We start from the raw sequence: 243998 nt of genomic DNA, 5'->3' as shown, positions 1-243998 counted from the left end.
CTAATTTGTAATTTCCGGTCTCCACTGAAAACCAAAACAAACCAAACCAAAAGTGGTAAAAATATCCGATAACATATAATTAACTTTCTCGGCACGTTTATGAGTCAAAGGGCGCGTAAGTTCATAAATATTTAACTTGATTATTAAATTATATTTAAAGTATTTAAAGTTTAGATTCATGGAGTGGAGTGGTACGGAGTTACACCGCAAAATTGTTGTCCACTACTTCACTTGTCTAAACTTTAAATAAGTATAACTCATAAACTACTCGCCCTAAATTCGTATTTTATGTATAAAAATACTCAGAAAATTATTCTGCTTTGGAATATGAAATTAAAACTATATGTTGTCATTCAAAAGAGTAAAAAATTTAAAAAAAATATAAAGATAAAAAATATTTAAAAATATAATTTTTTAATAAAAACCTTGGTTTTTTGTAACAACTTGAAACTATGTAAAAAAATATTTTCAAAAACATGAATACTTTTTGAAATAATGAGTGTTTTATGATAAAAGAATCATCCTGTATATAATATAACTGTCAAGGGACGAAGGGGCGGGTCCTTCGGACTCCCCTTTGAATCCACCACTGGAGACTCTATTGATAACAAAACCGTTCTTGCTACATATTCATCTTATCCCTAAATAGCAGAAAAACATATATAAATGCACTAATATATCCGTTCACTTTAACACATTTCTGTTTCACTTTTACGTTACTAATCAGAAAATTTATAAAAAACAAAATTATTTATGCTGTGGTCCGTATAAACGCCGTGCGACGTATTATGATTTATTTTAACAAAATAATTCTTAACTTCTACGCCCGGTCATAGGATGCCGTTTGCCGTTGTTTTCCAAACGAGATTTAAAGTTAATAAACAAATTTTAATATCCATCAGAAAAAAAATTACGTTGCTTTAACACACAAACACTCGATTCAAAACTCTTTCAGCTCACAGAATTGGATATTAGGAAAGAAAGAAATACGTGAATTTAAGTTTAAAGCGCAATAAGACGACCCAAAATATCAAAAAACTTTTTCCCCTTCCGACCGCACGTCCACGCATCACAATTGCGGCATAGACGCTTATTGTTTGTAAGTTTTAATAATAGTTTCAGCGGGGTAAATCTGAGGAAACCTGAATATATAGTAGAAGGCCGGTCGTAATAAACCTATATAATAATATAAATACAACGAAAACCGTTGGCATCAGTTAATGCTTTTTCACGGGAATTGACGTGATGTATAATAATAATACTGTAAATTACTTGTTATCGCTATACTGCTTATACCTATGAAGTGATAATATCGTGAAGTCTTTGAAATGTAATGATTAGTTTATATCTGTATCCCGTGTATCATATTGAATACATAACATTCTCACGGTTAATCATTTAAATTTTTGTTTATATGCTAAAATTATCTATGACCAATAGGAAATGACTATACATTATTTACATAAATTACATTAAAAAAAGTTTTGTATAATGTAATTGTATAGACGAAACACGTATCTCATTTATGGAAAAAAAAATAGAAAAACCTTTGACGAAAGAAATCACGTGGCTTTCGAGTATATTATTATTGTTGTATAAATTGCGTAAGTTTTTATTTTTTGTTTTGTTTTAAAAAAAATGTTGGTTTTAACTGGTGCATATAATAAAAACAATTGTTTAAAATATTGTATCATTATATATATTTTTTGAAAAATTATAAATGTTTAAAATACGTTTATATCACATATGTATTCGTACCACGTTTGTTGTGTAGGTAACTGTATACATCTTGTATATACATATGCAACCAGAGGGTATTTAAATGTCAAGCTGAGTAGGTATGTATGATATTTAGTATACTACTATAGTTGGTCGAAACTCGAGAGGAAATTTTAATAATTTTAATTTTATAATATACTATTTTATATTATCGTCTAATTCGTGGACGTGTATAAATATTTGTAAACTTCATTGGAGAGAGAACAAAAAATATAACGTATTCATTCACTGCCTCCTCTCCTACTCTTACCCCGTTGTTGTGATACTAACACAACTCTAAGTCACGGTCACACCTATCTATATAAATATTATAATATAAGTACTATACCTACGCGACGTGATGCCATTGCGAAATATTTGGTAAACCGATAAAATATACAATTTTAATAGTCTTATTTTTCAAATTGTTTTGTTTGAAAAATAAAACTACTATATAAACATGGTTGCTGAGACATATCACTGAAATATGAAAAATAAATTATTAAACTACACTTTAAACATATTAAAAACAGCAGCTATAGTCTAATTATTGTATTCGAACCTGTCGAAAGCAGTTATACTAAATTGTCGATTAAACGATTCTCAGTCAATAAAACTTTCATTTAGAGCATACATAATATTTTATGGCACTTATAGTATTTGTTAACCTTCTATGTATATACATGTATAGAATTGCTGGGTATTTTCATATATTATTACAGACGATGTTTTAATATCAAGTGAGTAAACGTTTTAGTCCCTAGAGTGGATGATAGTTTTTTTCGTTGAAGGGAACAATTATAAAAGCTACCAAAATGAAATAAAATGTTTTTCACGATTAAATTTTGATACAAAAATGTACTGTGTTAATTCATTAAATCGCATAAATACACTGAGAGCATTAAGTTAATATCTTCATGTGAAAAACAATAAAAAATATTATACACAATGTAGTAGCCTTCATTAAAAATTAAAAAGAGTTTTTGATTTAAATATTATTGTAGTAATAAACAATAATTTATAAATGTTAATACCTTAGAATACAAATTATTTTTTTATTATAATATTATTTTACCTACTTAATAATAATAACACATAATGAATCTTTATTGATATACTCATGGTTATAGATCGTAATAATAAACTATACGATAGAAATTTATTGAAAATTCATTCAAGACTTCTGGTATCTAATATATTATATTTTGTTATCACAACTACAAAAAATGTGCTATAGTTATCTTTTATTTTTTTTAACTAGTCTAAGTCAGATAAAAAAAAAAACAAAAAAATGGATGAGAGACAATAGGAAAAATATAGTTTTCCTTTTTGGCTTAATTATCCTTGCCACCACCTTATTTAACTCATAGAAATGATCCAGTAAAATGAAATAGATTATTCTGCCTATGATGTATATTATTAAATCTTTTTGTCTGTGTTTATTTCTATATTTAACCTTTTTTATCATACTGATTTGGAATATTTCGTGTCGATGATACGTTTAAATTTGTCAAATTATTACCTATAGACTATAAGGAATGTTAATATTTCAAATGTATTTAATGATTTAATATCTAAACATGTGAACCATAAATCGTTGTTTTACTTGAATAATCTGGGTACAACTCGACATTAGTTATGTTCAGTAATAATATAAAATAAACAAAAGTACAGAAAATAAATATTTATAATATTTATACTTTATTCATAATTTGTTTTTTTTTTTTAACAACATTTGCACAATATTAGGTTTTATTAAATAAACAATTAAGATATTGATTTGTTTATTATTATGAGTTATTAGTATGGCACATTTAATTATTAATAACAAAACTAAAATGTACGTGTTAATATTATGCATATTATGTGTATATTAATTTACTAATGGGAATTCTTAATATTTTATTACAGAACCAAAAGTATAAAATTATGTTAGGTAATACATTGGGATACTATGTTAATCTCACTCATTAATATACTCAGTGAGAGAAGTTTATGTAATTATATAATTTACATATTAATATAAATATATAATATTATTTATTTTTAAATGAAAAAAATTAATCTAAAATAATCTAAACTTCATTGAACAAGTTAAAAAAATTAAAATGTTTTATAAATATATTATTTAAATTTATACGAAAAAACTTGAATACAATAAACATTATTAGTCTCTGTCGCTGGAGGTTTACTTTTAATTACTTAAAACATATCGAACTAGGCTTAGGAAAATGAAAAATACGTAGGTATAAATGTCTTTACTCTTTGGGGATTTTCATTACTTTTTTTGTTGTATTTAATCGCAATTAATGTTGTAGAAATGAATCTCGGAAAAAAGTTGGCTTGACATCCATGAAACATTTTTACTTTTTAATGTTCTACATAGTTTTGGTCTAATGTAAGCGACGAGAACCAGGACATGATGAGTTTTTAGACTCAGTGGTTTTTGTTTTGTTTACTAAGACAAATTGTCCACAGTAATTTAACATATATTTTTCCCGGTTTCTTTGAGAAAAAATACCACTAGAAGTAATGTTAGGTCCTAAAAATTTTTAAACTAAAGTAAATTTTTATAATTTTTTTTAAGGTTCTACCACCAGTTGTCATCTGTAACCAAAAACACTTCAATAGATTTTAAAATTATAATTACTATTAATTAATATTTAAAATTTCTAAAAAAATGTTGAAATTACATATAAGGCAGGTCTGCAAAATTTTTTTTGAAAATGGTTTGAAGTTCAAAATTTAATGAAACAGTAAATTAAACGAAAAATGACGATTTTGTTAAAACAATTTTGTCATTATGCATAATTATTATTAGTTATTTTTTTTACAAAATAAAATGTTCAAATTAGATATTTATACTTATTGTAATGTATTTAGACTATTCATTACCATAATCTTTTTACAATATTTTAAAGTAGGTACATCGTAATATATTAACTAACAGTAGTTAATAATAAAAATATATTTTATAATATTAAAATTAATATAAAATTTAAAATTATTGTTTTAATATTACTAGCGAAGTGTTTGGAAAAAAAGTTCAATTTACAGTTTTTTTAATGGAAAAATACATTTCTCTTTGCTTTTTAAATAAATTACAAAATATCCTTGGATATATAGCCTGGCACTGATTGAAATATCACCATATTTAAATTTAACAGATCAATTACTGTGACCTACTCCGCAATGATAAGGTAATACTTACTCAAAATGTGCTATATACAGCAGACTCAGTAGAGTGACTTCCCCAATTTTTTTTTTGTAACCCCATGTAGGTAAGCATTACGTGTATACATTTGTAATATTATTATATAAATAAAAAGGTATCAAATTTTTTGAAATTTGTAAAATAGTCATTGTTCTGTAAATTTAAGCATTTTTTCGATTTAAATAGAAAACTAATAATGAATGTTAAGATGGATATAAAAGGTAAGACAGCAAATAAAATATGTTAAGCAAATTGTGAGGGATTTATGACAAGGACATAGAAGAGAATTATTAAGTGAGATTAAGGAGTATGCTTGGTAAAAGATTATATTTCTTGAAGGGAGACAGGAGAACTTTTATAATAAAATAGCTATTAAGATTTTTTTTTTTATAACAAGAAACTGATGAGGCAAATACTTGATGATAAAAATAAGTAATTTGGCAAGTAAGTAAGACAGATTTTAAGATTTCAAATGAAGAATTGTTTGTTTTTTAAATGAAAGATAAGGATTAAATCAATGCTTCCATATTAAAATTATTTATATTTTTTATCGTTATAAGTAGTTCTTTGAAGATTTGAATGAAGAAAATTAAAAGTAATTAATAAATATGATTAAATGATAATATTATCACGAAATCAGTAGAAGTATGTATATTATTTATTATTATATTAAGTATATCATGGTATTTAGATGGTAAGTAAAAGAAATAACGATACGTTTTTATTAAGAATAATTTTGTAAAGAATATTATATAGACATAGAGTGCTATAATTTTGTTGTTAGGTAAAAAAAAGATAAACACGAAGAGTTTTAAATTTAAATGGTTTAATGATAAAAAAATCAGTTTTCTGCAATATTATTGTGCATAGCTTTCCATGTAAACTTGAGTTTGTGAGGTAAGATATACCAAAAAAGAAATTGTGTTTAAATAAACTAATAATAATTGAGTTGTATAAAATTATTGAAAAAAGTTAACTGGTATAATTTGATTGAAAATTGCTGAAATGAAAACTTTGTAATAATAGTAATAAAAACAATAGTTTGATTAATATTTTTTCTCGTTAAAATTGTTTTAGAATTTTATGTTATTTTTGAAATAAAGTTGTATTATTGTTAGATCTATTTAATATAATGGATTTTATTGATTGATTTGATTGTATTTTTAACAATAATTTTTCCTTACTTCATTTTTTAACTGTATCATTAGAAAAGTTATTGCCGGTATTGGATATACTGCTATAGTACTCGAATAACTACAATAATACAAAATCAAATCAATTAAACAAAATTAAAATTTAGAAGCTAGTGGATGTAGCATATTACAACGATTTGGGCGTGATAAACTCTTATGTATATTCAGGCATAATAATTCGTATACACTTTTGGACCCATGTTATTTGAAAATTAACAAAATGAACACAGTTTTATGAAAAAAAAAACAATGTTTAAATTACGTTTTAAATTCTTAGCAGGTCAGAAATGTGTATTCGCTATAAAATGATATGATGTTTGTTTTGTACATTTTGTTAAACAGAATGAATGTTCCAAAAGTTTAAAGTCTAATCTATTGATTGAAAATTGAGACTATTCAATGCTTAAGAGGTCATTTTTCGATTATCTCAATAGTTTTTATTTATACTTCAAAAAACTATAAAACCGTTGAAATATTTTGAAGATGTTTGTTTCAATGAGATTTTAATTAAGTTTTTTTATAAACGTTATTGGACTATAATAATTTACCTTTGCCTAATATTTTTAAACTAAAAAATAAGTATTATGAAGGCGGTGTCAATTCAGTAGGTACTAATGTGTTCTGATAGCTTTTAAAATTTATTTATATTTTGATGTTTCCCCAAACGTTTGTATTCATAAGATATATTTTTATTTATGTTATATATTTAAAATAGTATACCTACCTACGTATTTAAATAAAAAAAAATATATATATTATATATTTTTTATACATTTATTAAAAACTATCTGATTATTATTGTCTATCTACCTATATTTAAATAATATTTTTTTACGATTCATATACAATTAGATTAATGTTCAATTACTATTATACATTTTTTTTTTTTTTTTTTCATTAATTTGTAAAATAAAATATTATGATAGTAAGCAATGTAAAAATATATTTTGCTAATAAGATGTTTGTTTTATTTATATTATGATAACTATTTTTAACCTTCATATATATTATTTTTGATTAGGTTTTTATTTATGTGAGGTTCTATTGACAAATCCTCATGTGAATTCTCTATGCTTGGATCAATTTTCGGGTTTGCATAGACGATAATGGCCGGACATCCGGCGTGACCCCATTGTGTTCGTGGTAAATGGAGTTTGTCTTTTAGTTGAGATAGGAGTGTCTTTTCTTTTGTTTTCAAACCAAAAATTGTCTAGATCATCCCAAATATCATTACTTAATCAATACAAAAATAATATTTACCTTATTTTGTAAATTTTAATGACAAATTAATATAATCAAAGAATAAATGTAGGTTTAGAATCATGTATATTGTATATATGTACATAACAATTTATTTTAAGTAATTTATAAAAATAAAATAAATATTTACTATTTTCAGTTTGTTGGTTATTCATTGTCCATCGTTTTATGATTATAATAATAGAATTTACTCAAATAATATTTGTTTTATTGAATATTTGGTAAGTAGGTACTTAGTTATTTACAATAGGTTTAGATATACGTTTACGTTAAAAACTGTTTTAAGTTTTATACGCAGCGTATGGACCTATAATTAAATATAATCAATAATATACATTTAATCCATAAAATATTATTGTCCAATATAATTATAAATGTTCAAAATAACTAAAAATGGTACAAATATTTAAATAACATAAATAATTATTGGCCGTTTAAGTTTTATAATAAAGATTAATAATTGAAGATATTATTAATTTAATGATTATTAAATCAATAAAACAGTGTACTTTCAATAGACTTTCCTTATTTCTATATTTATTAATGAATATAAGCTTGAAAATTATACGGTAATTTAAGCTATTTTAACTAAATTTAAAATCTAGTTTTAAGCTAGTATTTATAGAATAGTTCTATAGAATATTATGTATACTGTATACTTACACATGATATTTATAGTTTTTAAAAAAAATTTAATGCTTTTGTAATACAATTTTATGAATGTGATACTTTTTTGTGAAAGAAAATTTGTCCAAGTAAAGAGTATATAATGATCTCAAAATTTGTATTTTAAAATTTTGAATTGTTATTTTTTCTATTAATCTTGGAGTTATATTTATGAGGTTGTACTCGGCTAGTTTAAATATTTTAATGTGTTAAAAACTTAAAATATAAATTTATTTTGCTTTTGTAAAATACTATCATAGTGTTTTAGAAATATAGTTAGTATGTAATATTATAAAATACATATAAATTATATTTTTAAAATAAAATTCGTATAAAATATAATTAATTAATAACAATTAATATATTACTTTAAATTAATATTTAAAATAGAGTAAATAAGTAAAAAAGATGTAATAATCAGGTGTTCTTAACAGTATATACATAATTTATCTGTTGCTTGTAATATTAATACTATTTATTTATTATCAGTATAAGATTGTTTATACATGCGTTTGCTTTTATCAAAGGGCTAAGCCCGTAATATAAAATAAAATAAGTTATTGTTATTACTATATTATGTATATGTGCGAGTGTGTAAAACATATCTATTTTGTTTTTATTAATTTAGCTTGTTTACTTATAGTTATAATAAATTATAATAAATTAATGATTATAGATTTAGATTAAAATATATAACTTAATTATAAATGAAATTGAGTAGCTAGAACTAATTATATAATTTATGCAGTAACTAAAAACGATTTATTATTAGTATGATTTTTTTTTTTTTTAAATTTAAATAATCATTTTTTTATTTTTAATAATTTTTTCAATTTAAGTTTTTATAGTTAACTAATAAGAAATCTTATGTATTTTTTAATAGGTTAATATATGACTTCTCAAATAAAAGGTGAATGTTGGTTATTTTAGTTACCTAAGATTTTTTTTGAAAAAACGTAACATTTTTAACAATAAATATAACTATTTATTTCTTCTTGATTTATTTTGGACTAGGATTGAGGTTTTCCACATTTATTTTACAAACATCTAAAATTTACTACATCGATCAAATTTAAGTCTAACATCATCAGTCTATGTTGCTTTTTAACATTCCCAGTCTCATTTGTGGTCTTTTATTCTTTTAACACACTTTTTGCAAAAAAAAAAAAATAATAATAATCAATCTTTGTCGCACTTCTCTTACCTAGTAAGTTATCACACATTTCCGCTTTCTGAAGAGAACATATTCAAAATTATGCTAATTATTGTACAAATGACGTGTTCAACGTATTTTTATTGGAATTGCATACAACGATTCTGTCATATGAAAATATGAAGTATTTACGAAGAAGAATGACACGTCTTTTAAATATCTTGCTATCATTACGAGTGTCATAATTGATATATTTTAACAGTTAATTTATTTAAACTTTTATATTTTTTCATGTAGATCAATATTTAAAAATGTTAACCGTCTTAAAATTTTATTTCCACCATATTTATTATTATTATTTATTTTTGAATTTTAAAACATACGATAAAATAATATATAATATTCATTATTTAGAAATTACAAATTACTGTTGCTTGTGAAAAAAATATTTTTTTTTCTATGAGCTCTAAATAATTTATATGTTTCATTAATTATAATAATATTATTCATTGGTGTATGTGATACATAAATATGTATTATTCAGATGAGCTATTGGTTGACAGATTTCACTAAATACTAACATTTTTTTTTCTATATTGTTAACCAAATGCAATATTAATAAAAATATTAATGGTTTTTAATATGTGTTTATAATACGTGTTACAATGAATTATTTAAGTTAATTTATTTTAAGAATTTCAAGACCTAGCTAATGATGTTTATTTTATTCTAAGACGATGATTGATGATAGAGAATTAACAAAAAGTTATCAGTTTCTAACTAATTTAACTATAGTTTGTTATATGGTCGTGTATTTTATATGAACTATAAAGTCCTATTGTGTGCAAATACGTGCAATAAACAACACATAAATTATATCTAAAACAGATCGATTGTTAAGCCTGAGTGAGTTTAATGTTAGATTTGGCAGTTGTCCCCAATTCGAGTGCCACGATTCCAGATGTGTACTGCAATTATAGATTTCAGTATTATTTGGAATTATGAAACCGACAGCTATATTTCAATTAAAGTTAAATAACATTTCGATTAAATTCAATTTTCTTTAGATAAGGCATTACAAAATGTATTTTTCACAGACACTTGATTAACGTTGACTTTTGTTTCATTTAAATACTGATAAATAGTTAAAAAAAAGTTTTGAAAAAAGATAGGTTTGGAAAAATAGTAATAACCATTAGGCCTTAAAGTTATTGTTTTTCTTTTGAAAGTCTAATATTGTAAAAAGTAAAAAAAAAATGGTTTAAAAGTATATAAATTATAAAACTGAATGCTGATACTATCTCGTTAATTTTAATGTCAAAGTATGATTTCCACAAATGTTTAGGTTTACTTTACCGGAACCAAAATTAATCAATACTGTTTACAATTTTACTGTCTGGTAGTTTTTGAAGGACGTTGGACTGTGAATGTATAGAATGTGTGTTATTATTTTGTATTTCATATTCTCATGGACGAGAATCGCAGAAACATTATAGGACATAAATCTTAGATGACAAGCTAACAAGAGTTTTGGCCCAAACGCTTTTCTTTAGGAATCGAGCAGATACATTAAAAAAAAAAAAAAAAAAAAAAAAATAGTAAAAAAAAATAAGTTGAGACGAGTCGACGATAGATGGGTTTAACATGTATAATAGTATAATGCATTATATTATAAACTATTTAATATTAATCATAGACAAAATATACTTTATGAACAATGAACATATGACTTATAACATATGCAACAGATATATTATATGGAAAATATAAGTTACTGTAAAAGTTTTAATTATCTTATTAATCAAAATAATTGTATTTAATGGTATTTATAGGTAGGTAACTATTGTTTTATCATAATATATAAACAAATATTTGATAGAAAAATATTGGTAACAGAATAATAATAATAGATCGATGAGTTTGAAAATTTAAATCAAATATAATGTATACGATGTGAAAATGAAGTCATGTCAAGTATTTATTTATTCGTTTATTTTAAGGCAATTTAACGAAATAATGGGTATAAAAACTAGCTGATTTCTGGAATAAGTATAAATATTATAGCTAAAAGTATTTTATTGGCACCAATCTGTTCTAATCTGACTAGCTACTGGGAATTCAAATTGGTATATTCAAGTATCCTTGAGTACATTGACGTATTTCTTAAAATATTTATTGTGTGCAGGTTCTTTGTAAAGTATTTTAATCTGGAACAATATTATAATTGATTATATATATATTTTATGTGATAAATATTAATTAATTAACATGATACATGAATAATAAGATCTAAATAATGTTATTAAACATTGAATAGAAGATGTTTATAATTTAAAATACGCACCTTCAGATTTTTAATGTAATTTTGTTCACAAGAGCAAGTTTTATTTTTATTTTTCATTCATAATTAAAATTTGTAAACAATATAAAATATAATATGTCATTAAAATAATTTAAAGTTATTTGGTACCAATGGCCAAGTCACTTAGCCCAAGTGCCTAAGTTGTCAAAGGAAAATAAATATCAATTAAAAAAAAAATGTTTGTTGATAAATTTGTGACGTACTGCAAGCAATTTCATTATCAATGATTTGAAAATTGTTACTCTAATAACTACATCAATAATAAATTTAATTTTTAAATATATTTATAAATGATATTATAAATATAAATTTAATTACAAAAATTGAAAAATGTGTTTGATATTTCTGTTTTAAAGAAATTATAAATACTTAAAGTTTCCTAAATATTAAAATATTATAATTATTGTTTGTAATAGTATTTATGAATATTATTATTTTTGTTTTATTTATATTGGTAATTTGATTTTTTTTTAGTGATATATATACTTATAATTTCGTGATCAATTATTGTAATTAGATTAATGTTTAAGGTATTAAAGATACTTTATTTCATATCTTACATATGAGAACTGTATATTTTCATTGCAATTACAGTTTTATATTTTAGAAAAAATTGTACATTTTCATCACAAGTCTATCAACTAACAATTTTTTTTTAAATTTAACATTTTTTTTTGTCATGATAGATTAACCTGAATTTTTATATTCATGAGCATACGATGAGTGAAGTATAATTTTTTTTTGTATATTACATAAATTTGTTTCAGTTAATTGATAAGTAGAAACAAATGACTTTACAAATGTTAACGTTTATAATGTTATATGAACTAATAAATAAAGTAAAATGATTAATGATTATTAATTTTATTTTTTATTATTTTCAAATTTAAATTTAAAATATTAAACTTTAGTTATACCTTTAAGGTATGCGAGTGGGTATCTTATATAATATTTTTTTCGGTATTGAATTTGGGTAAAAAAAAATATAATAAACATTATTATTACTGTACACGGTACTTACACTTGTTTTATGTAGGTATACAATTTTGTGAATTGAATATATTATGTTTACTGAAAAGTGTTTTACTATATGATATACGGATGACCGACAAGATACTTACACTCACCTTGTTGATGGATGATGTACCTCATGATATTGTCATAATGCATGTCTATTATGTGTGTGTATATTTTAGTTTGATATGGGTGGAGAATGCGTAATTACTAACTTTAAAATGCATTTTTAAAAAGATTCTTTTACCTTGGCAGATTTCCAGGGAACATTAAATGAGATATTTGTTCGTAAAATACGGGAGTTTCAACATTTAAACAAAGTAACTAATCTCTTCCCATTGGCACCGTTGAAACAAACAACGATAACTTATTATTTCCATTATTATCTAAATTCAAGTACTGGCTATTATGTACATGACTTATAACTTATTATAGCCGAATTATCGCGATAACCCTTTCAAAGTTGGTAATTGCATTAACTTCAAAAGAACACTGATCGCTAAAATAGGTTTGTTTTGTAAATGCTCATCTTATAATCATTATATTTATCTTTATTAAAATAAATAACGTGCATTATAAATTTGGTGTATAATTATTCACATGAGGGACAAAGTATTTAATACATTCATAAAAGTCGCTATACAACAATATACCTAATAATGTTCTTTTATTTTATTTTTATAAGTGCATTTTGTTATGTTATATTATTTTATTATTCAACAATTTTGAAAGCCATTTATTTTTTTTAAATTTTATTATTTGTGTAGAGATTAATAATATTTTTCAATTGATATGTGTATTTATTAGTTTTATTTTGAATAAATTTAATAAATCTTTATGACTTATCATTAATAATTTATACAGTTATATTATTGAAAATTATATATATTTTTTTTTATGTGTGTAGGATATTTATTTTTTAAATAGTTTAATTGATAGGTTCTTATGTATTTGAACGTAAGTAGAATATACATTAGATAATAAAAAAAATCGAAGCTTTTAAAATAAATAAATTATTGATATGTACCTTTGTCACTTATGTGATGTGTGCAACTGATTGCAAGGTAGTATGATTCATTCTGTGTAAACCTAAAGTATGAGAATTCTATCATATATATTTCCGAAATGTGTCGATTGTTTTCAACATTTTGTAATAATAATATCGAATGATTATAGTCCTTATATTATCAAAGCATTTACTAACGTTGAGGAAGTTTGTGAACGTGTCTTATTTTACACAGCGTACTCTTTGTCCATGTGACAAAACTAAAATCAAATAACTGTTCAATCGTGTCCGATTTAGTTCTGTATGAGAAAATGTGAATTGAGGATGACAATAATTTAATTATATCTACTGTCAAGGAAATGTGATTCTTCGTTACTGTCGACCTAGAGGAACTTCATGATCTGTTATATACACATCAAGTGTATCACATATAGTTGTTTTGAAACACCAAGTTGTTATTGTGGTTTTACTTGAATAAAATATTTGAATAGATGATAATAGTACAATAAATATTGACAAGCAGTTTATAGCTTAGTCTTTTTGTGTGGTATAAGTTTAAAATAAAATGTTGAGAATAAACAATGAATTAAACAATATAGCGTATAATTTTTTACACAATAAAATGAAAAAAAATACTGAATATTATAGTAATTGAAATACTATGTATTATATTAATAGTATACATGTATACTAATATTATTTTGGAATAATAATACAAAATGTTTTATAATTAAGTTATAATTGTACATTTGAAAAGTTTTCTTTTGTTAAAAATTATAGCGATCAATGTGACAATGCTATTTAATTAGTTAATTGCAGGTTATAATTTATAATATTATACAGAAATATAAACATTATAGATAGTAATTATTTATTAGGACTTTTCAAGCGTCGGAATAAAAATAATAATAAATTGTTATCTTGTATATAAAATATTTTATTTTATTTAGTACATTGTGCGAATACTTGTAATAAGGATGGTTAAGCATTGGTTGATTTCTGTTGTTATAATGTTATGAGTTATAACGTCTTATTTAAATTAATTGACTATAGACAAACAACGCAGGAAAAACTTTAATTATCGAGGCACTATGTAATATATGTTTAGTTTGGCTCAAGTGAAAATTAAATGATGAACTTCATATTTTAATGATAATTTTTATTATCGTTAAAGACGACTATACGTTATTGTGTTTTACAGTTCCTATTATTCACAACGAATGAAGAAAAGTAACTATATCTATAAGTTACTAAAATCTATACAATGTATAGATATTTAAATAACATTTCATTCATTATGCGTATTTTATTATTCTATTCTTAGAATATTTTAGTATTTCTTTATATTACTACCAGTAATAGGCAATAGCCAATATAGGGTACATTAAACTAAAATTAGCCCAAAACATCCCATATATTATTATTATATCATATATTTTTTGTTTGGTATTAATTTATGTCTTATTAGTCAAAGCCGAAGTACCATATAATGGCGTGAATAGGTTCATGCAGTGTGCATAAATTTAAATAATTATTCCAAATATTTTTAAAATGCCGTTGTGTATGGATAATAATACTAAAATCGTTTTAATTATAATAAATAACTAAAATTATTATTTTTGTTTAATTTAAAGTTTGTATGATGTTTGACTTAAATAGTTTATAAAAAAATATTTTGTTTCGTATCAATTATTGTTGATATTTTTAATTTATAACAAAATCGTATGAGGTGCATTATACTAAATGTCCAAGTAAATTAAATATTTAAATTGAATATTGTATGCATTTTGAAATACAAACGTATTTGAAAATATTCGTGTATTAATTGACTGAATGATTTTGTATTATTAAAGTATTTAAATATTTTTAAGTTTATACAATATAATTTAATTTCTTAATTGTACTTAAGCAAATAACACAAAGTTAAACAATTATTTTAATAATGATATGACTTATAAATTTATATTAATAATAATACTGAAGCCACTTTTCTATAATTTGGTATCAAATAAAAATATTCAATTTGACTCTAACAGGACAAAGGGTCCAAGGAGTTTTCCAACTCGTTTTACTCAAACATCTGAAAAAATATTACTTCCCTTAAAGTGGTAGCGATCGGTATTTCAACATGTTTAACGTCATATGAGTGATAAATGGATTGTTATTCTACCAAATAAAAATAAAATAGATCAAATTTACATAGCCCCATTGAACCATAGTGGGTAAAAAATATAAGGTTTCATTGATTTATAAAAAAAAAAAGGTTTAATTAATTATATTGACGCTACTTCATAGTGTTAATAAATTAAGTATAAGTACACATCTCTCGTATACATTGACTTCGTTATGATTTAAGAAATAATATATAAAATCCATTTTAAAGATTAATACATTTTTTAACTTATTTAACTTATTTGGAATATCAGAATTCTATATTTTATTTGGACCTGAATGATTATAAACTTAACAATACTTAACTAATAAACATTGAGGTTTATAAAAAATAAATATATTTAAATAATTAAATATATTTACTGTTAAATTTTAATAGAATAAATGTTTTAAAAAAAGATTTATTTAGTATTTTTTCTATAGAATTATTTTAAATTGAATACTTATAAGTTTTATATCTTGTATAAACTTACATGTACAATGTAAATTTACATAAAATAATATAATTATTCATATTAATTTTCATTTTATATATTTTTTTTAAGTAAAGATATTTTGATGTGAAAAATACCTATATATTTTAAAGTATACAGTATAATTAAATAGAATTTAATCTACGTGATTAAGTAGCAACTATAGTATACAAAAAATAGATATAGGAAATACAATTTTTTGGAATATTTACAATGATAATTGAAAATAAACTAGCGATGTTTGTCTTCTAATAAATAAAATATAAGTACTTGAAATGAGATTATAACATCCATAGATTTTTAGTCTATGACTTTTATCAAGATATTGCTCACTCGTATCTACTAATCTATTTATTAATTGCTTAATTGCTTATTGAAATAGAAGTCGCTTTGAAAAATTTTAATTTTGTCAGATAAAACCATAATAAATTTATAACAATCTTTCAAGTGCCAATTGACGAAGTAATAAATGTATTATTACTTTATTATTAAAAAACTTTTTCTTTATTCGGATTCTGTTTAAAATCGTAACATTAGTGTTGTTGAACTTTAAAAAACGAACAAAATTACTTTCCGTTAAATTATGCTTAATCGCCCCCGTGTTTCATTATTACTAAACTTCTTATGGTACTTCATATAAATTATAAATATAAAATACTGATATAATTTTAATTCCTATTCATTGACCAATCATATTTAACTTATATGTACTTATATGAAATATGAATTAATCATTATTATTGGATATTTGGACACAAACTGCAACACTCAGAAACTCTAAAAAATTAATTCTTGTATCTAGAACAAAATCAATCAATAAAGTAATATAGTTTATTAATGAAATAGAAGTAATAGAACTCCGTTAGTTAATATTATAATAAATCTTATATTATATAAATATGAATGTAGATAATTGTTAATTATATAGTTTATATCGATTATTCAATTAATAACTGCGTAGTTAAGATCAATATAATATGTGTAAAATAAAAATATAATTGTTAGGTTAATTGTTGTATTTAAAAATTAGGACTATATGTATATCTTGAGTATAGATATGTAATATGTATAGTACACAAATAAGCAAAATAATGAAACATCATTTATTTTTAAACTAAGTTCGGTGTTTTTATAGTCTTATTTGGTATATATTGTTGTTGTGAATAGTAGGTATCTAACTTATCTTTAAAAAATTGTTTTCTAAATTAAGTAATGAAATGTAAAAAAAATAAAAAAGTATAAAATTATTATTTTTGCTTCCGAATTGAAATTGTAAATAGTAATTTCTGATTTTAAATCAATAAATCCATAATATTATAGAGTATAGACCATATTCATTTTTTTTTTTTTTTTTTTATTGCAGTGAATTCATTCAAATATTATTCAATTATTATTTTGTAAATATAAAATGTATTTTTATAGGTGATATGTGATTTTTGAAATAAAATACAGTAGTCACCGCTTATTAGACTTATGGTTAATGTGATAAATATACATTTAAGCGCATATTTTTAAAGTTGTAATATATTTCTCCTATTTCATCGCATACGTTATTAGTATATCTTGACGAATAATACTATTTAATCCGACTCATTTTCTAAATTTATCGTTACCAGTTTTCATGTTTTTTTCTTTATGAATGACCACATAAAAATAACATAATAAATAAATAATAATAAATTATAATATCATAATAATGAATATTTATTAGTATATTGACAAGTTACATTTTTTCATGACATTGTATTATAATATATTGTATATCTTTTTATTCTTGGACCTTTTGTCTTAAAGGCTCATTCGATTAATAAACACAAATACTCTCGTCCCAAAGCAAGTTCAATGTAAAAACTTTGTAGTATCGGTGACTAATATACTAACATTAGTTAGTTAACTGCTGACTAATATATAATAATTTTTATAATATGTATTATAATTTTAATTTTTTTATCAGAATTTTTAAATTTATTAAATAATAGATATGTAATATGTAATATTATGTGTATTAAAGTAAATTAAAATTAAAGCAAAATATATAGTAAAATAAAATTCATAAATATGTAATTCAATTTTTTTTTCCACTTCGCCTATATGATTCATTCGGTTATAAGACTCACTTTGTGCTGGTCCTAAAGTGAGTCTTATGAGCGGTGTCCACTGTATTACCTCCAATACGAGTTAACTACTAAATAACCAACTAATAATTACCAACTAAAAAGAAAACCTACTAAATACGCATTACTAACTACATATGCACTTTAAAATCATTTATTTATAATACAATAAATATTTTATTATTTTAGTATAATAAACCTATTTTGATTAGCAAATATATTAATATCGTTCTCAATACCTACTGATATTGATATCTTTTTCAATGTATATAATATTGAAGAGTTATTAAATTTTTCAATCCGTCGCGACTATAGTAGGTATATGTTGTAATAATTATTATATTGATTAAATTTCGGGAAAAAATATATTTTGTTAAGTTCCAAGATTTTGGCAATTGCCAATTGTTGTAAAATAAGTCCGACGTCCAGCCGTCCACAAATGATTTTAAAAATGTTCAATAATTTTTTTCTTTTTTTTTTTTTTTTGGGGGGAGGGCTTTTGATCTTTTTGGGGGCTAAGCCCCGCCCAAGCACCCCCCAATCTCCGCCTATGCCTATAGTGTATGATCACCTAAGTAAGAAGTTAAGAAAACATCTATCATAAAAATTGTCTATTATCCAGGAACAATAAAAAATAGGTATTTGGGAAATAATTAATAAAATGTATAATCTTTTTAACAAATTTGTCTTAAAATAGTTATGTCTTTAATATTATTAAAATTATAAGTCTCTGGAATGCGTTGTTTAAATGTTACTTTTAATGATTATAATATACATCTAATAAACAGAGTCTATATAGTAGGTAGGTATATATGTATAAATAATTATCAAGAGGTACCTAAAGTATTTAAAACTGTACTTTATTAGTTTTATTGTAAACAATAAATTTACTGTTAATGTATAAAATAAACCTCAGTTAGAATAAAATGATGTTAACTGAAGTTTTTATCACATATTATTGTATCTATTACGCGGAATAAATTATAGGCGAGTATATGATGTTGTTTTTAATAATTTAACACAATTAAAGTTATTTTTTTGTACATATACAGTACTTTGAAGCAAGTTAGAAATAAAATATATACCAGATTTTAAATTATTAAGTATGAATATAAATTGTATCGTAAAAAAGCTCACAGAAAGAAAGTTCTGCTTTTGTGACGTTCCGGTATTTCAAAGAAAAATATTTTCACTAGTTTGTGCAAAATACAGGGCTTTGGCTGACTGTAACGAGTGATGTTTGTTTTTTGTTTATTATTAATTAAAGGTTTTTTGAAAAACGTACATTTTGTATTGTACAAGTTTATAATTTACATTTTCCTATTTACTAAAGTAAGAGCTTGTGATGATCATGAGTGATTATTTAATCCCAATATATTAAGTGAACAATATCATTCAATAAATAGTATATTGAGATAAATACACTATTTACCGAATCAGAATATAGGAAAAATTGAATATAATAGTAATATAATATTATGTCTTGAAAATCACAATATATAAAAAAAAGAACGTCAGTAATATTTTTTTATTAATAATATTATGGATTGAACGATGCAGTTTAAAATATTCATAGGAATTGGCATAAATATATATTATATATTTTAAATGTAGCACTTGTCTATTTATATAGATTGTGAGACACTATTATTAAGTATAAATTTATATTATCGATCGTGATAATTTAAGATCTATTTATTTATAATAAATAGCATTTAGAAATAAAGTAGCATATTGTAGAATCACTAATTATTAGCCATGATAGTATGACACAAATACACAATACGTTAATATTATGTGAACTGATAATTATTTCATTCAATTATAATTTTAGAAATTATATAATTGTATAATAGGGGTATAGTCAGAAATAAAAATGTTACAAATGACATAAATTTATTTCAATTTTGTGTCCATTCAAGATATTTTTAATTCGAAATGTTCTATTGTACTTTAAAATTAATTAAAAACATTATTTAGTAAAATTAAGATAAAAAAAAGTTGCACAAAGAAATATAATAATTTTATGATTAAGCAAATAAAACAATTTTATAAAAATAATAATTTTTTTTCACAGCGAACAATATAACGCATATTTTATAGACTTTTTGTTATGATAATTCAGTAGTATAAAGTTTCTTTAAACTTGTGTATGAACTATATTCGAGTAATAACAATTAAATCGTGTAAAATGTAAGGGGAACAATGTGTATACATGCCAGACTAATTATAAATTACCTATATATTTTTAATTATAACTTGTATTTTGTTTATTGGACGTTAGTAAAAAAGCAATTATAAAGTCGGGCGATTTGAAAATATTAAAGAAAATACATTGGACGTACACGCGTAGCGTGTTCAATAATTTACTGCAAATAACAATGAAATTATTAATTTTAATACACTCAGGATGGCATGGTATAAATGATTGATGATAATAATATACATTATTATTACTCTTGGCTAGGTGGTGTACGAAGCACGTGTTGTAGTACCTTGATGTAAGTCTCATAGATTATTTTATATTCTTTCACATCTTTAACGCATAAACAAGTACGTAAGTACGTAGTATTATATTATAATATATCTATTATAGGTACTTGTATACTCATCCGGTCACCTCTAATTTTTCCTTTATTAAAATCCTGATATTTTAATTCTTATACAAAAATTATACTTGAGGGTTCATATTTTAAATTATTTATATTTGCTATACATTTAAAGGAGTGTCCCGTGACGATATCAATAAATTACTTTTTTTTAAAGTTTTGACGCATCTAAATTAAAATTTGATCAAGGTGCAGTTCCTAAGTTATACTAAATACCTATGGAGGATAATGTTTCTTAAAAAAATATAAAATAGATATAATATTTGTTGCAATACTTATTGTTCTCGGACAATATTTACAAATTATATAAAAGATTGATAGAATTATAGATCAATGTTGATTATTAATATTTTAAAATTATCATAGAAACATAGCCTCCTTATCTTCTTAAACTAAAACACATTATTATTATAGACCTAGTATTGTATTATTAGTTTGTTTACAAAGTTAAATAACTTAGTATTTTTTTGAATTTTTATTTAAATGGATAAGTATAAATTTTCCAAAAAAAATCATTTGCCAAATATAATACAGTAAATAAAGTTGGTTCTCATTTAAAAAATAAGCGGATATCACTACAGGGCATCTGCTAAATTATATAAAAATCTAAATAATTTAATATACTTAGTTTACAATTAAAAATTTCAGTATTTGAATAAATTAATTATTAAAAGATAAAATGGAGTGAATATGTTTGGTGAATCCTCCTGTATATTATATTATATACCTAATAATAAAGTAGACGTGTGTGACTGTTTTTTTATTTTTAATCGGTACTTTTAATATTGATAATAACAAAAAAATATGAAATTTGATAGAATCTTTTAGACAAATCTTTACCGTAATTAATGAATTTTTAAAATATATACATATATTTTTTTTAACAGTGTACTTACATCGACGGAAATCTGTGCAGGTTCGTGGTTGTCGTCTCGTCGAACGGCAGTTGTCTCCGGCTGCAGTATCTGCCATCCGATATAATTCCGGTATGGTGACAACGAAATAATAATAATAATATGACGATGGATGACGTCGTGGGAGGCAGCACTGCTGCGCGGTCCAAAGTCTTGTTGCCGCCGTCGTTTCGGGTAGTTTCCGCTCACGCTTCGCGTATTCACGTTCGGTCGTTCGAGCTCTGGTGTATTGGCGTCCGGCGATATCGCGTGCTATAACTGACGTTCGTCTGTGTCATTCATTTGTCCAATAGCGTAGACAAGATACATTAAGAACATTTCATTAGGACTGTCATCCGAAAATTGGTAAGTCAATGATTGATTTATGTTTTTTTGTTTTTAGATCAAGTATAATAATAGTGATTGGTCTTACCTGGATGTAATATGTTCGTGTAGTATCTAATATTTATTTTTAAATGGTCGTTGTTCGGTATTATTATTATTATAATTTAAGTATTCTTTTAAAGATTTTTTTTTATACTATATGCATATTATTATGTTTATTGGAAAATTCAACTAGGATAGTTATATTTAGAAAAAAGTTAAAAACTATCCATAATTTATCGAATTATATACTTTGATATGTTATTAGAACTTAAAATGTTAATTTAGAAGATAATTTCCAGTCATTGATATAAGTTCATTCCAATTAAATAATAAATTAAAATTTATATTTTTTTTGTTGTTGTTGAATCAATGCTTATAGTTTACAATTCTGTAGAATTAAACAACAAAGATAATACTTTTTTTTTATTTCGATTGATAAAATTCAATATATTTGTTCCAATGTTCCATCTTTTAATGAATATTTCTCCTTAAATGATTAACGCCGCTATGTAATATTTTATAAAACGATGTATATTACTATTTTATACTTAAAGTATCTAATTCAAAAATGTTGGATAACAATAAACAATGTTTTTAAATTAAACTTCATTGGATTTATGGATTTTTTAAGCATCAAATTGAAATATGAAATTATTTTTTGGAAATCTTAAATTAATTTATGTTTATGAACACTTAATGTTTTGAAAATTAATGTTTTTTGTAAGATAAGAACATAATTTGTTTTTGAATTCAATGATTCATTTACTTTAAAATAAATATCATACTACATTACCTATGTCCTATATATTTTAGCCTGAAGAGCAAGGGTTTTGTAAATCTAAATGTCTACGACTTAAATACAACTTTATCTATATATCACTGATATTGAAGTTTATACCTAAACTGGCGATCCCCTGTATTATTTTTAGCAGCCTTATTAAGACAGAATATTTTCTCCAATTTGATTCGTAATGATTTGAAATATTTTGAATAAGGTGAGACATTTATGACGTACGTGTGGTAATTAGTCCAGATAAACAAAAATATTTGTTTTAAATATTATTCTATATTAAGTGTTTTATTTGCGGGTTGGTCCCGGTCTAAACAGAGGCGGATTCAGAAATTCATTAAGGGGAGGGGAATAATTAAAATATATCCATCAGATATTATTCACACCTACTTAATAACATACTTATTAATATTAATATTAACAACTTATAATATTTACTTATTATAATATTCACCATTTATAATTTATTCTTACAAACTGGTACCAATGACATTTTTATACTTTTATAAATTTATAAAATTTAAATATAATAAGCTCAAGGGGGGGGGGGTATTTACCTTTTTACTCCTCCCTTGGATCTGCCACTAGGTCTAAAGTGTTTTAGAAATTATTTAATAGTTTTTTTTGTTATTCCGCGGGGAAAACACATGGCTACCCTCTTGACGGAACGTATAAGTGTAATCGAATGATGATTATAGATTTATTGAAATAACCCTTTTCGCCTTTATTATATGACTTTTAAAAGTTGACAGATAATAAGTTATGTATTTAATCAAATGCTTTTATACCTACTTTATTGCGTGAGTACGTGACTTCGCTCGATTGCGTTTAGACACATTTTTTAATTTTATATTTTTGAGTAAAATAAAAATTATTTTATTTCTATTCTATTTATTTTATATTTATAGCCCCCAACAACAGTGTAGTTGGAAAACCTATTTAAGTTTTTACAGTGTATATATTACTATAATATGTTACTTAAGGTTAGAAGTAATTAGATGATTCGGTGAAGTGCAATTGTAAAAAATTATGTTTTCAAATGTCTGCAGCATTACGTACACAAATCAACATAATAAATGTTTCGTAAAATACATCTGAAACGAGTTGCGTGTTTTTTTTCACATCTAAATACACAACTTGGGAGGTGGGGTTCACCATTTACGGGTTAAAAGCAAAATTTGTTTGTTAGTTCTTTGTTGTTATTTTTTGTAAATCTAGCTGGTATTTATTTTGCTTTTTTCTCCTCCACCCATCCTCAAAGCTTTTAGAGTTTGTTTATGGCGGATTTACTCTAAACAAATTATGCGCACGCACATCCAGGTTTCTCTTTTATTATTTGGATATCATTTTTATTGAGGTGGCCGTATTTCAAAAAGATGCTTTTCTAAAATAAAAAAACATATTTTTCCACTTAACAACAGAAACATAACTCTATGTACGAATTAAAAAATTAAAGAATACATTTTTCTTTTATATAAATATACGTAATGTATTGAATCTCAAGTTCTATAATGTTCTAATACTAAAAATGAAATATTAACTATATTAAAACATTGTTATTTAATATGAATTATAGTTACGGGTAAAATAATGTAAATATATTTAATAGTTTTTGTACTATTTTGTTGTATTCTTACGAGCAAGAGACAAAATTTACAATTTCTCATTCATAATATTTCAGTTTTTGGTTTAATAAAAATATAGTGGTAATACATAGGAATATTTATATCAATACTCATAGAATTTCACTTTAATTAAATAATAGAAAATATATTATAATAAACTTTCAGTGTTCTATTTGATTTATATTTTCCATAACTTTTTTTTTTAATCACGGTACAATAAAAACTGTAATACATTGGATTTTAATCTCATAGTACCTACATAACTTAATGCCTACATAAGTTATATTGACATTATTAATTATATAAAAATTAAATTTTGTAAGAACGTATATCATAACTATATAATTTTAATAAAAATAATAAATAATATTATGAATTTAAATATAAAAATATTGATACTTAATTTAAAAGTTAATGTATTAAAATACTTCATATCCAAGAGGATTTTGGAAAATTGAAAATAAATTCTTATTTACCATAGAAAATATTAAACTTAGTTATTATATTCATATATATATATATATAACTGTATAGTACAGTTTATAAGTCTTCAATGTCTTTAAAACGAAAAATATAACTGGTCGTAAAATTGTTTTTCAATAAGACTATAATTTGAACTTGATTAATTTTTTAATATAGTAAAAAGTTTTAGCAAAACTGTATAATCTTAAAAGTGTATACTTAGTTTATTTTTATATGTTTTGTGTGAAAATCAAGAATTTAATAAGAAGTGTATGATGATTGATCAACAAATTAAACTACAAGACTAAGAAACGTATGAAGTACAAGAATTTAGCTTAATTAAGATATATATATATATATATAAATAATAATAATAACAAGCTTTTTTAAATTAAATAGATAGATTTGGGTACACCAGTAGTTAATTACTTCGTCGGTGATGCATATTAAATATATTCAATAACTTAATATTTAATTTTAAGTAAATTTTTTTTTAAACTGTCAGTTATGAAATTATAAGAAAAATATATTTTTTCATTGTTTTTACCTACTTCTAAATTTTTTTTTATAGGCGCGACTTTTAGGTAAGTTGTATTTTATTATCCATTCATTTTTTGAGTGATAATTGATAAATATTTTACATATTTTATTGTTATTTAAATACTAAAATAGACCAAGAGTATCCATTTATGTGGTCTCTTGATTTCCGTCCTCGCGATGATTTAATTATAATAGAAATCGTTATGTAAACTTGGTTTTTATCCAATGTCACTTCGGGAAGCTTTATTGGGAAAATAAGTTTATTGCTTTATATAATTTTTGATCATTTAATATATTAGTATATAAGACAGTAATTTGGTTTTTCTATACCCTGTGACCGATACACAGAGTATAAATTGTATCTAGAAAATATTTCTTAGCTTTGCTGTATTATTTGTAATATCGCGCATTCTCCTCATAACTAAAAAACCTGTTTATACTAGTTCAAGGCTTGGAATATTTGATTATTTGGAGGAAAGATGAAAAGGTTTGGGAAAATATTTTATAAAGGGAATTGTTAAACTGTTGTCTTTAAGAACGATCCTTAATCCGGGTACCAAATAGAATAAGATCATTCAACATTTTTATTTATCTGTGAAGCAAACTAACTTTTCAATAAATGGCATACATCTTTATCAATAGTATGATTTGGAACACCATTACATCTCATTAGTACATACTACATAGACTATAGTTGCCCATATTTTCTTATGATTGTTTTTATTTTATTAGTTAATTACTTTGTTATTTATATGTAAATAATTGTTACTATAACTAAAATATGTTCGTTTTTAAAATGCTAAATCAATAAAATACATCAAACTATCAAAGTATTCAATGTTAAATAAATACACTTTAGAATTTAGAGGTATACCTTATAATTACTAGAAAACTTATATTAAATGTCCGGAGATTTGAAATGATTACATTAGTAAATTCTTTCATTAATTTTAATCGTAACTTGTAGACATTTATATATTATACATATTTATATTTAAATAAGTTCTTCAAAACATTGCTATCTATATTATGAGATAGTTTAATTTACTCTTGAAAATTCAAGAGCTTAAGATGTTCAGTTGAACTTAAAAAAAAATCACCAGTTGACTATTATACATTTTTTTAATACTTAGAATTATTTTATGATATATATATTCAATTTTTCGTCTTCAAGAAGAATCATGTAATAATAATATTATTTCTTATTTATATAGATTTTTAAATTAAAAGTTTAAAAACCGGTAATTTTTATTGTAATGTAAAAAATTATAAAGACATTTTAAAGAATAATAAGTAATAACCTTGTATTTTATTATGAAACACTGAACAAATTATTCTAGATAGTATTTATGATGGCTACTTAGGCACAAAATATGTTTGTTAGATTGTTTTATATAGTTAAGTTAGAGTTTCGTTTAGTAGATACTTGATAATTATTATTAAACTAATAAATATATTTGGTTTTATTACGCTTTCGATTTATTCGAGGAGCAAGGATTTCAAGATAATATTTCATTGGATATTTACTATTTATTTTGATTTAGTGAGTGGAATTTGAGTGTTTAGTTATTTTTAATAGTTAGTTTGTGGTTGAAATAATAAGATATACATGAAGTTATTGTTTATTATTAAGTTCCTATGTAATATATGAAAATATTTTGTTTTCAAGAAGGGTTCATCACTTGAGTAGTGAAAGTATATTATGAAAATAACTATTTATAAATATAATATTTTATGTACGTAGATATATATTGAAGTATCTGTTATTAAATTTTAAAATATGAAAATTCCACACTACAGAAGACAATATAATATTGGAATAATAAAATTATATTTTGTTTTTAAGAGTTTATTGATTTGCTTTACTTTCTAAAGTTTTACTGTATCATCTACAGACATAATTGTTTAATAATGTAAATTGTATACATTAATCTAAAAAGGTTGAAAAATAAATTGTTTTTATGTTAGATGATAAGATAATATTTTAGATCCAAATAAATTTCCAGTTAACGAATATGAGCTTCAAGTTAATAATATGGATTTTAAATTCATTAAATAGTATTTCTGATTAATAATTAAATTGAAGATTGTTAAAATCTAAATTTAACACTTCATTTACATAATATAACTATAGTTAGTTAATTTAAATTTAAGTATATTAAATAATTTCATGTTATTGATAATAATAATACTTTTTTTTGAATAATTCAAAAAAAATTGATGTACACTATTTTAATTTTTCTTTTTGATTTATTGAATTAATCTGTTAAATTACATCCAAGTCATAGATTATTAAGTTGGAAAACTGAAGCCCATTATGGGATTTAGAACCATTTTTGATATTCGGATGAATAAAGGCGATGGGCAGAGGTGCGGCAATAAGTGAAATCCTTTAAAGCTGGTAGTAGAATTTGATAGCCGACTATTAGTTTTATTTTTCTTGCAGCAGTCATCAGTCTGTCTGAAACGGATTAAAACGGCTCCTACTTGACGGTTCTGTCTTACCCGTTGCTAACTGAAATCCTTTTTATCTGGCTACACTCAGGAAGTACAAAAATTAATAATAATAATAATAATTCTTGTTCATTTATTTTCTTAAAAATCGGAATTAATATTAATATCAAAATATTATTACTTTTTGCCAAATGTTTTGTTAACTAAAATTTAGTGGTACAGTTATTTTAATTGTAAAAAAATATTGTTTATACTTGATGATATTCTTGTTGATATATTATATACTAAAAATGTATTCAACTTATGAATTAGCTTATAAGTAGGTACTAAAAAAAAGTTTTTTTCATGAAAAAAAACAACAAATAATGATTTTAGGTTTAATACTTATTTGTAAGTTTTAAGAGGAATGTTTTAAATATATATGTTTAATTAGAATTCTTTATAAACATTTTGTTCATAAATATTTGAGAATTTATATTCATAGATAGTAAATTAACTACAAATAATATAAATTTAAAAATATATATATTAGGAAATCATAAAAAAGTTAGTACGAAAATAATATTTTTTATGCCTTTTTTTAAGTAGTCAGCAGCTTAAAAAAATAACATATCTATGTCAAAATTTTTCCACCTTAAGGCAGTCTTTTTTTGAATGATAACATACATTTTTAAATTCATATTCTGAAGCAAAATATTTTTCGGAATTTTGGTACATACAAATTCAAATTCGGATGAGTAGTTTATGAGTATTAAATATTTAAAGTTTTGGTGAGCGGAATAGTAGACTGTTATTTTGCGAAGTATCACTGTACCATGATTCCACTACGCTAACAAAAACTTTAAATAGTTATAACTTATAACCTACTCATCTCAATTTAGATTTTTATTTATTAAAATACACGGAAAAACATTCTACTTTATAATATGAATTTAAAAAAGTAAAAACTTAAAAAATATATAATTTTTAAAATAAATGTTTCATTTTAACTAGAAATTATGTAAGAAAAATATTTTCAACAAATTTAATAGATTTTGAAAAAATGAGTGCTTTTTGATAAAAGAATCACTCTGTATTTTAATGGCTTAAAATAATATTGTGCAATACATATTTTTGGCACTGTAACGATCCTGCTATTAGCTAAATAAATATTTTAAAGCATCAATATAATTCTTTTCAAGCAGCATTAAATAGAAATTTATTGCTAGTTTATTTTGGAGGTAAAAAGCCTAAATGGCTTGTGAAGCGCAAACAAAATCATAATTAGTATCGAAATTCAATAGTTAATATAATAAATTATATTACAAACTGATTAAACTTTTATCCTCAGAGTTTGCTTTATATTTTTTAAATTAAAAATGAAATAAAAGAGGATTAGCTTAGCGAACATTGGTTTTTACAATGAATACCCAATCAAAGTTTATTCGTAAAATGAAAAAAAAAATATTTTAACACCCTCTATCAAAAATAAAAATTATTTTCTACTTCTTTTTCCATTGAATAATATTTAGTTTAATGCCCATAATGGATGTGTAGGGGAGTAAAAGCATTTATGTTTGCCCATTAGACCATGTCATATTTTATTTTTCCAATTAAAACAATACTATAATTAGCTTTAGTTTCCTTCTGGGTCACCAAATGTACCCCTACTACCATTCTTTAATTTTGTGGTGTTTACAACTCATTCTCTGGAGGTATATATTGTTTTAACCTGTTTATTATTTCTGAAAATATTTTGTGAACCCTTTTAAATTCACGCGATCATAAGTTAAGTTTTCTATATACAATTTTTTTAACAATAATAATTAATAAACTATTCCGATTTAGCGTTTAGAATAGAGCTATAAAACTTATGTTTCTTTAAAAATAAAGATTTTTTTTTTATCTATTTTTGATTTTAGTTAAAGTATAATTCACGTGTATTGACTTATCAAGTACCTAATATTAATAAAACCATACATATAAACCTTATAAACATTTTTATTCATTTTTTGTGTTACGTATTATAGTTTTGTTTATCATTACTCATTACTTATAAACTGGCTGTTGTATAAAAATATTATTTAGTATCAGTTATATTATACTTATTTAATATATCGTTATTGCTAAACCATGAGCATTATAAAATGTTATAAGATATTTGTTACTGTTATTGATGTTATTTATTTTTTTTAAATAACTATAGTCTTAATTTTTTAATTTACTGATTATAAAATGAGAATAAGTATTGTATTATTAAAAAAAATATTCGGTCAATCTATAACTTTATTATTCTAAAAGACTAATAGAAGTCTTCAAAATTCACACTAAGGTTCAAATTCATTAAAACTAGCTAAGGATTGAAAGTTACTTTTATCAAATATTTTGAAATACATTTTGTCGAATTATTAATTTACACATGGGAATATGGGGACATATGTTTCTAAAATATAATTTTATTATTAGTAGCAGTAATAAATAGTACCTATACGAAGACTCAGGAAATATTCTTATTTTTCTCAGTACTCACCATAGTTTTTTGGGTGTATTATAGTATTATGAAAATTTGTGTTTAATATATTAATTTAATTAAATAAAAAAAAAATATTAATAAACATTTTCCAAACAATTTATGCATAATATAAACTATTGTAGAATTATTAAAAATTAATTTTATGTTCCAATAAAATATATAAAAATTAAATAATTACATTTATTTGCAAAGAAAATTACAATAAATGTATTAATATAATATTATTATAATGCACGAAACTTGAAATTCTCCTAGAACATAATATTGAAAAAAAATTTGAATAAAGTTTAAAAGTATTAATGCAAAATATTTATTTTTCTGCCGAAATTTCAATTTTACTCCCTAGTCTCTTGATCATTCAACAATAATTACACTATTAGAATACTAATTTATCTAGATTTTGTTTACGAATGAAATTTAAATTAAAATATATCAATTCTATAATCTAAATCTATATCATATTTCTATAAAAAAATTTATTTTTGAATATTTAATGTATAAAAAATTGAATACTAAATATTATAATAATAGCAATCGATACAATAATTATTTAATAATCCTAATATAATCGTCATATAATATAAAAGTCATAAATAATTACTGATATTTAATTACACTTAAATCGTATCTTCTTTATATTATGTGGTTCATTAAATAAATAAGTTAAACAAATTCAGTCATAGAATAATTAAATAAATATAAATAATGATAAAAATTAATTGCTTGTTGCTTGTTTTTCGATATTTAAATAATAGTATTTTTTTTAACGTTGATATAATTTATAAATACTACGTACTATATACTTACAAATTTACTCTAGAATATTGTTCAAGAACTATTTTAATTTATTTTATATTATGTAGTTTTAGGTTTTGGAAATATTTATTTAAAAATTAAATTATACCAAGATTGGTGTTTTATATTGCTTAGTAATATAGGGATAAAATATTATGACATATGTACCTATACATTTTAATTTTTAAATATCAGGAGATGAAGAGTGTTGAAAATTTTTTGAAATTGATCGAATAAGTTACAATATTCCACCGCAGGGCTTAAAATGTATGAATATATTATAGTTTTTCCTAATACACGTGAAATTGACTTGTGGTCTAATAAAATCATGTCATTTATCGGATGACATAATTTGAAATCTGTTTGAGTAGTGATTGTTAACAATAAATTTTCAAACTCTAAATTGAATGTTCTAATTTATTTAAAATTTGATTTTTAATTATTTTTTAACATTCAAACAAGGAATCATTTTTAGGCTATCGTATATTTGATCGTTTGATTAGGCAAACCATACTAAATATTAGAAGAACATCATAAATATACAGTAGTTCTGTGGAATGTTTTATACTTAGTTCAGTTCTTACTTATGTAAAAATTAATCCGTAACTAATTTTTCAAAGTATTTAATGACCTTTTCAATATCCAGCATGTGGTAATTATTAAATAACGAGTACCTCCAATGTTGATGTAAAAATTTAAAAATGTTTATTAAATGTAATACAATTCGTATAGACGTACTTAATATATGTATTATATGTATACAAACTGAATAGTACTGTGGTCACGTTGTATTTACTGATAAAACGAGTGAAATTTTGTGATGAATATATGTACGAGAAAGCTTTACTGTTGTGATTTAAAATCTGACGTCTGAAATTGGGTTAACGTCTAGACATAGACATTTGTATTTAAAAATACGTGGTATGAAAGCAAAGTTTAGATTTAGTTAAATAATAGAACTTTTATGTTCTGATAAGGAAAAACAAAGTATTTTTTAAACTTTTAGTAATCAATTTGTCAACATAAAAAAATCAAAAAAAAAATGCTTCTACGTTTGTATGATTTTAGTTATTGTAAAATATACGAGTATATTTAAAGTGTGGATGATATTTTGATTTTATTAAGTTATTATATTTCTTACATCGTATTTCATCTATGTAAAACTTTATTTCCTCTTTTTAATTCAAGAGTTTTTGATATTTCAAGTTTATATTTATTTTAGTTTGTTATGACTTATTAAGCTCAAAATAAAATCGGCAGTATTGATAATTGATTTATGATAGTTATTTTCCGTGTCCACTATGAATTTACAATTTAGTCATGGTTCAGTCACCTTTTGAGTGCCATCAAAAAAGAATAAAGGATAGGGAAATAAAACTTTCAAAATTAAACCCACATCTTAGAATACAAACGACTGTTTGGACTGACCATTTCCTACGGAGAAAACAATACGGCACTATTGTGTAAAGATTTAATTCAATTTTCTCGTATAGTACATCCACTCATGTATATTAGCAACGTCTTTCTTTTATCGTTTTAAAGAATCGATCAATAATAGTTGCGTGTTTAGAGAATTAAGGAGTAAGACTATAATAAATTGACGAAGTTTATTCCCGAAAAAAATTCAACGAATTGTAATAGATAAAATAACAACAATATTAAAACACAACTATATATTCCACATGTAACAAAGTCATCGTTGATAAATGATAACATTATATATACATATCTGATTTATTATTTTTATAGTAAAATATATTTTTCACACTTCGTATTTAAATATATTTCGACTTGTTGAAGCAGTATAATAGATTTTAAGCGGAGCTATGAATATATTAATTTTATAATGATGATTTTTATATGTGTGTATTTATAATAACATAGTTTTTTTTTTTAAGTTTGTAGTAGTTTTTTTTTTAAGGATATCATGAAAAGGTTGTAAAATGTTGAATATCTTAAATTTTGAGGTTAATTTCTGATAGAAATTTGAATCTTATTTTTACTTTTGATAAATCAAAATTAAAAAATTGAATTCATTGTGTATTTAATTGAGAAAAACAAATAAAAAATTAAGAAAAAAAGGAAATTTTCACGCAAAACCATTTTTTAATAAAATCAATTTTGATTTAGTGTAACACCAAAACGGAGAACTGTATCAACTTTGAAATACATTTACCAAATTATTATTTTTTATACATGATACAATTTTCAAAATATTTTTAATCTTTTTTGAGGTACTATTTAAATATTCGATTTTTTAAATCGTTTTTTTTTTAAATTATTGATGATAAAAATTTTGCTAGGTCAAAGACCTTGGAATCTGGAATCTAAAAGAAGGTTCTTTATAAGTTTAAATTATTTTCATTTTAAATATTAAAAACAAATAGGCATTTTATTAAGCATTCAAAGTTTAAATTTTAACATTTGAGAATTATTTTGTAGTCTTAATTTAGTAATTTCAAAGAAATTCAAATAATATTTATATTCGTACTTAAGATTTGAAAAATTACTGAGTAGGTTATAAATAGTTCGTACTGAAATCGATAAAATTTAAAATATATCCGTAGAGTCTTATTTTATATACATTTCACATTTGAATATGGATAAAGTCACATTTTTAAACAAAAAATAAATAATTTTAATAGCAATTTTAAGTTAACTTAGTAATATAGACTGGCGACTGACTTCACTTAGAATAATTTTTTGTATGTAATGATTTAACATTAAATTTAAATTCAGCACATTATATTACAGTAAATTACACAGTATATTAGATACTTGCTGTACAGCGGAGCAAATTTAACCCTTTTTTATTAATAGTTATTAATGTGCATTAAATTCGTATACTTAAGTAGAGTAATTACATATAAATAAATGAAGATCTTGATTATGATTAGTATTTTCATTATAGATTCTAAGTATGCCAAAAGATGTATTGTTATTCATAAAATATGAAATATAACTTAAAACTATACATATTTTGCAGAAATTTGAATTATTTGTATTGTGTATCTATAGTATTTTTATATCATAATATGTACATTTAATTAGTCTACTTTTCATTTAATTTCTCTAAATAAAGCTGTTCATAATATTTTATACAGTAAGATAAAAAGCACTGAAAACAATACCAAAAAAACTATTTTACATATTATTTTTATTGTTATTTTTTTTCTAAGAACCATTTTTGAGATAATAAAATAAATAGACTTCGTTGATTGGAAATTGAATATAACCGACATTGAATTTGTATGATACATGTAGTATACCTATAGATTGTATTACTATACTTTTATCTACATTACAATTTATGGTTTTGAGATTTTACGTGTTAATATATTATTCTTATTCTCTAGTATAAAAAATGTCTTAAATATTTTAGCAAACATTTTTCATGACATATGACGTTATTTGCTTGAATGAAATATTTAGATCAATGTAGTTTCATTCTACCATAACAATACGTTAACTTTAAATATTGTCAAGGGACGTAAAAAGCAATATTTTACTACCCTTTTTAATGTCAATATAATAGTAGGTTGTATGAGACCTTATGGTTTTCAAACCAATAGCTACCTGAGCTCAGAAATTTAATTACCACTTTAAAGCACCAACATAATTAATTCATGAAAAGGGAGTTCAGCGTGTAATCACTAGTCCACTTGTTTGAATTTTATTCATTAGTCGAAAACGTTTAATAAATTCGATCGTTCTAAAACCGAATAATTCATTAAAGTGATTTAAGAATTTGTATAATTCACTAAAAATTTAGACAAGTTTAATTTATTTGAAAATTATAAGCGAGTCATGTTTGATAAAAATAAACACGTGTTATTTAACTTACAGTGTAATTAATATTCTCTAATCACACACCATAAATATAATATTAAGTTGTACTTATAAAATAATTTGCATTTATTAATTTTGCGCAACTCGTGTACTAAAATGTCTCCTATGTTGTCTGCCTGATTTTAATAATGTTATTTTGGTGTTTGAAGTTGTAGATAGGCATATTTGAAGGGTTTAGTAACTAAAGAAGCTATAACTGAGTTTATAAATAAATAATAATGCAATGACATCGACGTATTTGCCACAAGTGCCCACATGTTAGAATGTTTTTTGTATGAATGTGATCGTAAAAATCAGGGACATTGAGAACTAGTAATGTAAAAATATAAATGTAGATGAAAAAAAAATCATTGTTAAGCTAACACCACAATGATATTTATTATCTCTTTATCTGTTATAATATAGTATGACTAAAGGCGGAAACATAACGACCATAATTTATTTTATTGCACGTACATTGATCAAAAATCATTAGCAAACGTTCTTTAGAACTAAAAAATCATATTGTACACAAAATCAAGGGTGTCTTTTAGTTTTTTTTTTTTTTATCAAGTAGATAACTTATAAGCTAGTAGTCTAATATTAAATGAATATGAAGTACAGTTTATGTAAGCATTTACATTAGAAATTTTACAATTTAAAATTGATTATTTCCAAAACAATAAGTGGTATAATAAGTGTATAATAAAATTATATAAATAATATTATATAATATAATTTATGTATATTTATGAATTGTAATATTCATCTATAGAAATTAGAAAACTAATTAAAAACTGATCTGCCGATTATTATGATCAATAATGCGTATTATAATTTGCTTATTATTGAGTATTATTTATATTTTACTTTCTTTAATTTATATTTCTTTTTGAAATATTCAGAAATGTTTTGATTTTAAGTATTTAAATAAGACACTATTTTTAACAAAAAAAAAGTTGTACAATTCTTAATATTTTGATAGTCGTATTTTTAGCCGACATTTTCAAAGTAATATTTTGTTTCTAGTATAACCTAGTTCAACAAAATGAAGTTTTACAACCAATATACATTAAGTTGATTAAACGATCGCCTGAAAAATATTCTTAGATTTTCCCTAAAGGGCAACTTAATAAAAAAAAATAATGGAAAACATACTATTATGTTGGTGTCCATAAACTGTTGCGACACTTTTGATAGAGAAATAATTTAAAAAATTTTCATTACTAATTTCTATAAAGAATCAAAAATGCATCATTATTTTTTTGAGATATTAAGTTACAATCATGATTCAGAGAGAAAATCATTAAAGAAAAATTATTCGTTTACATCTTAAATTTAATTGATAGTTTTCTGAATAATAAATATGTGTAAATTTGTTAATTTTTCATTTATGTCATGCATATTTTATATTTTTTCTTTAAAATATGATTTATGAAAATAATTTGATTTATTCGATATTAAACATAAATTAGTCTTGAACTACGAAATAAACACTGAAAATGTATAAATGCTTACAACATAACGTATAACATACAATATTGTACTTGGAATTCATCATGCATAAAACTAATTTGCCAACTGTTCATTCTATAATATTTTATCTATATTTGATGTACAAATTAGCAAAATATGCATTAGTTAATAGTTATGTTATATTTTTATGATGCATTTTTATTACAATAATTTAATTTTTATTCAATTTATTATACTTTATAATAAAAACCTATCAAGACATCATTACTGTTTTACTTGGATAATGGATATAAACAATTTTATAGTTTGTGTACTGTGATATTATTTATAATATTTCTTTTGGATTCATTAAATAGTTGCAGATTTTATCTAATTATTATTGGAAATATTTACGATTTACCACATATAATTTTACAAAGAAAAGTTTTTTAGTAAATTATTTTTTTTAAACTTTACGTAGTCTATCGACAATATTAATCTTTTCGTACTTCATTTGGTATTATTCGAGAGTAAAGTCATTTAAAAAGATGTTGATCAATTAGTCTAAGCTAATATATTGATAGACAAATTGTATTATTTAGGTTTAGTTTGTTACCTAACTAAATATGTTACTACGGATACAAAAACTTTTTCTAAAATATTTAAATATACCTAATGAAGTTATTTATAAATTTGACAAATTATAATTTATTATCAACTAATAATAATGATAGATCTAACTCAGAATCATGTATACATCTTCTAGGATATTTGATTTTTATTACATCAATCTATTAATTTAATAGAAACTGAATATTGATGTTAAATTATGAAAGGCATACTTCTACTTAAAATAACAACAATTAATATCTTTAAAATTTTATAAACCATTTATATTATAGCGGTCTAATACCTCCAATTTTAGTATTATTGTTTTATTATGTTTGAATGATGAAAGTTAAGGTGATTGATTCATTTTAAACCTATTTATATTTAAGTAAAGGTGTGTACATTAAGTAATAAATATGTATGTACGACCTACATAACATATTATTAGTTACAACTACTGACTAGGATCAAAATGTTGATTTTTTTATGTATTATTAGACGGTAATTATTACTTAGCTAGAATGTGTTTCACTGAAATATAAATCTAAATAAGTGATTTTTTTGTGATTTCAGTTAATTTTTAATTATTTTCCACTATTATTACTTATGACTATAACATTGGTGCATATATTTGTTAGAATTAATAATTTTTCTGTATTCTGTACAGAATATTAATATTAATATTCTGTTCTTCTGCTATCGTTATTAATTAAAAAAAATAATAATTTAAGTAGGTATTTAATCCCAATAGTTGTAATGGTATTTTTATATTTTTAGATAATTATTTAATTTCTTTATATGACTCTATATACAACTTATAAAGTATAAATGTAATAAAAGTCAACCGCGTCAAAGCATACAAGTTCTGTAACTATAAACGTTCATATCCCAAATAGTATAGACTGCGTAAAATGAAAAAAAAAATACGTAACGTATACAATTTTTGATGTAAAGTATTATATTATTGTCATAACTGCCTGTTTGTTATTCCGTTATGATACACTCTATTTGCAGGCGATAGGACCATGTATAATAACGTGTGCATGTGTGCGTAAATGTATGTGTTAGGATATCCGGTATTGTCTTAAAACATATAGTGGCTGTAAAAGAGGTTAAGGTACACGTTGTAAAGGGACTAAGGGATAGAATGTGCAGTTTGTGTGAAGCACGTGCTACGAACATATTTCAAGTTAAATGCCCCGCCGCCCTTTCCAGGCTCCCGAACTGCTGTGGTCCTTAATGATTATCATCTACTGCTCGGGTATGACGTCATTCTTCGTTATTTTTACATTGGTTTTTCTTTTTTTTTTTGATTTTATTTTAACTGCAGTGAAAATGGATTTTCTATCTAATAGTTAATTTCACTTACATAAACGTGTTAATGTGAATTTGTTAATATCTATATTTTATTTCATTTCTTCCTGTTATTTACACCTACTATTATACCTATTTTTAAATTGGTCTAATTGTGTCTACTAGAAAACTAAACCATGCGTAAGTACTTATAATTTTTTGCCCATACGATTGTATATCAATATTATTTTACGAATTTTTTTAAAGCATCCTCCATACTATATTAGTATTTATTTAATTCAATATTGTTGATATTGATTTTATTGTTAGCTTATATTTTATCAGATAAAGTAGTTTTTCTACTTATTTAATACACAATTTATATTTTACATCACACATTTTAAATTTCTTTTCAAGTATTCATATAATTAAGCTCTCGTTTTTAAATCAATTGGTCCAAAAATTTCATAATATATCATGACCAATTTTATTAATTGATAAAATTATTGTATACATATATTTATATTCCTTTTATTATAAGTTATATTTTATTGAATTAGTACATACCTGTTAAAATAATCGACCTAATGTATGTAAAAAAAAAATATATATGATATTTTATTTTCAAATATTCAATATATAAAAAATTTTAAATCTTGTGAAATGATAAAAATAAATCAACAACTTTAGTTTTTATCTTCTTTTAATGATATTTTAAATACCCCAGCATAGAAACGAAATTTTATAATAAAAATATAAATTTCAATCAAACATGTTTACACGCATATAACAAGCGCGTATACCTGATAAAATGTTAAGTTTTTCCGTAAGTGTTAAAATTGCATGTACTGATGTACTTAAGTGCATATATTATGTAGTTATGAATTTTAAAACTTGAACACTATTATAATTTGTTATATTATTTAATAGTTGTACAACCTTATTTTTGTAGCGGTTTTTCTTTAAACTATGTTCACTTCAGTAAATTAAATGATAAATAATTTCGTAATGCATTCATATTATTTTGTATCCGTATATATTATAAATTATAATATTATCAAATTTATAGTTTTAATATTTATACATAATAATATTAACAGTGTCAATACTGGTGTGTACATAGATTTGTTATTGAAAAACAAAAACTTGAATAATAGAGACAAAATAAAGTCCTTTAATTATTTTAAACAGAAAGTATTCTATATTTATTATCATATTATAATACGAAACTAAAAAAAAAAAAACAATAAATTAAGTCAAACTATATATTTGCTATGGATATAAAATGTATATAATTATATTATAAATATATATATATTTATATATATACTATATTACATATTGTCTATATTGATCCGTTATAACTTATAACCAATATTTTATAAATATTTTAATATAAAATCATAATTTTAATTTTGATTTACTTACTACTTTTCGTTGATATAATAACCGTGCATTATATATTTATAATATATATTGTGTAAATCAATAACTTTTTTTTATCATTTAATCCGTTAGTTTTATTGAGAACATATTTTTATCTTTTACATTTTTTATTAATAAAAATATATTATATCATTAGTTAAATACACATATATGTTAATAAGGATTAAATATGTATTTTATGTTTTTATACAGTACACGTATAAAAATAGTACTTATTATGTTAAAGTTAACTGAAGCTATGTAAATTGAGTTTAGTTGATATTGTATTTTTTGACATATTATGTTTGGTTACTGAAATTAAGTCATCGCTTAACAGTGGCAAACAATATTATATTATAAACTATCAAATGTGTTTTTTAAGCTATATATTTTGGATAATGACATTTATAACATATAGTGAATAAAACTTTGTTTGGTTATTGAAATATAGTAAAATACAAACTTATATAGCTTACTATAATAATAAAAATATATATTTAAAAGTTGACATTCCATTATGAATTATGATAAAATATCGTAATAGTTATTAACTAAGTACGTTTGAATCGTTTTTAATTGATTGTTGATTTTGTATTCATGTAACAAATACGATGTAATATTTGTTTTTTAGTCTTTTAATATTACTGAATACTTTCCCATCCTGTAATTTACCGCTATTTGATCTAATAAAAAAAAAAAATTTTTTTTACACAATATTGGGTTTGTATCATTATTTAATTTTAATAATTTAGTATTTAATATTTAATTAAAAGTTGTAAATGGGTATTTAAAGGCATACGTACTTTTAAATTTGTTTACTTACCTTATCGGTATTAAAGATACCGATATATGTAAAAATGAATATTAATATAAATATTCTAGATATATTTATATAAATATTTAATTTCAGATAGTATACCTATAGATATTTATTTTACGAAATTAAAAAACTGTGATTATTATAATTGTTATAGTTGTTGGGTCTTGGTGGAAAAGAAATTTTTTGATAAACATGATTAATTAATAATATTTAAATTATTTTGATATTGAAATCAAAATTTGAAAATCATATATATTTTGTTTTGGATAAATTTTAAGGCTCTAAAAAACTAAGAAAATTCTTTATAAATGTAATTGTTTATGACGATGATAGAATAGATAAATATAAAATTCCATAGAAGTTATAGTATAACATTTGTAATATTATGATTATAAATAACCATAAATACCGTTTTTATTTTTGAAATTAGCATCTTCTTAATTTATCTCATTGTTGATGAATTTGTTCTTATTTTATGTAAAAAATATTAATAATTACTTACAGTGCAAAGCCATTGTTAATGATTAAATCTGTAGTTTTTGATTTGAAGGTTAACGTAAACAAGCTCTTCTACATACTCTTTAAGTAATTTAGGATCAAACAAGTAATTTAAAAAATAGGGGTTTTAGTGCCCTCATTTTTTATTGAAATTTTGCTTTGCATATAAATTATACTAAAAATCTTAAAAATAAATAAGCCCTTGCAAAATAAAGTTTGGTATATAATCCGCTTGTTGAGATATTTAATTGAGCATTAAAATGAGCATCATAATTTGTAAAATTATTTTTACAAAAACAATATAAAGTGCATTGAAATCACAATAGTAATTATTATGTAAATGCCATTATGTCATGTGATGTCTAAATTATGTTCTATAACTTTATATATTCTACTTATCCCACGAAATTTGTAATCATCCCAGACATATTATTAACTATTTTCTAGCATTATTTTTACGGCGTTAGTAATTTATGAAAGTAACGATTTAATCATTATGGTCTTAAAATAAATCCATTTTATATTTTATTATTATATTTTAATAATAATTAATAGTATTTGAAAAAAAAAACGCTTGTCAAGTCAAAGATCGGCATGTAAACTTTCTTGATTTTCAATTTTGAGAAATTTATTAATTGCATGAAATATGTATGTATTTTATTTTCATTTTCATTTAGTGAGATAGATCTCTGAAACCGGAAATCGGATTTTGTTGTTCGGGGTCTTATTAGATTCACATTGGCTAGGAAAAGTGAAGATTTTTTTTCAAAACTTTATCTTTTATAGTTAATTCACTATAGAGCTTCAAAAAAAAAAAAATTAAAACACATTTTTTGGGTGTTTTTTTTATGTTTTTCAGCGTTATAGCTTTGTAGTGAGTTAACGATTGAAGATAAAGTTCTGAAAATCTTCATAGTACTTTTCCTAGCCAGTGTGAATCTAACAAGACCCCAAATAACAAAATCCGTTCTCCAGTTTCGGTAATCTACTACACTAAATGAAAATCTAGCAAAAAATAGTTATTTTTTTTGAAAATTTTTAATCCCACATTTTGTATCTATTTAATAATTTATTTTTAATGAGCTATCAACCAACTTTTTAGCTATAGTATTTTTATAGAAAAGTTAAAAAATATAATTTTTGGGACTGTTCACGCCGATGTTTTTGTGGATTCAAATCGTTATACCACTTGGGTATGATATCGGATCTCTCATTAATATCTTATGTTAAAGCTAGCTTACTTATCCACCTACTCATTACAACTGGGTTACATTTTTATCATTTTCCTATTTTTTTACAAAAATTCAGACTTTTTCATTTCAATTACCATACTTGCTTAATTAAAAATCAAGAAAGTAAAAAAGAAAATTGTACGGTTAATAACACTACTAATACCACAGATAACACTATGGAAAACATAGAAGTGGGTCCAGAAATTAAATACGCTGAAAATAGGAATGTAAATTGAAAAAAAAATTGCCATCGATTTAACAAAATTAAATTTGAACAGTGTAATATTACGTAAACCTATTATACACACATGAACCATTCATTTTTCTTTTACTACCTTACACCCTGATTTTAGGCCAAAAATATTGTTTTTCTCTCTGAATAATACCGAGTGGTCAGGGCAATTTATTGAGCCCCCAAACAACATCACTACCATACGCGCCGCCAAATGCCGTATATAACTACAACTATTGGTACTAAATATTTAGATTTTATTCATGCACATTTTCTATAGTAACATACCTGATACACTAATTTAAATAACAATAATTATTAATTAAACAAATGGTGATTTGATATATGTGCTATTATTAAAAAAAATATAATTTTTATTTGTCCTTGAATAAAATCTTACATGTAGGCTAAAAAAGTATCAAATAAATTATTTGTGATTTAGTTTTCAAATAAGGGTTATTTTCTATTTAAAAAACTAGAAAATTACAAATATTCATAACATAATTTATATTATAATTTTATTTTTTTATAATAAAGTTTTTATAGTTATATATTAAATGTTAAATTTAATAACATAGCATTAGTTCATCCATCACTAATAATCAGTAAACATCTTCAAGGTGAATCCAAGACATCATATTATAGTCATATATTTAAATTATATTTAAACTAGGCGTAACGAGATTTGTTGCATCAATAGACCGAATACACAGTTGGAATTCATTATCCACGTATAGTCAAAAGCCGTTGTGTGTAGTTTAAATTTTGAGTTATTATAATGTATACTATGTGAATTTCAATGTGAATCAAGCATTTATCAATGGTTTAGGAACAATGTTTTCAAATCAAACTGCTGTACATAATTTAATGTACAGATGATTAATTAATTTAACAGTAAACACTCGTTATATCACTGAGTTAACTTTTTTTTTAATTTTCTTTTTGGAAATAATTTATCTATAAGCTAAGAATGTATATATTTTAACTTTTCAACTAAAAAAAAACTAGTAATCTATTGTATTTTTATTTTTGGAAAGTTTTTTATGTATCAACTCCGAATATTATTTGATAGTTTAAAAAAATGTTAATAATTTGATGACGTCACAAAAATACTTATAATTAAGATAATGTTTATCTATAACTTTTAAATGAAGATTCTATTCACATTTTACAAACTGTAAAGATTATTGATGATATTGGATCACAAGGGACAAAGAAAATTGAATAATAGATTATTATGTGTGTAGGAAGTAAATAATATTAGAATGTATTTTATACTCGTTAATTCATTTTAATTAATTCAATATAAATAATTTAATTTATGGTTTGTAACCATAGTACTATACACGATTTGTTTTGTACATTTAATTGAAAATAAAACATAACATAAAACCGGAGAAATCGTATTACTATTTAGTATGTGCCTACTATATAATTCAATGATAAATCATTGAATACGAAACATAATTCTATTGATTCTGAACGAAGAGTGTTTGTAGTATATTATATTTCTATACATATTTTATTATAATATATTTATATTGCTTATTATAAATTTATTTTTCTATTTATTTATTTATTTATTTATTAGGAATTCACGGCCGAAGGCATAGAGTACAGTATTTTTTGTATAAATTGAACACATTTTCGTCAAATATTTTAATTTATCGATAACAAATGATATTTCTTATACGAGAATAGGACGATTTCCAATTAAATGTGATTGCATTAGATATAGGTGCACAGATTATTTTTGATTTTATTCACCACCACCGGTCGCAGAATGCAAATTCCATAAGACGACATTTTTATTTTTTGAGTTGTACAAAAATAATTCCGATAAACCGTAGTTGACTCTATTATATATGTACAACCGCCTAGTGATTGTCACATAGAAAGCAGAATGCACTGCATTTTCAATGATTTCAGCACCTTACCTAACCTTGCATTTGAATATTTTAATCGTAATCCGGAATGACCCAAAAGTTTCATACAACCATATAAAATAATATGTAAGAAATCTTGTATTGATTCAAGTACTTAATATTTCTGTGGACATAAAATAAGATAAATAATACAATAATTAATCGCAGACCACACAATTAGGTACACTGATATTATTTTATTGCGTTATCGACAAAACAAATTTTATTTGTTGGATATACCATAAACCTAATAAATAAACCTACAAATACTAAAAGATTTAATTTTCTGTTATTATTTCTATTATTATTGTATTGATTGTTTACTATAATAATATAATGGTAAAGTGATTAATAACATTCTTCATATCGTATATAAATAATTGTAAATGCATTTTATATCATAATAAAAATGTTTCATGTTAAAACAACTAATTTTAACTAATTTCATCTATATTAATTAGCATCAGTAGAAATGTGGCTACCCTAACCCGTTCCCTCCCTGAATACAGTTCTATACATAGGGCTAGGGACTTCTTGGAGTTTGTATGTTTTTCAAAATAATCATTAAAAATATAAATTTTTTTCATAGTAAAACGAGTGTATATTTAAAACGTATAGGTGCATATTTTGCATATTTGACAATTATTTATATAAAGGTATAATTTTATAAAGACAAAATTAATTTTACATAGATAAAAGGATATTAGGTATTATAGTATGGTGATTTTATTTATACAAAATAAATATTTTAAAATAAGTTTTTCTCGCCGATCACTTGCATTGTTATTACTTATCGTTACATTGCATGTGTGAATTAAAGAAAATAAATCGGAAAAGTAAAATAATAATAAATAATTTATAATTTTCACAATTTTGCAAATATTATCTTGAAATTAACATAAAATGATTCTATTAAATACAATGGTTTTTATTTTTGTAATGCATGTTTTAAGGTTTTTTAGGGCTTGAAGTCCCTAGCCCTACATATCACTATGGTAAACGATACATAATTTAAAAAAAACTTTACTTTGATATAATTATACATAATAATTGAGTAAATATTGCGTTTAATTCGAATTTAATGTTAATTAATTACACAAAAAAAATCATTCTGAGCGGAGACAGTATGTTAGGCGTCAGCCTATATTTCTTAGGATATTTAATTATATATTTATAATGCTTTTAGTAACAATAATATATTCTTATCGATGCAATCAGTATTACAATGTAATGGTAAAATTTTTGCAACAAACAAATCTCGTCTATCATATATATTTATATAAACTATATTATTTCATATAGTACTAGCTGTTGCCTGTTATTTTAACTTACAAGTCAATACCGACGTATATCATTGTAAACCAGTGCAATAGGTGCATTTACTGCTTGGAATATAAATAACTTAAAATTAATCTAAATATTTTGAAAATATATTATACATAGAGAATACACTAATATACACAATGCTAAAAATTTGTAAGTCTTTACAACTACTATTTTTATAATTACAACAAAACAACTAAAATTGTTGTAATTGCTTTTTAAATGTCTAATATTGTAAACATTTTAATTTCAAATGCTTATAAAAACGAATTCTTTTTTAAATTCCACTTAGAAAATATCATGAGAAATTATTTATCAATTTGTCAAGCTTTTTGTGGTTGAGCATTAACGATTTGTATAAACATTTAAAACAAAAAAAAATTGAAATTGAAAAATGTCTAAGTAACCAAAATAAAACCAACATTATGTTGGCCATGTTTTACAGTTTTTACAAAGAAAATGATATTTGATAAAAATTATCTATATGTATATGATGTGCTATTCATTTTTAAAATTCAACAAAATAATAAAATCAAATTTGTTAAAGATCTGGTTTTTTATATAGTTTATATCAGTATATTATATTGTTATTGAAATATAGTGAATGCCTTTTTTTACTAAATACTAACTAACTCAATAAACAATTTTATTCGGTTCAATTGGACCGGCTCGAGATAGTATTCGGCGCCACTTGACCTTCGTAATTTTATTACGCTAATACATTTTAAGATATGAATAAGAATATGATACGATAGTCGGTTAGCGGGTATGTGGGACTAATCAATTAATATGAATTAGTAATTACTATATTATATTTAATTATCTATGGACTACATCTCTATTTAATTAAGAATTTAGGTAACATTAAATTGACATTTGTTACCTACGTAATACTTTTTCAATACTATTTTATATTTAGAAAAAAAAACAAATTTAGAAGTGTATATAATTTTTAAAAGGTAACAAAAATATTAATAATTATTTTTATTACGATTTGCAATATGAAATAAAATTTATTTGTATAAATATCTAATTATATGTAAAAATTTAACTAATAACTGAAATTTCATTAAAAATCAAACGTTCGTATTTTTAAATGTTAAATCATTAAATGTACATTATTAGTGAAAAATTTCTAAGGACTACGATGTAATATTTCAATTTCCAAAAATAGATTTTCTATGAAAACCGTATAACTTGTTGAATAATTAAAGACAACAATATTTTATGTATTTTAATTAAATAATGAACTAGTTTTAGCATATTTTTTGTTGTTGTTGACATATTATAATTGATGAAATTTCATAAAATAATTTTAATAGTTTAACCAACTCAATTTTTTATAATCAATTAATCATACAAATAATATATAAAATAGAAAAATTATAATTGTTAAATTAATAGGTGTTGAATATATTAGACGAAGTATAAATATCTTATGATTTTTTTATTAATTATGTATAATTTTTATTTTTATACACAAATTATAATTAGAATCTTAAATAGTTATTTGATTTTTAGATTTAATATCAATAAATCTGTTTAAAAATAATATGTAGAGTTCGTGTTTTATAAAATATATTTATTTATACATTAACGTATGTTTAAAAGATCTGCAAAGTATAATGTTTACAATTGATAAAGTGAATTTTATTTTATTACTAATTTCAGTTGAATTACTGAATTGCATATGAAAATATAAATTCTAATTTTTTTTAAATAACTTATATAATAGGTATATTAAAAAATTAATATGTGCAGTTTGTCTCAGTTATACTTAAAATTGATTAAGATTTAGTTAATCTTTTTTTATATATATTATTTTTACCATTATTTTTCCTTAATTTGATAGACTTCTGGTAAATTGAAAAAAATCACCCGTCCAAAGTAAAATATATGTTCCATTTGCAATGTTGGTATATAGCGACGGACTTCATTAAATTGTTTAAACATTTTTACAGCCAAAAACGTGTAAACAAATATATATATTTTATTGTATAATATGTACGTATATTATCATAAGTTTGCTAATAATCCGAAAATAAATTGCAGGATTTAATTTCAATTTTATAATTGTATATTTGTATACATATAGAATAATAATATGTTGTATATGGTTATATATAATATTTGTTTGCAATATATTTTTTACGAATTAGAATATCAACGAGCTTAAGTTTCGGAAAATATAATACTATTATATCTTATGCATTTTTCTGTTTAAATATTTAAAAATTTTGTCTTAGTCATACTAAATTTTATTTATTTGACTAACCGAATGATAATGACGAGAAAATGTAGAGTTTTGGGTGTTTCGTCAAAACTGCCTATGGGCGTAAACCGGGGTGTGATGCAAGATTAATTGTGTTGTCGAGTATTTTTCGAGTCTTGGAAACTAATAAATAAATAAGACCTTCCAGTCACCGCACGTGATGAGTTTTGGATCGGATCCAAACTATCAAATGGCCACCTATCCTTCCGTGCCTTAAATAATATATCAAAAACTGCTCGACTAACAATATACTTACCGCTGCGTTGGTAGAAAACTATCGATCTTCTCTAATAATTATATTTGTAAATTGAATTATGTTTTATCAAGTCATAAGAAGGTTTAATAGTAGTCAATACGTTTTTTTTTTAAATTTTTTTTTTATCTATTCATAATGTACTAATGATTCGTTTTGAACTAAAACCAAGGAATTAATATCGTTTAAATACTAAAAATAGTATTAAAAATAAATAAATAGTTAGTTAACAAACATATATAATTTGCGAGGAATCATAATAATGTTAAACAAAAATTATTTTTTAATACAACCTTCGATAAAATAATTTATTATAATACATTTGGCAATGTTCATTTTTTTAGCAAGTAAATGTTAAAATCATTGTAATTCATAAAATGGTTGAATTTATAAACATAGTTTTTATTTTAAACTTGAAATATTCAGTGTAAAATAGGTTTATTTATTTTTAACAACTTGGGTTTTAGTTTGTATTTTTTTTTTTTGTAACAATATAATAATAATAATAATAATAATAATCATTAATTATAATTTTATTATTATTTAATTATTTATAAAATATAAACGTTAGTTGGATTTAATTGAAAGTAATTAATTATTAAGTAAACTTAACTAATATCAGTAAAAATCGATTGATTGAGTTAATAGTTCAGTTAGTAAAAATTAAACGCAGACAAGTTAAGTAAATAAGTTAAAATTAACATAACTTTAACTCGTGTATGATTGGCATTGGTCAATATTTTTTTTTATATATTATTAAACTGAATTTCCATTAACACGGCGTAGATACCAACTGGGGATTTTAATCCGGCGATGTCCATGCAGCTACAGAACATGATGTGAGCAAATTTTGACTATTAACGAGACAACCCTCTCCCTCATCGATAAGCGATGTTTGATATCGATATATAAATTTTGTTACATACTTTATTCTCGTTTTTTGAGTTTTTGGTTGTTTTGTTGTTATATTATGCTAGTAACTATCTATCGGAGCTTTGAACGTATCATGTTTTACGACTATAATACATTATTATTATTATATATAATAATTAATAATACAAAAAAACAAAATTAATGGAATGGTTTTTTCTCATCATAATTCTCAATATTTATTTATATTATTATTGTATTCATGGAATTGTACGTATTTTTATACTTAAATTTTATGATCGTTTGGCTTTTTCAACGCTCACTTGAATGTTTTTTGATAAATATTATTTTGTCATAATTTTTATTTTTTATTACATAATATAAAACGTGAATTTTTTAATCACCCACGACACTTCGGCCCTACAGATCTCAACCTTAATTGTTGACCTTGCCCAAAAAAGACGGGTCAGTGGTACCTAAATGTTTCCATGGTTGATGATTTAGCAAATAAAAACAAAAAGCTTGATTTCATTTTATAATTTGGCTATATTTATACATATAAACTTTAAATTGTAAATACACCACTAGTTGTTATTATATTTCATATATAACTATATTTGAATATAATATGTAGAGTTAGGATGTATATGACCTTAGGATTCTAAAAAAGGTATGTGATTATGTGAATATACTTTTAAAACAACTAAGTATGACATTATTAAATGCTATAAAAATGTATCAGGTATTAGTTATTTATTCAAAATATACAGGCTATATATTTTTAATAGATAATTTTTATAACGTTTCACATTAAAACATTTGAGTCGTTCGAGACAGTTGTGACCCCAACAATAATAGTTAATAACTACTAATAAGTACTGCTATAAGATGTATATATTTTAAAAGCATGTTATACCATGCTTAAATTATATATTGATATGTGTTAACTGATAAATAAAATAATACATTTTATTTTCAAAAAACTTCATTCAAAATCTAAAAATATACGTAAAAATAATGAGTTAATTAGTAATTACTATTTATATTAATTAGGTTTCATCAACTATTTCTTTGAAACAATTTCAATTATAATTATTTAAGAAAAACTAAAAAAGAAAACGTGCAAAGTCTAATATTGTTGTTGAACAAAAGATAGTTTCAATTTTATACTATTGTAAATGAAATTTTACTTTTATTAACTACCGATTTATGTACATATAATATATATTATATTATCTTAATCATAGTAATTTATATATAAATCAAATTTAAGTAAGTTATCTATTTCATTTGATTTAACTATCATGAACATTTGTTATAGATTTAACATCAAACTTTCACGGTCGACGAATAATTAACTAGTTACCTGTATAATTGCTACTTTGAGTTTGAAATTTGAATTTACAGATTAATAGAAATCCTTTGAAATTATTACAGTTATACTACTGTTACCTTCTTAGTTATACAATTATTATATTATGATCATGGATAGTAAATAATCATGATGATAATTATAATACATTTATGTATAATAATTTCAAAAGCACTTTTGAGATAAAAAAAAACACTGTAGTAAAATATTATCGGGTTGGAAAGAAAATTAAGTTATATTATGATTAAAACTTAACATGTTTTAATAGTTTGACATTCTTTAGTGTATTTGTAAAGGTTCTGAAACTATAATAATAAGATTTTTACAGTTTTAGATTTTAATAATGAAGTAAAAATGTTTTTTATAATTAATTATTTATTAGTAATTACCTATATCTGAACTATAATTCTGCCTTGAAAGTAAAGTGCATTTGCGTTTCGGCTTTTAGTCTGGGCGTTGTCATCGTTGGTGGGTGGCTGATGAGATCTTATTATTATTATTTTTATTATTATATTATTATCGCAATGATCATCGATCATGAGTTATGTGCATCGTATAATATATATATTGTTATATTATGCATATCTGCAGAAATAATCGTGACGGTGTGATTATTATTCTTGGTGAGAACGAGTGTCATCGCGGAAGACGCGCGACATCGGATTTCCTGCGAAATACACTGTGACCGTCTTGAAACGCGCACTAAGTATGTCTGAACGTCGTATACGTATAGACCCATATATAGGTATATATATATATAAACATATTATATACGAACAGTCAGTTTGTATAAGATTTTCCGCTCTCCGCTACCATAATCTCGTGGGGCGAAATCGTTCAATCATTGCTCGGACTCTGTAGTGTCGGTGGCGGCGGCGGCGGCGGCGACAGGTATATATTTAGCGGGTCTCCGTGTATCCTTATAGTGTATTTGTTGTAGGCAGGTGTATAATATAATATAGTGGTGCGTGTATTACAGTTGTCGGAGAGTCCAGCTTAACGTTGGGATTTAATTATATGTCACACCCGATATATATTATTCGAGGACATGCGCGTGATTCGAATTGACGCGCATGTGCATTCAGTAATGATACAAATCTATATATATATAAATATATTTATTTATATATACGGTTTTCAAAAACAACCGAATTAAACATCCGGCAGAGTTTATGATGAACGTGATTAATGAACGACAGTTGTGCGTAGAAATGAAAGCATGCATGTGTAGTAAACACCCCCTATATACCATCTATACAAAGCTATATGTTTCATTCCTGTTCATTTATATCGTTGGTTTTACTGCGTCTTGCATCAACACCATCACCACAGCTAACTCTGATCTTCCAACGAACCTCATTGTACAATTTGTTTTGTACGGTCTACGATATGATAATACTGTATGACAACCTAGCATATTATCCCTTTTGGATCCGAAGAATTTGCCGTGATATACTTTGCGGCCGGAAGCAGCATTTATTTTGCTTCCATCCTGTTGGTTTTGAAACTACTGTCACGCATGGATTACGCGTACATATACACACGGTATTTAATTTGTTTGATACCGCATAAACCAGGTAAAAGCATATGATGATAATAACAATATTATGTAATTTTTCTGTTCAATAAACACGCAGATACAAAAGGGTACATGCATAAATTCTTCTCGTTAAATGCTAATTAGTTTACGCTCTGACACTGAACGAGACTTGTTTTCATCTGTATACGTAGCTATTGTGCGTTACTGATTATGTTTGTCGTAGCAGTATCATTGGTACTACACTTACTACCTGTAACACTTGGTCGTGAACAATATAATATTACCTTGAGTGTATAAGCACACAAAGTTTGCACTTCAACACATATTAATATTAATATAATAGTATAATACAATAGGCGAACTAGTTATCACGATTGCTATATCGCAATAGATGATTTACGATGTTTTGTTCGTTAATATTTTAATTATCATTGGTACATAATCGAAAATTGAAGTATACTGTCGTAAATACATCATATAGTTTTAGTAATACTTAATACGTACACTTTATAATATTATATGACTGTATTGCTTTTAGCTCTTAATAATAAACATAATACATTGAAAATATGAATATAAAATTAAGGGCGTCTTCGTGACAGGAAGTTAGGTAACAATATTTGATACACTAAGGACTTTAAATCATTAAAAAATCACATCTGATATTTATGTATATAAAATAAAATAGTTGTTAGTTTTAATCAGTGTTTATTTTAGATATTCAATCACAGGGGGAGGGGGTAATGGTTATCGTAAATTTTCAGGGGTATGCCATGGGAGTAAATAATAAAAAGAAGTAAAAATATCGTATAGATTTTTCTCTGGGAGGGGGTAAACCCATCTCTAAAATAAATACTGATTTTAATATGGTGTATTCAAACATGTTCAGTAAGACCCATTATCTTCTTGAAGAATAAATAAAAAAAAAATATGCAACTGATAATATAATATAATAAAATTGCTTATTGATACAATATAAAACAACATATACAATTTAGCCCATCGACCTTTCACAAATATGTGGTGCACCATTTGCCACGTATGTTTATAATACTTAGTAGTGAAAGGGTCTATAATTATTCAATAAAATAATACAGTTAACCCCGTACACCCACAAAGACATCACTAACTAACTATATTGGCCGATTAATACAAAATTACACTTATGAATAAAAATACTATAGTATTCACAGTATGAACATAAAAGAAAACCACAGTTGTTCATATTGACTGCAGGTAAAGTTGATTACTACCGTAAAAATGGGGTAAACAAATATGAGCAATATGTTGGTAAAAGCTTCAAACGATATAATCTGTTAACCAATTCATAAAAAAACGCGTTTATGAACAAAACTATAGTCAACACAAATGGACAAAACGAAGATACTCTACGAATCACGAATACGCAAATATAGATTGTTAAATAATACCGAACGAATTCGAAACGAAAGAGGTTCGAGGTAAACAGTAAAATAATTTTTAATAAGCTGTTCGGGCGCACACATGAACTACGAAACGAAAGATCAGTGTCTCCCACATAAATTAAAACATACTTGAACTAGGAACGTTTCGATGACACTAAGGTCAATGATTTTAAAAAATCACGAAAACATATCCGAATTATTATGAAAACCGTGCATGTAATACGAAAAACGACAAATGTATCTACACTTCACAGCACGCACATCCTGACAGTCAATAAAACAACAGCTGAATTACTGTGAACCAAGCCATGGTCACGCACGATACCGACCTTTACGAAATGTAATTGGTGAGTGTTGAGTGTTAGAGAGGAAACTCAAAAATTTAAATTTGTTCGTAAAGCGAACAATATGTTTCTGAAACCTTTTTCTACTTAGTGTCCATTACAAAATAAAACCATATACTTAAAATATTTCATTAATTTTAGAGTAATATTGTTCTTGGATTTTATTGAAATACGTTTATGCAAACCTAGTTAAAAATAAATATATACTTATCTCAGCAATACGAACGTTATATTTTTTGCAATTGGATGCCGTTTTTGATAGTAGTACATATTTGTTTTTAAGTTTATGTGGTAAATTATATTATAGTTGATTTTTTTGAATTTGTTTACTAAATGTTTCGCAGCAAAATAATCTATTTGAGTAGTTGACCCGACTTGAAAAGGATCCTACTTGAAAGAACAATAAGAGGAAAAGAAACTTATATTGGTCACTATAAACTCCTTGTACAGACACTCGAAAGGGTGTATTAATTTCCCGAGGTTTAAAAAATAAATCGACCATATAAACAACCAAAATTCTCAGTTATAGTTAGTAAAAACATTGGTTTGCTTAATTTTAAATGTTTTATATGTATAATTTTAAATTATTAAAGACAACGGTTACAATTTAAAAAAATTATAATTAACCCAAGAACTCTAATTTCTTTTGAAAAATAATTTTATAGTTTTAAAAAAAAATTTTTTGAACATATAATTATTCTTGAATTATAATTTATTGAATAAAAACAACAAATTCAAAATATACTTAGAGTTTAAAACAGTTGTCATAATATACGTTTGATAAGAGAATTTTTAGTAGTTACCAGAATTTTCATCCCCTGTTTAAAATTTACCACGGATTCTCTGAAAAACCTTGAATAAATTAAAATACATAGCCGATATAAGGAAAAATATTTCTTTGTATAATATGCCGATTAAACACGTTTCCTTAATTTTTGTTTTAATTAAATAACTCTTTATTGTTAACTGCAAAGTAACTTTATTTTTAAGAAATATAATTTAATTTAATTGCAGCAATGAATTAACATAAAAATTATATATTACTAAAAATGGGAAATTATGGTGAGAATCTAGTACATATTATACAATAATATATATTATATACCTATATCATATTTGGTTTATCTATAGAAGTGGGAAATATAATTTAAATACAAAACACAAACTATATAACGAATATAATTTAAATTATTATATGGATTTCTTTTGCCTAGCTGTTTTCAAACACATATTTTATTTATTGTATTATAACCGTATTGATAATGTCATTACATCGAGAACTTTGATATATATTATATTATTTTTACGGATATGTATATTGTATACGTACATATTATATATTATTATGTATGTAAAAAAAATGTTGTCCTCGTAACATAGTGTGTAGATTAGGGTATAACATCATTTAAAATAATTAAATTTACTAGTTATGTACTCGTATGTATGATAGTTTGATAGATGTATTATCGATTTATGTATATTCACATAATAATACGTAAGAGAATAAAGGTGTATACAATAATATATATAATATTATGAAATTCTTTGAATAGTAATTAACTATGATTTGTTGAATATTGTCAAAATATAATAAATGTAATTAATTCAAATAAATCGTATAATCTATAATTACAAATGAATATTATAGACATTTAAAAACAATATAATTTTAATTAAGCATGGGGGGGATCGATTATTCCTCTCATGAGTCATATTCAATATTATTAAGTACTTAACTATCAGGAATAAATGGTCACATTTGTGAACACAAATTACTTACTTTAAAAACGCATGGTTATGCACAGCTCGTAAACAAAGTATACATTTTTAGGGTTCCACTCGATATTATAGGTATAATAATTTAAAAACAAATTAAAGTGGTAAAGCCAAAACTTAGAAGTATGTATAAATAACACATAATTGGCAACAAATAAACTATAAAAAAAAAAAAAAACAATTTTAAATTAAATTTGACCATACAGTTTTAAAAATAAGTTCTTAAATAAAATGCAGCATTAATAGTTGCTTTTAACAACTATCTAAATAATCTGTATATAATTATATCAACAGTTATTAAAACTCGAATTCAATATTTTTGAGCTTATTATTTCAAATATGCAAAAAATATATACTAAATATTTCTAATCAGAAATATGTTAATAAATTATTTTTTCCGTGACATCTTATTAAATAAAAAAAAAATATATTTTTTGAAGAATTATAAGCAGTTAAACTGTCTTTATTATATTAACAATAAAATTGTCTACGTAATAATAAACGATTATTATTTATTTATGTTACAGTATAACATCTAAAAACTTTGTATGACCTTAAAAGACATTTTAAAGTAGGTAGAGAATTGCTGTTTATCACAAAAGAACTTTTTTTATTGCACAATTGTCTTATTCCAAACGTTTGAGAAAATTTAAAAACTTACATTATAAGCATTTTCTAACCAAGTGCATACTATTTGTAAAGTTCTAAAAATTTTTTTAATGTTTTCCATTTTGTAGTGTACACCTTACACACGTCTGGAATATTTGTCCGTCTTATTATAAGTTATAACAAATTAATAGCTTTAATCATAAAGTTCGGCTAATATGTTACTTTAATCAACTAATATATTTTTTATTAATCGTTTCAAAAACTAGCGAGAATACTTTTTATCCAGCCCTCAATATTTCTTTACCTATTCAAGTAGTACAAATATATATTATTAGTAATTATCTTGGAAATTATGTATTTTAATTACTGTCTCTTCTTGTGTCAATGTAGATTGAACATAAAAAATATAGACATTTTTTAATCAAATGTTATAATACTTTTTATGCTTTCTTTGTTTATAAAATATTAATTAAGTTGACTAATTTATTTTATTATAACCTAAAGCAAATGTTCAGTGTAGTCTATGGAAAGTAAAAGTGAGTAGTAGAAGGGAAATGTTTGTGTCCATTTACGGAAGTGTTTAAATCCGTTTACAAAATTGAAAATCCTTAAAAGTTATATCTTACTCTATTAGGGAGCAAAAAAAAGATTCTGACAGTAGACTTCGTAAACGGTGATCATTAAGCTGGTATTACTCCACCAAATTTAACTGCTAGATTGTTGAAAAAATAATTATTTAGTAGAATACAAGGTTTAATTTTCGATTATTTGAATAGGGTTAGTTCTAATATAGATTTTTCCAATAAAACTTAATTGCTATTAAATAGTGGTGCAATTAATATATTTAAATGAACATGAACAATTTTTTAACCATTTTAACTATTTTTTTCTCATTTGTAAAAATTGCATGTTAAAAACATTTTTAAAAATAAAAAAATTGTTTTTTTTGACATTTATGACGATGTTACAACACATATTTACCCAAAGTATAGGTGGATATACATAGATAGTTTAGTATTAAAGCTAGTGCTTAAAATCTATGTACACATTATACTATCATATATGATGTATATATATATTTATATATACAATTTATTTACAAAATAAAAATAGATCTTTAGAAAAACGATAAGAGTTTTATCGGAATGTTTATTTTTTATGTGGAAAACACATTTAAGGTACTCAAAGTGCTCTTTATATATTTTTTGTAAGAAATTCAATCGTTTGGAAATTGAATTAAGAAGGGGATTTGGCATTTTATCGAAATTGTAAAATTTACATTACTTTATAGGAATATTAAAAATAAGTAAGCACTGATGTAAACTTATAGACTGATTAAATATTCTATTAAATGTTAAATGTATACCTAAGACATGAATTGTTTTAATTGTTTATTATGTTCTTTTATTTAAATGTATATCAGAACATTTAATAACGTAATAAGTGCACAAACTATTAATTCAATGTTTCCAAATGCCACAATTAATAGAAATAAAATAAATGTATAAATAAAGTGTAATTAAATTAAAGCTTAAGAAAAATTTAGACTGCATACCTGCTAAAAAATATGAATTAGATAACTCACGCCAGGTTTTTATTATCATATCTACGTTTACTATTTAAACTAAATTATAATTTTAAAGTTTTATAATTAATTAATACGTATATTCATAATGAATTATTTTTAAAATATAATTATACACTACCATAATTTGAGCATTATCAAACAATTGATACATTCAGATTTTTTACGTGGATTGTCATATTTGTTTTACAATGAATAATAATGATGTATATATATATTATTTATATTATCTTTTTGTATACACTTTGTCTGAGAGGAGATGTATAATAAATCCTTAAAAATGTTTATGTAGCACTTAAAATAATCGGACATTTTATCTGTTAGATTGTTCTTAGTATAATGAAAAATATTTTTTAATATTTTGAAAAAATACAATCCAAAATATCCTTTTAAAACATTTTTTGATTCTAATGATTTATAATAGGTACTTGTTAATAAGTACTTACCTAATAAATTGTAATAAGTTGTTTTGTTGATTTATAAGAAAATAAATAACTGTCTTGATAATTTTACATATTATTAATTTTACAGAATTTTATTTTAATTTAACATAAAACCAAATACTTTGCTTTGTTACCCACTAAGAATATAAAATAAAGAGAATTTTACTGTTTTATTAATTAAAAGTAATTTTGAACAATTTTCAATCAAATAAAATATGAATATTATAGATTTGGTTAATAATTATACTTGAAAAATAAAAACAATAATATTTATTTCAAAATTGTATTTTTAGTAATTTTAGTAAATTCATCTCTGCAGAATAATTTATATTTTATAAGTAATCAAACATTATTGATGAGTGAATGTAACAATAACTTTAATAAGAAACTTATTATTTAATTTTACGTTTGGTATAGCTTTTATTGCCATCTAGGTTTATCTACTCTATATATATATATAATTATGTATATAAAATATATATAAATAATTTCCAGTCGATTAAATTTGAAATAAAAAACATTTGTATCTGATTGCCTTAAGGCTTAAAGTGTGTCGAAAAAAAAATGTAAAACCAATACCTTTCTTATTCTGTATATAACTTAAAATAATGTAACTGTGAAAATAAATTAAAATATATTTTTATTACTATAAATGGATAAATTGGATGTTTTCCAATATTAATATTGTTAAAAGAACGAGTTTTAATTATAATTTTGTTTATAAATACATTTTTAAATATTAATTGGTCGAATTATCACTATATTTTGGTCTAATTTAGAATAAAAATATATTAACGTTTGTCATGAGTATAAATTAGCAATGTTATTATTGTATTTTAATATAAAAAAATATGATTGATTCATTGAAAATCGAAAAGTGTCCTTGGATATAATGTAGAAACTATAAGTTAATATTTTATACCTGTTGGTGTGTATAAATATATATTATATTAATTAATATGAAATAGATATCTAATACATTTTACACAATAGTAAGATTAAATTTTAATTAAATAACAAAATATATTCATGCAATACAATTGGTACTATTATTCAATGAAGATATTAAGGGGTGAATAATTTTATTTATCTTATTAATTAGTAAAATAAAAACAACTTAAAAGTGCACCTAATGTACAATATTATCATTAATACATAGATAATAGAAAATAGAACAATATGCATTGATTGGAGTTGTATTTATTGTACTATTGTATACATCTTTAATTAATTAACTAATCAATTTTATGCATTAGTTATATAGTTATTGATTTACTTTATAGCTTTGTTTAGTTTTAATTTAGTGTTTTTATTAAATGGTTCGATTTAAAGTATCTCAATTTATACCAAATTAAATGTATATAAATTATAACAAGCACTCTTAACGTTTTATGCAGTTAAATATACTATGACAAATAATTTCGATATTTTGAACATGAGCTAAATAGTTTTAAACATTTGAAACAATTATTATTTTGGATTAAAAATAAAAATTGAAATGAATACAGCCATTAAATAATTAATTTTACACACAACGTAAAATCATTTATTGATTGAAAGATTTTTGATTTTTATTATTAATAATAACATTATTGTCTGTTTGATTGTATATATATATCCCTTTAAAACTTCCTTTGTATATAAGAATTTTAACGAAAATCTTTGTATCTAAGTTACCTTTAAGCTTAAATATATCAATCACAATCCACAACATCCTTAATAGAGAGGAAATTGCTCGTAAGTTGTATTTGAACTTGAATTATTCATAGCTTAATAATTTGTGTTATTTTGATAAATCGTAATATAATATTTAAAATAGTTCAAACAATTATGACGTGTTAAGTAAATTTAAATAACATGTGTAAAATAATAATATAATACAGATTAAAACCCCTTTAGTATTTTTCTATTTATAAACTTCCCCATAGAAGAATTTTAAAAATTTTCAATGTATGAATCATTTGATACCCTTATTACTGGGTATAATTGATGTTTTTAAAATCACTCAAATAAAACATCCCAGTTAGCATTTTTAACTCGAATATATATTTTTTTTAATTTCATAATATAATATGTGTTTTTTTAAATTTATTTTTGGTACTTATTTCAACTTTATAGTTAGTTGTTTATTAATAAATATTGCCACAGCTAATGTCATAATAAATAGACCTTAATTATCAAATATTTCTTTATATTATCACGATTTAATATGTATTTATAACATTATAGTTCGTTCATCTTGCCACTCTTAAAGTATTATTAATTAGTTAAACTTTTTAAGTTGAAATAATATTCTGAGGAAGATCTTATAATCTAAAATAAAAATGATACATATCTACATAGGTATAGTTTTAAATTTATGATTTCATTGAAATATTGAATTACTTAAAACTAATACTAGTATTAACTTATATTAATCCAAATAATAAAGGTTATAAGTACCTCACCTAAATGTCTGTTAATATTTTTTATTCCATCGTAGAAACACCTAAATACATTCAGCACCAGAAATTTTGAATGCGAATAAAGTCAGGTGCAAATTCCTCCCAGAATTAAATTTAATATTATATTAAAACAAGAAAAACCTAAATATATTCTAAAGAGCACCGTAAATTTATAATTAATAATAATTGTTAAACATATATAATTATATTAACTATTATCAATTAAATGTATAATGTATTTTTCAATCTTGATGTTTCAGTTTATATAACATATAATGAATTCACAAGAGTCCATTATTATTTATATTGTATATTTTATAGGTATTATAAATGATATATTTTTACAAATTATTTACTTTAATATGAATCAATTTTAGAATTTTTTTTATTATTGTATGAATTTCGAATGAAATAATATTATAAGAATGAGTTTATATTCAAATTTTATGTATTTTATATACATTTTTAAGTTACTTAATCTTGGAACTTTTTAAATGTATAACAATTGATTTTCCATAATTTAAAAGCTCTGCTGTATATTTGTAAATTTATTAAGCTAAATCATCAATTAATGAATATATTACTAAATATTTTGGATTATGATTTTCTGAATATATATTAAATTGGATGCTAAAATGCAAGCACATATTCAGGATCAATTTTCGGGAGGGGGTTTGGTGATCTTTTATTCCCCCCTCTATACGAGCTTGATAAAATAATGTAATTTGTAGTGATATAGATAGTCTAAATTTTCTTTGCACATAGTTTTAGATTAGGATTGGTTTCAAATTTAAAACAAACTAAAAAAAAAAAGACAAAATCATTATTGTAAAACGGTCAGATTAAAAAAAAAAAATATATAAATTAAATTAGGTGAGGCATTAAAATACTATATAATATAGGTATATTTGTTACGATTATTTATCATGACTTGGATTTCAGCCAAATCGGGAATTACTGGTATCGTTAGATCTTTGGTTGAACTTTTCAAGGTATCCGCCGGGTGCAGTTAATAGTCCGGTCAGAATTTCTGAATGTTATCAGAAAATACGACGACATGGCCCCTAAAATCTGCCGAAATAACAATGTCCCTATCTACCCTTTTGCTTCAATCTAGACCATCGAGACAGGAAAATAGGGTGACGGGTTGGCCAAGGATGTATGATCACTGTAGTGTCGTTTGAAAACTACTGCCGGTGGCGGCCTCATTTTAATTACCCTCAGAGACCGCAAAACATGGGAATCGATCTCCACGGGGCCAATGGTGATGGGAGGGTGCATAATATGAAGAAACCCAGAAGGTTCTATTATTCACGAAAGGACTAGGGGAGGGGGGTTTCTACAATGTCGTTGGGTCCGGTAATTGATGATGCAGCCCGTACCGTTACAAAAGATGATTTTTTTTTACGCACATACTCAGAACGTCAGCGAAAGGGGTTCGGGTTTTTTCTACTATTCTATGCTGGTGGGCTGGTTGGAACATAAAAACGTCGTTTTAACGATTTTTAAAATTTTGTTGCTCTTTAGCATTCTTTGTAAAACACGTTTATTATTATTTTTGTTGCCCTGGTGTTTATAAATTGTAATTTGTAATTGACTAATTTACAATGTTATACCGATATACAGTTATTAATACTTTGTTTTTAGAATTTGACTATACATATCTTAATTTTTAGAGTTTTACTATATAATTAGAATATAATACGATAAATATTTAACTGCGACATTGATATTTCTAGTGTAAATGGATTCATTTGCTTTGTCTAGAAGTTAACAATAATTTATGATGAAGTAACCATAATAATTGAGTTCTCAGAATAATGTATTATAGACTATAGAATTATGTAGTAACTATTAATACATCAATTTAATTTCTTCTATCATTATGACATCTGCTAAGAATACTACCTATGTCCTATATTAATAAACATTAATAATACATTATAATAGTTATAAGTTATTATAATTCTAGGTATCATTTATGAGTTTAGTGTACAATTATAATTATATTTTAATTTAATTTAACGTCAGTGACAATTTTTTTTATGGATATTGACTTTAAATAATTATAATTTTTTATACAATTTTTATGAATTTAAAATGAGTTAAGATTATAAATATCACGTTAATTCTAAACATAGTAGGCAGTACAAAATATTTGAATAACGCGGTACCTAGTGAACTTCATAAAATTATATTTATATGAAAATTATATATTATTAAGTAGGTATATACACGCATTCTATTGTTTTTACATAATCAAATGAAGGTCACTGATTTTTTATGATGTTTAGCTCGATGAGTATTTGATATTTGACAACTTTATGTTAATGAATAAATTAATATTATTGCCTATCACAAAATGTCAAATTTTCAATAGGTACATTTGACCTTTAAAATAATAAACATATACTACCTAGCGTATTTTTGAAATAAACTATAACAATATTGTACCTTTCATCATTCATCCACTAAGTGAAATCCATTATTTTTTCTTTCTGCCAACATAAATTTAATATTATTTGATTTTAATATCTTTCCAGTAATTTCCGAATTCTAGCGTATAAAAGGGTGACTTTTATCACGCATAAGTACTTCTAGGAGTTTAATCTAACAAAATAAAAAAAAAACATAATTAAATATTTTTCCTTTAAATTACTTATAACAGTGTCTTTTTTAGTATTAAATTAATTTTTACTGCAATATCTATTGCATTCAATACAGTGAAAATAATAGTTTCATTCTTGTTGGTCTTAAGACTTTAGCTATTGTTATACAATGAAATTGCTTAAAAATAAAGACTACAATATATTAGGCTTATAATAGTAGAGCATATTAAAAATATTCAGTAATTAAATTTGTTTTTATATTTTGATAAGTTTTAAATTTGATGCTAAAGATTCGTTTAAATATTATTTGATTGTATATATATAATCTATCAATTTTCAAGCTATTTAAATACAATTAATATTGTGTGACTATTGAATTCAATTATTTTTTGATGGTTTATTCTTACTATATATTTTTGTTTTATATTCACATTTGAAAAAAAATACACCATATACACAATATAATAAATTTAATGTAAGGACAATAATGGCTACAAACTAAAACGGATACAACTTTCCAAAAGATGTAGATGAATGTATTGATTTTTTTATTTTTAAAGTACTTTTTTCATTATTTTAGAACACTTGTTACTATTTTCCACGCTTTTTAGTTTTAATACTGTTTGTTTAAGATCTCGGTTATAACCGTTTTTTATTTTTTTTTTAGACACAAGAAGCTAACATACATCAAACGCTCGTAAATACATGTAATAACTTTTACGACATCGGCGTCCGGGTAGAAAAAACTGAGAAATTGATAGAATTTAGATCTTTATTGTTAGCTTAGAAGATGTGTGATGAAAATGGTTATGGAAATGTAATTTCCCCCAGGGGGGATCTATTTCGTTTTTTATTCTTGCGTGTACATATATAATATACATATTACACATATATAAGTCATAAATACAAACCCTCTTTTCACCACTGAATATTATTATTTTTTATTTTTCGAAGCCAATAATATGTTTTTGTTTTCTTGTAACCGACCACCAAAATACTAACATTAAAATATATTAGTTTTAGTTTCTGATCATAAATTTAGTTACAATTCAAAATTAAATATAAACTCAACTATAAAAGTAAACAAAAAATTATTTTGATATAAAACAAATATATTATAATTATAAAATAATTAAACATACTTTGAAATTATTATTCATTCAAATACAAATATAAAAAATTGATAAGTCATTGTGCTTTGTTATTTTTATTTTTCAATATTTTAATGTATTATATTCCTATTGTTTATTATTAAGAGTATAATGGTTATTCTGGAGGAGAATGCATTTTTTAATTTCATTAGTTTGGAAACAACAACTTGTATTACCCTTTAGATTTTGAGAAGCAACGAAGCTATTTGTTAAACTTTAAATTGAAATCACTTTTTATTTTTTTATTTTTTCAGACAACGCTTTAAGAACTGTAAACAAATTTTGAAAGTTTTATGTTGGGTTATAAATCATATGTAAGCTTGCCTAACTTTGAGTGCATTAGAATTTTAATATTTTTGAAGAAAAAGTTAAATTAATTCTAAAATCTTATATTGCCTATAAGGCGTTGTAAATATACAATAAACTTATGACTTTTATGATTTATTTTACATATTTATTAAACAATAATTGAGTAACTTAATGTTAATAAATCGTTCATATTCCTATACATTTTTATAAAATTAATTTTCAAATGTATTGATTGCAATTGACAATGAGTATTATGTATTGTTTGCTTTTTAATTTTAATCATTAAGGTTACATAATTCCACATGAATATACACAACAATTGTTTGTAGCAAGTTACTTGACTATAAAATACTTTAAAACATCTGTTCTCTTGTTGTATTTATGAAAATATTAAAGCTATGTTTTAATACATAGGTAGATAAATCTAAAATTGATAGGGTAATTTATGGGGTTATTAGACAGTATAAAAGTGAGAAAACACAGGTAAAAATTGCGATATGAACACCCATACAATGTAATATGACCATAAAGATAAACAACAGTAAAAGAAGGTCAAATTCTATGTAAAATAAATCTCCCCACCATCTGCGTGCGTTCCCTTTTAACAATAATAATTATTATTGTTCTAAGCAAAAGAGACTACCCGGTTTAGAGCATTTTTCGTCTGCGTGGTTAATTTACTATCCAGTTGAGCCACACCTTCAAATGTTTTTATCTTAATGCATTCTACGTACTTGGTTAACTGTTTTTCTTTTATAAGAGCTTGTAATAAAGGGTCATTATTTCTTGTATTGAAAACACAATACTAAAAATATTTTAAAAATAAATGTAATCTGTATATTATATTTTTGAATAGTTTTACTGAAGATACAATGTTATTTGTTTTAATACTTGTATTACATATTATTAAAATTTATTTTTTGTTACTTAACCTTTGCCATTTAAAACTATCAAACATGTTTTTGAACAACTTATATAATATTTTTAAAATAGAAATGTTTGTCATATAAACATTATGCAATGTATTACCATACGAAAAAGTGGTTTCAATATTTTAGTTGATTTATTATTTTAGAGAATTAGAATCTGAAATTAAACAGTGCAATTTTATAGCATTAGTTTCAAATCACGCGCATTCAGTAATCCAGAAGATTTATCATATAAAATATATGATATCTAAGTGTAAAATTTACAAAAATGAATTCACCTTTAATGAAATTTCATTTTTTTCGAATCTAGAAAGTTTTTCGGACACTAGGTTGAATTAAACGAATTTATTAAGTTCCCTAATCTACAGACGTACATAAATAATTAAATTAAGTTAAATAAATACTAACGATCAGCATTTAAATTCGGCTTATTATTTTATTAATTCAGACTATTTGTATTCAATATAGGTATTTTTATTTTACTAGAATTTTAAAATTATTTTTACAATTAAACTGAAACTTATCCTTCGAACCTTAAATCTTATATCTATTGTAATATTTTTTGACAGATTATTAAATAATACACAATTACTTGTTTGACATTTCTAAGATGTTTTTGTTTAAAATTGATCTCTCTAGTAATAAAATAAAGAACATTTTGAATTGGAAAATATACACTAGTTTTTGATTTAATCATATTGTATGTGTTATTTATTAAATATCAAATCCATTATGTTTCATTTAGTTTTTTTTTAAGTATAATCTACTTATTTATGCCTTAGTTCTTGGTTAATAAATTTATTTTTTAATTATTCATGAAACATACTTATTAATTTTTAATAGAATTTAATTATTTTTAGAAATGTATTACTCCACGCATACTTATAATAACCTGAATTAACCTAGCCTAACCTAACATATTATTATATATATTTTCTCATAAATCATATTATAATATACATATGAGCATAAAATTATCATAATAATTTTGGAAGTATATTTTTCTTATCTCTTAAAATTGCCTGAATTTGTGTTCAATATTTAAATTCATTATTATATATCTAACGACGCACTGACACGATTACAATAGTTGATTATAGTATACTTAAAGTAATACTGTTAATCGTGTAGGTGCTAGGTACATACTGTAGCTCCATTTAAGATTTATTTGTCGGCACAGTAATCATCAATTAATTTTGGTTTTATATTTATTGCCGGTGAATAATATAATAAAGTAAATGATATAGAAAATCTTGTTTTTGTTTTTCTTAGTATTAAAAAGATCTACTGTGAAATATGTGACTCGTGGAAGGGTGAAGGAGACTGAAAAAAAAAATGAACGTAGTGAGATTAGACATGTAGGGAAATAATGACGACAGGAGTGGGTGGCTGACTTAAGTAATTTATGATCCACCACTATCGTAGCTGTGCGGGAAAGAGTGACACACGTGCCGCCTTCCTTGCCTGAAACTTTTGTATCCCTTTGACAAGGGGTAACCAAAAAAGGTGAAATTTACGAGGCACTCCTTTTCCACCCACGTGTTATTGATGAGACCCGATATAAATCGCGTCTAGTAAGTTCGACCATACAAATTTACTTGTTTCCCAATATTTACTTTAGATTAAAATACGATCGAAATAGATTAAATTACATTTTTTAGACATTTTATTATAATTATATTTTTATTTATAATGATATAGCATAATGTAGTATGCAATATACACATTTTAAGTCATAGACGAGTACAATAATTCAGTTTCTAAATTTATTTAAATTTATTTTTCTTTAAATATATTGGATATATTAAAAACTAGACATAAAATGTATGTGTTTCATTATTGTTTTCTTTGATTATAATAAACTGTTAAATTACATAGACTCTTCAATACTTGCAGTGGAAATAATTTTTTTTCTATACTAATTCATGTAAAAATAAATTAATTGTATTTGTTGCGTAATAATAATATCTAATGTTATATATTTTGCATTGAATTTCATTCTAAAATGAGCTCTGAGCCTTTAAACTTAATTCCATCTGTCGTAAAATAGATTACAGTTTAGTGCATTATGTTCTTTCTCGAATAATAAAATAAGTGGGCGTTATGCTTTTTACGGTTGCCGAAGCACATATAGGCTGATGCATGCGGTACGGGTATACCAACTTATGTATTCAGTTATGGTAGTGTCGGTGGTAATGGCAGGCAAAGACCATTGGGTTTAAAAGCACGAGATCAGGAAAATCTGCGACAATAGTAATAATGGTTGCAATAGTCCGACAATACAGAGGAAAAGAGAGAAAAAATAAATAACGATGACGTATGAACCACCCTCTTCACATTTGTCGATAATGCCATTAGCTCCATTGGCCGTTCATCGATGTCGGTTTTGGGGGTGCGCGCTCCTCATAGGTATATACTATGTAATATATAAGATCGGCTGTGGTGACGGTTATAGGCGACGTTAAATTTTTCTACACCTCACGTAGAGATTGAAATCCCGTCTCGTTCATCTCCCTGTCCGCGACAATAGAGTTTGATATTGAGCCGAACAGTCTGATGCGAGTAGTTGTGGTGCAGTGGATACTGCAGGAGAGAAAAGAGAGTCAATCACGTGTGTGGTTTTTTTCTCGCACTCCTCTCAGCCTCGTCACGTCTGTAAATACACACGTACTCGTAAACTATAGTAAAAGTCATGCTTTTAGTTTGACGAAGCGTATCTGCAAAACGAGAAGGAATAAAATGAAATTTTTTCAAAAAATAACGCAAGTTGACGAGGTTTTTGTTGACGATCTTCAGAGCTGTTGTCACTACCGTCAATCGCAGTCATACGTCGCCGTTACGTGGATACAAACTCTAGATACAGAAAACGCCATGAATGATGATAACCTTTTTGTTTGAAATCTGAACGTTATCTCATCGACCCCGTCTTCTCTTATCAGAGGTTCATTCAACCCAGTGTTTGATACTCTATAGTCTATATAATACCCATAAGAAAAATAAAACGTACACATACTTTAAGACCCGTCACACAGAGATTTGATTTTATATATTTTGAGATAGGGTGTCAAAACGTTTTAATAATGTTAAAAACTTCGTCAACATATTAATTAATAAGATTAGGTAAATAGAATTTTATTGTTGTAAGCATAATATTGATATTGGGCTAAAAGAAAAAAAATAGGTAGAACATTGCGTTTGTGTAGTTATATTATGCTCATAAGTTATTTATTTTTAGCTGTCTGTTAGGATTATTAGTAATAAAAAGAGAGGAAAGGAGATTAATTAGTGGTTTTGAACTTTTTGGCGAAGTAGTAGCCAAAGTACTAGCTAAGTAGTAGCAAGTAGTAGTTTTTCTAAATTATTTAGTTTTTAAATATTGAGATTTTAATATTACTTCAAAATATTTTTAATCCAAATTCATATAGGTAATATATATAATTAGTCTTCCTAATAATCTAATCAATAATAATATATTTTCTATAATGCATATTGTATATTATGTTAACGAAATGCCACAATTTTCATTTTATGTATAAAACATAACAAATACCATACACCACTTCACATTAATAATTATAATATAAAATAACTATTCTTTATTGCATTTAATTGGGTTTGTTATTTGTTTTTAACTATTTAGTACTACAAATGAAAAATATCAAGTACTCATAAATTATGTTATTTTATCTTATATTATCTTCTCAGGTCGGCTCAAAGCTTATTTTTTCCCTTAGGAAAAAATTATTCAGTTTACCCCTCTTTTAAGAACATTTATTTTGGGATTTTAAATCTATATACGTTTTATGAAAACTGTAGTTGTTGCTCCCGTACAGTATTCGATTATCTGGTTGCTGAGGACTTTATTCGATTTTACTAAAGTCTATAGAACTCCCTCCTTTAAACATCCTCTAATCATTTCAACCAAATAATTAGTATCTAATTTAAGTAAGAAATGCCTATTGAAATATGATTTATCTTTAGAATTGTATACTATTAATAACTTATTTCAGATTTAATAGGATTACATATTTTCTCATCTACAATTAATAGATACTGTAATTGGTTTATTTTAATTAGAATTCAATTGATTCTATCGATATACTACATACTATATTATTTTTTGAATTAATGTTTATAAAATATTTATTTAATTAACAGAACTTTTAAATCGTTTACATTTTTATTTATTTATTTAATTTTGGTATATAATTATATTTTATGAAAACCAAATTGACGACTGATTTGGTAAATAGTTGACTTTGGTACAGCCATGATTATAAATCAAACAGTTTTTATCGAAACGTAAACTTATTATAAATATGATCTAATATATTTTAAAGACCATTTAATTTATGTTTACGTAACTCGCATAGTAAGGGAATATATAATTTTATTTAACAAGTTAACAATACTTGTACAAAGATATAGAAAGTAAAATATTATCAAACTTTGGAAAAATATTTACTTTTAATTCGTTAACATCATGGTTTCAAAACTTTTAAAATTATTTTATTCTTAGAATTAATTTTGGAGATTCTATCAAACTAACTTATTATTTGCGTGCACTGTACACTATGAATTGTTAGTTAGAATAACAAAAACACTTAAAATAATATCGATATTATGTTATTTCGTTGTAATGTTTATTTTGTAATATGATGTATTTAATTTTAATTATAATTTATTTTTATTTTTTAGTGTCCTGATAAATTATAATCAATTTATTTTCGAACAAAACAAAATGGTAAGTAAATAAATTATAAACTATATTTTAAATTTTATTGCTGATTCTTATTTGTGTAGCTATAGTGCTATACTATAGAAATGATAACAATAATAATTAAATTTAAATTTAAATTAAATTAACTATAGAAAAAGTTTTTGGACTGGTATAACTTTGTCTATATTTGTTATACAAACGATGTTATTTTTATTAGAAGTTAGAAGTAAGCATTTAAAAAAGTTTTAGTTACTGTTAAATTACGAATTGAATGTGAAATTAACAGTAGAATATAATAAAATCGTGTTTTGAAATTTTAATTATAAATATAGGTTTGCTATTTAATTTAGAAGTTACCATTTTGATAATTAATCTTTTTACAAATTAAATTAGTGACATTTGTTAAAAACTGTAATTTTAAAATTTTTCAATTATGCGAAAAACAATAAATTATATAATATTTTTATACTTATTGGTTTTGTATAAAAAAACATTTTTTTATAATATTTATTAAAATGTTTTTATACATGTATTTTCTTTTCTAAACTCGTATGGTAAACTTGTGAAATAATACTTTTTTAACGTTGTTGTTACGATAATTTTAAATAGCTTAGATTACTTGCATAATATAATATATTGCAATTTATTGGTAAATAAACTTAAATCTATTTTGTTTATATATAATATTTAGGTGTATAAAATATGTATTAAATAGGCCACTTAAGTAATTTTATCGTATAGTACCTATTAATAATCTCCATAGAAAAGAATTATATTAATTATTAATATTTTACTTTTATTCAAGATTTATTAACATTTAAAAAACATGATATCATGAATGATAACCGTTAGGAGAGTTTAATAAAATAATAACGTGTATTTGATATTTTATGTATACATCTACTTATATTATATTATCATACACCTATGTATCATGTATTCATATATATTATAATTTATTTCTGGTTTCGTTTTTATTGAATAATTTTTACATTACAATAATTATTGTATACAATTTATCGATATTATACTTTTGTACCTATAATTTTTACACGTATTTAAAAATCCACTGGTAGTATTTATATAGAAAATGTATGAAAAATAATATATGTACTTTAAGTATATCAATTGTAAATGTAGTTACCTAAACAAACCAAAATATATTCTAGAAAATACACAATTTTTTTGTATACATTTAGTTATATATTACAGTCTTACAGTATGTACGAGTAGGTAATATATGTTATTTTTTATATAGATTCTCTACTGCTGTAAGCTAGACACAAAAATAATATAACAAATATTAGCTTTAAAAGTGTGTTGTTGTTTTAAATGTACATAGTTGTAGTTAGTATTTTTAAAGAAATCAAAGTCTATTTTAAATTTACACATTTTTCTTAAAAGTACAAATATATTATATAAAATATTAAGTTATTAAAATTAAAAATAGTATACACATGTTTTGGCGTAGTACAGTGGACGCACAAGTTTCCTGATAAAGCTGGTGTTAAACTAGCAGCTAGTTGCTATAGTTTCTGGATGGGTGACCAACTGGTTCTAACCAACTTGGTTTGACTGTTAAAACCGGGAATTTTAGTAACATACGGGCCATGTCCTCTTACCTAACTGTAATCGTAAAGATAAAAATAATACTTAGCTAAAAATCTCATCTAACATAGAAAAAAAAAACTGATAGATGATTTTATTATTATATTTTATCGTTTTTAATGAATTATATTGAGTATTTAACAAGATAATAACATTATCATGGAATAATAATAATATTATTACTTATTATATTTATGAATAATTAATATAGATTATTTTTCGAAGATATCATTCGGGTTTTTAATTTTTCTTTAATATTATAATACTTCTTTGATTGTATTATAAATAAATTCAATATTTAATTAATTTATTATGTTTTATTGACAATTTAAAACCATAAGAGAATAGAATTTGAATTTAATAATTTATCATTGTTACGAAAAATGATTCTAATCGAAAACAGTCTTTTAACCTGTATCACAAACTATATTCCATTTGTTTTTTTATGTACATAGCTATTAAAATATAGAAATAGTAATTTTACGTGTAAATATCGAATGTCGTAAAAATTTGAACTTGAAATACATATGAAAAATGAATTTAAATATTCAGTAGAATTTTGTTTTATTAATAAGTTTTCAACTTATTAAGAACCTTATATTACATTTTCAAATCTTCAGTATGAAAACAAAATGTTTTAGGAATTATTATCTACAAAGTAATTTGTACATTTTTAAGATTTTGATGAATTTTATTATACAGTGGTCGTCGCTTATTGTAATCACGGTTAATGTTATCAATCGTTTATTGTTATCTAAAACTATAAGTAGGGGCCGGATGTATACTTATATGTGTAAATTATGTCGATTATTATAATCAATACGCCGCATAATGTTATCAGTTTGAGGCCATAAAATTAACATTATGTACGAAAAATTCTGTAAGACATTTAGGTTTTGCAGAAAGTACGAAAACGAAGAAGAAGAATATGAAAAAATAGACTTAGATTTTGAAAATTGATGAAAATATACTTACTAAATCAATCTTTACCGAAAAATATATTTTGCATACTTTATGACAAGCAAATAAACCTGAAGAAATTGAAAATGAAGAGATTGAGTTTGAGCCACAAACGGATACTGAATACTTGTATATCCACCCACATACTTTAAAATTTAAATAGTAATAAATTATAATTAATAATATTTTTAATAACTGTGTGTATTAAATTTTATGTAACATTAAGTTACATGTTTTTTTTTTTACTTTCGTTTATTGTTATCAATTGGATTATATTATCAATTATGTCCCGTACCAAAGTGATTACATTAAGCGGCGACCACTGTAGTTAAAAACTTAAAACGTTTATAAAAAAAAAAAACTGTGATTATAGATTTTTGATATTTTTTAATTGAAAAATTAAAGATTTGTGAGAAATATTTCTAACCACCAAATAATTTATTATTATTATAGCTCAAAAAGAATCGAAAACTTTTGAAAATCTGATTGTAAATCAACATAATATGGTAAAAACAAAAACATTTGGATGGATAAATAATGAGAGATAAGGAATACGAAAATTATTCTTATTTTTAGCTTCTTATATAATTATTGTATTAATGAAAATGACCATCATTCATATACAGCTGCGTACCTATATACATAATAAATTTGACGAAGTGGATATGGATTTTAGCTAATTATATAATAATATTGTAATTAATTTTATCAATACATATGCAACTAAAATAATATTAACTTAACTTATTATCAATAATATGAAAGAAAATACAGATACATACTAAAGAATTTGTTAAATTTGGACTGAAATTGCTGACAATTATCTGTCAATGCGAAAATTTCTATTTAATTAAATAGTTTTGTATAGTGGAAGAGGTAAGACTCCGGCGAACTTAAAAAAATAAATTACAACTTGGTTATTACACAAGAACAGAATCTTGGTAAATTACTAATTAATGTTTAGAAGCTCACGTATTTTTTAATACAAAACTTACCTCTTATAGGAAAAACTCTCGCCATGTGAAATAGTCAAATTTTTTTTATTTAAAAAATAAAACTTTAAACAGGTCGGATTGGTTTCTAATTTTAAAAAACCGTATTTTCAGAAGTTTTAATAAAAGTTTATTGTATATATAAACAATTACAAATTGCTAAGTATTCTGAAATGTATTTTATGATTTTACTTCTAGTAAATTCAAAATTTGACTATTCTACAAGGCATGATTGTTCTTCCTGTGAAGTTAATTTGAAATAGTACGATTTTATTTTTTGTACAGCCTACTTTAATATCACGTAACTGGAGATTTTTTTAAACATTTTCTTCACGATAAAAACCTGATTCCAACAACCTCAACAGTAGTAATCCGTCACTTGCATTAATTAGACAAAGGTTTCAATAATTTGTTATTATCAAATCTATTTAAAATCAAACTAATTGTACTTCAAAAATCTTTTTATACAATTCATACTTAAATATTTAAAATATTTATATTGTTAATTATGCGTTTAATTTATAAACAATGACATTTTCAAAGAATGTACATTAATTTTACTTATTATGTATGATATATTCATAATGTTATAACTCAAAAGTTAATCATAGTAATATAATATGGTACGAATATATGTGTATAATGTATATGTATTTATATATTATAATAATAATTAAATGCTAACAGTATAATAAATACAATATTTTTGAAAAAATTAAATCAACCTACCGTAATAGTAATAGTAAACTAAATCGCTAATACTTAATATCTTTATAGTAAAGCATAAATATTATAGCGATATAACTAGATACAACAGCTTATACCGTTGAATTTAAATTTAACATATATAATACAGTTACTTACTTTACGCCTAATATACAATAGACACTATGTACTAATGTACTCATTTACTTACTTTTATTTACTTATACCTCACCTGGCCTTCCTAACCTATCAATTAGATCCGAATTTTTAAAAATTTATTCAATATTGTAAACAACTATAGGTAAACTAATAGTAAATAATGTTTTAATTCATAGTTTAATGTGTAAATTTTGATATAGACAATTAATAATTAATAAATTATAATGATAATTAATTTATACATTGAATAAATTTTGGTTTTTTCTTTCTTAAATATTTTCATGTTTATAACTATTATTGTTTTTTATTTTATGTTAACCACTCGATAGTTGATGTCACCGATGTCAGAATTTATATTTGATTTGTTTTTTCAAGTATAAAATATAGTTTTAAATTAATAAGTATTTTAAAATTAAAATAAATAACAATTAGTTAAAAAAAATTCAATTAAATAATTACTTTCCTAAGTGTAGCGTTAGTATTAAAAATAGAAAAAAAACTGTTCTTTAACTATAGTATCATTTAATGTAAAAGTCGATGATACTCATTGTACATTTATGTTGGAATACTTCAATTTTTTATTCTCATTTCAACAGTATACAAACATAAATATATCACTTTGATATAACCAATGTTTATATTATAATTAATGATACAACTCGTAAAATAAATCGTCTTCAAAATCAAAATACAAACTAAATCATTATTTATCTATCAATAGAACAATTTTAAATGTATTTAAAATAATTATCTTACACATTACCTATAAGAAATTACGAAATATTTTAGTTAAAAAAAAAAATATTAAGTTGGAATAAATTCTGGATTGATATTTATTACAAGACACTTTTTATCTGCATGAGTTTATAATTTATATAATATTATATTATATATTTATTTGTATGCACCTACTACTTCAAAAACTAAATTTTAAGTTGAAGTTGAAAAGTTTTTCATTTTTATATTATACGTGATTATAGCCATTTTTTATTACATTTGGTATTTTTATAATCTAAAAGTGTGTTAAGTTAAGTTTATTATCATTTTAATTGAAGTTAATTTACATTTTATTGTTAAATTGTATAAGTTTATATTATTATTACTGTTATTACATTTCCGATATAATTCTTCATTTCGATTTCAAGTTTTAGAAAATACCAAATTATGAACAGTCTATTATTTTTACGAAAAGAATACTTTATTTAATAAAACCTGTAAACATATAGCGGAGTTTTTTGTGCTTATATTTGCATATTTTTAGAGTATACAAGTTTTCTAATGTCATAGATACTTTATAGCAGTCCAAAGTTTTACAATTTAGTTAAAACGTATACATAACCAAAGTTTCGTTCAATATTATAGCAATGCATATCAACACATTGAACCCTCATTGCATGCCAATTTAAGTTTACGATAGGATTTTGTTATTATGATGAAAGTTTATTGGTTACAAATTACAATGAAATCCATCTATTTTAATTCTTAGATACACCAACCGTTTAATTTTATTAATAAACGTTCAAAGCACATTATTCCGATAATTTATGATTCTACCTAATTTGTCGTATTCACTAAATTATTAATTATTATGGATTTTATCTATGTATTGAAAATATTAAATTAATTTAAATTTGTTGAACTATATTAGTTAATATTTATTATTATATTATGCCACTAAAATAGAATTTTTTTTTTTAATAATTATTTAAATAATATAAATTGTAATTCTTGTAAATATAAATAAGACATATTTATATTTCAAAACAAAGTACTTATAGTTTTTATGATATTTAATTTAAAAATACAAATGCTGATGTATTGATTTTTGATAAGTTAATATATGTGTTAACCAAAGTCGTAATACTCAGTTATTCACAATAAAACTGTTATAAAATATAAACATATTTATTCAGAATAGTTAGAATAGGTTAAAATGTTTTAATTCTCTCATTTCTATACATAAACAGATGATTATAAAAAATTAACATAGCCAATTAAAAGCATTAAACAAAAATAAAATTGTGAAATAGTCTCGTGATGGATTACATACATAGTTTATTGTTTATTATAACATTTACCATTAAATATTTGATTTTTATATGAATCATATTAATTATTATACAAAATAAACTGATACATTTTTTAATATAATTTATTCAATATACCATATTTAAATTTTAAATCTAACTGCATATTTATAATACCAATATAGGAAAATAAAGAAAATTAGTTGCCTCTGAATTTATATTACGTTTAATATGAACTTATGACGTTACTAACGTTTAATTTACGTACGGTTAGATTGCTCTATTTGTCGGCATTTTTTAAGATAGGTAATTGGAAAAATATAATCGCTAAAGAGCACATTTATTATTTCAATTTCATGCTTGACACAGATGATGGGAAATACTATAATTAATATATTACGTGTTACTTATACAATAAATAGAATCAACAGCAAAAAAAAAAAAATAAGTACAAAATAATTCTAAATATTTCACAAATAACTAATAACTTTTTTTACTAATTTATTTATAATAATACTAATATTAAAATAAATACCTATATATAATTACTTAATTTTGTTATAATATTGAATTATTTTTTAGTTACTTGAGTCATAGCTTGTAAATATTTAATTTAATTGTATAAAAAAAAAAAACTATTATTTGACCTAATTAAATAATTGATATAACTTTAAAACAGTGTAATCGTCTCTTGTCCGTTCAAGGAACAGCCGTTAACTCACCACATAACCGAAATTTATACCTCCATTATATTTCTTTTCCAAGCCTGCTGTCCAGTTTACCATCATGTTTCCCTACATTGATTAAAATCCACATTTTGTTTGATCTGTAAGAGTATACGGGCATTTCTGAAGAGGAATCTCGAAACGATTTTATTTCATGTGCAAACAGAGGGTAGACTGGCAAGAGCACTTTTAATCTGCGAGATTAAACACAGTGTGCCCCATACGAATAATGCAGTGAATGTCCTAGTTGCAATGACAATGATGCTACACCCAGCGACATTTTTTTTTCAACTGTGTTTATAATAAATAGGAATTTACAGAATGATTCTTAAACAGTAAATACTCATTATCTGAAAAAGCTTAAATGATTAAGAAATTAATTTTTAACATTTTTTATTTTTTTTTAGGTATTATTTTAAAATATCCTTGCTGGCATGGCCAATTAGGAGAAAATCATCATGTTTCAATTTATTTTTTAAATTTATTTATAATATGCATATAAGAGAAGAATAAATATATATATATATATATATATATAGGTTAGGTTAGGTTAGTATATATATATTTATATATTTAAAAGACTTACTAATATACGGTTTTGCAATTATCTTAGTTTTGGTCGTAATAAAACTAGTTTTTTTTACCATTTTACATCATGATAATATTTTAAGTTTTTAATTTTTGGAACTACAACATTTATTTTTAGTTGTATAATCTGAAATGGGATATTTTTCAGAGACTATATTTTAATGTATAATAATAACATTTTGAATAAGTTGTTAATTTGTTAAAACTTTTAAATTAAAACGAGTGAAGTGCTGGTGTGCGTAAAGTTGCTCCATCTATTATACATAATTTTCTACAAACTATTTCTAATATTTAAAAATTTGCTTATAACTATTTGTAAATCAGTTTTTAGAATTTACTAATTTTGATTTAAAGTGTAATTTTGTTTAATCAAGCTGGTCAAAAAGGTACTCCATGAATTGTTGTGTACTTACTGATGTATCTAAACTTAAGTACTTTTAACAAATTAATCGTTATTCAAAATTTAATTTGTATTCATTAAGATCCTCAGAAAAATAGTCTAGTTTAAAGTATAAAATAAAAAAATGTTTGCTAATAATTTATTAATAATTTATTTATTTATTAATAATAAATTATTATGATAAAAAATACAACTTCCAACAATACTATTTTGTAATCACTTCAAATTATATAAAAAAAGCATTTTCATAAACGTTTATACTTTTCAAGGTAATGAGTGTTGAATGTTAAATCAACTGATTTGAAAATCCAAAATGTATTCTTTGATATTTAATATAATAATAAACATAATATACATATCATTACATTTTTTGCATTTTTATGTCGTAGAAGATCAAACGCACATTAATATTAAAAATTAATTCTCAATATTCAGAAAATAGTTTAAATCTAAATTTTTAATTCTACGTAAACTTTATACTAAAAGCTATTGGTTTTATAAGGTCTGTAAAAGTTTTTTAACCGATACAACTATATAAAAATGTATATTATGTTATATATAATAATATAACTAGTAATAATTCATAATAATTCATTGACATTAATATTGGTATACTACTTGAATGAGTGGTAAAATTTATAACAATAATTATCACTATACAATAATTGTCAGACCAATATTTTTTGTTATTTTTCTGATATATAAAAATTGTGAGATTACCAATAAAAAATAGTATAATATTATTTACATGTGTTTAAAAAATTGTTAATTTTTCAAATTATTCAATTCATAAATTCCTAATTTCAAGTAACTAAAGTAATTTTAATTTCCTACAAATATTAAATTTTGATTATTTTATTTAAAACGTATTTCTCAATTACAGAAACTGCTTTATCATTGTCAGTGTTGGATCTACAAATTATGTCACACCGGAAGTATAATAATATTAGAGTCCTCATAAAGTTAACTAAAAAAAATTCAAGGCAATTTCAAAGTGTAATAGTTGATATTCAATATTTTTACTATCAAGACATATTCAAGATATATATATATAATATATATATATAGAATGTATATGTCATAAAAATGTTTATTTTTAATAAAATATAAAATAATGATACTCGTGTGGTAATAGTCTGATATAAAGCATTCAATTTACATTGAAAAAAAAAATGTAAATATAATAAAAATATACGTTTAAAATGAATGAGTAAATTGTAATTTAGTAGGCTAATTAATTTATCATTTCATATTATTTTAAATTTACACACCTCTATGATTAGTGGCTAGCGCCCAAGGCATCTTTTTTGAATATCCTCCCTTTATTCTAGTGCTGACCATTGTACCAAGAGCAATGATATTTTTGCTTTACCAGTTTTCTAAATATCTAAGACATATAAAGGTAAATAAATTATAGATATATTTCATAAATGTTGGCATTTTATAAATTATAATAACACTTAAATATTAAAATAATTCAATAATAGTTTTAATATAATAAGTCTAATAAGATATTTAATACTCTTTACATATTATAAAATATAAAACCTGATATTATATTTTCTTTAAACGCCATCTGTTTATTAATAATTTCAAAAATACATCTATCATAAAGATGGGTCAGGAAGAACTCTTCCGGCTAGGATGTACTGCAATATTCTAAAATTATAATAACGCAGTTGTCACATCATCGTAATAATATTGACTATAATATGGTGTTTGTTTTCGTCGAGGTAGTCTTTTGTTGTTTGTGTAATTCGTGATATGTATATATATATATATATATATATATATATTTATCAATTTACGACAGCTGCTTTTTAAGTAATGAACCGACTTAACGGAAGAGTAAATAAAGACGGCTGTCATACTACTATAGGGAGCATAAAGCTTGCACCCGAGGCGTTGTGATGTGTCGAGGGAATCTTGCCCCTAGAGCCGAAGTCGTTGTTTATACATAAAAAAAAAACCACAGTAGTACGTTTAAATATGTTTCATGTGAACAACCACACCTTAAATAGATCTAAAAACTAAAATTAATTAATTGAATATACAAGCATTTCGAGTCATCACAGTTTGTTTGCTAGAAAATATAATTGATTATTTTTGAAATTCTATTTATAATGGTAGAATTCTACTTAATATACTCGTATATATATTATACGTTATGTAGGCATTCTTGATGTTGAAAATTTTGATTCGATCCAGAGATCTGGTATTTATTTGATTGACAATAAAATTGAACATTTACGAGGTATCTTTTAATTATATTAATACGATATCGATGAACATATTTTTCATATAGACTTAAAAGTATTATTAAATTGAGTTTTTTTCAATCATAATCGATAGCTTTTTTTTTTGGAATTCTGAATATTTTTTCCTAAATTATAGTACACAAGATGCCAAAAATTATAATTTCCATTTTTTCTATTATTAACTAATAAATTGAAAATTATAATTTCTTGAATTATATAAAATCATTTTTAAACGATATATTCAAATGTTTGATATGGTTTAACTTCTTAAGAGAACGTCTTACCTGCGTGTGTTGTCACCTTCTCACACACGTACAACATAGTAAATTTTTGCTCATCAGTTTCAACAGTGTGCTTTAAGTTTTAATATTAGAGTAAGTTGATCTATTATCAAACTTTTAGGCAAGAACATTATCTGTGTTCTCTCATTGGTTTTTTACGATATTTTAATTTTTAGGTGAGTTATGAGTATGAAATTATTAAATATTTTAAAATGCTCATAATTCACTTATAAATTAAAATATCGTAAAAAACCAACATGTGAACACAGATAATGATCTTGCCTAAAAGTTTGATGATAGACGAATTTACTCTAATATTAAAACTAAAATCACACCGGTGAACGAAAATTTACTATGTCGTACGTGTGTAAGACGAAAATAACATATGTGGGTGAGACGTCCTCTTAAAGAGAATTCTATTACGATACAATTTTTTGTTTTTCAAAAAAGAAATTCATTTTTTTTCTGTAATTTTTTAAGGAATCTTAATATAATATTATAATTTTAAATAGTTAGTAATGGTAACCTAAAATTTATATTTGCAATCTAACCTAACTTAAGTGATTATGCGATACCTTGTGAAAACTAAATAAGCTATAAATGTAATGCACTAAATAGTAGTTAAATATTAATTACATCTATTTTTCTTAACCAATTTATTTAATAAAATAATTTTAAATATAATAAAACACATTCTAAAATAAAACTTAAATAACTCAACTACGTATTTACAGAAAAATATTGAACATTATATTTACTAAATCATATTGTTGATTAATGATTATAAATAAGGAATCATTAATAATTGTTTTATTTGCTTTAACATTACACATATTTTTTACTATTCATTAATTAGATACTAAAATTATTTTTATTTATATAATACAAGAATAACATAAAAAAAAATATCTGTAAAGACAGATGATATTTTTTTGATAGGTTATAAAATGTTCTGAAACTTTTACCTCAAAATGTTCATTCAAGTTTCAAAATAAAGTTATATTTGATTAGAAGTCTGATGCGAATAGCTTTAAAGTCATCTAATTTAACTTTCATTGTTCTTATTTGAAACAAAACTAATTTATTCATATTATAAAGGTTGTTTAATATTTTATATAAAAAAATATAAATTCTGAATAATAATAAAAAAAAAAATGGTGTTCATTATCATAATATTATTAAATTTAATAAATTGCCAGTTTATATAACTCGTCTTTTTATTGAATGTATAAATTATATTATTTATGAATTTTAAATAAGTAGGTTTAACAAATAATAATTAAGTAATTATATTGTTTATGAAAATTTACAAGCTATAAAAAATCCTAAATTTAAAAAAAAAAAATTAAATTTGATTACTATTATAAATCAATACTTATTGATATCTTCAACAAATTTGGTTTATATTATAATAATAATTAATATTTAAGTATTTTTACTATGAAATATTATATTATGAACTAATAAAACGTTCTATGTTAACCAATAACTTACAATACAATTTCATAATATTTTACCGACACTAGGCGCGATAAATAGTTATTATTATAATATAATAAACTTAAAACATATATTTCTAAACAGTTATATAAATCTGAAAACTTTTAATAATATTTTTACGATTTATGTGTCAATATTTCTATATTGGTGGAATTATTGTTAAAGTATTAAAATAACAATAATTTAAAAGTCTAAAATTGTTGCACAGTCGACATTCATAATAATATGTATTACCATGTATATTTTTATATTGATAATAATTAGTAAGCATCATATTACACGATCGGTAGAACATGCCTTTCCATAGGTTTTAATTAAGAAGAAATTTTAAATGTACATTATATTACGATTTATAGAGTAAACAATAAAATACTTCAAAATACTTTTGTGCAATTATTCATATTAGTATTATGCAACATATGATGTAATAAGTGAAACCTTTAATAATTATAATTAAGAACGTGTTTTTATTCTTATGATATACTGTATTATAGTACATTTTCATAATGATCTTAATTTAGTTTCCATTTTTAAGGAAAAAGCTAAGGGGGTCTACCTTTTACAGTTTTCTTTACTGTATTGGCAAGTTTTCCAGTTTCTAAATGAATGGCATCCCTCTGAATCCATCACTCACCTTACCACATCGTGCACGATATTGGTTGCAGGAAAAGCAAAAGAAGTTTTCCGTTAATAAAAAAAGTCTAATAACTATTATCCTGATAGCATAGAGAATAATTTTTTATTGAAACACTTCAATATTAAAAAAAACGTTAATTATCGTCACCTAAATTACGTTTTCGTGTTATCTATATTAAATACAATTTTATTTCATTAATGATACATAATATCATTTGGTATTTTTTAAATTTAAATTTTAAAAGCAAAACGTGTTTTTTTACAGATTTTTAGTAGTTTATATTTTCATAACAAATTTAAAACAAAATTCAATTATTTTATTTTAAGAAAATAATTTAAAAAAAAGAGAGAATAAAAGTTCGTCAAATTGCTTTTTCTAGCATCTTTATTATAAGTTTTTACAATTTATTGTTTCGGGAAAACAAATATTATATGGATTTTCTGTAAACAATTATATGATATGGTAATTAAATCATAAAAATTAAGGCATTAATATGAGAAGTATAGAAATTGCTATTAAAACAATTATATAATAAAATAAATTAAAAGTTTTTTGAATTTATTATTATTGAAAATTAAAATTAATTTAAAAAGTTCTCAGGACTTCATAAAAAAAGAATGTCGATTAATTTGTTTTTTATTTTTACGATTTATCTAATTATATTTTAATAACTAAATATTATTTAAGTAGGTACATAATTATAAATAAACAAATAACTAAATTAAGAAGATTAATTCTGCGGGTATTCTATGGTATAAAACTAGTGAAAATTAATACGTAGATACCTACATGCAATGTACGGTTATTTTAAAAATATAAAAATTACATAATAAAACATAGAATTTTTTTTTAATATGAACTTATAAGTTAATGGATAATAACAGTATACCATACATAATAAATATCATTGATGTCATTCAAAAGTAATGGACGTTTTCTTAGAATTCTATATTGCTGGATGATGTTACTACTTTTAATGTACGCTGTACGTTAATACTATGTCTGTCTGTCATCAATTTTCAAGTCATTGTTACTATTGTTATTTTAATTAAAATATTACTCAACAGTATTATTGACCATAATCCTTAAGATTATTAGATTAATTAGAGATATTTTTATTCATATTATTGTCTTAGATAGAAAAAAGTAGAACAATATCCACTAAAATATTCTATACCACAGTTATCTTAATAACAAGCATAACTAGTAATTAGTATTTATTATATTATTATGTAGGTTAGGTATATTTAACATTTTCTATAAATTAAGGAAATTTAATTTGATTATAAATTAATAACTTTTATTTAATTATTTAATATAAGAGTTAATTTAGAATTGTTTACTGTTTTTTAATCTTTAAAAGCAATATATTATAATATTGGTATATTTTAGTAAATTAATTCATAATTTTTTACTTTTTTATTCTATATTTAAAAAGTTATTCGTTGCTTTTTAGTTATTTTCTATCATGATTTTTTATTACCTAAATAATTACTTAAATATTAAATATCAACCAGATTATATGATTAGTAATAATATAAATTAAAATAAAAAATGATTTTTATATTTAATTAATTAATTTATAAAACTTTACTATAAATTATAATTACATATTATATTAAATATATTTATTTTTCGTAATAAATATTAACCCATGGATGTAAAATTGGATATTTTAAATTATTTATTAGAGATTTATCAAACAGAATTTTGTTATTTTAATAATATTTTTGATTCATTTATTAGTATAGTTGAACTAATTAATTAATTATTAGCTATGCTCAGTGAGTAATATTTGTATTATTTGTATTATCGACATAATTTAGTCAAATAAACTAATATTGAATAAATTCCTTAAATAATTTATAAAAATATGTTAAATGCAAACCATATTATAATAATAATTAAAATGTTTTAAGTAAAATAATATGTTTATAGTCTGTTGTTTGAAAAGGTATACTGAGTTGAATTGGAAGGAAATACATTAATACATGTTACATACTAATTAATGTTTTGAAAAGCAGAGGACAGGGTGTCGGACCTAAATATTGTAATTTGTAATGAATCATAATAATTAATAAGGTGATTCGTTAATATTTTATGCAGCGAATGTGTCTAAAAGATTTACCTGAAATGTACATTTTAGTTTAGTTTTCAAAGCCGTGTAATACATTATTATGTGTTTTGCTGAGCGGGTTTTGTTGGTGATATTTATGTCTGAAATGGTGTCGTTAAAGGGAAAAAACAAAATAAGGTGTGATCTATAAAGACTCTATACCGATAACCGTGGTATGAAAATACAGGAAGTACGGTTTTTATAAAAAAAAAAATCGGCTTACGTGCCTTCAAAGAGCCAACGGTTTCAGATTCAGATATAGCATTCGCTTTACCATTACCAACCACCACAATCCGCTTATATTGGTGGTCATTTTATAGACATCTTGATCAAATACCCGATTCACGTGTGTATTCTTCTCCCCTACTGTGGACCCATTATTGGTGTTTGATTGTATATAAACTTGTGATGTGTATGCAGTTATGCCTATTTATTCAGCGGTACATGTAATATATGACGAATTGGGATCTTTATAAAATAATTTCTTCTCACATCAAAGAAATGTAAAATTCAATTCGATAGAATGATGTTGCGGTGATTTTATATTTTCAACGACGGTTACTATTATGACACACCTAAAAAATACAACGGTGGATATATTTGCGACCACGTTAATTAAATTTCAACAATGGTATATTCATAATAAATAGGCTTACAAAATTATGGGGAATTGAAAGGTTTGGTTTTTGCCTTTACCTGTTACATTGGTGTAATTATTTTCAGCTGATATGATACTGATCTTGAAATTAAATTTTATTCACTAAAACACGAAAACAATATATGTTGGATATATAATTATTTTTGCCATGTTAAAGTGTATAATATTAAAAAAAATATTTTGTTATAACTTTTAATATTATCATTGGTACGCAATATACATATAGTATTTCTGTATGTATTATTAATATACTATAGGTAAATAGCAAATCTCGAAAACAGTACTAATGGATTAATCTTCCTCGACAACAAAGTTTAAGTTTGTAATTGCATTTTTACGGCGCATGTGAGTTTCAATAATCTAATGGATATTTGAATAATTAAACTCAATGTTGTTCGAGTATTTTGAGTATTGTTATTACTATACATACTGATCACCTATACAATACTACTTTTAATCAATCATTAATAATTATAAAAATATACTACGTTTGTTGTTATAATAATAAGTTGTTTTATATATTTTAATTAACAAGTACAAAAAGGAAATATATGATATAAATACAAACATTATTGTAGTTTTTATTGAATTAATATTTTGTTGCATCATTTATTATTTGATAGATGAGTATTTTATAATACTACATTTAATTAATTAAAAATATTATATATCATATTAATGTTAACAATTAAATTAACTTTTGTAGTTATTTATCTCTTCGCATAAAAATAATTTAATATTCGTAACGGAACATTTAAATTTGATTTAATATTAACATTAAACCGATGGTTGGAGTTAAGGAGGTTGATATTAAATATTTTCTAATAGTTTTCAGATTTAATTAAAAATGAATTTGACTTTGAAAACTGAGAACATAATTTTCGTTGTGAAAAATTGTGTTTTCTCAAAGCCAAAAGGTTTCTTTCTGAATGAAAAAAAAATCAGTATATAATTAAAACTCCAAAGATTAGTAATTAATTATATATTTTTTAAATAATGATAAATTGATGTTTGATGCAATATTAATTAATGAATTAAGAAAAGTTCACTAGGTATTTGAATACAGTATACTTGTATATAATTTAAGAAATTATATCTTACCGTGAAAATACAGTTTTATTACAATTTGAATAAAAAATGTTTTTGTTTTCTAAGGTTTTTTCATTTGTATTTTTATTAGTTATTTTATCTTATTTTATTTTGTAATTAATTAATTTATATAAAAATTATTATAATTTTTATATTTGCTTAGTAGTCTTTTTTTATTTTTATGGTTCAAATCACAGTTTATTAAGTAATAAAAAATAATTAAGATTACAGAGCATGGACACATTTATTTTTAATTATTGATACACGTACATCAATCCAACATTTATGCGCACATTAGAAAACGTTTAAATAATAGCGAATTATTAGTATAAAGTCATTTTACCTTTAAAATATCAGATCTAAGTACAATTTTATAGCAACGAATTCCGATAACTGTATTCATGACAAATTTTTCAATCTAATAGAGTTTTTAAAACGGAAATAAGATAAATGACAGTTTCTCCTGGCATGATGTAATACAGGTGTTTAAAAGTTTTTATTGAAAAATCTTTAAAACAGATTTGTCAGTAGGTTAAACAGAAGCGCATTTATTTGGCGAACTTTATTTTGGTCAACAATCGAATTCGCACGTGCACAGTACACACGCATCAAGATTCTCGGAAGAAGTTTTTCTACATCAGATCAAACGATTCGTGACGGATATACCTATATGGACCACATTACGGTTTACACATTACCATTTATGGTATCTTCGGTTTGTTGGCGTAATCTTAACACCACTCGATGAGGTTTTATCACGAAGATAGCGTTGAGAAGGTTTAATATTTTGTAGTATATAGTGTAGTGGCGTCGTCATCGGTTGTCGGTTCCTATACGTGCAGAGTTAAAACAGTAGGTATATTACCTACCATCGTTATGGACAATTCCTTTATTGAATCGTACCCCCATCGAGTATTTATAACTATTAATAACATACAGTTATGTGCCTACTTGCTATTAATAATTATGCATCACTAACCTCATGTCGCCATTTCATCCCCGGTAAAGACCATTCCTCCACACGTCGCGGGGTACGTGCGTATTATACTGCGGTCGGTGTATACCACAGTCGTATTCCTATGCCATCGTGTGTACGTATACGCCTAACCTTCCGGGGGCTGCAATAATTCTGTTCGTTAATCAAACTTAAAGTTTTGACGTTGTTCAAACAGTCACTCCACGATAATACGACGGAGGTATAGCGGTGGTAACATTACAAGAACCGCCGTCGCTTATCTCGTATAATTATATAGACTTCGGTTGATATAATAAACATATATACACATTTAATTATATGTATATATGTGCAACGTATGTTGGATATCTATATATTATATAATAAATATACTGTACAGATATAATGTGTATAGAAACACTAGAAACCGCGTCTATGTATATGTATCTACCACCACAACTCGCGCTCGTCCATAAACCCGATTGTCTTGTTGTCGATTAACACGCCGCCACCGTTTCCGAAGAAACCACTGCGGTTTTTTGGAAATTTTGGTTATCCACACCCGCGCCTCCAAAAATATTTTTTACTTCATTCGCCTTACCGGTCACCGTAGTTACCATGGTAATCTAATCTGACTTTTTACCACGCGACCAACCGTCGTCATCGTTATCTGTGAATGCAAACGGGTGTTCATATTATAATCATGTAATATAATATAAGTATCACTAATGTTCTCGCTTAACGATTATTAACAATAATAAAAATAATACTATTGGAGTCGTTCCAAGGATATTTTAATGTTATTTGTGGAGCACTAATCATGCATCTTTGATACCTATTTGAAAAACAGACTTATGTTTGACTATAACAATCAGAGAATTGTTTTTTTTTTTTTTTTTTTTTTTTTAATAGGTTCTAAATATTTTTTATTTATTAAAAATATCAGAATATTCGTTCTCATCGAAATGAAATGTAGGTACCTACAATCAATATCTCAAATTATATTCACTCAAACTATTAATTTATAAAGTTTAATATTCTATTCGACGTTTTGAATGCAGTAGGGATAATACGTATCGTATTTTAACAGTTCTGTTTTAAAAAATGTTCGAGATTTTATAAGTGAATGGAGCAGTCATAATTAAGTAATTAATATTGTTGTGCTGATCGAACGTACAATTAATACACAAAGTTTGACAAGACGTTAAGCTATAAACTAATTTCCACTAGTGTAAATAATACGGTAATTAATACTTGTTAGTTGTTATCTTGATCGACGCTTAAACTTCCACAGACCTCTAAGGAATATAATAATAGTGAGCTATTTTTGATTTCAGTCGTCAGTTATAACAAATCATAGCTAACTATGATATACCATTAGATAGGAATAATATTGGTATGTTATGGCTTCGTATTGTATCGTCTGGTAAAATTGGAGATAAATAATACCTACGTATTTTTGGGGTCATAGCCCATTATAATTCATATCAATATTATATTTCAAAAGACAATCTCCGTGTCTTTGGCTGCTGAAAATGTACCGATGACGAATAGTTATATATCATCAAAACGTTTTGAGGGGGAAGTTTGAACTTTTTCACAACAATAATAATAAGTGACTGCTATCAAATGGATGGATATCAAAAGAGATAATCTGATTTTAACTAAGCACAATGGGTGTTAATTACTCCATTTATTCCGTGGAGCTGTATAAAGTTTCTCGATATTATAATATAATGTCTTCTTTGCTTTAAGTAGGATCGGATTCGTATATATTTTAACGCTGATATTAATACCGACTCCGTCGAAGCGCATAATTCAGTTAGAGTAACTACGCTTTAAAATATGAAAATAAAATACGTAAATAAGGATAATACACCAATTCGACAAAATTATCGTACCGTTCCAATTTTGTTAGTTCTATATGAAAGTCAAAACCGAAATTACAAAAGTTTATTGAGATACGTCAAATGAGTTTTACACACTTATGTTTTCCATATTATTAATTATTATTACTCACTCTGCTTAGACATGTAAATTAACATCGGTAAACATAATATGTATAGTAAATAAATTAATAACACGTAATAGTATAACTGTACGAGTATTAACACGGCAAAGATAATTAATAATATATAATTTGTTAATGGATTTATGCGTTTATAAGATCGGTATCAAACACAATTTAAATTAGTTGATAAATAGAAAATAATTTAAAAGAAATAATGTTTATTTTAAAAAAAAAATTCCATTGAAAGAAAAGTACCTATTATTTGATTTAAGTGCCATACTACCACTGTAAAATTATTCATTTGATAAAAAACTATTATTCATTTTAATACATGTTGTTTTTTTCATTATGTATGTATTTTACTTTTCAAGACTTATAATTAATTTAATTTGCTTCTATAATTTTTTTTTTATATATATCAAATATTTGGTCCTCATTCAAACCCACTCAATTTCTTTAATTTTTTCGTTTTCTTTTAAACTTTTCCCTTTAAAAAATAATTCTTAAATGCATACATTATTTTATATTTGAATTTATCAAGAAATAAAAAGCGATCATAACTTTGGTTATTTTAAATTTGAATATATTATGTAGGTTTATGTATAATTTATAAATATATAATATAACACTATTATTCTATTCTATATAATTTATTACTGTATACCAGTGGTTTCCAATTAGCATTGAGTCACGGACCTTTAGCTAAATTTAAATTGGACGGGGGACCCCTTATTTGTGATTACTTACTTTTCAATTTAATTTAATAATATCATTAATTGTCGATGTTTTTTGCGATAATTGAGTTTATCTATCTATCTATTTATTTATAATACCTGGAATTTTAAACCACTACGTGTTTAAAAATTTCCACTAAAATAAAATAAAAATATCACATCAGTACTACATAACCACGGACCCCATAATATCAATACGCGGACCACCATTTGGGAACCACTGCTGTATAAATTCTGTGCTGTTACGTGTTAACCATTTCGATTGTCAGGTCCTATGTACTGGAAATTGGTTTTTAAAATGTTATGTATTCGTGAATTAGCTTATTAAGGCTTCTTTTAAGTCTTCTATGTACATTTAAGTGCAGGATTATCTTCTAGATTTCTTTAGTTTTAGATAATTATATCTTTCATGTAATGAGATATTTCATCCGCTGAAACCTTTAAAATTGGAAAATGAAAGTTATTATCGATGTCCTATTATATAACCTAATGTAATTTATTACTAGTAAATACCTTCCAAGAAAAAAAAAACAAAATGTTTTGTGTTTTTAATTTTATTGTGAAATTTAATTAATTTACAAGTTTGTTATTATTTAAAAAAAAAAAATTAGTTATTGTTTTAATAATTGAAATTTTAAATTGAACTCAATTAACAGCATTAAATAACTGCAGAGAATAATAAATTACATTTATTATGCAGATATCTCCTTACCAGAACAACTAACTCCTTTAGGTAGCATGGTTAGTATACAAGCAGTAGTACATGTAAATATATTTATTTTTACGAACTTTTGTAACGTATTTTATTTGTCTTCGGTTTATTTGGCCTAATTGTGCTGCCCATTGTCCCGCCTTTTTTATTCCTTTCTCTAAAATAAATAAAAACTTTTCATCAAATATAAACTACTCGTTCTCCGAAATCTTATCTCTACTTATTTGAATATAATTTACATTCTGAATTGTGAACTCTCATTCAAGTGATATTTTAAGAGAATATTCTATAATTGAGAAAAATCAGAGTGAAGCTATATTGTGTATGGTAGTGTATTTAACGACGCCATTTGATTGGGTAGTTTCTCAGTCCCGTATCTCACTTTGGTCGACTTTTTGATCCACGATTGAATATTAAAGGTACACATTTCGTGTCATTATATTGAATTTTAACGTGACAATATTACCGTAATCAAAAAACGGTTTTAATTTTAACTTGCGGTAACCATATCTGATTGCCGTATTTGAATTTAAACAGCATTTTATTTAATTTTAATTTTTAACAAATAATTATATGAATATTATTATATTCGTTATGATACAAATATACAATTGAGATACATAGAAAATTACTATAACCGTAATTATAATTTTATAAAAAACTTATTTTTATATCCACTGAATTCGAATTATATGTAACAAGAAAATACAATAATTTTATTAAAGTGTTATTTGTTTTTTAAATTGTGTTTATATTAAAAAAATATTTTTAATATATTTTATTAATTTTTAATATATAAACATAATATTTATGAATAAAAACGATTTTTATTTTTTATAAATATTATGATGAGAGTTAAATAAAATAAATGATATACAAGATTTATAATTATTATTATGCAATGTACAACTTAAGCTTTAGCTTATTTAACAAAAATATAAAAAATAAAATTATACTACAACCCACACGTTATATTGTATATACGTTATATTGTATAACACGTGATACCCATATAGAACCCAACCTGAAAGGTTGAAAGTAATCGCTATGTATCAAAAAAACCAATTAATTATTAAACTGTTAATTATTACGTCTAATATAATTAGATATTCAAATACAAATTTACTGATAAAAATATTTAAAAAAAAATCGAACAATTACTTACTGATAGATATTTTGGAATACTCCACATTAATAAATTATGTAATAAAACACCACCTTCTGTTATGCATTTTCCAATAAATATTTATTTAAATTTTACAGTGGTTATTGGAATCTCTCGACGAATTAGTAATAAAATAATAATTATCCTATTTATATAGTAAACCCAAGGCTTTAATATTTTTTTCGATTAATCTGTATTTTTTTTTTTTTTATTATTAATAAAATTTTCATCAAATACATACATAAAATGTAAATACATAAATTGATTAAAATTTGTCTACCTTCTGTAAGCATAGTTTGTGTTGAAGGTAGAGAGTTATATATAATATAATATATTAAAATTTACAAATTAATTTTATATAATATGATAAGTTACAAAATGTATGAACAATAAAAATAAAATAAAATTAGATCTGAAAAATAAAAAAAAATTAATCTAGAGACATAAACAAAAGTTAGAGTATAAAACCATAATATGTACAATGTAAAATAAATTCGGTATTTAATGGTAATAAGATGGTTGTATTATCTATATAAGTCTTCTCAATAGAGCCATATATTTACAAATTAAATTAAATCAAATAATTTAATAAATATAATAATTGTTAGTTTATAATATTATCATTATCCCGGTGAATTTTTTAATCAATACTTATTTTTAAAATAATAATATCATTGCACAAATTGTACCTATGTCTTATACAACATGAATATAAAAGCATATATAACCAAATATTAAGTGTATATTGAAAATAATGTAAGCCTATATATAATTTTTATCATATAAAAATTTAAAAAAATTTACACGTCTGTTACCCCTTTTTGGGACGTTATTACAATATTATACAACGTACTGATAATTCTCGTACTTGACTCTTGTCACGCACGAACATTGAGATTTGCATATCGCAACAATTCACGAAACATTAACAATAATCAGTGTGTTATCTTATAAGTTATAAACATCTACTCAGTAAATATATAATATTTCATAAATGTTTTACGAAAAATAATATTTAATATCAAACACTGTAACAAAAGAAAACAGAATGGTGCATCCGACATTTTTCCCATTGAATATTATATAATATTATGTGTGAGCTCAAAGTTGCTGCAAGTTAAACATACAGCAGTATAGCCAAGAGGGTAAATATTCTGTACATGATTATATGAAATTGCCCCGTTTTAAAGTATGTAGTTAATATTCTTCAGAAGTCGTGTATGTGTGTGTGTGTGTTAACGTAAAGCAAAAGTAATGATATAACACCGTTAAGTCTATATATTTAACAACGTAGTTTAATAATCTACACGTTGTTCAAGTCAATTCACATTCGATCAATGCACCAAATTTATTCTTATAAAAGATCATTGTGTTAAGTTAAACTTATAATTATATTTAAAATATATTGTTATTTTTTTAAAAATAATAGAGTAATATTGTCTTTAAAAAGAATACTTTAAATTAAAAGATCGCAATGAACACAATATTCTATAAGTATATAAATTATAAAGTGTTTTCGAATTTAAATCCAACATAATATACTGAAATGTTGGTAGTGTAATAAAAAACTTCATTAAAATGATTTACTATGCTTTAAAGATGCAATAAAATAAAATATTATTTTCATTACTTAGCAGGTTTAAATAATAAAAAAAGAACAATAACTGATTACTTTTTGGAAATACATTATAGTGTTTATAGTGAAAATAAATACATAGTATATACAATATAATATTACATACCTATATCATATAAAATATCGAGCACGTCATCATAAGCCCATTAAAAATGCTTTAACAGTAAGCCTGGATTTCAGCAGATGTTTTCGTCAGAGTTAAGTAAGGTTTGAAGAACTATGACTACTTGTACCAGCCATACATCAATGTAATGTTAATGATGTAAGAATAGATACTACATACATTTAGCGAACTACTATAGGTTTATTGTATTAATAAACTAAATTGTTTAAAAACTTGGAAAGAATGTTTTAATATTAAATTATTTTGTTATATAAAATTATACCATAATCGGTATAATATATAGAAAATAATGTTTTGTCTGCCGTCTGGTATTCAAGAATCGGTTTATCCACGGAAATATATTCTTAACTTTTATTGAATTAATTTAACGCTCATTTTTAATATTAAATAAATTTACTTCAAAACTCTTTGGATTCCAAATGTAACGCTATGATCTATGAAAATGATTATTTTTTACCGACACACTACTTTAAGTATTTTATTTTTATCATTCTTAAAAGTTTGAAATTTCACTCTAAATATAATATACTTTTATAATATTATATCGCAGTAAACAAATTGCGTTCCAAGTTTCTTTTTTCATATAAATTGGGTAATGATAATATTCAACAACTATACTAATTGCGTCCGATATAAATACATTATTTTCCTTCCCATTTAAGACAGACTTTGGGATAAAGGCTGTCAATAGTAACATTAAATGTTATATTGCTAATGGTAGGTTAAAAATATTGTTTTTCATCATTTCGTAATTATGTACATCAAAAATATTGTTTTCGTCGTTAGTTCGTTAGACTAATAAAAAAGAATAAAAGTAAGATTAGGTTATTGTATTATTGTATTATTATATATTAAAATGTTATTATAATATTATTATTTTATTGACTGTTAAAAATTTGAATGATACAGTTTTAATATAATCAAAACGTGTTTTTTATACATTCTGAATTCAGCGAATTTAGTATATTAATAATCGAAATGTTTATATCGGGGACACAATTCGTTTGCAGCCTATTATATATTATTATTAAATTCGCCTTAGTAAAAGGTTAAGATTATGGCAGTTAAAAAATAATTATTGTAGGATAAGAAATTCGTTGGATTTATAGTTCGTTTACAAATTACGTACAATACGTCAACCAAGGTTCTCCGAAAACCTATTGTATACAGATACGACATACCGTAAGCCCGAGCGTAATATATATATATATATATATATATATATATATATATATATAAGCTTTTGTATGCTGCGATGCGATTTGTCCTTGTTAACAACAATAGCAAAGGATTTTACTCGAGATTCGCCAAACGTTCCTTTGCTGGCAGCACCCTTAACACGTGGTCACGCGTCCCTCCCCCCTGAAAAAGAAAAAGGAAAATTAGAGTTCTTGGCATACAATCGATGCTACAGTGGTTCATGTCGAGACATCTCTCCTGGGTATTGTCCGACCACCGCATAGTTATATTGTTATATTGTATCATTTATTTGGTGACGATTGATATTCGTCAAGTTTGTTTCTTTTTATCTTGGTGTGGCACAATACATTCAGCCGATTCGTGGCATTTAATGTTTTTTTTCTATATTTTCCCTCCTAACCGTATTCCTATAGATATATTATACCTAATTCTGTAATATTATTCTATTTGTACAAATTCAACGAATCGTTACATCTTATTTATAACGAATTAAGCGCGGATAAATCGTGGACGAAAAATATTCATGAAAAACTACATAACGATTTACACTGTGACTGTACCATTGGGTTTTTAGTGAAAGTAATTTTACTACATACTCATATGGTCAGGGCTAGTTTTAGGGGAGAGCTGAGTGGGCTGCAGCCCAGGGGCCCTCACAAATGCAAGGCCTCCACAGTTTTATGATACTTAAATTAGGATACAGGAAAAATGATATTACTTATACTATAGTAAGTTATATTCGCATTGGTTGTTTTTATAATTAATTATTATTTAATTGTCACTACTACTAAATATGATAATAAATGTTATTTAATTAGTAAAAAATATATTTCCTTGTTTATGTATAAGGGGCCCCCATAATGCATTCCGCCCAGGAGCCACCACATACCTTAATCCGCCGCTACATATGGTGGATAATATAGGTACATAAATTATCTGGAATTCGTACTAGATCATCATCAGCTGGTCTTATCGGGAGCGGTATAACGATGTGATGCATTATAATATTATTATACACGTGCGTTACCAATGGTTTCAAACGAAATTCCGAAATAAATCGGTAATAATAATACGGAAATAATAATTGTAATCGGTAGATGAAAAACAGAAAATATCAATAATACACTGCGTTTGACTGGTGAATATATTATCATTAAAAGCCGGAAATTGAGTGAGAAAAGTTTTAAAAATACAACCCTCTGTGTATTATAATAAACAGATGTTAACGGTTTCGCGTGTATATTTCTGAGTGATCATTGTCTTTGCCGTGGTACATAATATTATTATGCATACAGTTCCGTCTGGTTATGTCAGAATTAATAACTGCGTTTTTATTTAAGGCTATTTTAGTCGTAAGAACACAACATTTCACTTACGTCCAAAAAGTTTAACTCCGCTATTATTTACAGTAATGTTCATTTAGTTCGTAACGTCTGTGTTAGTATTCGCTTATTCGCTGTCGATAAGACATTAAATATTAATCTATAATAATATATTATACTATCTTACGATAGGTATTAAAATTAAATTACAGTTTTTATTATATGATGAAATTATTATTAGAAGAGAGAGTATTAATAAATAATATGAACCATTGTGATCTAGGGGAGGAGAAAGAAAATTGTACCAATTTTTTTTTTTTAACCTAACCTGGGCAAACAAGGTTATATTACAATTTATTTTAGTGCAATTATAAACCATTGATGACAATGTCTTAAACAAATAGGTATATAATTATAGTATTAGGTATTTATTAGGGAGGATAGGAGGAATGTAATTGCATCTAATGGCATGTTCATATTCCTTTACGCAGGAATACCCGAGGAATGGCTGTAGAGCTGATTTTTTTAGTTTTCATTTTTAAGCTAATAATTTTATTTTGAATGTGTGGATTAATATCTTATGAGTTATACATATTTTAATATTGCTTATTGCGCTGAGACAGTCTATAAAAATGATTTTATTATAATTTATATTATCATTTATATGATAATATTTAGTTATAAAATCTAGAGATTTGAGAATGCTAAATCACGATGGACTAATCTGTAACAATCAGTTTGATAGTTTTTAATGTATTTCTAAATTGTTCGATATAAAATCAGTTCCAGTCTAATAGTCCTTTTGGATACGTCAGTGAATATTATTTTACTTGTTATATTTATTATATGCATTTGTCTATTGTTCCTACTAACTAACGAATTGTTTAGGTTAATACGTATAAATATTTGTAATACGTTTTTTTATTTTCAAACAGCATTTGTATATTTTACGATCACAAGTGTGTTATGAACAATTATACGAACAATGTCAAACATAAAAGTGTATGATAATAATATTAATAATATTAAAGTTATTAATAAAGTGTAAATTGCATAATACTCATTATTAACTTGGAGTATTCTCGGCTTGAAAGAGTTTTTTTTATTTTAAATACCTTCGCATTGTCTCATCATTGTCGTTCATGGGTTTACGTTTCGCTTTTTTTTTTGTTGCCTTTAAGTATAATGCGGTTGTTTTACTAGATTCACTACTTCTTCCGCTGTAGTATACCGTTCTCTCAGCGGGGGAGTGATAACAATTACTGCAATTCGGATGTCTTTGACTTTACAAGGCCGTTTTGCCTCGCAATGCACATTGTTCCGTTTAAATATAATCGTCAAGAAACGTGTTTTACAAAATGTAGCAGCTACTTATCGATTAATTCGAGAGGATTTCACTTAATTCGAGGACTGGGGTGGTAATAACCCAGTGGCATACGCGGATATGGAGTAGGTATAAACCGAGGAAATATATATATAAGTGCGCGTGCATGCGTTATATTAATGTACATAGAATCTCTACGTTTAATCATAATAAACGCATTCGTAAAGAGGAGTATACAACAGTCGCATCGCAGTACACTCCCGTAGGTTACGGATCGTAACTATAAAATTTAACTATCTCACGTAGGTACGAAATTTAATTGAAACATCTATAAAACTCGAACGTCGTCCCTGAGGATCATTCAATTGAATTAAAATGTCCTAAGCAATAAAAAAAAATAAAAATAAATAAAAGATAAAAAACCAAAAAGAAAAAACCCGAAAAATCTTTTCCTTCTTAACTGTCTCTGTATATGTGTTCATTGAATTATTAATGTTAGTTGCCCAGCAGTGCAGTATAGAGCAGGTTTTTATTATGTGCCCCAGAGCCTCTTTTAACGAAACCATTTTATTATCATCAGCTCCTCTCGCCACGCTGAAAGGTAGTATTTTATGGCCGCAAAGGTCTGCAAATGAATAATAAGTGAGATTGTCGTTTTACCCGTTAATATCTTGCGTGAATCTCACTTTCCTTTTATACAACTACTAACTACTACTTTCATTTCTTACACATACAACCACAAAAAAAACATAATCCCACCATAATAGTGTATTTAGTAATCTTAATTCCCTAGAGTTTGCGTGCTCTATTAATTTGAAATCTCACGTTCAGTTTTATTTTTTACCATAATAATAAACTATATAATGTGATACTGATGAAAATCATCATTTAACTACGTATAAATATTATATGATACTATATATCGTTCATGTAACATTAAACATTGAAGTACGTAAAATACAATTTGATACGGTTTAACTACGAACTCAACTAAAATAGAGGATTTTGAGTATGAACTTACAAACCATCAAATTCCGATTGCACCACTTTGTTTTTGAAATGCACAGAAATTGCAATAGATTAAAATTATATAAAATACGTTTAAAATAATTATTATAATCATACATTTCCAATTTGATACTGATTCAGCGCTGAAACAATTATTTATTATAGTAAAAGTATAGAAACATTAAAATTATTTTTGATAAATAAAAACTGAATTTTACTCAAATTATATTATATTTTGCATCATATTACACCCATTGTATAACACACCTTTACTAGGTAGGTATATCGCTCTAATTAAAATATCATGATGAGTTAATAATGACCAATAGGTTTTCGCGTTTGATATTACTTAGGCAAGACAAATTCAAACGGGTCTCGGAAAACCTAGTTGTATAAAAACGTTTATATCATACTATTTTGAATTTCTACTATCTACTATTTTGAATAATAAAGACAAATTTAATAATAATAATTATGATTATAATAATTTATTTAAAAAAATATATATTTATGTAACCTAATTAATTATAATATATCTTATATCTGTATAAAATTATAACCTGTTTATAACTAATGGCCTTTGTTGTCAATGTTTTTTAGATGAATAAAAAAAAATATATTTTATGTTATATGGTCTTTATGATATAAATGCATAACATTTTACACGTAACATAATAAACGGATCGTATAAATTACGCTGTTGTTGAATATAACATAATATATAAATTGACACCTACGTAATAATATTGTATATTAGGTATCCCTTTGTATATTTACGAGATTAATATAATAAAAATAAAAATAATATAATAATTATAACGCCTACGCATGTAAATAGACGCAAAGGCTGTGTTTGAGCGAATTAGCTATGTTATATCGCATTCGTTTAAAACACAAAGGCGGATATTTTCCATGTTTTGTACGTCAAATACGCGTGCTTATTGGTATAGATTTGTGCGCATTCAAAATCGTAAATATAGTTTATAGGTATAATATTTATAATACACGTAGTTACGACCTTTAAAACTGATTACCCTTTGAAACGTCGTTTACTCAATGCGATTATAATATCCGTATGTTGGTGATCAAAAGCATTTTATCGGAAAATAATAATAATATCTAGTAATAACTACGGCATACGTATAATATTATAGCAGTATTGTGGGTGGCTCCTCATAAATGGCGATAATAATACTAAGCATGTCTAAATAATCTTATATCTGTCGGTTATACCGCTGCGCCGTCGTCGCCTGCGTGGTCGGTCTTCTTATTCTCCCGCCGCATTTGCGCACTGGAGGAAAGCTTTTTATACCCTTCGGGCTGCTGCAGTGTGTTCTCGTTTATCGGTAACATTTCCAATGTGAAACCGTATTTCTCTGATTAATAATATATTATACATACTATCTTGTAAATTGTCTTATTTGTGATTATTAATATTTCAATACTATATGTTTATATGTAAATGGTATTATTGTAGTGCAATCATTGTGCTACTAGACCCGTACTCTTACCAAACAAATAAATAAATATCTACTTGCCGAAAACATCATACGATGATGTAACCTATTAAAAACTTTAGTAATACGTTATATAAAATAATAAACCCATACGATATGGCGATGTTGTTATTAAACAGTGACGACGCTAACTCCAGCTTATAGTAGCTATCTGTAACAAGTTAATTACCAATGGGTTTTTAATATAGTTACCTAGTTTATTTTGAATTTAACCCCATTTTTAAACCTCAATAAAATTTCAAAAAAATACGGTGTATGAACTTTTATCACAGTAACGACAAATCAAAAATCAATTGATACATTTTCATCAGACTCGAAAACAACAGCATTTTTTCTTAACATCAAAATAAGCTAGTTAATTTTTTTTTTTATATTTAATTATTATTTTACATACATTATCAACTAATTCCTTCTTAAAGATAAATCATAATAATATGTATCAATGTATATTGTATAATGTATCATATAGAATAAATATTATCATGCATATTATGCTATTTTAATGATAAATATTTCATCTATTCGGTTGTTTTACATTATAAATTGTAAGAGTCATTATAATAATTATAATTTTTAAACTTATTATATTTAAATTTAAATAAACAAACATTATTGTTTTCAATTTGTCTTATGAAATATATTAGTTTAACGCGTGCTATTGATGGTAAATAAAAACAAAGAAAACCGTAAACATCCAATATTGTATCTCATTTTTAAAAATTTTTATGCTCGGGTATTCATTTTGGGTCTCAAAGTAACAGCAATAAAAATAAAACATATAAAGAACAATTCGAATCTCATGGCGGTCAACGTGATGATAACCCACAATATATTATTATTATTATAGGTATGCGTACAAATATATAATAAAACGCGAAACAACAAAAAGTTTGGACGGCGTAGGTGTTTAACGCTTTTGGGTAATCGTACTAGTTATATATAGCTATATAACTTTGTCGTCGACGTCGTCGTCGTCGTCGTGTCTAATTAGTACAACGCGTTTCCGCGTCCGCTACACCGTCCCTTTCACGTATATATATATAAGTATTATATAATATCATGCACACGCGTACACGCACACACACACATACACATATACGGTATTATAATTGTTTTTTCAACAGCGGTTGACGTTAATTGAATCATTAAAACAATGCCACCGTCGACACCGCCGCCGCCACCGAGCTTTGGAAACAGTCCAAAAAGGGTTTGGATTTTTAAGCACAATGGAGCACCCGTTATTATTGCTTTGTTATAACGCTTTCAACTCTCGTTTCCTTCGCCATTCGTATTACCTACGTACACCACCGCAGTAATGCCTATCGTCGGGCCACGCACATTTATTATGTTTTCGTATTCTTTCTGCGTTTTTATCGCTTGTTTTAATTCGTACACAGTATGCTAAATCGTTACAATCGAATAGTGTCGGTACCATATTATTGTATAATATTATAATAATACATTTTATTGGCGGGTACAAAATATACACACGGGAAATGTAAATTTTGATTTATAGACGGTACGTCAGGACCGCGGATTAACTACCATTATTATGCGCATTAAGGAGGTATACCCTGCAGTGCCTAGGGCCAATGACTATACAATCTATTCACTACATCCCCGCCGTTTAAATTTCCAAAAACTATTTTGGTAAATATTTGACGCTTAAATAATAGTTAGTATACTAAGTTGTTTTGTTTGTATGCTTTTGGTTTAACCGTGAAATCAAAAATTAAGCGTGAGCTGTAGACGTCATGTGCATTATTTATAGATAACGAAAATACTTATTTTATTTTATTTTTAGATTTTTGCTGAACTAATATTTAACATATAATTTATTAGAATTTATTCACACGACGATTTCTCAATGTTTCAAGTCATCTGATTATACTCAAAAATCAATTTTTGATATCGTTCATATCCGTCAACATTGTGAAGTTCTATAATATACATAAAGTATATAACACTTGTTCTTTTATTTAAAAAAAAAAAATGTTATATCATTTTTTAATTATTTATTTTTAAATAGTATTAGTCATGCATCATGCTTATGCGTTATGCTTTGTAGATATTTATTCATTAGGCATAATTCGATTTTAATGTTTGCTAAACGTATTTTACTGTGACTTACAAAATCAATTTGAATCGTATTTACTATAGCTAATTTTATTACGAATTTGATAAATTGTTTTAATTTAATTTTACTGTCGATTATTGTCCTTTTAGTTACTTACTTTTCCAGGGCTAATTTATATTTGCTCTTTAAAATATTTACAAGTTTTTTTAAAAAAAGATTTAGAAACCAAAATAACCGTTATTCTTTTAATTCAAAAGTTGCCTTATAATTAAAATGTATAAATATTTTGTGTCAAAATATGTACAGTTATAACTTAACAATAAATAGGTTACGATTTTAGTGCCAACATTTTACAACTTATATCAACGATTGGCAAATTATAATGTTTAAAATCCTTAAAGCTAATAAGTAGGATACACCATTAAAAAAATTCTTCATGGGTAAAATTTCAAAATTCAAAGTAGTTTTTTTTTTACTTTAATAAAAATACAGAAATGTTTGGCGGTAAAAAAAGTCAACCGAAATATTAACTATGATTTATTGGTTATTAACACATTTTTGAGAATATCTAGAGAGCTAATTAGATCATTATATTATTTCTTCTTTATAATATAACAATTTTTCTGTTAATTGTTACAATTAGGGCTCGAAAGTTGTTGCATTTTCATGTTTTTTTTTTAACCGTTAGATTTATTGCTAAGTGAGCTAGAAATTAGTTTTAAGACACTACGAAAATCATATCAAAAATGTATAGTGCATATTTTTGCATATTTAGTGGTTTTTAGATTTTAAAGCATATTTATTAATTTTACAATTTTTTAGAGCATATTTTATAATTTATGTAGATTTACTATGAAAATTTTTAAATAAAAAATAAATACATTAATATTGAGAGATATTATTAGATATTCTTGTATCGTATTTTTTTTTTTTTTAATTATGATTAAGAATTAAAAATCAGAATTATTTTTATTGCTTTGCTTTTTCCGTGTTTATAATATTTTATAAAATATTTCTACAAATAATAATTGTGTGTAAAAAATAAAATATAAGTGCATATTTTTAGAGCATATTTGCACTTTTTTAAGCGCATAAGTGCATGTATATTTAGTACTTTTTATGTGCATTAAGTTCTGAGCCCTAGTTACAATATATAGGTAGGCTATGGAATCGTTAAATCCTTAACATTCTATTTATAATGATTTTGTATTATTAATATTTATAATAATCTACTACTTATACTATTTATTTATATAATCAATAAAATAATGATATATTATTAGCATAACTGAATAAACCAACTAGTAGCTCTAATATAAATATATTTTTTTAGGTATTTTCAATTTAGTAATTACTAATTATAATGTCTTAAAAATGTGGCCCCTTATGAGGACGAAATACCCGCATGTGTTGTCTTTGTTCAGTTGAACACATTTTGTGATGATAGCTTTAATATTAGAATAAATTTACCTATCATCAAATTTAAAGGCAGAATATTATCTACAAAATAACATATGTTTTATTGATATTATCATTTTAAAGTGAGTTATGAACACTTTTGAGTAGTAATATTTTACATAGCTATATCTCGCTTTAATGAACGCAAATTTGGTATGATGTATGTTAGTAAGACAAAGACAACACATGCGGGTATGGCGTCCTCTTGGGTTGTTGTATATAAGTGCCAATAAATGGTTTAATTGGAAGAGACGTGTTCACAGTACAACATCTAGGCAGCACCGTATTTAGGGGTGGACGATCACGGCTCAAGTCTTAGACTTCGAGTTTGGAAAAAATAATAATAGGAAAACTGATTTAAAAAATGATATTATTTCATATCATTATAAATCTTATGTTTGATGGAGACATTAAGTAGCTGTAGGCATAATTAATATGTAATAAAGAATGACTATTTAGTACAATAAAACTAATAATTAATCATAATACTATGAATAATATGATAGAGCAAATATGGTAGGATATTAGGACTGAGTGGTTAAAGTTTATTTAAAAAAAACCCTTTAGAATTATTTTGTATCTTACTTTGTATCTTAAATTGCTTTTTGGATACCTCTATATAACTGATATAAAATAATATACTAACCGGCTATAACTCGATCACTATTTTGTCAGCTCCTGTTGAACGATGGATGTATATTCTGAAATCTGTTAATATTTTGTATAAATTAATCAATTAATATAAATGTTAAAAAAAAAATACACAATTGTTGATAGAAATATATGGTATGTGCTTCTTGCGTGAATCCTAAGGGCAACCACCTAACGTCGACGCGCATATTATGGTGATCGTGTACGACAGTACAATATTGCTAGATAAATCGATCGTCCTAAAGTAGTAGAGGTACATGGTTAACGACGTCGAATATAATATTATTATTGCCATAATATTATTGTTTCCCGCCACCGCTTCGCCCATAAATCCGACACAGTCCCCTAGCCCTGGTTTCGTTCTATACATGTTTATATCTGAAACAAAAGCGGCGCCCGCGTATCGTAGACAGGACGTGCTGATATTGATATATATGTTTACCATGTCATCCCGTCGCTGCCGATGTTTTATCTCCGGAAATTATTTCAAATTATTTCGCAGCAGTACCTATGTAATAATAATATAATATTATATAGTACTTTTTTCGATTGTTTACAACAAACATATTATTCTACGGCCATACGCGCGGAAAAGGAAACAAATTAGATACGATAAATATATACATATATGTATATAATGATATATAATCTACACGTTTTGTATTATTATTATTATTGCTGTTGTTATAATTTAATTTATTTATTACCATTATTATTACTATAACTATTTTTTTCTTTTATTAAAATTCTATATAAACTTTACGAGTCTGGGTGAATTTTTGGGATATAAAAATAGTAGGTATAATAATACTGCCGATTTATTCATAAGCAATATACTTCTAACTTTACTTATCTGCAGTTCATTTATTTGTAACGCAAACTATATTATACAATAATATTACGCGTCCGAAAATATTTCATTTTCGTTTAATATAATATTATGCAAATTTGTACAATATTATTTTCCCTTGAAAATATATTTTGCCATGTGCCCGTATTTATAGTATATTTTATTGAAATACAGTTTTGCTCGTCTTATCTTTTAATATTAATCTGATTTATGAGCTAGATATTAGATATAATGAACATACTTTTTTTCTTTGGAATTTCATGCTTTATACAATTAATTTTAATGAATAAGCCATTAATAACTTTGTGGCCTAATCTATAAACTTAGCAGTATTCTCGTGGCTTATTTTACATTATTCATTATATTATATAGAATCATATAATTCATTGAATAATTATATTAATCATGCCAAAAATCTTTGTGACGTGAAAATAATACAGTTAATAATCAAGAAATGTATTCGTTGGACATTTTTTTTTTTGCTATTAACTTAGTTTTAGTATAATTTATTGATAAAAACAAACTTATATTTTTAAACGAATATGAACATTTTTGACAAATTTCGAATAGACTATCGTTTAGATTTAAGTTATTTAACAGCTAGAAAAACAAATACTTTTTTAAACTGTACCGAATGAAGTTAATGTAAATGTCATTAAAATATATAAATATGCATTTATATTTTCGTATTTTTAGATAAAATATTATAATAATATTCCGTTGTTTATAATCAAATATTTTTTAATATAATTTAATGAAATTTAAATATTTCCGTTAGATATTTTATTTCCATAACTTAATTATTACTCTTAAATATTTAAATAATAATAAACAATATTACACTATTTAAGTGATATAATACTTTATTTATTTATATATTGTAGGTATTCATTTCCTCTTTTTGTAATCATAATATTATATTATACCGTTAATCAATTTCAAGACTGATATTAATCATTGTACCTATACCTATTATATTTTTATAATCATGTTGTGTATTTTATAAATATTATCGTATAATAATATCAGTTGTCATTGAAAACATATTATATTCTAATATACTATAGTTATTCTTATATTATTAGTAGATTAATCTATATACATTAATTTATTATTGTTATTTTAGATGATAATTTTTGTTATGGTTATTTTTTTTTTTTAATTTTAAACAGTTGCTGGTAATTATTTTATTTTTTTGTGATAATACTACTGACGAGATGACCTACAACATTTTAGGGCATTGTAAATCACAGAGTTAATTAGCATATTTTGTTACTTTAATAACCATGCGTATATAAATTACTAAGATATTGTTTGTGCCAAGTAAAAATTTAATTCTTCAACAATTATGTGGATGGATGTTAACTGTATAACGAAACGTCTGTCGTTGCCATCCGGCTTAAGTTCGTTTAGACAAGAATAAAACAGTGGAATATACATCGGTGTAACTTCTCTTCACGGTATGAAAACTTCGCCGGTAAACAAATTTCCCACAAATGGAGAGTTATTATATTTCTCGAGAAGTTTTCTACGCCGCGAATTGTTTGCTGAAAATTGCAAGTGAATAATATATATTTAAAATCCGTTTGCGATTTTCGTTTCGACCATAACGATAACAATTATTACTCGCGATAGCGATATATATATATATATATATGTATTACTTTACGAATCGCCAACCAAAGAAAATCCACTAACCACCTCCTGACTTTAATTTAAAACTTACATAACTATTATTATTACTTATTAATATTATTTACAGGGTGATCCACGAAGCGTGCTTATTGCTTATCCCATTTTTTATTTAATAATTATTGTTTTCAAATTCTAATTTTTGAAGTCTTTAATAAACTATCTTAAAGACTATATTTTCAATTATTTAGCTTTTTGATACTATACAAGGAATATTTTTAGGCAATACAAATTGACTTTTTATGTTCAAATAAGAATCATCTTTATTTACTTTAAATTCTTATTTAATGACTTTTTTTTTAAATTGTTGATGTTTCCATCTATGTAGACTAAATTTTCAACGAATAGAATTGAGTTTTTAACTTGCACTAAAGATAATTAGTCCACGGTAATGAGTTTGAATGATATAGGAGCTATGATGATTTAAAAATCAAGTAATTAATATCAACTAAATCCAATATTAGATATTTTGATTTATATTTTTATAAAAACATTTTTAAAGATATTTATCCTTATTATACGCATTTATTTTTTAAAAACTCAAACTATACCCGTTTGAATTTTGATACAGATACATGAAAATTATCTAAAGAGACATCTTATTAATAATTAATTGAAAAAGAGTGATGCTCTATGAAAACAATTTTATCGCCACAGGTTACATCTTAAATAGCAAAAATGTCCAAATACTTAAGGAGTAATCTTAAAAATAATCTCTAAAAATCAAAATTTGAATAAATTCATTATTGAAGAAAAAATTGGAGTGTGTATTCTTGGTGAATCTCTCTGTATAAACTTGGTGGAAAAAAACACAACTTATTTAGAAGTATTCGTATACTGTTTTTATCATTTGAGTTTAGATAAACTATTATATAAGAAAGTACCTACCTATATGAAATATTATTGTGATCGATATTTTTTAATTTTTTATGCGTGAATGTGTAATACATAGTAATCAAGTTTGCTAGAAAAAAAGTTATCGACGGAGACAAACTCGATGAGACTATAAATGATCGCATACCGGTTGTGGTGAGGGGTGAATTGTAGTGCGGCACAAATTGAAGTTTTGTAATTTTCTGGCAAAATCGTTGAATACAATAAAACAGTGTTGAAGAGGAGGGTGGAAATAGTGCGGCAGTAGGTACTTACTGCGAAACGAAACCGAAATGAGAGCGGTAATGGTTACGATGGGGCTGGCGAGCAAGAAGACGCGTATGTATATATGTATATTTAATACACCACAGAAGCGTAATTAACAGTAAGGGGGAAACGCTTGACATCCCTCGGTGGTGGCTTTGGGTAAATTATTTGTTCAGTCCTGCGTAATTTTTGATATAGTTTGTCTATAGTCTATAGATTCTGCAGAGCATAGGGACGGCGAAAAGTTGATAAAAAAAAAAAAAATTGTACAACTGTCGGCATTGCATGTTACTGTAAAACATGTATAGTTTTCGTATTAAAGCGATTATCCTATAATGATAGTAATAATAATAACAACAACAATACACGGGACACATAAATATCTGTGCTATAACTATCCTTTATTTAATAATAATAATAATAATGTCAATAATAACAATTACATAATGAATAAGATTTGAAAAATCAAAAAAATTATGAACCTATGTTTTTAGTATGTAAACCAATGGGCTCTATTATCGATAAATTATTGTGTAGAAATTAAGATCGGTGACGGAAAAGTGGACGTAATAATTCTGAAAGTTACAATTATTACTCCGTCGCACATCTTTGTAGGTTTATATGTACGGAGTGGAATGCCTGATATCATTCAAAAAAATTAAAAATTATAAAAGTGAAAAACATAAACTCTTTCAAAAATGTTCTTGCAATGATTTTAAGATGTTATAAAACAATATTTTCAAAATTTTTGATATTTTTCTTGTGAATGAGTGTTTACTGTTAAAATATAACACTACCCTGTAAAATAGTACATATTTAATATACTTACCACCAACACAACCACTGTATATACATATAATCTATTGGACTTTTAAAAGAGTTATAAAGTATCGGGACAAGTGTCTCTTTTGATGCATTTTTAATCGTATTTCTTTTTGTTCTTCAATCTTTTGTCTAAGTGAATAATTATATTGCTAAAATGTACGTGCGCTTTCTATACATATATTTAGTTATTACATATCCATGAAGGACGACGGTGATATTTACATACACTTAACAAATTTAAATGTTTAATTTATTAAAATAACAGTAGGTAATTATTTTTATTAAAACAAAGAACGAATTATATTATTATAAATTATAATTGATGGTGTAAACTGAAATTTTAAATTTGTTTTATTGTTTAAACATGTTTCTTTTTATTTTATTTATTTGTATTTCATATTTTTTTAAATTGAATAGCTAATGATGTACTCTATCGTTAGAATGTGGTTAGTTTTATTTCTATGTTATAAAATCTTTATAACCTATTATACAACAATGTTGTTCGATTGAATATTATAGTCCATAGATTGTTTTTTTTCCAAACTGTTATTTTTATTTATATCTACCACACAGAACAGAATTAAGCTTATACAGGATGGTTCTTTTATCAAACAACACTCATTATTTCAAAAAGTATTAATGTTTTTGAAAATATTTTTTTATATAGTTTCAATTTGTTAAAAACAACGTTTTTATTAAAAATTTATATTTTTAAATATTTTTTATCCTTATAATTTTTTAAGTTTTTTACTTTTTTGAATGAAAACATAGTGTTTTAATTTCATATTCCAAACCAGAATAATTTTCTGAGTATTTTGATACATAAAATTCAAATTTAGGGTGAGTAGTTTATGAGTACTTAAAATACTCAAAAAATTATTCTGCTTTGGAATATGAAATTAAAAATCCATGTTGTCATTCAAAAAAGTAAAAAATTTAAAAAAATATAAGAATAAAAAACATTTAAAAATATATATTTTTTAATAAAAGCGTTATTTTTTTTAACAATTTGAAACTATGTAAAAAAATATTTTCAAAAACATGAATACTTTTTGAAATAATGAGTGTTGTTTGATAAAAGAATCACTCTGTATATCACAGTTGACAATAGTTAATCAATTTCCATAGATCAACTGCGTTGTTAAAAATATATTAAAATGTATGCCTTAATGTTCTGTTTGCATCATTTATTGTTAATTTATTATTTTTATTGATTTTTCTGATATACTACAATAAAATTTACCCGAATAATATTTAAAATTTATTCGAATTGCTGTATGTAGTCTGTCAAGTTTTTTGAATGATTTAAAGTCCAAAAATGTAAGTTTCTAATATTATATTGTTGATTATTTTTGAAATTAATTTACAAAATTTCTGTTTTGATAATCGTTGACCTTTTAGTAAATGGTTTCCGGTTCTATTAATAATATTACATCAAATCGTTTCATTTTATTATTATGGTGGCTTTGTATAACTGAATTGACGTTTCCGAAAGATCCTTTGTTCTTTTAACAATGATTTCGTTGAATCAATGACGTCCCTGGTCTATTTAACAATATACTGGAGTACGTGATTTGTTTGGAGAGGTGCGTGTAACAGATTTATTCTAATGAAGTGCTTAAATTTGTATAATTGCATTCCATAACTCTATAGATGTGTATATGTACGTATTTATAAGTGTATCATAGAGTATTGTATGGAATATTTGGTTATAATATATAAATACACATAACCGATGGATATATTCATTACTAAATTTTATTCGACCCATTTGTTTGCATTAAATGAAAAAAAATCTATTCTTGAACATACAATGGTGATTTTTATTAATGTTAGTTTGTAGTATATTACTATTAATATATTAATTTATTGAGAATATTTTGCGTTCCAGCCATACAAGCAATTTTCCCTCTATTGACCATAACTCCATATAATATTATTTTAAGTGCATTTTAATAACCAATTATATTTTATTTGCTTTATCATACGTTTCCACAATATACTTTAAATCCAAGCAACCATGGATTAATTTACAAATATAAATAAATATATTTTTTATTAATTTAAAAATGTTAATTTATTGTATTTTTTTTACTTTTTTATTACCTATTGTTATAACAAAATAAAAAAATATTATTAAAAGACAAATCTGTGTTTGATAAAGTTACTATGACATTCTGTGTCATTCTGTGTCCCATGGGACAGTTTTAGAACGATATCCAACAACTGTTATATGGAACCCCCGTGATATTTTTAGGTGAATTACCTATAATTTTTAAATCACCCTTACCCTTGATTGAATTTTAGATAAGGTACTATACTTAATAATTCTTTAAGCCTTATACTCATAAAACACAATATGCCAATTAATATTTGTGATAAATATAATGATGTACTTTCTCTTAAAAAAAGTTTAAAATTGATCAAATTCATAAATAATGATTATGTCATATCCATACAATATTATAATCGAAATTTTCATTAAATGAATATCATGCATTTTCAGTTTTTTGTGAAATGGTCTTTGAAAAATAGGGTTGTGTATGTGTATCTAATTCTAATTTATAAAATAATAATAAATACTAATATTTAGGTACAATGATATAAGTACATTTTTTATTACATGAATAATAAATCAACGGTATTGTTATATAGACAATTGAACTATTGAAGGAATAGTTTTGTATATTATAGCTTAGATATTATAGATACCTTCAAAATTGCACACAAAAAATATAGTGGATCCTGAGGATCACTCAAGAGGGGGGGGGGCGAATTTTTAAAAATTAAATTACTTATTTTTATATAACCTATAATTTATAGGAGGCTAATTTTTTGCATTATTTCACGAACTAATGCTCTATGTGTTATAAGTAGTATCAAAAAAATGAAAATATCAGCTTTCAGCTCAATTTATAATATAAAAATAATGTGAAAAATACGGCCCAAAGGGGGTAGCCCCATCACCCCCTTCGTATCTGCCCATGCACTAAGTGTAAAATAATGATTTATATTTTATAAAATGGATATTATTTTTGAAGTATTCAACCGCACTGTGGAGGTGACACATTTAGGCAGACATGTAATAAATTGTTCTTTATATACAAATCAAAATTTCAATTTTCTTCGATCATTCAAAAACATTATCCGCTAACAGTTTAAAATACGATATGTTTATTTTTATTAATTCGTACCTAAGCTTATTATTTATTAATATAATATATTATATACATATAAAATATAGTATAGTTTTATGTACCTTAATGTTGAAGTAATTGCTTAAGTATTTCAATATTGTTTTCATTTTTAGTAATTGAATACAACTGGTTTTTATTTTTTTTAAATATATTATTTTACTACATTACTTAACATACATATGATGGTTGAACTATGAAATAAAATAGAAAATGTTATAGCGTAATAATATATAAAAAAAGTCAGTTGTGTCTCCGTTTTATCCTCTCTGGACTGAAAAATAATGAAAAAGACGTAAAATAAATTACAGATAAATTTAGTTATATTTTATTCTTTCATAAAACTGCATAAGCCTTTGTACAAGTCTTATATCCTGTATATATATATATATATATTATATATAATACATACATATATATATATATATAATATATATATTAAACGTAGCCAGTAAATTGGGTTGGATAACAATTGAGATTGAGATTGCACCAAATGAACCCTTCGCACACCCTTCATCTGTAGACAGAAAAAGTTTGGGTCGTTTGGTTCTCGTCCAAAAAATTGCACGCCCATAACATTCAGCAGGTCGATCAATTGCCTCACGTGCCTTTCATCTATATTAAAGAACAAAACGTTTAATCAGTTAGGTACTATAAAAATAAGTCTATGAAAATTTCAAATTTTCGAAGTCAAAAATATTTAAATTTTTTTAAATTAAAAACTTAACTAGAATGTACATCCAACACATTAAGTACATAAGAAAACATTTAGCATTAGAATAAAAACAATGAAATATTTTATTATGCTTAATAAACATGTTTTAATTTTACCATGTAAGTTACACTTTGTACTATATTAAATTAATCTTGGAATTTAATATTACAAAATGTTGGTTTGATTATTATTTAGTTTGACCATGAATTTACGAGTAATACGGCTTGTATAATTATTACTGAATTTTAATTGGCTCACGCGTAAGATATTAATTTAGTAGAATAGTATTATTATAAAATAATTATTCATTTTACTTATTTGTATATAATTTGCTATCCGAAATGCATAGACGGCTTTTTGACTACATCAATTATGATGTTGGGATTGGTATTTTTAATATTACCTATGTAATGGGAATTCATTGGTATTCAATTATATGATTTAATATTCAATCTACTACAATTCCTTACATATTATGACATATTATGCTATTTTACTTTGGAATTTTATCATATTCATTAATTATTTAGATAATGATATGAATTAATGGTTATTAAGGAAATTATATTATTGTAATCAGAAAATCTACTTCAATATAATATTATATAGCTAGTGTTGTTCTATCAATTCGAACCTTTGAAAAGTATTCTTTGTGTACAGCTTAAGTATTGTTGGGATAAATCGCATTTCGTGTGGCAAAGAACTAGTTATTCTTTATAATGGTTTTGTAAAAGTATGTGTTGGATTAGAACAGGGCAAATCAGCCACTACCGGAGGTTTTTTTTTATTAATGGTGTATTTGAAACAAAGCCAATCAAATACATAACTCAAACCTTTGTTAAAACACGAACAACTCTCCTTTTATTTATTTTTTTACTCAATATACAATAAAGCAGAACTAAAACACGAAATAGGAAATGTGTATAATAATGAATAAAAGTGTTTAAGAATTATTTTGAGCATAGTTATTAAATACAGTAGTGATGCCAAGATTTGTTCTAAGAAAGGATCTATTAGTGTCTTATATAATATAGGTATACAATGAGATGGAAGAAAAAAATAATAAATAAATAACTAATATATTAATGAATCAGGTTATATTTTATGATTTTTGATGAAAATTCGTCAATATTAAGCTGGTTATCATCAAACCTATTAATGAATTATGAGAGTTTGATAATTTATTTCTTAAAATGCACGAAAAGTTCCTTTCACATCCAACCGAGGACATAATTGATATCGTACAAAGTTCATACACCATACATCTCTGAAAAGACTATTTTATATTTATTTAAAAAAAAACCATGTAATGTAAAAATATAATTTGATTTAAATAATTTATCAAAATAACTTATGTGTATAAATGTGTGATTAATCATGTATTAAGAGTATATAGTTATTTTATAAATACAAAATTTGTCTTATAACAGTAAGTAGGTACCTCAATGTTATTGTAAATAACAGCGGTGTTTATGTTTTCAACACTTTTTGTTTTCAATTAAATTTATTAAAATCTTTTGACCGGGACATTAAGATTGTTTCAGTAGATTGTTGAAATAAATTGACTTATCTCTCTATATATAGTGGATATATAGTATCAAAGACATATTTGTGTTAGAACCCGGAAACCGGAAGCTGATAATGGCTATTGGCGACTGCAATACTGAGCTCTGTCCCATTTCCAGTCGATGTTCCGAAAGTTTGGCCAACCCAAGGTGAATAATCACATATAATCTGGACTGTAGCACAAGCAAGGTCAATAAAGAACGACATGATATTCTCCCTAAAACACCATATTATCCGACACCCTTAAAATATAAAGTAAAAAGTTTTTGTTTTTTTTTTTTTAACTTGGCAGTCGGCTCGCCCTCATCTCATCTCTGGCCAAAGTCCAGTTTTTAAAACGAGAGAGAAAGAGCTAGATACAGGGAAAAATAAAACGGAAAGGTATATGTATACGGATTTTGGACTTTCGTTGTGGAGGTCAACTGTACTGTAATACTTTTGGATCAATAATCGGGGTACTCATTGTTACAAGGGACATCATTGTTAAGAAATATACCTATTTCTATTGCATGGTACTATACGTATTTAATCTATGACAATATAATATACAATATGTAGGTACCTCCCATTCACTTTTTAGTTTATATTAAAAATAATAATAAAAAATGTAATGCTTAAGTAAGATTTGTAAAGAGTATTGCCGGGGGATTAGAAAACATTAATCAACTTTACCATTACGTTTTTGGTATACATATAGGTGGGTATATGGTATACCCACTCCCATTTATGAAAACATAATTATATAAAAACACTCCGATGTATATACATATATATATATTATATATATTTCCTCCATTTAGTTTTTTGACATTTCCCGTGCACCAATATAAAACTTCCATAATATTTTATTATATAACATCGTAATTTAATGATAAAGAACGTTAATATTTTTTCTTGTTAAACTTGTCGTATTATATATATTGTATACGATTTATAAAATAGACTTACTTATACGTTGTAGCCAACACACACCATTACATTTTCATTTCAAATGAGTTATCTGACCCGCTTTTATCTTATTCTAAATTAACTATAGTTTTTCGCTGGAAAAAAACACAATTAAGTCTCACGCTCTTTGAACTAAACTTTTTGCTAAAGGTTGTTTCTTCTTCTAAAGAGATCGCAAATGAACACATATCTTTGAAACTCGAAAACGCTTATCGTTTTATTGTTTTATTTATTTATTTTTTCGTTTGTTTTTCAACGCATAATACGGTGTGGACTAAAACAAACTTAAAAGCGCGTCGAAAAACAGATAACGAAAAACAAAAAAATTGAAAAGATTTTTAGGCACACAACGCGATACACATTAACGTTGTAGCGATCTATCGTCGCGTATGATGAATTGAGAGCTGTACAGCCATGGATGTGTATGTACATAATTACACGACGACACGTTGGAGTGGAGAGTGCGTGCCTTTTCTCGTTTCCCTACGATTTAATTTCAAGTCTGAAACTTTATGCGTATAGCGTGTATACTTCAGTGTACGCGTATAGAACCGCACCCTATAGGTGACGCGTGCGGAGAAAAGCCACACGAAATAAAATAATATATTATTACGTTATCGTCTTGCCGCCGCCGCCGTCAACACCCACCAAAAGCTACCTATCCATATGATATATAACTATAGGTATAACGTTTGAATATAATAATAATATACGTATACACACACACACACACTCGTATTATATTCGCACGCGAAGTCTTGTTGACAAACAATCTCTTGAATATGTAAATCATACACGCCGTTCCGATTCGAGGGTTTTCGAGTTTCACTTAGGTAATTAAGACGTACGGCGTACGTCTTATACTGTAGCACGTACGCATGTATAAATATAAACACATACACACACACACACATACCTGTGCACCTCCTTATCGCCCGCGTTTATCGTAAACGCCATTAAATACTCAAACCCTACCCCCCGCGCCGCATCTCGTTCGTATATATATATTCATATATACGTGTAATATACTTCAGAGTATATACAGCAGTTGAATAGTGTATATATAATATAACGTGGATGTGTCGCAGAGTTATTATATACGTATACATGGCCGTTGCCCGCCGTTTCGAAGTAACGCACTCTTGTACACGCGAATACAGTTTTCCGGTTGATGGCGAAATAATAATTAATACGTGTTACGAAATAATAGTTATTTAAAATAATGATGATATTTTTTTTTTCAGATCGGCGGCTGATGTCTTGAGATTTCAACACGTATCGTGTAAGTACCCGTCGTTTTTTACACACACACACACGCACACGTATAATTGCTATTATGTATTATATCATAATGAAAAACAAATGTGTTCAGTATTAATGTGTAGTACCGCTATATATGCCTATACAGAATTTCTAGTGGTTTTAGACTTTATTCTCATTATTCGCATCGAACGAGTTTTTGTATTTTTAATAACGAGAAAACGTTCGTGTTTTTATTTGATTAATTTAATGGAGGTGAGAGGTTCGCTATGTTGTATTTTTATATTATAACGATTTATTAGCTTTTTTTAACGATTATGACTGTGTTCATTGTATATACTATGTAGGTTAAGTGTAAATTGTAAGCGTATACAGCGTTTTTTCAAATTATTTTTGTAGTGATTTGACTACAAATAATAAGAACTTCAGAAATTTGACACATTGGAAAATAATCAATATAAAATACCTGTAAAATCACATACCTGTGTATAATATAATAATTATGTTGCGTGTGATATAAGAAATAATCCGTTTATTACTTAAAAAGTATTATATCCAATATAATTACGATAAAATGTATTTATTTCACTTATATTTGGTAATTTAATTTTAAAATCTTGCAATTTACATAATTTGGATACAAAATATATGCTTTGTTTGTTTGATAATAATTAGGTATAGTCATTTTGTATCAGACCCAATATTAACATATATTTTTATGCAAAAATATTATCTAACAATTCAATTACGATATGGATTTGTTAGCATACAGTAGGTACCTATACCTACAGTAAGTACTAGTTAATTGAATTGGCATTGTAAATTTTAAAATACAATTTCGGGTAATTTAAATATTTGTTCTCTTGGTTTTTTCCGTAATCAATCTATCATCAAGACAGTAGAGGGGCTACTAGTCAAAAACTAATATCTATATTCTAAACATACCATTTTTAGCCATGGTTGCAAATTATTGTTATCGTACTTAAAAATGTATATCAATACGTTATCAAACAGTCTCCATGTTAATATAAATAAATTATGTATATTATATGCGTGTATAATAATATATCAAAAATTCCTCATAAACTTTGACAATCAATTATACGAACAAAATATGATTTGTGCACAGGCTCTATTGACTGTTATAATTGTTATATTCTTGAGATAAGTACAAATATTATTTTATTTATTCAGTTATTCAAAAAATGACTGACCTATGAAAACTTTACGTATTTTGCTTACGCTAATGTTTCAACGCCAATAAGTTTTATACGATCGCCGGTAGCTCGTTATAGAATGAGTTGCATATGAAGTATTTTCGTGTATGTATTTGTTTTTTTTTTCACAGAAATCGGTATCGGCCAAACCTAATAAGGGGCGTGGCCATATAGTGCAGGATTTTTTGGTTAAAGGTTCTTGGAGAGCAGCTTATATATTAATCTACATACAGTAGGTAGGTGTTATAGGAACAGACCACAAACCGAGTGCAGTGTTAGCGTGATATTGATGACCGATGAGTGATGATATTCCGGTGTTGTAGTGGTTGACTCCGCGTCCACGTTGATTTTGTGATCGTCAAAATTCTGCAACGACCGTCACGGGTCTGATCCCTATAACTCTGCGAGCAAAGCTTACACACATACATTTTATATATATATATAATATGACGTGTTATGTAATTATACTGACGGGACGGATAGTTTCACTCAATAATCGCGGTCACTGATAAAGCTCATGTACCAGTATATAATATATATTATAGATATGTATAGAATATAAAACTAATAATGGAAATTCTTACGGTAGTCTCGCAAATTCCTATGTGTACGCGCAAGCGTATACATAGGTATATAACCAGGATATATTATGTCGTCACCGCAGCTGACGTTATGATAATATTCCTAATAATGTAATACGGTCGATTCACAGATACACTGTTATAATATATACGGAGTGATTCGTTCAACTTGCTATAACGAAATTCGTTTTCTTGTATTTTGTAAAAAAATAATTACTCATTTACCATTATAATATTATAGTACTGCGGTATATACTTTTAGGAAAAAAAACATATTATTTTTTTCACGATTTCGTTTTTACGTATTTATTTTAACTACAAGCTATACCTAGTTTGTATTTCGCAATCAGATGCTGATAGAAATTTTATAAATATCGAACATACTTAAATGGGGTTTTTTTTTTTTTAAGTTTCGACACGTGCTCCATTTAATATGCGTTCAATATTTTCTATAGCTTTTTACCTACCGTAATTTTATGGCGATCGTCTGAACTTTGTGAAAAAAAGTGTTACAAACACTTTAGATTATTTAAAAACACAAAATCCAACATAGGAAATTAGTTTAGCATGGACCGTCCTGTATATACATTGCACTCGTATACGCATAATGCGGTGCTAGTGTTGTACGATATTATAACGACGATACCTACGTATAATATATTATAGCTAGATGCGCGTTGTTCCCGGCTACGGAGTACAATTTTTTTTTTTTTGCGAAATTTATGCGAGACAGTGCCGGCGAAGCGGAGGGGGCAGTGTCGGATGCTTCGTTGGTCGATTTTTAATGCGGTCTCTAGTTGTGCCGCCACCGCGCCTGTTTACGTCTTTGTGAACTTCCTAACGAGTTTCTCGGCTGATTTACATGTAAAACGCGATGTAAATCACGGGCTATTTTATACGGTCGAATTAATATGTATACAATATATAGAACACCATCGAAGTAAATTGAGTGCCCGCAAATGTACCTCTGCATAATATAATATTATGGTATATTATATTTTATACACTATATGTAGCATTGTATACAGTTTGATTATACTAATACAATAGGTATATAAGTAACGCATAGTATATACATCAGCAAAAAACTACCACAGCGATGATTTTACAGAAAAGTCAGTTGCAAACCACAAAAATAATACAATAAATTTGTCTAAAATATTCTTTTTTTTTTTATAACATAATCTATTATGTATTTATCTATTACAATAATTTCAATTAATGAACATTTCCATTAATAAGCATACAATTATAGATGAAATGGGGGTTAGCAGTTCTAGAGCAGAATATATTGCCAGGACCCAAAACAAATAAACAAGAAATACATTTTTCAATTATAAAATAACTCATTAATTTTTAAAATTGTAGAAAATTATAACGTTTGACGCTAAATAATAATAAAATCAATAGTATCTATTTAAAACTAATGTACTTTTAATTTTTTACGGTGTAAATTTAATATTAATTTGCCGTAACATCACTACGACTTTTGAAGTATAGTAGTATAATACTAATACCCGACTGACGTCGATTGATTGCTGCCCGTGCAATCAACGTTGATCGCTGACTGATAAAAAAAAATAGATATTTTACAACCATTACAACCTCTCATTTATTCAAATATTATATTATTATATTTTAAACGCAAAAACAGTATAAACAATTTTTTTTTTTTTTACAAACATTTAATTTAAATTAAAAAAATAAAGTTCTATATTTTGTAATTTTTTTATGTGTAAATTTAATTTAAATTGTTGACATTATTGTTGAATAATAACAAATCTGTAGGGTCCTAAAATTTGTTTTATGGAGCCTCTGAACAGTAGATTACTGAGTCAAGGTACTAAATCCAGCCCGGAGTGCAATAAAAAAAAAAAAAAAATAGTTTTTAATATACCAACTTACTATTTGTTGTATACAAATTATCGTCCATCAATTGTGTTGTTGAGAATATCAATTATTATTTTAATTTGTGATACTATAACTAAATTTTCAGGAATAAACACTAGAACTAGACTAAATTAATTCACATAGATATTGTTCGCTTAAAGGTTAAACAAAAACTATTTATCACTATGGTGTAAAATAAAATTGTATAAGATTTTATAAAAAACAATTTTAATTTACCAAATAAATTTATACATGGCTCTTTTTATGAACTACACTAAAATATTTTTTTTTAAACTTAAAAAAATTAATATCATTTTAGCTACGGCCACTAGTAGTTAAGACTCACAGTAAAAATGCATACGTCTGCAATATGTTTCAATCATTAAGTGGTAACTGTAGCCGTTTTTGGCGACAGCAATATTTATTTTTTTATGACGTGTGAGATCCTGTTTTAATTCGACGTATTGATTACACAATGATAATTGTATTACAGTTGTATTACGATAGCTGTGTAACTGTTTTCGCCTCAATAAACAATACTGAAAATAATCAATTGATTGAATAAAAACATTAAATAAAAGTTAAGCATATTTTTCGAGCATGTCTATAGATAGTTGATCTACTATACTGATTTAAAAAGTTAAATAATGGTAAACAATAATATATTTCTATGAAGCTTGACAGCGTTGTGAAGAAATTCGGTCGATTATTTTTATAATAATGCAAGCATAGTATAGGAATAACCGGTAGATTATTTTTATATGCTATAAAATTCTGTTTTATTTAGTACATTTCTTAGGTTTCTAATAATAATACCCGTATGGCCGTATAGGATAACTAAAACAAATAATTTATTGCGTCATTGGGTTTACAATGACAAACATCCCACTGCGTAGTTGTCGTGTTTTTAGGTTTATATACTTTTTTTGAAAAACTTAATGTTTTAAGTGCAATATCCGAAAGGTAATGTTTCTAATAAACGTATTGTAACATAATATAATAATAGTGTAGTGATCAGTTACAAAAACGTCGAACATTTTAAAATAGTCAGTTTTGTTTTATTTTTATAATGTGTGTTAAGATGTATAAGTATATAATAATATATCATCAGACTATTTAGAAAGAAACGTGATTAAAAAAAAAAGTGTATTGACTGATATCATCATTGTTCATATTATTTTCCAGTGATTATTTTTCAATAAAAATGCATATCAAGTCGAACAAAATAGTCCTAAATCCGATAAAAATAATAATATTAATAAGCGGTTGTATTTCCTAAATGGCAAAATGCGTATCTCCGTGAAATTTGTTCTCAATTATAGCAATGGAAACAATTTTGAATAAAAAACCGCATCTTCCATAAAATATAGAAATTTTACAAAAAAGACCTACGTCTATTAAAAAATTCTCTGACTAAAATACTTTATTCAATGAAACAAAAGATATTTTGCTTTTTGTATAATTTGTTAAACAGGCTGACGAATTATTGCGGGTTGTTACTCAAAGGAAGCAGCCAATCTCAGATGACTCGGTTACCCTCATCCGATAACCAAAATCGAGGCGATAATAATATATTATCATAATACATGTAGGCCGGCAAGATATTGCCCACGACAACTGTCACACAGTCACGTCAAATTATTATGGGTTTGTTGTCGGTCGGCAAATATCACTACGCACATGTTGGTCGGATACCGAATTCCCCTGAATAAGTTTTAGGACCTCGTCCCGTCTTCACGACCCGCCACCCAATTCGTCGGACCCACACACACTAGTATTGTTCCACACAAACAATAATATTATGACGTCCGGAACGCGTTTGTCTTCGAAACACGCACACACCTCCCGCCAATGTCGGATTATTATTATTATTATTATTACTATCGAACAGACCGTTTTGATTATTTTTATTCTTAAACTTTAGCTTCGTTTTTATTATTATCGTTGTTAATTTTTTTTTATGTATCCGTGTGCGACCGTCATCCATCGTACAGGATTGGAAGTTACACGCATAAATCGACAAATTTATCGGGATGCTCAAACTAGCTAAGGATAATAGTATGTCTTCTGCGAATATTGTTGCCACTCTATTTTATCGTACCACTGCCAGTCGATACACATATTTTGCCATACGACCTTTACTCTGGTTCATGCACAACGACGTACATACTCTTAGAATGCTTTTATAAGATATGCATTTAGATTAGAAATGAAAATAAATTCAATATTCATAAACGAGCAAACTGCTTTATCAACTAATGCGCGTTCACTAGTTTGCAGTTGGTTCAATGTACGGCGTTTTTAATCACGTTTTAAATAGAAATATATATGAATGGAGTTTTTTTTTACACTTGTATTACGTCTTTAATTCATAATCCTTTATAAATTTATAACTTTAATGCTTTACTTATTAATAAATAATAATCTAGTAACACGATCAAATTCATACTAAACACATTGATTATTAATGATATGTTAACATTCCGTTAATTGAACTAATTTTCATGTAATATTTAAGAGAAGATTAGAATTTGGTCGAAACTTAATAGGGTGCTCAATTTTAGTAATACTTCTCGTGTTAAACGTATTTTACTTCAAATAGTTTCTATTCCAACGTAAATTGTTAACATAAATTGTGTTTCGCCATTAAATTACTTAAGAGTGTCAAATACTTACGCTTTTGTATTAAAAATAATGTTTAAAAATATATCTTAAATCCACAGAATTAAATTATAAAAAAAATTGTGTAGAAATTAGCTGCTTTTTATATAAAAAAAAAATGTATTGTATGTAAGCTTATACTATGTTTCACGCCTTTTGAGAGTATTTAAAAAATAAATAGTAAAATACATTATTTTATTAATGACATGTTTAAATTTTAACATATTTTACAATTTTATTAAAATGATTTATGTATTTAACAAAGTGTAAATAATGTACACAATTTATAAAAATGTAAACTACGTAATTTTTTTTTATAAATAAAGTTTTTCCAATGATATAATTTTCGAAAACATCATTAAAAAAAAAGTTTCTTATTTGAATAACTTTATATTAATTTCAATTTAATTTATTAATATTATTTACTACTATTCAATCAATATTACTCATTTGAACATTTTTTTCATAATTAAAAATATTTTAAACTTTATGTATTTGTTGTATATATTTATATATATAATATAAAAATATAATAACTGTATTTTTTTAAAAAAACAATATGAAAATGGTTGGATTCACAAAGTTAAAGATGTACTAAAAACTATTTTTACATTCAAGAACTAGAAACAATAAACTATAGATATGCACTGGCGTGCGTGGGTATTCAGTATAACCACGCGGGTGTGATTGGATTGAAATCGAATTTTTCCGTTGATATTCCCACATGTTTTTCCACAGTAAATTACTCTTCCGATAAACTTATACAGAGAAGTAAAATATAAAATCGAAAAAGATTGCCGTAGACAAGTTTAAAATGTATTATCGCTAAACTATATGCATTACTAAACAGTATTCTGAAAAATATTTTTGGTTTTTTTTTGTTGATATTCACATGGTTGACACGTTAACCTATATTATGACCACTTGAGTAGGTATATATACCTACTCACTTGAGATACGATATTTTATAAATAATAAAGTAACATACACAAACGCTTAAGTATTCATTAAAGTTTGTGTATTTGTTATGTTTGTCAAATAGTATCGTATGTTACCTAACCTAACCTAATTTGACCGTTTTTATGTGGGAAATTTACTAAAAATTATTTGAAATGAGTTCATACTAGCAAAGTGAACATCTAGACGTATTGACGTGAAATGCAGTTTGTGTGTGTGTGAGAAAAATGGTAAATTTGTACGTGTGTTTTATGGTTGTAATAAATATCATGGAAACGATTTTATTAAATTACAAAATATGGATATTTATAAGATAAAATGTATTTAATCTTTAAAATATTAATTTTATACTGATTACCGTTTAATTGTTACTATGTGTGGTGATTTTATCATTTTATATTTAATACAATTTTAATATTCTTCTTTTATATTTTTCTATAACAACAATAAAGCATTACAATGGAAGAGCATAGTATTTTTGGTTGTTAAACGTAAATATTATTATTAACACAGCACCAATGGCAATTTGGCGGCGGCGACAGTTATTTTTCTATTTTATTCTATGACCGCAAACGAGTATTATGTAAATAAATAATAATTTTCGTTGTAAGTGTTTGTTTTATTTTGCTTATTTTTATCATGTTATACAATTGATGATGAGCATAGTACTTATATTAAGTGTGACAAAGCTATTTATTAAGTAGGTAAAATATAAGCAATTTCTAGTTATGGTACTTGGCTGTCATACGTTAGGTAACATTGGGTTTTTTAAGTAAAGAATGCCAGAAAAATATTTTTAATAATATTCTGTTTATAAAATCATACTTCATTGCAACTTGTATTATAAGTTTGATTTTTTCAAATAAAAATACATTACTATTTATTTATTGATAATGACGTATATTATTTGACAATAAAATCATGTTTCACGGCGCTATAGGTAGGCTTTTAAGATAGACTAGGCCGTGCATCTGTTTTTATGGTATTTTAAAGTATGGTTTCATCAAACTGTAATAATAGGTATTGTTATACAGTTCACAATAATTACAATGAGAAAAAATATAAATCAAATAATTATATATAATATTATGTCTATAACTACTAAATGCAAATGTATAAATAACTGAGAATGAAATGAATTCATTAAAGTTTTTTTTGTGTAATGAGAATATTGTAATTTGAATTCCAATTTTTAATTAAATATTTTTTGTACAGTGTACACGTTTTATTAAAATAAGCACAGGCAGTACCTAACCATTAGGTTGGGTTATTTTATTGAATATTATTATCTTACCGTGTTTTTTCAGTTAATCTATTACAAACTGGTATACAGTAGACATCATTTGGCCACGATTCTAATTATTAATAAATCACTTAATATTGTTCTATATTTTTACAGTAACATAATATTAATGCATTACTATTTATTTTTAATTCTTATTGTGTGTTCAGTTTTAAAATAATATACCTATATTATAGCAATATATTTTAAATACTTATTTTATAGAGATTTATTTTTCTTCGAAGCAAAACTAAATATGTTTGATATAAATTTAATTACTTTTTACAACTTCAAATATTTATCGGTTCCAATTTTTATCGCATTCTACTTAAAAATGTGTATTCCAAAACTAAATCTATAAATATATATTTATGTTTGTACATTATTAGTATAACCCACCCACATATTATTTATTAGAATAATAATATAATACGACTCTTAAAATGTTTGCGCACTTTAAAGTGGTTACGCACATTAGAAATTATATTTCATGTGGTACATGTCGCATGCGATTTAAAATTCCAATATATATATATATATATATATATAAATAATACGATTTTTATATGCTTTATATTTGTTATGTATATTATTTTTTACATATAAATGATTTAATATTATACTTCAATTATTTTTTTACATTTTGTATATTGTTGAATTCTCAATTCTCAACTATTTTTCATAGTAATATACAAATTCTGTTAGGATTTCATCATATTGTCATTAATTATTATTGAAAATCATTTTAAATAAATTATAGCTAAACTAATTAAATTTTTTTTATAGTACAGCCAATCGTATTTTGATCTTATAATATTGAATGTATATAATTACCGTTTGCAATTTGTGTACATTTATATTATATAATGAACTATAATTATTAAGATGAAAAATTGCTTTTATGTCCCGAAGGAATAGCTTTAAGAAAAAATAGTCTGAATTAAGTTATAAATTTGTATACCTTTCTGACAGAATTAGAAAATATGGGGTTTTAAAGAATATAATATAATATTAATATTGCAAAACTGTTTATTAACAAATCGTGTATACAAAATATTGTGTCTATATGTAATAAAGTTACGTTCATTCAATTTTTTATATTTTTTCTTCCAATCATTAAATAAATACTTTCAAGTTTTTGAGATATTCTTAATATACCTATGTATATATTATTTTTTTCTCAGCACAATTATATTATTGATAATACATTTGTAGGATCTGTTTCCATCTCTTATAATATGTAAATATATTTTATTCAAAAAGGTAATGAGCACCACTAAAACGTATGGTATATTGATACGATGTATGCGTATATCTATCGAACTGTCGATTACTGTAGTAGTTTTACAATGTGTTTTCCTGATTCATAAGTTAAGCGTAGTTGAGATAACGAGATAGATATACAAATACTACCTAAAATAGATTTAAAAATACATTTAAACTTGTATAAAGTATATAAACTGTTTAAAAAAATAAATAATGCATAATTTTATTAGTAAACGGAAAGTATATTTTAGTTTGAACAGTTTATTATAATCATAGTCAGATGAAATATTATAACAAGTTATTTATTTGAAAAGTTTATCAATTATTATTACATAACAAATATAGACAATTAGTTTAAATAGACATAACATTCATGAATTATTATTACATAAAAATACATTTTTATTCTTCATTTTGGGTAATATTTAGTTTTATTATATAATAGTTTTTTTTTATTATTATTATTATTATTTATTCATTTCGAACCTCTAATCGTCAGAATTCAAATTTATACGACAAAACAAAAATAAATAAACTTTATTTAATTTAAATCTTAGTAGATATTATGATAAGTCAATAATAAATTATTTGAATTTCATCTATTACTAATGTTCTTTTTTTTTATTTCCATAACACATTTAAGAATATGTATTATAAAATAAAAATAAAATAAAAAGATATTGTTTTAGAATATGTATGTATCTTTTAGAATTTACTACCATATTCAGTTACAAAATAACTTGAATTAAACAGTTTTTACTATTATTTTAATTTTTCATTTTAAATCACAATAAAATACTGACAATGTCAGTCTGACATGATTTTGTTTTAAAAATAGTACTTGATTGGAGAAAAAAAATTGTCGTACCTTCATACGGTTTAAAACCGTATATATCTATATTTTTACCAACCTAAAATAATAGCATTCATTAAAATGAGAACATTAATCACGTGCAGGTGTATAATTAATGTACCAAAATTGAAGACACTCGATATTTTTTATTCACGTGTGAGGTATTTGTAGGCATTATTTTAATTAAGTCCTTTAGGGTGTATCTATTTATAATTTGTTATTATGGTCTAGGAAATGTGTCATACAATTAAACTTGAATAGTTGCATGTCAATGATTAAAGGCTTGTGACAGATTAAAAGCCAACAGCTGTGCGTAATGTAACAGAGAAAGAGACTATTATAGTGTATAATTATACAAGCTACAATACTGGGTGTATGATGTATTCACAAAATATCTAAAGATTACATAGTACTAAGTTAGGAGCTTTATATATTATACACATGAAAACTAATTCGATTATTGTGAGTAATTCAATTAACATCGTCTTTGTAATTAATTAATGTAAAATCACAATGCCCATTGTCTCCTTTTTTTAAAAAGTATGTTTTATAATCGTTTTAATTTAATTTTAATACCTATTTTATATTGTTTCGTTGTACTGCATTTTAATAATAATACTTCGCTATTACTAATTCGAAAAAGTTGTTATATTTATATAAAAAGGTATCGACCGTGTTGACTATTACCTATAGAAGTAGTTTTTAGTTTTAGTAAAAAAAAAAACTATTGAAAAATAGTGGCGATTACGTACATGTCTAAACTTAATCTTTTTAATTCGTTTAAACATAACTTTTTATTGCGAATGGCTTTTTCAAACTTTTCGTGCTTGAATATTTTATACATATAATAATACTACTTTACTCAATCGATATCGGTTATACCTAACCCAATACCTATGCGGATATAAGTTTACTTTGTTTATAATTATTTTTTTTTTCACTCAAACAAGCTTTTTTATGCTGCTTTTAAATAAATTATGATTTTTAATAAAATTGATAACATTATTTTGCTCTTTAGTTTTCCCGTGTAAACATTGATCGGTTTACGTATCTAAAGCGGCAAAAACAAATGTTCATAGCTGTATTAGCTATCAGTTGTCTTTCCGGTCATCATATTGTGATAGACCGCTTTTTCCTGATTTTCTCAATTTCTTAGAGTAATTTTTTTTCTGTTCTACAGCATTAAAAAAAACAATTCAATATAAAAGTCCACATTTTCCATTGTAGTTCATTTACACTTTGAGTGTTTCTTTTGTCTTAGTAAATTGAATCTCGTTTGAATAAAGTTTGGAGGAAAGGAGCGATTCACTTTTTATAAACACATTTAAATGTCACGCCACATAGACGTGCGTAGTGCGTAGGAATTAAAATAAAAACCTTTGTGGTTAGCCATTTTTTTCGTATTTTTTTAATTACTCTCGCCTTTTTGCCAACACCACTTCTATATTCCATCCTTCGTAAAGCTTTCGCGTGGAATATTCATCGTCATACGCAAAGAGTTCATTCAAAGGCTCGCCACTACTGGGACGTGCGATATATTATACTTACTTTGTTAAATGTGTATTACTCAAAATATATATACTTGCGGGTGTGTTTGTGTAAGAGAAGTTTTAGTTAGCTGTTGTTTCAGTTAATTAATTATATTTCCTGTCACGTGAACGTAGCCCATGCCCAACGAATTGTACTTCACGCAGCAGGCGTCTGTGTGTTTGTGTGAATAAGGGATTTATACTAATTATAGCGTATTTGATTCCACGTTAAAAATAAAAAACACATCGATGACAAACATACACAATGTTAGTGTGCTATTAGCATGTTAGTTTGGTAATAAATAATCGTTTATGAGGGATTACAAAAATATTATTATACAAAAATCCACGCTGCAGAATTAAAGAAACCTAATATACTGAGTGCAACCAAGATCAAATAATTATTCATTTTTAAATAGGAATTGTATGACAGTCGGTTGAATATTAAAAAAGTATTCTATAATATAAAAAACATACATCTCTATAATATTTATATGGAACCAACATTTCATGTCGTGTGGACTATCGGGGCCGAGAAATTAAATGCGCACCAGCATGTTAATGATACTAGCACATTGTATTGTAATAAATAATTGCTTAGTTAAAAAAAAAAATCGCCAAACTAAAGAAATTCTAGAATTTATAGAATACGCTATACACTTTAATTAAATACCTATAATAATGTGCAAACTTATTCAGGTCCAATGTCTACGGACTATGTAGTGATAGGAACTCGTACAATATGTAAAGCGAGCCGAAAACAAAACGCACTGATTACCGTTCTGTGATATACGCAAGACTCGATAACTAGGGACTGATTATTTGTGGTGTGGCTTGTGCATCATGTAAAGGTGTCGATTCAATCACACCGAGTAAGGACTTTGTCAATCTGAACTCTCAAGGACCATATTTCTCTTCGACGTCGGTTACTCGTTTTCTCCGGCGATATTGTTGTAAATATTTTTTATAGAGTGTGATCATTCTCCAGATACAACAAACAAGCTGTTATTTATTATAATATTTAAGTGCAATTCTTAAAACGAATATCTATCATTACAATAATGTATAAATAAGGTATAACAATAACACATTATTATCTGTGCTGGTATCTATAGTTAAACGCACGTCCACCGTTACCTCATCAGCGTAGTCGGACTTAGCATCAGTTTTAATAATACACTGTTTTGGGCTACGTCAATCGACACGCCACGCAAATATCATAATCTCGCAAACAGTCGCGTTATATTCATATACTTTAATACATACTATTATATCGGTACACGAATATCGCCCCAAAATTCGCGTTTGTATGTTATATTGCTAATAGTATCGAATTTGGAGAGGATTTTCGAAAATCCCCAGTCAGACGAGTGTGTGTTAATACAATAATATATTCAGTGTATTATGAATACACCTACCAGTTTTCAGTCATCGGTTTTCTATAATACCATGTTATATTATTATTATTATTATTATTATTATGTATACGAAGTCGTGGATGGAGTGTATTTAAACTACGTTGATGCGCGTTTTGCAATTTTACTATTTACGCACAAGTAAATAATGTTGTAGTGATCGCATGGACATTGCGATCGGTTACCACAATAATTATATTTTAAGCGACGTAGCACCTTTAATGCAGACTTGTTGCGTTGTTTAGAAAGGTAGGCGAACAACAGAACACTTGCACTTTGGTACACTGATAATCTAACAGTTTATTGACTATAATATAATGAAAAGTAATTATGTACTTAAATTCTACTAGAACTGGAAATAACTGTGTAGTCGCTACGATGTAGTTGTGACAAAGTCCACGACGATAAATGGTCTTACAATATGGAATAATATAGTCGGTCTAGTACTCTAGTATGTACTATTGCTACCTTTTGAAGTAAGCTAGGAAATCTACACTTATTTTTATGGCTCCAAGTGATAATGTAATACAGAGCGTGTTATTTTAATAAAAGTATGGCCTATTATTCAAATATTAAGTAATTTCAATATCGAGTTTCCGCTGATTTCTACTGTTTTTGGAAACAACAAAACATTTATTAACGTTTGATACTCATTCCGGCACGTATACCATATTATAATAAAATAGTATATTTGAATGATGTAGTATTAACTATTCGTTTATTGGATTCAATACAATACCATAGAGTACCACCTATTATGAATCAAATAGATTTTATATCCGTAGACTGCAGCTGTACTAGTATAACAACGACAAGTACTGAGCACGTATGTGATTGAATGGTGGTAAATGTACATAATATGGAAACGAAATTAAATATTTTTATTTTTAAATATCAGTTTTGATTAGACACTCGACGAAACGAAATGGTTTAATCGTGTAGTATTTGTGTCTAACACTACTACGAATACGCAAAAAATATTAAACATAATACTGTCGTTTATTACTCGTACACGTACAGTTTGTGATTAGAAAATATTCTTGACTGGCATTTACATGATAATATTATGCATTTTATGATGTGTGTTTGTAATCTGTTTGAAACTGCGAATACAATATTTGGGATTTAAATTCTATAGACGGGACAAATTTATAGAAAATAAACCTTAAAACGTTCGTGTCCCCAACAATTGTCAATAGAAAAACATTTGGCTAAGTGTTTGGAAACGGAATTGCTTCGAAGACTAATGTTTATCGCGTCTATTGACATTATTCGGTATACTTACTAAAGTTTTTGTTCGATGAAATAACCACGTTACATTTTCCATTGGTAAAATCGTTCGGATAATTTTATCGTCAGTATAATATACAGTATATTACATTCGGTATAAATGTTTAATAGTATACTCGCGCGCGGAGTGTAGTATATAAAATTAACGTACGACTTTTTAAAACGTATAAGCCAATGAAGAACTGCGAGAGAAGGTGAGAAATTGGTTTACGACACGAATGAAATTCTTGACCCGAAGTGTAGCTGATTCATTTATTTAGTTATTATTATTATTTTTTTTAAAACGAATAATAAGTACGATGGTGATGTCCGGAGGGAGTTATTTTTTTCCGACACAAGCCGTGTGGAAAACAGTCGATTCCCTCATCAACCTCTTGGTGCAGTCTGAAGAAAATCCACAAGAAACGTTCGACACACGCACAGATTATAAGGTCATTGCTTAACGGGAATTAAACTACCGCAAAGCGCGTATATATGTATATATGCTTAAATGTAAAAACGTATAGTGAACATTTAACACATATATTATTATATTGGCTGGCCACAATACTGCATCGTACATTTATATCCCTTTATTTACGCCGAATCGTCCATATAATTTTGAAATGGCGTGTAATATTGTGTAGAGAAACCTATGTAATCACTTTAAGGATTTTCTGACCCTAGGCATTAGTAATGAAAAACAACCATGTCGGATTATCGTTTATACTAAATATTACAATTCTGTAAGCTAAAGCAATTCGCTCTGTAGGCTTTTTTGTCTGGCAAAAATAATGGAACGTAATCAAAATGTTCGAAAGCCTATCTTAACAATATTCATAATAATATTATGTGTGTATACCTACACACATTTTGGCAGGAGGCTGCACGTATCATACGTTCTCGATAATAGTTTGAATTCATAAGTGTTACGCAAAACTTATCTTGGTGTAAATAAATTTAAATATGTGAAGTGCATGTGCATTATTTACTTGAAAATGTTTAATCTTAACCACTTAAATGTATGTGTTTGAGATACTAAAATTTCTGTCTGATAAATTTAACGGTTTTTTTTAAGTCGATTAACAAATAATGGATTGTCACATATATATTTAGTCTTATAAGCGACAGATAAGTACTGAAAATCTGAATAATGGACGTTTGTGTGACTCACAAGTAACAAAAATAAAATAATAGATTAAACTTTTGTTTTTTGCATACACCAGATATGCAACGAAAATGTTCAACAAAATAAGAAAAAACGTCCCTTATTAGGAGGCGCCCTGTAAAAGAGATATCACTAGCTGTTTTATATCCATTAAAATATTTAATAAAATGTGACCATTGTAACTAACAGAAAACTTTTAAAGTGTAAATATGTAGGATGTAGGTACTATGTAGGTAGATAGGTACCACTTTAAACAGAGTAATCATCCTGCTTTAAATTTAAATATAAAAGCTCGAAAAACCTTTTATTTCATGATTTTAAATATATGTTTAATTTAATTACCTTGGTTTACTATAAAAAAAGCATGCTCAAAGGATGTATATTATAATGCGAAATATTCCCGTGACGAGTTGAGGTTTACCACAATAATATGATAACGTATAAAATAAGCCACAGCAGATGTTTTCTTTATTCATATTTTTGCGACAAACTGTTTCCATTTTAAATTCTATCGTATCATAATTAATACAGTTAAAAAGCAACCGTTTTCTTTTTTTGTAACTCAAATTATTTACGCACGGCTAGCTGCAAATTATAGGCGGACGGCTATTATACGGCAGTATAAATGTGTAATAAGAAATGCACGCTGACATTAAACGTTACTATATAGTTAATTTGTTTTAGTAATAATTGACTATACGTTTGCTAACGAGCAGCGACGAGCTTAGATTTTAATACTGAAATGAAAAATGTATTCTTAATTTTATAATGATTTTTTTTTTTTTTTAAACAATCTGTTATTGGTTCGACAATGTTTACAGCGATACAACAAAAATACATAATATTATATATATATATATATTATGGTAATTGAACAAATTTGATAAAATGAGTTTTATACGTTTGTTCCTCAAACTAAGTTAAAAGGTGGCAGTGATGAAGGGAGATGTTGGCGTAACAGCTTAATTACATTATACTGATTCCGGTGTATTTGTGATACAGTTTAAAATTAATTTCCCATTCCACCAATACCTATACCATCCATACGATGACCGTACATCACTATATAATATATATGATATGTTTACCGTGATCAGTATGAAGATCGTTTACTTGAAGTTTTACGATGTCACGACAATCTATGGTTTTCTTAAAACATTTTCTTGAACATATTTGAATTTGAATTTTGTATAAAGCATTCTCCACTGTGCTGCAGAAATAAACGTGATTACCTATTTGAATAAAGTATGTATATCATTTAAGATTTTTTAAATGTAGGATTATAATATTTATGCTATTTCAAACAAATTAGGTTAAATTATTACAAATCCATTATTTTTTTATTATATATATATATTTATTTTGTCTTTTGTAGAGTCGATTTATTATGTGTCTCGTCTATTAACAATAGTAGGTATTCCCGGTAGACTTATATTATATCATCCGTCTTCATAACATTTGATAACTTAGAGTCGATTGACAACTTACTTTAGTTGAGTTTCCGTTTGAGAAAACGTCTTACATCATACCTTCCATCCATAAAAAGATAAATTGAAAAAAAAAATAAAGTTTAGTACAGTGTCAATTTGTATAATAATATTATACCAACGCATTAAAATTTACTTTTATCAAGATTCTATTACATACATCACAAATCGGATGATATTTTATGTTCAAATAGATAAGCAATCTGTAATTCGTAAAATATTTTGTGTTGAAATAATCATAGTGCCAACAATGATGACATTTAAAAATATTTTTATCATTTAATATTCAATTTTACATACTTTACTTAAATTTAAAAAAATCCCGTTTATTATGTTATTATTGTACGCACGGATTTTTGATTTTATCACGGAGTCAGCCAATTTAATGTTGTCATAAGCAGGGAATGGATTTACTAGAGTTTATACTTGGTTTTATAAAATTCTAAAAAATAAGCTGAACATTTGTGAACATTTTTGTTCTATATACATAGTTGTCTGTCATTTAAATATAAATTAATAAATGTAGCCCTTTTATATAATGTATACATATTTTTTTTTATCAATATTAGTCTTGTTATATTGGGTATTTAAATAAGTGAATCTATTTTTCTTAATTCAAAAATTCGAAAAAACAACTTATTTTCATATAAATTACGTCACATCTGTCAGTAAGTCTTTTCCTCAACTTTTAATCTAATACCTACATTCCCCTATTCCCATGTCGTGATTTCAGTTGATTTCTTATTTAAAATTTTATCGATTTTTTTCGTCAAAGCAAATATTTATATAGGTATTTTCTTAACTCACAAAATGATATTATATTATCTATACTCTTATCATTTTTTATACGATTAACTTGTTAATTTATCGTATTTTGTAATTTCTATCAAATATTACATTTTATATACTATTAAGTTGTATTATGTATAGGTATTATATTTAGAAGGCCATATTATAATGAATATTTTTAAATGTCTACAGTGCGTGGTGAAAATGAATTATAATTTGTTTTTTGAACTTTACTTGAGTTCTTAAGATTAATTCTTATTCTAAGCGTTATTATCAAAGATTATTATATATACTATTATAATTAGCTTATAATTACAAATTACTATGTATTTATGAAAGTACAGCAGTCGATTTTCAATGGTAAAATTAAAAAAGAGCTATAAGAAAACCTAAGACATGACTATCGAGTTGGTTTTTTTGTCATTAACTATGACTTATTAAATAAAAAAAAAAATATACACGTAAACTTTAAATGTATTTTTAAACATTTTGCACGACTTAATAAAATTATTGAACTATTTGAACTTTTGAATTTAATATCAGTAACACATTTTCGCAAATGAAATGTCAACTGAATTTGCGAGTTGAACTGTTATTCAAGTGTACATAATTTTTAATATTTCACTCGCATGGTATTGACAGACCATTCAAATTTTATTTGCATTGCAAAGTGCATTACTTTCACGTAAAAAATATATTCACTTTGGATGATTTGAATAGAGATGTTTTAATAATACACGAGGCATGTGACTGGCGGACGTGACCAATTGCACCACTTAAACGCTTTTGTCACGAAATACAATCAAACTGACCATTATAATGTAAACGCTGCTCTCTTAACTCGACACAATATTATGTCCAGGATTTTCGATCAACCATTTGTTCAAATATATGTTTTATATTCACTAGGGCTTAAATCGATCGTCGTCGGTAAATATGATGAACATTCTGAAACAAGATTGTGTTATTTTATTTTTAATAAAGTGTATAAATTTAGAAAGTTGGATCCAAAGAGTGTGAGTATATGAAATATTAATACGATGTAAGTCCTAAATTAACGCACGTGTAAGTACTTCAATAGTTTAGCATTCATTATTATAATTTCGATAAGTCTTGTAAAACTTATTAAAGTACAGTAACTAATAAGTTTTTTCTAGACTTTTCAAACTAGAATTTATAAGATTAAATCATAAATTGGATTATTTTTTTAATGGTTTTTATAATTACATGGATTGTTTTGTGAATTATAATTATTGTAATTCTTTGGTAGGCTGATTTATGTTTTCTGGGATCGCATTTGGTGATAATTCAAAAAAATACCAATATCATAAATTACGCAGATAATGAAATACGATTTTAAAGTTATCCAATAATAATAAATGTAATGTGCCTAATCATATTTCATAAATATTTTACGACACGATTTTATTATTATTAAGTCAAATATTACTGCCTAATGAATTTTATCAATTTATTGTGATAGTTCACTAACTTATTTAAGATTTGAGGTTGGGAAGTTAATCATGTCTTTAATTTATGACCAAAAATAAAGAAAAATGAATTGAAATTGATAAAATACGATATCCTTTCATGGCATAAGCTGCAGTTCCGGACTCCAGAACAATAAATATATATTATTATTTTATGCCAGCAATATATATATAAAAAAAAAAAAAAATGAAATGATGATTCTATGGAATTGCGCGATACTTATTGAAAATGTGTTTAATTCTCTATAGAAAGCTATTTCAAAAATGAATCGATTTGTTAATAATTACCATTATCACGGTAATACGGACTGCGCGAGATTGCCGAACTAAACATAATATTTCCTTATTTTATATTTATAGAAATTAATAGGTACAGAAAATTATAACCAGTGAACAGTGTTTAAAACATAGTGTTTTTATATTATGTACATATTGTACATGGCGCATTTATTTAATGCGCAATATATATAGGGCAGATTTCATGAACATATATTACAGACCATTGACCCAAAAAAATACTTAAACAAGCAAGCGTAAACTCGCTGAAACATGCATCATTTATAGGACAATTAAAAATACTAATCTACATTATTTAAGCAAAAGAAAATTCCTGGAATTCTTTAGTGTTTTGCACCATTATTTGCATAGGGTGTTTATAATAAATACCACGCGCAGCTTTTCTCTCATTCCGTACTCCGTGGCAAATAAAATTCGATAAACGAGCAAATATCTACGTTTTTATTGTTAATCCTTAAAATAAACGACTTTTAATACGGTTTTAAAAACCTCGTATTTTTCTCTCTCCCGTGACCGTCGTGGATTTTTAATTGCACGATTGCTGAAGGCTACGCATATTTTATTTATTGATTGGTATATATTCACCCGGGACTTTTATGATTTTTTGGCTTCTGTCTGATTCCCAGAAGAATAACGAATGTTTTGATTTTCGTTACTTTCTGTGATTTTTAGAAATTACAAACATGTTGAGTCCGCAACGCTGACCAAATTAATTATATTTTTTTAAACTCGGTTAAGTTTAGTTAACTATATTTATTTTTAATTAAACTATATAGTATATATATTTTAATACATCTGTTGAGTTGTGATTAAGTTAGGACTTTACTTAATATTACTATGAGATAAGTTAATTTTTAAGAAAAATAACTTAATTAAATATTGTAATTAGTAATGACCACTTCGATAGTGATTTAATATAATGCACGTTAAAAGCATATTTTAATGAAATATGTAATATACTTTATAAACATTTCGGCAATAATTAATCGTAGTAAACACTAAGTACCAAAGAGGTATTAAAATGGTAAAATAATATAGTAGGTAGTTTAGATTGAAGAATGAAAAAATCACCCACAATCTATGATAATTGTAATAATAATTATTAAGAATATATTTATGAGCTCATATCTGTTAATAATATTTAAACCAGTAACTAATCTGTTCGTTGTATTTCATTAAATTTTACTATGATAAATTAATTTTTATCTTATTTACAATGTATAATTATTTGTAATGGGAATTTTTTTTTTTATTATAGTTTAAATAATGCTTATTACACGGTAATGCATATATAATTATTTTCCAGGCAATATGAAAATTTAACCTAATTGGGAATATAAAAAAAAAAAAACATAAATTGATTGTAAATGTGTTACCAAGGTTAAGTTAATATTTATTAATGTATCTTAAAGTTATTTTTTTTAGCTTAATTTTAGGTTCTACATTAAGCATTGAATGCATTAATTTTACAATAATAATAGTATTTATTTTTATTTCTATAACTTAAGGCAATTTTTTCCTACAAGAAACACTGAATTTTTACTGTACACCAGAGCGATTTCTTTTTTAAATTCACTTTAATTTGGAAAATATAAATTATTAAAATAAGGAATATATTATTTATTAGTTGAATGGAGAACACAATTTTAATATTGCAGAGGTTGTTGGACGATTTAATAAGGGAAAGTAATAAGGCCCATTGTGCTGATAATTAGGGACAGTTGAATACGAGTTGAGGAATGTCAATTATAGTCGGTTAGTTTTCGAGTAGGCAGATAAGTTATTCAATAAAAGTTTAAAGAAATAAATTATAGAAGTCAGGTGTGGCCAAATCGGAAACGGAAGAAGGTTATACATTAAGAGTTTGAGATTGTGAAACAAGGGTTGGAATGGTATTGTTGAGAAAATTTTTCATTACTAAATGGAGAAATAAGTCGAGAGCGTTTGATTTTCCCATAATATATTGTTATAAGTACAAATACTGAGTTTAAAATTGAAGATTGAAGTCTGGAAACTGTATTTAAACAACTTTTAACTTTTCTAACTTATTATTATCAAAAAAATATTTATTGGCAGTTCTATGTTTCAAAATTCAAAATTCAAAATTCTTTTTTTCAGTTTATGTTAATTTTCACTATTTTCAACATAATTTGCTTGTGATGTTGAATACGCCGATGAATTCAATCGTATACAGATAATAAAACGAACACTTCATTAAAAGCCGGCATTCAATAGTTATCGTTTCACACGATCGGCAAACCTAAATCTGATCTAATTTAACCTAGTTATTGTTATTGGTTAAATCGTTCTTATTGAATATGGGTACATCTACTCTAATTGCTATTTTATCACGTTAAGTTTGCTTTAACCTAGTATTTACCAAGGTACTATTTTTATGTTTTTATTAGCTTAGTGAATACAATCATATTATTTTCTTTTTAATTTTACTTATTAAATTATTGTTTTCTTAACCTAGTTTTTAAATACACTATTATTTATTATTAATATGATAATAATTTAAGAAAATGGAAAAATAATTAATCAACCACTTCAACTACTCACTCTCAAATTTTAAATTCTAATTACATAATATTTAAATAGTAGTTGGTTCCTATGAGGTTTTGTTTAACATATTTTCAAAAAGTTCTGATGGTTTCAAAACCAGTTCTTATTGGTTTTTTTTTGTGTATTAAAAAGTAGAATATGTGAAATATATGTGAAATCATAATTAATTCAATCGTGTTATTATTAAAAAATTCGTTTTTTAGGACATTTTTCGAAGTTAGAAAAATGTTTATAATTTGTATTTGAAATCAACATAAATTATGGTACACAATTTGTTATTTATATAAAACAAATATATTGGTTGAATAATTTTACCTGTAGTCAAAAAATGTCAAACTTGTATAGGTATACAATACATGTCCACGACCATTTTACTTATGTTTTAGATCATCTTTAAAAAAAAACCACCAATGTACAATATTTCCGTTACATTATTTTTAAACGCATTTTTATAGTGCATATTTTAAGATTATAAAGGCATTTCTGTTATTTTATTTTAGGGACATTTTTCGATTTTTTTTTTTTTTTTTGAGCATTATAATCCCTTCCGTAATTGTAAAAAATGATGATTATTTATAACCTTTGTCTGCGTTATAAATTATTATTATTATATATTATGTACTATGCTTTTAGTTATATTTTTGTTAAGGCAGATAAACTACGTGATTTGTTCCGAAAATACAATTTATTCAATTTCTATACCAACAAAAATATAATTATGATTATATATATGCATATTTTTAAACCAAACAAACAGATTTTCAAAACAAAGCTTTTACGTGCGATTTAAGATTAGCATTTCCGATATTACCAACAACACAACAAAGTTAGATGTAACAAAATCCAATACCAGCTTAGAGTTACTCAAACAAATAACCTTAGAAAATACGTTGTAAATAAAAGTTTTAACATGATCTAATGCATGTTTTTAACAGGTTTTTTTAGGTAAAATATGTAATAAAAAATCCGAAAATAAAAATTAACTAATTTACGTAGAATATCGTTGCATAAATAATAATCGTGTTATTAGTGTTACAGATTGATATGTAAAGGCAGATTTAACAGAAATAGTTCAGACCTTTAATTATTATAGCTAACTCTTTCATAATTGTTATTCTTAACGATATTTATATATTTTTTTTTAATATACATAAAACTAACAATTATCTTATAACACCATAATATAAAATATTTTTTTTTTATATAATGTTAAGAGAAAAGGTTATTAAATAAGTAGTTAGCCGATTACCTACATATTATATTAGATCTTGCTATGAAACCCTATATAAGTAAATCAGTAAATGTTTTCAACTGAGATTAAAATGTTAATTTTATTGTACTTATAATATTGTAAAAAATATTTAATTATTAATTAAATATAAATATTATAGTAATATTCTATTAATGATGATATCAAATCAAAAAAATTTATTTTAAAACAAACTTAATATAAACAAGGAAATGCATAATGCGGTCTCCTTACACTCATAAATGGTGAAATATTATTTTTATGGGTTATCTGCTTAGTTTAATAATCATGAATCAGTTGTAGTATTATCGCGTGTTTCAAAGTATTACCATAATTGCGAAGTCAGTATAATATAAAAACAAATTCAGCATTATCGTATTCGGTTCGGTATGAAAATAATATATAACGTAAAGAATTTTCTTTTTTTTTTAATCAATCATAAGATTTCTAATCGAAACCCGGCACAATACCATAATTATTAACAATATCAAAGAACTATCGACGAAAACAAATTTAAACAATATAAACATAAACCCTGTGGTGATTTGTTTAAAATATTTTTGTATTTCGATTAAAAATCTAAAAGACACGCATGTAATCATTCAAAGTGTATTGCAATAATAACCTGTACGTTATAAAAAGAGCGAATTAAATGTAAAAAAAAAGAAAAGCATATTAAGTATAAATATATAATGAATATAATATTATAATTTTGGATAAATAATCACGAATTAAAATACATAACATAAAACGATTTTAGGTTAAAAGACCACTTTTTTCGTCTGATTTGAAGTAGAATACAAACGCGGTATGCTTACAGCCGTATGTTTCGTCGATGGCGGCAATGACTAGTGGTTATCGGGTGGAGGGATATTATTATTATTATTATAAATCTAGTGTATATAATACAGCTCTGCCAATTTTAATTAAGAACGATAAAACGAAAGGGGAAAAAGAAATTCTGACCAGTTTTTTCCGGACGAATATTGGCTGTATTCATGTTGATATATATACGCTTCAGCTGTTAGCTGTGTATATAATACATTTATACGATGGCAAACACGCGACGGGTCGTTTAGGTAGGACGTTTTCCGAGTCGTAATTCAACTGAACAATTTTCAAACACTCCCTTTCCCCCACATGGCCATACCGTGTCGGATTAAGTCATAACGGCACGAGATTCCGTTTATAATACATGTGCCGGCGATGTTCAGACAATTGTTTTTATTTTTATTTTTATTTTTTTTTTAACATTTCATTAAGTTTTTTTTTTTTTTGACCGGAAAGCCTTATATAAAATCGATATCACGCACTACCATTGTACAACGTTCAAAATGTCACTTGGTTTTACATGATACTCGATAAACGCCGCAATTCGCATGCAATGTTACATTCAATATATATATATATATATATACCTTTACTCGATTTGTGTAATATATATATATTAAAGTACGATCTTATAGTGCCATTCTCCGTTGAAACAAAAAAGCTGTAGCGAAAAAAAATGTTTCTACGAGCGACGACAATTATTAAAGTCCAGGAAAATTCGTCGCAGTCGATTTTCCGTGACCGTTTCGCCGGGCTGCATACCCCGTGAGCACGCCTATGAGCTGCGCATTTATGTACAAACGGAAAATAAATCTTCACATTTTAGTAAATAGGATGATAAAGTGCACCTGATTTGAATTGAGAAATCCGTGTTGGTCGAGTGGTGAGGTTTGAAAAAAATGTAATAATCTTAATATTCCTGTATAATATTAATGCAATAAATACATTATTGGTATTATTTGATATTTTGTGCGGAGATTAACTCTTCGTAGCGAATAGTGCGTCGACGAAATGTCAGAGTTTGCAGTTATTAGTTGTATATTATGAGATAGATTTTATTTATTTCTACTGTTTAATTTTAATTATATTATACTTCCAAAAATAAGCGTTTCTAAAATAAAATTATGTGTCACATTATAAAGTACTTTCAAACACCTAATCGGTTAGGCTATATAACAATGATACTTTTAATCTGTAAAAGTTTTGTTATTTGACCGGGTATGGTAATACAGTGAAAACGTTTATGATAAGTTTTTAAATTTAAAATTTAAACGTTACACAAAATGAAAAAGTTTTTAATATTTATTTAAGACTTATATCGAAATCATTGTTTTGTAAAGAACTAAGGCAACAGTACAGCCGTCGTATACACGCGTGTAACTCATGAAACAATGTATAAAGATTAATAATTTATAAAACATTATTCCCATTTATGATAATATGATGATTTTTAAAGAATTATACATATCTACGATCTTAGACATTGACTCTAACTTTATCCAAAATTTATTATTAATTATTATATTATCGCAATCCAAATAATAATCCAATAATGATGGTATACTGTTTATTTGCTAATCAATGACCAATATACAACTTAAATTATAATATAATATATTATGATTGGTTTAAAAGTTTGTATATTTTTGTATAGCACTATGAATATATTCATTTAGGATCAGTTTTAGCATTATTTTCATATCAATACAATGCTCTCATTCGATACAAATTTATATATTGTAAATATAGTAATTACTAATTAGACCACAATTCATGTTCACTTGTGTGTACATGCATTGTTACAATAATAATATGATGAATTAATTATTATTAATGTGCAGTGAATTGTTCAAAATTAATATATCCGTCATGGTATAGTTTCTAAAATTATTTATAATTGAATTATTTTGTTATATTTCGCGTATCTATATATTTACAATGATTGAAATTATTGTAATTATTTTTTTTTTTATCAAAGATAAAATTTGCATAAATAAACAAATACAATAAGTAATTATAATAATATTTTAACTAGATGTTTCAACGAGAGTGAAGTGGACAGCTATTGATACTACTTCCAATTTATTATAAACTCTATCTAATAATATTAGACAACTTATTATAATAGATATTTTTTAAACGTCATTTGAAATTCCATTAGCTTATTAAGATCGAATAGAGGATATCACTTAGACTATTTAACATTGATTGCAATCATTTAGAAACTATAAGATATCAATTTATACTTTTAGAAATATAATTTGTTAATTTAAATTCGATATTTATCAGCCGTTGATTGATGATAATTCGTACATTTTTACCCATCCAGTTTCTTCTATTTAGTAAAAAAACAAAAGAAAAGTTGACTATAATTTTGAACCACAAAACATGCATGTTTTAGATTATTTATTTCTGACCATAATAGTATAATTATTATATTGTCTATAAATGTAAAACGGTTAATGATCTTTGACTATCTAAGCCCTAAGGAGAAGAATGGTAACAATTATTTTGTACGCACAGTATAGTGCAAAGTATACTATGTGCACCTTATAAAGATACATAAACTTTTGTTTTAGGTAAAATAAACTTCAATATTATACTAATTAGTTATAATTGTTTTAGTTTCAGATTCAAGAATAATAAACAAGAATGTAGAAAACGGTAAGTAAATAAAATCTATTGTTATAGAAATAAATAAATTATATAAAAAAAAAAATTAATTAATATAAATAAATTGAAATAATGTATACATATACACATAATGATTACGTTTAGTATTTAAAAACTTTTTATTTGGTTTAAATGATAGTTTTATACCGAAAAACTGAAGTTAATAAGAACAAATTTGTAGGTAATGTTCGTTAAAAAAATAAATATACCAACTAAAAAAGTAATTTCAAGTATTAGCACATGGTATATTATATTATATATATATGTGATAAAATGTATATGGTATTTTCCAGATCAATTTTCCGTACGTAATTTAAAAATAACTGCTTTGCAGATTCATCGGAAGGTCTAACTTGATTTATATCATCAAAAAGTATTAATTGAACACGGAAAGGGATTTTTTTTAAATAATACGATCCTTTTTTCATTAAAATTTTAATTCTAAATCCCCAGCATATTTTTTCGTCTAAACAATTTTCATTTCCATTTATATAAATATCAGTGTTTCCATTTACACGATAACGTTGATACTTATGTAGATGTAAGTTTATTTTTTACTAAGGAAAAACAAAGATAACCTTTTTATATAAATAACTTTAATTTGTTTGAGGTAAAATTATATACTGAAAATACGTGATTGTCCCACTTAAAACTAATGAAACATTAAACAATATTATAGACTACAAAGTATGAATATAATCTTCAAGTTTTCAAACATGTTTTGTTCTTGCATAATCCTTTGGAACAAATTTAATATTCTATAACAATATATTGAGTGGAAAAAAAATTAGGAGTAAAGTCAGGTTACGCATATAAGTATAATATATATATTTATACAAAATAGTATGAAAATGTAAATGAATTATTAATTTGTTGTCTCTTTGTGATAATAAAATAGGTCATTGCTAACAAAACGAATGGTCTTGTAAAATATTGCGTTTATTTATGGTAATAGGGATATCTTTTCGTTCCGTGTTTCCTGGTATTTAGCGTATAATACGTATGATAGAGAGAAATATGGAAAATAATATTGTGCTTACTTTGCATCATCCTTTATTCCGGTGTTACCCCGAGTATAACTAGTAAGACTACGCTGAATAATAAATTTAAAAATAAATAAATAAAAGGACGACAATATTATCGTATAAAACGTAAGGCGTTGCTATTAAAAATAATATTATATTATTGTAGTTCGACCAACATAATGTTATGTAGTTACAATATAATACAATCATGTACGTCATAATAAACTGTTATGCATACATTTAATGTGTATGACTACGGTTTAAGTACTGCGAAGCTTATGGAGAGGTGGAATGAGTCCGCGAAAAGTATCTGCGCATAGTATGTTGTTGATTTAGTGATAAATTGCTATACAATATAATTAAAAAATAATAACAAAATTAACGCTCGTTTCAGTATCATAGGTACACGAAGTTTAGTAACAATGTTTGCGCGGACTAAGGAACATCGTTTTTTCCCTGCCAAACCGCCTTGCGTACTTCAAGTCCAATCGCGACGTAAGAAGTTAATAATTTATAGCGTACTCGGCGCGGCGGCGGTGTGTATAGTTTGTAAGTACACAAGTCACGCGCTTAACTTGGGAACCTACCCAGATGCGAACCACTTTTTTGCTCCTCTCTTAGACTTGACATGCAAACACAATTGCGCTTGTGAGATAGATAAATGTAATGTGGACGTATTTTATTGCGTCCCGATGTTGTTTTTTTTTATTTTAGGCGGATTGGGATTGGTCGTTGGGAGGGTTAGGTATAGGCACGCTAACGGCTCGCTCAGTTGAACGAGGGTCCATGGCACATGGCTGCACTATGTAAACGCATGTGGACGAAACAAGTTTGTCTATACCTTCATGAAAGCGTGTGCTCATAAATATTGTAACATGCTATTATTATAATATTAAATATTTTATATTATCGTAACATATTTGTACACAGAGCATTTCACGTTCATATTATGCGCATTGCGAAAACGTAAACTCACAATATTTGTATTGACCGTGTGCGCAAATATAAAATAATGGCATATCAATCACATAAACACCATTAAATTATTTCCAATTTGTGTACCTAACTTATCTACCGATAAATAGTTTTCGATTGCGGTCTCTTCACACAAGACTCGACAGTTTTTTTACTATAACAAGATATTATTATATTATGATACTATATATGTAATATATTTAAATACTTACATAGTTTCACGCAGGATCGACTCAGTGTGGGTACACACAATAAGCGATTCTGTTGTTCGTGTCGCCTTGTTATTTCGTCTGAGAACCGTTCTCTTGTAGACTGTACCTGCTAGAACACGCGAATTCGTCACGTACGCGATGCACATATTTCACGCGTACGCGATGTATTATAATAATAATAATAATAATAATAATAATCATTCGTTTTGACTTCCCGTCGGAACAGGTAACAGTGCGTCACTTCCTAAACAGTATAACTAGGTATGACTTTTGGGGTAGTACATTATTTAAATACAACTATTATTACTTCCGCATTTGTTGATCAAACTGATAAATTACGTCTCAAATCAGTTAATCACCGTTAAAAAAAAAAAACACATTAGTTTTAATAGAATATTATATTACACGGCTAACGCGAGGGATATTCGAATGATTTGTTATCGTATTTATTTTGGTCTTAACATAATATTTCTAAGACACATTTTAAGTTTATTTGCTTGCATTATAACGTTCGTTGCGGTGTATTTATTATCATAAATAATCCAAACAATCTTGTTTTAAAACTTTATCGCCGTTGTCATTGTACTTTAAAAATGCAATAATTTATCGTTTAAATTTGAAACTATTGGTATTGTCAGTATTAAAGAAAAAAAAAAATCACGAACAACTTTTAAATGTTATTAATATTCCCATTAGTCAGAGTTATCGATATTAATGATCGAGGATTTTTTCAAATATCCCGTTAAAAAAAAAAATTGTTTCTCTTACGAAGCTACAGCAAAGTGTCATTAGGCAGAATTATTTAATTTCATCCGTCTTCTGATAAAATAATAATATAAAATAACAAAAACTACATTCAACTGCTGGTAAATTAATTTGGATTTATAGAATAGGCACATTTAAATTGACGAGAATACGATTAAGCGAAAGGGTCGAATGCATTTACATGCTGATATGGGATGGATCGCGTGTACGCAATTGTTTTGTCCAAGGGAGGAAATTAATGTACCCTAGTAGGCACTCCATTGGAATCGAAATAAATAAATATCAAATATCTTTGTGCACATATCACAATGCACTAGAATTATATATGAGATATTGTGTGTGCAAATTTTTTCCCCCATTATTTTACTTATATACTTTTCAGAATACTCTATAATTTTCCACAATTATTCAACGCTGGCTGCTCGCATAAAGTTAATAACCACGAAGTGAAAATGCGTCGGCGGTGACGCCATATTATTATATAGGTCTGTGCGTGGATGTAGTATGCAAATGGTTGACATAAAACGCAATTAAAGAGGACCTATTAAATCGTATTGCTCCTATGTGTATACAAAAATGACCCTAAACATTTTTTTTTTTTACTGACTGTCCGACATTGAGTTTATAGAAAATAAAATATTATACTCCTCTTTTATATTATCCGGGGGCCCTGAAAGGGTGAAAGTCCCGACATTGTTTGTAAAAGAAATTTGTCATTCGTGACCTCAACAAAGCTTTTCGAACCGATCACATTTCAGTTGAATGGGTTGACTTTATAAATTATTGACCCCAGGGACAAGGGGATAGCTTGGTTTTATTTACAGTTTTTCCACATAATTTAATCTTCTATTTTTTTCCCTCCACTAAACAAACGTATCAAGTTATTCGTCACCTGAATAAGTGCTCAGGAGAAATATTGAATTTATTGCATTTTTTTTTTACGTGCAGTTATTCTGGTGAGATACGTTTCCAGTTCATATGATTTTCAATTAACGAAAAAAAAACCATTTATAAAACACTCTCAGGCGATGATAATATTAATAATAATAATAAATATAATATTAATTTAGTTTCAACGTATATCGTTGAATATTAATTTATTAGTTTATTCCTAGAATTTTGTTAAGTATTTTGCGCTACTCTAAATAGTTATCGATAAAAACATAATGTGATTCAATATATTCTCATAATACGAGTGTATTGATTGTGAATTGTGATTATATTTTATACCGTTATTGCATTAATATGATTGAGTTTTTTTTTTTAAATTTTTTTATGACTAACGAAATAAAATATAAATAATAATATATAACATAGAATTTGCAATTAAAATGTAGGTGTAGGTATAAGTATCCAATATTCATTTTAATATAATATGTAATAAAATACTTACTCAAACTATATACTTAAATTTTATTTAGATCTATGTGCACTGCAAAAAAGATTAAGGTAATGCACTTTTTATTATGTACATTATACCGTGTAAAAAGTTTAGACATTAAAGGTAACGATTTATAACGCATATAATGTACATAATATGTATTTAATTTGAATTTAAAAGCTCACAATTCAAACTCATATACAGTATTAATAAATAGTTACACTAGGCATTGTATAGTAATTTGCATTAAAATACATTTTTTCCTACTTCTTTTTATAATATATACGTTATATAACATTTAATTATACACCCACTGGCCACCAGGAACAACAATCCTGAAATATTTAGGTATATATTGATATATTTAGATTTCAATAATATTATCATTCTTATTGTATGACTTATCTTTTTTTTCATTTCATATTTTATTAATTTTTTCGTCTCCTTGGTATTAAATTTAAAAAAAAATACCATATAATACCTACACACTTATTTTACGTGGCTTATATATTTTTATTCATTTCAATATAAATATATTCTACCTGATCTAACTCACATATACATACACAAACACACATACTATGTATAGGTATATTGCATATACTATATATTCATTGTAGAACTTTCGGCTTTAAAACAAAAAATATAACGTTATTTAAATTAAACATATTTTACGTTACATTCGTTATGCGTTAATGTTACGAATTTATGATATATATATATAATATAAAATTATCAGTATGATGTTATTCTATTTAGTGTTTTTGATAATATATACATATCATTCAACCATTTATTATACATTAAAAACTGCACGCTATGATCATGGATGTAGATTACCTTGTATAATAAAATATTATCGAATTATAATATAATACTATATTATCGAAAATAAAATGATGCTGGTTCATCTTAAATATTTATAAATACAACTTTATTATTTTGGAAAATTTAAGTTTGTATTTAATTATATTCATTATTTTTCGTTTAATGTTATGTTTTGTAATGCTATTCGTATTTTTCATTCAATACGCTATGATGTTTGTTCAACGATATTTCAATTTTTTTTCGTTTTAATTATGTTTAAAATTGAAATGGTATTTTTCAAGGATAACGTTATAATATTAAAACGGACTAAAACATTTTTGAGTACTGAATTTAAAACGGCTTTTATAAAAACAATACAATATTTTATATTTTAAAAGGAAATTACAAGTTAATTAATACGGTTCTTACTGTTCTTAATCCTTAATTAGTAAGAAAATGTTCACTGGTTGAATTAACAATTAAAACATACCTAAAACCTATAGGTGCTGGTGAATAAAGAACATTTCTGACTGCACATTGATAAAACCCGTGCAGATCATATGAACTTTTCAAGTCACTAAGCATAAAACATAAATTTAAATAAACATATGCACCCAGCATACACTGCACCTCGGTCTCGACTCGTGCTAAGCATATACATTGTAGACTGTAACTAAAATGGGAATTTTACTTGCATGCATACACACACACACACACACACACATAAACACATACACATGCTATACTTGTGAGCATTAATTATTTAGAATATTTCTTGAAATGAATGTCCATACGAAATGTAATCAAATAAATATGACTATTATGGTGTATATTATTGTTTGGTGCGCGATAGCCAAATTAAACGTATCAAAAATATATACCGTAAGGGTATGTTGTTATCTAGTAGAATTTTGTTGTTCTACATTTAGGGGTGTTGATGAAATTTCAATGTTTTTATCGCCTCAAAGTTATTTAATATTTACTAAAAGCCATATCCGCGTGACTCTTAATAACGCATTCTCTGTGTACCCTATACCGTTATGATAATATTGTTTTGTTCACCAATAATGATTTATAAGTAGTATTATCTGTGATGCAATAACATTGATTATTATACAAACTTTCCGACAAGGATTTCCAATGTTAAACTTATGAACACTTCCCGGTATAACTTTTCCATTTCATCATTGATGTTATCGTACAAATATTTTCGTATTGTTTGCTATCATAGTATAAATAATAATATATTTATAACCGGAACATATGATTAGCTAACATATTTAGTGGTAGTTTTTATCCTTCGCCTAAAATGGGAGAAGTTTAATTATTTTCCTATGAAATTGCCATATGAGTTTTAGTGAATTGATTTAATTCACTCGGCGTAAGCACACGATAATTTCAAAATATATATACATTTTCATTGTGCTCTAACTTGGAATATTAGCTAAACTATTTTTATTTAATAAGTCAGGCAATAAAAGCTTTGACCTAACCTTTGACTTGCGCGTACAATGATGTGAGCGAAGCGAGAAAAGATTGCTCAACACCAAATCTTTGTTGTAGTCCATTCCAACTTTTTTTTCATTTCGTTTAGACAAAATTCTTTTTAAAAAACATAGTTTTGCTGATGCTGGTCAAATATTTTGTTTTCTCGTTTGGAAAATTGTATTTATAGTGAAAATTAATAAAATGGTTTGGTTAAGATTAAAAAAAAAAAAATGAGATGGCTTTTTGTGCATAGTTCATACATTTATTAATTATATTTACCTTTTTCCCAATTCGTATGTATGGTATATTGTAAGTGTACAAATAACTCGCTTTGTAAAATATATTGAAAATTGTATACCTGCGTAAAATATATTTAACTGCCTATCGATATTATACATGCAACTCAAAAACCAAATGGTTCTGAATAAAGAAACTTCAAACTGCTGTCGTAAGAAAAATCATTTTATGGGCTCTAATAAAACAAAAATAATATTTCATACGAAAAATATTAAATTTATATCTAAAACAACGGTATGTGGTATTCAAGCGGAATACGTATACTGTATACTGTATAATAACGTTTTTTTTTTCGTATTATGGTTGATAAATATTGTTGACCGTATTCGTTTGTAAACCTTTTCTGTTCGATAGTAATTCAATTCGTATTGTTTTACTTTAGCTATATTGTTTGGTTTTTGTACTTTCAATATCGTTTTTGTATACCTGCTTACTTGTAAAGGTGTGTTGGTGTGTACTTCATTTCAAGCTTTGTTAAATAATACAAACGGCGAACAACGCCGACGTCTTGGACTGCCACGAGTTTTGAAACTGGGGCTTATTCTTGTCAAAATAGTTAACTTATTTACAGCAAAAACTTTAAATAGGTGTAAAATATAGTCAGAGAACAAAAAGCACTTTTCTTCACTGTTTTACAAAGCAATCTATTGGGAGGAGTTAATTTTATTAAAGCGATTGTAAACGGTGAATTTACAATATTATTGATTTGTTGTAAAACAATGCCGATTACAATATTATTCGTTTCGCTAAAGATCTAATACAATTCCATCGTGTGTAATTAATAATTATTATAAATATCGTTGTGCTATTTGAATACCAAAATTTCTATTGACGATAGGAATCGTGTTCAAATGCAAACATAATGTTTACTAACCATTTATACATATTAATACTATTGGTTATCTAGTTTTGTGGTTAACCATTAGGTATATGATGTTGACCAGACGATACGGAATAACTAATATTACTAACTTAAAATATTATCATTTGAGTTTTAAAAATATAACCTGATCTTTAAGGGTTTTTTTTTAATTTGTTAAACCCATTTAGTTTATAGATTGTATAATGTATTTATTCGTTTATACAAGAAGCATTTTGAACATTCTGTTATTTTAAACTGTTCTTAATATATATTTTCATAATTTGAATAAACAGTAAATTTCATATAAGTTAAAAATTCAAGATTATAATTTTAACACTATAAACTTATTGATTGTAATAACTATATTTCAGAAGTTATTATCATTTTAATTTTAATTGAACATTTTTTTTTTTTAATACTTCTACCTTTCCATCTTTTATCTTTAAAAATATTTTAGTACATTTCAATATAAATAATTCAACGGGTCTATACTTATATACATATAGATTTATCTATATTGCGATAAATATTTATTAAGTTTTACTAAGAATAACGTTGAATATAATATAATATATTTTAACGACGATTTTCGTATTCCTTATTCGCATATACATTATATTCGCAATTCATAAAACAAAATGGTATTGGATGTGTATAATATACCTACGAGTAATACATACATGTGTTGTGTTTTGAATGTATAAAAAAAAAATTCTAGTAAATCATATTTACTTTATCAGTCGTAGACATTATTTTTGAATAGAGTTGTTTGTTTACCTAAAATAAACATATCTAAATAAAAGTAGAAGGCTATTATTTTATTCATATAATGTTAAAGAATCGTATATAAGTTTATATACAATCTGGGTAATTTAAAAATCATCTGGATGATCTATTATCTAGTTATAGTGTATGTACTACACTAGTATACTATTAATAGTTACTATTTATTTCGACACAAAGATTATCATAACTCTATGTATTATGTTACTTGATTTGTTTGATTTTTCGTTTCATATGAAATAATCATACGTAAAATGTTAAACGTTTAAAAAATAACAAAAAATTAATACAATTTAATGTTCAAATAATATCAAGTCAATTTAGTTGTACATACCTAATATTACACAGTTTATATATATATTATGTACATGGTGATTCACTAAGCACGCTCATCCCTCTTTTTTTTTGAATAAGAAGAAGAAGACCGAATGTAATGTCAGAATTTTAAACTCCTGGAATAGTACAAATAATCTCAAGAACTTGAAAATATACATAATCTTAAATTATATGTTTTAAAAGTTCTAAAAATCAGACAAGAAAATACTCAGTAAATCTTCCTGTGTATTTAAAAATCATCATCATAAAAAAAAAAAAAAAATACACTAAATTATTTGCCATTTCTAAACAAATGTTAGTCTAATTATATTATTGAGCATTTACAGCAAAACGAAATTCAATTTAAGCTAAACGTTGTAAAAATTCGTGTACACACACGAAAATCACTTAAATATTAATACTTCTACCCTCCCCCGCCTTTCACACATTCACAGTATAGGCGACCATATAATATGTATATATATACACGAAATAAATATAATAATACGCTGTAGAAAATTGTAATATTCCAGCCTTTGATATTTGTCGATGACATCTTTGAGCGTCGCCCAAAAGCTTCGCGCAAACAAAATAATATATAAGACTTCCACTCCGGTCGTTCGGAAGAATTTGTTGATTTCGTTCACAATATCAAGTACCTATCGATCATCCTCCCCCCCCCAAGACTATTCTACAACCAGAACTGGAACGCCTCTTGCCTTGCCACTCCCGTCGAAACGTTATTCGTCTTTAATTCAAACGGTCCAAGTCCATTTGACGACAACAATGGGATAGATCCGCGGCCCCACGTCGTTGACGACACTGGCTGGCGTTGGCGTCCGGGCCCGATTGACATAGAGACTGTTCGTTGTCGAGTCGCGCGTCTTAAATACTTGGATTTCACGGTTTAGAGTGCCGTTCAGTGTCTTTTGCTTAGTTCTTGAACGTAATAAACGTCCGTGGTTATACGTCACGGCATTTTATTTATTATTTTCCTTTTCGTCGCCAATTCTATAAACAATAAATATATATATATATGCATATATATTATGACGATGTTTTGTAAATCAATTGTAGTATTTAATGTTCCGACAGAAATTATTAACTATAGATTATAGCACTATACATACGTATATACGAAAAATAAACTCCCAAAAAAGGGATATATCCTGGAAAGTTTATACATTATATATAATAATATATATATAAATTACCAAATCGCATGCAACGTTTTAAAAAGGTTTTTTTTATGTAACTACACAAAATACGTAAAATTAAAATATTGGTTAGGTTAGTTAAAAGTATTTCATATTGCAATATTGTATATTATTATAATACAAACAATATAGTCCATGATATGAAACTCGTATAGATCTTTTAATAAATAGTAATAATACCATTAAACGAAGTTTACTTTTTACATACAATTCAGATGCATCAGAAACATTTTAAGAGTAACTTATGTTTAAATAGTCATACGAGTAGAGCTTATCTCGCATAACAGTGCGTCGATAGTAATTATGTTATTGGTGATTACTGATTACTGATTCAAAGTTATACCAATTATTATTATGTTGTTGCTATAGAGGTGAAAAATCGTGTTCCGTTAAAAAAAAATTGAATAGTCAGTTCGTAAATCACATTCAACGCACGCAATTTTTTTTGTTGTGGTTGGGATCCGCTTTGGACAGAGCAGTCGAAAAAAAAAGAAACGGAAATTTAGGCTTTAAAATATATTGGTTTTAGACCGAATCCGATTTTTGTGCAAACGAATACACACACACACACACACATATATATATATTATAATGTGTTCGCGTGTATATGCTGTTTACGGTTCGTACGTTTATTGCTCAAGTTTACTACCCACGGTGGATGCACCCGTTTTAAAGACAAATAAAACTACTAACAAAAATCCGGTCGAAAAATAAAGACCGTGTGCGAATAATATATTTTATTAAGCAAGAGCTGATGTTGACAATTCGCCCAACGACGTTTTGTCCGTAAACTTTTCGCATAATTTATTTCACGACGATCGGAGATAAACGCGGTCCTCCGGTGAACGAATGGTCTGGACCAAACCTACATTGCATAATTCCGATAACCATGAAGATATATATACTACAATGTCGTTGTAGTTATATATACGTGTGACATGCAAATAAACGTTAATTTCCAATTATATATTCATGCCCTCCTTACTATCGAGAATTGTATATCTTACTATATTAATGATTATATACCATAAATTGTAAAATAAATGCGAAATATATTCCAAAACGGATTTCGTTTGGATTCTCTATAAAAGAGTTTAAAAGTAGTAAAAGGATTTGCATCGATGGCATTTTTATTTTTTATTTTTATTTTTTTTTTTGTTTGTGCATTTTCTAAGTATTTCTTAGTCAATAAGTAACCAACAATTAAAGCAATAACAATACTTCGAACTAGGTTATTTTTATATATTTTATTTGTTCTTAAAATGTTTTCAAAACCATTTTTATTAAAAAAATATCTAAAGCTACAAGTTTAAGAATTTTTCATTTTTAAGTAGAATTTAACTACTACGTTATTATTTACAGTTACGCTGAATCTTTGATGATACCGCAAGCTATGTCTTCACAACAGTTAACCACCGCGTTTGTAAACACTTTTAGTCATTTCTTACTGCCCAAAATGGGCTTAGTCGTATTATTCATTATATTATTTTTGCATCAGTAGTGGTACTGGCAAGAATAATACAGTCTCAGTGGGTAAACATCAATTTGATGAGCTATACATATAATACTCTATAATTGCCAAACGATACTTCGAAACACATAATTTTATTTACATTCGTGTTTTCACTGAATTTTTATAATATTTTGTTGTCATCCATGATAGGATAGTATGCTGTAAGATTGATAATCATACATTTTATTCACACGAAATAATAGTGTTAGTTCGAGAATTAAATGAATTATTACCTATTACCTGTTGTAAGGTGCTTATCCACGACAATATTGATATTATTATCGCATGTCTACAAGATTATATTAATATATATGCAATTCTACAAAACTAAAATTTTTCATTGTATAATAATGTAAAACTTTTGAGGATGAAGAATTTTTTTTGTTTACATATTAAATCATAATATATATATTATGTTTGTAATATTACGATGAATATTACAAAATTCTTGTAATTTTATCTTATATTATTAATTTAATATGTGGAAATGTTTTAATATATTCTCAAGTACTCAATATTCTCCACTATTAGGGTCTACAAAGCAAATTTCATTAAAAACTAGTACACACGCGATGGTATGTGATCAGACTCGAGTGAACAAAATTTATAGAACTTCAAATTAAATTGTTATAACTAATTGTTATAAAACTACATAGAACTGTTTAGTTGAATCCTTTGGCTTTTAAACAGTTCAATGTATTTCATAATTTTCAACCGAATAAATATATTTTTAATTATTTAATAATATTATATTAAACAATATCAAAACAATAAATATCACTAACGGTCAAGCTACTTATGCCTACATTTAGTCTCGATCCTTCATTTATTTATATTCCAGTCAAGTCTTGGAAACCCGCCCATGGATCAGCGTTTCTTTAAAATTTATCGAATCGCATTTATTCAATTTATTCTGTGAGAGATTTTAACGATAAATTGCGTGAAAATGTTAAACATTAGGTTTATCTCGGTGTGGGATTGGATAGGACATCTTACATGAAAAATACATCTAGAATAGAGTGCTAGATAAGATGAAACGAGGAAAAAAAAATATTGTAAATTGACTTTGTTTTCCCACAAGGACTGGAAAAAGTCTACAGCGTGCTGTGTATAATGTTGACCGAGTCGTAATGATAGAATATTGCAAACGTATCATTTGTAATAAATTGTATTTATATGTACACTGCGGTCGGATAATCACACAGTAAGTAATAACTATATCATACGCTGAAAATAATCTAATTATAGAAATCGCTTTTCTCCCTTTAATATATCATACTCGTATAAGTCGAGTCGAAACTTAGAAGACATAAAATATCGAACAGTTATTATACTAATACTAATAGCATTTTAAAAAAAAAACCGTACGCGAAATCAACTCACTAAACATAGTGTAAATAATATCATAAGTAGGTAAATATAAAATTATTTTATAAACGTTTTCACGATTTTAGTCAATCGTACCGATAATAATTATTGTGATTATAGTGATTATACTATAATTAATACAAATATTTTAATATTTAACTCAAGACATATCATTGTCACGTAATAAAGTGTGGCATTAAAAGATTGAATCATTTTTAAACGCGTATGATATTAACGCATTAATATTGTATTGTTATATTATAATATTATCAATTAATTAAATTCCAGAGTTGATGAATAGTTAGACAATATTACGCAATACATAACATGAGATCGAGTTGAGAAACATCGATAATGTTTCCAATACCATTAGTCACTGTAACGATATTTATTATTAACTATTATATATTATGCCATTTAATTAAACTCTTCGGCATCTACATAGCTATTTACAAGTATGAATACAATTTTAAGGTACAACAGTTAGCCGACAAGTAACATTTTAAAGATATATAACAAGGTTATTATTGTACGAAATTCATAATCGGTGATTTTACCCATATTCTCGTCATAAAATAAAGTTATAATCTACAAAGTTTCTGACATATACATATTAGTCAGATCGTTCAGTATCATAATATTATATGATATATTAACTCAAAACTCACTAATTTTAGTTGTTATATAATATTATTTTAATACAACATTTATATTAAATTTTAATATTTATGAAAAACACAATGCGGTTCTCCGTTTTTTTCTTTAAGGTAAGCTTATTAATTACCTAGGGAAATCCTAGTTCTCAACAATACATTTATTTGAACATATTTTTATAAATTAATATCAGTTTATCACGTATTATATTTTAATAATACAATTATATTCACATAATATCTTAAATATGTGTAAACAGTAATCACTTGAAATATCATATATATTTATTTAGGTAATAAGATAAATAATTTTTAATATCCAGCCATTATATTAACCGGATCAACCATCAGTGCCGTTTGTTTTTACATTGATATTAGTTTTACACTATAGCCTGATACACGATGATAAAGCGCTCTGTGTAGCAATAATTCTAGACAATTTTTTAGGGTTGATTAGAATAACTTCCTGGTAGTCAACAAACGCCAGATATGCATAAAAATGGAAACGCTTACCGAGTGACTTCGGCCGGATATAGATAGTGTACACATACAATAATTCGTATTTATACGTCTTATAAAGTATTATAAAAGTAGTATATATTATATACTCATTTTAAATGTTTATATATATAATATCTGAAAACCGTGTTTATAATAATATTAAGGTGCTATATAATAATAACACACGTACTACACTATAATGCAGTAAACATTTAATGTTCCCATATTAAAGACTCACAAAGTTTTTTCTCTACTATACCATGTTTTCTAAAGTATGTATGAGCTTTTGCCTCAATATATTATGTATACGAGGTATATTATACGCACCTAGTCACATAATATATGTTTAATTAGACATTTGATTTATGTAGAATTTATATTCTCAAAGGATAACATAAATCACTGCGATTTATTGTTATTATTATTATTATTATTATGGCATGAAACCTGTAACATATTTTTTCCTTTTTATTTTCATTTTAACCGTTGATGACTACGAATTTTTCCGTCCGTTCTCGGAATCTTAATTTGACAACAGATAAATAGATTCATTTCAAATTGAGTTCGTCCTGTCTCTTTTATTTTTACTTCGATTAATGAACGGATTCCCTTCTTTACCAAACACTCAGCATAACATCGCCTGTATTACAAACGAATGAGTAAATGATAAATAGAATAATTATGTTTATGGGTTTGATTCGTGATTTTCAGGAGGTGCTATAATACACCAAAAATTTTAATTATCGTATTTTAAGAACCATTACGTGACACTCGTACAATTCAGAGTATTAGGGTTGGTAAAAATAATATTTTGATTATTTTAATCTCATGCATGTAGTGCGGACTAATTATAAAAAAAATGTGAATAACCGATAATCGATAGAGGATATTTTACAATAGCTGTTCTAATACATATTATTTATGATACTTTATTTTAATAATATCAAAAGTTCAAATTAACATATCTATCTATATGTGATTATGCATCTAATAATATACAATGTAACAGCTTGTTACTAACAAGTGTATAATCGTGGAAAACTGGTTGTTTTTATTTTTAACGTATAAATTGATTTTTTTTTTTTAATATATAGCTAATATCGCTATATAATTTACGCTAACAAATTCTCAATTTAGGAAAATCATGTGGAAAAAAATAAAAATTCTATTCAGTAAGTTGGTGAACAACAATATATTTATACATAGTTTTCTTCAAATACATACGAAATACAAAAATGCTATTTCCTTTTCACCCGAAAAGTATAGGTAACGATTTTAAACAAAACACATTAGCAGTGTACCATAATATTTCATAGCTCTACACCATACTTCAAGTGATTTTTTTTTTATCTTAAATTATAAATCTATCAGACAATATGACGGGGAAAATATTATCAAGGCGAAAAGGTCTGAATATTACACAATAGAGGTACCTGTTTGAATAAAATTGATGATCCCCTGCGCTCATAAAGTATAAATATACCTTTTAAGAAATTTTCAATACACAAATATTGCATGTTAAATATTATGATGTGCTTGAAGCATAAACGTCATGTTACTTGTGTAATTCGTTATCCATACGTATTCAGTTATATAATACCATTATAATAAAATAGAATTTAAAATAGTTTATAAAAAAATTAAATGAAAAAAAAGCATTGTTCTATTGCAAAATTGTTTTTTTTTTTTAATAAATAAGTAAATAGAGGATATTTTACAATCTGTAAAATTAAAAAAATAATAATAATTGGATAACTTGATGGGGCGTATAACGATATTACATCAAAACAAAAATATTAGGCATGTTTATAATTTTGAAAAATAGATTATAACTTTTTGATAATAATATAATTCATTGATACCATGTATATTTCTGCTTCTCATTGTTTTAATCGTAGTTTCTAACATTTTGAATTTAATTAAAGCACTTGAAATGCGTTTGCCAAATATTTGAATCGAATATGCAGTAATTGTTATAATTTTGTATAGTTGTACAATCTAAATAAAGTGTAAAAAATTAAGGTTTTTTATAAGTACAATAATTAATATGGAATTTAAAACTTCTTAAAAAATATAAGTATTATTTTAACAAAATTCTAACTGAACACTTAAGAATCTAGTTTTTTTTAAATATATCTACTCGGTGGTAGTAAGTATTAAGTGTAATATTTGTATTCATATTTTTTATTTTATAGAACGAGTATATAATATCTGTACATTATAATATAAAGCAAAGAACACATTATATTCAAAACCACAAATTAATTAAACACGAATGTTTGTATGAATAAACATAATAAACTTAGTCACTTTTAATCTTTGACCTTTAAAAGTTGATCAAAATTTAAACAACACAATTTGCATAAATAAATTTAAATCAGTTGTTTGAAAAAACCTCACTCACACACATCATAATATATTTAAAACGAATTTAAGTTATTTTATAAATTTATTACCACAAAGCGTTGGGTTTTTTGGATTTTCAATTCGTATTCTCTTTTTTTTTTAACCATCGTGTTTCAAAATACATACTTCATTGCCACAGTAGTCATCTGTATAGTTTAGTGTGGTACTGTGTGTATTGTATACGTTAAGCCGGATTAGGATGACTGATATTTTATCCATAATCCAATATAAAAAATGAATCTACGACCACTATTTAATCAAATATATAAATACTTCCTGATTGAATGTATATATTAGCATAAAATAATTTTTATTACCTAACCGGGTTTCTGTTTAATGATATATGTATATATATTATAAATTCAGACATCGGAGACAAAAAAAAAATGTATATATATATGGTATTTAAACGTTAAACGAAGAATAAAGAAGGATCAATATGTAAACCAACGATCATATAAATCTCTAATGACAAATATCTTTTCCACCTGACTTATCGAGAAAATAGAATTTTCTTATTATACTTAACTGCACTGTATGTGTGTGTGTCTGTATGCCAGTTTAATGTGCGCGTATATATAATAATACATTAGGTCGAAAACATTCAAGTATGTCGTTTTCTATTTTTCTTATAACGATATTAATTATAATAATAATATAATATAATATAAATATCGTACATAATAACGATTTTTGTTAACGTTCTGCCGTGAACGAAACACATAACCTTATAATATGTAGTTTATGGTTACAATAAATAATAATAATAAAAGGGTTGATTTGTCGAGATATGCGCTGACCAAATATAGGTACACTCATATAACATAACACTTTAGAATCAGAACTATCGTGAAATAGTCATCTACATCTTCTTAAAATAATCCGATCTCTTTTATATGATAACTTCAGCCCGTCGCGCACTCGAAACACTCGGCGTGTATGTGTGTCAGTTGCACAAAGCGCATTGGCGAAAAATTGAACATTTGTCTACAAGCGTACCAGACGAACCATATACACGTACAATTATGTAAACAGCCGTAAAATATAATATTACTGTAAAACTGTTCGACCCACATCAGTCGTAAAAGTCGTACAGTCGTATGCACTACGTGTGTCACACAAGCGCGCGCGCACGATTCAGAGATTTCCACCTTAAAGTGTTTACGCGCGGAAACGATAGTACCTATATACGATGGAAGTCGCGAAAGAGCTATTATATATAATAATAGTAATAATAATATATTGAAAGTGTAGAAAAAAAATCTTCCCATCGGTTTTGACAGAACACTTAAGCTCCCGGGCGAAAAAAAAAATGGTTAAGAAAAAATATTGTAAATATATATGATAATATAATATGTACAAGTAATATATGTTTAATAAAAAAAGTTACCTCTCCTTCGCACCGCAGCCAAACCGTCGACGACGATCGCACGCATACATCAAAATCGTGTTTACTATATACGCGAGACGTGGTTATTGATGTGCCCGCGAACGAACGTCGACGGTGGAAATGTACGGTATAAATTCTCGTCGAAGGCGAAAGAGAGGGGGGGGGGTAATAATAATAAAATAAATAGCAATACATTATAATACGTGGGCGACGATGACACGTCGCCGGTCCCGGTTTGGATTCGTCCGCGTGTGTATAATGAGAAGTGTGATTCTAAACGTATCACGGTCTAGGTATACAGATACCACGGGTGGAAAAAAAAAAAACATGTATTCGTAATATTAATCGCGCCAATCGATATTTTAAACGATCGGGATTTTTTTTTCACGCTCACCACTCGTTTACTCCGCGTGACAGTTTTACAAATGTATCCAATTAACGTCGCGTATACCGAGTCTGGACGGAAGGCGAATATGTAGGTATATATACGTATAAATTGTGTAGGCGTATTACCTGCGGATACGTTGGAGATTGGAGACAGATCGTTGAAATACGGTTCACAGTTTCATAATATATAGGTATTCTATATAATATACTTACGTGCTAGGCGCACATATCGCGGTGTACCAACAACATTTAACAATATCTTAGTCAAGTCTGATATAGCTGTAATCGAATGCTTGGATGGTCGTAACAATTTTACCTAATAAGTAAATTTCACGGACGAATAACTAATATGCCAGGAAAATTCATTTTATAGCGACGAGACGAGTATGCAGCGAGATATAGTTTCCGACATAGCTATTTTCTACGCTTAGCTGTTGACTTAAGAGACATATGCTTTACTATATTATCTAATAATCTAATTGTTTAAATTACCTCTTTCTTAAGATCTGTGTGTCAAAATTAACAACAACCAATAAACCGTGCTTATTGTACAAATAAATGTATTCATCATAGTGTATTACAATAAAACAATTAATCTGTTGGTAATACTGCTTTCATCAGCATAATATGTATACGGAAACGCAATACAAAATAAATATCTATTTTGTATATTTTTATTTCAAACCTAAAGCCGGGCTATCAATAAGTCGGTCTTGGAAAATAAAAATTCAAAACCATGTCTTAGTGTGATACACAGCCATATCAAGAACTTATTTCGATACTTGAAAAACTCTTAGGTTTGATTTCCCGCATCTTAGATAACATATATATATATATATTAAATATTAACAGCAGATACATCAATTCAATGTAAATAAGTATAACGTCATGAAATTGTATATAATTAATAATGATATTTTAATGCGTGAACACGTTATAAAATATGTTAACGATTTATCGTAATCAATCGGTGCCGGGCGCCACCAATTGTAATTATATAACCCCCTCCTAATTTCGGCGCCACCGCAGAGTATTGCCTGTACAAACTATAATGCAAGTCGAATGCGTCCAATGGTATAGCTAGGATTTTTATTTTGAAGAGGGCTGATAATCTGTTGTACGTAAACATAAGAGAAGCTTAATTCGAATCTCATATATATTTTATATAGGATGATGTTTCGGGTATAAACGGTTTTAGACTTTTTCAGCAACCTTTTTAGTAAAACAATTTTAGTAAATCATTATTGCGTTCTTACGTAATACGTTTACAGAACACTGAAAACATTTTTAAACTTTCCGTAAATATCGGGAAGGGCTGCAGTCCCTCAGCTCCGTCCCTATACCAACGCCACTGATTTATAAATGTTATTTCTATTTGTTGTTGTTTCAGCGTTGCCGTGTTTCAAGGGTAGACAGACCGAAAACTCTTATGCATTTGCCGAGGTACCGTGAAAACGCGTAAGTAATTTATGCAACAATAATTGCAGCATTCTCTCGAACAAACGCTCCTCCTCATCCCTCCCACGCTCCCACCAATTCTCCTGCAGAAATTCCGCAATTCGTGATATAAACAATATACGACCACCGTGGCTATTATGCTGCATGTACGGCTACCGCTTAAAGTATTAGATGACGACTGCCGACTACAGTTAGGAGCGTAGAACGGTGGCTGGGACGGAATTCGTCAAGAATCTCGTACCTCTAACCTAACGAAATTACTCATATTATACATATATACCTATACACAATATGTTTATATTTTACACACAAATTCGCGATCCTGTGGTGATATAACGGAAGTGGAGATAAAACATTTTAAGTCGGATGTTGTTATATGGTATACGCATTATTATATAATAAATAATAATAATATATTGTAGTATCATGTGCTCCTCTCGGCTGCACATTAAAATCGCTCGCTACACCACTATTACTATAATACTGCCAAGTTTAACAATATAGTCATTTTTCAATTTCTTGAAGTTTAATTAATTGAATATACAAACCAATAAAATTGAAAATTTAAGTTAGTTTCTGAACATTTCCAAATGTCCATCTTAGTTAGAAGTTAGTATTTTTATGGTTTAGAATGTAAAATTCAAGGTACGTAAAGTAGGTTTTTCACGTTAAATTAATAATTAGGTATTTCAATACAACTATTGGTGATGATTAATGACTAATCAAATTGTATAATAATTATTAATTTAATAAAATATTTCAAGTATAGACTATTTCTTCTCGTAAAAAATAAATGGGAATTTCGGAACATAATAAATATAGGTTTTGGAGCATAATTGCAGTGGCATCAATAAATTATTCAGTCAAGACACTTGAATAATTATTGGTTTCACCCATTAAATATAATATTATGATAAAAAATGTAATTTATGTAATGCATTCAATTTTAAAGATATTTTAAATTATGCCGAGTCCGTATAATATGCGATTTCTAGGATCTCTATTGAATCCTAATGTTATGTCAGGCAAAATATAAAACTTTGGATAGTATTTAATCAAAGTATGTATAATATTGTAACTATGTTATTTATGTATTCATTTATTGAAGCATACAGTTGACGAATGACATTTTGAACTGCGTATACAATATTATTTTTTTACTCAGACATTTTTTGTTTTTGATATTTTAAATTTCGTGTAAATTTTACCAAAACATTGTCCATTTTTCGTATACTTCTGGGTTGTTATTGAAGTAAAATTTTAATCAGTGGGCTCTCGTAAATCGTTATTCAAATTAGTTTGCCATATTGTGAATAATTTGAGGTCTTGAAGTTCGAATATAATGACTTGAAAGCCCTTACTACCATAACAACACCTCTAAGAAAAATCTAATTTAATATTACTGTTTCCGGGATGGTTGTAGATTCTATCGTTTGCTGAAATGCACAGTTGTATTATATACATATTATGATAAACGGAAATTTCATGGAAAACAACTATAATATCTTAAAAATAATTGCTGGGACGTTTCACTACGGCACTTTTAGATAACATAATGATAATAATATTTTATTCCATAATATTATGATATTGTAGGCTACTAAACGACACCGTAGCGCCGTCAGAAAGAAAAACCACGTCAAGTACACATAAACATTACATTATATATTATGTGACTCGTAACTTCAATATGTCGGGTGGCTATATACTTTTCAAACGAAGCTCGACACGTCGTTTTGGTCGATAACCGTATGACGAGAAGGATGCGAAGTCACCGCACGCAGGGTCGTTAGGTCGGTATAACTCAATAATGTCCCCATACGCGCATAGTTTCGGATCCAGTGTGGTGTTTTATATAGGGTCGAGACAGTAAACAAAATATGACGTGCAATATATACACATAATATATAATGTGTGATGCGTTATAATATAGAAATAATAATATCGCATTAAACGCGTTTAAAAATAATCCAGTGCATTAGGCACATCGTGGTAACTTATTTTCCTAACCTCGATGAGATGAGTCTACCGTTGGGTTTCCGGCACTTAAATATCTGATAAATACAAAAAATAATATAGCGTTTTAGCACTGAATTATATACGACTGACTTTTTGTCAGCCGGCGACTCCGACAGTCTCTCGATCTGGACAAGGAAACTTATTCGAGAAGTCAACACTGCTATATTCTCTCTGCTATCGTACTCGATAATATAATTACATCTTTATGTTGTCTACTAGTTTTTGTTACGGCGGTGGTTATGGTGCGCACATTTATGATATATCGTATATATTACTCGACCACAGTACTATCGTTCACTCCACGGGTTAGGACGCGTCCCCCGCTTATTATTTTTCTACTTATAAGTTTAAAAATTGTCTATTACCTGCAATGGAACATTTGTCTTAATTCGCATAAGACTTATCGTCGGATATTTATGTATACGGCATCATTACCGAAATGACTGTGTGACTAAACTATGTATACGTCGACCGGTGATTTGTATGCAATTTTATATTGATCTCATTTTTATATTTCTGTATTTTTTTCAATAATATTTACAACAGTCGTAGTAGTTTCAAGAAATTTTCTCTGCACATTCGATGATTATAATATATTTTTTGGAAATTAAATTATTTAATGTTTTTAAAACCTTATGAAGGTAAAAATAATTTTTAGTCTGGTAAACAGTTCTAATTCAGTGAAATTTCTGTTTAATGAACCGCAAATTAATTTTAACGCAATTTTCTATTTGATGAAATATTTTTGAAAATAAAAATTATCTAATTCTACTTTTAACAAACTAATATCAATCTTGTCGTTTTTAACAGAAAGTAAACTTTTTTGTTCGTTATCTTTTAATTAATTTCATTGAACAACAACCTATTTGTTTTGTATGAAGTACTTTTACCTATTATAATTATCAAATAAATGATTTAATGATGTACGTATTATTTTTTTTCTTATTTAAAGGTGTCCATTTTAAAGTATTGTTTTTATTTTCATTTTTACGCGTTGACTAGTACACATTATTATTATGATAATATTTAAAATGGGTTGTTTTTTATTTGCTTTCCATGACGTAGTATTGTGTATAAACAACACACTTCTGTCCGTTGCAGCGTAACTATTCACGTCTTTTTTTCGTTTTAGCCGTGTGACGTTGGTAGTTGGTATGATACACGTAAGGCCGTTGCAAAATACCCATAGAATTTTCGGCTGAAGTGAGGGTATATTATGTCATAATACGCTTCCGTCGACTGATCGCACACGCTTGTGCATTGTACTCGTACACTGTGTACTTAATACTCATATAACTCTATAAGTGTACGTAAAACCACACAATAGCATCACCCACGCGCACGGTATATACCCACACGTAGGTATTGATAGCTATGTGGGACATAAAATGTAAACTGACCGCAGTAAAAACACTGCGACTAACCTACACGTAAAAACATAAAAACATCCAATAATCGATTTCCGAAAAATGCCGCGGTGCGCAGTACTAAATATAGTGCTACACAGTAAACGTATATATCCATTTAATGCGCTGTGCCGATTGAAACCGCGCCTTAGCTTACAGAGACTTAACGATAAACTATTATTATAGACGTTGTTCACGAACATGGTGATTTTATTTATTACACACTATAATCGCAGTCTTTGATACACTGCATATAGTAATAAACTTTCATTGCCAAACTGTACACACCTAACATCTAAACAATTTTGTTTTATTATTATTATTATTATTATTATTATTATTATTATTATTATACGAGTTTTTCACCTGCGTAATCTTGTTAGGAAATCATGGTCAATTTGTATTTATATATATAGTTTGAAAAGTAGTAAGTCATGAGGACCAATCGGAAATTACTGATTAATTCATAAAATAATAAATATGCATTTATGTCATCATTACTTACATTAACCTATCAATAAATAGTAGCGATAAGAAACTATAAATACTGAAAAGTCAGTATATCAGATGACACAAAATTTGTAAATATATATATATATATATACGTATATGTAATAATACATATGTTATAATTGTAAAAATAACAAAAAATTGTAAATTATAAAATAAATAGTACCTATATAAACTTAAAAATGATTGATTAAATTATAATTTTAATTTGTACTCAACATTCGAGTTACCTTAACATAAAATTACAAATTCGCATAATGAATAGGTATTTCTAAACTATATGGTGCAATCAATACTAGAGAAGTCGATATACTTTTTATTTTAATAAAAAAAAAATCTGACAAAATTGATGAAATCCGATAAAAAAAAGAAAAATGAATTTATAAATAACATTTATTCAACTGTTATATACCTAATAACTAATAAACATTTAAAATCTCTATAATTTTTGATTAAATATATTTTTTTTCAACTGTCGTAGCATACTTTTCATTGGTGTTTTTTGAACTGTATACATCATATGGTTTAAATTAATCACACTAAATAACTCTCACAACCATTAGTTGTAAAGACTGAATATAGAATATTAATAAAAATAATATTTTCTGACTTGACTGATTCTTCGTAACGATAAGTAACAGAGGTGAGGTAGTGTTTTGGTGATACATAATTATTTATTTTGACTTTATGTAATCATAATATGTGATACGCGCCGTTAGACAACGCTCAATTCCTAAACACGACCGAATACTTTATATTGTATATTTGTATATAACTAAATGTTGAATTTTTAACTGTGAGAATTTTAATGCGTTATAGAAGATTGCAAATAAAACGTCAATAATAATTTTATGATAATGTATGACAAGTAGTGGAAATAAATCCATAAAAATATGTTATACATAGAGTAGAAAGGTAGAGTTCAAAGTAAGATTTTAGTTATTCCTGGTAGGGCAGTGCGATAGTGAAAACTGCTCCAAAGACTCGTATTATACTCATCGAACACATACAAATACTCGTTCTCTTATACACCTAAGTAACTTTCTGTTAATTACATAGAATAAAAAAAAACCCGTTTTTAATATTATAAATAATATTTATGGTAATTAATCTAATATTTAATATATTTTTTTTTTTCATAAAGTTTATTAATACTATTCCAGACAAAATAATCAAATCACTTTTGTTTATTGTAACTAATTGTAACGTCAAATATTATTGAAAAATTAAAAATAAAATTAATTAATAAACGATTGTGAGCTTCAAATTAGAATTCACTTGGTCGATTTATTTTTCGGTACAAATGTTAGTTAATACTATACATAATATTATGGTAATATTATTATGAATGAATAACAAAATAGCTCACCCTAATTACTCTTTAGTGGATATTCATTAAGTGCAGGTTTAACAATAATTATTACGTACATGTTTTCCGAAACGTTATTAAACAATTTATGCAAAACAAGAATGCTGTTAACATCAAATTAAAAAGATGCATACAAATTAAAACAACGATTTATAGTCAAAATTATCTCGTTATTTGGTGTTTAATTAAACGTTAAAAAAAAATCTCCCCTACACTAAGCTACTTTATTTACTGTAATTTAAATGCTTAATACGTTAATATATTTAATACAAAAAAGCAATTAAAAAGTTTTAAAAGTTAACTTTAATTCAGTTGTTTACCTAGGTTTCAGTTTTTATTTTTTGATTATAAATTATAAATTACTGCAATATCATTAAAAATATTTAGGTAAGTATTTATATAACTCTTATTCATATGCATTAAAAGCATAAATGCAAATAAAAGAAACCTGATTTTTTGTATGTATAATAACTTTTTTTTATTAGACTTTGTAGTATTTGAATTTAATATTTCACGATGAATATTCACAGAGTTGATATTTTATTTTTACAATCCATATTTCATACACACAAAAAATATTATTATTATTGGTATTAATTAATTTTCAAATATGATAAATAATATTGAATTTAAAATTCAAATTAATCAAAAATTAAAATTGGTTAATTTTGATGGATGTAAATTGAAAATACCACTGTATACTTTTTGTTTTAGTTACATTTAAAGCATTTTCATATTTATTATTTTGAAAAATTCACTTTAAATTGAACGATAACCTAACCATATATTATTTTAATATGTGTATTCAAACAGTTCTTCAACTCTTTGATCAATTGGAAATTTACTATTTGTTAATTTGAATTCATTTATTAAAAATATCATAATATTATCATAACTACTTTAATGCGTACAGATATATAAATAACCTAAACTAATGCATGGTATAATATGCGTTTACAACATTATTAAGTTTTCATAAATTTACGGCAATCTGTAATAAAATATTTTCAAAATAATGTTATAAGTTCATAGTGATAAAAGTATAATTCTATTGATCAGCTTGATATTTAATATATTTTTCACTGCGTAAGGTATAAATTAATTAATTTTTAATACTAAAAAAATCGAACATTGATTTTTATTTTTATTATTTTTATTCGCCAATAGAACTTATTATAAATTGTTTCAAATATATTTTTTTATTTTTATTAATTTACAAAACGCTTACTTTTACAATACTTTATAGTGTTTCTACCGCTTTAGCGAAATTAATTTAAGAAAAAAACTTCTAGAAAAGTTGTTTTTTTAAATCAAAATTATATCAACATACATATCTTATAAGCATATTGGATACATGTTTGCAAATAATCGTTTTTCCGTTTTAATTTAAGTAATCTAAAGTATTATTCTAAATTACTGTATTCGATTTAAAATACAACCATTTCGCACTCGGGTACCTATTAAATTTTTCTAAATTGAAAAAAATTACATAGAAATTCTATTTTCCAAATTAAGTTTCACATAAACATATTGTAAAATGTCACGGAAAATAAAAACATAAAAATAAAAATAAATTAGCAGTGACACGCGATCAAATTTTCGGTGGAAAAGTTGACACGGCGCATCGTATATGCATTTTTGCTACACTCATGCGTGCCTGCGTTTCTCATATATTATTTTTTTCCGTACACTGTTGTGTAATGGCGTCGGTAGTACCATCACGGGCACGCGAATGATATATTATTTTTATTACTATTATATGTTATAATATATTGCCATTTTTATTTTTGTTTTTATACTTCTAAATTATTATTTTTTTTTTATCTCGACGACAATGTTAAATTTTTATTTTTCATGTTTTTGAGACTTTGACACGACGTACGATGAACGTACAGAGTAATCCACCACCCGTACCCTTATTAACCTTCTGGTCAAAAAACACAGTATATGAATATTATGTTTTGACTTCGAGAGCATTCTATTAATTCTGATAATTTCTAAAACATAATAATATACCTTTAAACTACCCCGTAGACACGTGTAATACTCTAGTGTGTATCGTCAGGTGCTATTATTAAAAGCCACGTTGTTTACGACAGCCAATAGCAACAACAACAACAACAACAACAATAATAATAATAATAATAATAATAATACGACTGACCAATAAACCGTTCACGCGCTGCGTGCCGCCCCCCGTGGTTGAAATAAAGAGCGCGAGGACTGCGGTGAAGCAAAATATCATTATCATCGTAGTCGGTAACATAAATAAATAAAATAATAATTATACAGCTGCTACGACGGTTTACGCGTATATTAACCTATTATCCGCCGGTCATGTGTTTTCCGACCAGAACTCGTCCTGACATATTATTATTATGTTTTTCGGCAACGATTTCGCCCGCGAGGGGTGACGAAAATATGAAAACTAAACACACACGCATGCACGAACACACACACATATCGCATGTGTGTATATTATTTGCGAGCAGGTGTGGTCGAGCATTTTTGGGTCGCCGAGAGCAGAGCTATAGATTCTATGGATTGGAGGAGAGAGGTGGTTTGACGGCGAACGGAGGATAATTTACTATATGCACTGATATATATATATATATAATATCGTTTGTCCAAAATTCGGTGGCGTACACACAAACTCATGATATATATATATATATATATTGTTGTATATAACTAAGCCGCAGTCGTGTTCATCGTGTGTATCCGGTCACTGTCAAATTCAATACGAACGCGTGCGGCGGAGGAAACGGTAGTCGAGAGGAAAAGAGTAAAACCGATTAAACGCAGACGTTTGTACAATCGTGGTGGTATATTTTATAATTATCTGCGTTTCATTTTCGATTTTTTTTTTCTAATATTTTTAATTTCTATGATTATTTTATTATGATCATTATTATTTGGTATTCTCCCCTACGATATATACATTATCCGTCGTACATTAATATTTGACAAAAGCAGGTATTCACCCTCTCCCTCCTGGACACCCTTCAACCATAGTAAGTATAATTCCATCTCCCACACCGATTTTACGTCGAAGTTTCCACGCCACGATCACCGTCATCGTCGTTGTGACAATGCCACCGTCGGTGTACTCTTTCTCCTTCTAGTACAGTGCAATATATTATATGATAATAATAATAATAATTATTATTTATTATATTATATCGGCGTAGCGTAATACTCTGCGAACAATACAAATTAAAACGTAATTAATTACTGGATGGCAGGTCGGTATATGGTTCAATTTTGGAATGCCGTGCGTTTAGACATTGATTTTCTACAACAGTTTGTAATAGCAGAAAATTAACGACAAGTCTATATTATATTATCCAAACGATATAATCTTCACGCTGTATCTATTTTTGTGTGCGTTTTTAAATCATTATGCACACTGTAATCCAAGACTTGCATAATGTTGCCATATCATACTGATATGTATATTGATACAGTGAACGCAATTTAAGTGTGATATAATTAAAATTATGTAAATTTTCAATGATTTCTGTCATGACTTATCATTGTAATTAATTTAATTCAAAAAATAAATCACATTTGATCACATTTGATCTCATTATGGAAATAAATTTATAAGTTATTTATTCGAATTGTATTTGCTTACGCTGTGATGGCTTTTATTTAATTAATTTTTTAAGTTAAGAGTAAATATAATGAAACCGTATTTTTATATAGTTTATTTTATAATATGTAATTGAGTATACTGGGAATGTATTTCTAAGTAAAAAAATCGGCTTCAAATAAGATATTTATTTTCATATAAATTTACTAAACTAAATAGTAACTTAGAAAGTAATAATATTTAAAACTGCAATGCTAATTTGTAATATTTATCCGTTACAAAAATTAATTCATTTATTTACAATAAGCATGACTATACGGCGAAAGGAATTTTCGAGGTATACATATATTGTTCTAAAACAATCACAATAATTGCTTTTCAGACTGAATTGTGTAAGTGCAATGATAAATTGTATAGCTTATTATATTCTCGAGAAACAAAATTTGTTCTTATTGTATAATATCTGCCAGTTAAAGTGTATCATTACCGTGAAATCTGTCTGAAACGTGTAGTTGTATTAAATTGCCGAAGGAAAAAAACGGATAATGCGGATTTTTGTTTAATTCATTATAAATATTTTACGTTTTAATCTTTCTGTCAGAACCATAAACCGTTTCAATCTTATTCAAAATCCTCATTTGGCAGGTTTTGCTCTTTGACCATTTAATCTCTCGTAATTCTATTAAACAACTGCAGTAAACGCTAAACCTCCTTATAAGATATTGATGTTCAAACCAAATTGATTCAAAGCGAACATTTTATTTCTTTTCGTACATTTTTTTTTTATTTTATGGAGAAATTTTAGTATACAGAAATTTAACCAAGTTTCATATTTTCCGATGAATCAAATTTTGTATGCATATATTCATATACTTTTTTTTTGTTACTGAACCTTATGCTGTCCATAAAGTATACAATTATATTACATTTAATTGGATACGATTTTTTCTTTATAATTATGCTTTAGAGCCAACGTTTGTAGACGCTTTATATTTATTTAACTTGTGTGCAGTAATTTAATATGTACAATTTTTGTTATTCAGTTACAACAATATCTAGTTATACCTACCGTAAAAACCTTGTTGTATTACGTCATTCGCACGCATTTCGTGAATGAAATGTAAACAATATAGTATTGTTTTACTACTATTATAATTATTATATTCGTTAGGTTCTTCATTAAAATAATTTTGAAACTTTTTTCAAAGTACACAGTTATCATATATTATATACTTCCCCAGACATTCGTTCCGATCGGCACAATATCATAATAAAAATTAAACTTTATTAAACAGTTAAATATTTCAATATTATAATTTGTAGGTATGAAAATCAAATAATGCGAAATATAGTTCACACGGTATTGTTGACACGCGAATAAAACGAAATCAATGTTAATCGTGTACGAAGAGTGGTGCGCAATTAAATCGTCATTAATAACTGATAAGCGATGGCATTATGTAAATGGATAGCGCATGGTTTCTCTTCGATATCGATCCAAATAATTTGTGTACCGTAGTTTTAAACGAAAATTTTCCGTCGAAATTGTTTCACCTCTTGTTTACTCGTTATGACAGGTTTGAATTGTAAATAGGTACCATTGATGTGCAATAAATGACGCGATATTGTTTTTCATACTATATTCGTGTATAGCGTGTATTAATGATATATATATTAATACAAACAGTGTTTTTGTAAATGATAATGGAAATAGTGTAACATTTCATAATTCGTCGGGATCGTAAACAATTTAGAAAGAAATTAAATGCATGGGTTTCAATGAACCATTTGAAACCTTATGATGTGAATACATTTTTTTTATCAGATCGTAAAAATATTATATTAATGTTTTTGATTGATTTTCTAGCATATGAATATGCACGATGATTATAAACAAAGCGAGTAAAAACAAAATAATTTTATAAAATAAACTAAAATTTGGCAAACTCAACTGTATATAGAGGTACCTAACAAATATATTCTCTGGCTATATGTATGGTGTTATTACTAATTTTAAGCATACTATACATTGTTATTGATATGTGTATACTATACACACATACATACATACATATATATATATATATTCATATTCATATACACACATGAACATGTGTTTATACAAAATCATATTCTTGGCCACCCACGTCATTTTAACATATTGTGTGGTTAACCATTATATACAACTACAAAATATGTGTACGTAATTAAGGCTATAATTATCTTTTGTTAGTATTGACTGTGCAGACCAGTAATAATTTGAACATGCTACCATCGATAATGGAACAATTTAACTAAAGTACATTTATGTCTACATCGATAGTAAATTACAATTAATAGTGTTACTCCACAGCTTAACAATACGCCGACACTTTTACGTACTTAGAAAATAATAACTATTAGAGTAACAGAAATTCGACCACAGTCAATAACGTTTTAATCGGAATAGCACGTGTGTATCTAACTGTAATCATAATGCTTTCTTATCGAGACCAGCTCGTCCGATTAAAAATGTAATAACACCAAAAAGCTTATCTCGTTGTACGGATAAGATAATGGGGATATATTCGCGGTGAGTATGTCAGTAGACTTTGGATTTCGGTTATATGGAATTATGTGACTATATTACGAAACTCGACGATGTAATTAGTGCGGCGGGTGCTGTTTGGTGTTCAGAAATAGTACAATATTCGTATGTAATTATACGAAACGATACGCAAACAAATTTTATAAGTTGTTGAATAATCCGCAACAGTAGTGTAAAATGTATGTAGGTACTTTGTAACAACATTATCAGTATTCATAAATGTTTTTGATATTTTTATTCGCATCCAAATATTATACATTAATATTACTAAAAATTCTAAACACGATTAAATGTTCATACGTGTGTTATATGCTGTGTAGTAATAATATTATATTTACCGAGATTAAAGCCATTACAGAGTCGGCCGTTTGATACTTTAACATAATTGCTATTGTCGAATTTGTCGGCCCCGCAATACTATAACATGTCTAATGTTTACTGAGAAGTCTGTATCCGATATAGTATTTGATCACTCTCGTATTCGCCATGCCATACTAATATTATTGACCGTTGGCCTACAAACAGTACTTGATACTGTGCACTGTTGATGTGCTTTGTTATTGTTATATATAGTTTTGCTGTCGATACAATGATCTTTATTTCTAAATAAGCATTGCAACGAATAATGTTCTGTTATTTTTTAATTTAATCCCATAGTTTCTAGATTTACGACTTTCCTCGACCCTAATACTAAATTTGATATTATCTTATCGTTTAATTCAGTCGTAACTAAATGTAGCTTTTAGGTTGTGTTTTATAAATGTAGGTATTAAGTAGGAGAACTTGGTTTTTTTTTTTTTTTTGTTGTTGTTAACGAAAGTCCGCAGTATAGTATAGTCTAATTTAAACCGCTGTGTGACAAATCAATCGATTGGCGAAATATCTAACATAAAACTTGTAAAAACAATGAGTCATACATCATTGCGACGGTCAAGATAAGAACAATAATTCTTCAAATAATATACGATAGAAGTACCATTGTTAAGGGGTATACTAGACTGAAGAAAATATAAATTTGTTGACTTATGTGTTATAGCAGAAGGTATTTTTTAAACGTGCACATTGGTATGGTACTGAGAATTAAATACAAAAATGTAAATACATTTGAAAATAAAAATACTGTAGACAATATATCACACCAAGATTTGTTATTTCTACCTCTCGCACACCAAACATAGTAAAAATAAGTCCAAAAGTATGATAATATTCACAATTATAAAATAATAACGAAATTATTACATTAATTATAACAAAGGAATTATATTATGGAAAACAAGATTCACGAGTGTGTTTATTATTTTTCGTAACCTTTATGCAATAATATTACAATATGTCCTAAAATATAAGTATAGCAATTTATTATTTTTAGCTTTTTTTTTCAATTTTTATCTTTACGAAAGTCTAAGATTATTACATAAAACAATTGACTTAATTTGTAATTATACAACGTGTTTAAGGAATAAGCAAGTAAATGGGATATGTTTAGTGTATCTTGGAGTGGTGATTTCAGATAAGGTTTAATACAACTAGACTGGGAGTTGAAGATGACAAGAATACAGAAAAATATTTAAAAATACCTACCTACGATGTGGATATCAGTGTCTTCTTTATGAAAATGAAACTGTATCATTTCTACTTTCCTCTTTAGAATACGTTTGGCGTTTGATTTTCAGATCATATTTTATATTCATAAATTTAATCATCATTTATTTAAATAACCAAATTATTATACATTTATATTCATACTATTTTTGATTTTCTTTAATAGTATACGGTTATTAAAAAGTGAATTAACATTTAACTGCCTCATTTTAGAAATCGATCAATCCTTTCGAACACTATCACGCTCACTTATCAATTTCACAGATGACTTTTTTAAATATAAAAATTCTTATTTTATCGCTCCAAAAAGTTACAAACAATATTATATTAACATACGCAAATATTTTATGCTATTTTGTATGGTGGTTTTTAAAGTTTGTAATTCTCCACGAGGATTTTAATAAAAATTTCAATGTACAGATATAATGAATAATAAGTGAAGCATTATTCATAAAACTTTACTTTTAGATACGTATTTTACTAAAGACGTCTCGATTTTTCTTCTTTAATGAACCCGTAACTATATTGTTGGCTTTATTCCAAGATTAACTACTCTGAAAATGGTCATGTATACATCGTATCATATATTCATATTCAACTCGTAGTAATTAGGTACAAGTCACTTCAAGAAAGTAACTTCTGTTTTTTTATTTTTTTTTTTTTTACAAATATATTTTATGTAATTACACGTCAAATATATCGATTACTGTTACCTACTTAAACTATTCAACTATTAGTAGAAATGTTTTATATCAAACAAAACTCATCTATATTCCTTGAATATTATACATTTTTTATAAAGTGTGTTTACCACTCATCAGTATAGTACTCTAAATAGTCAATTATTTTCCAAATATTTAAGAAAAATAAGAATTGATAATCAAACAATGATTTATCCAATTTTACAAAAGCTTTATTATGATCTTTAATAAGTCCTATTTTTTCCATCATGCAATCATAAAATATTTGAAAAAGATCACTGTTAACATCCATTACAAAAATTATACTACAAATCCTAAAAGTTAGAATAAAACTTTATTAAAAGATCTAAATAGAATATCTTAATATTTCCTATATGTTTCTTATTCCATAGATCAAAGTCATAAAAAGTTACTTTTTAAAGCTAATAAGAATAAAAAAAAAATAAAAATGTATTTTTTAAATCCATTATAATACGTTCTAGTATAATATAATATTGTACGCATTGATGCGTTTTATTTCGTACTGATAACAATGTAACATTATAATTGTAACTTATACTTTTTGAAGTTGACAGAGATGTTATACTATATAGAAACTGTTTACAATATTTTACTTTCTTAATGGTCAATCGCATAAAAAAAATATTTCAATGCACTAAAACCTTTAATAACTTGTGTAACATAATTAAATATTATATAATTTTAATTAAGTTAAAATATATATATTAGATAAAAAAACTTTATTTTATTATGTAAATAAAATGAGTTATAAATTGTTTTGATGCATACAAATAATATAACTCTACAGTAAGTATTAAAATTGTAAATTAATGCTACCGTAAAAAATATAATAAATTGTATTTTATCATTGTCACGTTTCAAATGTTTTTGGAAAATAAATCGTCAACAAATGTTATCTTTAAAAAATGAAACAGCAAACGAGCTATTTAAGTTTATTCGACTATATGAATGTATTATTAATAGCAAAGATATGTTCTTATAAGAATTTTCGCTATGAACTGTTGAGGTCTGTCTCCCAATTTCGATAAACTCGTATTATACATCACTACATCAGTTGTCTCGGGTAGTCTTAAGAACTTTAAATAGTTAATTTCTATTAGATATCTAATCATATAATTGTAAATAACAAATGTTTGGTACGTGTACAATATTTCAATAGCGCCTATAATAATATCATAACATAATGTTGTTATATTCATCTTTAAACCTATTTCAGTGGAATTAAACAATCTTTAACGACGGTATCTCAAAGTTTCCGTTTTTATTTTTATTTTTCTATATATCCAAGTCATTATTCAGCATAACCACCGCCGATCGCTTATATGTTCCATTTATTCGAATGCGCATTATTATATTACACGCAAACGCAGTACGGAAATAAGAAATGTCGAATCGTAGCACACGCCTGGATAATTGTGCGACGGTGATCACTATAACGGATTATTATAATATTATATACAAGCAAGAGGCAAAGTTTTTAATAATCATTTTCGACGTCTGTATTGGTATTGTATTCTCGTGTGACAAAAGTAAATTCGTAATAAAGACGCCTTTATCGCGCAACCGGCGGTCGTCGTGTGCTTTTAGTGGTCGGGCGATGCCACGGCGGTTTGGATCGGCGTGAAAGAGATGGTGTCGGAGGGGTCGGCGGAAACTGCTTGCAACATTTAAATCACGTACGCACCTCGCAGCGCCGCCAAGACGGATAATGTGTAAAATAATAGCGTCGGAGACTGACAGATTTATCGTGACGGTTTTACGCTTTGGGACGCAATAACTCAGGTTCTCTCTGGGTCGTCCTATTATTATACGCGCTTACAAATACTACACCGCGCGCGCGTGCGTGTATGTGCAATAATTTGTGTTTGTAATATTTTTTTTTTTTTTTGTCCCGTTGTACACGTATTATATATTATGTTATGCGCCACGAACCGAAACTCGGAGAAATACGATTTTCCCACTCAATAATAATAATAATACCCGCACGCTTTCCCGAATCGTTTTGCTTCTTCGTCCATGCGTCTACCCTCCGGTATATACATTATCATGCCCATCAGGTACCGTTATGGTATACAATAAAACCATCGTTTAAATTCCGGCACGTTGTTTTGTGTGTGTGTGCGCGCCCCCTCCCCCCCCAAAAAAAAAAAAAAAATGATATTCTGGACGATGAACCCGTCGCCATCGCCACCGCCACCACCGACTAACACGCGCGGCTACGTCACGACCTCGAATGTATTTTATCGGAATGCAAATGCGACGGAGAGGGTTGGTTTTTGTTTTTTTTTTGGTTTTTTGTCTTTGGCCCTCTTGTCCTTCCCCGTCAAACATTTTTATGACGTCGCAATATTATCTATGGGTACGTTCGTTTTGTTTTTCGGTTCCTGTCTACCGCGATATTTACAATCTCGTGGCCCTTCACCGCACGGTTCCCGTCGCCACCGCTGTCGACGCCATAAAATTTTATCGTGTGCACAAATACGAATAAGAGAGCGTCGACCTAGACCCGTGCAGGTTGGCGTGCGTGCGGATGGCGGCGATATCGTACTACCGAAAGTTTATGCACGTATTCCATAATAGTAATAATAATAATATTATAATATTCTCGTCGGGACTGTATAATATGCTCGCGGTGGCTAGAAAAAATATATTATATTTTATTCACTAACCCTCGACGACAGAAAAATGAGAAAACGGTGAAAAATACCACCGGCTTTTGACGAACAACAACAGCGTATTACTATTTTTTGTCATTGTAATATTATTATCGTGCATAACGGTTAGCACAGGAAATAATTATCAAGAAGATTTAATAAGCGAACGGTTAGGAAATGTCAGACGATTCCGTTTAGAGATTGTATACCGTCGTAAGTATATGTATGCGAAATATTTTTGAAAAAATAAAATAATAGTAATAAATAAAGAATAAAAGACGTCATTTGTAAGTTCAAAAGACAAGATTTATCGAATTGCGCACAACGTTTTACGACGTTATTTTTTACAAAAATACTTTCAGTTTATATTCGAATACTGACGAGACGATATAATATACGAAATAACGGTGTGCACATTGTGTAAAACGATCCCATGTTTCAAAATCTAAACTATTCATACTTACGATGCGTTTTACTCGCAATTGTTTATTACGTTTTCCATCACGTACGCCCGAAAATCGTGAACAATTCGACACATTATACAACGCGTTTTTTCAGTTTTATACACTTATGGCACGACACGCGTCTAAACAATTTTATCGATTTAATCTCCGCGTAATCACACAGTCAGCGCCCTATGCATTATAGCATTCACAACTGTTTTATGCTCGTACTCTAAGTACCGGCAGTGTCCGTGATATTTTTTGACCGGCAACGCGGTTTCAAAAATAGTGCAATGTACGTCTCGCGCAAAACCGGGTACATCTATAATAACAATATATCAATAATATACATTGCGATGACGGTATTATTTTAATATATACTGTTTATACATTACGCTGTTCGTCCCGTCGGGTTCTCTACTCTTTCGTTCGAAAAAACTTTCCTCGATTTTCGTATTGTTTTATCGCGAATATTATCCACGTTCGTCCGAAATCTACATTTACCCCGCTCGCTGTACGGTACACGAAGTCGACGCTATACGATGTGCGCTCGGGTGGTTACGCCTACGCGCTGTTTGCGAATTAACACCGTACACACATACACCAACAACGAGCATACGTCGAGATATTATTACTATATTAAATCACCATAATCATCATTATTACTACTATTATTATTATCGACTTTAACATGATACCTACAACAGGCCGCGAGTGTATATGGCGTAACACGCCGCTGGTTTGCGCGAACAATGAGCCCTCGGGATACCGCGTGTCAGTGTCGAGCCAATAATATTATAATACTACATGAATGACGCTCACGTATAATGTTGTTATAATGATATTATAGCCGTGTATTGTTCTTCGAGCGTTATCAATTACCGAGAGCGAAATTGCTTTGGGAATTTTTCAGACCGCGACTACATACACATACACCGTTCACCGGGCGCACTGTGCGTGAGTATAATAAATATGGTCTGATATTGTTTTAGGAAGAAACGCCGCCGCCGCGGATCGCTGACACGGGTTTTTATCGTATATTTATCGCGGGCGACTATTGTTGCGAAACTGCTACAGTGACCGCACAACGAAATATAATGTCTTTTCGATCTAGCATTTCGCGATGACTTGGATCGTTCTTAATAGAATTTCAAGTTCCGGACATCGATAATATGTATTTTAAGACAACCGTAAATGAACCACCTTCACATTATTATCAAACTAAGTCATTAATACGTTAATTAAGTTTGTTAACAAGTAAAACAAAATCATATGATTTATTATTCCAAATTATGCTGACTTTACTAACGAATATCCGTTAAAATCTTTATATTGAGCTTTGCAAGAACGTTCCATTTGTGAATATGATTGAATCATATTATATTATGGTCTACGTATCAATTGGGTCTTAAATTTAAATTGAAAATTGCTGCATAAATCTAAACGCTTCTTTATATTTAAATGTTCACACCTTCGACACTAAATTCTACGCAACTTCTACTTTTGTCAATTTTTAATTTCGATATACTAGAACAACATCGTTTACTATTAGGTTAATACATTTCATACATTATGCTTTTCGTCGTCAATATTTGCTATTTTGAAATAGTTCTTAGTTTGTTTTCCTTTCCATATTCCTACTATTTTATTTGAATACAAAATTGATAGAAATATAAAAAATGAAATTGATAGAATGATAAAATCTATAAACGTATTAAACCTGCAGCAGTCGAACAGAGTTTGTATTTTTGAAAATTTTAAAATCATAGTTCGTGGAAATATTTTAGTTTGTTAAACAAATAATTAAAAACCAAATAGCAAATTTATTTGATCTTAATATCAGTTTTCGATCACGTCAGTCATCGAAAAATACTGATCGATTTGTACTGAAAAGAACGGAATGAACGCTCTTTATCCAACATGTTATTATTCTGTACTCTTTTAAAGTAAAACATCTCTAAAATAACTTTAGAAAACTTTTCTTGAATCCTTTTTTTTTTTTTTTTAATGTCATAAAAATTTTGTACCATAATTTATTCTAAAACGTGAATAAATGATTGCATTAGTACGATATACTATTGTGACTATAACCACTCACAAACCAACCACCAACGGTGTACACGTATAATAACTACTAACTAAAAAAAAAAAAAAAATTGTTGAGCCAAAGCTGTTCAGGGAATGCGTATAATTCACGAAATATAATAATGATAAAAACACTCATTCTGAAAAAAATAACAATAATAATAATAATAATAATGAAAAGCAATCTCTGGCTATAAACAAAAAACCGTCTACAATTGTTATTTTCCAAATATATTTTCTCATAATTTTTGGATTGTGTACCCTCTGCTAAAGTAAAATATAAACTTCCACCTTAACTCTTAAATAATACTATTATTTTTGTGAAACGTTTTCAGAAGAACTTTAAATTCACTCAGTAACTGTTTTCCAAACGAGTTAATTTAATTGTGACGTTAATTAAATTCATTTTTTTAAATATTAAATTAAAAGTACGATATATTATATGTTCATATACATGCTAGACCGTATTATACTTTTATACATGAATCATACATAATCCAAAAAAAAATATTTCATTTTTAAAAGTGTTATAAATATTTTTACGGTTGAATTTGTTATTATTTTTTTGCTACAGTAATTATTATAATATATAGCTACGTACAGACATAAATAATAATATTTATTATGTATTTTAAAACGGAATTTACTTAATTATTTTTTGTATTGAAAAAAATGTATTTGTTTATAACATTAAATGCGTAATATCATATTAAGTATAAATATTATTATTTTTTTTTACAATTAAATAAAATTGAATTTGAATTTTAATTTATTTAAAAAAAATTATCATTACGATTTTCGAATACACTCCTAATTGTATTTAGCATAGATTATACAGAGCACCTACCTAATACTGTGAAAATAAATGTTGCCATCATAACACATAAATACGTTTTTGATTTAACTGAATAAAATTTAATAATAAACTAATAAAATACTATTACAATGTGCAAAACAGTTTAAATTATTATAATGTACGATATGGTAGCATATATTATAAAAATAAAAATACCACGCAATAATATCTATCAAGAACTTTAATTGAAATATATTCTTCACTAAAATAAATATAAAATTGCACTTTTGCATACACTTATAATAACAAAATATAGTTTATAATTTATTAAAGAAATATAAAATATAAATTATCTGCTCAGAAATACTGTATGAAATATTGTGTTCAGTATTTCAAACCGATTCATTTTAATTTCATTGTATAATAGATGTTAAACGTACCACGTCCATGCCGCGGTAGTAATACAACACTTTATTTTTATCAAGTTGAAATATTTTATTTTCGATACTATTAAATCTTTAACTACAATCGATATAATATACAGTTTAATACATTATTACCGTATCTTCGATTCCCATTTCCATTTCGTGAATGTAATGTATTAATGTGTTGTATGATAATGTATATTATGATTTATTAAAGAAGTATGAAATGTAAAATATTTTCTCCAGTTGCTGAATTATCGTATTTATAAATTAAAATTGTTTTCTTTGAAAATATTGTGTTCAAAGACCAATCTGGGTAAACATTATTATGTCATAAATATTATAACACATTGAAAATATAATGGTAGCGAAATAATATTTGATTTTTGTCAAGTAAAGACTTTATTTTCGAACTGCAGTGTAATATATAAGCAAATACTAAAATATTGAAACAAACATTTTTTGTGGCTCTGTAAAAACGTGGGAAATTATATAAATTGTTACTTTAGGCTTTGCTATCCCAAAATGTTGCCGACCACTGATATATTTATATTGTCTCTTCAGTGGTTCCTATCTGTATTTCATGAATTACTCTTGATCATAATTAATTTTAATTTTTTCGATTATCTACATTTTTTTACCTAACCATCGGGGGGTAAATTACGGCGTACCGTGTGTTAAAATTTGCGAAGACAACACTGCCAAACAGAACATGGTGATAATGAGTCACGAGTCAAAAGAAATAGGAACTGTCGTGGTTCTGGTGGTGGCCAAAAACTTTACAGACCCTAATTGTGGTCGAAATATTTTCGCACAAAGGTCACCGCCACCCATAATTACTTTCAAAGTACCGAAGAACTTTTTTCCACGCCAATTAAGATATAAGCGGTGGGGCGTTGTCGTGAAGTCGAAATTCAGCGCGTGTACGCCAAACTCGTTGCGGGGAGCGAATAATACCACAAGCATTACCACGAAGTAACTATATAATAATATGGATGATGCGTCGTCGTAGCAGCCGTTGTGCACCCCCAAAATTGCACGTGAGGTCACCAGTTCATATTTTTTAATAATAAAAATGTCCTCTATATAAATGATACATAAAACGTAAAATATAAATAAAATATAAAATATGATTTTATTCTACCGTATAATATTATACTGCAGAATCAATATTATTCAGTTTGAATAAATCGCACAGACGACAGTTGTCTCAACAACAATGTCAATATTATGTCTCGTGCCTTGGAAATAAAACAATATCAATATGCCTAATATAATAACAATATAAGTCTAGTATGCGTCCGCTGAATGACGTTTATTATTATTTATTTGTCCGCCCTCGTTCGTATATAATATCCACTACGCGCGTTATACAATACCTAAGGACAATCGCATATAAAGGGGCGGTAGTGTATATTGTCGAGTAATCAGTCACGTCAGGGGTTATCAACGATGGGTCACGTGGGTGACTGTGATGCGGGGGGTGTCAAAGAGCACGGTGATTGCAGGTTGGACAGGATATAATTAATGATTGATCTGAGAAATGTATTCCCGACACGAAAAGCAACTATAAAATAAATATCTGCAAAGAACAATAAAACGTCATACACTGACATGTTCCATTTATATATATATATATATGTATTGGGTGGAATGATATTTTTCTTTTAAACGTTGAGATTTTTTTCAAAAAGTGTAACTTTATAAAGACAACAGACTTACAGAATAAACGTACGCAGGTATCTTACAATACTTTTAAAAGTTTTATCAAAATTCCATGATTTCCATGTAAAATTTACTAAGAAATATTGAATAAATTACGACATTATATGTATACATAATATATATTCAACTATAATCTGTTATATGCGACTATTTCAGTTATTTTACATGACATTATTATATGAAAAAAAATTGAAAAGATAATAATAATATTACATAGTTTAGCAAATAACCAACCACACTTTGCAACTTTGCAAAAAGAAAAAAAATGTAGGTAAACAATGCATTTTATTTTCATTTTATTTTATCTAAGCATATAAATTATATGAATAGTATCGTATAAATTAAATGAATAGTATACGTCGTATGTATAGATGTTTTTTCAATAACCTTTTTTTTATTTTTAATAACAAAGAATTTTTAAATCCTCGGGTTTTTTTTAGTGCTCTACAGATTAATAATCTTCGATTTAATAATAATATGTATTATATATATATATATGTGTGTGTGTGTGTGTGTGTACATGTTATGTATACAGTTAACGACGTCAGATACAATATTTATACTGTATGTTTATTGTTGATATATATTATGAAATGGTAAACTGTACAAAAATAATATTACAAAGTTGTTATGATATTATTACTCTCTGTCGGTTGTATAGCCCAAACGATATTATTCGCGTAGGAAAAAAATGCTGAACAATTTTCTAGTATTATTAGAAACTCTTTTGTTTTCCTATACTATTTCGTATTATTATACGCAGATACAATGGTAATACATATATTAAAACAGTACACCGCGATGACTAACTACTGAGATTAGACATTTTTATCTTTGACTTGTAATACCGAAATTGCTGAACGATCAAAAATCACTTCAAAATTACTTAAAGCTAATCTAATCATTATTATTTTAATAGGAACAAGAAAGTAAGACTGCAGTGATCAGGATAGTGCCAACTCTGTACAGCAGAATTTGTGTAGGGACATTTTTAAAAGGTAAACGTACTCTTAAATTAATATAAATTCTATATTATTTCTACCTTGATCTATTAATGATAATATCCTTTATCCTTACACGTTTTATTTAAAACAGCTTTGTACCAACCCATTTCGATAATTTTTTTATTTATTCGTACAACCATTATTCGACCAGTTTACTATAGTATTCGTGAATGCGATTTTTCAGCAAAATATAAAAACAAAACGTTTCGTGGAACTATGTACGACAAAGCACAGTTGCAGTGCAATTTTAACTGTAATCATTTCTTTTGCACAATAATTAGGTTTTATATTATAGTCACTATTGTATTAACATAGTTGGTAATTAATATTCTTTAAGTGAAATTCTCTGTATTGAAACAATATTTTATAAGAGAGAATAGCAAGATGCGTTTCATGTACATAATATTTTGGAGGATATCCGGAGTAAATATCGTTTGTTGGCAATTTACGCTGAATCAGTCTTTCCGATCTGACGGATTCAGAGACATACGCGCTTGCGCTCCCGTTAATTATTATCGAATGAACCGAACGTAATAAACTAATAATAGTAGTATAGTGGCAGTAATAATAATAATTATAATAATAACCATTATCATCGTCGTTTCGTGTATAAATTGCCGTCATTGTTCGTCCGTAAAACAGATGCTGTCATAACATTATATTATAGTTTGATGAGTATAGTGTGTATATTATATATTACACCATTATGTTTTCATCCGGATAACTGTCATACGTCGTCACTCGTCGTTGGTCTAAAATAATAATTTCTACTCCGATCGGATAATATGATACCATTGGTATATGTGAGTATAATAATAAAATATAATATAAGTGTTATTTAGGTGTTTCCATTAATACATGAGTTACTTTTTTATGCACATCCTATTTCTATTCGATTGTTTGTATTCAATTTTTAAGCAAGTATTTTATGTCTTTATAATTGTTTATAATATTATATTATGCGATTCGTCATAGTATTTTGGTGTATATATAATGATATAGGTACTTCAACTTCAGTCGATCTAGTCGCACTGTTTGTGTTTTGAAGTGGTGGTTGATAGGAATGAGCACCAGTGGCTGTTGACTTCAGTAGTGTAGTGCTTGTAGTTTATATTCACGATTGTTGTAGACTACGCCAAAATATTAAGTTTATTATAATGTTGTATTGTTTGGTGACGTTTAAAATCTATGGACGAAAAACAAAGATTTTCGTGGTATTTATTGTATCCACATAACAACTTTTCACTCAAATGTAAAATGCTCGTAAACATTGGAGTATTTGTTCAGCACCATAACTCATCTAAATGTACAATGTTTAAACATTCAATTAATATCCTGGACGAAATAATAATAATAAGAATTGTCAATTTATTATAAAAATATAAATGTATCTACACAAAATACAATTAATATAATAATAATAATAATAAGGGTTGATAGGTAATCGTAAAAATGTTATATATAAAAAAAAAAAAATTTTCTAAAAACATAAACCGAGATAAATATGAATGTAATAATGTATTAATAGATTAATACTACCACATCTGTATAACCACAGACGTTGTATGATATCATACATACTGATCTATTGAGTTATTATACCAAATGCTTTCTCAAAATCATTATTATTATTCTCCAACAAAGTAATAACACCTTGAAAATTCTATATACGGTTTTCGACTACATACAAATGTATTCAATTCATGTTTGACAGATATTTTAATTATTATAAAAATAATAAAGCATGGTTACTTCAATATTTACAATATATACGTGAAACACATATTGAAGTTACGCCATTGTCACGAATGTTATAAATGCTGTGCAAGTTTTTATCTTCTTTTATTTCACCGATTCTTTGTCACATTTATGCTGTTCCCCAAAAATTATAATGAAGTGCTCCATTGTTGTAAACCGTTAGTGTTTTTCGACCGAGCAATTTGTAAAAAATATCGTGACCTGCGGGTCTTCCGTGGCCCGTTATCCACCGACGACTGTCATATTATTTCGTTTTTCGTGGGAAAACGGTGTGTGATAAAAACCAGCCTATCAGATGCTCCGAAAAATATATAATCGGTGTAATAATAATAATTGCACTCCGAATTCGATAAAAAATATAAAGGTTGAGAACAATGTATAATGCAATGACGTGTTGGTAAAAAGTAGTTGTCTGTAAAAAGGAATTTCCTTCTATTTTTTCACCCCCATCCAACCCCATTACTGTATCATATTATTATACGAATACTGATGACAATATAGAATATATGGTATTGTTATTTATGTTCTACGCGTAGACGCTGTCTCAACCAATGGCGTTTTCTGTGCACAGTAAAAAACTATAATATAATAGTCGTGAAGAAATCAAAGAAATACGAAAACAAATTTGCACAAAGTACCGAGTAGTTTATGGTACAAAATTATATTATGATAATGTGACGAAATGTATATACAAAATTGCTGTAAGCGTTCATTATAATATTGTCGCCGTATTTGTTATTTCTCATTGTTAACGTGTTAAAGTCCTAAATCGACACCAAATGATCTGACAAAGGGATTGTTTGACAATCATTTTTTTGTTAATTTATTATTTGTATGTAATATAAATATAATGATATATATATATGTATATATACATATTACTCGCTATTCTTTGTTACGATAAGTACTAGAAAAATACACGTTTACGTTTATTATATTCAATACACATAGTTACAATTTATATCAAATATATTTCATCGAAAATTAAATAAAATTATAAAACCAAATACCAATAACTATTGTTATGGATTTTTATTTTTACCTGTAGTCAAATCGGTATTGTTATTTTACTTACATCATGGATAGAAATATTATTGATTTTAAGTTAAATGTTTAGATTATATTATCATCATTTATTTGAAAAATGTACATTCTTTTAAGTATCTTTTTCGTATTTGTTAACATTAAGTATTACTGTAATTTTATACAAAGACAAAGTTTTTTTTTCAAACTTTAACTCTATATTTTTATTTTTGTTCACTATCATTTTCATTTTTTTTTTAAACTAGCTTACATAGCAAAGAAGAACATAACAAAGAATACTTGTCCCACGTGTTTGGAATTTAAAATAGACATGAAACGTATTAAAAAGGTATTTATTCGTTTATATTTTTGAAAAATTATACTCCGCAAGTAAAAATATATTCCATTTTGATTTTACGATTATGTGGTTTTCACTTTAACTTTTTATATTTTGCACATGCTCATGATTTATTTCCTTCGTGTGTTTTTCATGTATACCTATTTATAATATATATATATACATATATATCACACTTATTTCGTGTTTTTTTGTTTGTAAATATTTTATTTTTAAAATTCTCTGACCCACTATATTATTGCAATAAGTTATTGTCTTTACGAATGACGTTCATTCTCCATATTCGGTAGACAACATTTTATCGAATAAAATACACGTAATGTGTAAACGATTGTGACGGGTGATTAAATAGCTTGTGTAATATAATATAACTTCTATATAATATCGGCTAGATACTTAATGTTTATTGGATATATCAAGCAGGGAACACTGGAAGTTATACGTGTGTGAGGTATTTAGTTAAGCTGTGATCATCTGATAAACATACACAAAAAAAAAATAATAATATTAACAATAATACGAATACGATATTAAATTTCATGAAAAATCATAATATGTTTAGTGTTACAAATAAGTATAATAAAACTATCGCAAACACGGGAAAAAAAACATCAAGTTAAGAAGAAATTAAATGCATGAGGTTATAAAATGTTTTACTGCTTATTTATATGTATAATATATTTATTATTAAATTTAGTAGATATAATTGGGAAAATTTTATAATAAAATCAAAAAATCCTCAAATAATTTACTTTTATTCAAGTATACACGTTTTACTGAGAATAATAAAATTTAATAGTGAAAATACTATATCTTTACATGACTTATGACTTACGAGCATCGTGCGAGAAGTCTATAAAATAAAAATGCACTCGTGGATATCGTTCATTCTATGTCTCTCGCTGATGGTAATTGGTGGTAACGCCGTTGCTGAGATACGTATTTTTTTGAATAAAAGTAAAAACAAAAAATATTTTTTGGATTTTCGGGTTTTATGATTTTAATATACATTATATGTTTGTGAATTTTATTGATTTTTTTTTTCTATTAAGTTTTGACGATGGAATCGACATGGCATACTTTGGAGGAAAAACAATAACAATAAATTTTAAGTGGTACACTCGTCTGGAGATGAATTAAACGCATTTCCTACTCGAGTGTCGTTCTATATTATAACGAAAGTTAATAACAAACGTATTAAATTACCAGCGAAATATTTTATTATTATATGTAATTTTATGGACAACTTGAGTAGAATAATTATTAACTTTGCGAACTATGCGTGTGGAGTGACACTATACAATACTATTATATAGTCTGCACGTTTTTTTGTAATAAATAATAATAACAATTTATTTTATATTATATTATTGTGTTGACTGTGGGTATTTCCGTTTCACAGCATAAATGTATGTATACATTCGTATACAATCGTATATATCATACATCTTAGTCTAATAAACGAGGTTTATAGTCTTATTAGTAATAAGCTATTGCTATTATAATAATGATTACCCGCAAAGCCCGTTGTACATTGACGCGGACGTAAAACCATTCGAATATCGTAAAACTCGAAATACCACCCTTCCCAGTCCTAATATACCACCCTAACAACATTACCACTACTCACACTACAAACGGGATCGTAATATTTTGTGTTTATATGTATATAGGTACTACTGGTTTTGATATTTTAATCGCAAAATATTGGGGCACAGATAATTTACGACGAATATATTTCGATAAATACTATATACGTATATGTATCTAAAATCAAATATCAATACACACCACACGGTTTTATGGTGTACACGGTAAATTATAGGTTTCTTACAGACATTTTGTCGTTGTTGTTCACGCGATTTAGTCCGTAAAAAATAAAGTATATAAAAAAATAATACCCTCTTTATATATATATATATATATTCCTAAATAACATACGTTGTTCGCTATACATTTTATAGTTTGCGTATCCGAACTATGTTAATTCACTACAATTAAGTGATTATTTTAAATAATTAATATTTTAGTAATTAATTTTTATAATCAAATATCGTCAAACTTCCTCGATACTCCTTTTATTTAGATATCTGTTTTATTAATTATGAGTTAATAATAAGCATTATAATATTATATCGTTTAATATTTTTCATTATCCGTTTTAGCCATATTTTTTTAAAGATACAACGTTTTTTAGCGTTGTAATTATGTTTTCAATAATAATGTTGAGTACTTACAATGATGAAAGTAAAAATTGAGTGTATTTGGCAGCAGCTGTATATTATAGACTAAATAATATCTGTATATACCAACAAAAGAAACTAACTAAATTACGTTTAATAATAATAGGTGATTTTTAAAATGCATTAAAGTAATGTGTTTACGTAAAAATAATAATTTTATGGATTTTTCTTATCCCTTTGATATTTATATTACTACTTAGGATAATAGTATAAAATCAATATAGGTTCAGATAACTAGTTACTTTTAAATCTACAAACAATATTTTTTTTTTTTTGTATAAATATGTGTTTTATGTTTAAAATTAAAAAAAAAGGTCTATAAAATATAGTTTAGTATAATTTATATTTATAGTCTATATATCAATATAAATATTGATATTAAATCTAACACAAAAAAAAATGTAGGTATTTATTACATAATCTGGTATTTTCTATAACGAAAAAAATATTTATTTGGTATCCAATTTCATTACACTGTTTGTTATTATGATGGAAAATGTACACATCTTAAGTCTGTTTATGTTTTTTTTTTACTGAGTCTTTATAAGGATGACAAACAATTGGTTTAAAAATTACGTTTATGTTAATGGATGTAGTCTGATAAAAATATGCCAAAGAACCATAATTACATTTAACATATTGCACCATAAATGGAAAACTCTTGACTTGTATTATTTCCAACTTACAAAATATATGAGATCGAATAATACCCATTTCCTTTTGAAACGATTTAATCACTCAAAGAACATTATCTCGTTTCAATTGAGTTTTGGACAAATGTATAGACCGTCACTGTATAATCAAACTTTGTATACAATTTCAAACCCAATCGATAAATCAATCGAAATAGCTATACTACCTAGTGCCTATACTAACCAATAACTATAATCGCATTTTTAATTTAACGGGATTTTTATAAAACAACTGTCAACTGATGTTTGTGTTAATAATACTAATTACTTTCCATACAGTATTATCGGATAAAATATATGTGTACATATACAATGTCCTGTTAATTATAGCCGGCCAACTCTGTATTTATGCCCACGGGTGCACTGATCAGGTGTTTTCGATTATTCTGTATACACAATGTAATGATTTGTTGAGATGAGTAAAATATTTATTATGAAATCGAATAAAGAGTGATGTTTTTTTGTGTTTTACGTGGTCGTTGGTTCTTAAGCGAGTTGCTTTACATTCACATAACAAGACCGATTAGTATCAATTTTAACGCTAAAGACATTATGCATAGAGGATCATTGGAATTTCTGGTCACAAAGGCATTATTTATTAGTTGTGGACATGAATATCATTTTACCATTTACATAATATACGGTTAACTAGTGCGTAAGTGCGTGTAATCCTTGTAGTTTTCGTGACGTAAATGCGTCGATGACCACTCAGTATGTAAAGTTTAGACCGAGGAAATATAAATGATCACTATACCCAACGTTAACCGGTGCTAATTCTATGTACGTAAATATGCGCCATCCTGGAATCCTTAAGGAAATGTGAAAAACATAACCATATATGTAGCTGGGTCCCTAAATAAAAAGTTTAGTAAATGTAAATAAATAAACTGAAAACAAAACTATCTACTTCGCGAAAATCGTAAACTGACCGAGTATATAGCGTTTGTAGTTTTTACTATTATATAATATAAAAACAATACACGGAAACGCGTTCGCAAAATTAACTGTCAAACACATTTTTAGCCAAAAAAATATAACAATGATATGGTGTTCATTTATTTCGACTGACCCCCCGGGTGTAGTACATAAAATACGGCTCGAATAATGTACCACACGAGCCGGACAATAGTATATATGTATAATAAGTGTATACGGCTTTTCCAAAAAAATTGGTTCTCATAGCGACGGTGGGATGGGCGGTGTCTGTGCGAGTTCCCTCTAAAGCGTACGTGTTGCATTTTTTATGCATTTGAATTCCACGAACGACCGCGGAGATTGATAAAATAAAAATAAACCTACACGAGTTGCTATGCGGGTGAGCATTGTACTGAGTAGACATGGTTTCATGGTAAAATATTAAAAAAAAATCTCATTCAGATCCACTCAATTAAGTTTCAACAATTGTTTTGAAAGTATATTAAGCCGTTGAGTGTCCGACCGTAGATATTTTATGTTTTTTTTTTATGGTTAATTTAGTAGCATATCATACTTGTATATACATACAAAAAATAAAAATCAATCAATCGAATAAGTTAACAAAGTACTCTCCGATGAAACTATATGATTCGTTCTATATTATTTCAGCAGCCATGATTCTAAAGTCAAACTTGTACTCGAACGATACTCAAACTTTTCCATCGGTTCGGTCAATAAGATAGTCATTCGGGGACCTCTCCCTGATAAACGAGTTTTCCTTTTATTCGAGAATCGTCCTATAGAAGAATATACGAAAAACGTATAGTGTATCCATAGTGAATAAACCACTGCAGGATTCGCCACTACAGAATAATGGTCGTAATAATAGCACATCATTTGGGACAAAGTTGCAAACACACAGAAGACCTGTGCGATATTATACGCGTATGTGATAAGTATCATGACTTTGTTTAATTTATTTTCTCGATGTGTTTGTGTGTATGTAGTCGACCGCGAGTATATGTTCACTTCCGTTGACGAATTCTAAATACGCTCTTTATAACATGTCACGCGGACCTGCGAAAGCACTTAGCATTTCCTGTTCACAACTTTGTATCGCCCGTCGAGATTTTTAACGATCGGCATTCTTAACAAAGTTATGCACATAAAACTCGCGAACAGACATAACTACGTCGCGCGACGTACAAAAAACGTCACATAATTTTCTCACTGTTTTGTAAACTGTATAAATCGTTTGCGACATCCCTGTACTGAATCATCGGTCGCTCGGCTCTTTGACCCACTTTAACTACTGTTTGCTGGATTGTATACATATTTCTAACATCTTATGGACCTTTGCGTTGACATTTGACTTTTAATCTATCCGTTTAAATTTCTTCGAAATCATCATTACATAGATGTTTTTATTAAATTTAAATCCATCGTATTTTACTTAATTAATTAAATTTGTTTGTTCTTAAATGCAATTTTCTTGTTGTTTTTACTACAGCTAAAATATGTTTTATTAGTTCATAATAAATTATGAAAATTATGACTATTGTTTGATATACGGTGTGCATGTTACAGTGCTCCGACGCACATCAGGTATTTATGAGTCAAATGTCTAAATGTAGAAAGTTTTAGGGTGAGAAGTTCCCTGACCACTTGTAGAATGTTCCTTTGACTTGCTTAAGCAGTATGTATACTATTATTATTTCACAGTTAATACACAAAAGCCTTATGAAAATGCGACAGTTGGTCAATATTTATTATTTATATCTACACGCAGTCAACTAAAAAGCTGAGTGTAATGATTTTGTAATTATCAGTATGTTTAATGTTCCATAATAACGAATAATACTTTTTAAAAAATTGAAAATTTCGCCAAATAATAATTTTATTTAATTATTATTAGAAATTCAAGTTTAATTCAATAATAAAATAAAAAATATGAAAACCTTTAAAATTCTTTAATTCTTGGGAAGTGAAATTAAATGCAATACAAATCAAATCATAAAAAGTATGCTATATTCGTTTATATTATACTGAATAAACATAAAGAGGGGTAGGTAAGTTAGTACCAGTCTGCCATACATTAGGTATCGAATGTATTACTATTATAATTAAATTTGAATTCATAGATATATCATTATATTCGAAAAACTACTCTGAGCAGAATCGGTCCATCGGCATATATCAACAATTGATATGTTTATTTTATTTTGTTATTATACTTATTAGTCATTTATTTCACTATTAGTATTATTATAATAGTAAGCTGGTAATATATATATATATATTTTTTTTTTAATTGCATTTATTATATTATTAATATTTAATTATAATAATAATATTCATTTATACCACATTAGTTTTTTATACAACACACAATTTAATAACATATTTCTGTAAATACCATGAATCAGTAAAAATAGATTCATGTAGTACCTATAAATATATAATTTTAAAATAAATCGAAAATGTTAATATAATAATATACAATTTTAAGTAAAACTTAAAAACTTAGATACAAAAGTTTTTATGAATTCTTAATAATTATAATATAGTTTACAATTGTTACGAATTTCGTCAAAATTTTAACTTCAATATAAGAAAAAATTGTACCTATATATTTTTATTTTTTATACAGATCTTAATAACGTTTGTGGGATCTTGTATTAAATTTTCAAGAATTTTTACTTAGCGTATAACTTTTTATGATCATTTATAGAATAAAAACTAAAAAATATTTTGAATTTCTTCGCCTATAAATAGCTCAAAAATAGTTAAAATATTATCATATTAATTACCATACATATAATTTATAAATTTAATCATACTTGAAAATTTCAAATACTTATGGTTTTGGTTTTTGAATTACATAAAAAAAAACAAAATCGATTTGGTCAAAATTAGATTTGTGTAAAATTTCCATTTTCTCTTAATTTTTTGTTTTACCGATTATAAAAATAAGTACTGAGAATCCTTTAAGTTTAACCTCTTCGAAGTATTCGAAATACAAACTAGATCCAATTTTATATCCAAAACCATTCACTTTTTAAAAAAATCTAAGTGTTATATCGACAACTTATTGTGTACTCAACCATCACGGAAAAAAACTCATCATTGTAAAATCAATACATTCGTCGCTCTAGTCTATCGATTCTAGTCAGAATGTAAAATAAAAGTTATTATAAATTATTTTTATAAAAACAGTTAATCGCCTATTATGATCAGCAAAATATTTAATGATATGAATGTATTTATATAAATTAGTTAAAAATAAAGAAGAAAAATGCAGTGTCAGGCATCAAATATTGTTTTAATATTATTAATTTCTAAATCTTATTTAATGCATTATAATAATATTATGTAATTTGCTACATACGAGTATTATACATAATAATATAATATATTATATTATTAAAAACGGCTATATTAGAATAATAATATTAAATATTTAAATAATAATAATAATATAAATAAGTATTGTAATTTATTTTTATTCAAATATTTACTATAAAAGTAAATGAAATTCGTTTTAAAGTCCTTTATATTATGTACTTAAGATTTTAAAAAAACAGTAAAAATGTTTTCGAATAAAATCTACAGGAAACGATTTTTCAAATTATTACACAATATCCAATTTTTTATTTAAAATAAATTCGAATAGAATATATGAATTATTTATTATATTTTTTTTTCCTCAAACCGGAACAGACTATATGACCATGTAGTTCCAACTTCCAAATCATATATGGTTTAATTGTGTATAATTTGACGAAAAGTAATAAATTTAATAGTAATGGTATTTTGAATTTTATATACTTGTATATATATATCTGCTCATATGGGTCCCAGATTATGCAAATCGCAATATATATTTTTTGTTTGTTTTTAGCTCTATCTGACGTAATCTTAATTTATTATCAAATATAATATAACGAACAGAATATAAAAAATATAAGATTGAATAAAAACGATTTTAATCGCATTGAAATTTCAAGGATCATCTTATGATGATGGTATACCATGCGTAAGTAGATACTCTTGTATTATATTACATTAACACTAGATAGTCTTGGACGTTTGATTGATTTTTATCGTCAAACGATATTATGTGCGTTGGACGCAATATAGTATGTAAAACAGGCATTTTGACCGTACAACCAAATTACGATGAACGCATCAGTAGGCAATATGTACATTATTGTTATTAGTTTACAGTCGATTAGGCGATACGCGTATACATAGGTGATGATGGGAGGGGTGGTTTACGAGGGCTTATCCTCTTAAATGATCCCTAAGCGCATTGATTAAAAAAAATATACATATATTTTAAGGTTTGAAGGGTAATTATTATTTTGTAACATGTAATATTGGAAAGGCTTCTTGTTATTTGTAATTAATTATAAATTTGATTATATTTATGAAGTCAATAGTTTTTATCTCCGACATATCTCGTCTAGGAAATAGAAACATTTTATTTCATTAAAGATTAATTATTAAAATGTAAATTATATTTCGTGCTGTTATATTTTATGTTTGATTACTATCATCCGTAGCTTATAAGACGTATGATTATGTATTCATGTATTTTATTATGTATTGTTATTTATTGTAAAAGATCTAATAGTAATTTTAATGATTAAAGAAACACAAATATTTAAAAAATTCTTGAAGCAGTAGTTTTGCGACTTTGTTTAATAACTAAAGTGTTTTTCAGAAAATCGTCGATCTTCTTAATATTAAACTAAATCGCCATCTATTCAAGCATATAATATATATGTGTAAGTGTAATAGTTCGTAAGTCGTAACACTGATCAAGTCTATATGACTGTTTAGCATTGCAGTGATTTTCTGTGGGTAAAAGACTACATTTTGTAGATCCGTCACAATGGTTCCCCACATAAAAAAAAAAAAACGGTTGTACTACAGTTTCATTATACCGGTAAAGCACGATTTATATTTTTGAAAATACGAATCCATTCAATTTTTAATAAATAATAGACTGTCAAAATGACTTTAAACAGAACGCAATTGCGTATGATTTTTTGTACAATAATTAAATTTTTATTATACCTAGTTACTTACTTATTATTTATCAATTTCTTTGATTTTCCTAAATAATAACTTTTAAAAAAAAAAAAAAATTATTCAAATTAACTTAATATTTAAGTTAAATAAACGTTTTTACCATTTAAAAATTGATACATTGGTACTTATTACAAAATATATTTTATTATATTTTGGTGAATCTTATACATGCGTTATTAATCATTAATTGTTTGATCTAATCGTCGTGTGTTGGTTAAGACCATTTGATTGAAACGTCCTTAAGATGCTCGTCTTATTTTTGTGTAGATTTCTCCTTGTGTTTTCTTCATCAATGATAATGCCAAACAAATAGAAGGGTGTGGACTAGGTAGTTGAACATTAAATGTTCTATGAAATCTTTTCGATTTATCTGTTGTACTTGAAAAAAAAAACCCGACTATATAGGTAACATTTTAAACGAATACAATAGCGATAATGGAGATATAATATCTTTATTATAACTTATTATATATACTATACATATACTAAATACTTATCCGATGTATAATGATTTTATGGCCGATGTGTGTTATTAATTTAATGATGTTACTGTTATAGCTATAATGTGCCTACTATGTAATGTCTATGAGAACATATTTTGCACACAGGGTACGTGTATATGTGTGTCAAGTAGTAAATATAGTGTATAAAAAAATATACTGAATAAAGTACATTAAAAACGAAACTCAATACGTCTTAATCTAAGTCGTAATATGTTTGAGAAAAATAAAGCTTACAAGTTGTGTCAACTTTAATATATATTTGATGATTTATAGTATTTATACAATGTCAAACGGCCCATCGCTATTATACTAAGTCGAATACGTAACCTTATGGAAATCTGGCAGCATTGTACAAAAATCTTAAGTAAAAACGTACGGAATCGCGTGCCTCAAAACGCGCACGATTTCGTTCGCTGTTATAAATGCTACACGGAATCGTTTTGTACCCCCATACGTTATACACGTATTATAGTAGGATGTCGTTCATATTTTTAGAGTACAGAATAAACCAGTAACAGATTGGATGGGACAATAAATTAAATTGAATAACGATGGCATGGTATCGCGATCGTGGGGAGGAGGTGCTCCGGCAATTAAAAATAAAAAGGGTCGTCGATTTCGACTCTAAACTCTTTTTTTTTCGATCGCATTAATTAGATCGCCGTGGACGACTGCAGAGATACGTACGTGGTACGGTATTAATTCTTACGTGACGCTGTCCCGGAATGTCACGCGTGTTCAAATGGCCGTCTGGCGGAGCCGAATCGAAGTCATAAATCGTAATACGCATAATAATAATAATATATAATATCTGCGGGATGCAGCGCGGTTATCGAATAATTCGATACGCGCTAAAAATGTGTCACTTAACGCCGTGGCATTAAACGCAATGATATATTAGCACCTACACGTGGAGTTGGGTCCGAAGATATACGGTCGGCCCGCCGGTCATCCAAGACTCGCCGTAAACCGTTTTAGTGTATACATTTAAATATTAATTATTGTTATATACACGCTTTGCACGACGACGGCGCCCCCCCCCTCCCCCCAACACTCTCCCGAGGGACCGAAAGTCGATCGCCATCGGGTCCAGCGCTCGGCACGGTGCATTTATTATTATTATTATTATTATTATTATTACAGGATGACCTATTTTATAGGTACGATGTTTTCTCGTCTAGTTATGGCACGAGGAAATTAGAAAACGTGATGGGCCGCCCTGTATAATAATAATATGCGTGTTTATTTGACGTTCTATAATGTCATGCGATATACGCGCTACACCGAAGACGCGACGACAATGACCGTCGCGTCGACGTCGAAATAACATTATTCGATTTGGTATAATACTATATTATCATGATTATGTCTGACGCGAACTAGACGTTTAACCCACTAAAATTGGACCTTTTTGGTTTTGAGTGAAGCTCGTGGTCTGATTCGTTAAGACGCGAAGTATTATTTGACATTATTAATTATTACCGTCGACGTGTACGGCTCAGATGATGGAGTCCCAATACATTTTTTTCTAAAGCAAATTAATTTTATAAAATCCAACTATGTTAATAAGTATTGGTATAGGTTCGCAAAATCATAAAATTTAATTTTAACTTTATTATAAGAAATTAAAAAAAAAATTCTAACCGGATATCTAAAAATATAAGACGTTACAGACGATATCGTATTTTATCACGCGAGCAATGGTACAAAAATATGATAAATTCTAGTGGGAGAGATGGGCTAGACCCGTTGAAAGTTTTAATAATTTATTCATTTAAACTGTAATATCTTCTATGATGTTTAGATGTTTTTCTGTTTTCGAGAGGTGATGGGTGGAAATATTTTGTGGTTTGCTTGTCATATCACCGCAAACAATTCTGTAATCGTGTATGTATTAAAATATTTTTTTAATAATATACAACAATGAGGAGAACCGCAAATTGTGTGGTAAGAAGAATTTTATTTTTCCTTGCCAACAATTATAAAATACATATATTATTGATGAGATATATTTAAGTGTATCATATATATATTAGAAATAAATGCAATCAAACGAAATCACGGAGAACTATTATACACAACTATCGTGCAATAAATAATGTTACATATTAATATTATCTATTGTCTATAATGTTCGCAATTAAAACGCATGACTTGAAACTGTGAATAAGCAAAAAAAAATCGTAAGTTTTATTTTAATAACTAGTTAATAAATATTCTTAACAATATTTTATATTGATTTGAACTTTGAAGTAATTTAATTTTTACTTTTATAAATACAACGGCTCTGTGTCTGAATTTTTCTATTTGTATTTAATTAGCTGTCATTTCTATTTTAAATACCTACAGATATTGGGATAATATTTGTTTCGTGTTGGTTTTAATATTGTTTATTTTTTTTTACATAGATATGTTTGGTGGTATCGCATTAGAAAACAATATTTTAATGATAAGTACCTATTTTTATTTTAACGTATTTAAAATGTTAATTTGTTATCATTATATTGGTTTAAATAACGACTAATAATACATGTACTGCTCAATTTATTTTTATAATGGGACATCCTAATTTTAACTTGATGTCACATCACTGATCTGTGAATAAATTATATATTTTACATTAGTAATCAATGTCCAGTGTGATGAACCACATTGCGTGATATTCCATCTTAAGTCTATACCGAAAAGCATCATCTGTTTGTAATTTATTATTTGAATAGTTGTGAAAATGTAGTTTCACAAAGATAATATTATGATGTTGCAAAAGATATTAATACAGCTAAACAACTTTTGAAATTAATGGATACCTATTCTTGCTATTTTATTATTATAAAATGATTGACACTAATCACCGACCAATTTATTTTACTAAGTAAAAGTAAATATTTTTATTTTCTAAATTATTTTAAAAGATTATATTAATTTGATTCGCTAAGTTAAAAACATCAAATATATCATGTTATTAATTAGTATAATATTATAACTTTATTCTTGTTATTAATTTCTAAGTCAAAACCAACACATCATAGAGTTAAGACGGTATGAACAGGATAACTTAAAATAAGTCTTAGTATTTGAAAAATTCCTCGTGTATAGAAAATAATAATTTAATAATAGTGAAATGTTTCGAGTTTTTTCATTTTTAAGTTATAAAAGAATATTACAATTTATATTATAGCTATGATAAATTTCGTTAAAATTTAACATTAAAAAAAATTGTAATTTCTATGTATTTTCAATATATTTTTAATGTCTGTATAAACACGTATAATAAAGATATACATTTTTAATTTTTAATTGTCTATAGATTTATACTGGTATTTTTTCTAAGACTTGTGTAATTTATAATTTCGTCATAATAAATCAAAACAATTTAAAGTATGGTTGCTCGAAACACATAATTGTAAAACTAACCCAATTATTGCTTCGTTCGGAATTTAAAATGTTCAAAACATTTTTATTATTTTTTTTAGTTATATCTTATAACTATCAGTCTTACTTCAATAGTAATAACTTAATGTATAATGATCAATGATAATGAACCTAGTAATATTGTGTTTACGGTAAATATTATGTTGATGAAATTCTGGTGTTTATTCTTTTTTATACATATTAATAAAAAATTATGTTATGGCATGTAATACGAGCAAGAACGGGGATGGTCACTGTGTGGGATTAATTAATCTGTCAGTTTTGATTTGAAAGCTTTGGGCGAGGAAAAACACAAAACTTGCCTATGCACGCTTGCTTGTCATGAAAAACAAATGAACAGTCATAACTCATAAGCAAACAACACAGTGCTTACTAACAATAACAAAAAAATATATATATATGCTATATATGTATATAATTAATAATATTAATAATTATGTTGTGGATGATGATAATACAAATAATAATTATAATAATAATGTTATGTCGAGGAAGGTACGTAAGTATTTTCGCATGCATTCATACTTACGTCGCTTATTGAAAAATACGAATGAGTGATCTCTATTTGTTATTATTAGGGAATGGATTTAAATGCTCTAAAAAAATAAGTAAAATGCCTTAAAAAAATATGATTTAATGCACTCATAACAGAATTTTTTTTTTTAAAATGCTCTAAAAATGATTTTTAGCATTGGAAATCTTTGTTTGATTATATATATTTTTGTTCTTAGATATTAATTATTTGTATGATTTTCACTATCATCTAATTCTCCCATCTTCTTTTTACTCTGAAAAATATATCCAAAAAATGAATATAAAATGTAGATAGATATACATTCGTTATACTTTTACCTCGTGTTTCATAATAGCACTGTATAATCAGGTGCCGCTTAATTTTATCAAATTTTATCAATTCCTGTATAAAAATGACTTAAAAACATAAAAAAATGAACTAAAAATGTCAAAATAAAAGTTACATTTCTTAATTCCTTGATGTATGAAATTATCTTTGTGCTTGAAAAGCAATGTTTCCGGACATTCAGAAAAAAAATGCAATTTGCATTTTAATCTATCCCTTAGTTACTATAGAAATGATTAATGCACGTACAAAACCGACTTCCTTAATAATTTTATAATCGGGACCGTAAAGGTACGATATAATGTGTCGATTTGACTTATTTTCATCGTGGTTCTTAGAAACTGTACTCGTTGTCTAAATCAAAATAATTGAATTACTCTCGATCCGATCAATGACCTAACATTACTCAAAATCAGACCTAGGTAAATATTTTAGTTTTATGGTTTGGAAATTGTTACTATGTATTAAATGACCAACATTTGTATATTTGTTCAAGATTAACATAGTTCTATATTATTATTTTTAAATTGTAACTACCTTTTGTAACTATATCTAACCATTAAAAAAAAAAATAATAATAAAATTTAATTTTTATATTATTATTTTTGAATTGTAGACATATTACCTATACTATGATAAAATCAATAAACTTTAGATATTAAAAATACAAATTATTTTTCTGACTGGTCGGATTGAGTGAAATTTGAACATTAACCTGCCATTTTATATCCCAACCACGATTAGGCCTTAGCCCTACTATAAACTATATAGATATAAACCACGCGCGTTTTATGGTCTTTTCCGTACATTACGTATTTATATTGGCATAGTTTTAGTAGGTAACTGTAGATACATGTGTTCAACGATATTATTGTTATGTTTATTATTATATTTTGTGGTTTGTAATGTTTCCACGTCCGATCACGGTCGGTGCGCTTCAGTGTATGTGATAGGTGTTAAATTGAGTGGTCTAAAGATGTACGCGCGATCAGCCAGTGATAAATGATGGAGTTTATTCAACTGGCGGCTAACCGACCAATCGAAAGGGCACGTTAATAGTCAATGTCTATACAACGACAGTCGAGACGCCTTCGCAGTTGATTCATGACGTTCAAACCGTTCAGTCTTCGTCGCGGTAATATTCGTATACCCGAGATAACTTGTTTTACTATTTGTTTTTCTAAGAAATTATGATATTTATTTAAAGTGTTTCTAAACTTTGACATTTGTGTTATTTCAGTACATTATTTGAAGAATATTATTTATGAACAAATTAATATTTAATACCTCGTAATTGCCAATAAATAAATGATTACTAGTTAATTATAATTGATAATAATTATTGAATATTATACGCAACACACACAATATAAATTTATTCAGTGCACTAGAAATATTTTCATTTTATCAACCTTATCCTTAATGTTGATTAAAAATCACCATCGAAAGGAAAAATTCTATCCTTCAACGTAAGTACTTAAAACTATTTAAAAAAGAAAAAATATATACATTTATATTATATATGTATTATTATGTATATCGGATAAATAAGATTTTTGAATATTCTAAAATGAAAAAAAAAACATAACTAACTTAAATCTATATAGATAAATTAAAGTTAAAATTTTCTCTGGCTTGAAAATTATTCGTGTACATGCTATGTATTGTTGATAACTAAAAATTGATAATTAGTATTCTTATATTGATCAATACAAATATTGTATTGGTTTTTTAAATCAAAAACCGATTTTGTAAACAATTTCGTTTAAAACATAAATAAATTACTTTTGAGATGTCTTGTTAAAATATTTATTCGAATTAATTTAAAAACATTTATTATTTTTTTTATTGTAGTTTAGTGTTTATCATGTAAATATAATTTATTGTAAGGGTCACAACTCACAGACATGAACTGAGGTTCGTTAGTATAATTTTGTTTATTCTACCATCTAAACGAATATTTGTCGAATGACTTGGATGGTACCTAAAGATTAAATTTAAAAAATGATTTTTACTTAAACGGTAGACTTATAACTATACACAAACATTTATTTTCTATAGCATGGAAAATGTCAAATAATCTGTTTTGAAATTTGAAACCCTGCACATTTGTTGGTATATGGATTTAAATTATTTCATTTCAATTAATCGTCTTTAAGTATTTTATAATAATGTTATAACTATTATAATCTCTATTAATTGGTTGACTGAAATTTAACAAATATTATCAATGGTCGTTAACGTACGTTATTACTGTGAGTTCAAAATTCTGAATAATATTAATAATGTAAAATAGTCATGATATAATAAATTACGTATATTTAAAATGTTTAGCACAAAAATATGAACTATAGAAGTCGCGTTTATTACTATCTAAATACAACACTGAATATAATTAAAGAAACGCTTGCACGTACGTTCGACGTTATGAAAAATCAATAATTATTAACGGTTGTTCGGTCATTATTCGAATTAAAAGTTGTTAAAAATACAATAATATTATGCTATTATGGTTTGTAAAAATAAATTATATAGGTAGGTAGTCGCATAATTTAAATTCGTGACCGCGAAACTTTATGTCTAGAAATGCCGAAATGGGTGGATTAGAAAATGACATAGGAATTTATGAAATTACTATATAATAATTTTAATCGTCTAAATAATTATTATCGTTGTCATTAGTATCATCAATTAAAACGGTAATATCAAAACTAAAGCCTTCCCAACGATTAATTTATTGTAGTTGGTAGCCTACCCAATTCAACGACGATCGATCCACGCCTCGGTCATCTCGACGAGTAAATTGACGGTCTACGGCAGTGTGCATAATAAGATATTAGCGGAAGCGAAATTCCAGATCGTAATTCAATAATATGGCGTTAGCGTTTCGACAATTTGATAACAGGTGTTGTTTTGATTATCGGCTCGCCGTTTGTCACTTATAAGAACGTACGGGGCTGTATAATAATAATATCCGTACACCGGGGACGACACGCGCTATCGAAATCTCTGCACTGCTTCCACAACGCCGCTTTTACATATTATTATATTTGTATTATAATATTATTGAAATATTATGTTTTCTATTAAAGTAGACAACCGATAGAGTATCGTTCATAAACTTAGACGTGTTGACGTTTTCCGATCAACCAACGCGGAGAAAAACATTTCTCATTGGTCGACCGGAAAACAGTCTGTCCACTGGCCCATCTTCGTGAGCAAGAAATGGTATATAATTTGTCGTTAGACATTCGTTTGATATTTCTTTCTGTACACAATATTGTTTTATGGCTCGAAATTTAACAGGTGCAGACTCTATGTAAATCCAATTACTTTTGTTGAACGCGTGAAGTACACTTTAATCAAATGGAATCATATACTTTAATATACACACCGTTTCTTTAACGAAGTCGAGAAAAAGAAAATTAAACAAAATGTAATTTGACTTGTCATATTGAATTATTACTAAAAGACGAGTCAAAATAACAAAAATAATAAAACTATCATTTTGCGGAGCCATTTGTATAAATAGTTTTTTTTCGGTTAGACGATTCGTATGTTTATTATACATATGTAATATTTGTACGATATCTAGCGTCGTCGTAGCGGCGCCTACTTTTAGTTTCGTAAATATTTAGTACAAACGTATGCTATACATTATTTACACACAACAATACTATACTATACTATCGTCGTCACAAAGTCGTCGGCGCATAAAGGCGATAATAATTTTGTATAATATATATATATGTGTATATATTATATTGTTATTATAGTCCCCGATAGCCGGTCCCCGAATAACTGCGCGTTTCCGACGAGATTTTTCGCCGGCGAGACGATTCCACAGATGTTCTTTGTACAGTATATATATTATACATAATTTATTATTACGGCGTTATTATTATTAGACCGCACGCGACCAAACTCGCAACAATGCGACGGCTCGTTCTAATTCTTGTGTTCCTAGACGGTAAACACGAAATACTAACGGCTAACGCGTGCGATAATCATAACCTACGATATCGTCGTTTTTATATCATGCACTTAACAATAATAATATAATCGACAGAATTACCATATGGCTATACGGCGTCAAAGCTGACCCGATAAAAGACATATAATGCGTATACTTGATTATTTACACTCACCCTAACCGTGTTGGCGTGAAATGGCGACCAAACACGTTTATTATTACAAAATTATATATTACGTATGTAAGTACTAAAAATGTACTTATGCGGAAGCGAATATTAATCGCAAGTATTATACTATCGTGTATATTCGCTGTAATATACGCGTACGACGACGAGAGAGCCAGAGAGCACGTGATAGACAGGAAAAACTTTTAGTTGATTAAAACGAAGCCTATTGAGATTTTTACGGAGAAAATAATTAGTAGACTTTTACGCGTCCGTGAGACAGTTTTAGAGAAATCATTATTATTATTTTAATTACTACAGTGCAGAGTGCAGACGTAGGTACTTCCGAGTTGGAAGTAATTGAGTTTTGAATTTGTCGAGATTTCTGTATGAGAAATCACAAATGTGTTCACGCCTCCCTCTCACCTCATCACCTCCCTCCCACCAACAATCCTATCTAAATCGACAGGTATTTGATAAATATCATATTAGGTCTACTGCCGTCTGCGGATGATAAGTAGAAAAAAACATTTAAATCTACACATATATATATATATACACATATATTTTAATTTAAAAATTACATTTTCTTAAAATGTGTTTCATTTTTCTTCATTTCGTTTTGTGGGATTTTTTCTTTTAATAAAACAAGCACTAAGAAATATGTATAAAAATACGTGAAAAATTGAATTTTTACTGGTATATACCTACATACCTACGGAAGGGAAATTGAATTGAAATATACGTCTATCGTACCATTTCAGATGAAATATTACTAAACAATATTTTGATTTATGAATACGCATTTATATAAATAGGCAGTATATATATATATATATGTGTGTGTGTGTGTGTGTGTGTGTGTGTACTGAACTGGAAACGTGTAAAGAAACGATAATTAAACGGTCTCCGTAGACGAGTGAAAAAAATAAAAAAAAAACAAACAAAATTATGAAATAATCATAATTTAAAAAAAATAAAAAACGTTCGCTACGTGCGAGAACGTGAATCGGGAATCACAGTGTTTTTATTTTTTGCTCAATTGTGCACCATCTAGTTTTTGTCGCGACTTTTGCATAATATTTTGTAGCGATTTTTCTATGATCATCGTCAACGGAGCTGCGAAATAACCTGGCACGTATCGGCGGTATTTACGATTGCAGTTATAATAAATAGAGTTGCTGTAGATACACGTATTAAGAACGATACTGCGCGGGTAGGTAGGTATCTCGTGCACAATAATAACATACACATCGCACCATAGACGCATCACACGGGCCACGGCCGACGACCCTGCCGCACATATTTCATTACAAATCATATACTCGCAGGTTGCAAGGCGTGTGTAAATAATGTCATGACCATACGTCCCTTGACGCCCGAGCAATTTATTAAATTTATTGAATTTTGTTTACAAGGGCTTTTAATTTAAATTCTATCCTGGCGTGTGCGAGAGCGTATATACAATAATAATAGTACCTATGCGCGTAACACACGCGCTCACCTATATAGAATATGTAATACTATAATAATATATTGTATCCTATACTACCGTTCTGTCGTGTTTGTCTAGTAAATGTTGTCCACAATTCGCTCACTGGTTTTAATATTTATACATCATACACGCCATAGAAAATATAAACTCGGCGGCTGCTATAGTAATACGCAACGGCGTCGAGGTGGAAAAAATAATGTGTACATATATTATATATACGCCGCGATGGATGGGGCGATGGTGGCGGCGGTGGGAGTGGTGGTGGCGGTGGCGGGCGGCAAAGGCGGTGGTATAGTGTGAGTTTCATACGTTGTTCGGTTCCTTTCAAATGGTAAAATGCCGAAATAAAATTCACAGCGTTCGAGAGTGTGGAGGAAAAAAAATAAAAGACTGTACGTTCCACGATATATAATATCTGCGATGGAAATATGCGGTGCAAAATGTTTCGTATGAAATATAAAATGCTCCCAACCATCTCCGCCGCAGGTATACAATATATATATATATATATATATATATATAGGCATACGCGTAATATATATTATACATATAGGCTACGGATACCCACAGCTGACGAGGGCACGCCGCTGTCGTCGTCACACGAAAATCATCGGTTTTCGCCTCTGGAGAATACGATGTGGTGTAGAAAATGTAGTTTCCAGTTCACTCGTCGGCGGCGGGACGGGTTCTCATATAAAGGGTTCTGCAGGGTAAAGCAGAAGCCTTTTTTTAGTTTTCTGTTTTTGTTTTTATACCAAACCCGAAAGACTATAACTCAATAATAAACCACTATCCTTTGGGCGAGATGGACTGTGACGATGACGTAGAAATTCAGCCAAAAGCGAAACGATACGGTTTTTTCCCCTTCGTTCTTATATAAGTATATTTTTTTTTGTCGCTCACTTGCCCGCCGATATAATTTAGCGGCCAATAGAAAAACGCCGGCTGTAGGTACGTAAAATAATATAATATGTACGTGCGCACGCCGAAACGAGGCGTAACAGATAAAAATCCAAAGACCTTCTGTAGCGCTCTGCGCCACTAAAACTTCGACATTTGATAGTCAGTTTAATCTCGTATATATACGAACTCACTGCAGTCGGAGTCGTCCCAGACTCGGTTCGGGTTCACTGCTTTGCACTTATTCGGTTTCACACAACTTTGGATTCATTATTCAAATTGATCCCAACTTAAGATACGTATATATAGACAGCGCTTTTTGCATTTATTTAACCTTTATCGGCGCTGGAAACTTTGTTTCGGGTTTTCTGGGACGCGACAGAAAGTGTGTATCGGTCGCGTGAGTAAATTACATTAAAATTCGCGTTCAAGCAGCAGCTCTTGTTCTACACCACACTACACTTTACATATGAAAACATTCGCGACCAGAAAATTAACTTTGATGCATTCTAGAGGATATTTTTCGTTTGTGCTGAATCAAAAACATAATAAATTTATCTGTAGGTACACACATTTTGGTAATATTTATACATTTCTCTCAAAAGAATGCAAACAAATAATTAAAATTAAATGTTGTTTTTTAAATATTATTATGGTACTGAGCCCCCGTCGGGCGTATATTATTAATAAATAAAATTTAATATATCAATTGTTTTACTAATAATATAACTTTTTTGAAAAAAAAGTTTAAAAAATACTACAACTAAGTATTATATACTTTAAATATTAACAAAAGTTAACTGCTCTGTTGTTTCCTTCATATTTTGTTAATGAAAATGTAATTAATTTTAATTTAATACTCAAATCATAAATATTTCGGAAATAGTAACATTGTATATAGAAATATCTAATTATGGTTTTTTTTTTAATATCAAACATATCACAAATTCTATTTCTCAATTATTAAGATTTTGATTACCTCTTGTAAGCTTATAACTCATGTTTGTGATTAAGTATTGTATATATAAACTTCATATAATCAATATAAAAAAGTAAGCATTTGTCTCACTTAATACATAAAAAAAACATTATTTATATTATATAAACTACACAAAATAAATATTATTTTGCACAAAAAACTTAGAATATAAGGAAGTATAGTAATGACTATAATATAATTTATTATATTATATAATATATATTTATTATATTTATTTATTTTAATCGGGCCTATTAGAATATTGCTTCGTGAAATCACTTTTTTTAAGATTATATAAAAATATAGATAGACGTGTATTTAAATTGTGTATATAATATAATTTAATATATTATGTATTCAAAATTTGACAGTTAGTAAATATTCGTGCTTATAAGTTATAGACAAATTATATTTAAATAAAAATAAGAAAAATAAACGTAATATAAAAAACTATAAATTTTATTACACAGAATAAATGAAAGTCCATTGATTTTTGATTTAAAGGTAAACAAATGCTGATTATCACCAGTGGCACAAAATAATTTAATTAATAATAACATTAGTTGAAATAGTACCATTGTATATAATATAGCGTGTACAACACCATCAAACTAAAAATAATGTTTTAAACATAAAATATCCAATAATTATAATTATTATATTGTTATATAAATATAATTAGATTTATATGAAATAATTTGAAATATTATAATCATTTTTTTCAAGTGAATTACAATTACTGTTAGAGGAGCACTATGTAAAGCATTCTACCTATATATTATATCAAAACAGTATGTACTGTACTTAACCATAAAATGTATTAAACTAAAATCTATGGAGTTTATTTCAATATTCAGTTGTTAAAAAAGTTTATATTGTAAAAAAACAGTACTAATGTTTGAATACTTTATTTTTGTTTCAGGACAATTACGCACAAGCTGCAATAAGACCGTTCCTGTTGACATGGCGATGAGATGAGATCCAATGACTGGTGGCCGTTAGTGTGGATATGCATATTCCTCTGTTTCCATGCTCATTCTGTCGGTGGTCAATCACCGACACCAACTATAATCACAACGTGTCCGCCTCAAGTTCCTAATCAGTCGTGTTCTTGTTACGACTTTGAGGACGGCATTTTTCTCGAATGTCCCGGAGCCACTGGAACGGGTGTGCGCAATGCACTGTCCTCTGTAGCCGGAGGTTTAATTCAGTCACTGAGCATCTACGACTTGGAATCTACCGTATCTATCTTGTCAACAGACTTATTTCCTCCAAACACCAAACTCCGACAACTTCAAATATCCCACTCTAACCTATCGGTAATCGCAGAAGATGGGTTGAATAACATTAAAAGTTTAGAGTCTTTTGCAATGCTATCGGGTAAACTACGGGAAATACCTCAAAAAACTTTCACCAGTTTGACATTATTGAAGACAATCGATATCGAATCCAACGATATCGCCGAACTGGGCAGTTATGCTTTCTCTGGTTTGCAGTTAATCAAAATCAACCTCAAGGGTAACTCAATACTAAAGATATCAGAGTACTCATTTGCTGGACTAGAAACCAGTCTCACTGAACTTGATCTGTCTGATAATAAGATAAAAACCTTTCCAACGTCCGCTGTCAGACGGCTAGAGCGTCTCATGTCCTTAAGAATCGCATGGAACGAAATAGCGTCGATTCACGACGACCGTTATTCCTATATGAAAAGTCTTGTGCAGCTAGACCTGAGTTCCAATAATTTTGAATCAGTTCCTGAGGATGCATTCCGTTTATTTCCTAAGCTCAAGATGCTGTCTCTTTACTATAATTCAGTTGAAAGCATACACAAACGAGGTTTTAGCACACTAATCGAACTTGAAACTATCGACATTAGTCGCAATAAAATAGTTTTTATGGATTTTAGCACATTTAAGTACAACATTCACTTACGGACAATAGACTTAAGCCATAATCATATTCATTATATTAGCGGTTTGTTTGCTAATCTTCCCGAGCTCAGAGAACTATTCCTTTCTGAAAACAATATACTAGAAATCTCGGGTGACTCATTTTCTAATTCTCCAAAGTTATCGGTAATATACATTCAACAAAACGCTATCAGAATAATCGAATCTGGTGCTTTTTCAAGTTCGCCCGAACTAATGCAACTGTATTTGAGTGAAAATTATATAGAAACCATAGATGCCAATGTATTTTTTTATTGTAACAAACTTACGTCGTTGAGTTTGGATAACAATCGCATTGTTAAAATTGAAAACGGTGCGTTCCGAAACAATTATCGACTCAAAGAACTCAGACTGCAAAACAACAAACTATCAAAAATATTACGAACGCAGTTCGAGACGTTACCTGAATTGTTGGAACTACATTTACAAAACAACGCAATAGTGGAAATTGAATCGGGTGCATTCAAAACCCTCAAAAACCTACAACATATTAATCTCCAAAGTAACGTTCTCACTCATTTAGGTGACGTATTCCTACATGACGCGCCATCATTAGTGTCAATACAAATCGATTCCAATGTGTTAGCGAGTTTAAACAACAAGTCACTTCATGGTCAATCAAATCTAAAAGTAATGTGGCTTAGTCACAACAAACTGACTAAATTAGATAAATCCCTATTTGCTGACCTAAATCAAGTACAAAGGATTTACTTAAACAATAATTCCATCGAGAATATTGAACTTGGAACGTTTGAATCTATGCAAGCTCTGGTATTTCTGGATCTTAGTTTTAATCAGTTACAAGAAATTACTTCTAAAACATTCGCTGAACTCAGAGGTCTGAATGAACTGCACCTTACAGATAATCGTATATCTCGGATAGACGCAAATTCATTCGCGGCGCTGAAAAAATTAACGGTTCTTAACTTGTCCAACAATCCACTGACGAAATTGCATAGGTATATGTTTCAAAAAGATTTGCCCATACAAAATTTATATCTCAACAATTGCTCATTAAGAACTATTGATAACGGGACATTTTCCAATTTGAACGTTCTTAACGAACTTTACATGAAACATAACTACTTATTTGCCGATGCGTTAATCCAAGTGGACGTACCTACGTTGACTATATTGGATATATCTTACAATAATTTAGATGGCCTTAATTCAACTGTCTTAAAATACCTACCAAACTTGAAGCGCGTATATTTAGATAGTTGTAACATAGGTCAAATTTCCGCCACGACTTTCAAATTTAATCTCGAAGTCTCTATGATGTCTTTGTCGAATAATAAGCTAACAGCTCTACCTGCAGATTTGTTCAAAGGACAGACCAGTTTAAACATGCTAATTTTGGATGGAAACGATTTCAACGCCATGCCTTATGCCACATTGGCGAACTGTGAGAGTCTGAAAAAACTATCTATCGCCAGAAATATGTTAACCGAATTAGATATGTCAAAATTAACTAGTATGAAAAACCTTCAAAGCCTCTCAATTTCTGAAAACCGAGTTCAAATACTTGCTGGGTTTCCATCTTCGTATTTCACGCTTTTGACCGATTTGAACTTGTCAAACAACATACTATCGTCATTGCCACTAAATTTTTTTCAATCACTAGAACATCTAGACATGTCCAATAATCATTTCAGAAAAGTGCCCCAGCTTACCAAAAATCTCCAGTTCTTAAATCTCACTCACAACCCGCTTGGCCAAATACACGAAACAACCAAGCCCATGACGATCGAGCACACTGACTTAGAAGAACTCCACGTATGTGGAACGAATTTATCGGTGCTAGCAAGTAACGATTTCTTGTCGTTCACCAATCTTCATCGTTTGTACATGTCTGATAATAAAATATCAAAAATATCTCCCGGTACATTTAGCGTTCTCGAAGAACTACACACGCTTGACTTAAGTAATAATCTTATGGAATTTCTGCCCCAAGAAAGACTACAAGGACTATCACGTATGCGGTTGTTGAATTTGTCACGTAATTCATTAAAAGAAATCGAAGATCTTTCTTCAGACTTGATATCACTGCAGGTACTCGATATTTCATACAACCAACTGGAAAAAATCAGCAAGGGTTTGTTCCGTAACTTGGAAAGTTTGGCTGAACTACATTTATATGGAAATTGGCTGTCATTTATATCTCCGGACGCATTTCGATCGTTAAAAAAACTTAATATGTTAGATTTGGGTAAAAATAATTTCAAGAACTTGCCAATAAATGCTCTTAGGCCGTTGGAAACGCAAATAAAAAGTTTGCGTACAGAAGGTAAATAAAAATAAATTAATTGAAAATTATTTTATATTTTGTAAAAAAAATTTAGGTACTATCAAATTTGATTTGTTGAATTTTTATTTTTTAGAAAATCCAATAAACTGTGATTGCGACCAACAAGAGCTATGGGAATGGATGAGAGACCACCAAAAGTTAACATCCGATCTAAGCACGAAAGGCTTGATTTGTCATCACCCTCCGGAACTCAAAGGTCAAAAATTTATGGAACTTGAGCCTCCTGCATTTTGTGCAATGCCAATCGTACTCAAACTCGCCATTCAAGACATTCAGCCATATTCAATCTTTGTGTCATGGAAAGGGCGAAATCACACAGGCCTTCACGGTTACAGAGTCGCGTATTATCCAATCGAAGATCCGGATTATCCAGCAGCAGCCATTTCGTCGGTTGCAGTAATGCCCAATGTAAGTCACTTACTGCCCCCAATTATAATTATGAAGGTTGTTTTGTTATCATAATATTATACGGTTTTACAATAAAATTATTAACTTTTTTTTTTATAGATCATGAACAAATTTCTCGATAAGAACACTCAAACTACTCTACTGGACAACCTTAAGCCAGAGACCCGGTACTTAGTATGTGTGTTGGGTCTAGGTAATTGGATACCGATGAACAGTTCCCGCCATCTGCAGGACGGTTCTCAGAGTAGTCGTTGTACCGAAGTGAAAACATTAGAAGGCGACATAGCGTATTACTCCGATGAACATCACAAGAGCTCAATACTGACGAGGCGGTTAGGTCTGATCATTGGCAGCTGTTTGGGTTGTGTCGTGTTTATAGTGTTGGTATCCGTTCTCGGGTATCTGAAAATCAAAAAACAAAGAGAAGACACGAAAAGGGAACAGCCACTTCCTCCCGAGTATTTGTCTTACAGGCATTTTTCTTTGCATACCGCCGACCCAATTGTCGCCGCTCCCGCATTAAGTCAAATTGGCCCAATTACTACTGTACATTAAAAGACATTTTGTTTTGTTAATAATATTATTTACCTATTATTATTATTATTGTTATTATTAAGTGATACTATTATATCATGTTGGATCCCATAGTTAATTGTTAACAAAAACATACCTATAACATGATGTACCTTAATAAGATTAACAAAATAATTAACTACAATGTTTAATCGTTAAGTGTTTGTAAATATAATAATTTCTTTTCCAAACAGATTCAAATAATACAGCACAATAATTATTGGAACTGTAATGTTTTTGTAGGTGAGGTAAAATCGTTCCAATCTTTACATAGGCCCTGTTATTACGAAATACCAATAGATCGTATAAATAGTTACATAAGTTTCAAATTAGTAATGGTATACGAAATTTAAAATACATGCGTATACGCGATTTATAGATATGTACTTTACATGTTTATGTAATACAAGTTCAATACCGCAAGCGAGCTATTGTTAGGAGTAAATGGCTCGACCGATTTTGTTTTCTTTTTACGTAAAAAATATTGTTTTTATTTTATCTACATACGTTTTTACACAAAATTCATCGATGTTGTTTACATAGGTATCGAAATTGTATTCGTACTCCCGTGTGTGTACTGAATATATTGTTATAAACCATTTTCAATTTCAGAATAGAAACTCGTGTTCGAAAATGTTTCTATTTGCGATAAATCTTTTATACGGCAGTAGTCGACTGCTGTTTATTAATTAAAACCGTTTTCGAGGTCAGTGGGAGTGGAGGCGATACAGCGCACATATTACTATTATATAACCAGAGATAAGAAACTTTTACATCCCGTGACCTCCTAGCTACCCATTCACCCTTCCAAACGCCACGTGCCCAAACTTTAATAAAACATTGCGATCGCTAATCCATTGCTTGATTTACGCCAAAAATGTATGCCCGACATAATCATTGATTTGTGTCATGTAGTCTGATCACTGCGATCGTATCATTTTGAACGTAACATCGATCATCGGTTAGTTATATCCATCAATTAGCTGCCGATTTGTTTCTCTTTACATCCGACTGTGTAAAATTAATCGACCATCGATTGATCTGCTAAAGTCCAAATCGCGGTAAAATCAACTTTATTTTTCGCAAATAAATAGAACACTAAAATTTGTAACCTTATTATTGAATGTATTACAATGGTATTTATAAACTATAGTAAAAGGTTTTAGCATTTTTTTAATTTTAGATTGTTAGATTAATTTTGGCTACCGGCAAACCAAAGATTTGGTACAGACTCAAAATTATTAACGACAAAACAACAATAAACCAAAATAAAAATAATATTTCCCTTTAAAATCCTTTAAAATTGTGTTGTCGTGTGCTCAAAACTCATGGTATTTTGAAAATCATATTTTTTTTAAAAAGTATATAATATAATATTATTATACAATTATTAAACACCAACGTCCGTCGCAAATTGCCCATGCTTATAAATCATTGCAATCAACATTTTAACGTAGCCGGATCTCATCGTGAAATTGAATTAGAGAAATGTATAAGTCCTACGTGCATCATTTTCAATTTAATTTTCTGATTTTTTTTTTTTTTTTGTGAGAAAAAACGTACGGTAGCATTTCAAAACGATATTTATTGTTTTGTTTTAGCACTACTTTCATAAAAAAAAGGTAACTCTCTAAATTGTTGTGTTTCGTTAGCGAAATATTTTTTTGAAAATAACAAGAAAACGTGTTTATAATTTTTTATTCTTGTGCCGCGTGCCAAGACTATTCCAAATACCAATATATCACGTCATAACAATCGAGTTTACGGAAAAGGTAAAATCCTCCGAAATTAACCCCGTTGTTGTACAAAATACTTATTAGTATCGTATTATAGCACGCAAAGTCGTTTGTTGTCCCGAAAACCGTTTAACGACTTAATTGCATCACTGCCCGATTTACGAAAGCCGTCGGCGTTTCACCTACCGAGCGACGTTTTATTGTTCTGTTTGGTTTACATTTAGTTGTCCGGTCGCGAATGAGACGCTTTGTGTGTATATTTTGAGAAAATTAGCTTACAAATGAGTAAAACTATATAATATTGTAGGTGTCTATAGAAACCGCGTTTATACCTCCGTCGTATGTAATAACGTGTTAATAGTTATACCGTGTTGTTAATAATAACTATTATTAATTATAATGATGATGTATAATAAGGCTACGCAACACTATAATATTGTATACCGATTAATATTATATTTATGTATTATAAATACCGAAAATCGATTGAATCAAAATCGTGAAATTTGTACGTTTTGTTTGTTAATTAAAATATTATTGTGTTATATATTGTTTACGGATTAACTACTGGGTTAAACGTATACAACCTATACCTATACCTGTTTACAATAATTTATTAATAATATGTTACACATACTTACCTATTATTGTTTTCAGTTTTTATTTTATTTATTTATTCTTTGTTTTTTGCAAACGTGATTTATAATAATATGTGTATTGAGAATAAATGGTTTTTTTTTTTATTATCATAATAATTATCATTATTTTTCACCTAATGATAATTTTCGTTATTTTGCAGTACATACAAATAGTTATGACTATTTCGAGAGTCCGTAAGCACAGCACCAGAATGATTATGTTTTGAGTTGTAAATTTAATACATTAAACAATTTATAAACTCATCAAAATCTTAAAAAATTCAGTATAAAATCTACTATAAGTAGGTATACTTATAATTCATGATTTAAAAACATAACATTTTTAAATATTTTAAACTAAATATCTTTTATTCTTTTATTAATATGTGATTAAGTTCGATGAAGTTACTTACAGAACGTGTGAAATATTGATAAGAAGAAAATGTATTCATAAAAATTGTGTAGAAAATTGTAGTATATCGACAAATCGGAAAAATAATAATAATAATAAAAGACCTAAAAATACGTGAAGTACCAAAAGTATCATAAGACGTAAGGTAAGTGTTTTGATAATTCATTAATATCTATATTCAAACCAATTTGAACTTAGAGTTAAGAAAGTTATACATATTGTTATAATTTAATAATCACGATCGCACGGACAAGAATCGAATACGGTACACGTAAACATGGAAATTGTATGTTTAAGAGAAAAACGGGAAAATTGCTGAGATAATTTCCAGGCGATGAATATCTGTGTACCCGTGGGTTTCTATTCGTGTTTACGCCCACCATCGTCGCAAGATGCGATCAAAAGTTTTTACGAGTTTCGATGGTGAGGGGCGACGGTGATTTCAATTTGTGACGCGCGTGCTACACACACACACACACACACACAAATATAAACATATATAATATATATTTATGCATACGTATAAATATACGCATAGGTTATTTATACCTACTACGCAAATTGTTTTTTTGTCATATTTTTTTCTACTCCTGTCCCCGAAACAGACCCAAACTCCGCTGTATACGTGTGCGATGCATATTACTATAATATTACTGTTGTACGCTTAAATATAATACGATACACCCCCACGATCTGCACGTGTGTTTGAATAATAATAATAATAATAATAACAATATTATGTACCGCGACCGAAAGCGACTCGAGAGGACGGACGTGCGCGTGTAATCGCCATCGGCCGATTATAGTGATATTATACAACCGAACGTGAGCGAAATTAATTATCACGCGCCGCGGCGGAAAGTGGAAAAAGAAAAAGAAAAACGCTAAAAAAATAAAATAGGGTCGAATTTGGGCGAAGTGCGGGATTCCGCAGCGGTATCGGTTTGCTCTCGCCCGCCACCAAACTCGGCCCGGCGAAATATTTTAATATTCGGACGCACGCGCCTCCTGTTCCGGTGTTATAGGTATAATAATCTGTGTATATCAGCGGTGCCGTATAGATAGGGTTACACATAGGTGACCCGGGCCCAGCAAAATGCAAAATTTAAATTAAACGACGAATAATTTATGTTTGATTTTGATTTAATTTTTTTAATGTTTTTGTTTCTAATATTTATTTTTGTCGAATAACTTAATAATTAATATTTTATCGTTCTTTTGTATATAAATACGTTTATGTTCCTCGGCACGTTCTCGTACTTGGGTTTTATACTAATGTCCATTTAATTGACTTAGCGTTATAATTCAATGTTTATTTTTCGTATTAAAATTAAGTAGGCCGATTTTTTATTTATAATTACATTTTTAGAGCCCCCGAGGGATTTTACGTCACGGTTCCCTACGATTCTAGTTACGCCGCTTAAATACTAAATATAATAGGTAGGTATAAGTCCGGTAGCGTTCTTTTTAATAACCCGTCGACGACGTCAACCCGATTAAAAATTGTAATATTATTATTGTCATGACGTTTCGACTAAAAACTGTTAGTGCGCAGTCGAGTTCCGGCCTTATGTGTCGAGTTAATGTTTTGTGACTGTACTATCCCTTATTCATTACATGTTACGGGTGAATGCGTTTAGTATAAGCTCGACACTTGTGCCGCTTTTTACGTTGCAATATTTCATTAAAAAATGTTCGTAGAATTTAAAGGAGTGAAAACGGCTGACAATTAAATGCCATGTAGGCAACGGTTTCAGATTTCTATCATGAAATGTAATTAGTTGAAATAGTGTTTAAAGCGTATTTTAATTTTGTTATATGACCAGGCTGATACATTCGTCACAGGACTCGACCCGTACAACACCCCGTCAGACTTCGTGCGAAATTATATCATACACATTCGACTTAAACGGATTCCGTGCTTAGGTTTTTCATATCTTACGCGCAATAGCCATGAGTGCATTATTGACTATTACCATAATAGCAGACTATTCGTCCAAACGACACCCTAACGGCCACAACAGTAAGTTGGTTTCGTAAATCGCCTGCACTATACGTATAGGTATACAATATAATAATATACGTTCATCGGAAACGTTGAATACGCGGTGTACACCTTTGAACTTTCGAGTGGGGGAGATTTTTCTTGACTTCCTCGACCGAAACTAAAACCCACACGACTGTGAAAATTCTAGAGGAAATGTAAGCGCGTTTGTGGTTGTTTTAACCGAGCTCCGCTCCGGACCGTTTTTCGAACTCCACAATTTATCGTCACTTTCGAATCTATAACAGCAATAATGAACCACAATCCGAAACCGTGTATATAGCTGATGCGTGTAGCGAGCTTATACATGTATGCGTGTGATTTAATATATCATAAATAAATATATTTAAATACCCGACGGCATAGTATCCGGTTCAGTAAATGTATTTTTTTTTTCCGTTTCGACGATCCGCTCGGTATAGATATTCGGAGCCGGAGTATTGGGTTTATTGATAGTATCGTCAGTGTCCGCCGTAAAAAAATATGTTTTAATATTTTCATTATGATATACAACGATTTTGGCACACGGGCAGCGTGGCGGCGTCGTCTCCGGTTTCGTTTCATTTATTATTATATAAGAGTGTCTAGACACGTCAAGTCGAATTAGAGTGTAATAATATTATTATTATAAGCGTTTGTCTGCAACAATCGTCCAGCAGGTAACAAGAGTTACGCGCGGAATCGGAAAAACAATATGACCTATCCAAAAAATACTGTATGCATATGTGTAACGTATATATTTTCTACATGTCGAATGTTGTATCTATAGGTGCTAGGTAGTAACGTTTTAAATCGAATAATGTTTATCGTAGTGCGATCGAACTCCTGACGATCACTACCGGACGGTTCAAAAATACCGATACTATTTACAACCACTTAACTGACAAAAATAATTCAATTTACAAAACAATGAAAACATAAGTCTTTAACAATATAGTATATTACCTACTGCCGATAAAGACTATAGAATGAATACTAAAATTATTTCCCACAAATCCCAATATTTAAATATCATAATAATTGATTGATGTATGTCAGCAGATAAAAATATATGTACCTGTTCGACGAAAATGTAAAGAATACAAATAATAATAATATATTAGTCAAAAAGAAACTTATACTATTTCTAATATAATATTAATAACTATAAAAATGGGGAAAGTAAGTCATTGTAATAGGTGCGTTAAATTTTACTTCAATAATAAATTATTGCCTAAGAAAAACGATTTCGAGCTGCAACGGTCCTATTATTCTATTTGCATATAAATACGAGTATATTCCTAATAATTACGTTTCATAGTAATTTATTTTACTGCAAATATTGCGGTATAAACTATAAAAATAGACAATACTATAAATTAATTTAAATGTTTTAAAAATTTAAATCGATAGACGTATAAAATATAATATATTATACGTAATAATATTACAACAAGAGAACTAAAATCGTTATTTCTTGTCCAAAATTTAATTTCAAATAATGTTTATAAAAATTCATGCAATATCATAAATATTTTTGAATGACTATAATATAAATTATAAAGAATCTTATATAGATCATATGTTTACACTTTTTGATCAACATTAACGATATGTATAGGAGAAAATTAAAAAGGTCATATCTATAAATAAATAAATAATCTAAAAATTTTACAGTTTGTAAAATATTATGATATTAACATTTATATAATGTTATTTATTTACCTTATTATTTTTTTTTTTTAAAGTGATTTTTGCAATTATTTACAGTTACAGCATTTTGTTTTTATGAATTCCAACAACACATAAATATCTTATTTCATCAAGATTTAAACTTCAAATAGTCATAACAAATATTTGTAAAATTATGCTAAACATTTTTAAAAAATACATAAAATAAAAACTGCTTACGAGGAATTTTGTATTAAATTTTCAAATCATATAAATAAATAATAAACATTTTAGGTATTTTTAACTACAAAATAATTAGCAAATTTTTACAATTTTGTTAAATTAATTTCTTTAAATGCTTATAAAAATAACATGACAATGTATTTTCGATATTTTTAATTAATATATAAAAAATTATAGCCGTTAATATGCTTTGAAAAATCTATTATAAGAATATGTTAAAATCGCAAGTATTTTTTTAATTCTTTTTCGAAAAAAGACAAAATCGATTTTTTTCAAAAACTGGTTTTGTGTCATAATTCTAGTTTCATCTAATATTTTCTTCAAATTTAATAAAAAAAAAAAAAAATGATATGGATTTTCTATTTTGACCTCTTTAAAGTACCAACTTAATCTAATTTTATACCAAAACTTACCCTTAAAATTAAAGATTAACGAATTTTTCTACCATATCGTGTTAGCAGCACACAATTAATACGTTATATGTAAATCGAATATAAATTAATACATTATTCGAATCAAAATTAAATTAAAATTAAATACAGAACCTTAAAATATTAACATATTAAGATAAACCTAATAATTATCCATTTATCCAAAGCAATATAAAATATGAGCAATTAGAATATACATATCATATTGTACTCATTATTAGTTTTTATATATATACTATATTTGGAAACTACCTTTGTACAAAATTAATTATTAGTCAAATATGTTTACATCGCGTTGAGAAATCTGAAATAATTAACACTTCAATTAAGCAATATTTTTTTTTTAATAATTGTATTGCATTTGGAAATAAATGTTTAATACTTATCATAAATTATAATAATAATTTATTAGTGAACTAAAATCGCATAAACAAGGCAATATAAGAATATGAATTTATGTACATTTTAAGAAATTAACAATCTTAATAATATATCTTTTAATATAATTTATTTATTTATATGATGACTGATATATTTTAATGGTGTGATTAAATATCAAATTAACATAAGACATTAATTAAAATAAAATTTGATTAAAAAAAATTAAACATTATCATACTAAAAATACAAATTTTAATTAATCAACAGTAATATTATAATTAAAAACTTCTGGCGCCAGTCTGTCGAAAAAAACAATTGTGGCAATGTCCCATGTCGTACCACCGAATTTTAAGCATATACAAATTGTATAGTTGAACGCATTTACCGCGTGTAAAATACGAGATTTAAGTAAAATTAAAAATAGAATATATCTCCTTAGCTAATACTACTGACGCGGCTCCTCGGTAGTATAATAATGGTAAGTGTCCCCCCCACCTGTCACGCGGTGACCGGGGGTTCGATTCCTCACCGGGGAGCCATTGTCACACGACTACGGCGGTAGGTATTCGGTGAATCGGCAGTGAGCCGGTCAGGATAAAAGAACAACACGAATTTGACTATTTTTACGATGTATTTTTATTGATGATAAACGACGGTACACAATATCTAGTTGTCAAATGTCACTATGTCAGGTGTTGACGACATAAAAGAGAATACATAATCATTATGCTTTACGCGGTCTTATGACTAGGAGACGTTGTCGCCGTTGTCGGTAAGACGGTTTACGCAAGAGAGCAAAACACCCTGCGGCCGATACTCATCCGGACCTACTTGTCTTTCCATACCACCCTGTGCCTTTGTGGCGTGGGGGGAGAGTCGACGGTGTCGTGTCACCGTTGCCCGTGGTAGCGGATGATAAGGCGTAGACTGGCCTGTACTTTATACCTATAAAGTAAGAAATTTAAAAAACCGTTACTTTTAAAAGTATTTACATAGCAAAAAATGTAAACAAAGTGCATAATATTATAACAATCAGATACAATTCGAATGAAAATCGTCTCGATTAGTACTATTATTGTTATAATTTTTTTTTTTTTTTTTAACAGCATACATATTCTATAAATAATCAAAAATTAAGGTTGATTAAATTTTTATTTTTATTTTTTATTTTAGTTCTTCTCTATTTTCTAAAAATAATTGAGAAATTTTAAGATTACATCTTCACTCTACCATTTGTGTTCAATTTAAAAGGTATGGAGAGATTTCCTTGAAACTTTTGGAGCATTACTTTTTTCGACAAAGTGAACACGGAAAGGGATAAAAATAACACAAATAAAACAATATACCTCGTTTTAAAACCAATACATTCCTCACTGAGCTAAAAATCTAAAACAATTCATTTTTCTTAGGATCTAAATCTGGTTACTCAGAAAAAATGACGTAGACATAAAAGAAACAACACACATAGTTACTCAATCCAGAAGTAATGACGAATTACATTTATTTTTATATATTATTATTGTTCTCCCTTTCCTTTGAGGACATTTTTACAATCACTTTAACTAACAATAATACACTTTACAGTTGTATATTTTTTGGTTATACTTAATGGTAAAATAATTACCTTAGATTATTATATCCGTTTAATTGTGCGTACTGTGTTTCTGTTTATTAATCTATCTTAATACATGAAGTTTATAACTGTAAAATTGTTTTATAAAAAAATAACTCGAAAACATTAAAAAATGATTTGATAATTTCTAAAACTTCCTTCTTTTTTAAATAAATTAAACCGTGAATTTATTTTTATGATAAAATATAATATCAATACGGGTTCATAATAAGAAAACATAATATGGTACTACTTATCAAAGTATAGACTACACGGTGATTTTGCAAACAAATATAAAAGTATTATAATTATACTAATACCTACATAAATAAAATTTAATAATCAGGCAAAACGACGCGTTATTCCACATTTTTTTTTTTTATATTTAGTTTTAACAAAATAATGCATTAACAAATAATTCATCTCAAAACAATAATATTACAAATAATACCTACAATAAGGAGAAATACGTATAGAATTAAAAAAAATTACTTTTAAAAAAAACCTTGTTTATCCAACATTTTCGTACAAGTAATAAAAATAAAAATTTATACCACTGAATTTTGCGTGGTATAAATCAAATCTCAAGACCAGCATCGTATAAAATGATTACAAAAAAGTACAAATTCCCGAACCTCCGAGTTTTAGTTATTACGCCACCATACTCCGTGGCGAATGGCGAATTAAAAAAATACATGACTTATATACACGCATTGCGTATTAAATACTATTTATTCGTATAGCTATATCAAATAAATTGTCTTTATTACAGTTAGCACATGGTCTAAACGAAGGGAATATTTAACTACTACATTTAATTGTGTATAAAAAGATTTAAACTTTTAACTCTAATTATAAGAAAAAATTATATTTTGTATCAATATAAAGACGTATCATAAGAAACAATTACATAATACCTATGATCCGAAAATCTACGTACATTTAATATAAGCATTTAATGTATCAGTTCTTTAACATTATAATAAAATAAATAAAATATTAAAAAGCAATAAAAGTTTTCCTAGGTTTATATTATTTTATAATCGATCAACTTCAGATGTAAATTATAATAATCTATTTGAAATTTACGAAAAATTAATATAACCATGGTAGCAGTGATTGGAAGGGGCATCCTTCAGTTGTGATAACATTTTTAAGGTATCATGAATAAATAAATTCGATTATATATAAGAGTATAAGACAACAGACTATGATATAAATGTATTTAAATGTAACCATTTAACTTAATAATGAATAATAGTTATTTCATTAATAATATATATGTTACGGACAAAAGTCGAAATCGGACAAAACACGAAGTGCCCATAACCCTTGGGCAAAATGTCATATTTCGGCATTTGTCCGGGTAAGCATAGTTGTGACCAACCTCATTTGGACAAAACTGTAGCGTTTTAAATACCTACATTGATATTAAATATAAATAATTATAAAATAAATATTATTGTAAACATTTAATTGAATACGCTTAAATAATAATAATAAAAGTATAATGATTAGTGTAGGTATTTAAGACGCTATAGTTTTGCCCAAACGAGGTTGGTCACAACTATGTTTGCCCGGGCAAATGCCGAAATATGACATTTTGCCCAAGGATTATGGACACTTCGTGTTTTGTTCGATTTCGACTTTTACATACATATTTTAATATGCGATCACCAATCACGTAAAATTGTATTAACCTTAATATAATCAAAATAATTTAATCACTAAAAAATTAACCAAAAAAACCAAAAACAGTATTAAAAAGCTACAGAGGGAAACTGTCAACACAGTTTTAAAGACACCCCTGAAATGCGAGCGTAGATTATGTACATGTATTGTTAAATTCGAACAATATGATAAAAAAAATACATTTAAAAGTTTACGTTAATCTTTTATTGTCCCACGTTCAACTTATTCATTACGGTTAATAACAGTCTAGTAGACAATACACATCATAGATTAGGTTATGGACTCGAACTAATCAAAAGTCGTTATGATATAGATGTGCGTTAATTTCGTTAGATGAAATCGAATTAATAATTTAATTTTATGGCTGGAAAAAAATAGTCTGTCAGGATTTATAACTCGATTATAATACGCATTTTCATTTGTGACAATTAATATTCCCAGTAAAGCTCTCTGTGCGAAACAACGATTCTTATTTCTCCTTATTTTGCATTTACGGTGGTGAAATTATTTGACGTCATATAATTATAAATTTATATGGGTATAATATATGTATAAAATCGTACGCTGCAGTCGTAATAATATAATAAACGTGTAAAGACTTAAGTCTCAAGACAGTCATCGATCTTTTGACGACTATACTATAAACAGTATTGTAATATACGCATTTAAATCGTCAGAATAATTCCGTTTGGTTTGGTTTGGCTTAGATTTTCGTCGCGGAATTGTTTTTGTCAGATGTCTTCTGACGTCTAATTATAATACGGTGGACCTGTTTAACGATCGAACGTTACATACAACGAATATATGAATATTTATATTTTATCCGTACGGCTGAATGTACTTGCGTTTAACCGTTTTGTGAAAAATCTTTTTTGTGTAGGTACCTAACAATAGTAACAACTGATCGGGAAAAAAGAAATATTAATAATTCGATAACGATAGAAGATAAATGCAAGTACTCATCGTAATCGTGCGATGAAAAAATCCGATCAATTTTCATCACGACAAATGACTCGTTAATTTCGTCGTGCCTAAGAAAAATATAATTTTTATATATCAATCAATGAATTTTAAATCGAACAAATGGTCGGCGATGTCTAGCAGCAGCAGATTATCAAATCAATTCTCTACATATTCATTCTCCTACATTTTCCACATCATGTGTAAAATCTAATAACTCCACCTTTTTAATGATACAATTTTTTGAGGTTTTTCGGTTACTAGTTAAACATTTCTCGTCTAGATCACGATTACGAATCATGTTCTTAAACTCGATTTTCTTCGTGTGACGGTTAGTCAATTTACGATTATCACTTAATGTAACACGTTATCTTTCGCTTCGTCACATTTTTACTGTATGGTGCTTGTTCTATTAACTAAATAAAATAGAAACATACATTTTGGATATTATTTGATTGGCGACTTGCGTTGTCTAATAAGGTCCCAGAAAAAAAACGAAATAGAATACACTGCCAAAAATACAGGTGTACCGTTTCAAAAACACCCTCCTAAGATATTATAATAAATTATAACAATAATAACAATTTTTTACATAATAACAATAATTATGTATTATGAAATTTGTGATTTGACGGCCAGATTGTAATCGATGCCGAATTTATGAAAATCACATCTCTATTGGGAAACCCATCGAAATTGTAATTATTATTATATGTGCGCGCACGAGCATAACAAACACGTGTACGGTATTTCGTTTAATCAGAACGATTAAGCTTTTAACTCCACATTGAATGCATTATTTTTATCGATATTAATAAACCGTACAGTGAGTGGAATGAAATAAATTAGATTTTTTTTTTTTATTTTATTTTAATGTATATCCGGCAATCAGGCGACATTTGCTCGTGTAAACAAGTACAATGATGTCGAGAGTAAATTAATTTACACTCGAAAAACGGTTTGTATGATAATATCGCGTGCACCGCAGAACTCTGTTCTTTTGTGGTCCGATTCTTTTAAAATTATTCTCATAAATTATTCGTCGTTGTTAAAAATCCTGTGATTATAATAATGATAATAAACGACCGTAATAATGATAATGTGATAGCGTGTGCATAAAATAATAAGATACACAAATGAATACACATACTATATTATTGCATAAAAACGAAAAAAAAAGTATAAGCATAATGTATACTATATTTAGGGCGTTGACTCTCGACAAGAGGGGCGTTCTGTTTTTTCGGAAATTTTGTGAGATTAATATACACGCATTAATGTTATGTAAATATTTATACATACGATCGTCGAAATGTCGAGTTACAAAATGTTTATGACCCTGTATAATCCAATAAACGGATTTTTTTTTTTTTTATTATGTTGCCATTTTACGGATTCTCTCCAATACACTACGGCCGTCTTGTTTTAATTGGACATTTTTTCATTTGTCACTTGAATTGCGTCTCATTACTATTTATATTGTTCAGACACAATTATAAGTATCAATCGTACAACAACCACTTTTTGTAGAACATAAATGGCCACTCTGTTGCCAATTAAAATTAAAAATAAAACTGTTAGATTTTTTTGTTAATTACTTGCGTATCTATTTAGTCAATACTCAATAAAGTATATGCCATAAGAGAAATGAGCTTTATTAATTTCAAATCTTAATTAACGATGACCGATTTACCTGTTCGTCATCAACAATTAACATATTAATAATTAGTGAATACCTTTCTCAGACATTATTAAAACTTTGAATTGCTTTGGCCATTCATTCGCTAAGTCATAATATGAAAAAAATTCTTTACTATTTCATAAAACAGTAAAGGTATTAATGCTTAATTTTTATTTACAAAATATAGGATATTGTTACAACAATAATATTATCTAAAGCTCTGTAATACAATTAATATAATAAACTAAGTTCCAACGTGGAATTATCCTTCCGTACTACTGCTTCATTCGATTCCGTTCCATTCATAACCTTTACAATTTTGGTTGCATTAGGAATGACAGGTTGAGTCCTGTCACAGGTTGACTATCTCTAGTTGATATCCGTATTTGCTCCATTATATGAACTTCTTATAACATTTGAGGCAACACGTTTTAGTCAGAATACTTAAAAACTATTTAAAGGACATTTACTTTCTTACAATAAATGCATTTCATAAAACAAAAACGAAAAAACATAATTAATTTAGTGAAATTGTGGTTTTTATCAATTTGTCCAGTATTTTATGAGCTCAAATAACATCAATATCGCATTACAAATTTCAATACAGTATGATGACAAATACTAGACATGACTGTTTATAATCTAAATATTAAATTGAATGCTTGAATAACACAGGTTGCAAACAGTTTCAAGAAAATAATATTATTATTATTTTATTTATTCCAGGGAGGTAATATTTTATTTGTTGAAACGATTATTTACATATTAAACATCCTTTTTTTTATTATATGAATGATTTATTAAAGTTAAACAGTTCTATTAATCGGCTTAGTTATTTTCTAATAGTCCAAATTCTATAAATATATTGGTATACAAGTAGTATAATATACTTAATATAGTATTATGTATAATAATATCATAATGCGTATGTATATATACTTATAAATATTTTAGAATTAGTCTAAATATTTTAAACATTATATTGTGTATTACAATTTTATTATTCATCCAAACAATATTTTTTTATACTACAAAGTATAAATATTTGAAAAAAATAAAAAAATGTTAAATCAGAGCCGCTTTTTATTAAGAGACAAATGTTATAGGCGATTTCGTGTAATTGAGATTTCTTCACACTGGGTTTCAATAAAATTTTTATTAATCCAATACTGATACCAAATATCAGATTCCTCTACAATATTTTTTATTTGGTAATGTTCATTTATAATATTATTTTTTTTCTTTAAAATCGTCGAGTAATGATGTTAACTTTAAAATCGAATTTATTGTTATAAGCTATTTTCCTGACAGATTTAATGTTGATAAAATTTTCAACAAAAATAGTAATAGATTTATACTTACAGATGGATCACTGTCGGTATAGGCGTATCTAGGGAGGTTTGGGAAGAACAATCTCCCCCAATGTGAATATTAGTCTCCCCTCCAGAATTATTAATTGTGTTATATTTCGTTGAGGTAAATTTTTCTTATTAAATTGTACTTGTAGCGAATGAAAATATAATACTAAAGTTATCACTTTTGTAAAATCTGGTGATAATATTTAATGTATAAATTTACAATTACTATATCACAGTAGATTTTATAAAGAAAAATAGGTATAGTTACAGTTTGAAAATAATTTTAAATGTTAAATAACCTGTTCGACTATTAATTACGAATTCGTTGTGGAGCAGATTTGTATCCAAAGAGAACCACATGTAGGTTGCCAAATTTTCTCTCTACTGTGTAAAGTTGAAGCACCTAAGAATACGAATCCTTAAGAATTAAGTATTTCAAATAGCCAACACCCGATGTGGTTCACAGACACTCATGTTCGGTATACAACAATGTTGTGCATAAATAATTCTATATTCACCGGTTAGAAATTCTCAAAAAATATATGTCAGATGAAAATGTATAATTAAAAGTAACCAATGCGAATCGTGCATGAAATTCAGAATTAAAATAGTAAATTAAATTTATTTTAAATCTGATATAATTTTTTTATAAACAATTTCGCCGTTGCTATACACCTGTAACCGCGTTAGTAGAACTTCCCTGTACTGACACATAGTTCTTTGTGACAAATTGACCATCGCCATTATCGTACAAATAAAATCAATTGAATCATCAAACGTCACAATACATTTGCACGCTATTTAATTAGTTAAGTTATGTAATTTAATAGATTATAATATTATATAAGTACATAACCGCTCGTAAAAACAGCTAGTCCCAAAGCGGTGCATTAATATTAATATTATGCGTATCACATTATACACTACGTATGTGATATTTTCGTACCTAATAACGTTTCCTACTCGCAAAGGACGCGACAACGCATAATATTATTTCGCTAAAAAACTGAGAGCTGTCGTAAAATATTCATTTACCCACATTCATATTTTCGCAACGATGTATCTTGGTATCATGGTCTTTTGAAACGAACAAGATGAGCATCAACAGTTATAATGCCAAAGCAGCATGCTATATAATTCGATGGAAAACACTTTCAAAAATTTGATGATATATACATATACTACAGCTGTATAAATAATGTAAAAATGTATTTTGATTTTCTTCTCGATATCACTCTCGTTTTCTCTATAAATCTGTATATTTTTCATTGTATTCTATAAACTCAACCATAAATGCTAGTAAAAATATGATGTCTATTGTATTACATATAGTTGACATTTTATATACAATTATTTTATTTTGTTTAAAAACTATAATATACAGTATGCGCTATTAATTAACAGTAAAAACGATTAAATTTGTTTATAAATGACAAATTTATTATAACAGTCATCCAATAAAAATAAAAGTGCATTAAACAACGTAAATTATTTGCAGTTAATTACGCCAAATCGTGTCACTTTATAGTTGCTAATTTAAGAGGCGCTTGGTCTAAACGCCAACCATACAGATAGATAGGTAAATATTATAGTTTATGTAGATATTCACCAAAAAAATGTATTAAAAGTAAATTTTAAAAATATAATACATTATAACATTAAACTGTTCTAGTACTGTACTCGTAAATCGTAATACTGAAATACTAAACTATAATATTATTCCTGTTTACAAAAAAATTATAAGTAATTATATATCTTTGAAACTAAATTAGTTATAACAATGTATAGTTTTAAAAAGTCAAAACTTATTATTCCCCTCCTAAAATGTACACATTATGTCACTTACAATGAAATAGATTATTCACAACTATAATATGCGTTTTTAAATGAATATTTAAAATGTATAAAGATAATTGTACCCTTTTTCTGTGTACGAACAGGACTTGAGTGTGTTCCCGTAGGCTGGACTACGAGAAGACTATATAAAAAAAAAAATGGATGAGTGAATAACCATATTAGTAATTGAAAGTGTGCCTCATCATTGAGTCGGTCACTGAATGTAACCGATTTATTACATTTTAATTCAATTATAAATCATTGTGTAAAAATATACGATTAAAATATTTCTTAATGAAGATAATCTGTCATCTTATATGTGAAATAAGGTATAAAAAAAGTTTGCAAATATATGTGACTAACAAATATTGCATGTCACTATTTTAAATTAAAATTTTATAAGAAAAAATTTACATTTAATTATCAACATTTTTAAATTACTGTAAGAAAAACGTGTAAAGAAAAAAACCCATATATTACATTTTCAAATTTCTTATTGAAAAACAAAAAAAAATTCGTAGGTTCCACATAAATTTAATAAAAACTAAAAATTATAATACATTTAATATCTATAATAAAAAGCTCGAAAATAAACAAAATGTTTTGACAATATAACTATTTCATCTTTAAACCTTTATAAGTAAATTTCAATGTCTCTATGGTTATTCGTTTTTGAATTACAAAATCGATTTGATTAAAAGCAACAATTTTAATTTTTTTTTTAATTTTCCTCATTATTTTGAAAACTATTTGGACTTTGCACTTTTAAACATTCCCCTTACACACATACACACACACACACACACACATAAGTACTAATTAGATCTGATTTGCTAAAAGAAACTACCCTCAAAGTCAATATGATCGAAGTATTTTTTCTAAAAGCAAAACTATCTTCATTATTCGCATAAAAAAGAAAACATCATCATTGTAATACCAATACATTCATCGCCGAGTCTATCAAACGAACTTATATCGAAAAAAAACAGCATCGAGACGACGACAATATAAATCTCAGTCGGAAAGGAAACTCATTAAACGCTATGTTTTTTTTTCACTCCGTGTCGTGGTGACTGGTCGTTTAGACACATTTATTTTGTTAATTTTAAATGTTCATCAACAACTAATCGATTTGTAAATCGGATGAAACAATGAAGTATTTTTGTTCACGTCCCAATCAATAACGATTAAAAAAACAATAGCTTATGACAACGTATTTTATTTCTATTCTCGTATTTAAAATATATCTACCGGTTAATTTATAATATATATATACATATATACGTTTTCAACAAGCCAATAAAGTTCAATATAATACCTAATCCACAATCACTCGCGTCAAATACAGTGGCAGGCATGTGTCACTGTGATGGTACACCACGGTAAGGGATTAATAAACAGGTAGACAAATGGCATATTTGCACGTTCCTATTGTTTGATGAAATCTCAGCATCAATGGAATCTAGTATGGATATATTCGCCAATCTATAATGAAATAGTTCGCCTCGTACATGGTGAAATTGAATTGAAAGTTTTTTTTTCATTTCGAATAATAAACAACGTCATTAAAATCATTATGCTTTAATTCTACAAAGGTAATGCGTTTTTCAGAGATCGAATTTTTATCGTGGAAAACAATAAAATTGTTTAAAAAAATATTGCGTGATTGAAACAATAGTAATTGCATACATTTTAAATTTGAATAAATTTATCATTATATAGTAATCTACTCGTAATTATTGTAATACATGCAAAATGTATACTTACGTTAGATGGATATTAAATATTTTAAAAACACATTCTGTTGTGACTGTGTCAATAAAGTTTTTATTTTTGTCGGTGTAGCACGCTGATTATAATTTGTTAGTTAAATTAGTCTTGTTAAAACACAATATAAAACAACACGATAAAACAATATCCGGCATTTGATCCATAGTTGTTGCTGACCTTTTTTTCATTCTGACATGGGTAATATCAGTGATGGTGTACATCACTTATATTATGTAATATGTTAGTTTCTAGATTTTTTTTAGATTATGTAAAATAAAAAAACCCAAAAACACGTACTTGTGAACATTTTTAATAAAAGACAAACCTTTTATTATGTGCATTATAAAAAAATCAGATCATTTTTGTTTGAAATTTCTCTAGTTCCTTAGAACGAAACCAAATAGTTTTTACATTTATTTTTATTCCTCCATAAAGTAACTCATGATAAAAGTAGAGAAGAATTATTTTCAACATCTTAGAAATTACATTGGGAGAGGTGGCTCTCAATCAGAAATTATTTTTTAATTACAATTGAAATAATCATGTGTTAATGCTTACTGCCTACTAAATATCTGCTCACGTGGATTAATCTGAGGAGAGTAGATTACCTGATTACCCTACTATGCAATGTATATTATTAATCTAAATAATAATATTGTAACGATAAAATTACTGAAGTACACCGCGTATGGTGTGTGTTGTTTTCAGTATTTTAGATTACAATCAATTTAGCTAAGCTCTACAATTCGAATGCCCCGAAATATTGACGAGTTATGAGCACTACATTGTGTTTTTTGTTGACACAATTTAAATTCATATTCCAGTCGATTCTATACTATAATATTTACACAAGAAAATATATTCAAGGAAGAATACCATTTTTGATATATCTGCACGTTAATACGTGTAGTTATATTGACCGTTGATTTTTCAATAAACTCTAAAATGATATTATTATATCGGTAGTTATAACTCATTTATTATTCAAGCGATGTCCTGCGATTACCTACGGGACACTACAGATTGTAATACAGACCACCTACCACTACCAAGTCACGGCTCTGTCCCGCAGTGTATTCAAATTAACTCAGGAAACGACCGGAGGCGATTCCAGTAAAAAAAAACCTATATACTTACCTATAGAGATTGCATTTATCAGGAAATTTGGACGCACCATAATATACATTAGTATGGAAACGATGAACTTCTCGTTAGGCCTATAATTTATGAATAAAATCTTGTCAACAAACCAGTGACGGAATCGTTTTTAGTAGGTACTGCTTGTATCGGTTGTACCCGCGGTTTCCGGACGACAAACAGTAAGCAATACACCGTGTGACAGATACCTATCCATCACAAGTGCGTAGATGGCACCAGATCGCGAGATCTGACGTTTGAGAAGAACGCGGAGAATTCCGATTAAAACGATTCAAGATAAATAGATACACATAATACCGTCATAGACAATATCGTACAATGTAGTAGTACATCGCTTTCCATCTCTTCGATCGTGATATTATTACAATACGTATGATTTGTATATACTCTATGTGTTATAATGTATGTATATATTTAGTATGATTTTTGATTCGAGGGGACTGCGCTAACGTATAATATAAAATATATACACGCGCATAACATGCATATCGCACGACAGCCGTCGACACGTTTCTTGCGAAAACGTTGTCAATGACGATTTATGTTTACCGAGTAATTTATGTTATATTTTTGTTTTTTTTTTGCACTCCTCCCCGCCGCGATTGACTGCGTTTTATGTTTACATTTGTTTTTTTTTTTGTTTATTCTTGAAATAACTTTACAGCAAGAAACACACACACAAAATGTCATGTTTCGAACACCTTAAAAAATATAAATATTATAATATACTTTTCGCATCAATTGGCCGTGTGTAAATGTTTATATACTTCTTTCTCCTTAAAGCGGATATTACATGTTCTACGTATAATAATTTAATGTATTGTTGGTTCTGACACGACAAAAGGTATAAAATATATGATAACTAAATGAAGGAAAATAAAATAAAAACGAAATACGATAATAAATATTTCCTATGTATTTAGAAGTACTCGTGACACTCGTATTGTGCTTTTAAAATTCAATTTTGCACAGATCAAAACAATACTTCAAAGTAGTTTTACTATAAAATCAGCAACACTAAATTATTCCAAAATCTGGAGGCTTAACGTAATCAGTTTCAATATTCTGGTAACAATTTATTACTATCATTATTATTATTGATCTACCTCCGGATCTTTTGATTGTCAATACATAAATGTCGTTTACACTGCGTTAAAAATGTGTGCGTTTATACGGCTCAACTATGCTTAGTTGAAATTTACACACATGACATGTAATTATGTAAATACGTAATATAAGCAAATTTAATTTTAACATAAAAGTGAATAAATTTATCCATACATAATATACTCAATATAATATTATGTGAATAACATTTACCCAGACACGAGTGTTAATATTTATATAGGCGTACGATACAGAGTTGAATTAGGTCAATGTACGGCAACTTTAATCCTAGTTAAATAATACGCAAGCAATATGTAACGTATAGTGGATTCCCGTAATTTTTACTTATTCAATGCTATAGGTACAAAATGTATTCTTATTTCGATTCGATTCAGTCCCCGTCACTGGATCTCTACAAAATTCTGAATATTCGTCATTCGTCACAATTTACGTTTTGCTCATTCGAGCCGGTTCCCGATCATCCTTTTTCGTTTGGATTGTACGAATAATTGTAACTTGTAGTTTATAGATTGTCCGTCTCCAAATGCTTAGACGACCTCTATTAATAAAATTTTTTTTTGAAAAAAAATTATCTTTTGACAATATATTATCAATTATCTTCGTCTAACAGCAACTGTATATTTTTATTTTATTGCGTCATCGTATCATTAGATTCGCATATATTTGTTTACGTAGTAGTATTTATCATTTGTCACGGTTTTATGAAAAATACATTAATTCAAAATCAATGTAAAATAAATCGTTATTGTATCTTTATTTTTATATCATACGGCAGCTGACTATTAACGAATATATATTGATTTTCAGCCCATCGGTCAAGAATATAATATTGGAGAACCTAAAACATATATTAAACATATAATTAATTTTGTACTATACATGTTATGAGTTAATAATCTAATTGATTTAAATACTGTAAATCCAAAAATGACGAAATTAGAAATACGTCAAGTATTAATATGGATTATGTGAATAATCTAAAACATATTGATAATAATATTATACAGAGTGATAGAAACAAAGTAATTGATTCACACTTAATATAATGAAAAGTTACTTTTTATTTATTGTTATCTAATTGTTTTCTTAAATTTTTACTTTTTTAAACACTTATTTAATTTCATATCCTAAAGTAGAATATCTAATGAAAATTTCTTCTCAAAAAATTCGTATTTCGAGTTAATTAGTTATAAATATTTACATTTTAGATGAACGGAATGACGAAGATGAACCAATATTTTGCACTGTGCCACTCTTAGTCTGCTCATCTAAACATAACAATAAAATCAATATAAAATAACTGCGACCACATTAAATTATACGAAAAAAAAAATTTTAGAAACTAAAAACTTTTCAAAATAATTTATATAGTAGGCAATAAAATATAATATAACCCTGTTATTTACTGTATATTTCCTGTATTTTTTATAATATTCGGATCGATAATCATTATTATAATCGTATCAATTTTTTCGCAATGTGCGCTTCACGCATATTAACGTCTACTATTTTTCCCATCGAATTATTGTAGATAAATCAAAAACTTATCTTTATTTTCATTATTGTCACTGCTACTACTCTAATAGATTTGTCTCAAAACCCAATTGTTTTTTCTCGGTCTCATTTCGATTGAATTGGCCATATTTCAACATACACTGACGACGGTATCAATCGACGTCCCCTTCGTTTTATTTTCTCCCTCCCTTAATTAGAAGTCTCGGCGGCACGTAATTTTCGGTACTGTGTGTTTATCAAAGTCATACGGTTATTTGCGTTGAGCTGGTCTCCGCGGTGTGCATGTTGATTTCTGTCACATTCTGTTATATCGGAAAAAAATCTCTCGTGTCATACATCGTCGAGCTTTGACTCATCGTCGTAATAGCGCGCTTTTGACGGTCTGGCACTTGTCGTCTTGTTCGTTTAGCTTATTAAACGAATAAAAAAAAAAAAAAAATACACGCCTAAACGCAATTCGTGCATGCAAATATGGCGCGTGCGCGTGAAGTTCCTACCTACACGCAGGCAGCTGTCGCTCTCGTCCTGGAACGAAAAAAAATAAATAAAATTCTCGTAACAGCACAGCAGCTGGCTTATTATTATAATGCACGTACATCCGAACACTCTCGTAGGTACTAATTCGGGTAGTTTAACGCTGTAATTATATAAGCCCGGCCTCGACTTATTACTCTGACTAAGCCCGCGTCTTTTTTTCCGAGATTTCGTGTCCCACGTCTGCTTGCACCGGTACCTACTCAGAAAATATCATTATATCGATCGCGCGCATGTCGTACTCCGTATGACGTGTAATATTTTATCAGGGTCCCGTCGATTCCGGCGAGTTAGCATCAGACTCGTCGTTCCGCAAACTTAGGTGCGTGTAGTTTTGAAACAACCTATCGATTCCGACACCTACCAATAAGTAGGTAAGTACCATAAGTACTAATTTATTTTATTTGTCATAATGATATAGGGCGTGAATAACCGCGGTGTTTTCTCGTTTGCCACTCTGTACATGCGCGTAAAACGGCTACTCGAAAATGGTCCGAATATAATGACATACCGGTTAGGTTGCTATGTTATCCATCATTCGCATTGCAGGTGTTAGCATATTGATATAATATTATGCATTGCTATTACCAATTTGGTAACCTATAAAATGAAACCGCTAAAAGATGAAAATTAAATTTTCATGTTTTAGTGTCACTAGATATGTGTTTTTAGCAGTTTAATGTTTTTATTTTAAAATAAAATGCAAAATTTACTATTAACACAGACTATAGTTGAAAATTTAATTTAAGAAGTCACTTACATCATACGCTCTCAGGCACAATTCGAGAGGCTTGGAAATAATTACCAGCCCCAACATTTTTATAATATCAGAAAATTTTTTATTGATTATATTATTATGTCATTGACATTCGAATATTTTTATTTCTAAGGTATTGTTTGTTTTTTAATAAAAATAAACATTTGGTTGACTATTAAAATATTGATAATATATTGAAAAGTTATGTATTATTAACATCTGTTAAAGAATTTATGGTATGATTAGTTAATAAATAATAATGATTGTTCTACTATATATAATTATAACATTTTGTCAATCGAAAAAGCCTCCCATGGTTCGCTTTAATCGAAATAAATCTAGCACCAGGGCTTGGAATCAAAATAAGATTTTTCGATTCTAATTTCAATTTCGCTCATCGATATTAGTTTTTTTTCTATTTAAATTTAATAAAAATATAATATTGATTTTGCTACACAATTTTAATGATATCTGATTTTTATTTAAATTTGAAAGTTATTTTTTATTCATTCAATTTTAGTTTTAATTTTAATTTTTAAAATATCATCTTGACATTTTCACGATACCAATAATACTATATTATTTTCTATTTTTTTAAATTTGGTTGATTATTATTCTTATATTTATATTTTATTTACCTGTTAAACGTTGGCTATAGTTGAATTCAATTTTTTTTTTAATTTTCAATTTGATATGTTTATAATACGGTTATTATTTTATTATAAATTATTAATTTATTTATTTTCAATTTCGATATATATTTTGAATATCATAAACAAAGTTTTTCGATTTTGATATAACTTTTAATTGTTTTTAAATATTTTTAAACGATATTATTATCGATATTAAAAATCGTTTTAGTAATCAATTTCAAGCCTTATCTAATACCCACATACATTTAACTTGAATTGCATCTATGCATATACTGTTTACCGGAGTTAATTGGCGAAATAAAAATCTCTTTTAAATATACGATTCGTTATTCTCACACGATATATTTTCATTAAAATAACCATAGGTATAGTTAATATAAATTATATATAACTTAACAAACGCTCTTCTGAATTGATTTCCATTTTTTTCTTCATTCGTGTACTTTATTATGTCGGTAGCGCGATAGATTATGCATCAAGTATGTATAGAAATTTTGAAATAGATATAAAGGAAACGAGACCAATGCATGCGTAAAAACCATACGTGAAAACCGGATATCGATTGTGTGCACTGCAACACATATGATATACAGCTATAATAATAGTATACCCCAGCATGGGCGTGAAGTTTACTTTTCTGTGGAGTAACGAGCGTGCAGTGAAGAAAAAAAAATAATAGCAATAAGAAACAGCTAAAGTTTTGCCGCCGTACGAATTCATTATGTGCTCGGTAATTTTTTTGCTTGTTCGATTCTAGAAGTATAATAATCATCGTGTTAGTGCCGAATACGATGTCGACGGAAGATTTATTTCGTCGTTTTAAGCGCGTTCTCGAGTTTATAATAGAAAGGAAGAAAAAAAAAACCGATACAAGATGGAACGTTTTAGAAATAAGTAAACGTCTGTGCGTCAATGTATTCGTCAGTTGTTGGCGCATCACCCAAATTACACGTGCCGAACGTTTTCACGTTACAGCTGCAACGTATCCTCATCCTTTCGTCTGGGTTTTTGCGTCGTTACAATTTACGACGACACATAAACACGTTAATATACTATATGAGTATTGTCCACGTTCAACCGAACGACTAGTTTATTTTGATCACACTTTGCCGGGACAATAGGTGACATTATAAATGTATAATACAGACGATCCTCTCGTCGATAATCGCCGGGCGATAACACACACATAGATATTGGAAAACTGAACCGTGTACCACTTTCAACACAAAAACTTTTCAAGTTTGTAAGTTTTGCTGTTATAAATCTATTAACTTGTATGATGATAGGTACACTAGTTAAATATTATTTATTTATAGTCGGTTCAGAATCAGTTTAAAGTCTGTACGAACCTGAGCGTTTATAAATTGTTATCGGATCGAAAATAAAACATTTACAATTCAATTACATACAACATTTCCAGCGTTTTATCTCTTCAACTCAATTGCGAAGCGATTGAGATGCCGATAAATTGAATAACTATTAATCGATTTGTGTATAAGAAAATTTTCAAGACTGAATAGTACGTTGTAACAGCAGTCATAAGATACAGGATGAGTTAACTGTATATAAATATCATACGTTCAGTTTGACTTGTTTCAACGAAAGTTGAACACTATCCGTTTCGGAAATATCACTTCTCATTTTAGAATATGCTTTATTCGGTGTCATACGCAGAAAGGGGGCGTTCAAATATTGTTCGTGTTATTACACACACGGTGCGCAAGCATTCTGTGCGTCTCTGTAGCGTCAATAACGCATGATGATTTAACGCGCATAGAATTTAGAATGGGTTATTGCCTTTTGCTTATATTACAAAGTCTACTTAACTAAAGTATACAGAACTACTCGCAGTGGCGGATTGAGGGGAGGGGGGTGCTTGGAAACTGAAGCACCCTCCGTTCCGCGTATTTTTATTAAAAATCACTAATAAATTGCCAATTTCAAAAAAAAAGTAATATATGTTAAATTGTTTACAATTTTTATATTGCTTAAGTACCAAATTATAAATTTTTTTTCCCCAAATTGTACATAATAAGTACTTTAGGACTATTATTATTAACAAAATAGCACCCGCCATAAAAAAATCCTAGATCCGCCACTAACTACTCGGTGCTTACCAACGATTAAACACTACTTATTAATACTATTATCGTGCACATGATACACATCATCAATGATCCGGTTGACCGTACCGTTACGTTCATTAAAAAATCTGCGCATCGCACTTCTGTTATTATTGTAACTATTACACGCATAATAATATTATACATACAAATACTAGTACGGCAAATACCGTCGAACTCGTATATTATGTTGTCTCGGTCTTACATATGTACCGGTGTAGCGCTAGAAGCGATAAGCGGCTTAAGCCTCCTTCCCCTTTAAACACTTTATATACATTAACATTATATATTTATTTCTGTACACGATAA

At 26.7% G+C, this 243998-nt stretch overlaps 1 protein-coding gene across 3 annotated transcripts; it reads left to right on the top strand.

Annotated features, from left to right (window-relative positions):
* Positions 1-22115: 22115 nt before the first annotated feature.
* On the top strand, positions 22116-219802 carry LOC113555126 (protein artichoke-like). 3 transcript variants are annotated; one of them, XM_026959460.1, is made up of 9 exons: positions 22116-22253; positions 70721-70766; positions 117514-117551; positions 144951-144989; positions 164734-164801; positions 187659-187737; positions 213059-216375; positions 216470-216804; positions 216904-219802. In XM_026959460.1, the coding sequence occupies exons 7-9, from the start codon at positions 213111-213113 to the stop codon at positions 217357-217359; spliced, it is 4056 nt and encodes a 1351-aa protein (XP_026815261.1). In that variant the 5' UTR covers positions 22116-22253; positions 70721-70766; positions 117514-117551; positions 144951-144989; positions 164734-164801; positions 187659-187737; positions 213059-213110; the 3' UTR covers positions 217360-219802. The 3 variants fall into 3 exon arrangements, with proteins under 3 accessions (XP_026815261.1, XP_026815260.1, XP_026815262.1); XM_026959459.1 differs by lacking the exon at positions 187659-187737; XM_026959461.1 differs by lacking the exons at positions 22116-22253; positions 70721-70766; positions 117514-117551; ... (1 more) ...; positions 164734-164801; positions 187659-187737 and adding an exon at positions 205823-206092.
* Positions 219803-243998: the final 24196 nt, after the last annotated feature.

Source organism: Rhopalosiphum maidis, chromosome 2 (assembly GCF_003676215.2).
Source record: "Rhopalosiphum maidis isolate BTI-1 chromosome 2, ASM367621v3, whole genome shotgun sequence".
In the NCBI taxonomy this organism is placed as follows: Eukaryota; Metazoa; Arthropoda; class Insecta; order Hemiptera; family Aphididae; genus Rhopalosiphum; species Rhopalosiphum maidis.
The sequence above is the reverse complement of the archived record's forward strand: the minus strand, read 5'-3'. Positions and strand labels throughout refer to the sequence as shown.

Coding starts and splice junctions, on each gene's coding strand:
- LOC113555126 (XM_026959459.1), top strand. CDS start 213,111: ATGAGATCCAATGACTGGTGGCCGTTAGTGTGGATATGCATATTCCTC. Junction 216,376..216,469: donor AAAAAGTTTGCGTACAGAAG/GTAAATAAAAAT, acceptor TTTATTTTTTAG/AAAATCCAATAAACTGTGAT. Junction 216,805..216,903: donor CGGTTGCAGTAATGCCCAAT/GTAAGTCACTTA, acceptor TTTTTTTTATAG/ATCATGAACAAATTTCTCGA.